This window comes from Hypanus sabinus, chromosome 15 (assembly GCF_030144855.1).
Source record: "Hypanus sabinus isolate sHypSab1 chromosome 15, sHypSab1.hap1, whole genome shotgun sequence".
NCBI classification, from domain to species: Eukaryota; Metazoa; Chordata; class Chondrichthyes; order Myliobatiformes; family Dasyatidae; genus Hypanus; species Hypanus sabinus.
Genome location: NC_082720.1, coordinates 21,403,702 through 21,638,988, shown reverse-complemented (window position 1 = coordinate 21,638,988; position 235,287 = coordinate 21,403,702). Strand labels below are relative to the sequence as shown.

The 235,287-nt window shown below is 40.5% G+C and overlaps 1 protein-coding gene across 5 annotated transcripts; it reads left to right on the top strand.

The window, feature by feature from the left end:
* The first annotated feature begins 32,301 nt into the window (after positions 1–32,301).
* LOC132405358 (drebrin-like) lies at positions 32,302–222,446 on the top strand. 5 transcript variants are annotated; one of them, XM_059990107.1, is made up of 16 exons: positions 32,532–32,599; positions 118,089–118,299; positions 150,869–150,924; positions 167,393–167,505; positions 170,124–170,198; positions 177,627–177,776; positions 178,489–178,566; positions 180,145–180,296; positions 184,364–184,427; positions 188,055–188,132; positions 194,992–195,106; positions 198,668–198,790; positions 205,134–205,277; positions 210,838–211,547; positions 212,917–213,001; positions 221,534–222,443. In XM_059990107.1, the coding sequence occupies exons 4-16, from the start codon at positions 167,440–167,442 to the stop codon at positions 221,596–221,598; spliced, it is 1,905 nt and encodes a 634-aa protein (XP_059846090.1). In that variant the 5' UTR covers positions 32,532–32,599; positions 118,089–118,299; positions 150,869–150,924; positions 167,393–167,439; the 3' UTR covers positions 221,599–222,443. The 5 variants fall into 5 exon arrangements, with proteins under 5 accessions (XP_059846087.1, XP_059846086.1, XP_059846088.1 ...); XM_059990106.1 differs by having other exon boundaries at positions 118,089–118,321; XM_059990104.1 differs by lacking the exon at positions 118,089–118,299 and having other exon boundaries at positions 32,302–32,599; positions 178,507–178,566; positions 221,534–222,446.
* The last annotated feature ends 12,841 nt before the right edge of the window (positions 222,447–235,287 follow it).

The window sequence follows — 235,287 nt, the reverse complement described above, 5'->3', positions numbered from 1 at the left end:
CCAAGGCAAAGACATATAAGGTAGCAAAAGTGAGTGGGAAGTTGGATGATTGGGAAGCTTTTAAAATCCAACAAAAGGCATCTAAAAAAGCTACAAGAAGGGAAAAGATTAAATATGAAGACAGACTAGCCATTAACAAAAAGCAGGATACCAAAAGTTTTTTCAATTATATAAAGAGTAAAAGAGAGGTGAGAGTTGGTATTGGGCCACTGAAAAATGTTGCTGGTGAGGGACAAAGAAATAGCTTGATTCTGGCATGGTCCTGGAGGACTGGAAGATTGCAAGTGTCACTCCACTCTTTAAGAAGGGAGGAAGGCAAAAGAAAGGAAATTATAAGCCAGTTACCCTAACCTCAGTGGTGGGGAAAGTGTTGGAGATTTGAGGTATTTGGATAAAATAAGTCAAAGTCAACATGGTTTCTGTCAAGGGAAATCTTGTCTGACAGATAATCTGAATTCTTTGAAGAAATAACAAACAGGCTAGAGAAGATGAATCAGTTGATGTTGTGTTCTTGGATTTTCAGAAGGCATTTGACAAGGTGCCACACATTAGGCTGCTTAACAAGCTATGAGCCTATGGTATTACAGAAAAGATTCTCGCATAGATAAAACAGTAGCTGATTGGCAAGAGGCAAAGAGTAGGGATAAAGGGGGCCTTTTCTGGTTGTTTGCCGGTGACTGGTGATGTTCCACAGGTGTCTGTGTTGGGACCGATTCTTTTTACGTTTATGTCAATGATTTGGATGATGGAATTGAGGAGTTTGTTACAAAGTTTGCAGATGATATGAAGAAAGGTGGAGATGAAGATAGTTTTGAGGAAGTAGAGAGGCTACAGAAGGATGTAGACAGATAAGAAGAATGGACAAAGAAATGGCAAATGGAGTACAGTGTCAGGAAGTGTATGGTTGTGCACTTTCTTAGAAAAAATGGAAGGGTTGACCATTTTCTAAATGTAGTGAAAATACAACAAAAAACTATGGTGCAAAGGGACTTGGGAGTCCTTATGCAGGATTCCCTAAATGTTAATTTTCAGTTTGAATCAGTGGTGAGGAAGGCAAATGCAATGTTAGCATTCATTTCAAGAGTGCTGGAATATAAAAGCAAGGATGTCGTTGCAGGGACGAGGCTGAGGACGAACCCAAGTGCAGGACACAGGAGCGGAGGCAGAGTCATGAGGAAATATGCAGATGCTGGAAATTCAAGCAAAACACACAAAATGCTGGTGGAACACAGCAGGCCAGGCAGCATCTATAAGGAGAAGCACTGTTGACATTTCAGGCCAAGGCAAAGCGTCGACAGTGCTTCTCCTTATAGATGCTGCCTGGCCTGCTGTGTTCCACCCTCATTTTGTGTGAGGCATTAGCACAATCGCTAATGGGGAACCGGTATCCAGGAGAGTCTTTACACAGAGACAAGGTTTACGTAGAGTATCCAGGAAATGATACAGAGCTTAGAACTGACAGACCTAAGGTCTCAGGAAACGAGGTTTACTCACACTAGAGTCAACCACTGAACTGGCAAAGCATGACTGTGACGCCCAAGTCTTACCCTTTGTTCGCTAATGAGAAGCTGGTGTGCTGTAATTAGTGGAACTGGGAATGACTGGAAATCAGGGGGTTAAGGCCCAATTAAAGAGATAATAGCAAGATGGGAATTGCCAGATGAGACCATGACAGATGTAATATTGAGACTTTATAAAGCACTGGTGAGTGCAGTCTGATAAAGTTTTATATAGCTGCAGTATGACTTTTTTTACTCTTATCATCATAACCTCTACTGAGGATGAGAAGCATGCCAAGTTCCTTCTTTACCACTTCATCAGCTTGCATAGTCACTGTGGACCGGGATCCCAAGATCCCTCAGTCCTGCAGTGCTATTACAAGACATGCCATTAACAGTATACGTTCTCCTTTAATTTCACCTCCCAAAGTGCAGCCCTTCACACTTGCCAGAATGAAATTTGTCTGCCATTTTACTGGCCATTTCTGTAACTGATCTATATACAGCTAGATTTGTTGATAGTCCTTTACACTTGCTAATCCTTCCATCTACATTTTCATCCAAATCATTGATACATATTGTAAAAAGCAGAGGGCCCAGCACGGATCCTTGCAGAACACCAATGACCACCCTCCAACCAGAATCTTCCATCACTTATGCCATCTTATAGGCCCTGGGGATTTATCCAACTTCATACTTTCCAGAAGACTCAGCACTACCTCTTCCTAAAGATGTCCCACCACATTAGTATGCCCCACTCTGTTTTCGCTACCCTCCAAATCCTTCTCCTCAGAAAAACTACACAAAGTACTCATTTAGTATCTCATCCATTGCTCTGACTCCTAGCATTGATTCCCTTCTTTATCCCTGAGTGGATCTCTCCTCCCCTTATTTGTCTTATTTTTCTTAATATAAGAATAAATTCTCTTGGGATTATCCTTGCTCTTGCTCACTAAGGATATTTCATGGCCTCTCCTGGCCTCTGCTAATTGTCTGCATGAGCAGTCTCCTGCTCTCTTTATATACCACAAGGGTCAGGTCTGATTTAGCTTCATTAACCTTATGTATGCTTCCTTTTTCTTTCTCACTAACTTTAGGACCTGTCAGGTTACCTTGCCCTCCTTGTCCTTACTCCTGACTGGAACTTGGCAATCAAGAACTCTGATCAGCAATCTTTAAGCAACTCCATCTGTCAGCCATAGGCAGTGGGCTGTGCCACTTCATTATTGTTGATTACAGCCCTTAGTTCCTCAAGTGCTAGCCTGATGTCTGCCTGAAGTGAAAAGTAGACTCGACTCAGGGTGATGGTGGCGAACTCCCACAGAAGGTAGAACAGCCAGCTCTTTACTGGCAGGTGTTTCAGGTTGGGAAACCAGGAACAGGACAAGAAGCCAAGGAAAACATTTAAGCAAAAAAAGGATAATTTCTGGAATAATTTAAGAAATATTTGGATGCTTAAAGTCTCAAAAATTCTACCATCTCAACAGTACATAAGTCATACAAGTTGTATCACTCCTTTAACAAGACAAAAAGGAAAAAAAATCATATTCATATGTGATTCAAATTAACTGTCCTGCTTCCATGATGTTCACTCTGCCAGGTGGCACTCCAGATAATTGGGCTGATGGACAGTTCTTCCATTGTGGGACTTGCTCCGTTGTTCCAGAAGGAATGCTATGGTTCAAGAAGGTGGCTCATAGCGTGAAGGTAAGTATTAAGACAATGGTTTATATTCTGAGTACAAAACTACACCCACTGCCTTTTGATAACCGAATTCACATTTGAATTTCTTAATATTTATTCTGAATTATTGTTCTCAAAGAGCATTTTAATAAACTTTCCACTATACCTTGTAATATCGTAACATTGTCTTGTAAGAAAAATAGAATTGATTACAGTTCATGGTTATATATGGTATATGTCTCAGTTCAAAGGGGTGACAATTCCTTCTGCTTCAGGAAGTTATCTGTTCAGAAATCTTGTCGCTGATTGGCTGTGTGGCAAACATTTGGAGTGCACACCATAATCAACAGTGCACTGACGATGCCTCCTCCTGTGGTGAGAAAACATTTACAAGTATATTGCCAAGATCAGAGAACAACTCACACCAACCATCAACAACCCAAGTTATAAATCTTCCAAACATGAGGAAATCTGCAGATGCTGGAAGCTCAAGCAACACACACAAAATGCTCACGGAACCTGATGAAGGGTCTCGGCCCGAAACGTTGTCTGTACTTCTTCCTGTACAGCTGCCTGGCCTGCTGCATTCCACCATCATTATGTGTGTGTTGCGATAAATCTTCCAAATTATTTCTAACTTTTGCACTTCTGCTGAATACTCATTTAATCTTCTTCTATCTCAGTCTTGCTGATAGGTTCAGTATTATTTTCTAGTATTATGGTCCTTCCTCCTTTACCCTTTACACACATTCATCAAAAATACATTGAAACCATCTCTGTTGTATTTCCCTTTATTCAGACGAAGAGCAATGTATGGTGGTTAGCCTGAAGTGATATTTGTGATATACTTCCTTGTTCAATTAACATGCAGTTCTTCAACATATCCAATCCATGAACATTACCTCTTTATTCTTTTTTTGGCACTATGTATATATTTTCTAATATATGGTAATTTTGTGTCTTTGCACAGTACTACTTCCACAAAACAACAAATTTCACATCATACAAAACAATGATAATAAACTTGATTCAAAGGACTTCAGGAAGAGGTCACACAGAACTTTACACCAGATGTAAGAAATCTTTGCAGAAACAGGCATGGTTACCAAGCACAATTATATAGCTGCTTGAGGCATTATGATTGTTTTTCGTATGTCAAATAGCTTAATGCTTCCATTTAGTCTCAGAGAATATGTACAGTATACAACCTGAAATTCTTACTCTTCACAGACATCCACAAAACAGAAGAAAAATCCCAAAGAATGAATGTTAGATCCCCAAAGCCCCTCCTCCTCACACACACAAGCAACAGCCAAGCATCAACCCTCCTCTCCCCCACCTGTCTCAGCAAAAAGCACAGCACCCCCACTACTCATCTTGCACAAAATAGCAAAGCCCCCAAAGAGACCATTATATTGAGTCCATCAAAAAAAAAACACTGTTCACCCCAATATATGTATTTGTTAATGTAGCTGATGTAGCTGTTCTTCACAGCTATTAATGCTTTCATTGCAGGCACCTCATTAGGAATTCCTGAATGTTGTACAAAAAGCAGTGTGCATAAACAGGGTCAATGCTAACAGTTACTTAACAAATGTGCTGTATTTATGTTCATCTCCTTTTCTGTCACAATGCTTCCCTGAGTACTTAAAATTATGTACAATTTGAAATCAAGTGGTTTACTTCTTCCCAATGCTCCACCAGAGGCAGAAGGTTTTTCAACAGCTTTGTGTCACTTTTAGGCAGGGACCATTGAATTCTGAAATTACCTTCATCTTGGAACTGCTGAGATTCCTGGTAGATCTTTAACAGGATATACCATGCTGAGAGTCCAAAGCAATGTCAACTATTTAGATCCAGCAGTTATGTTCAGAAGAAGGTTAATGTTAATGCCCTATGTGGCAGACTTATATTACATGCATGCACCAACCAGTTCATTAGAAAAGGCATTAGCTGTGATTCATTACTAATCTCCCAAAGTACAGATTGAATGAAAGCAAACTAGTCAATGATTACTAGGAAACACACACAAAATACTGGAGGAACTCAGCAGGCCTGGTAGCATCTATGGAAAAAAGTACAGTCGACGTTTCAGGCTCTTCAGCCCACAAAGTTGTGCCAAACATGTCCATATCTTAGAAATTACTCGGCTTACCCATAGCCCTCTATTTTTCTAAGCTCCATGTACCTATCGAAAATTCTCTTAAGAAACCCTATCATATCTGCCTACATCACCGTTGCCAGTAGCCCATTCCACACACTCACCACTTTAAGTAAAAAACTTAACCCTGACATCTCCTCTGTATCTACTCCCCAGTACCTTAAACCTGTGTCCTCTTGTGGCAACCATTTCAGCCCTGGGAAAAAGCCACTGACTATCCACATGATCAAATCCTATCATCATCTTGTACACCTGTATCAGGTCACCTCTCATCCTCTGTCACCCCAAGGAGAAAAGGTCGAGTTCACTCAACCTATTCTCATAAGGCATGCTCCCCAATCCAGGCAACATCCTTGTAAATCTCCTCTGCACCCTTTCTATGGTTTCCACATCCTTCCTGTAGTGAGCCAACTGGAACTAAGCACGGTACTGCAAGTGGGGTCTAACTAGGGTCCTATATAGCTGCAACATTACCTCTCAGCTTCTAAATTCAATTCCACAATTAATGAAGGCCAATACACCGTATGCCTTCTTAACCACAGAGTCAACCTGCACAGCTGCTTTGACCAGCTGATGGACTCGGACCCCAAGATCCCTCTGATCCTCCACACTGCCAAGAGTCTTACCATTAATACTATATTCTTCCATCATATCTGACCTACCAAAATGAACTACTTCACACTTATCTGGGTTGAACTCCATCTGTCACTTCTCAGCCCAGTTTTGCATCCTATCAATGTCCCACTGTAACCTCTGACAGCCCTCCACACTATCCATGATGCCTCCAACCTTTGTGTCATCAGCAAATTTACTAACCCATCCCTCCACTTCCTTATCCAGGTCATTTATAAAAATCACGAAGAGTAAGGGTCCCAGAACAGATCCCTGAGGCACACCACTGGTTACCGACCCCATGCAGAATATGACCTGTCTACAAGCACTCTTTGCCTTCTGTGGGCAAGCCAGTTCTGGATCCAAAAAGCAATGTTCCCTTGTGTGCCATGCCTCTTTACTTTCTCAATAAGCCTTGCATGGGGTACCTTATCAAATGCCTTGCTGAAATCCATATACACTACATCTACGGCTCTTCCCTCATCAATGTGTTTAGTCACATCCATAAAAAATTCAATCAGGCTCATAACGCACGACCTGCCTTTGACAAAGCAATGCTGATTATTCCTAATCATATTATGCCTCTCTAAATGTTCATAAATCCTGCCTCTCAGGATCTTCTCCATCAACTTACCAACCACTGAAGTAAGACTCTGGTCTATAATTTCCTGGGCTATCTCTACTCCCTTTCTTGAATAAAGGAACAACATCCGCAACCCTCCAATCCTCCAGAACCTCTCCCAGCCCCATTGATGATGCAAAGATCATCACCAGAGGCTCAGCAATCTCCTCCCTCACCTCCCACAGTAGCCTGGGGTACATCTCATCTAGTTCCGGAGACTTAACCAACTTGATGCTTTCCAAAAGCTCCAGCACATCCTCTTTCTTAATGTCTACATTCTCAAGCTTTTTAGTCTGCTGCAAGTCAGCACTGTAATCACTATAGTGAATACTGAAGTAAAGTATTCATTAAGTACCTCTGCTATTTCCACTGGTTCCATACACACTTCCCCACTGTCACACTTGGTAGGTCCTATTCTTTCACATCTTATCCTCTTGCTCTTCACATACTTGTAGAATGCCTTGTGGTTTTCCTTAATCCTGTCCGCCAAGGCCTTCTCATGCCCCCTTGTGGCTCTCCTAATTTCCTTTTTAAGCTCCTTCCTGTTAGCCTTATAATCTTGTAGATCTCTAACACTACCTAGCCCTCTGAACCTTTTGTAAGCTTTTCTTTTCTTCTTGACTAGATTTATTATTCTTGACTAGATTTATTACAGCCTTTGTACACCAGGGTTCCTGTACTCTACCATAACTTCCCTGTCTTATTGGAATGTACCTATGCAGAACTCCACACAAATATCCCCTGAACATTTGCCACATTTCTTTCGTACTTTTCCCTGAGAACATCTGTTAAGCTTCTAATTTCCTGCCTGATAGCCTCATAATTCCCCTTACTCCAGTTAAACGCCCTTCTAACTTGTCTAATCCTATTTCTCTCCAATACTATTGTAAAGGGGATAGAATTATGATCACTATCTCCAAAATGCTCTCCCACTGAGAGATCTGACACCTGACTAGGTTCATTTCCCAATACCAAATCAAGTACAGTCTCTGCTTTTTTTGGCTTATCTACATATTGTGTCATGAAGCCTTCCTGAACATACCTAACAAACTCCACCCCATCTAAACCCCTTGCTCTAGGGAGATGCCAATCAATATTTGGGAAGCTAAAATCTCCCATCACGACAACTCTGTTATTATTACACCTTCCCAGGATCTGTTTCCCTATCTGCTGCTCAATATCCCTGTTATGATTGTGCGGCCTATAAAAACACCCAGTAAAGTTATTGACCCCTTCCTGTTCCTAACCTCCACCCACAGAGACTCTGTAGACAATCCCTCCATGACGTCCACCTTTTCTGCAGCCGTGACACTATCTCTGATCAACAGTGCCATGCTCCCAGCTCTTCTGCCTCCCTCCCTCCCTCCCTGTCCTTTCTGAAACATCTAAAACCAGCACTCCTGTTCCTGAGCCATCCAAGTCTCTGTAATGGCCACCATGTCATATCTCCAATTACTGATCAACACTCTAAGCTCATCTGCTTTATTCACAATACTTGTGTTAAAATAGACACATCTCAAACTGTCCATCCGTCCCTTTTCTATCACCTGCTTATCCTCCCTCACACACTGTCTCCAAGTTTTCTCTATTTGTGAGCCAACTGCCTCTTCCCCAGTCTGTTCAGTTCGGTTCCTACCCCCCCCCCCCCAAACAATTCTAGTTTAAACTCTCCCCAGTAGCCTTAGCAAACCTCCCCGCCAGGATATTGGTCCCCCCCCAGGATTCAAGTTCAACACGTTCTTTTTGTACAGGTCACACCTGCCCCAAAAGAGGTCCCAATGATCCAGAAATCTGAATCCCTGCCCCCGCTCCAATCCTTCAGCCACACGTTTATCCTCCACCTCATTTTATTTCTATACTCACTGTCGCGTGGCACATGCAGTAATCCCGAGATTACTTCCTTTGCAGTCCTGCTTCTCAACTTTCTTCCTAACTCCCTGTAGTCTTTTTTCAGGACCACTTCCCTTTTCTTACCCATGTCATTGGTACCACGACCTCTGGCTGATCTCCCTCCCACTGCAGGATATCTTGGACGTGATCTGACACATCCAGACCCTGGCACCTGAGAGGCAAACTACCATTTGAGTTTCTTTCCTGCGTCCTCAGAGTCACCTGTCTGACCCCCTAACTATAGAGTCCCCTATCACTACTGCCTTCCTCTTCCTTTCCCTAACCTTTTGAGCCACAGGGCCAGACTCAATGCCAGAGGCACGGCCGCTGTTGCTTCCGCCAAGTAGACTGCCCCCCCCCACAGTACTTAAACAGGAGTACTTATTGTCGAGGGGTACAGCCACAGGGGAACTCTCTAGTACCTGACTCTTCTCCTTCCCTCTCCTGACTGTGACCCACTTGTCTGTCTCCATGGCCCTGGAGTGACCACCTGTCTGTAACCTCTCTATCACCTTCTCGCTCTCCCTGACCAGACGAAGGTCATCGAGCTGCACCTCCAGTTCCCTAACACGGTCCCTTAGGAGCCGCAGCTTGACACACCGGGTGCAGATACGGCTGTCCGGGAGGCTGGGAGACTCCGGGACGCCCCACATCTGACACCAAGCACAGAAAACCGGCCCGTTGAGCCAAAGCCCTCTCACTCCACTGCCCGCTGGATATGGCGGTCTTCTTTTTAAACTTTTCCCGCTCTACTGGCTGTCGTCACGTGCCTGCGCAGTCTCGCCTCTCTTTTACCTCAACTAGTAAAATGTCTTCGCTCCGGAAATCCTTAGCCATTCTACTCGCAGCCTTCTTACTTGGGAAAAATTTTTCAAGGGGTTTCTGGTGATGTCATCATCGAGAATGGCAGCTTAAGTCACCAGCTCCTCCGGAAAAACGTGTATTAAGCCCCATTAACCCGTCAAATATAATATTTTTCAAAAAATATTTCAACTGAAAAGAAGGGCAAGAATGGGGAGAAGAAATGGAAATAAAAAAAGTGACACTGCAGAGCCTGCGTCTGAGAGGAGTGCAGCGAGCGGCTCTCCTACCCGACCACGTGTTAGCGAGGCGCCTGCCGGGCCTCGTTCAGACGAAGCGGCGAATGTCTTCGAAATCCTGAAAGAAATAATGGAAGTCCAGAAAGATATAAAGCAGCAGCTCCATGATATTAAGACAGAGCTCGCCAGCGTTAATCAAAAAATAGCGGTGGCAGAGACTCGCATTGAGAAGGTGGAAGATCGCGTTCAAAACGTGGAATGGATACTGAGAAAGACAATAAAAATAATACATCACCAAGAAAATAAACTGCTTGACCTGGAGGGAAGATCATGGCGGAAATATATCACAATCTACAACGTTCCCGAAGGAGTGGAGGGCCCGTCAATGACGGAGTTTGTCGGAAAGTTACTGCGGGACACGCTGGATCTTCCCTCGGCTATGGAGCTGGAAATCGAGAGAACGCAATGCACGTTAGTCCCGAAACCTATCCAGGATAGAAAGCCACGCTCAATAATAATTAAATTCCTTCAGTACAGCACCAAGGCAGAGATTCTACGAAGGGCCTGGGGTAAGAAGAGAATGTTTTTAGAGGATAAATTAATATATTTTGACCAAGATTACCCCCCCCCCGTGGTCCTCCAGAAATGCAAAGAATACTCCAAAGTAAAGCGAGTATTAAAGCAAAATAAGATTAGATTTCAAACTCCATACCCTGCTAAACTTCAAGTGTTTTATGACAACAGGACGTAGTTGTACCAGACAGTGGAAGAGGCAACTACAGACATGAAGGCCAGAGGGTTGCCCGTCAGCATGACCAAAATCAGAATCAGAATCAGAATCAGACTTTAATCGCCAAGTACCTATGCACATACAAGGAATTTACTTCCGGCAGATGTTGTCTCTCTGCTCATAACAATAATAATGATAAATATAAATGAAAATATAGATTATACATTCAAGTAGTGCAACCAAGTAATAGTTAGCCGACAGTTAACCGACCGTTAATTGTTCAGCAAAGTGACCGCAGTAGGGAAAAAACTTCTCCAGTGCCTATTAGTCTTAGTCTGGAGGGATCTGAAAAATGAAAGAAAGCCTGGCTGAGGAATTGTCCCGCTTGGCTTGGGAAATAGTGCGAGAAACGAGAAGGCAGGAGATGGGAGGAGGCAGAGAGAAACATATCAGGAAGAGACCAGGAGTTTCACAAAGACAGTCCTCACCCCCTTCAGAAGAGCCATAAGGTTTGGCTAACTTTAAAAACGTTGAGAAGCTAAACAGAAGCAAAAGTACACAGTGATATACCTATCTCCCTATCTCGAGAAATACTTATTATAATGTGGATTTTATATTACTTAGTTGTTATTCTTTATTCGCTCACTTACTCCTTTTTCCCCACCAAAATGAGAATATATATATATACACACACATGTATGCATATATGTGTATGTGTGTAATGTGTGTATATATATATAGGAGGAGTACACAGGGAAATCTTTTCTGTGTAATGGATTTCTTCACTGACTTTTATGAATACTGCAATGGGGACCCTCAACTCACAAGTAGGAGGTGTTATCCCCCACAGCTAGACATTACCTCTAGCTCAACGCAGGGTCATTTACTAGAGACCTCAGCCTTGGAATCACGTTCATTGCCATTTTTGTTATTATTCAAGTTTCTTGGTTCTTATTTGTTCAGGGATTAGATTGATTAAGTTTTATTCTAATTTCAATGATACATTGACAGATAAATACAGATGGCTAAGGACAAGGTAAAATTCATTTCTTTTAATGTAAATGGGCTATTAAATCCAATCAAACATAAGAGAATTTTATCCAAAATGAAAAAAGAACAAGCCCATGTAGTAGGAAACTCATTTAAGTGATAATGAGCATAAAAAACTAAAGAGAATGGGCTTCACTAATCTGTTTTTCTCCTCATATAAATCAGGATATAGGAGAGGAGTTGCTATTCTTATCTCAAGTAAGCTAAATTTTGAAAAAGATATTCAAAATGGGAGATAAAAGAGGCAGATATATTCTGGTAAGGGGGAATATAGATGGCAATTCAGTTACTCTATTGAATATATACACACCCCCGGGAAGTGATATTGGTTTCTTTCAGAAAATTACTGATATTATGGTAACGGAAACAGAAGGTCTCCTGATATGTGGGGGAGACTTAAATTTACATTTACAACCAAACTTAGACTCTTCCAATAGAAAAACCTATGAAACAAAATCTTTACATATGAAAGTCAATACACTTTTTGAGCATGTTGGTTTAATTGATATATGGAGAGACCTTTTCCCTGACAGAAGGGATTACACTTATTATTCTGCTCAACATTCTGTATATACAAGAATAGACTATTTCATAACATTTGGAAAAAGCAAAGACAAAATAAACACCTGTGGAATTGGGACAATAGATGTAAGTGATCGTGCACCTATATATTTAACTGTTGATTTTGACCTACAACCAAAGAATACTATTTGGAAACTAAATTCAAGACTACTCAATGATCCGTACTTTAAGGAACAAATTAAAAAAGAAATTGGTCTCTACTTAGAATTTAATAACAATGGAGAGGTTTCACCTCCCATTTTATGGGATACTCTGAAGGCGGTCTTAAGAGGGAAAATTATAGCAATATCTTCATGTAAGAAAAAAATAAGGAATAAAACATTAGAGGAATTACAAAATAGGCCGAAGGAACTAGAGAAAAACACAAATTAAATTTGGCTCAGGATACATTAGGGGAAATTCAAAGAATTAGGAATGAAATAAATAATTTGGCTTTGCAAGAAATCAGGAAAAACTTAATGTTTCTGAAACAGAAACATTAAGAAAGTGGATCGAAATCTATAAAAATACTGGCGTGGAAACGGAAAAAAAAGATAGCAGAAAATACAATTCATAGAATTAGGGACCCAAGAACAAAAATGATAAAAAATAAGCTAAGTGAAGTTCAAGAAGCTTTTGAAGTGTTTTACAAAACGCTATATTCCAAAGTTCCAGGGGGAAGCATAACCCAAATTGACACCTTCTTGAATTCTCTGGAGTTACCCACTTTAAGTGAAGAACAAAATAGAAGGATGACTGCTGAAGTTGAATTAAAAGCTGCAATTAGTACGCTTAAATTAAACAAGTCACCAGGATCAGATGGGTATACGGCAGAGTGGTACAAAGAATTTAAAAATGAGTTAATTCCTGCTTTACTGCCCACACTGAACTGGACTCTAAAAAAGGCACAAGTGCCACCCAGTTGGAAGGAAGCGATAATCTCAGCTATACTGAAGGAAGGCAAGGATAAGATGGAATGCCGGTCATTTAGACCAATATCCGTTCTTAATGTAGATTATAGGTTATTTACCTCCATCATGGCCAAACGATTAGAGGAGTTTCTACCCATACTGATACATAATGATCAGACAGGTTTTACACGCCAACGCGTGTATTCAAGACAATATACGAAGGACACTTCACATTATGGATCATATACAAAAAAATAAAATTGAAGCCATAGTGATAAGCATGGACCCTGAAAAAGCATTTGATTCGGTTAATTGGAATTTTCTTTACAGAGTTTTACATAGATTTGGTTTCCAAGACACAATTATTAAAACTATACAGACACTATATGACAATCCTACTGCTAGGATTAAAATCAATGGATATTTATCTAATAGTCTTACCCTAGAAAGGGGCACGAGACAGGGTTGTGCATGGTCACCACTACCATTCGCGTTATATCTGGAACCATTAGCTCAATACATCAGACAAAATGAAGATATCGGGAGAATTACTACTAAAGGGACATAACATAAATTGGCCTGTTATGTGGATGACATTTCGATCTATCTAGGGCAACCAACATACTCTTTACCTAAATTGATGCAATCCTTTGAACAATATGGTCAATTACCAGGAAACAAGATCAACATAGATAAAACCCAATTACTTTCATATTACTATAGCCCACCAAGAGAAATTGAAAGTTGATACCCCTGGGCATGGCACACAGAGTCTTTCAAATATTTGGGCATCATTATGCCAAAAGATTTGGCAAAATAATCAGAATGTAATTATCAGCCTTTATATAAAAAAATTAAGGAAGATGTGGCAAGATGGAGCCTGATTCCTTTTTTTCAGTCTCAGTTCAAGGATTGAGTCTATTAAAATGAATATACTGCCCAGACTGTTATATCTCTTTCAGACCCTACCAATAGAGATTAATCAAAATCAATTCAATGAATGGAACAAGATGCTATCAAAGTATATTTGGCAGGGTAAAAGGCCTAGAGTTCGTCTCAAAACTTTGCAATTAGCAAACGAAAAGGGGAGATGGGGCTTGCCTTCTCTTAGAGATTATTTTGCAGCACAGTTGAGAGCTGTGATATGTTGGTGCAACCCATCATATGATGCTCAATGGAAAAACATTGAGGAGCGGGTAGTTCCCATCCCCATGCAAGCAATTTTGGCTGATAACAACTTGCAAAGGTACATAAATACTATTGATAATCCATGGGTGAAATTGACTCTTAAAATATGGAAAACTACTATAAAAGAATATAATCTAGAGGGAGATATTGCAATTCTTAAATGGTGTGCATATGACTCTGATTTTACACCAAATAAATTGGATGCTAGATTTATGGACTGGACAGCTAAAGGAATAGTAGTTCTTTGCAACATAATGAAAGAAGGAACACCGTTCAGTTTTGAAATGCTTAAAGAGAAGCACTTATTAGAAAAACAAGATTTTTATCAGTATTTACAGATGTGACAATATGTTAATAAGACACTTAAAAATGTAACAAAGGCAAATACGTGCTTGATAGAGCTCTTTAGAAAAGCATATAATTCAGATAATGGTAGTAGAATCATTTCAAGCATGTATAAGGGGTTGTCAAATCTTAAAACACATTCGACTTCATACATTAAAACAAAGTGGGAGAAGGAAGGAGGGATAATTATATCTGAGGAAGAATGGACAACAATATGGAGATATCAATGGAAGTGTACCAGTTCACAGAAATGGATTGAGTTTGGATGGAAAAACTTGATAAGATATTTTATTACACCCTCTCAGAAATCCCATTATGATGGTAACCTCCCTGTTTGCTGGATTGTGGAAATCAAAATGCAAATCATTATCATATTTTTTGGGACTGCCCTGTTATCAAAAACTATTGGAGAGGGATACACAATGCCCTACAAGACATCTTTAAATGTGAAATACTCTTGGAGAGTAAGACCATATATTTTGGATATATACCTCAAGAATGGCTGAAAAGAGATAAATATTTAATGAATATACTGTTGGTGGCTGGTAAAAAAGACTCTTACTAGGAAATAGTTATCACAGGAGAGCCCAACTTTAAATACATGGATGGAAATTACAATGGACATTTACAAAACGGAGAAGATAACAGCAGATGTTAATCATAAGCTGGAACAATTTGATTCATACTGGGAAAAAATGGTTTAACTACATAATGCCTCATAGGCCTGATTTTATTCTCACAAATCAATGAATCTGTTGTAAAAACAAAGATCACTCCCTACTTGTACATAGTTCTTTCCTTTTGCTTGTCTTTTCTTTCCACTCTTTTCTATGTGTATACCCCACATAAATACTTTGTGGAGATTTCGTGTTATATATGATTATATAATATATATGTACAATGTCTGAAATACATTTTATGGAAATGTTTGTTTGATGAACTTCAATAAAAAAATAAATTACAAAAAAATTTTTTTCAATTATGTTAAAAATAAAAGGGAAATGAGATTGGATATAGGACTGCTAGAAAATGAGGCAGGAGAAATAATAATGGGGGACAAGGAGATGGCTGATGAACTAAATGAGTATTTTGCATCAGTCTTCACTGTGGAAGACACTAGTAGTATGCCTGATGTTGTAGTGTATGAAGGAAGAGAAGTGGGTGCAGTTTCTATTACAAGAGAGAAAGTGCTCAAAAAGTTGAAAGACCTAAAGGTATACAAGTCACCTGGACCAGATGAACTGCACACTAGGTTTCTGAAAGAGGTAGCGTGAAAGATTGTGGTGGCATTAGAAATGATCTTTCAGAAATCATTGGACTCTGGCATGATGTCAGAGGACTAGAAAATTGCAAATGTCACTCCACTCTTTAAGAAAGGAGGAAGGCAGCAGAAAGGATATTATAGATCAGTTAGCCTGACCTCAGTGGTTGGGAGGATGTTAGAGTCAATTGTTAAGGATGAGGTGATGGAGTCCTTGGTGATGCAGGACAAGATAGTACATAGTCAGCATGGTTTTCTTCATGGAAAATCCTGCCTGATGAAATTCTTTGAGGAGATTACAAGTAGGATATATAAAGGAGATGCTGTGGATGTTGTATATTTGGTCTTCCAGAAGGCCTTTGACAAGGTGCCACATATGAGACTGCTTACCAAGTTAAGAGCCCATGGTATTACAGGAAAGTTTCTAACATGGTTAGAGCATTAGCTGATTGGAAGAAGGCAGCGAATGAGAATAAAAGGATCCTTCTCTGGCTGGCTGCCAGTGACTAGCGGTGTTCCGCAGGGGTCAGTGTTGGGACCACTTCATTTTATGCTGTATATAAATGAATGAGATGATGAAATAAATGGCTTTGTTGCCAGGTTTGCAGATGATACAAAGATTGGTGAAGGGGCAGGTAGTGATGAGGAAACAGATAGCATTGAGAAGGACTTAAGACAGATTAGGAGAATGGGCAAGAAGTGGCAAATGAAATACAATGCTCGAAAATGCACGGTCATGCACTTTGGTAATAGAAATAAATGTGTGGAATATTTTCTAAATGGGGAGAAAATCCAGGAATTCAGGAAATGAGGGACTTAGGAGTCCCTGTGCGTAAAACCCTGAAGGTTAACTTGCAGGTTGAGTTGGTGGTGAGGAAGGCAAATGCCATGTTAGCATTCATTTCAAAAGGTCTAGAATACAAGAGCAGGGATGTGATACTGAGGCTTTATAAGGCACTGGTGAGGCCTCACCTTGAGTACGAGGAGTGTTTGATGGTTCTGGGTCTGTACTCGCTGGAATTCAGAAGGGTGAGAAGGGATCTCATTGAAACCTTTTGAATGTTGAAAGGCCTAGACAGAGTAGATGTGGAAGGAATGTTTCCCATGGTGGGAGAATCTAGGACAGGAGGGCACAGCCTCAGGATAGAGGTGCACCCTTTCAAAACAGGGATGCGGAGAAATTTCTTTAGCTAAAGGTTGGTGAATTTGTCGAATTTGCAGCTGTGGAGGCCGGGTCATTGGGTGTATTTAAGACAGAGATTGATAGGTTCTTGATTGGATATGGCATCAAAAGTTACAGGGAAAAGGCCAGGAACTGAGGTTGAGGAGGAGAAAATAAAGGATCAGCCATTATTGAACGGTGAAGCAGACTCAATGGGTCAGATGGCCTGATTCTGCTCCTATGTCTTATGGTCTTATAGACAAAGGGATCTAGGAATACAGATCCATAATCCTTTAAAAGTGGCATCACAGGCAGATAGGATCATAAAGAGATCTTTTGGCACATTGGCCATCATAGAACATTGAGTACAGGAGATGGAACGTTATGTTGAAGTTGTATAAAATATTGGTGCTGAATTTGGAACATTGCATGCAGTTCTGGCCACCAACTACAGGAAAGATGTCAATAAGTTTAAAAGAATGCAAGGAAAATTTACAAGGATGTTCTCAGGTCCCTTTGTTCTACCACACTCATCATTGCCCTACCATTCACAGTGTAAGACCTACCCGAGTTGATCCTATCAAAGTGCAATACCTCACACTTGTCTGCATTTAATTCCATCTGTCATTTTTCCAGTTGATTCAGATGTCTCTGCAAGCCATGGTAGTCTTCCTTGCTGTCCACTACACCCCAATCTTAGTGCCATCTGCAAATTTTCTGAACCAGTTCACCACATTGTCATCGATACCAATGATCTGGATGCTAAACAAGAATGGACCCAGCACTGATCGCTGTGGCACTCCACTAGACACAGGCCTCCAGTCAGAGAGGCAACCATCCACTACCACTCTTTGGCTTCTCCTACAAAGCCAATGTCAATTGCCATTTACTACCTCATCTTGAATGCCAAGTGACTGAACCTTCCTAACCAACCTCCTACATGGGAACTTGTCAAATGCCTTGCTAAAGTCTGTATAGACAACATCCACTGCCTTGCCTTCATTCACTTTCCAAGTAACTTCCTCCAAAAACTCTATAACATTGGTTAGATATGACCTATCAAGGATGAAGCCACGTTAACTATTTTTAATCAGTCCATATCTATCCAAATATTATATATCCAATCCCTTATAATACCTTCCAATGACTAAATTTCAGTATATTCTGAAATTTATCCACAATACCTGTAAATGCATTTGTTACGCTGCAGACATCCTTTTGAATACCAAACCTTAAATATTATGATCAACTCACAGCTTTAGCTAACACTGACTATCTTTTTGCCTTCAATATATGATTCCTGGCCACTCATGGTCAGGATGTCACTTAATACACTATGCTTGATTTCATTATATACTCCTCCTTTTAGCACATATGTTCTTCCTTAATCTGTTGTTGAGGCATATTTAAGAGTATAGATAAAGAAAAGGAGGAACTATTATTAAACAGCATTGGTAAATTCTATATCAAACAAAATATTTAATCTACATAGTTAGAAACAAGAGAAAATATGCAGATGCTAGAAATCCAAGCAGTACACACAAAATGCTAGAGGAACTCAGCAGGGCAGGCAGCATCAATGGAAAAGAATACAGTTAATCTACCCGGCTTCAACTATCATCTTGTGTTTCTCCCTCCCCTCCCCTGCCCCCACCTTTTAAATCTACTCCTTATCTTTTTTTTTCTTCCAGTCCAGCTGTAGGGTCTTGGCCTAAAATGTCGACTGTACTTTTTTGCATAGATGCTGCCTGGCCTGATGAGTTATTTTTTATGTTATGAGCTATTTTTTCCTTTGAAGTTCAAAGTAATTTTGATTATCAAAGTACATATATGTCACCAAATACAACCGTGAGATTTATTTTCCTGTGGGCATACTCGGCAAAGAAAGAAAGAAAGAGAAGAAAGTAGAAAGGGTGAAATATACAATTGCTAATCTGTAGAATGTAAACATTTCCACCAGCAGCAGTGCAGATGGAGGCTCACAAAGACCTTTTTTTCCCAGTTTCATGCTAATCTTAACAGCCATCTGGTGCATGTCACATAGCGATAAATTGAAACTTTAAAGAAACAGGATTCTTAAAATTAATTCATTTCTCAAGAACTGCATTTCACTGACAAGACCAGTATTTATCGTTCATTCCTTATTACACTTTAGAAAGTGATAGTGAACCCCTGGAGTAGAATAGCCTATTGTTTACAACTGAATGGTTTGATAGACATTGCAGAGGTAAGTTTAGAGTCAAATTCATTGTCATTGGCTTGGAGTCACTTAAAAGCTGGACCAGGCAAAGATAACACATTTCTTCCCCTGAAGGACAATATGGAATGAGATGGTAATACCAGATAGAAATGAAGAAATATTTGAAAAACAATTTCCCTTAATGACCATGCTGTGGATAAAAGGGTTGTGACAATTGCTCAGTAATTTATAAATATTTTAAGAAACTAAGCAGATGGTCTTTCACAGAAGGAAGACAGGTATTGAATTGTTTCCTCTTAATTTGAATAAGTTGTACAGGCTGTATATTGAAGTCAAAGATTTCTGCTGATAAAAATAATCTCTGTGACCTTTGAAAAAGAAACCATTAATATATAATCCCATTACCTCCCTCTGGTTCTCCTCCTCCTTCCCTTTCTTCTATTGTCTACTCTCCTATTAGAACCCGAAATGGCGAGATGCTGTGTTGAAGCACAGCAACATGTTCAAGTTAAAACAACAGCACAGCAGAAGTGGTCAAGTTAAAAAAAAAACAGCACAGCATGTGGTTCTTCAGAAAAGGAAAGATGATACAGTTTAAAAAGGCAGAAAATGGACAAATTTATGGATTCATGAACGGTGAGTACTGGGTAATAATCATAAATTAAGAAGTGGAAATGGCTGGCTACGTTGGAAAGATTGACATGTTCAATTGCCCAACAGATAACTAGCTCATGTATACTGAGCAAATTGAGTGGTATTTTGAAGCAAGTGGAATAACCAATGAACAAAGAGCACAATGAGTGCATTGCATTTAAAGACATACAATTTGTCTAGAAGTTTAATGCCTCCAACCAAACCTGCTGAAATGAGCTTTGCTGTATTTTGAAAGTAATGCAGGAACATTTAGAACTGAAATCATTTTTGATTGCAGAACACTTTAGGATTTATAAGCAGAATCAAATGGGAAGAGAATCCATTTCAGCATACGTAGCTGAATTGAAGAAGTTCTCTGAGCATTGTCAGTTCAGTAATGGGCTTAATGATGCACTGAGAGATTGTTTATTTTGTGGAATCTTGCAAGAAAGTATTCAAATATGGCCCTAACTGAACCACAACTTACATTCAAAAGAACACTTGAAGTAGCTGTATCAATGGAAACAGCAGACAGAGACACAACTAAATTAATATCAGGTATGAAAGTGAGCATAAACAAAATTGCATCATCTAAACAAATTGTGTTACCATTGTAGCACATACACCAGGGCAATGCAGATTTAAAGGCAAAACTTTCAGAAATGCAACAAAGTAGGACACATACAAAGAACATGATGGGAAGACAAATATAAATAAACTGGACAAGGAAGAGGAAAAGATACAAAGTCAAATTGTAGTTTCAGAAAGAGCACTAATCTGCATGCTGTTGAAGAAAAATCTGATAATGATGAGAGTGACACAGAACTACGTAGCCTTGAGATTTACAACCTGAAAACTAGCAATTGACAAGAAATATGACTTACATCACAGGTAAATGGCAAATTAACTAAAATGGAATTGGACACTGGCTCTGCTGTTTCATCATTCCACAAAATGAGTTTGAATAGCATTTCAAAGATACTAAATTGAAGCCTGCAGAAATCCAGCAATCAGAATCAGGTTTAATATCACTGGTATATGTAATAAAATTTGTTGATTTTGCAGCAGCAATACAATGCAATACATAATAATAGAAAAAACATGAATTACAGTATATATTTAATCAATAAATTAAGTAAGTATTGCAAAAATAAAAATGAAAATGTAGTGAGGTAGTGTTCATGTGTTCAGTTTTCCATTCAGAAATCAGGTGGTAGAGAGGAAAAAGTTGTTTCACGCACCTGTTTCTCCTTCCTGACAGTAGCAATGAGAACAGGGCATGTCCTGGGTGATGAGGGTCTTAATGATGGATGCCGCCTTTTTCAGGCATTGATCCTTGAAGATATCTTGAATATTATAGAGGCTGGTGGTGCCCATCATGGAGCTGACTAAATTTACGACTTGCTGCAACTTATTTCAGCCCTGTGCAGTAGCCCCCCCTCCACCCCCCCCATCCTCCTGCCAGACAGTGATATAGCCAGAAAGAATGCTGTCCTTGATATATCTCTAGAAATTTGCGAGGGTCTTTGGTAACATATAAAATCTGCTCAAACTCTTAATGAGCTATAGCTGTTGTTGCTCCTTCTTTGATATATTGGGCCTGGGATAGATCCTCAAGAGATATTGACACTCAACAATTTGAAATTGCTCACTCTTTCCACTTCTGTTCCTTCTACGAGGACCGGTGTGTGTTCCCTCGTCTTACCCTTTCCGAAATCCACGATCAGTTCTTAGGTCTTAGGTAATGTTGAGTGCAAGGTGTTTGCTGCAATACCACTCAACTAAGTGATATATCTTGCTCCTATGTGCCCTCTCACCACCATCTGAAATTCTGCCATCAAGATTTGTCACCAAATTTACTACTGGCATTTGAGCTGTGCCCAGCCAGGCAATCATGGGTGTAGAGGGAGTAGAGCAGTGGCCTGAGCCCACGGAAGGCTGCTGGACCAGACAACATCCCTGGTAGAGTGCTCAGAGGATGTGCAGACCAGCTAGCAGATGTTCTCACTGACATCTTCAACATCTCCCTGAGCAGCACCACAATTCCAACATGCTTCAAGGCAGCCACCATCGTCCCCGTGCCGAAGAAGTCTTCAGTGTCCTGCCTAAATGACTACTGTCCCTTTGCACTTACATCCATCATCATGAAGTGTTTCGAGAGGCTCACCATGAAGCATATCAAGACCCTGCTGCCCCCCTCACTGGACCCCCTGCGGTTTGCGTACTGTCCCAAACGCTCAACAGATGACGCCATTGCCACCACCCTCCACCTGGTCCAAACCCACCTGGACAAAAAAGACACATACGTTCGGATGCTGTTCATAGACTTCAGTTCAGCATTCAACACAATCATCCCTCAGAAACTGATTGGAAAACTGAGCCTACTGGGCCTGAACACCTGCCTCTGCAACTGGATCCTAGACTTCCTTACTGGGAGACCTCAGTCAGTCTGGATCGGGAGCAGCATCTCCAACACCATCACACTGAGCATGGGGGCTCCCCAAGGCTGTGTGCTCAGTCCACTGCTGTTCACTCTGCTGACCCATGACTGTGCTGCAACACACAGGTCGAACCACATCATCAAGTTCGCTGATGACACGACCGTGGTGGGTCTCATCAGCAAGAACAACGAGTCAGCTTACAGAGAGGAGGTGGAGTGGCTAATGGACTGGTGCAGAGCCAACAACCTGTCTCTTAATGTGAACAAAACAAAAGAGATGGTTGTTGACTTCAGGAGGGCACAGAGTGACCATTCCCGGCTGAACATCGACGGCTCCTCAGTAGAGATCGTAAAGAGCACCAAATTTCTTGGTGTTCACCTGACGGAGAATCTCACCTGGTCCCTCAACACCAGCTCCATAGCAAAGAAAGCCCAGCAGCGTCTCTACTTTTTGCGAAGGCTGAGGAAAGTCCATCTCCCACCCCCCATCCTCATCACACTCTACAGGGGTTGTATTGAGAGCATCCTGAGCAGCTGCATCACTGCCTGGTTTGGAAATTGCACCATCTCGGATCGCAAGACCCTGCAGCGGATAGTGAGGTCAGCTGAGAAGATCATCGGGGTCTCTCTTCTGGCCATCATGGTCATTTACACTACACGCTGCATCCGCAAAGAAAACAGCATTATGAAGGACCCCATGCACCCCTCATACAATCTCTTCTCCCTCCTGCCATCCGGAAAAAGGCTCCAAAGCATTTGGGCTCTCACGACCATTCTATGTAACAGTTTCTTCCCCCAAGCTATCAGACTCCTCAATACCTGAAGCCTGGACTGACACCTTGCCCTACTGTCCTGTTTATTATTTATTATAATGCCTGCACTGTTTTGTGCACTTTATGCAGTCCAGTGTAGGTCTGTAGTCTAGTGTAGCTTTCTCTGTGTTTTTTTTTTATTATTACGTAATTCAGTCTAGTTTTTTGTACTGTGTCATGTAACACCATGGCGTTGTCTCATTTTTACTATGCACTGTACCAGCAGTTATGGTCCAAATGACAATAAAAGTTGACTTGACTTGACTTGATATCCCTGAGGTCCAACAGTATTGATTGTCAGTGAGGTGGAGCTGTTATTTCAATCCACAAAGATTGTGGGTTTCTGGTTAGGAAGTCGAGGATCCAGTTGCAGAGGGATGTACAGAGGCCCAAGTTTTGGAGCATTTTGATCAGAAGTGTAGGAATGATTGTGCTAACTGCTAAGCTGTCATCAATAAACAGCATCCTGACATAAGTATTTGTATAGTTCAGGTGATCCAAGGTCACACGAAGAACCAATGAGATCGCATCCACCACAGATATAGTGTGGGGTTGGGCAAATTACAGTGGGTCCAGGGTCCTTGCTGAGACAGGAGTTAATTTTAGCCATAGCCAACCTCTCAAAACACTTCATCACTGTTAATGTGTGTGCTACTGGACAATAGTTGTTTGGGCAGCTCACTCTGCTTTTCTTGGGCACTGGCAAGATTGTTGCCCTATTAGGAACTTATACTGAAGAATAGATAACTCCCGTGGGTATGACATTCATACCAGTGAAATACAGCATTCAAAAAGTCACATTGAACTTGTACGTGGTAAAAACAGGAGGGCCAGCATTGTGGGGACATGAGTGGCTGAGACAACTACAACTTGATTGGGGATTCATCCACCATCTGCTTGCCACATCCTCTGCAACAGAGTGAACTGAAAGTGAATTAAGGACGGTATTGGATGATGCAACAGCAGTGTCAGGGATGGAATTGGAAAACTCAAACATATCAAAGGTAAAATTGTGTTAAATGAAAATGCTGCACCCAAGTTTTACAAAGCCCATCTGGGTTCCTTAAACTATCTGTGATAAAATTGCCAGTGAGCTAAGTCGCATGGAGGCTGAAGGAATTCTTTCCAAGGTTGAATGGAGCCTATGGGCAATACCAGTGGTCCCAATAGTCAAGAAGAATGTGTCTGTCAAGATCTGTGGTGATTTTAAGGTCACCCTCAACCCAGTACTGAAAGTAGGTCAATACCCTCTGCCCAGGATAGAGGATATCTTTGAAAACCTCTCTGGAGGAAAACACCTCAGCAAAGTGGACCTCAATGAGGCCTACCTACAGTTAGAGATGGCAGAAGTCGAAAGCTTTTCTCACTTTAGATACTCACAAAGAGCTTTATCACTATAACAGGCTTAATTTGGAGCCGCATCTGCATCTGCACTCTGGCAGAAAGCTACGGACCAGGTTCTGCAAGACTGGCCTGTCACTCAGTGTTACCTAGATGATGTCATTGTTACCAGTAATGATGACAAGTGTCACCTCCAAAATCATAAGACAGTGTTAAAAAAATTAAAAGATTATAGGCTCAGAGCACAATGTGACAAGTGTGAATTCTTTGAACTAAGCATCATTTTTATTGCGGTGATACCACCGATGGACAAGTGTGCTGAGAATATTCAGGTTGTGGTTGATGCCCCAAAGCTGAAGCACATGTCACAGTTGCAGTGTCTTTTTTAGGGTTTGTCAATTACTATATCAGGTTCCTGCCAAACCTAGTTACTGATTCCCACCCCTTGAAATCATTACTGTAGATCAACAGAAGGACAAAGCAGTGTGAGGTGGCTTTCCAAAAGCTAAAGGAAATGGTGACATTAGACACCATACTCACACTCACAATGTCATGTGTGCACTTTTCTCTAAAGTAAAAACTGAACTAAATCCCGCTCACCTGGACTCCTGTCTTTTTCCTGCAGTTAGTTTTATAGTTTGGAGTTACAAAACATAACACCCACCTTCCTGCTCACCTGATCTCACCTGCCAGCTTGTGCTCCTTCCCCTCCCCCAACCTTCTTATTCTGGCTTCTGCCCCCTTCTTTACTTGTCCCGATGAAGGGTCACGGCCCAAAAACGTCCACTGTTTATTCCTCTTCATTGTGACTGCCTGTCTTGCTGAGTTCCTCCAGCACTTTCTGTCTATTGCTCAACAGTTACATCTAGAGAATCTCTTATTCTTATAATTAACATACTGTATAATTTGTTCATAACACGAAGGCAGTTATTTTCAGTATTTTTAAAAAATCAGTAGCAAAGATTGTGGAAAACTTACATTTCAACTCAAAGACTGTGGATAATTGACATTTCCCATGCAACCCTTAGAAGTTAAAATTACTGCTCTGTAAAATATTGAAAGGGATTCATAAGCTTCCATTTTATTTATTCTTATCTGGCATGCAAAAAAGGTGAAAGAGCTGTATTTATTGCACTTTTTGTTGGTGCCATGTACTTTTTTTCCAGTTGGTCAAATCTGTGCCATCTTGCACAAGGTCATATTGAACCCACCATGTGATTTTCAAACTCTATCAAAAACATTAGGCTTAATGTGTTTACGTTCTAAACTCAAAGGCAAGTAACCTATTAGCAAGGACTGTTGTTATCTGGAACCCCTACTGAAATAATTTAAGTTTCTACTGAATTTAGATATGTGGATAGTCATTATTTTTGAATTTCCCAAAGTTCCCAGTCACATGGTTTCTGTTGCTCTATCATTCTAGTTGTGATATCTGAATGGAGAACCCTAAGACAATTCTAGGTAGGACTTTTACCTTTTGACTTGAGATACTTACTTACTGCCTATAATGCCATTGGTGTTTCGGGCAGCAATGAAAGTATTCCTTCTCTGGTGATGTTCAGGGCTTCCTTCATCATGTCAGTAGCTTTCTGTCAGTTTTCATTTCTGTCAGTCATGCAAGTCCTGGGCGGAGACTCAGGAATACCATCACACTCAGATGTAGAAGGATTCTTCATTGCTGTTTCCTTAACGATTTTGCTTTACCAGTCGAGATTGCTAGCCCTGATCTGAACCCCTGAACCTGGAGGGCCGGTGGACCACTCTTAGTCTGGTCTCTACCCTTTGACCTGTTTGGCATGGGGGACCCTAGCAAGTACTGAAGTATAAAACCCTGACTCCAGCCAAAATAGCTCTCTGGGTCATTGAGGCACAGGGGCCTCCAAACCATGACAAGGTTGTGGTCCTCTTGAAGGCTTTGACTTGAGATATACCAGATAAAATGGGCTTTGTAGATGGAGGAAGTAATTTTCACTTCAAATTTTAAAAAGTGAGTTCTAAATTCAACTGCCTTGGGCAAACAGCAAGATTAGTTTATCTGGGGAAGTAACAGGTAAGAGCGGGAAGATTTATTTTCTTACTAGTTATGATGTAGATTTTTTAGGCTTTAGATTCATTATATTACAAATTGATTGCAAGGAAATCTGATTATCATGCGGTAACCGCCTTCAGCTGATGAATCAGTGTTCCTCAGTGTTGAGCAACACTTGGAAAAAGCACTGAGAGTAGTAAGAACATAGAATGTCCTCAGAGTGGGGTATTCACCAAGGGAAGTTTGGTATTAACCAATCAGGACAAGTCTTTAAGGACAAAGCTGTAAGATTACGTATAGGGCAGGTAACAAGTCAATCAACATGAGGGACAAAGCTGCATGATCTTGTACTCACCAGATATCCTTTCAGCAATCCCGTTAACAGTGGGGTAAAGGCTATCCTTGAGCATGGTGGCACATATTCTAAATTTTTTCTAGCTTCTACACAATGAAAGGGTCTTTACACCATGCTACCAGGCTCTCTATCTCCTTCTTGTAAGCCATCTGATTGTTGTCTGAGATTCAACCTACTATGGTGGTGATATCTGAAAACTTGTGGATAGTGTTACAGCTTCACCTACTGCAAGGAACAAAGACAGCTGATGGATGGAAAATGCTGCTTCCAAGGCATATTCCATATTGACATGGAAACGTATTGCTGCTGCTTCATCATCACTGGACCTAAATCTTGGAATTCCCTCTCCAATAATATTATGAAAGGTCCTTCACAGAAGAACTACTGTGGTTCAAGATAATGGCTCACCATCATCTTATCAAGGGATAAGCAATAAATGCTGTCATTGACAATGAGTTTTGAGGGAAGAGGTCATAACTTGGCTGTGAAGTAAAATGCTGGTGTTCAACCATTCTAAGGCAAGATTCTAGTCACACAAACTCAAGTGAAAGATAATGCCATGGTAAGTAACTTCGAATAAAAACTTTAGTTTAATACTTCCAGTAATTTCTAAGGATCAATGTATTTTGAATATTTTTTTTCTGAAATGTTTAAAACAATTAAAATCACTTACATTTTGACAGCAATAAAAGGTCCATCATGGCATTATGTTCTGTGAAAGACTGCCAGGGTACTACAGAGCAGAGGCAATTGTACTGCAGTACACTGCCTGAGGACTTCCCATCTTTCCATCATTGCCTGACTCCAGGATGCACTGAGTAAGTAAGATTGACTATTTTTTACTGAAGCTAGATGAGTGAGAACATTTAGGGGTTATGAAAGCTTCTTTAGTTGAGCTGACCCAAATTTTGATGGGGCTGCTCCCCAATTCCTGGGTTAACATCATCCACTTCTCCCAACATCTGGACATCTACAGTGGAATAAGTCTGAGTAACTTGGAGGAAGTCCTTATACCTCTGTGCAATATGCTATTTTATAGGTCCATTTTGGATATACTGCACCTCATGGTCATTCTAATGGCTGGTCTCTTTTCCTTGGATTTGTCCTCATCTGACAGTCTGTGAAGGAGGAGCATGTAGTATCTCCTAGAATTACATATTTTATTAATTAATGGGAAGCATGATTTGCTGGCAAGGATGATAGTTTTTTCTCTTGTGAAGATGCTGGTGAACAAACTTCTTGAACTTCTGCAGACAATGTTTGCAAATATATTAGGGAGAACCAAGATTTTGATTCAAAATACAAGTGATATAAATGCATACAGGATGTTCTGTGATTTGCACTAGGACATGTTGATGGAAGCTGCTGTTCTGGAGATGCTATTTCAGAAGTCCTGATGAGTTACTGCAGTACACCATGTAAATAGTACATGTTGCAGCTATGGTGTAAGCATAGCAGAGGGAATGTGAACACTTGCCAGTCAAGTAATGGTGATCTGTACTGGATGCTGTTGAGTTTTTTTCTTGTATGTTATAGCTATACTTACTTAAGGAAGTGGAGAATATTTCACAGCACTCTGATGTGTAAGGTAGATGGTAGAAAGGGTTTGGGAAAATCAGAAGGTAAGTCACGCAGCATAGGATAGCTTTGCCTTTCTTTCTTGGACACTGTGTTTATATCAAAATTCAACATAAATTTATTATCAAAGTATGCATATGTCAGCATATACTACTCTAAGACTCTTTTTCTTGTGGACATTCACAGTAGAACAAAGAAATAAAGCAGAATCAATGAAATACTACACACAGACTGACAAAAACAACCAATATGCAAAAGAAGATAAACTGTGTAAATACAAAATAATAAATAACAATAATAAAGAGTAAATAAATAATACTGTGAACATGAGTTGTAGAATCTTTGAAAGTGAATTGATAGGTTGTAGGGTCAGTTCATTGTCGAGGTGATTGATGTTATCCATACGGGTTCAGGAGCTTGATGGTTGAAGGGTAGTATCTGTTCCTGAACCTGGTGGTGTGGAACCGAAGTCTGCTGTACCTCCTTCCTGATGGCAACAGCAAGGAGAGAGCATGGCCTTGATGGAGGAGATCCTTGATGATGAATACCCCTTTCCCGTAGTCTTTTATCTGGCCAGGTAAACATTCTGCTCAGTGGTATTCCCTAGGATGCGAATACTGGAAGATTTGCTGATAGTAATTTCACTGAATTTCAAGAGGTTGGACTCTCTCTTGTTGGAACTGGTCATTAGCTGGCATTTGTTTGCCCACAATTTAACATATCATAGACCTATCATTGAAGCCCCAATGTTGTCTAAACTTTCTCCTTGGGAGATGTTATCTGTGAAGTTGTGAATGGATACAAACTATCTTCAACCATGAGTAAATATCTCAACTTCTGTCCTCATGATGATGATCAACTGAAGATGGTTAGGCTAGCACCTATAACTGAGAAATTGCAATAATGTCCTGCAGCCGTAAGTAACAATTGACCGCTAAAAACCTTATTTATCTTACTTTGTCTAAGGAAAGGTGTCTTCCAGGATCAGTGGCATCACAGAGACTAGAGTATATTAAAAATATTGAATCTTTGGAAACACCCATTTCAAAAATCTATGGTGGTTGTAGTAGTCTTTGAATATATTCAAGAAAGAGATTGACACACATTTTAACAATAAGAGTTCAAGTAATAGGGGAGAGAGTTAAAAATGACATTGATGACAAGAGTGAATCAGCCATAATCATGGAGAATGGAGGAGCATGGCTTAAGGAGATGACATGACTGTTCAAAGTTCAAGGTATATTTATCATAAAAGTACATATACAATATACAACGTTGAGACTTGTCTTCTTGTAGGTAGTCACAAAACAAAGAAACACAATATAACCCATTAAAAAATCTCTCACAACAGAGACCATCAAACACCCAATGTACAAAAGAAATGAACAAATTGTGTAAACAATAAAAAAGTAAACAAATAATACCCAAAACATTAACTGCAGAGTCTCTGAAAGTGAGACCACAGCCACGTAGCCAGTTCAGCACTGAGGCAAGTGAAAATGGAAGAAGGACCCCGATGGCTGCAGGCCACAGCCATGAAGTCAGTTCAGTGCTGTGTCGAGTGTCGATGGTTGTAGGCCACAGCTGGAGAGTCAGTTCAGTGCTGAGTCGAGTGTCGATGGTTGTAGGCCACAGCCACAAAGCCAGTTCAGCACTGAGTCGAGTGTCGATGGTTGTAGGCCACAGCCATGAAGTCAGTTCAGCACTGAGTCGAGTGTCGATGGTTGTAGGCCACAGCTGCAGAGTCAGTTCAGTGCTGCGTCAAGTGTCGATGTTTGTAGGCCACAGCTGCAGAGTCAGTTCAGTGCTGAGTCGAGTGTTGATGGTTGTAGGCCACAGCCATGAAGTCCATTCAGTGCTGAGTCGAACGTCGATGGTTGTAGGCCACAGCCATGAAGTCAGTTCAGTGCTGAGTCGAGTGTTGATGGTTGTAGGCCACAGCTGGAGAGTCAGTTCAGTGCTGAGTCGAGTGTCGATGGTTGTAGGCCACAGCCACAAAGCCAGTTCAGCACTGAGTCGAGTGTCGATGGTTGTAGGCCACAGCTGCAGAGTCAGTTCAGTGCTGCGTCGAGTGTTGATGTTTGTAGGCCACAGCTGCAGAGTCAGTTCAGTGCTGAGTCGAGTGTTGATGGTTGTAGGCCACAGCTGCAGAGTCAGTTCAGTGCTGAGTCGAGTGTTGATGGTTGTAGGCCACAGCCATGAAGTCCGTTCAGTGCTGAGTCAAACGTCGATGGTTGTAGGCCACAGCCATGAAGTCAGTTCAGTGCTGAGTCGAGTGTCGATGGTTGTAGGCCACAGCTGCAGAGTCAGTTCAGTGCTGAGTCGAGTGTCGATGGTTGTAGGCCACAGCTGCAGAGTCAGTTCAGTGCTGAGTCGAGTGTCGATGGTTGTAGGCCACAGCCATGAAGTCAGTTCAGTGATGAGTCGAGTGTCGATGGTCACAGGCCACAGCCATGAAGTCAGTTCAGTGGTGAGTCGAGTGTCGATGGTTGTAGGCCACAGCTGCAGTGTCAGTTCAGTGCTGAGTCGAGTCGATGGTCACAGGCCTCAGCCATGAAGTCAGTTCAGTGGTGAGTCGAGTGTCGATGGTTGTAGGCCACAGCTGCAGAGTCAGTTCAGTGCTGAAGTGAGTTAACTTCTAGGAGTAGTGAGCTGATCACCAGTTCATCCTTTGCTCTCGTCCTTGACACCTTGATCAAATCACACAAATAGTAAGAAAAAGTAAACCAACGCACATGGAAGATGAACTGCAGAGTTCCCAAAAGTGAATCCACAGCTGCGGAGCCCGTTCAGTGCTGAGGTGAGTGAAGCCCGTCCAGGAGCCCAATGGCTGCTGTGCAACTACTGCTCCTGAACCTGGTGGTGTGGGAGCCAAGACTCCTGCACCTCCCACCTGACAGTAGCAATGAGAAGAGAGGGAGACCAGTCAAATGCAGGTGGACAGTGCTGAGCACCTGTTTGTTTTCCACTCTTGTCCTCGATGATTTTAGTCTTGCTTGACACTTTAATCGTTGCGGAGTAATGGAGCCAAGCACAGGTTTGTCTTCCACCATCAGGCCTTGATGCAGCATCCACTCCCAGTGATGGCTGCACTCTGGAGGGTCTAGTTTGCTGAATTCCCCAAGAGATCGGAAAAGTGCCAGGTCATTTAGTCAGTTGAAAAGAACATCCTTCATAGGCAAGCTATAGGCAGCAGACTGCAATGATTGGAATTCAGAAGAGTGTCTAGAAGTTTTGTGAGTGGTCTACAAGACATCAACGTTGGTCACTGGCGCCACCTTGCCACCATCATATATTGTTAATGTAAGGGATTTTATTTAATTTGCTAAATTTTCCTTCTTTATGATATAGGTATTATTGGTTGTGGCATTTTATAAATTATACTTAATTTGATAATGTTAAGGAAATCATGTGATTCCTAAGAGTTATTGTACTACAACTGAAGGGCAGTGATGGATCCTATCTCCTATTGTCCTACCCTCTATGTACAGGTGTTTCAGCACCCAGATTCTCAGCTGTAACATGCAATATTCAGCAAACTATATGTACTTTGGTAGTTGGAGAGATCTTGGTGGATAGGCACTAGATAGTGCAATATAAGAGGATTTTGTTCAATATCATTGATACACTGACAGATGTTCTAACCTATTACATTGCAAAAGGGTTTATTTAATTTTGCATAGAGGAATATTTGTTCGTGACATTAATTTTTTTTTTAGTGAGAAAGTTGTCATTGTTTGATTTGAATGGACTAGGGCAAGGTATCTATGCCCACTACAAAGGGTTCCTTATTTTCAGTTCAAGAGTGGCAGACACAAGGACCAGTTATCATATGCAAGAATCCTTTGTTCAGTTTCCGCGCTGGGAAGGTAAACAATAGAATCTTCTGCAGTGCACAAGAACTCATCAGTTCATTTTCAGAGTAGTATGTACTTCCAGAGGACCACGATCACTATGAAAGAGGAGTGCTGAGCAATGGGTCTTTGTTCCGATTCAAGGTGGGGCCGTATGTATAGCACTAGGACCCTGTGAAATTTGGGAAATTTGCCCAGAACAAGAAGAGAAGTAGGGCAAATTTTGTTCAATTTCATGCCGGGGAAATGTTAGGATTAGGATCCCGCCTATTGGGGAGGAGTCGTTGGTTCCTCTTTAGAAAGAACGGATTATAAAGCAAATTGTAGTCCGGATGCAAAGTGTCAGAAGAGCCTTTGTTCAGTTTTGGATTGGGGCGGGCAAAGTGCTGGCACTAGGACCCGTCGCAGGGAAGGAGGAGCCTTTGTTCAGTTTCAGAGTCGGGCGGATACCATCCCAGGCACTAGGACCCGGCGCAGTGCGGGGGGAGTCTTTGTTCAGTTTTAGAGCGAGCGCAGCTGCAGCTTCAGAGCCGGAAAGATCTCAATGGGAGCAGGGACCATGGCGCTCAATCTTAGTAATAACAGACTCGCTTTACTCACAGCCTATGAGGATGTCATCAACGAGAAGACCTCCACCGACTGGTAAGGGGATCTCGGCACAGAGCCGTCGGGATATAGTAGGACCAGGGGCAAGCAGTGGAACGGGAGTTGGGGATGGAGATGGAGAGGGATGCAGACGGTAAATCATAGCAGATTCCGGCTTTGGGGATTACCTCCTATTGCAGACTTGGGAAATGCACCAGCGCCTCGCTCCGGGCGAACAATAGGGCATCATCGGATGCGAGGAAATATCAGGATACAACATATAAATACAAATTTAATTAGTAGCAAGTTGTATATGGTGTATGTGTTATGAAATAAATATTTGAATTAACTCTATAGTAATTTTATAACTGATTAAATATTGAGTTGTCTTAATTAATGGTATGCCTATTTAGGAATCGTCCTCGATACCCTTGAAATAACTTTGCTTAACATAACCGTGAAAAATCTGCAGTTAGCCATGCTTCTTAAAGTGCGATTTGGGATTTATTTATATTTACTGAAATATTTTTTATAGTTAACCTTTAATTGTTTCAGTTGTGAAATATAAAATGCTGCTTGCAATGAACTGGGTAATCACTGGTGGTAATAGAGGGCGACGCCAGTACCTGCGGCGCCTGATTCGCTCTGCTTCTGGTCGGAAGTTGCTGTGTCGAAGAATATGAGCCTGCAGGCTGTTGTGTGATGGACAAATCTCTTCTTCCACCGCCCTGTGATTACCGATAGGTGACAGTCAGTAAAGCGCAAACCTTTTTCTTTGTTACATTGTAACGCAGACTGAAAGGATCACGTAGCTGATCAGATGCAAATCAGACCGCAATTTATGTCTCTGCCCGCCCACCGCCTTTCAACACTACCACCCACGCGCACTTTTATTAGGGCTCATTTCGGTACCTCAATATCTCTGCAGTGTGACCAATGCTTTGTGCGCCTTATCTATTCGCCATGTGCAACGTCTATTGCAATTGTTCATTTTAACGGAGTTATGAGACTATAATGGTTATTCCATTGACCAGCGTCTTCCGTGATTTATGACAGATAATGCAGTTGGTATGACTAATTATAATAGGACATGGAGATAAGATTATGTGATTAGCAAATGATTTTTGAATTGCATTTCAAGCCTTCTCAGCAAAAGTAATCAATTTTATTTTTAAAACACGGAAAAACGTAAAAGTATTTGCATCACTCGTTGCCTAGGCAACCTAGTCAGTCTGAAGGGAATGTTATAAAAATTATGGCATTGTGTGTTGTACATGTGGTTTTCAGTAATGGTTAAATAATATGGAAATTGCTTTAGCAGCAAAGTGGATTACAGTCTTTTCCTGGGGCCCATGGTTTGTGTTTAAATGAAAACCACACAGAAGTACTTCAGTATTAAAGCTTCAAATGATTTGTCTGCATATTCTTAATCTCTGGATTAATACCTTTATTCTATCTCATCAAAGTCACATCCATTTTGGAGAACTTTCCCATAAAAGAACTGGACAAGGACCTTCATATGGCAGAAGATCGGATGTGTATAACACATTGCTTGCTCAGCCCAGATTTTATGCCATTAAATTATATCCTATGGACCTAGTGCACAGACCTCTCCACCTGGTGCCAAATTTGGTTTTTGCAATTTTGCTCACTCTTGAATGGGGAATCATTTCTAATCAGCCTGTGTTACTAAGGCAAATATAATCAAGCTAAAATATGTTAATCACTTGAAAATTCAGAATAACAGAATTTGTACAAAAGTTCCTTCTATGCAAGTTCTTGTCTCGTTTGCATCTCTTTATTTTTAATGCTTTCATGCTTTGGTCATTATTCTCACATTCCCTCACTGTCCTTACACTTTACACTTTTAAATGTTGCTAAGCTGCCCACCTCAACAACTATTTTGAGCAGCTCATTCGAAATGTGCACCATCCAGTTCATGCCTCCGAGATCCTTTCTCAGTTCCTCAGCTGGAACAGGTTCCAACATAGTGTTAGAATCAGTCAGATTTTTATGGAGAAAAGTTACAATGCACTTTTGTGTTTTTGTTTGAAAAGCTGATGAAAATGTGCAATTGATTTCCACATAAAGCTGTAGGCTTTTCCATTAGAGAGCCATCATTTTTGTTGTTTACTGGTCTCTCCTGTTACTATTTCCCCTTGTGTACTTATTCCCTGCCTTTTATCTTGTATTTCAGATTTTTTTTCTGTAAATCTTATTCATTCTATTCTCTGGTTGAATCTCAGGGTTGTACATATGTACTTTGATAATTTACTTTGAACTGTAGTAGTAGCTTGTGTTTGTTTAGACCACCTTATTTGTCAGGCCTTTCTTTGGCAAACATGATTTTAATTCTGAATCAATCATATTATTCATTATCAGCAATGTCTGCTTCATAGATCTGTTCTTATACCTTCACCTGGATCTGCCAAGTCTGTGTAGCTTTCATTTCATTGACAAGCATATCCTTGCAAACCACCTTAATATAAACTAACCTGATCTCTTCCATTTTACTTGACTGATTGGTATTTTGTGATTGATTCCTGTGATATATTGAAGTTTTTGAGTCTGCACTTGCTGCGGTGATTCCAGTATGGTTTGATCTTGGCTAAGTCCTGGGTGGTATTAGTGCATAAGGAAACTCTGGTTAGGCCTTTATATTTAAAAAAAAATTGTACTTTTATCATAGATTATAAAAATATACTCTGTCCATACATGTGGACTTCGATATTTTTTTAAATGTACAAATACATGGCTTTTTTAAAATCGCAAGATTTTGTTTGTTGTTCAATCATCTCCCTGTGCAACATTTTAACCATCATTTTGAAAATTCCTTAAATGAGAGTATTTGACCGAGATGTGTGTCCTGTCATTATTTAGGAAATTGACTCTTTGATCAGAGACAGTCATCTTCCTGATGTGTAATATTTTAATGAAATATTATCTGTTCTGTATTTCACATTTAGAAATCAGATGCTTTTAAGTATTTTGTAATGCAAGGGCGTTCTCATTTAGGTCTTTAGTAACTGACCTTGTGCATTATCCTTCAGCTTTCTTGGTCTCTGAGGCATTTAATACAGCATAATGGATAATCCTCCAATGCTGTCTTCCACAATCCAGCTGAGTATGACTTCCCTTTCTTGGTTATTAACTGCTCATACATACAGTAATCAGAGAATTTCCTTCAGTCATTTTCATTCTGTTGCTCCTTACAATTGCCTCTGTGTTGTCAAACTGCATTTCTGATATCCAGTCTTGAATGAGGCAGAGTTTTCTCATGCTAGTGACTGGGAGGACAAAAGCTTTTGTTATCTATCTTTTTATCTCCTTTCTGAACATCATTAGACAGGACCAGCTGGTTTAGGACTTCAGCATCATATTTGACATCTGAACTGACCTTATAACTATGATATCACCTTCATTCCTCTTAATCTCTCAGGGCTGAGGATGATTTATTTCCCCTCCAATTCTATGGGTTCTGAGGTGTTAAGGCTCATGACATGAGATCAGTTACAGAATCAAAGTTTTTTTATGAAGTCAGATAAGTATCATAGATGATTCTGCTCACTGCAACTTCGAGTGTTGAGAGAAATCTCGGCTCAGATGGATGGAATTAACATGGAGAAAAGTTCTTTAACTACTGAGAAAGATTAGTTTAGTCAGACCCTTGTATTGACTTGCTCTTTTAGCCAACTGCAAGGAGTTCCTTCTGTAGTAATTGCATACAAATCTGTTCCCTGGGATGTCGTTCTCTTCAAAAGTATGCAAAATGTGAATTTGCATCTGCCTCTTTGCCAAATTTTCGATGTTCATGGATACAAAGGCCTTCTTGCTTTTCTATTGACGTATAGCCTTATCAACATTTTGTTGTTCTGGGGTGATCACTGTTCCCTCTAAGCTGTGCAGGTGCACAGCTGCGCAGTAACTGAAATGCTCCTACTCACGTAGCCTTTGTTGCAGTGTAACTGGAATTTTTAAAATGTAATGTTAACATAATTTTGAAATTTGTTAATATAATGCGTTACTGAATAATATGGCCTTGTGGCCATACCCACTCATGGGAAAGGCTTTGGGAGTAAACCCTGAGGACAAATCTGGAGCTGGAGTTCCTAAGGCAGTCTGACGTTGCCTTCAACCTCATTCTGGCAACTCCTGTGATGACACTGGTGGCAAGCTGTATTGGCCCTTGCCCTTCCCTTGGACAACATCGGTGTCGTGGAGAGGGGAGACTTGCTGCATGGGCAACTGCTGGTGTTCTGTACAAGGAAGGAGCATGGTGACAAGATAACCCTGATTAATTGCCGTAATGGTGTTGATAATGACAGGTAGAGAGATGACAGGTCAGTGGCTGAATATGCACTCTGCTAGTTTGAGTATTATAGCAGGTATTCACTGGTCCAGTCAGATAAGTATCTCGTTTTGTTTATGACTTCTGATTAAGGTGTCAAAGACATGGTCATAAAATGATCCACTTGTCAAGAGTACCCAGCATTTGCCCTTCCCTTGCAGTCACAGTGCTTTGCTGTGCAATTAAACCTAGGGGAATGGGTGACAAAGGTATCCATGTCCTGCAACTTAAGTGATGTGAATATAAGTTGCTTAAATGTTCTAATTGTTATCCATGACTTAAAAATGCAATAATTCCATAAATAAAACAAAAGGAGCAAAATTTGACTTTGCTTGTTGGAAGTCAGTGGAACTAAATATGCAAAATGCATATCTCTTGTGGTTACTAGTTCTGAGGTGTGTATGTAAGAAGATTAAGACAGGTTTTGATTCAGAGTTATACTACATGGAAATAGGCCCTTTGGCCCAACTTGTCCATGTTGATCACCATGCCTCTCAATGATAATCCATTTGCCTGTGTTTGTCCATGTTCCTCTAAACATTTCCTATCATCCATAATATCCAGGCCATCTTCAAGGAGCGATTCCTCAAAAAGGCAGCATCCATTATTAAGATCCCCCATCACCCAGGACATGGCCTCTTCTCATTGCTACTATTAGGAAGGAGATACAGAATTGTGAAAGTACACACACAGTGATTTATGAACAACTTCTTCCCCTCTGCCATCTGATTTCTGAATGGACATTGAACCCATGAGCACTACCTCACTACTTATTTGGTAAGGGGTGGAAAGTTGAAGGGGGATATTAGAGGAAGGTTTTTTACTCAGAGAGTGGTGGTGCGTGGAATGCACTGCCTGAGTCAGTGGTGGAGGCAGATACACCAGAGAAATTTAAGAGACTACTGGACAGGTATATGGAAGAATTTAAGGTGGAGGGTTATATGGGAGGCAGGGTCGGCACAGCATTATGGGCTAAAGGGCCTGTACTGTTCTGTATTGTTCTATGTTCTACTGCTTCTACCTCTGTGGCAGCTGGTACCATATACTGTACCCACCATCTATTGTGTGTTTGGGGCGGGAGGGGATCTTGCCCCTTCAAATTCCTTTTAAATCTACCCTGCCTGGACTTTAAATCTACGTTGCCTTGTTTAAGATTCCGCTACTCTGGATGGGGGGGGAGAGCTTATACATGTTTACGTATTATATCAATTTGTGGGAGGAAATTAAAATTACCTATTTATGAAATTTCACTATGATCTAATCAAAAACCTGGAAAGTTAAAGTGTGCCATCCAATAGCACACTTTTTTGTACGTCCTCCTAATTAAAGTAGCGGAAATCTGCATCGGAGCTCACAATAGCCTGGTACTGAAATAAGTGGTAAAAGGATATTCTTTGACATTGTTTTTGCTACCTCCTTATTCACTCATCTTCACAGACATTGGAAGCTAATTAGTTGATCAGCTGATTCAAACTTTGATCAAGTGTTATAATTGGATGTTATCTGCAGTTCAAAAAGTGTTTACTTGCACTTTTTGGCAGCTGAGGTCATGAAGCAATTGCTTTATTCAGACTGAAGCTTGGAGTTAGAAAAAAATGCCAAATACAAAGAATTCTTTTAAAGTCAAAAGACTGTTTGACTGCCTTAATTCTCCCATCCAGCAGGCCCATCTAGTCCATACTGGTCTTCTGCCTAGTTCTATCTTGCCTGTACTTGGGCCATAGCCCTCTAATCCAGATATTAATCTAAACTAAATGGCTTGGCATTAGTTATGTAACTTTCCTCTTGTGCCAATGTTTGTTGAATGGTGTTTAATCTGTTGCTCACTGAACTTGGTGTTTTCAGCACGATTGTTGAGCACTGCATGTTGTAGCCACAGCAACAGGGTAAGTGAGAGGTGGGTGTTAGGTTAGATGATCCTGTGGATGTGGGTTGGTGTCAAAGGAATGGAGAATTGCAAATTCTACATCCATACTGGAAAAAGTAGTGCAAGAAGAAACCCAGCTACAATTTTGCTATTGGGAAGCTCTTGGAAACTCAGAAACAGAATTAGGACTGATACGGACATGTGTGTTCTGATCAGATTTGTAAAGTTAACATGTATTTTTTAAATATTTTTGAAAAAATAGTTTGTAGTGTTTGTAATTTATTACTAAGTTTAGATTCAGAGAATATATATATATGAAGCATACAGAATCTTTGACGTCATGAACAGAAGCATAGAGTGCAAAAACCAAGAAGTCTCAATAAACCTCTTTTTTTAAAAAAAAATTTACCCTTAACTGGTGTTATGAACGTAATACTTAGGAAAACTGTCAAGGCTTTAAAGGGGTCATGGAGTGAGTTGTACTGTGATTCCTTTGACTAAATCCCTCCTGTGCCCTTTCTAGAGGACTTTAGCTATGTGGATAATTTGAAAAAGTTGAGTTCTTCATGGAACAGAGAAGTTTATGAATAATTTGGAATGGAGCAAGTTTGGGAGGAAGTGGATAAAAAGGAAAAAAAAATCCCTTTGGTAAACAATCAGGAACCAGAGAGGGTAGAATGAGGTTAACTGGCCAAAGAATCAAATGTGACATGACAAATTTTCTTATGCAGTAAGTAGTTAGGATCCAGTATGCATTGCCATCAAAATAGTGGAGGCAAATTCTTTGTGCTGTTGAAAATAAATTGTTAAGTACTTGAATCAAAAGTTGGTTTTGAGGAGAACATGGATAAGGTAAGGCTAGCTGGAGTGATGTGTCCTTTGTGTTGATTTCAACAGTGCTGTCATTTTGCCATTTCTTGCCTTACAAATGTGCTGCATTACAGTTGGCCATGCTGCAATTAATCTGGAACAATTAAATCCATCAGTCCATTATATCAAGCTATTTTATGGTTCCAAGTTGGCTTCTTCAAATCTAACTGCACTTTCTCATTTAGAAATTTTTTTTATACAAGCTGCTGAATTATGTTGGTTCCAAAAAGTGATGGGATATCCAATATGCTTGTTATCGAGCAAGCTAGAGCTGTAAGGATTTTTAAAGTATTTGGATATTTGCCCTAATATTTGCCTGTCAGTCATTTTTTATATATAATGCTGTTTAACATGTTGGGATGTTAGGTGCTATATAAGAGGATGTTATTGCTGTTCTTGAGTGAAGTTCCAATGAAGTAGGTGTTTTAGTGAATTTAATGTCAGTCCCTCAAGAGAACCAAACTGTGATGGTTTTTCGTTTTCAATATTTAAGAACAGTTGTTGGATGAGAGAGAGTTGGGATTCCATGCATTCTGAAAAATAAGAATTAATTTCAGTGCTATGTCTTTGAAGATGAGAAGGAATGGGTAGACCACAATGCTTGAAGGTTGGGAGGAGCAAAAGAGGAAAGTGCAGAAGTGATTGATTTACAAATTGGAAAAATGCCAAGATAGCAATCTTCCAGCTTACAGTTGAATGAGGAACTTTATCAGATATACATTTATAATTTAAAAAGTTATATATTTGTAGAGCACATAAAAAGGTTTAGAAGTCTGTGTAAATTGGGAAGCTGTATTCTGAGCAGAGGGTAAATGAGCATCTAACAGGAAGATATAATGGTGGGGGGAGCAAAGCCTATATTCCAAAGGCAATGGTAAAGTAACAGTGGAAAATAAATATTGCCTGGGTCATATTGGCATTACAATTGGCGTTGTAAAACTATATTCAACAAAGTCACTATTGTATGGGTAGTAAAATATCAGTTTGATAATTCATGAGTGCATGTCACAATTATAATCTGATAACTCTTTTCAATTGTGTCCAGTCCTGGTCATTGAGGCTTAAAAAAGAGGTATTTAAACCTGGAAGTGGTGTAAAAACAAGCCATAAAATGATATTAAAATATTGAAAATTCACTGATCAAAGCAGTCTTGAAAGTCTTCTTAGCTCTGAGAAAGTATTCTATTGTGTTTTATTTATCTTTAATCCAGGTGAAAAAGATAAATCTGTATAAGTAATTGTTAAAGTAGAAGACTGATATTTTCTGATCAAAGCTTGTAATGGGCCTGGACCAGGCTAGCAAAGACAAGCACTCGAATTATACAGCAGCCATATTTATGCTGTTGTTGGCCACTTGACAGCTAAGCTACAATAGACTGAATTGCTGACCGTATCTATATTGTGATTTTGCGAGTCCTTTCAGACTGAATTGTTTTTCTCTGAGGTATGATTGTGTATCTATTTCATTTGATTGCTGTGAATTAACACCCCTCATTTACATTGCATTAATATTTTGAATGTTGCATTCAGATCTTGGAATTCCTACCATCCTCAATTTTGGCCTTAAAGATACACATGCAATATTTCATGTTGAAAGCATCGAACAGTACAAGGCCTTTGGCCTGCGACATTGAATTGACCTTTTAATTTACTCTAAGATTAATCTAACCCTTCCTTTCCACATAGCCCTTCATTTTTTGTTTCATCCTTGTACCTATCAATGGGTCTCTTAAAGTCACTAACATATCTGCATCTATCACCACCTCAGCAGTGCATTCCATGCACTAACCACTCTGTCTGGGGGGGAGAAAAGCCTACCAGTGACATCCTCCCTATACTTCCCTCAGATAACTTAAAAATTGTTCCCCCTCATTATTAGTAATTGCTGCCTGGATGAAAGATGCTGGCTGTCTATTCTATCTGGGCCTCTTATTATATACACCTCTATCAAGTCACCTCTCGTCCTAATTTGCACCAAAGAGAAAAATCCTGGCTCACTCATCCTTTCCTCATAAGACATGCACTCTCTTAACAATGTAATATTATGGTAAATCTCCACTCTACCCTCTCTCAAGCCTCCAAATACTTCCTATAATGTGGTCTTAAAAGCCATCCATCATGGCTTTTGAACTCCGTGTCCCAACTAATGAAGGTCAATGCATCTTGCATCTTCTTAACCACCCTATCAACTCGTGCAGCAGCTTTGAGGAATCTATGGATGTGGAGTCCCAAGATCCTTCAGGTCCTCCACACGGCTAAGAATCTTGCCATGAACCTATTACTCTGCCTTCAAGGTCAACCTTCTAAAGTGCATCACATTTTTTCCTGGATTGAACTCCATCTGCCACTTCTCAGCCCAGCTCTGCATCCTGTCTTTGTCCTGTTGTAAACAGTCTTCTTCACCATCCACAACACCACCAGCCTTTATATCATCTGCAGAGGTATTAATCCATTCTTCCACTTCCTCATTAAAGTCAATTTATGGAAGTCACAAAGAGCAGAGATCCCAGAATGGATCCAAGCAGAACACCACGAGCCACAGATCTCCAGGCAAAATATGCTGCATCTGCTATTATCATCCTCTGCATTTTATGGGCAAACCAATTCCAAATCCATGCAGTCAGGTTTTCCCTGGATCCCATGCCTCTTGACTTTCTGAATGAGCTCATCATGGGGAACCTTGTTACTAAAATCCTTGTACACCACAGCTACCACTTGACCATCATCACTTTGTTTTGTCCCTTTCTTGTAAAAGTCAGTGGGGCTCATGAGGTATGATCAGCCCCTCACAATGTCATGCTGACTATCCCAGATCAGGCTATGCTTCTCCACATGCTCATATTTCTTGTCTCTAAGAATACTCATTGGTCTATAATTCCCAGGATTATACCTATTACCTTTCTTGAACAAAGGAGTAACATTTGTCACCCTCTAATCTTGTAGTACTACTCCTATGGTCATTAAGGACTCAAAGACTCTTCCCTTACTATCCTGGGGTATATCATGTCTAGCTCTGAGGATTTGTAATTTGTAATGTTTTCAAACATTCAGCGCATCCTTTTTCTTAACCTCAAGAGATCTAGAATTCCTTCTGTGCAGTTCTGAATTGAATGTTCAATTCCCAGGTATTTCATGAGTTAATATTCTTGTTTTTTTAAATTTTTTGTTAATTTTTTAAAAATTGCTCTTTGGTTTGGGACTTGCAATTGAAGTTTTTGATGCTTTATATCAACCTTTATACCAAGGCTGAACATAAATCGATTGCGCCTAAACACTTCAAGGGTAAATCATTGCTACCTGCACTGGTTATCCACTGACATTTTTTTAGATATCAATTTACAGATAACAGCAATTTTTGTAGCATTAGGTTACTTTACTGTTTGTTCATCCATGAATGAATTTACTTATTCAAGAACAAGTGGCTGAAAGGATGTTAGTCTGGCAAGGAATGGATAAATATCTAGAACCAAAGTTGAGGGGGGAAAATGGCATTGTAGGAGGTGCAGAGGTCAGTGGTGCCAAGATGTGAACAACACAAGAAATACTGAAGATGGGAGAGGAAAGGAGTGAGGACAGTCAATTGCCAATGTTTTCAATGATTTAATAATAGCTTTGAAGTACTCTTTCTTTTTTAAGAACTGTGTAATAATGAAGTTACTGAGGGTGCAAAGTTGCCATGGAAACAATCCCCAGACTTCTGGTTTTGCATAGCTTCAGTGATGTCTTGGTTCTTGGGGATGTGGTAAAGGAGCAAATATTTGCATTTGCTATAGCGCTTTGTGGTCTATGAAGTGCATTTTGAATGCAGTCACTATTGTGATATATGTACAGTATCTGTGGCCATCAATATGTATATAGCAAGCTCTAAAAATAAAGCTGTGATAGTAATCTGTTTCAGTCATCTTGATTAAAGTATAACTATTGGTTAGGAAATAGAGGATAATGCCCATGCTATTTGAAATATTCCAATGGAACCTTTTAAAACATTTTCATTAAGCAATGTGCTGTAGAACATTTTTGATAGTGTACCAGAGTGTCAATCTAGGTTTTTCTGTTCAGAATCTGTGGAGTGGAATTTGAACCCAGGACTTGTGAATCAGCTGTGACTGCTGCAAACTGAAGCACAGCTGACACCCAGGTGCTTGGGGGGGGAGTTCTTATTCAGTTTTTAAAATATTAATAAGGGCCAGAAGAGACCAGTCGTTTAGAATCTCTGTAATTACCAATTAATTGTTGTTTCCAAGGGCTTCCATTGGATGAGTGCTTTAATTGGCCAAGCAGTGTGTTTTTTGCATGTTGATGATCATGACTTTCTGCATCAGGGGATGAACGTAATGCTCTATTACCGCATAATCTTTGATTTGAAATTTCATCATCTTCACCCATACTTTTCCTAATCCATTTAAAACAATTAACTGTGTGAGAGCTTCACCTTACATTCATCGAACAAATGCAGCAAATTCTCAGTGTAAGAAATATCTAAAGCAGAGTGCAGATATATGCATGCTGTGGTGTTGATGAAATCTGAGTCACATGGCCCATTGGTACCATGTGTTTAGCATAGTCAAGAAAAGGCACTTATCAGTATGCTTGGAGAAACTGCATCTGAGTAGCCTTTTACTTTCTTGCAACATGATGCATATTTCATGGTGACAATACCAATTTTAGTATTAGGAATGAGGAAAAATTTAACCCTTAAATCCAATTAGCTTGTTTTGTAATTGTTTATATTTTCTGCTATTGGCACTTGTACAGTTAATCTGGATTGAATTGCCTTTGGAATTGCTGCTAGGGCAGTGGCTCATGTAAATCAATATTTCATCTGCTTTGATGGTGTGACTGAAAATCCTGATGGGACGACTTCCAAGTATGAAAGAAGGTCATTAGGACATTGTGCAACTGCAGATCTAAAACTAATAACACCGCCACATATGAGGAACCAGATTCCAACTGTGCACAATACTCATCTTGCTATTTCTTATGCAAAATAGAGGTAAAAGTACTGCATATTCTAACAGCTGGATAATGCTGTCAGTGTCCATTGTGAATAATGACAATGTGATGCTGTTGTCAATTTAACTGTAAATTGATTTCTTCAACCTGTAAATCTGACCTAGGTATGCTTTTGCATATTTTAAGATTTAGATGTGCAATAGTAATGTTTTGTGAAAGTACTTTATACATCTTGATTATTTTCAATGATATATTTAATAAATTATATCATATAACTGCCAGAACCCTAACCATGTTTTTTCAGTAGAGTGTTGCAGATACCATCTCCTGTTGTATCATTTGGGGTTAAATACCTTTTAACTTGCCTTCTTATTAGAGAATTTTAAAAATTGTATTTTGTTTTGCTATTCAATGCTTGTATCAGTAATAGAATCAAAGGGATGGGCCCTTTGCTCTACTGAATACATTTTGATCATTGCTGGTCCCATTTTATTCTCCCAATATTCTTATCAACTGTTCTTGGGTTCTAAACATTGCCTGCATGCGATATGCAAATTACAGAGATAAGTTGGCTTATACACTAGTACATTTTTGGCGGATGGGGGGAACACACATAGTCACAAGGAGGATATACAAACTCCAGAGAACACCGGAGGTTAGGATTGAACCCAATCTGTTAGAACTGTAAGGCAGCAGCTCTGCTAGATGTGCAACTGTGCTATGTATCAGTTCTGTATGTTTAGCAAAAGACTATTTTGATAGTTCATGGTTAAACATGGGTCAAGGGAAAAGCCTGGAATAACACTGCCTTGCTCACTTCCTCCTTTCAACTTCATTTTTCATATGTTTGAAAACTGATGATTTTTGATACCTTGCTTTAGATACCCCTGTTAGAGTCATATACTTTAATATTTTCTTCCCACCAGTTCTTTTCCCAACCCACTCATCTGCTCAGATTCAGAAAAGGGTAAAGCATCTGGTCACTGATGATCATGAACTGGTGAGCTAAATAACGGGTCCACAGGTGTCATTATCTTTCCCTTTACTGGAGGATTGTTTTGTAAATTGTGATTATCTGAGCGCAAAGGATGCCTTTTGGCTATGTTATTTGCTGGTCCATCTTACTGGGTTCCAATTTGGAATTGTCTATGGTATTAAACTATTCCAATGCTAAACTTTGCCGACTGGTGCAATAATTATATCACCTGATACATTATTTAAACAATGGTCAAAAACCCGGGCTTGTTATAGTAATTAATATGATGTAATATCTTAACAAGAAATACATTGTATTTGGCATCTACCCCCTTCCTTCTCAGTCCTGAAGAAGGGTCTCTACCTGAAATGTTGACTGCCTACTCACTTCCATAGATGCTGCCTGACCTGTAGAGTTCCTCCAGCATTTCGTGTGTGTTGCTTTACATTGTCTTGAGTGGTTTTGTTCAGTTTCATCTCATGAACAAGCAGCAATATTGAAATGCATGCTCTGTTCCAAGAATAGTACGAATATTTTGGGGAAGTCCAGAACAAGTGATTCCTTTTTGTAACTCATTTCACTAAGTTGTAACAGAATTGGAGACTTTTGGGGAAAATAGAAAATCAATTTTCTGAATACTAAAGCTGTATACTCTACACAATATGTACAATGAGGTTCAGCCAACTTGGGTCAAAATGGATATAAGGAAAAGAAAGCAAGGCCTATGAATTAGTTCTTACTTTCAAGCACTTCGATTTTGCTTTTAATTTTTCAGAAAAGTTTAAAAGACACATTTATTAAAATTAAGCTCTCCAGTCTTTCCAAAGCTTAGCAGGTAGCCTTTTTAGCAGAACCCCAACGAAGAATAACATCGCAAGTACCTGATACAGGAACAGAAAAAAAACTATCTGAATAATGTGTTCCCACAGAAGAGGTCAATTTAGCCTTTTCCTCCTGGTGGAGGGATTATATCAATTCTGTTGCAAACAGTAGCTCTTACTGGTGAACCATCTTTCTTTAGGCACTCTGTCTCGAATGAGAAGAGGACTGTCTGAATCACTGTGTCAACGGGTGATTTAATACACATTCACGGGCCAGGCTCACAAGATGAGGTTTCTTAACAAAGTAGCTTTGTTTATTTCAGAGATTCTAAACTTGCCAGAAGTATTAAATATATTTAGATCAGGAACCAGCTGAACAAGGACCTGGAAGTGAACACAATTATCTGTCTGTATTGTAAATGTCAAACAATCTGCTTCATCAGGGCAAAAATATTTGAGACATGCAGAATGATGCTGAGTTCTGTGATGTGAGAATTAGGATGTTGTAAAAGTCTTTGGTCATTTCTTGCAATGCTTTGTATGCTGAAGTTTATCACTGCAAAGAATCATAGATGTTTATGGAAGTGAAGGAAGTCATTTAGCCAGTTAAGTCTGTGGCCACAAAAGAGTGATTCAGAATCATTTCACTTCTAAACTGTCATAGGTTGCAACATGTGACATGTCAGCCCTGTTCTTGCTAAATGAAATGAAGACTCCTGCTTTCATTTTTGTTTTAGTAAGCTATGGAATTCGTCCTTTGGGGTAAAAGATTTCTGTAACAAGTCCTTTCACTAATTACACCCAAGTAGAAAATGTATTTACACATATCAGGTGTTTTGGCCTTTCAACATCAGATACTGTTGCCCAGGCAACCCAGCCAGGGTGGATCAGGCCCTGGCTTGTGTCCCAGCAGCTTTGGTCCACGGGTCACACCTCTTGATCAATAGCCATCTGGAGGCTCACTCTGCAGCTACTGTGACCGTTGTGATGGCTCTTTTCATTGCAGCCCTCCGTAATGCTGAGGAGAGAGTAGGTTTGACACACCACCTCTATACACTCACATTGCACCCTCCACCCCTGACTCTGGCACTGTTCTACCAGCTCCTGCTATTTCGACTTTCTTAAATAACCTATGCAGGACACTAACTTTAAACAGCTTGATTAATCTCCCTGTAGATTCCAAACCAGCTCATCTTTTCCCTTGATTAAAATTTTTCTTAGTCCTGGCAACCTTGTCATAAATCTCTGCTTCACCCTCAAGCTAGCACATTACTTGTACAGGACAGCTGACTTGTCCTTAACTAGTGTTCCACAATTCCAGTACAATTTACCATTTTATGAATTCTGTGCCTTGTTCAATAAATGGAATGATATTGATCAGTTGGTAAGATGGTCAAAGCAATGGATTTATATCTGCAAAAAAGAGTGAGGTGATGTGTTTTGGGAATCCGAATAAGGATCCTAGTGAAAGTTGGGAAGAGAGGGTCCTTTGGTGTATGTGCCTAAGAATTGATAAAGGGCAGCAACACTAGTGCTTTACTTGTGATACTTTCCTTAATTAGGCAAGGCATAAATGCAAGAGCAGGTAGTCCATGATGCCACTACATAAGATATCAGTTAGATCACAATGTGCATTTCTGGTGGCCACATGATAGGAGGGCCATGATTGAACTGGAAGGACACAGAAAAAATTCACCAGGCATGGAGCATTTTGGTTATAAAGAGAGACTGGATAGACCTGGTTTCATTTTCCTTGGAGCAGAGAAAACTAAGGGGGAAACCTGTTAGAGGTATACAAAATTATCCACAAATTGTTTTCTTATGGGGGCATGTACTGACGTACAGTGCAAAAACTTTGTTTTGCATGCCATCCATTCTAATCTTTTCATAAAATTAGGATATCAAGGTAATACGGCAGACTAGCAACAGCAGAATGCTCCATTTCCCGCACTTTGGCCCTCACTCCATCCTCCCGTCACCACAACAGGGATCGTGTTCCCCTTGTCCTCTCCTACCACCCCACCAGCCTCCGGATCCAGCATATTGTCCTCCGCAACTTCCGCCACCTTCAACAGGACCCCACCACTTTTCCTTCGCTACATTGACGACTACATTTGTGCTGCTTCCTGCACCCATGCAGAGCTTGTCAATTTCATCGGCTTTGCCTCTAACTTTCACTCAGCCCTCAAATTCACTTGGTCTATCTCGGACACTTCTCTCCCCTTTCTCGATCTCTCGGTCTCCTTCTCTGAAGATAGACTGTCCACTGACGTCTTCTATAAACACACCGACTCCCATAACTACCTTGATTATACCTCTTCCCACCCTGCCAAATGTAAAAATGCCATTCCCTATTCCCAGTTCCTCCATCTCTGCCACATCTGTTCCCAGGATGAGGCTTTCTGTTCCAGGATATCCCAATTGTCCTCTTTCTTTAAGAATCCTGGGTTCCATTCTGCCGTCATCAACAATGCCCTTACCTGCATCTCCTCCATTTCCCGCACTTCAGCCCTACCCCATCTTTCTGTCACCACAACAGGGACCATGTTCCCCTTGTCCTCACCTACCACCCCACCAGCCTCTGGATCCAGCATATTATCCTCCACAACTTCTGCCACCTTCAACAGGACCCCACTACTAAGGACATCTTTCCCTCCCTACTCCTCTCTGCTTTACACAGGGATTGTTCCCTCCGCGATTTCCTGGTCCACACATCCCTCCCCATAGATCTTCCACCTGGTACTTATCCCTGCAAGCACAAGTGCTACACCTGTCCCTACACCTCCTCTCTTGCCACCATTCAGGGCCCCAAACAGTCCTTCCAGGTGAGGCAACACTTCACTTGTGAGTCTGTTGGGGTCATCTATTGCATCTGGTGCTCCTGGTGCGGCCTCCTCTGCATCGGCGAGACCTGACGCAGATTGGGGGACCGCTTCGTCGAGCACCTCTGCTCCATCCGCCACAACAGACAGGATCTCCCGGTTGCCACCCACTTCATCTCTGCTTCACATTCCCATTCGGATATGTCCATACATGGCCTCCTCTACTGCCATGATGAGGCCAAACTCGGGTTGGAGGAACAGCACCTCATATACTGTCTGGGTAGTCACCATCCCCTTGGCATGAACACTGAACTCTCCAACTTCTGGTAATTCCCTCCCTCTCCCTTCCCCCATCCCAGTTTCACTCTACTCCTCCTCCAGCTGCCTATCACCTCTCATGACTCTGCCTTCTTCTACTACCCATAGTGCTTTCCTCTTACATTCCTTCTTCACCTTTCCTGCTTATCCCCTCCCTGCTTCCCCTCCACCACTCTTTGATCTTTCCTCTTACTGGTTTTTCACCTGGCACTTACCAGCCTTCTTCCCACCCTGCCCTCTCCCTCTCGGCCTGAAAAGTTGATTGCTCATTTCCACAGATGCTGCCCGACCTGTTGAGTTACTCCAGCGTGTTGTACGTGTTGCAGTAGAATGCAGAGTACAGTGCTACTGAGAGTGCATTGTAGTCTAGGTTTGAGGTAAAGAGTAGGATACTCAGAGAGTAAGGAAGAATTGTTTTCACCCTGAGAGTGGTTGAAACCTGGATACACTGGGTGGATGGTGAAGACAGGTGCATTAACAACTTTTAACAAGTCTTTAGGTGAGTACTTATGAATTCTATAGTTTAAAAAAAAGACTGTGTTGCAAAATGGGATTGGCATGGATGTTTGGGAACTTCTATTCTTTTGAAATATGGCTGTTTTATCTAATATTCCACATATGAAAAATAGAATGAGCATTCACCCCTCTCTGTAGAGTGAATAGGGTTGGATGGAGGGGGAGGTTCAGGGGGAAATAGGTTCTGCAAAATATCCAGGGTAAAGTGAATGTAATTACAGTGGAAAGACCCTGCCAAAATCCCCTTTCACTAAAACAGAGTTGTGTAGTGAAGTGATTTGCAGAACTGGGTTTAGTTTGATATGAAAGCCAGGAATTGTACAAAAATAGCTCTGCAGTTTTTCTTTTTCTAATAAACTAACCTTATGTTTGCCTCTATCCCATGGTCTAACTCATCTATTCTTTGCGTGCAATTCTAACCAGCCCTGATTTTTCAGGGGAGGAATTGAGGTCTGACCCAGGCATCAGGTCCTCACAGAGTATGAACAATGCTCCACATAATCCAATTTGAACTGATACTGGGTCATTAGGCACTCTGTTGAACAAGAGTTACAAAGACTTTCCTGCTGCCATCCTTTTTCCGAAGAGGTTGCTTCATTTATTAAAAAAATTATTTCAACACAATGGCCATTATATTTGGATTTACAGGGCAAACGATGGGACAACCAATTTGGTGTGAGCAGGGGAAAGACAGTAATCCCAATCTTATTGATGGTATCTTTTTCCAATAATGTTTAAGTTTTGCTTGTTCTCTGGGTTCCCAGCAATCAGGAGAGTATTTAAACACAAAGTACACTGCAGATGCTGTGGTCAAATCAACACATACAAACAAGCTGGATGAACTCAGCAGGTCGGGTCGGGCAGCATCCGTTGAAATGAGCAGTCAACGTTTCAGGCTGAGACCCTTCATCAGGACTGAAGAAAGAGGGGGCAGGGGCCCCATAAATAAGGTAGGGGGAGGGTGGAAAACCAATCAGAGGAAAGATCAAGGGTGGGGGAGGGGAAGCAGGGAGGGGATAGGCAGGAAAGGTGAAGGAGGAATGTAAGGGGAAAGCACTATGGGTAGTAGAAGAAGGCAGAATCAAGAGAGAGGTGATAGGCAGCTAGAAGAGGAGGCAGTGTGAAAGTGGGAAGGGAGAGGAAGGGAATTACCAGAAGTTGAAGAATTTGATGTTCATAACCAAAGAGCTGGAGACTACCCAGACGGTATATGAGGTGTTGCTCCTACAACCTGAGTTTGCCCTCATCATGGCAGTAGAGGAGACCATGTATGGACTTATCCGAATGGGAATGTGAAGCAGAGTTGAAGTGGGTGGCAACCAGGAGATCCCTGTCTGTTGTGGCAGACGGAGCGGAGGTGCTCAACGAAGTGGTCCCCCAATCTGCGTCATGTCTCGCCGATGTAGAGGAGGCCACACAGGGAGCAATGGATGCAATAGATGACCCCAACGGACTCTCAAGTGAAGTGTTGCCTCACCTGGAAGGACTTTTTGGGGCCCTGAATGGTGGTAAGAGAGGAGGTGTAGGGACAGGTGTAGCACTTACGCTTGCAGGGATAAATACCAGGTGGGAGATCTGTGGGGAGGGACTTGTGGATCAGGCAGTTGCGGAGGGAACAATCTCTGCGGAAAGTAGAGAGGGAAAGATATGCTTAGTGGTGGGGTCCTGTTGAAGGTGGCTGAAGTTGCGGAGGATAATATACTGGATCCAGAGGCTGGTGGGGTGGTAGGTGAGGACAAGGGGAACACGGTCCCTGTTGTGGATGGGGTGAGGACAGAAGTGTGGGAAATGGAGGAGATGCGGGTGAGGGCATCATTGATGACAGCAGAAGAGAAACCATGATTCTTAAAGAAAGAAGACATTTGGGATGTCCTGGAACGGAAAGCCTCATCCTGGGAACAGATGCGGCAGAGACGGAGGAACTGGGAATAGGGAATAGCATTTTTTGCATTTGGCAGGGTGGGAAGAGGTATAGTCGAGGTAGTTATGGGTGTCAGTGGGTTTATAGAAGATGTCAGTGGACAGTCTATCTCCAGCGATGGAGACCGAGAGATCGAGAAAGGGGACAGAAGTGTCCGAGATGAACCAAGTGAATTTGAGGGCTGGGTGAAAGTTGGAGGCAAAGTCAATGAAATTGACGAGCTCAGCATGGGTGCAAGAAGCAGCACCAATGTAGTCATCACTGTAGCGAAGGAAAAGTTGGGGAGCAGTACCAGTATAGGTTTGGAGCACAGACTGTTCCACATAACCCACCAGGAGGCAGGCATAGCTGGGGCCCATGCGATTGTCCATAGCTACACCCTTGGTCTGAAGAAAGTGGGAAGTGCCGAAAGAGAAGTTATTAAGTGTGAGTCCCAGTTCCACCAACCTGCTCATTTCAACAGATGCTGCCCAACCTGCTGGGTTCATCCAGCTTGTTTGTATGTGTTGAGGAGAGTGTTTAACTCTTGCAGTGGGGCAGAGAGACCAGCATACTTTAAAAAAAATGTTTGTTGAGGGACTGTGTGGGCAGTGTTGGAAAGAATAAACCTCCAAAACTGCATGTTTTCTGAGAACCCGCCATTCCATAAGATGATCACTTAACCTGGGGTGCCTTCCAGCTCCCTCCTGAGTTTCATGCGTCTTTTGTGTAGGGAAAAAGCGGTAACTTAGAATTATGAGGGGTGCTTTGATGCAATTATTGAGTGAGTGAATGAATGAATGTGCATGTGTAGATGTAAGGGTCAGATTGTGTCTGTAAAATGAGAGTACTTTGTGGGATCTCAGCCACCATTGAAATCTACTGGAGTGCACAAACTTGTGTATATGAAACAAGGAATTCCAACAAAGTACATGTCGTTTATTCAAGAGCTCATCACAGGCTATTTCTGGAACTCTGTGCAAGGTGTTGCAACCCAGAGAACAGTTATTCATAAGCTACAGTGCATAAGTGGGTGATAATCTTAAAGAGATAATTATCATGTATTGTACCTAATATTGCATGTGCTAGTGTTTAAGTACCTACTTTTAGTTACACTAATCCCTCCAATACCTTTTGAAATTTCTCAGAGGGATTTTCTGAAGTTTTGAGCTAAGCTGACTTAAGAACATTTATAGGTTTGCATAAGGGAGACGGGTAAAGTACAAGTAAGCATTTAAAGTAATAATACACTAAATTTGATTAGTTATCAAGTATTTTATTGCATATATTACATTTTCTTTTCATTTCATTCTGAAAAATTGGATGGGAGGCAGCAGCCATTATCATTCTTGTGCTTACCCTTGCCCAACCAGCAAGTGCTGGAAGGTGTGTCGGGGCAGCCTGGATAACACCTGGAGTCAGACTCTTACCCTCTCCTTTCCCGCTCACTGCCTCATCCTTTGCACCATGTGATGAATCACAATTCTGTAAGGTGATAGAATTGCGTCATTCACATCATATATTTCACACAACTATTACCCTTCAGATTCCCTTTCTCTTATGTCAGATTCCTTCTTCTGCAGCAGTTGACCTTTCCCACCCACCTGGCTTCACCAAACACTTTCTAGGTAGCCTCCTTCCCCTCTGCCTACCTTTTTATTCTGGCATCTTCCCCCTCTTTCTCAGTCTTGATGAAGGGTTTTGTTACGAAACATTGACTATTTATTCATGTCCATAGATGCTGCCTGACCTGCTGAGTTCCTCCAGCATTTTGTGTATGTTGCTATAGTGTCTGTTTTTGTAGCCAAGAAGCAGAAATTCTAATTGGGGACCTTTTAATGTAATTATAAAGTAAAACTTGTTATCCACTACATGCAGAAACAGTAAGGTTGAAGAGGTATGTTTTAAGGGGCATCTTAAGGAAAGAAATAAATGGAGGTTAAAGGCCTGGCAGCTGAAAGCACACCTGCTGCTGGCAGACTGGTTAAAATGAAGGGTAAGCTGTGGTACTATCAACATCACTGAGCTGTCTGACCAGGTAACACCTTTTCTTGATGAAAGCGCTGGAAGACAACTTTGCTCCTTGTTCATTTATTTGTAGATCTTTATCTGGACCAGTATTTTGATTATATTGTTAAAAGTAGCTGCCAGTCCCATTGCAGGAGCAGCACCCAACCTGCAAACTAAAAACATTTCTCCTGAAGTTTCAAATTTAAAAACTACCAGAAAATGGGGTGACAAAATCTGTACCTGTCAGCAGAAGGCTAAAATATGAACAATCACAGCAGGTATCTGGCCTACTGCACGTATCATAGTGCCACACTGTGTGGTAAACTTAAACACTCAAAAATAATTTCATGTTAAATGGACTTCAGCTGGAGATGAAGCACAAATTGAACTGTAGGCCAATTATGTGGAATCATTAAGTTGGAAACTGGGAAGCTTTAGGTGGAATCTTACAAAGTGACTTGAGTAGTAATATGCTACAGCAGGTATTGGCAACTTTCCAGTAGGGCACTCATGGTTATTTTAATGTAGGAGATTGTTTGTTGAGTGTTGCTGAGTTAATTGACCATAAGGGACATTATTAATTCTGTCCTTGCCCAAATGCCACATTCCAGTGGGAGTTAATGGTTTCATTTCCCAGTTTTATCTATGAGGTCAGTGAAGAAAGTTATATAATAGCTAAGGAAAAACCAACCCTCTGCATGCAGTTCAAAGTAACAGCACAGCCTAGAAATTGAATGACTCTGGTAGAGATGCACAAGTGTTTCCTGCTACTGAATACACTTGGCACATACAAATGCTTCTGTTTGGTGAATGTTGCCATTCTGGGCATAAAGTCAAGATAGATCTTGATGTGGGGTGCGTTGGCAAGAGTGGGAGTGCTGTGGACGGGCGGGGGGGGGGGGTGGTTGCTGAGGGAAAGAGAAGGGTTTGGAATTTATAAGGCAGTCTGGGATTGGTAAGGAAAGTTGACAGATGATTTGAGAGCCAGGGTGAGTATTTATGGACAGTAAGAAATGTTTTGGGATTCAGAAGGGCTGGGTCTAAACAATAAGTTGTGGTTCTGTCAAGGAATTGATGGCGTATAGGTGTTGAATAAAATGGACAATTGGTGGCCAGGGATGTGGTGTTAGTAGAAGATCTGAAGATGGTGGGGATGGAATGCAGTGTGGGCCTGAGGGAGAGCTGGACAAATGCTACTTCAAGGAGATCTAGGGATGCTTAGTGCTGTATCAAAATTGGTCATTGGGTAGCGGCATAAAATTGAAATTGATATTTCATTTGTTGAAGAAAATATGTATTTGCCCCTCTCAGTCCCATTCTCCTACCTTCTCCCATAATCTTTGACACTCTTGCTAATTATGAACCTATCAGCCCCCAGTTTAAATAAACATAATGAATTGGTCTCCGCAGCTGCTTGTGGCAATGAGTTCCACAGATACACCACCCTCTGGCCAAAGAAATTTCTCCTCAACTCTGTTCTAAAGGGACATCTTTCTATTCTGAGACTGTGCCATCTGGTCCTAGACTCACCCAGTATTGGAAACATCCTCTAGGCCTTTCAATATTAACTTCCAATGAGATTCTGTCATTCGCTCCACCCATTCTTCTAAACTCCAGCAAGTACAGGTCCAGAGCCATCAAACACTCATACATTAACTCTTTTCATTTCCAGGATCAGTATTGTAAACCATCTCTGGACCCTCTTCAATGACAGCACATCTTTTCTTAGATACGGGGCCTAAAACTGCTCACAATATTCCAAATGTGATCTGACCAACTCCTTATAACTCCTCAGCATTATATCCTTGCTTATATGTTCTAATCTTTTAGGAATAAATGCTAACATTACATTTCCCTTCCTTGCTCTCTTCAAACCTGCAAGTTAACTTTCAAGGAATCCTGCATTCGGACTCCTAAGTCCCTTTGCACCTCCATTTTCTGAATTTGCCTTTATTCCATCTGCCAGGGAAGAACTATGGTATTGATAGTTGGTTATGAGGGTAATCTGATTGTGCTAGTATTGATTTGGTTTTATAATTTGCCTTTAATCCTGCCAAGTTCCTCAAACCTCTTAATTCCCTCAGAGAATTGCTCTCAGTGTAGTATATATAATAGTTTATTTACAGTAATTACAAGTGCAACCTTGAAGGATTATGTGATGTGACTAGCAGCTGTCGAGTTGCAATTATGTGTAGACATCCACATACAATGTACTCTATTGGAAGTCAGGAATGTACTAAACACATTTTTTACATGGGCAACAAATAACCTACTTGAAGAATTCAACTGGTCTAGGAGCATCTGCAGGAACAAAAGGAATTGTTGTCTGGGGTTGAAATCTTGCTTCAGCATCAGGATAACGATGTAAGATTTCAACTGGCAATTTCTTCACCCTGAAGTGCGTCATAGTAGCATAGTAGTTAGCGAGACACTATTAAAGCTGGGATCTTCTGGAGTTTGGAGTTTGATTTCAACGCCGTTCTGTAAGGAGTTTGTACAGCTTCCCTGTGGAGTGCGAGTGTTTTCCCTGGGTGCCTGAGTTTCCTCCCACCGTCCAAAGACTCACCCTGAGGGTTAATTGGTCATTGTAAATTGTCCTATGATCATGTTGGGGTTAATCAGGGTTGTCAGGGATTGCAGGGACAGTGTGGGCCGAAGGGCCTACTCCCTGCTGTATTACTAAATAAACAAAATGTTGCTTGACCCACTGACTTTTTGTAGCAGATTGTTATCCAGGTTCTAGCAATGCAATCTCTTGTGTCTCTGTTTACATGCTACTCAGTTTCTCATGTTCCTAGTGATCCCTGTGTTTTTTTTTGTAAATTCCTGAATAATAGCTACTGCTTCGAACTACAAACAGGCATTCTGAACTCCAGAGACCCAACCTTTGTTGTAATAAATGTAATAGACTTACTCCAGGAACCTCTCGAGCCAGTGAAGTTAATCCGATGAACTAAGTTTGTAGGATCTAATAAATATGGTGCCTGTCTGTACTTTCTGTTTCCTAACTCTCTGCTGTTGCTGCTCCATTATGAATGGCTGTAAGGAAATGCTGCACCTGCTTCTTATTACCCCTCACTCCTAGATGGAATTGAAGAAGTGGGGGAAGAGGAAGTTGAAAACCTTTACAGCCTCCGAAGTTCTAAGAACCATTTTGTGTGTAGGCAACATGCCAAAAAAAATTGCTCCAAGTCGAACTAATTTCCAACTGAGAAAACTAGGCACAGAAAAGCACCATCCTCCTCAGGGCTAAAAATTTGTCACCTTCAGCAGCCTTTAATTGAGTCTGGCAACAGCTACAAATTTTAAGTTGGCCTAATTTATCCTGAGTGATTGTGCATGTACAAGACACCATTGTGAATGAAGCATGTCCGTTACCACCGGCAGGACTTGGCAGCATTCACAAGAAAGGTGATCAAAATCTGTTTAGAGATATTATCTTCTCCATTTATTTAATAGCAAATTTTTCAAGCAGTTTGGGTTACAAAGAATTTAATAGTTTCAAACACAATGCAGGGATTATATTAAAAAACAATCGAAACTGCTGTTTAGATTTAAAAGTGTGGTGTCATTGGTGATGGGCCATAGTAGAAATAGAAATTTGAAGTTGGGATAGTTTGCATACGTTACAAGCAGATTAAGGGAGCGCTTCAAGATTCTTATTATTTAAGTAAGGTAACAATTGATTATTTGCAGTGTTGAGTGTCATAGAAATAGGGCCACAAATTTAACATCATTGACGAGTTAGAGGACATTAAAATATTCTTTATATAGAAGAAGATTACAATGTTGAAAATATTGTGATAGAATCAATAAATTAACAACAGCTGTGGAAAATCCTTGAAGAAAAACAGAAATGGATGAGGTAAATGGCATTATTCCATGCAATGATATGGGTTGTTAGAGGACACTGCTTGAAAATATAATCTTTTTTAAAGTTCCAGTGTGGGGTATTGTTCAGATACATCTAGGTCTTGCTTGTTCAAAATTTGTAGTCATTCATATTTCTGTATGTTGAACACTTGTTTCCTGTTCTGGGGAAATCTGTTTTGCAACAATTCATTAATAGTGTGAAACCATTTGGTTTTGTCTCGATTTGCAAATTCACTCATGGAATCAACTGCATTTCTCGCTTTCATTGGAGTAGTATTTCCACCCTCATCTCTAATATGCCACTGTCCCAATAAAATGGCCTGAAGCAAGTGGCATTTCTTTTCCTGGAAATAGTTGGTCACCTTCTCATTCAGAGGATTGTTCAAGACATTCCCTTGAACTGGTACAAGTATTAATGAAAAGACTGATAGAACAGGTTTGTTTTATTGAGAGTCACAAATATCCTTTCCTCAATTCACTCTCATCAGCAATAATGAGGGCTAATAATAATTCAGGTAAGAGCAACTATCCTACTCTTTAAGCCTAGTAGACTTTCTTTGCCAGCTCAATTTAGAAAATTTAATCCTATTGCAGCTGATGGTTAATTTCCATGGCTGCACCTGAAGTCAATGCCATTTCTCCACAGAATCTTAGGCGTGCTTTAGAAGTGAGAGTGAAGAAATCCCTGGAGACCTTATTAACACAGTGGTTCCTGTCATTCACCGAAATGGTCATTACAGTGTTGGGCAGCAGCTGCCACTCAACTCCTATTCCAGTCTTGCTGTGTAGAAATAATGTTAACCCATACTCTTTTATGTATGTTCCAGACCAAATGCACATATGGTTACTTGGGAACGAAGGCTTCTCTCACTGGGGCCATTCTGTTAATTGACGCCCTAACAAGAAAAGCTAAGCTAAAATTAATTCTCTTCACAGCTGCTCTATAGCAGGAAATGTGAAAACTGAAAATGCCACAGTTGGAAAACGGTTGTCTGGACAGCACAGAATTTGGATGGAATGGGTTTGTTTTGCAGAATAAATGTTTAAGTCAGGTTTTTAGCCAGGGAAGATTAAGTTGGAGGTTGGATGACCTGAGAGATTTTTTTTTTGGAATATTGCCTTATTTTGAATTACCTTTTTACTTCATTCAATCCAATAATACTATTTGAATTAGAAATCTATTTTCTTTTTGAAATTTGGGCACTGGGAAATTGTCTGAGATGTATAATGGTAAGAATTTAATTAAATCTTTTAGAAATATGAAAGTAATATAACTAGTTATCAGCTACTACAATATACACAAATTATTTTGACAAACAGTGAGAATAGATTGTCACCTGGTTTTGGCAGATGTCCATCCTCTTCGTATTTATTAAAGATGGCTTGCAGAGCAGCTGCCGCTGTCACGGAAACAGCATTCTTTGCAAGTGAAATTGTGCCTCTGCAGTAATCCCAGGAGTTTAGAAGCCATTACAGGATATTCAGATGTAAGAAAAAGTATTGCCTACCTTCAAAATGTTGTGGGAAATAGATTATTTCTTCTACTGATATTTATTAATACCATAATGAGGAGGAAAAGCCCCGCCATATAGAATGAGCTACAGTCATGGATGAAGCTTGTGTGACTACGTTGTATATGCAAAGTGCTTACTTGCAGTGCAGAAATGTAAAAGAATGACACTGATCAGCAGGCAGGACAGTATCCAAGAGAGAAACAGATGCAACATTTCAGGATGACGAGTCGGACTGGGAGAAACTAAAGGTTTTGGGCTGCCAAGAAAAGGGAAGAAGAGCTAAGAACAAAAGGAAATATCTGAGATTGGAGAGAAAGCAGGAAGGAGTAATCAACATGAAAGAAAATATGGTCTGAAATGTTAACGTTGTCTCTCTATATACAGATGCCACCTGACCTGCTGAATATTTCTCACACTTTGTTTTTATTTTAGATTTTCAGCATTAGCAATGTTTATCTTTTGATTCACAGGCAATTCAATCCAACAGTTCCCAGTTTCCTCCCACCCTTCTTATTTCACCCTTTCCACCTTGTCACTTTTTGTTTGGTTTATGAAGGTAAAAGGAAAACTATTTAACGAACAGTTTAATAGCTGTGATTGATAAATGGGGAAGCAATAAAAGGTTCAGTTTATTAAATTATTCGTATACAATACAACTCTGATATTCGTCTTCTCTAGATAGCCATGAAATACAGGAAAACCATGGGTGTTGTTAAAGGAAAAGACATCAACTCCCCTTTCCCCCGGCATGAAAAAGAAACAGAAGCAAAGCTTGCAAGCCCCAAAACCCCCCACACCCTCCCCTGCACAGAAAACTAACAGACAGCCCACGTGGAAAACAGCAGGTGAAACACCAAAAATCCCAATGCCCTTCTTCGCAAAAAAACAGCGACGATAACATCAAACCCCTGACCCACTCCCTTGCCAAAAAGAACTGCGACAATGGCATCAAAACTCCCGCCCATCCCCCACCCTCACACACAAAAAACTAACAGATCACCCACAAAAAAATGCCGACAAGGACGTTAGACCCCCAAATCCCCAGCTCCTCCCTCTCTCAAAGTGACATGTCACCCACCTGCCAATCGGCTATAAGAAAGAAAATGCCAAAAACTGACGGAGACCAATATAAAGTGCGGTCAAATAATCAAATCTTAGAATATCAAAAACATCCTCCCATCAACACTCAGAGTGTGGCCACATGAATTCAGTTCTTCTGTGAAGAGTAACTGCCATACCGGATCTGAATGCTGCTGACCTGGCTACTGCCCGCCGTTACCCCCATGGCTTCTGAGAGTGACCTCTGACCTCCCCTGCATTCACCTCTGCTTCAGTCTTCCTCGATGCTTTGAAATGGAACTGTTCATGACCCTGTGACGCACCTCTGGTCTTTTCCACGAGCCTCTGTCCTCTTACGGACCCCGTTTCTGATTATCAAATGAACCTGGATGATGGAAAAGAGGTTTCCTAAATTCACTGGAAGGACGTGCTTATTTCCTGTTACACCGCTGATGTATAAGGCAGTGGTGAAGGTCCTCTGTCTGTCTGTAGCCATCTTCTCTATTGCGTCCCAGATATGATTCAGAGTTCTCAGTTGCACACAGATATAATAGGGTTCTTCATTGTTGTCTCCATAACAATTTTTTTTTGACCATCAGCGTTTTTAGCCCTGAGCTGAACCCGTGAACCTGGTCAGGTGGACTACTGTTATTCTGGCTTCCAGTCTTTGACCTGTTGGGCCTGGGTGGCACTACTAGGAGTCAAAGCATAAGACACTGACTCCAGCCAACATAGCTCTCCGGGTCATTGAGGCACACAAGCCATCAAACCCTACGACAAGTTTGTGGTCCTCCTGGAGGACTGGAAGGACAAGCAAACCAATCTCAGCATCCTTGCTTTGGCTAGGATCTGCAAAACTAAAGACTTAGATACTAAGCTAGTTCGTGAGGCCATATCAATTACATGCCAGACACATATCCTGTTTCTTGCACTGTCATGGGAAGGGATTACCTGCCTGTCAGGTGGGAAAACAATCTTAGGATATCCTCAAAACTTTCTTGATTAAATGCAACATCATCAAAGACTCGTATGAATTACTAACCCTAACCCCTCGGTGTAGAAGAAGCAATTGGAATGGTGATGAGAACTTCAAGACCATGGATCAGGAGTGCAAGTTACTGAAGGAATGAAGCGGCTCAGAAGTTGTCCATCTGCCTGTTCCACCTGTAACTACCTGTCCCATCCAACTTGGAGTGGAAGTCTGTTATCCTTGATCCTGAGACACTACCCAAGATGTCACTATAATAAACACTCCGGGAAGGTCAGTTCAGGGAAATAATGCAAAGTGGTTGCTATCACAAAGCAATTCATTTGCAAACTTGGCTAGAATATTGTTGTAGCAAAAAGCGTGTTCAATTAGGAGTTTGAGTAGAGATTTAAGAAACAACAATATCAAAAATTAGATGAGATTTTTGTGTAAAGCACTTTTCAAAGATTTGTCAGTGGAAAGTTAAAAATGAGAGGAATGATGCCTAATTGCAGGGCTGAACGAATGAGGTAATGTTAAGAGCTGTGGGTGGGGGAGCAGTTGTTCTCCGTCCCAGTGACTAACAAATTGACACTTGATTAATGTTTGAAACAGAGAAGAGTTTAGAAAAGGGCTGTCTGGAGACGGTTAGCCCTGGCAAAAGAATCAGTGTGCACAAATTGTACGTTAGTTTTAAAGAGGCAACAGCTTGATGATAAGATAATGCCCCAGGGGTGCAAGGAGAAAGCAAACTAGAAATGTTTGCAGAGGGAAGAATCTGAGGAGATCCAACTTTAAAACGTCTAAGATGATACCCAATCTCGGTAAATTGAATCTGAATATTAATTGTGAAAACCACAAACTCTGTTGCTGGGAAGAACAGAAGGTATGTAAGTGTAGCCAGAATGTGGAGTACAAATTACAAAGGGAGTTGCAATAACTACAGATGTATTGGTATCACACTGGAGTGAACGGACTTACAGAGGTATGCAAGAGGTGCTGGCCTCTTTGATTGGAAGGGGATACTAGAAGGGATGATGGCAAAGCAGCAATGGCTGGAGTTTCTGGAAATAATTCAGAAGACACAGGATTGGTTCATCCTAAAGAAGAATTATTATTCAAAGAAAGATAATACAACTGTAACTAACAAGTGATTATAACGTGGTTAAAAAGAAAATCAGTGGAAAGCTGGGGGTTTGGGAAGATTTAAAAAAAAGACAAATTTTAAAAAACTATAATGAGAAATAAGATTAAATATGAAAGTAAGCTGGCCAATAACATAAAAGAAGATAGCAAAAGTTTGTTTTTCAGATATATAAAGAGTAAGAGGGGCAAGTGTGGATGGGATGGGATTGCTAGAGGAACAATAATGTGGGATAAAGAAACGGCAGACAAACTAAGTATTTTAAGTCAGTCTTCACTGTGAAAGCAATCAGCAGTAATGCAGAAATTTGGGAGTGTAAAGGCACAGAGGTGAGTGCAGTTGTTATTACCTAAGGGAAAGTGCTTGGGAAGCTGAGCAGGCTGAAGGTAAGTAAGTCACAGGGACCAGATGGACTACACCCCAGGATTCTGAAAGAAATATTTGAAGAGAATGTACTGGTATTAGTTGTGAACTTTCTGGAGGACTGGAAAATTGTAAATGTCAGTCCACTCTTTAACGAGGGAGGCAAAAGAAAGGCAATTATACAGTAGGCCAATTAGCCTGATTTTCAGCGGTTGGGAAGATGTTGAGTCCATTATTAAGGATGCAGTTTCAGGGCACTTGGAGGCATATGATAAAATAGTGTTGAGGAAGCAGGGAGTCTGCAGAAGGATTTGGTCAGATTACGAAAATGGGCAGAGAAGTGGCAGATAAAATATAGTATAGGGAAGTGTATTGTCATGCACTTTGGTGGAAGGAATTTTCAAAAGGAGAGAGTGAATTCAGAAATCAGAGATGCAAAGGGACTTGGGAGTCCTCTTGCAAGAGTCCCTAAAGGTTAATTTGCCGGTTGAAATAGTAATAAGGAAGGCAAATGCAATGTCAGCGTTCATTTTGAAAGGACAAGTATACAATAGCTTACAAGTATGTAATGCTGAGGCTTTATCAAAAATTGGTCAGGCCACATTTGGAGTTTTGGGCCCCATATCTAAAACAGGATGTGCTGGCATTGGAGAAAGTCCAGAGGTGTTTTATGAGAAATATTCTGGGAACAAAAGGGTTAATATTCAGTGTAAGGAGTGTTTGATTGCTCTAGGCCTATATTTGCTGGCATTTAGAAGACTAAGAGGGGATCTCATTAAAGCCTATTGAATATTAAAAGACCCAAATTGAGTAGCTATTGACAGGATATTTCTATTGTGAGGGAGTCTAGGACGTGGGGGCGCAGTATCACAACACAAGGACGTCCCTTTGGAGCAGAGATGAGGTGGAATTTTTTTAGCCAGAGGGTGGTGAGTCTGCAGAATTTTTTTGCTATAGATGGCTGTAGAAGCAAGTCATTCAGTATATTTAAAGTGTAAGTTGATGGGTTCTTGATTAGTGAGGGTGTTAAAGGTTATGGGGAGAAGGCAGGAGAATGGGGTTAAGAGGGATAATACATTAATCATGATCAATGTCAGAAAAGACTTGATAGGCCAAAATGACCTAATTTTGCTACTATGTTTTTATGGTCTTATGTGAGGAACTGCCTGGGGTGCATTGAGAGAGTACTAAAGGTCTCTATAATGTACATTGGGTTAAACGCTGGGATTTGGCTGATGGACTGCCCTGGTCCTTTCAAATTTTCTAAGTCCTCCTTTGCCTTTGAATTATAATTAAGCACATGCCATTCTGTGTCTGAACATCTGGGATAGTGTATGTATTTGGTACCTTAACCTAAAATGAATAACTTTATTTTTGTGACAGATTGGATTTCTGCATTCCTAGTTATTTTCTTAAATTGACTGAGTGTAGTAATTAGGTCCTGTTGATGAGTTTGTTTTACAATGCAGTGGTAGTAACCATTTCAACTTTGTTGCAGCATGTATCGTAGACAGGGGATTTAAAGCCTTCTGTGAGAATTGAATGCATAGATTGGGCTGACAATTCAGTACAGTAATGTGGGAATGCAGTGTTGTCTGAGGTTACTGTCTTTCAGATCAAGCATTAAACTTCAGGTCCATCTGTTCTGGATGGTCATGACAATAGGAGAAGGGTCTATTCTTCGTTCAATCACATCAGTGGCATTTACAACAGTAACTTGAATATAAAATACTTCAGAATTTCTTGAAGCCTTGAAGGTAGAAATAAGCTCTCTCTCTTTCAGATACAACAATGAACTGAGTTAATATGCACTTATTTTATTTGTTGGGGGAAAGTATATTGACTGAGTGAACTCTGGCCTTATTTTACTAATGCCATGGGACATTTAATGACTCTTGGAATTGACAGACTCTAATTAGTATTTCATTTGAACAGCTGTGCAATGCTCCATCTATGGTCCTCTTGAAAAATTTGCTTAAATTGCGCAATCAAATTATGGAGCAATGCCTAAATCAGTCTCTGACAGAGTCACTGAATGAGTCAAAGCATCATGCTGTTATTACATGTACTTGCACCTGGTGTTTCTCTACATGTGCTTCTGACCTCAGCAGTTGTTAAGGAAGAGATCAGCCAAGAGGGAACACCAGGTGGTTCAGCTCTAGAATACATTAATGTGCAGTGATACTTCAAATCTTTAATTAATGATAAATATTTACACAAGTAAAATTGAAAGTCTTTTTTATTTTAGGAAGTACATCTGTGGAGATTTGAAAGCACTTGGCCGGTTAAATGAGTGATAATTTTGGACCCGTGTCAGAGTGGGAATAAGGTGAAGTAGGTGAGACTGGTAATTTTTAAGACACAATGTACTGGTGCAGAATATGTTAATCATTTTAAGGTACTTGAAACAAATTTAAGGTTCTTCAGGTGTGTCCATTTCCTAGTCAAATAATATAGTTGGTTACTGAAGCTCCCAATTTATACTGTGCTGTATCTTTATCCAAAGGCAGAATTCTTTTCTACAGATTTCATTGAACTTTGAAATCCAAGTGGTCTTTTTTTTTGTGTAAATTTGACATGGTGATCGATAAGTATGACATTTCCAGTTAAAACCATAAAGATGAACTTAGCAATATATGTGACATATCCCTTTATAAAACAACTTGGACAAATGATATTTAAAATATGGGAAGACAAATTTAGCTGCTCAAGGTTCAGCTTGAATTTTGCCTTCAATGATTCCATTTAATATCAGAGTATAAAGTATACAACTTGAAATTCTTACTCTTCAAAGTCATCCACGAAACAAAAGAAGAACTCCAAAGAATGAATGACAGAAAAATGTTAGAACCCCAAAGCCCCCTTCCCCTCCCTCAAAAGCAGCAGCAGCACAGCATCAACCCTGCCCCCTCCCCACCTGCCTCGGTAAAAGCATCAACCCACCCCACCACCCACAATGTAAGTAATGGCAAAGCCCCCAAAGAGATCATGATTTAGAGTCCATCAAAGAAAAAACACTGGACATCCCAATACTTCAACACCTCACAGGCTCTCTCTGCCACTGATGACGGAAAGAAGGGTATCACTCCTGCCACAGCAAAAGAGGAGGACAACAGCTTTGCTATTTTGATGTTACGATTTGCAGCATTGTTTATTTCAACAGCAGCGTGCATTGCTGTCTCAATGGTCCGATCTCCCGCGACGCCTCAGTCAGCGACACCAGCCTTAGAACAAGTCCAAAAATGTAGGACTCAATAGATGAAGTAAGGAAGAATTTGTAGATTAGGCAGAGAATTTTATATCATTGGGGAAGGAGAGCCAATGCAAGGTGGGAGGACAAATGTCCAACAGGAGAGCATTCTGCTTCAGACAGAATTCAGTCTGTACGGAAAACAACAATGATTAGTGATGAGCTGGGGTGATTTCATCAGGAGTAGTGAATGATTTTGGTTGAAGCTGCACATTATTTATGAGTGTAGATAAATAGCGACCTATCAAAGAGCAAAGATCAATTAAACCCACAAGTTTTCTGGTTTTGCCCTGTCTTATCCTGTGGCCTGTTCAGTGCAGAATAGTTGTAAGGGGCATTGTCATGATGAAATTCTATTCACAGATGTTTCACACTTTGTGGAATGGCTTCTCCTCCACAGTCATGCTTAGACTTCCTCAAAGGCACTTTCCATGACTGGTGTCAGATGCAGCACATTTGGCAGAATTCTCTCCACTAAGAAGGATGTGGGTTTAAGTTTCATTCCAGATGCTTGTGCACAAAAATTTAAGCAAGTACTCTAAGCAGTGCTGAATTGTTGGAGCTATTGTCTTTTCTTTTAGCCGCTACACGAAGGCCATTTTGACTATCTCGGGTGTGATTTGATAGGCAAATTAGCTGATTTGCCTTTTCTGTTGTAATGGTGATTACATTCTACTTAGATAGATAGATACTTTATTCATTCCCAAGGGGAAATTCAACATTTTTCCAGTGTCTCATATGCTTATTGTAGCAAAACTAATTACATACAGTATTTAACTCAGTATAAATATGATATGCATCTAAAATCACCCTCCCAAAAAGCATTAATAAATAGCTTTTAAAAAGTTCTTAAATAGTTTACTAAAGTGCATTGAGTGGTAACTTAAGCTCAGTCCTAACCCCGGCACTTTAACATGTCTTGCCCCTGGTGGTTGAATTGTAGAGCCGAATGGCATTGGGGAGTAATGATCTCTTCATCCTGTCTGAGGAGCATTGCATTGACAGCAACCTGCCGCTGAAGCTGCTTCTTGTCTCTGGATAGTGCTGTGCAGAGGATGTTCAGGGTTTTCCATGATTGACCGTAGCCTACTCAGCGCCCTCCGCTCTGCCACCGATGTCATACTCTCCAGTTCTGTGCCCACGACAGAGCCCGCCTTCCTTACCAGCTTATTAAGACGTGAGGCGTCCCTCCTCTTAATGCTGCCTCCCCAGCACGCCCCCACAAAGAAGAGGGCGGTCTCCACAACTGACCAATAGAACATCTTCAGCATCTCACTACAAACATTGAATGACGCCAGCCTTCTGAGGAAGTACAGTCGACTCTGTGCTTTCCTGCACAGGGCATCTGTGTTGGCAGTCCAGTCTTAAACAATATTTCGCATGTTCTGAGGCACATTGATGTGTCCAGAATGCAGGAAATGTATTATATAAATGAGTTTTTTGCATTTATTTTGGTATCAGTCAGCACTATATCACATTAGCACTTAAAGCACTTGATATCACATACTTTAGCAGCTTTGGCCTGACTATCCAAGATAGTAGGAGAGGCTCTGAAGCTGTCCTTGCCAGATACATCTGGATCCTGAAAAACTAAGTCATGGACAATACTGACAGTCTTTATTAAAAGATTTTTTTTTGAGGAGTAAAGGAACAAGTGAAGTTGTGAGAGAAAGTAATTTGGAAGGAATTATGAAATTTGGGAATTTATTGCAGAAAGCACACTGTAAATTGTGCCATAGTAATTGTTTTAAATTTGGAGAGGTCCAGGAATGTAGTTATACCCACAGAGCGTGGCAGGATGATCATTTGAAATTCTAGTTGAAGCTTCACCTAGAGCCCATGTTGGTCAACAGACACGGTGGCCATGTGAACATTACTTGCTGTGAGTTTGGATACTAGCAGTAAAATCTTGAATCAGAGCAAGTTTATGGAGAATAGAGTGAGGAATCATCAATGGGAGCTTTGAATTCATTTGTATCCAAAGGTAACAAAAGCACAGGGAACTCAAGGCAAGGCCCCTATTATTTCCATTCTGACTTCTTGATAGCTTTAATCTTGGTTTCTCCAGTGTCTAATTCACTACAGAATAGAAAGTTTTATTCCTCTGTTTTGGTCCATTTAAGCCCCAGTTGACCATATCTTTATGAAAGTACAGTGGCTTCAACACATTTCATTTTAAATCCTGGATTTCAGTTCCTTCCATAACTCCAAACCTCCAGTTCTGCAGAGAACCTATTTTGTCCTCCAACTCCAACCTCTTGCATGTCACCTCCAAAATAAATAAATAAATAGATTCTGGTATTTCAGCCTCACAGTGAGCAACCAATCCCCATATAGGGATCAGAAGTGGAGAGAGGGGGCAATTCCCAGTTCCTGGGTGTCAGTATCTCTGAGGACCTAACCTGGATGCAACATATTGATACAGCCATAAAGAAGGCAAGACTGCGGCTATATTTCATTAGGAGTTTGAGGGGATTTGGTTTGTCAACTAAAATACTCAGGCTTTTACAAATCTACCATGGAGAGCATTCTGACCGGCTGCATCGCTGTCTAGTATGGGGAAGGGGCTACTGCACAAGACTGAAATAAGTTGCAGAAACTTGTAAAATTAGTCAGCTCTATCATGGGTACCAGCCTCCTTAGCATCCAAGGCACCTTCAAGGAGCAATGCCTCGGAAGATGGCACCAGTCACTAAGGATCCCCAGCTCCCAGGACATGTCCTCCTCACAATGTTATCATTGGGACGGAGGTACAGAAGTCTGAAGGCACACACTTAATGATTCATGAACAGCTTCTTCCCCTCTGCTATCAGATTTCTAAATAGCCATTGAACCTATGAACACTACCCCACTACTTTTTCATTTCTGTTTTTTTGCACTACTTATTTTAGCTTAACAATTTAATAAACATTATATTGGAGTTAACTATTTAATAGACATTAATGTAACAGATTTTTCTCTATATATTTATCATGTATTTCATTGTACTGCTGCTGTAAAGTAAACAAATTTCATTACATATGCTGGTGATATTAATTTTGATTCTTTCCCTAAAGTTTTCACTCTTCCAAATTCCTCTATTATTTAAAAATTCCCTGAAAATCAAGCTATTTGAGTAACCCTTCAATTAAATCAATATCCCCCCCATATGCATTTATTCCCCTTTTCTTAAATACTTGGGATATTTTATTGAACACTACACATATTAATGTTGTTTCCAAAGTTAACTATCTTTGTGTTTTACGTAGAGTGATGTTGTAAGTAAGAGTTTACTGCAGTATTTCAAGGAGGAGCTAGTTGTATGACCACCCATGAATATGGGTGACCTAAAGTTGTTGGATGCAAGTAACTTCTGAATAAGTTATGGAGAATTGCTTGATTGCATAAAGAAATTACAGCCTCCCTAAATTTGGATTTTAATTTGTATGGTTATCTGAACAGTTGGGTGAAAAGAGGAGAATATTGGTCTATGTAACTAGTCTTTAAAGTGGACAGACAAGGCTCAATATTGTCTTTGTGTATTTGCTCATTGATTGCACACTCACCTCCAAATTAGTTTAGACCATAAGACAAAGGAGCAGAGGTCAGCCATTCAGCCCATCGAGTCTGCTGCACCATTTTATCATGAACTGATCCATTCTCCCATTTAATCCCATTCCCCCGCCTTCTCACCATAACCTTTGATGTCCTGGCTACTCAGATACCTATCAATCTCTGCCTTAAAATACCCAAATGACTTGACTTCCACTGCCACCCGTGGCAACAAATTCCACAGATTCACCACCCTCTGGCTAAAAAAATTTCTTCGCATCTCTGTTCTGAATGGGTGCCCTTCAATCCTTAAGTCATGCCCTCTCATACTAGACTTCCCCCACCATGGGAGACAACTTTACAATATCCACTCTGTCCGTGCCTTTCAGCATTTGAAATGTTTCTATGAGGTCTCCCTCATTCTTCTAAACTCCAAGGAGTACAGATCAAGAGCAGTCAAACATTCCTCATACGTTAACCCTCTCATTCCCAGAATCATTCTAGTGAATCTTCTCTGAACCTTTTCCAGCGTCAGCACATCTTTTCTTAAATAAGGAGCCCAAAACTGCATACAGTACTCCAAGTGAGGTCTTACCAGTGCCTTATGGAGCCTCAACATCACATCCCTGCTCCTATTCTCTATTCCTCTAGAAATGAATGCCAACATTGCATTCGCCTTCTTCACCACCGACTCAACCTGGAGGTTAACCTTAAGGGTATCCTGCATGAGGACTGTCAAGTCCCACTGCATGTCAGAACTTTGAATTCTCTCCCCATTTAAATAATAGTCTTCCTGTTTATTTCTTCTACCAAAATGCATGACTATACACTTTCCAACATTGTATTTAATTTGCCACTTCTTTGCCCATTCCCCCAATCTATCCAAGTCTCTCTGCAAACTCTCCATTTCCTCAGCACTACTGACCCCTCCACCTATCTTTGTATCATTAGCAAATTTAGCCACAAAGCCATATATTCCATAATCCAAATTATTGATATACAACATAAAAAGAAGCGGCCCCAACACGGACACCTGTGGAACACCACTGGTAACCAGCAGCCAACCAGAATGGGATCCCTTTATTCTCACTCTCTGTTTCCTGCCAATCAACCAACACTCTATCCACATATGTAACTTTCCCGAAATTCCATGGGCTCTTATCTTGTTTAGCAGCCTCCTGTGCGGCACCTTGTCAAAGGCTTTCTGAAAATCCAAACACACAACATCCACTGCATCTCCCTTGTCTAGCCTACTTGTAATTTCCTCAAAAAATTTCAATAGGTTTGTCAGACAGGATTTTCCTTTAAGGAAACCATGCTGAGTTCTGCCCATCTTGTCGTAAACCTCCAGGTACACCGTAACCTCATCCTTGACAATTGACTCCAACAACTTCCCAACCACCGATGTTAAGCTAATAGGTCTATAATTTCCTTTTTGCTTCCTTGCCCCCTTCTTGAATAGTGGAATGACATTTGCAATCTTCCAGTCTTCCAAAACCATGCCAGAATCTATCGACTTTTGAAAGATCATTGCTAATGCATCCGCAATCTCCACAGCTACTTCCTTCAGAACACGAGGGTACATTCCATCTGGTCCAGGAGATTTATCTACCCTTAGACTATTCAGCTTCCTGAGTACTTTCTCTGTCGTAATTGTGACTGTGCACACTTCTTTTCCCTGACACCCTTGAGTGTCTGGTATACGGTGATGTCTTCCTTAGTGAAGACTGATGCAAAATATTTGTTCAGTTCCTCCACCATCTCCTTATCTCCCATTACAATTTCTCCAGCATCATTTTCTATCGGTCCTATATATACTGTCACCTGTCTTTTACACCTTATATACTTGAAAAAGCTTTTAGAGTCCTCTTTGATATTATTTGCAAGTTTCCTTTCATAGTTCATCTTTTCCCTCTTAATGGCCTTCTTAGTTTCCTTTTGTAAGCTTTTCAGAACTTCCCAATCCTCTGTCTTCACACTAATTTTTGCTTCCTTGTATGCGCTCTGCTTTGCTTTTACTTTGGCTTTGACTTCTCTTGTCAGCCATGATTGCATCCTTTTTCCACTTGAAAATTTCTTCTTTTTTGGAATATATCTGTTTTGCACCTTCCTCACTTCTCGCATAAACTCCAGCCACTGCAGCTGTGCCATCCTTCCCACTAGTGTTCCTTTCCAGTCAACTTTGGCCAGTTCCTCTCTCATGCTACTGTAATTTCCTTTAATCCATTGAAATACGGACACATCGGATTTCGGCTTCTCTTTCTCAAATTTCACAGTGAACTCAATCATGTTATGATCACTGCCTCCTAAGGGTTCCTTCACCACAATCTCTCTAATCACCTCTGGTTCATTACACAATACCCAATCCAGTACAGCCGATTCCCTAGTGGGCTCAACAACAAGCTGTTCTAAAAAGCCATCTCGTAGACATTCTACAAATTCTCTCTCTTGAGATCCAGTGCCGACCTGATTTTCCCAATCCACTTGCATGTTAAAATCCCCCACAATTATCATAACACCACCCTTCTGGCAAGTCTTTTCTATTTCCTGTTGTAATTTGTAGTCCACATTACAGCAGCTGTTAGGAGGCCTGTATATAACTGCCATCAGGGACCTTTTACCCTTCTGATTTCTTGGCTAAACCCATAAAGATTCAGCACCTTCTAATCCTATGTCACCTCTTTCTAATGATTTAATATCATTTCTTACCAATAAAGCCATGCCACCCCCTCTACCTACCTCCCTATCCTTCCGATACACCGTGTATCCTTGAACGTACAGCTCCCAGAGACATGCATCCTTTAGCCACGTCTCAGTGATGGCCACAATATCATACCTGCCAATCTGTAGCTGTACAACAAGATCATCCACCTTATTCCTTATGCTGCGTGCATTTTAGTATAAAACCTTAAGTCCAGTATTTGGTACTTTTTGCTTTGATTGCACTGCAACTTTATTACACTGCAACTCATCCCAATGGTTGCAAATTTGCCCCATCACCTGCCTGTCCTTCCTGACATCTTTACTGCTCACTATCTTAGATTTATTTCTGTTTTCCCTCTACTCCGCTCTATCATTCCCATTCCCATGCCCCTGCCAAATTAGTTTAAACCTTCCCTAACAGCTCTATTAAACCTTCCCGCCAGGATATTGGTTCCCTTCAGGTTCAGGTGTAACCCGTCCTTTTTAACCCTTCCCCCAAAAGAGATCCCAATGATCCAAGAATCTGAAGCCCTGCCCCTTGCACCAGTCTCTCAGCCACACATTCTTCTACCTGATCCTACTATTCTTTCCCTTGCTAGAATGTGGCACAGGTAGCGATCCTGAGATTACTACCCTGGAGGGCCTGATTCTCAGCTTCTTTCCTAACTCCCGGAAATCTCTCTTCAGGTCCTCCTCCCTTTTCCTATTTATGTCACTGGTACCAACATGTACCAAGACAGCTGGCAGCTTGCCCTCTCCCTTCAGAATATTCTGGACCCGATCTGAGACCACCCGTACCCTGGCACCTGGGAGGCAACACACCATGTGGGTATCTCTATCAGGCTCACAGAATCTCTTGTCTGTTTCCCTGACTGTGGAATCCCCTATGACTACTGCATTCCTCTTCTCCCTCCTTCCCTCCTGCACAACAGCGCCAGGCTCAGTGACAGAGACCCTGTCACCGTGGCTGTCCCGTCAGGTCATCCCCCTCAACAGCATCCCAAACGATATACTTGTTGCTGAGGGGGGCAGCCACAGGGGTGCTCTCCACTATCCAGGCATTTCCCTTCCCTCTCCTGACAGTCACCCAGTTTTCTGACACCTGTAGCCTAGGGATGATTTCCTCTGTGTAGCTCCTGTCGATCACCTCTTCACTTTCCCTAATAAACAGTAGGTCATCAAGCTGCAGCTCCAGATCCCTAACATGGTCTCCGAGGAGCTGAATCTCGGTGCACCTGGCACTGATGTGGCCACCAGGGAGGCTGGAGGTCTCCCAGGATTCCCACATCTGACACCCTGAACAAAGCACTAACCCTGCAGACACGCTACCTAATTCTACAGGAATGAAACAAGGAAAAATAAGTCTACTCACTCACTTACCTTGCCAAACACATGAACTTTTTAAACCTTTACCTGTGTGTTCCTCCGTCTGTCCGGGCTGATTCGCCAAGGGGAAAGAAAGAGTTGGTGCCTTGCTCTCATCTCTTCCCATTATCACCTAAGCCAGTTGAGCCAAAGCCCTACACTCTGCTGCCCGCTGTATAGGGTGCCGCGCTGTCCAGTCTACGTCACGCTCCTGCGCAGTCTCACTGTACTCGAAGAAGTCTTTTTAAAAACTGCTTTCAGAATTTAGCTTCCTGTCCCAATCCAAAAAAAGAGTTTATGGGTTCATGACCCAAACTGGATCACAAGTTCATAATCTAGTCTGATGTTTTAATGTTGTGCAAGGAGTGAACTGCATTGGTGTTAGGATTACTGCTGTGCTTGTTTGCTCAGAGATGCTGGTTAGAAATTTGACCTTGGTCACTTGCAGAAAGTGCATTAGCAGAGGTGATTGCCTATTGTATATTATTCTCAAATTCCATTGCTTTGTTTTCTGTTGAAACAACCTGCCACATCAATCCAACTTCCTATCCAGGTGGCTTTCAAAGGAGACTTTGACAAGACAACATTGGTTCAGGCTGATACTAAAATTTCCATGCTCTCTATGAAATATACTCTGGCTGGATTTCCTCCCTGAATATAATCACTGAAACAATGCCGGGAATTGGTTATTTGTTTACCTGTCTTTTTCAGGATAATGGCAGGTGATCTTTTTTTTCTTTCCTTCCTTCTCAAAGCCTCTTTAGTTAATAGTGTTGATGCCAATTCATCCCATGAGCTCTTTGCTTTCCAGCAGCTTACTCAGAAGATCAAACCTTCAAGATCCTGTCTCAATAGAATATCAAACTGATCACTCATGCACCCCCTATTGTGATTTGCAGTAAAGCAGCAAAAGAGGCTTATGGGCAAATGTGGTTCAATAAGAAAAGAAACAACAAGCCACTTAAGAAAACCAGCTAAAGTTCCAATTTAGTAAAGTATATAGAACATAGAACAATACAGCACAGTACAGGCCCTTCGGCCCACTATGTTGTGCTGACCCTTAAACCCTGCCTCCTACATAACCCCCATCTTAAATTCCTCCATATACCTGTCTGGTTGTCTCTTAAATTTCACTAGTGTATCTGCCTCCACCACTGACTCAGGCAGTGCATTCCACGCACCAACCACTCTCTGAGTAAAAAACCTTCCTCTAATATCCCCCTTGAACTTTCCACCCCTTACCTTAAAACCATGTCCTCTTGTATTGAGCAGTGGTGCCCTGGGGAAGAGGTGCTGGCTGTCCACTCTATCTATTCCTCTTAATATCTTATATACCTCTATCATGTCTCCTCTCATCCTCCTTTCCAGAGAGTAAAGCCCTAGCTCCCTTAAACTCTGATCATAATGCATACTAAACCAGGCAGCATCCTGGTAAATCTCCTCTGTACCCTTTCCAATGCATCAATATCCTTCCTATAGTGAGGCGACCAGAACTGGACACAGTATTCCAAGTGTGGCCTAACCAGAGTTTTATAGAGCTGCATCATTACCCCGCGACTCTTAAACTCTATCCCTCAACTTCTGAAAGCTAACACCCCATAAATTTTCTTAACTACCCTATCTACGTGTGAGGCAACTTTCAGGGAACTGTGGACATGTACTCCCATATCCCTCTGCTCCTCCACCCTCCCAAGTATCCTGCCATTTACTTTGTACTCTGCCTTGGAGTTTGTCCTTCCAAAGTGTATCACCTCACACTTCTCCGGGTTGAACTCCATCTGCCACTTCTCAGCCCACTTCTGCATCCTATCAATGTCTCTCTGCAATCTTCGAAAATCCTCAACACTATCCACAACACCACCAACTTTTGTGTTGTCTGCATACTTGCTAACCCACCCTTCTACCCCTACATCCAGGTCGTTTAAAAAAAAAAATCACGAAAAGTAGAGGTCCCAGAACTGATCCTTGTGGGACACCACTAGTCACAACCCTCCAATCCGAATATACGCCCTCCGCCACGACCCTCTGCTTTCTGCAGGCAAGCCAATTCTGAATCCACCTGGCCAAACTTCCCTGGATCCTATGCCTTCTGACTTTCTGAATAAGCCTTGTGGTATCTTGTCAAATGCCTTACTAAAATCCATGTAGATCACATCCACTGCAGTACCCTGATCTATGTGCCTGGTCACCACCTCAAAGAACATGCTAGCTAATAATTGAAGCAGGTTATAGTCACACAGGCTGGACCAGTCTGGAGCCTGTATATATTCAGCTACTTCAGTGTTATGGAATCTATTTTGAACAAAGACACTAAATGCAATGCACCATGAAGTGTATTGCTGTCTTTACATTATAAGAATTATTACTCTTGTGTGATGCTGCATATTATGTATGACATAGAATGAGAAATCTTCATAGTATGCATCCTGGCATTATGCAGAGTACAGCACTGCAGTGATTCTTGTAGTAAAATTAGCAGAGGTTTAACATAGATCCAGCTGTTGTTAATGTCCAATCCATTGGCTTTCTAGAAAAGTCCCTCAAGCTAGCAATATATTATTTTTTTGTATTGGTTAACTCTACTGTTCACTACACAGCATCTTTTGTTGTTAGAGTTCAGCTTATTGTGATTCAACGGTTCACATGTATACTGCCAAACAAAACAATATTCCTCTGGGCTGATGAGCACAACACAGTACTTGTAACTCACAAACAGAACACAAAGTAATATTACCACTAGTAAATTAACAAACAACAAAGTGCATCTACAACACAAGTTTAAAAAAAAACCAATATGTTACTGGCGCTTCATGTGCAATGAATTCTGGGTGGTGTCACGGAGTTCAATAATCCTGAGGGAAGAAGCAACTTCACATCCTAACAGTTTTTATTCTAATGTTACAGTATGTCAACTTCATTAACAGTTAGCAAATAAGCATTGGTTCCAGTTTAAAAATAAATGCTAAATGTGTTTTCTGTTTAGTTGGTCAAACAATTTACACATTGTAAAATCATAGCATTGACATCTGAGCCAAGTCTCAATATTACTGTGCAGCAAATCAAGCTAGCTTTTTGTGCCTACCTGCGTGTGACTGCTTTGCCATCTGGTGCTCTGTCATGTTTGATAAGTTAATACTCAAGTGTTCTCTCTTCCATTTTATTAATATTATTGGATTAATAGATGATTCCAGTTCAGGAAACTCTGTACCAGTGAAGGAATTATGTGGTTGATATTTCAAGCCAGTTCAGTACAATTCTGCTCACCTGTACTTGGTGATGACCTTATAGCGACTGTTGTAACTTAATAGGTATATTTATGTTGAGGAGCAGAATATTAATTTGGATGTCCTGTAATTAAAATCATTACAGAGCCTTGGAAAAACTATTCAGCCCACAACCTTTTTGTTCACAAGAATGAGTTTATGACCAGGGACTTCGATCAATTTAAAAAAGAATTTTTATCTATGAATTGCATGCTCTCTTTTTCATAGTAGAACCCAAAAAAAGGAATATTAAAAAGCATGAAAAACAAAAAAAATCAAAACTGAAATATCAGCAGTTCAAAAGCATTCATCCACATTTGCTCTGTACCTAGTTGTACCAGCTCTCACAGCTATTACAGCCCATAGTATTTTTGGGTAAGTCTTTATCAGCTTTGCAGAATGTGATGGAGAAAGATTTTCTCATTCCACCTTGCAAAATTGCTCAAGCTGTGCCAGATTAGTTGGGGAGCAGTGGTAGACAGCAAACTTGAGGTCTTGCCAGAGATGTTCAATCAGGATAGGTGCAGACTCTGACTCAGCCATTCAAGGGCAACGTATTTCTTCATTTGAAGTTGTTGCATGGTTGCTCTGACAGTCTGCTTTGGGTTGTTGTCCAGCTAGAAGACAAACTTACTCCCCAGTCTAAGCTTTCTGGCAGAGGCCAGCAGGTTTTTGTCCAGGAACTCTCTGTATTTAGCAGCCTCCATCTTCCTATTTATCCTGCCCGGATTTCCAGTCCCTGCTGCTGAAAAGCATCTCCATAGCATGATGCTTCTTTCACCATACTTTACTGTAGGGATGTGTTACCTGACTGATGCACAGTATTAGATTTACGCCACAGGTACCACTTTTTGAAAAAAAAATGCCCTTGGCCATAAAGACTTTGCAAATTGTCACGTAAACTGTAAAGATGTGGAAGAACGTCATGTGGTCGGATGAAACTAAAGTGAAATATTTTGGTTTCAACACTCAATGGTACATGTGATGTGAATATAATGCTGTTGATCAATGAGAGAACATGTCCTTGAAGGCAGGAAGTGTGGGCAATATCCTAAATGAGAACTTTGTTTCAGTATTTACCAAAGAGAAGAATATTCAAAATGGTGAGATCAATAATGTTGGGTCTCTTGAAGGATGTTAATTTGGATAAATTCCCAGGGCCAAATGAGATTGTTGGGGTCTTGACCAAGATATTTATGTCCTTTCCAGCCACAAGTGAGATTCCAGGGGAATGGCAAGTAACTAATGTTATTTCATTATTGGTGTAGGGTAATGCAATTGGGAGAAAAGTACATAATTCACATCCACTGACATTGAGTTGGGCTTTCACTTTAAGGGGCTGGTCTGACATGATGACGTTTTATGTAAAGAACTTTAGCGCATTTTTGTGTGTAGGTTCAATAAAAGTCACCAAATGTAAAGAGCCTTACTTTGTTTTATTTGAGAAAACCTACACTGATAACTATAGACTTGAGTTTCACATCAGTGGCAGGGGAGTGAACTATTGGAGAGAGTTTGTAGGTATATAATTTATGAGCCTTTGGAATTGTCAAATTAGGGACAATTAGTGGTCTTTCTAGCTTGATTGAGTTTTTCAGGGAGGTGACAAAACTGATTGATGAAGGTAAAGCTGTTAATGTTGCCTACTTGGCATTTAATATGGTAGGAAGGGTTTAATATGAGATTCAAAGTTGGCTTGCTCACAGAAGACAGAGTAATGGTTGATGGGGTTTATTCTGGCTTGAGATCAGTGATTATTTTCCATGTAGATCTATACAAGGGGCCCTACAGTTTGTGATCGGTGGGTTAGTAGGTTTGCTGATGACACAAAGATTGGTGGTGTTGCAGCTAGTGTAGAAGGTTATCCAAATGATATGGCAGGATATAAATAATTTGTAGATACAGATAATTGGAATGTGTGTTATGTATTGCACTATCAGAGATCAAACAAACATAAAGGACTGTACACTGTTAATGCAAAGACCTTTAACATTATTAATATATAGAGGGATCTTGAGTCTAAGTTTAGAGCGACTGCACTGGTAAGGCCTGCTTCTCTTTATTAGTCAAGGCACTGAGCTTGAGTTAAGTTATGTTGCAGTTTTATAGACTTCTGGTTAAGCCACATTTGGAGTATTCAATTGAGTTGTGATCACCCCAAAAAAAGTTTGGAGTCTTTGAAGAGGATGCAGAAATGGTTTACTGACTTGCTACCCAGATTAGAGGGCATGTGCAATAAAAAGAGGTTGCACAAACTTGGGTTGTTTTCTGTTGAAGTGGTAGAGGCTGAGGGGTGTTCTAATAGAATTTGATAAAATTATGAGGGGCCATAGAGTAGATAGCAAATGCCTTTGTCCAGAGTGTGAGATGTTTAATACTAGCAGGCATGCATTTAAGATGAGAGGAGGTATATTCAAAGGAGATATGCAGAGGTTTTTTTTCATACAGACGTGGGTGCCTGGAATATGCAGATAGGGATGGCAGTGGAGGCCAATCAGATGGAGGTGTTTAAGATGCTCTTGTATGTGTAAAGAATGCCGGTATAGGGACCTGAGTAGTCAGAAGAGACTAATTTAATTAGGCATATAATTACTAGTTTAATTAGGAACAATATTGTGGGCTGAAGAGCCCGTTTCCCTACAATACTGTTCTATGTGTGAGAGAAGCAAGAGTAACTGAAGGAAATCATTATTAGTAAAGAAATATTGCCAAGGAAATTTAATGGCTGACAAACACCCAAGGTACATCCCTTGGATTATTAAAAGAAGTGGCTAGCGTTTAAAGGTTTAAAATTTAACTAGTGTAAAATTCTTGAAAAAGGTAGACTTCATTGAAAAATAGAACAAACATCCAGGAGAAAAGCCATCCATCTGCAACCAATGAAGGAAGTTAAGGATGGGATTAAATGGAAAGATGATTCTTAAAATGGTGACAAAGGTGCAGCAAACCTGAAGGTTGTGAGATTTTAAACACACAGTACTGAATGATTGAAAATTGATAAAAGTGGAAAGATAAAGTAAGAGTAACATTTTGAAGTTGTAAAAGGCATCATTTGAAGAGTTTCTGTCACCATGGAGATAAAAATAGTGTCTCAGTGGGACCTGTGTTTATTTTTGACAATGGCAGAAGAAATTATAGTGTGGAATAAAGAAGATGGCTGAGGCATTAAACATTTTAAATCCGTCTTCATTGCAGGTTATATAATTATAGAAATGGAAGGAAACTTGGGTTGAATGACACCAAGAAACCAAAAGGTATTTAATGTCACCACCAAAGGAAAGACAATTGGGGAAATTAAAGGGAATGACTCTAGAAAATCCCGATGGCTTGGCTCTTGAGGTTTGGAAAGGAGATAAATGCACAAATAATTGTCTAATCTAGAGTTGACAAGTCCTTTGCTTCTTAATCAGTGCCAGCAGATTGCAAGGTAGCAAATATTACCCTCTGAAGGTAGAAAAGAAGTATATAGATTTAGCCTGACTTGCTGACATCGTTGAAAAAAATCATTGTAGTTATGTAGATATATACAGTGAATTTCTGTTCATTGGTTCACATTGGGATCAGTACATTTTGCCCCAATTAATCACCAGGTCACTGGACAGCATCTACAGAGAGAGAAACAATGAATGGTCAACAACCTTGTATTTTAACTCTATTTTTCTCCCCATATATGCTGTTTGACTTGTGAGGACTTCCAGAATTTTCTCATTTGTATTTCATGGTCCCCATGGTATTAGATCTAAGCAGAATAACCACTGAAAGTATTGAAAATTAGCTCGACTAAAATATAGTGGATTCTGATTAATTGGGACAGACTGGGAACAGTATATTTTGGCCCAATTGAGTGGTTGCACCAATTAACTGAATGTGTATTAATACTGTGCATTAGTTCCTAATATTATTGATTGAGAAGCTTACCTGCCACATTCTTTGTTAGAATGTAAATGAACAAAATTAGTGGAAGTGCCTAGAATAGATAATTGACTTCATACAATGCCATTGATGATTTCCTCTTCCATATCTTCATTTTCATTGTAACATTGAAGGTGATTGTTGATTCCTTCAAATTCATTGTAGTTCCTAACTTGAAGTAGTGAAAGTGTTTCATTTTCACTCCTGGCTGTTTCTAGCAAGGGGTAAAGGTGGGTGACTTGTACCTTAAAACCAGTTGTTTCAGGCAGATTGTTCGGCCATAGTTGGCAGCTCATCTAGGAAAAGGAAAATTCTGATCTCAAACATCTGCTTGCTTGCGGATAGATCCGGGAAAGGCTTCAGGAGTAATCCCCAAGGGAAAAAATCCAGAGCTGGAGTCCTTAAGGCAGTCCTGTCTGGCAATTCCTGTAATACTGCTGATGCCAAAATATATCAGTTTCTGCTATTCCTTTGGATTCATCAGCTGCATGGAGAGGGTGAGCCTGATGCATGGACAACAGTTTGCTCTCCATATTGTACTGCCCTTCCTTGCATATTATGTTGCTAGCTTGGATGCAGCATCCATGGTCAACCCCAACCATCAGAGGTCCTCCAAGTGCCAAAGAAATTGAACATTAAATACAAATTGGAGTCCTTTAAATTTCAATTCATCTATGATTTTTTTTTTTGCATATTGAAGTAAATTAGAAATATCTTCACTGAAAATATTTTAGCACAAGATGAAAGAAGCAATTGGGAGCTTGGGTTGTATTTCATTTCCTGTGTTTCACTTCTGTTTTATTGAGTTACAGGGAAGTGGGTAGATGATCTCATCTGATTGCCCCCACTGAGAAGTTTGTGAATATATTTCCTAATCCAGTGAAAAAGATGATCAGTCGCAGCTGTGGTAGAAAAGATGTAGAAAAGTTGAGTCACTTGCTAAAAATTGAGTTTGATTTTTGTTTATCTTGAAGTTGTTCAGTTTTCATTGTGTTTTGGACTTTGGATTTCCATTTGTTCTCCTGTTGGTAAGTGGAAGAAAAGGAGAAAAAAGGAATAAAACTTTTATTCCTGGCTCTCTTGCTGCTACACATGTTCTTCAAAACATTCCAAATTCCAATAATTACTGTCTCCTGTGTCTCCTCAGCTTCCTGGAAAATGCACTAACAGAGACATTACGTTATTCTGAAAATGATAATGAATGCATTCACTTACTGTTGTCATGAGTTTGACCTCAATTTCAAGAATCAATATAAACCAACACTCATCCTTTTTGTTTGCTTTGGGATATCTTTAAGGCAAGTGTAGTATCTTCTCTGATTAATGTGCCACCTTCATTGTTCTGAGCATTTTCTGATGATGGTATTTCATCTACCAGTTAGTTCAAATTCAAAGATTTATTGATATCACTTGAGAAGTTATAGTAAATAAGTGACTGCTTGCATGCTCCTACAAGGTTTTGTCACTGAGGGTTTTGGTGGGCATCAGCTTCTGTAGAGAAATCCAGAATAGGAAATGGTGCTTTGCACATTACAAATTCTTTTATTAAATAAATGTTATTCATTTAAATTACCAGTTATCATCTCATACCATAAGGAGTGTTTGTTTTTCAAAAAAAAATTTCTAATTTCAGCTGAGAGCTGGAACTCGTCTGAAGATTTCCCTTAAATCACTTCTGTATTTTCTGTGATATCCATGGAAGATATTCACCATAACTTGTACTAAATCTCTGATAGACACATCAATCCCCGTCTCCCATTTTTTTTTCTTCCTGGTTGGTTACTTTGTCTCAGTTCCTTCTATTTCCCCTGATTGTCCAGCCATCTATTTATACTCTGGGCAATTCACATTAACACACTTTCAACTGTTGTGCAATCTTATTTATTTGTATTTATGACACTATCTCTCATTCTGGCCATGATCTAAAGTTGCATCAAAATGTCTATTTTCATAATTGTAACTATATCAGGCTAATTACCTTTTCCAACTGCAGGATGGCTACAGGTACACTTTCCCTTCCCTTTCACAATATAGCACTTACAGCACATGGCCTTTCTGGCTTCCTGCAAAAACTCGATTTTACCAAAATAGAATGACGCTCAGCATTTAAAGGTTTGTATTGATCAACCTTATTGAAGAAGTGAGAGTGTTTGGTTAATTGACAGATGGTAAATGGAACTGTCTTCCCCTTTTCTCACCAGTTTTGGTCCTTGTGGTTGGAGTTCGTCAAACTTCCTCAGTTTTGCTTAATAATGTCTGTTAATTTGCTGCTGCTGTTCCTAAATATTGTGACTCGAATGAAAACAGTTCAACTTGTTTAGTAATATAATTGTACCTAAGATCTGGGGCTTGAACTGATTGCAACAAATTCAGCTGTTGTGCAGTGTTATTTCTTTGTTTTGCAACACTCTGTCTTCCTGGTCATTGCCTAAGGCTGAATCAAATTTGAGCCTAAAATGAGCTTTCAATCCCTTTTCACTCCATTATCACATCCATCTAACCTTGTGTTCATGATGTTTCCTGTCTCAGTTTGAATAATACTGAACCAATCACCCAGCTGTTTAATCCCTCTTAAAACATACCATTTTAAAATATTGACTATGTATTTCTTCCAAAATACTATCTTTATTGTGTTTCTCTTTGAGCTCAATTTGTTCATTGGCCTGCCAGATTTTTAAAAAAATGTTGTTTTTAAATTCCTCCTTCACTTCTCTAGTCATCCAAGTTCCCAAGGGCACTGACTCTGGAAGAACTAATGTAATACAAAGGAACATTGCATTAAGTTACTTGATTCACAGTCCGGAAAACCAAATTCAAGGTTTAAGACTATGTAATTTCCTGTACACAAGTGTAAGGAGAATGAAATAATTGCTACTCTGGATCTAATACAGTGCAAAAAACCTCCCACAAAAGATAAAGAACACTATAATAACATAAACAATAAATATAAATACACAAGATTGTGTGTGTATGTAAATGTTTGTGCAGATATATAACCTATAAAGTGATGCTAGACTGTACATAAGGTGACTGACAAGGAAAATAAAGTAGTGGTGGTGTTACTGGGTGCAGGTATTGATCAGCCTTACTGCTTGGAGAAAGTAACTATGTTTGAGTCTGGAGTGGATGCTATGTGGTCTTCTCCCTGATGGGAGTGGGACAAACAGTATGAGCAGGGTGGGTGGTATCCTTCAAGGTGTTACTGACCCTTTTCCGGCACCCTTCTGAATATCTGCCTTGATGACAGGTAGTTGGTGCCAGTGATGTGTTTCGCAGTTTTTCACTACCTATTGCGGAGCCCTCCTGTCTGCCGCAGTTCCATATCAAGCAGTGACGCAGCTTGTTAGGATGCTCTCTACTGAGCATCTGTAGAATGAGACGAGATAGATTCTATTAATATTCTACTGCGTCGCCTTAGAATTGACCATAAAGAGAAGCTACTGATGTGGTAAATCCCATGATAATCTTTGTAGGAAATGTGACCTCCTTACCCGGTTTTGATCTGTGCTGGGGTTTCATTTTTGTGATTGACTCTGCAATGGCCTGGCGAGCCACTTGTTCAGGGAAATAAGGGATGAGCAGTACATGCTGGCAACAATCTGGAAAGTGGGAAACCTAATCATTCGGCAGAACTTTGTCACCTATCTAATTTTATTGTTAGTGGCTCAGTTCAATTTTTATGTCATGCTTTGTCATTATTAATTGATTAAAGATGCAGTGAATTGATGAAGTGGTTTCAGAACTAAACTACTCTGGTCTTGATGTTGCTTGCATTAGTGCTGAGCTCTTGGCATCACTTAGATAACCCATCACGATCTGATAGCAGGTAGTCTAGTTGTCCTGAACTAGAAATAAGAGGTGGAAGATGGAAAACACAGGAGAGGAGAGAAATTAGCTGTCATTATGTCTTTTGACATTATGTAACTGTATTTTTTAAAACATTGACATTTCTTTTTCCTCACGTATCAGATTTTGTTTTTAGATTTAGCATCTCAAATTGCTCCATTGGATTAGCCATCACTTTCTGTAAATTAGAGTGTGCCTCTTGGATTGCCAATTTCTGGATATTTTACAGTGATCTCCGAGATTTGGAACACATTTTTCACAATGCAAAAGTGAATTTCAAAAGGTGATAGAATAAACATTCAATTAGATTATGTCTTAAACTATAAACTGTGAATTGAATTTTGTTAATAACTGGAGAATTAGCCTGTGACAAAGGGTCGGAATAAATTTGGAATTGGTTTTAACTATTAAAAAATCAAGGTACATTTATTATCAAGGAATGTGTGCAGTATACAAACCTGAGATTCATCTTCCCCAGAGACAGCCACGAAACAAAGGAAACCATGGAACCCGTTCAAAGAGAAACAACAAACCCCCAATCCTTGCAAAATATCATGCAACTGGCAACAAAAAAGGTGTGAAAAACACAGAATATAAAACACAAAATTGAAAGAGTTTTAGGCATATTACTGCTTGGAATAGTGCATTGAAACAGTTATATATCTGCCATGTTAAATAGACTCAAGTTCCTGGATTTGCTCCCCTAGTGGTTCATTTTGAGAGATGATGCATTGTCAATAACATTTAAACACTTCCAATGGACTCATCAAATGTTATTCTGGCTGAGATAAATATTCACGTTTTAGCTAACAAACTAAATTAATTTCAAGTCAAATAGATTTGCCAATCAAGCTTGCATCTAAGCAAAATCTGCAAAATGTTTGTATTTTAATTGAATGATTGTTCACTCTCATTGAGCTATCTGTCACAGCTTTTCTACTTATAATCCAGCAAATCTTTCCATTCTGCCACTCACCACACCAAGACATCCAGCTAGTATGGAATTCAGTGCACCTCCAGCCGTTTCATTCCTTTCTCTAAATTATTGTAAAATAAGAACTAACAATTGGTGAAATGTATGCCTTGCTATTTCTGTTTCAGGATTTTTTTCATGTCTGCTAGGTATGAACACAGATTTTAGCCACTGGTAGGTGGGAGGGATCTAAACTTGGAGCAGACTCTATCATTAAATCACTAATTTGGCGATTGATGAGTGAGTTTCGTTGATATGCAAGATGAATATGACATAATTTGACTATAATAAAGCAATCTCTTATTTTCTAATAGAGATTAATCTAAATGTTGAGACTTAACACTTTTCTTTCCCAAATTTCACAAGTTTGCAATTTGCATTCACGAATTTTAAAAATAAATCACAAGCTAATGAAATGTTTTAAATTGTACATTTAGTTCCCTCCTTGTAAATACAAATGCAGGTTTAGCATTGTTTGGTATGTAGTGTTGTTTTTTATATATGTATGTATACACACACACACACATGCACAAATACTGGAGTACAATGCAATAGGCTTCACATTATTGCTGGTTGATTCAACTACTATCCCATAGTTACCTCAAACTTAATAAATTACTTGGTATGTAATTGTTTGCTCAGCAGAAACACAATCCCATTTCAAGGGCAGTAGGAGTGCCAAATTGATTCTTTCTAAGCTAATCAGTAGCTTCCCTCTATGTCATATTGAGATTTATTACTCTGCATTGTGCTGATGCAGTTTAAAGATGTAGTACTGAGAGAATACTGCATAAGCCTGCTCACTGCCCATTGTCTGTATTATACAAGGTACATTTTTTTTGCCTTTTTTCCCCATTTGTTTCTTCGAAATTGTTTAGATATTTGTATTCACTGATATGAGCTCTGAGGTTGCAAGTGAAAGTAACCTTAAGTACTTTGTACAAGAGACCAATTGGTAATTTGGCAGAAGCCATTGACAGAATTACACCTACAAGTGTGATTATCATCTGAAATTGTTACACACAATTTATACAATGGATCATTGAAATATAACAAGGAGGTAAGTGTGGTGTATTTAATATTCCAGTAATATTTGAGTGATATTGTAAATACATTGTTTGATTAAGCATGCTTTGTTATTTACATAATTCATTAAAGGTTATATGTAAAAGTATGTGAATGGCATACGTCACTATGCCTCCAAGTCATACTTACTCACTAAAGAGAAACTAAGTATACAAGTATCTCTGGCTTCTGTGCTTTACTTTGGATTAAATTTCTGGAGTTAAAAAACATAACAGCAGCAACGAGGAAGTTTTAAAGCGAACCCCAGACAACTAACTACCTGCTGAAGCACAGCATGTTTTTTTATCTTTGGAGGGTGTTATATTTGCTCTTAATAAAGACAAACTTAGTTTTGATAAAGGCTAGAACATTTTATTACTGAACACTGTACAACACTGATTGCATGTGACTAGGTCTCCTTTGAAGCTTCCAGTTCTGGTTGAACTGCCTGCATTGCACACGTAGCAAAAAGAAGGGCAGAGAGATGTTTGTTTTTTAAAAATAGTGAAGCACATATTTATTTGGTAGGGGAGAGATTGCTTGAGTTTTTTAAAAATAGGGCAGAAGACAGATGAAATTCATGGGTTCATGGTTGAGTACTGGGTGACAATAAATTTAAAAACAAAAGCAGAAATGACTGGCTACTTCATAAAGATAGATGCATCTGTAACCCCCTGGGTCCCTCGTTCCCGTCTAGGGGGAGCAGCCTTCAGCCCCCCAAACTGGGTAATCAGCTGGTGTGGATGCTGTGTGATGTCCCCGCCTCGCCCAAAAACAGACAGTACACCATATGCGATTAAATGAGTACAATTTATAAAGGTTACTATAACTAAGTGATTAATAACGATACAGTATATATGAAGAAAAAAAATAAAGAAAAAGGCACTAAACTTATCAAAGTCCAAACCACTTTGTGCACAACCGTTGGAGCTCAATTACTGAAGTCTTCTGGCCACCATTCGATCCCCTCCGAACTCCTCGACTCGCAGCTTAGGACCATCCGAAGTGGTCAACCAAGCACATCTAGCTTCATCTCCTCTCCTCGGAGTACCTCCTGGCCTCGGACCCCCGCTTGGGGTCCATTCCTCGCCCAGTTTACAGCATCGCGTCCTCTCTTTCTCACCCCCTCGCGCCAATCTCCCCAAAAGCCCGCCAACAATAGCTTACAGACTCAGAAGAAAGAACAACATTAATCCCAATTGGTTTACAAAGGAATACAATTCTCGTTATCAGTAAATTTTAACCCAAACAAGCTTCCAGCACTCCCTCGCAACAAAGAAGCATTCCTGCTTTTAACAAAACAAAGAAGCCATTTTGATTACATACACAGTAACAAAGAAAAAAAGAAGAAACCCCCTTTACACATCAGTTTCACAATAGATAACTGGATGATGTACAAACGTATATTGAATGTGTTCAACAGTATTGTGAAATGAATGAAATAGCCAATGAGAGATGAATGCCAGTTTTGCTGAGTACAGTAGGTGAAAATGAATATAATTTGCTTAGAAGTTTAACTACTCTAAACCAACCAATCAAAAAGAGCTTCTCTGATATCATGAAAGCAGTGCAGAAACCATTGTTGAATGCAGAATGCAGGTTTAAAGGTAGGACACGTACAAAGAGCGTGTTGGGAAGACAAAAAATGGGCACAGAGAAGAGATGAAGATAAAAATCAAGTTGCAGTTTCAAAGAGAGCACTAATCTGTATGCTGTTAATGGAAAAATCTGATGATAATGATGAGAGTGACACTGGACTGAGCAGCTTTGAGATTTGCAATGTGAAACCTAACAATGGATGAGCAATATGGCTTACTCCAGAAGTGAATGACAAATTAATTGAAATGGAATTAGACACTGGCTCACTGTTTCAGTCATTCCACAAAATGAGTTTGAATGGCATTTCAAAGATACTGAACTGAAGTCTGCAGATATCCAACTAAGAACTTGAACCAGAGAAAAGATAACTCTTGCAGGAATGACATTTGTAACAGTGAAATACAACAACCAACAAGCCACATTGTGCTTGTATATGGTAAAAGCAAGGAGGGGCAATATTGTGGGGCATGATTGGCTGGGATAATTACAACTTGATTGGAAATCCATCCACCATTTGCATGCCACGTCACCTGCAACAGAGGTAGCTTAAGGCTAATTAAGAAAGGTACTGGCTGATGCCACAGCAGTATTCAAGGATGGCATTGGAAAACTCAAACATATCAAGGGTAAAATGATGTTAAATGAAAATGTCACAACCAAATTTTACAAAGCTTTCCTGTTCCTCATACCATCCATCATAAAATAGCTACTGAGCTAGATTGCATGGAGGCTGAAGGAAGTCCTTTGAAGTTTCTGTGGAGCCAATGGTCTCAGTAGCCACGGAAAGCGGGTCTGTCAGAATCCGCAGTAATTTTAAGGTCACCATCAACCCAATACTGAAAGTAGATCAATACCCTCTGCCAAGGACAAAGGATATCTTTGCTAACGTTTCTGGAGGAAAACACTTCAGCAAAGTGGACTTAGCTGAGGGCCACCTACAGATGGAGCTGGAACCAGAGGGAAAAGTGGTTCTCACCATTACGAAGGGCTTTATCACTACAATAGGTATTTTTGGAGTAGTATCTGCACTCTGGCAGACAACCAGGTGCTGCAAGGCTGTCCAGGCACTGTGTTACTAAGATGACATCACTGTTACCGATGAGGATGACAAGGAACATTGCCAAAACCACAAGACAGGATTAGAAATATTAGAAGATTATGAACTCGGAGCACGATGTGACAAGTGTGAATGCTTTAAACCTACTATGATCACACTATTGACCCAGAAGAATTGCATAAGTCAAACAGTGGTGGATGCCCCAAGGCCAAAAGGACGCATCACAGTGGTGGATGCCCCAAGGCCAAAAGGACGCATCACAGTGGTGGTCCTTTACAGGAATTTACAATTAGCATAAAAAGATCCTGCAAAACCTGGCTACTGTGCTCCACTCTTTCAACACGTTACTAGAGATCGGGAAGATATGGCAATGGACAAAACAGTGTGAGGTGGCTTTCCAAAAGATATAGTAAATGGTGACATCAGACTCTGTACTCACAAATTATGACCCACATTGTCCACAGAAGCTTGCCTGTGACGTATAGGTGCAGCATGTCACATGTTATGAGCGATGGAAGTAAACACCCCAAAGCCTTTGCATCATGTTCCTTTACCACTGTAGAATAAAAAAAATGCACTGATTAACAGAGAGGCTGTCAGTCTGGTTTGAAGTGTAAAATGTTTCAACCATTGTATGGAAGAGAATTTACCCTCATTACTGATAATCAACCGCTTTTCAATCCATAGAAGGCTGTTCCTTGACAGCCACAGCATAAGCACAGATATGGACTCTTTTTTTTGGAGGATACAATTACAAGATTGAATTCAAGAGGATGACTAATTGTGGAAGTGCTGATGGCTTGTCCCAATTACCCTTGAAAAAGGAAATAGCTGAAAAATTTACAAAAGAGGACACTCCTCTTGACATATGCTCCCGAACACAAATCAACAGCCTTCCTATTCCTATTCCTATCCAAAGTGAAACCAGAAAGATCCCACACTCTCAAGTCTATCTGGCATCCCAAACTGACTGGAATGTGCAGCAGAAATGCCAGCTCCCCAATTTTTACCACGGCTGTGATGAACTCGTCCTTGACAGGGATTGCTTTGTTTGGGGATTGAGAATTGTTGCACCATCCAAACTGAGAGCTGAAGTGTTGGAGGAGCTACATGCTGGTCATCAAGGTGTGGTCAAAATGAAAGCTTTGACTTGAAGCTTAGTCTGATGGCCTTGGCTAGATCAGTAGATCGAGCACACTGTTGATGGGTTGAGAAACCTCTTCTCAAGGTCTGGTGTTCCAGAACACTTAGTGACAATGGACCACAGTTTGTTGTGTAACAGTTTCAGTCATTTCTGAAAATGAATGGGATAAGACATATTACATCTGCACTGTACTTCCCAGCTACAAATTGCTTGGTGGAAAGGTGTTTCCAGACTTTGAAGAACACACCTGCAAGCAATGTCAGCAGAACACATTACACAAACATTGAATCAGAAGCTCTCCAATTTTCTCCTTGCACCTCGCAATGCAGCCCACTCAACTACCAACAACTCACTAGCTGTGCTGTTCCTGCTTCATTCCTTGCACTCACACTTGGATCTCCTCAACCCCAGTCTCTGAAGAAGTGTTTAGGACAAACAGCTGAGACAAACTGAGGGCTTCTCAAGCAAGGAGCTTCAGCATTTCACTTCTGGACAAGTAGTTCTGCCAAGAGACTGCAGAGCTGATCAAAGTGGGTATGTAGAAAGATTAAGGATAGAACTGGACCACTCTGCTACATAGTGCAGATTGCATCTGCTATCATCTGGTGAGGACACATTGATCAGTTAAGACCAGAGTCAATTGTTAGAGAAAAAAAAGGTGTCCAGAGCTGTCAGAACTTCCTGCAGTCCCAAAGTTAACTCCTACAACCACCACTGAGAAGGTTCCAGAACCTGAGATTGTTTCACAGCCACAAAGACACTCTGCTTGGCGGGTAAGAACCCCTTGTCAGGAAAGAAGTTAACCAATAAGAATAAGCAATCCTCCACAGTGATTAAATCTTTAGACCTCAATAGAACAGTTTAAAATTTACAATGCTGTGAATATATTGTAGTTGTGTTGTATGATATACTGTGTGAGAGAGCAATATGTTAAATATTTCAGTTGAGTTTCATTCCACCTTGACTTGGAGTTTATAGCTAAGCAGAGAGAAGTATGGTATATTTAATAATTCAGTGATATTGTAAATGTTTGATTAAGCAATCTTTGTTTACATAATGCATTATGCGTTAAGAAGTACATAAATGGCGTACGTTATTTAACCACCACATCATGTATGTGCACTTCACTAAAGCAGTAAGCACACTAGTAACGAAAGGTTGTAGAGAATTTTTGCTGTTCCGCATGAAGCGAGCTTTCTTACTGTATTAAAAATAAATTAAGATATTCCAACTGAGACAGCATGCTCATTACTATGTTTAGTATTGTACTCAACATCAGTGCCTTTGGGGAGACTGGCATGCTTTGTTTTTGGCAGTGTATATCCTGCTCAATTGGACTGGTGATCAGATGAAAGCTAATGATTAGTTGTATCTTTTCAATATCAACTTTAAAGATAACATACAATAACAGAGAATTTTGTATTGCAAGCTGCAATTGTATTGGATAGAACTCTGCAAGTGGACTTTGCTGTTGACATTTACAAAAGACTGAATAAAATTCTGCCCATTTCCCCAGGTCAGTTGACGTAACTCTCAATTTCTGGCAATTTTCCTGCTTTGCAGATGTTAAGCATGCAAGTTATAATAGCACAACCAGGGTACGAAAAAACTGGTTTTTTAAAAAAAGTCTAAAATTTCCAGCTGCTATATATTTATTGAGATGCAACACTGAGTAGGCCCTTCCAGCCTTTCTTGCCATGCTGCCCAGCAACCCGAGCCTAATCACAATGACCAATTAGCCTACAAACGGGTATGCCTTTGACTGGGGTAGGAAACTAGAGCACTCGGAGGAAACTCATGCGGTCATGGGAAGGATGTGCGTGCTCCTTACAGGCAGCGGTGGGATATGAACCCAGGTCGCTGGTTCTGTAGAGTGTTGTGCTAACCATTACACTACTGTGCCACCCAATTTATGCAGTTTGTTTAATGTGGATTAGAAATTATACAGCATCTAAAGGTGTGTTAATCTGAGAATGGAGACCATATCCATTTCAGGTGAAATACATAAAAAGTGAATGTTTATCGTGCACAAGATACATTGTGTGATAAAATGTCTGGTACTGACTTTCTAACTCAGAAGTGGGTGGGGGTAGAGGGAGGATTGAACTAGATTAGCGAGATCAGGATGCTATAATACAATGAGGTAACTTGACCAAGCATTTCCCAAACAAGTGTCCACTCACACCGCAAGAGCAGCATGAAGCTCATGGTAGTACGTTGTGACATATTGTATATGTACTTGGAATTTTGAAAGCAATTATTGATAGGTAATAAACGATGACCTTTCTGTAATGCCCAGGTTATGCAAAGTCAATAGATAAAACAAAAGATCCCGATTAAGGAGAAGATGTGCAGGCACTGGTTCGAGGTGGATGGGTAGAATGATTTTGGAACTGGGATTGGAACTCAAGTTGGAGAGGAGAATTGGGGTCAGAGAGGGAGGAAGGTAGAGGATTAGGTTAAGTAGTACTGAAGTGAAGGTTTTGGTCCGTGGAGGAGTAGGACATAGTACTGGAGTCACAATGCCACTTGTGAGTAAGGATGCAGTCCATAAGAATAGAAGCAGAATGTGGATGTTTGGCCCATCAGGTCTGCTTTGTCATTTGATCATGGATGATTTATTTTCCCTCTCAACTCCATTCTCCTACCGTCCTAATCAAGGACACTCTTACTAATCGAGAACCTATCAACGTCCACTTTAAATATACCCATTGACATGACCTCCACAGCTGTCTGTGGCAATGAATTCAACAGATTCACCACCTTCTGCCTAAAGAAACTCCTCCTCATGTCTGTTCTGGAGGGACATCCTTCTATTCTGAGGTTGTGCCCTCTGGTCCCAGACTTTCCCACTATTGAAAATATTCTCCCTGTGTCTATCCAGACCTTACAGTATTTTGTAGGTTTCAATTAGTAATCCTTCATTCTTCTAAATTTCAGTGAGTGCACACCCAGAGACATTGAACGTTCTTCACGTGTAACTCTATCATTCCCAGTTTAATTTTTGCAAACATCCTTGGAACCCTCTCCAATGCCAGCACATCCTCTTTACGATTTATGTAGCTCAGCTCTTTACGATTTATGTCAATGATTTAGATGAGGGCATTGAAAACTATATCAGCAAGTTTGCTGATGATACTAAACTGGGTGGCAGTGTGACATGCGAAGAGGACGTTAGGAGAATACAGGGAGACTTGGATAGGCTGGGTGAGTGGGCAGATACTTGGCAGATGTCATTCAATGTGAATAAATGTGAAGTTATCCACTTTGGAAGCAGGAACAAGAGGGCAGAGTATTGTCTCAACGGTGTAGAGTTAGGCAAGGGAGAAATGCAAAGAGACCTAGGAGTCCTAGCTCACCAGTCAATGAAGGTGAATGAGCAAGTGCAACAGGCAGTGAAGAGGGCAAATGGAATGTTGGCCTTTGTTACAAGGGGAATTGAATACAAGAGCAAGGATGTCCTTTTGCATTTGTACAGGGCCCTGGTGAGACCACACCTGGAATATTGTGTACAGTTTTGGTCTCCAGGTTTAAGGATGGACATTCTGGCAATTGAGGAAGTGCAGCGTAGATTCACTAGGTTGATTCCTGGGATGGCAGGGCTGTCTTACGCAGAGAGATTGGAGAGATTGGGCTTGTACACGCTGGAATTGAGGAGATTGAGAGGGGATCTGATTGAAACGTTTAAGATAATTAAAGGATTTGATAGGATTGAGGCAGGAAATATGTTCCAGATGTTGGGAGAGTCCAGTACCAGAGGGCATGGATTGAGAATAAGAGGTCAGTTATTTAAAACAGAGTTGAGGAAGAGCTTCTTCTCCCAGAGAGTTGTGGAGGTGTGGAATGCACTGCCTCGGAAGACGGTGGAGGTCAATTCTCTGGATGCTTTCAAGAAGGAGCTAGATAGATATCTGATGGATAGGGGAATCAAGGGATATGGGGACAAGGCAGGGACTGGGTATTGATAGTGAATGATCAGCCATGATCTCAGAATGGCGGTGCAGACACGAGGGGCCGAATGGTCTACTTCTGCACCTATTGTCTATTGTTTATCCTTTCTTAGACATGGGGCTGAAAACTGCTCATAGAATTCAAAATGTGGTCTGATCAATGTCTACTAAAACCACAGCATTGCATCCTTGCTTTTATATTCTAGTCCTTTCAAAATGAATGCTAAAATTGCATTTGCGTTCCTTACTAATGACTCAACCTGCAAGTTAACATTTAGGGACTCGAAGTCCTTTTGCACTTCCAATTTCTAAATTTACTCCCCATATTAGAAAATAGTCTACACCTTTATTCTTTCTACCAAAGTGCATTATCAAACAATTCCCTACAGTATATTGCATCTGCTACTTCTTTGCCCATTCTCCTAATATGTCTAAATCCCTCTGCAGACTCCCTGATTCCTCAACAGTACTTGCCCCTCCACCTTAATACATGAAATGTAGCAGACCCAATACTGACTCCTGCGGAACACTAGCGGTCACTGGCAGCCAACCAGAATGGGTAACTTTATTTCCACTCTGTCTTCTGCCAATCAGACAATCTTCTATCCATGCTAATATCTTTCCTATAATATAATGAGCTCTTGTTTAGCAACCTCATCTTTAATAATGAATTCTAACATCTTGCCAACTACTGAAGTCAGTCTAACCACCTATAAATTCCTGTATTTTACCTCCCTCTCTCCTTAAAGGCTGAATGACATTGTGATACTACAGTCCTCTAGAACCATTCCAAAATCTAGAGATTCGAGAAAGATCACTACCATTGCCCCCACAATTGCTTCAGCAACTCTTTCAGAACAGTGTGAGGTGAAGTCCATTTAGTCCAGTTGACATATATTTTCAGACATTTCAGTTTTCCAAGCACTTTTTCATTAGTAATAGTGACTGCACTCAGTTCGGCCCCTGACACTCTGGAATTTCTGGAGTACTGCTAGGGAATTTCTGGTGCACTCCTCAGTAAAGACGTGAACAAAACATTGTTGAGTTCATCTGCTATTTATTTGTCCTCCATTACTATCTCTCCAACATAATTTTCCAGAGGGCTAACATCCATTCTTGTCTCGCTTTTACTCTTTATATAACTGTTAAAAACTATTTTTTTTCTGGATATTTCATATTTTCTCTCATTATTGTTTTTTGTTGGTTTTTAAAAGCTTCCCACTAATTTTTGCTATATTTTACGCCCTCTTATTTGCTTTTATACTGTCTTTGACTCCCCTTGTTAACCACAGTTGCCTCATCCTCCCTATAGAATTCTTCCTGTTCTTTGCGATGATCAATCCTGCATCTTCCCTGTTATTCCCTGAAACTCCAGCCATTGCTGTTCTTCTGTCATCCCTGTGTCCCTTTACAGTCACCTTTGGCCAGCTCTTCTCTCATGCCGACATTGTTACCTTTACTCAACTGTAAATACAATACTTCCAATTTTAGCATCTTCCTCTCAAACTGCAGGATGATTTCTGTCAAATTATGTTCACTGCTACCTAAGGGTTACTTTACCTTAATCTTCCTGAACAAATCTGGTTCCATATGCAAAATTTTGCATGGAATTGCATTACAGAATTGCCTTTTTAGTTGGCTCAGCCACAAGCTGGTCTAAAACGCTATCTCATAGGCATTCTGTAAATTCCTTCACAGCGTTTACCTCACTTTCCTAATTTACCTGAGTAAATTGCTGCAATCTGGGGTTAGCAGTGGATTAAAAATTGAGAATGGCTTGGTTGAATAGCTGGGATTTGCAAGGAAGATGTGACGAAGTGGTCAATTGAATAGCCGTTCCAAATCATCAGCACTAGCAGGCTATAATCAAACTAGATTCAATAAGGGGGCATTTGGATGGCTGTAGTTCTGATTAGGTGCCCTGTAAGTATTGGCAGTGAGGGGGTGCAATGAGAGTTGACCTGAGGCAACACCTTTCAGACATATGTCAGATTTTGTCATCCTTAAAACTGGCTATATTCTTCCAGATAATGCCAGCTTCAGTGTTAGTAGCCCCATCCCTCACACACTCAGCTCCAAAAGGTGAAAGTTGCAAGAAGAAGAGGAGATGAAAGAATTTTGAACACAGTGGAGAGGAAAGCTCACCAATATCGAATAGTTGTGCTGAGCACTTTTGCTGCAATGTTATTAGTGATCCTTACCAGACTGTCCCAATGCAGTAATAACTCTGTCGCAGCAGAAAATAAATTGTCAAGGTATGCAGGGCAAGTCTAGCCAATTACTTCTCCAGTAAGCTTACTCAATCATCAATAAAGCAGAAGATGTTCTTTTTTTTAAATTATGCTGCTCATATTCACCAGTAAAATTCTTCTAATGATCGCCTTGTCTTCCTTTCGGACTACTTGGCTCCAGGCAATTCTGGTCCAGTTTTAGATATAATATTTGAATTCCAGAGGAGAAATGAGAGAGCCATGAAACAGTATTTTTATGTATAACTTAGAAGACCCCCCCCCAAAATATTTGATGTGAATGGAAGTTACATTTGATAAGTGTCCAACAATGACCATCTCCTTCACGCTACCTTGACTTCTTACGACATAGGAGGCAATTTCACCCATTAGGTCCTTTCTGGCTCCCAGGGAAACAATCTTATCAGTCCTATTGCCTATCATGAATTCGTTGGAACAACTCTGATATGCTCATCAAGTCCCCTTTTGAGTCTTTTGCCTTTTATCTACATTGAGGGGTAATTTATAGCGTCCTGTTAGCCTACTAGAGCATCTTTACAATGTGTGATGAAACTGAAGCAAACTCTCAGACAACATTGGAAGTTGGGGTTGAACCCAGTTCCTGGCGTTTTGAAGCAGCAAAATTAACTGTGTCATTATACCAGTATCCTGGGAGTTCTTTCTTTCCATGAGCTCCAGCAGTTCACGTATAAAACTTAGTTAACTTGAAATGGTGATGAATACTAGACTTTCCCACAATTTCCAAGCCCTGTGCACTTTCTTCTCTTCAATGGCTTTGATAACTTCTGATGGCATTTACTTTATTCCAGAATTGCCTTTGAGGCATATACAGTACAGAGGAAATCCTCCCCTGTGGTCTTAACAGCTTTATTATTCCACATCCATCTGTTTAGAAGCTCTTGCTTAATTCATTATTTCCTCCTCCCCTCTCCTAAGTATAGGATTAAATGTTACTTCATGTTGAATTAACATTAGTGTATATAAAAGGAGAATCATTATGTATATGCACGTGCATACGTGTGTCTAACAATGAATCCGATCCTGTGTGTTCATTGGGTCACCTGAAGGTCAGCAATCCAGATTTTTAGAGTACTCGCTCTCATTCCCATTTCAGCAGTCTTGTTTATAATGAACTGTCATGCAGATATTATTATTTCAACTATAACCGAAGCTGCCATCCCTTTCTCTAATTAATTTAAAATGTTTAAAATATTTTTCAGTAAGATTTTCTACAGGCTTAACACAAGCTAGTTTAAAGAATGAGGAAATGAATTGGAGTAGTTGATATTTGTGAACTATCTTTGCATATCTAATTCAATCATCAACTTCAACAGAACTCCCTTGATAAGTAATTTAAGGAACTGAACTTTTTTTAAAGAAATAAATTTCTGACTAACTTCCCATCCCTTCAAGCTGGAAATCATGGTAAATGACGGAAATTCCTATAAATACTGACAGGAGTTGTGGTTCTAGGTTCTTGGAATTACTTTAGTGGGAAAAGCAAGATTGTGAAAGGAAGCTTAAAAGCTTTCATATGTGATCTTATGGAATACTCCTGCACCAGGTATAAAGTTTAAATTAATAAAATGTTCAGAAATTCAATCAGGACATGTTTTTCCCCCTTTCCAACTGAAGTCCATCAAACCAGACCTGGATTACAGTTTTGCTCTCCTTGGTTAGAGGAAAATTACTTGCAGTGGAAGTCTAGGGAAAGTCCATTAGAATGAAGAGATTTTATGGAGAAAGATGAGGTGCCTGGTCTTATTGAAACATGCAAAATATTGAGGAAGCTTGATAGCAGAAATACAGAAAAGATGTTTCATTTCATATGGGATTAGTAAATAAAGGGATGTGATTTCAGAATACAAGTTTGTCTCTTTAAAATTGATAGGGGAGAATTTCTTTCAATGATTATGAATCTTTTAGAACTTTCAACTCTATTGAGCAGTGAGCATTGAATATAATCAACTGACTTATAGACATAGTCCAAGATAGCATCAATCATGATCTTATTGAATAGCAGAATCTATGACTTAATCATCTTGGTCTTCCTTATGTCCTAATAGTGCAGGAAATCTGCAAGGATGTAGTAATTGTGATGACTACATCTTCTTGGTTTTAATTTCCAGAAGATCAGCTTGCCGCATGCCACGTATGTTTTCTCTCTAAACCTGATAACTTGGTCAGTAGCTCCAAGCTTACCCCATCAGAAAATTCTCCTTTGTCCTATTTGTCCTTGCCTCACCCTCTTTGCAACTTGAAATTCTTTCTTTTTCACTTGTTTACCACTGACTATGATCTCAAATATTAATTTGTTTTCTTCCATAGATGCTGCTGTGTCTACTGGATGTTTCCAGCATTTTCTGTTTCTATTTCAGATTTTCAGCACCAATGTTTTTCCATTGATTTTCTTGAACCCTCCTCATCTCTTTGGTGTGCAGTGTAAACTGTTGCTAGACTGAAGGAAGCCACAGACTCTCAATGTCAGACAATCTTTGGCTGTCCATTATGTTTCTATTTTTCTCATGGATCTTATAGTATTTCCATTCAGTTGTTGAATGTTTAAGTGTTTGGGTATAAGGAGCAAATGATGTAGAGAATAGCTCCTATCCTCCTCAATCCATCTCTCTGCGAACTGCTAGGCACTGAATGTGTTAAGTTTATTTTTCTGAAATGTGTTGTCAGCATAATGAGCATGTTTTGATTTACAATGACCTTTGAATAGAGGGAATGGAAGCCTTTCCTGACTGAATTTGGTTTTTTTTTAAAGGATGTGCTTATGGTGTGCAGTTAATGGCTGCCGGCACTTGTGTCAATGTTCAAGATGGCACCTGTTCACTGAAATCAAAGTAGTGGAGGACTAGGATATTCCTTGCAGATGGGTGAATTGGTTGATATCTCTAATGAAGTAGTGAGCAGTAAGTTGAAAGACGATGGAGAGATCTGTTGCGGCCACTTGGATTGATCCTGTGGTGAAAGAGTTGAGGGTTAAATATTAATTGACAGTAATATTGCTGTGGAGAGAATAGTTGAAACATGAGAGCATGGCCCTTAAGATATCTTAATGATTGCATATTTGGAAAACCTGAACCTGCCTTCAGGTTGCTCATCTCACAGGTTCCAGTAGGGGATGAAGACACTTCTGTGAGTAGGGTTGTTGTTCATGCGCAGGTTCCAAAGACAAGCCCTGTTGTCCTCAGGTTAAAAATGGTACCTTCTGTTTAAAAAAAAAGAAAAAAGTGCTACACTAACAAAATCACTACTAAGGCCCTAATTGATTCATTATCACAGAAGTTAAATACTGGTGAAAATGAACTCTCCCTGTTGGTTGCAGCATATCCTGTGCTTGACCAGTCTGCAGCCCCTTTTGGAGCTGCCCAGTCAAATCCTTCAATATTAGCAGAGTTTTCCACTGAATTCTGTAACGAACTAGCAAAATATAGTCCTTTTCAAACAAGGAGCATTACATGATAGCTGTAGTGTGGAGTTTTCTCATGATTAATATCAATGTAAGCAAGATTAGCATTAGGTGATGACTATTGTTTGGCACGGTGCACACTGCTTCTGGCATCATTTTGCTTGGAGATGATCTCCAGGGTGATCATCTCACAGGGAAGTTAAAATTGACTACGTTGTCCCTAAAAATAAGTGTTACATAATCCAATACCATGGTTACAAATTCTTTGCATTCTGCTGAATCAAAAGTAATATTTCCGGGTTCTTTAGCAAACATTCATGCCATTGCTCACGTAATGTGGTTCTGCATAAACTGACCATATACATCCACTGTACAAATTTTCCTTACTTTAGATCATAAAAGCATAAGATATAGGAGCAGAATTAGGCCATTTGGCCTGTCCAGAATGCTCCACCATTTCATCATGGCTGCTCCATTTTCCCTCTCAGCCCTAAACTCTTGCATTCTCCCTGATAAGATGATAAGATATCAGTGCAGAATTTTTTAATTTTGTTAACTTGGCTCTTATTTTCCCTTCCTCTTTTTGATTCACTGACTTGATCTCTTTTTTTGGGCCTGTTAATACAAAGTGTTTCCAATCAACTAGACACTTCACAGTCTTACTTCTGTCTTCTCCATTTTCCCACTCTAAACAAAATGACCAGTGCTGGGATTCCACATTTTTTTCCTGTTTTTTCTGTATCCTTGCTTATGACATTAACTCTTGGAACTAAAAAACTGCTTTGCTGATGGATTTTTTTTTCCCACTTGATTTTTCTGTCAGACAATGGACCACCCTGCTGTTGGCAACGTAATCTCTAGCTCGTGTGATTTGGATCAAATCCAGTTTCATCATGTACTGAAGGGACATGGTCAATATTTATTTTACTTGTGTAGAATATAACAAGGGAGTAGGAATCTGTTGAAATACATTTGTAGCTCAATAGCGGGCCAATCTGATAGAAGGGTCCAGAACGTCAGGAAATAGTAATTATTGTTTGATTGCCAGCCTCCTGTGACTCTGGCAGATGCTGTGGTTTAATTTGGCATCTGGCTGTTTGGCTGCCATTGGTTGCTTCTGGCATTTAAACAGGCACAATGAGATGTGAAGGAAGCCTCCACAGTGAATCATTTCTATTAACACAGACTTTATGAGTACATTTTGATGTAGCCTGTTCAGACTTTAGGCTGAAAGCTAGGCAATGATCATTTCAGCCCTCACCAGAAAATAACTCAGCATTGATCACAGCTGCAAACCATTATTCATTATCATTTAAATTACACTTAAAACCAATGCACCAAAATCTTTACTATTATATTTCTCCAGATACTCTGAATTAATCATGTCAATGACTCCCACCATTATCACCTTGCACATAGTATTGATGGCCTTATGATTTAAAATTGTCCTTACTTACACAAGAATTAATTTTGTTGCAAAGTGTTTTTCCATTGCACAGGAAATTCACATCATCATTGATAAAATCACAGCCACAACATAATGCAGACTGCCTTGTACTCATTGTTGATCACCTACTCTGTAAATGCTTCCTTACTTTGTATAAGCTCTATAGAATGAACTTTGTCAAGCTATGAATTTAAATTGTTTCATTGTCTTTGTTAGTCCTATGAAGAATTCAAGTCCAGAGGCCCAATAATATACAGAATTATTAGTGCTAGGAGGAAGTGAAATGTGTTCCTGCACACATGGGTTGTTCTGAAAATGTTTGGATTTATTAACATTGCTACAAAGTAGCCGAGAAAATTTTGGTTTAGCTCTGTGAGCAGCTTTGAAATGGTGTTAAAATAAGTCTGCAAATGGTTTGCAGATTACTGAGATGCTGTTATTTTCATTATCTTCACTTGCTAGCTGTCCTAGAAAAGTGATTTCTTTTTCAATATTCACAATGTTTTAATAAATGTTATTCAATAGTACTACTGAATTCACATGCAAGCCAGAACAACATCTTATGGCAGGCCATCTGTACTAAATGAAAGTGAAAAATAGGATGCCAGCATTAGAAGCAGTCAATACCACAGTTAACGCGATACTATTACAGCTTGGGGCATCAGAGTTCATCAGGTGCTGCCTGTAAAGAGTTTGCCCATGACTGTGTACGTTTCCCCTGGGTGCTCCAGTTTCCTCCCACAGTCCAAAGACGAACCAGTTTGTAGGTTAATTGGTTATTGTAAATTGTCTTGTGATTAGGCTAGTGTTAAATAGATGATTAGATCATAAGACATAGGAGCATCGAGGCCCATCGAGGCTGCTCCACCATTCAATCATGGTGGATCCTTTTCTCTATCTCCTCCTCAACCCCAGTTTCTGGCCTACTGTTCGTAACCTCTATGCCATGTCCAGTCACGAACCTATCAATCTCTGCCTTAAATACATCCAATGACCTGACCTCAACAGCTGCATGTGGCAACAAATTCCACAAATTCACCACCCTTTGGCTAAAGAACTTTCACTATATTTCTGTTCTGAAAGGGCGCCCCTCTATCCTGACACTGTGCCCTCTTGTCCTAGATCCTCCCACAATGGGAAACATCTATTCTGTTTAGGCCTTTCAACATTAGAAAGGTTTCAATGAGATCCCCACTCATCCACCTGAATTCCAGTGAGTACAGACCCAGAACCATCAGATGTTCCTTGCATGATAACCCTTTCATTCCTGAAATCATCCTTGTGACCCTTCTCTGGACACTCTCCAATGCCAGCACATCTTTTCTAAGATGAGAGGCCCAAAACTGTTCACAATACTCAAGGTGAGGCCTGAGCAGTGCCTTATAAAGCTTCAGTATCACATCCCTGCTCTTGTATTCTAGACCTCTTGAAACGAATGCTAACATGGCATTTGCCTTCGTCACCACCAACTCAACCTGCAAGTTAACCTTCAGGGTGTTCTGCACAGGGACTTCTAAGTCCCTCTTCATCTCCTGGATTTTCTCCCCGTTTAGAAAATATTCAACAAATTTATTTCTCCTACCAAAGTGCAAGACCATGCATTTTCCAACATTGTATTTCATTTGCCACTTATTGCCCATTCTCCTAATCTGTCTTAAGTTCTTCTCAATGCTACCTGTTTCCTCAACACTACCGGCCCCTCCATCAATCTTTGTATCATCTACAAACTTGGCAACAAAGCCATCTATTCCATCATCTAAATCATTTATATACAGCATAAAAAGAAGCAGTCCCAACTCCGATTCCTGTGGAACACCACTAGTCACTGGCAGCCAACCAGAAAAAGATCCTTTTATTCCCAATCGCTGCCTCCTTCCAATCAGCCAATGCTCTAACCATGTTAGTAACTTTCCTGTAATACCATGGGCTCTTAACTTGGTAAGCAGCCTCATGTGTGTCACCTTGTCAAAGGCCTTCTGAAAGTCCAAATATGCAATATTCATTGCATCCCCTTTATCTATCCTACTTGAAATCCCCTCAAATAATTCCAACAGGTTCATCAGGCAGGATTTTCTCTGAAGGAAACCATGCCGCCTTTGTACTATCTTGTCCTCTGTCATCAAGAACTCCATCACCTCATCCTTAACAATTGACTCTGACATCTTCCCAACCACTGAGGTCAGGCTATCTGGTCTATAATATCCTTTCTGCTGCATTCCTCCTTTCTTAAACATGTGGCCATTGTAATTCTTCAGGGATCTCATCCGCTCTGGCCAGTGTCTTCATCTATGAGGTCCTTCGCCCGGTGGTGCCCTGTTGACACCACAGCCTTTAGTTCGCTAGCTGAAGTGGTGTACCAGGGTGTGCCACTAGGAGGTACATGTGAGAAATTTAGGAGATGGATGAAGACCAGAGATCCCTGTCCAGGTAGAGTGCAGCTGTCAGACATCAAAACTACAACCTCTGGGTGTCAAGATCTTTGAGGACCTAACCAGGGCCCAACATATCAATGCAGCTATAAAGCAGGCAACTATACTTCGTTTGGAGTTTAAAGAGATTTGGTATGTCAACAAAAACTTCTATAAGTGTACCATGGAGAGCATTCTGACAATCTGCATCACTGTCTGGTATGAGGAGGGTACTGTAAATGATTTTCTTGTTTATTATAATCATTTTTTTCTTCTATATTATTTATTGCATTGAACTGCTGCTATTAAGTTAACAAATTTCATGACACATGCTGGTAATAATAAACCTGATTCTGATTCTATCCAGAGTTCCCTACATCAAGAGTATGAATCTTTTATCATGATTGCACATGGTCACTTTGCATACTGCAAAAATGTACTTTATCTTCTTCACGCAAAATACTGTATGGTCTGTTGTACTTTCAGTAAGTCTTGTTTCCCAGCAGAATGAAACTTGTCTTGCCTCCTGTGCTGATACCTCACTTCCGAAGTTCAGTCAACAAGGATTGGGTATGATAGTGTTATTTTTCACTTCAGGCTGCTACTGAAGCACTTGCAACTTCATAAGATTTTGGTTATTTTGCAGCTAACTAACTGTAAGCAGTCAGTTTGCCACACTAAAGAGGGATCTACAATGGACAAGACAATAGAGGAGATGGACCAAGGTGTTAAGTGGTATGGGTCTTTCAATGATGAGGAGAATCTTTTTTGCCCCATATTTGTTTTATTTTGGAGCAGTTTAGAGGAAGATTTTTTTTCACCCGTAAGATTGTTTTTCAATCCTCTTGGGTGGAGTCTTTCATTGACTCGATTATATTTCTTAGATCTACTGAGTATGCTGCAAGAAAACAAATCTCAGGGCTGTAAATGGTGACATACACAGTATTGTGCAAAGGTTTGCACTGTACTGCCGCTGCCAAATCAAAAACAAATTTCATGTTGTACATGATTCTGATTCTGCAATGTGAACTGAGAGTGAAAAGGGGTTAGGAAGATGGGAATCATGGTTGAGAAAAGGGGAAGGGAGGAGGAGGGAAGGGAAGCACCAGAGAAACATTCTGTAATAATTAATAAACCAATTGTTCAGAATCAAATGACCTTGCCTGGTGTCTCAAGGCTGGGTGTGTCTGCACCCACACCATTCCCACCCTGGCACTCCTCCTCTGCCACCTGTCCCACACCCTCTCCATGGTGCCCCACCCTTGCCATTCCCAGAACCCTTTGCTTTTGCGGACTTACAAACTCACTCTCCACTCCATGTTGTCAAATACAGTACTGTGCAAAAGTCTTTGGCACCCTAGCTATATACTGTATATGTGCCTAAGACTTTTGCAAAATACTATAGTACAGTACTTAGATAATAAATTTACTTTGATCTTTGGTGTATTTGCCTGCCTTCGATAAAGAATATTTTACAAAATAATTGTTCATTGGCAATCTGAATTGTGCCATGCCAAACCTGATTGGTAGATTATTAAAAAAGCAATCTGTTTAATCTCCAGTTAGGAATTATTCTCCCATTCTGTCTATTCCTATTTGTTTGTGTTTCATACGCTGACCCTGAAGAGGATGTACCTTCAAATTGCGTTGTCAAACACTGACTCCGGGAGGATTTGTTTCTATTTCTTTTCACAGATTAAACATATCCATCCAAAGTAATTGTATAGTATGATTTGAAAAGAACTGAAACTGTGTGGTGTTTGAGGCAGGAAGAGTTAAATCATTAAGGTGATCATGTAAGCAGGAGGGGGATGGAATGCATCTGCGTTCTTTTCAGAAGAAACTGGATTTCCCTGTTTAATCAAGTACTCGTGGGAGGGAGGTCACAATAATGAAAGATGCATATTTCGAGTTGTTGTGGTTTTAAGGAGCAATGGGTACTGCAAAATATTTAGACTTCAACAAGAGTCTGCAAAATCACATATCACAGTCAGAACAACAATGCACCCACCACAATTCATTTTGATATTTTTGGCCAGGGGAGGAGAAGACTCCTGCTGCTGATTGTTAATCAGACTATGAGTGACACATTTGTAGTTAGTATTTTAGTCATGATGTTCCAGTTAGACTTGGTTGTGCCTTCCTACAGGTCTAAATGGCCAGCTGACATTTGACTTGGGTTTAAGATCAAGTTTGCGATGGCCTGCAATGGGACAATGGCACATTTTGATCTGTGTTCCATTAAAGGAGATTCTTGAGGTGGATAACTGATCAGTGTAGCGACAATGATGTTGGCTGAACTTGACATTGGAGATTGAGTGAGGATAATATGGTACTCCATTCCCAATGGATAAATCAGACCGTGGCCAAGGCTACACGAGTGCAGATAAATGTGCAAACAGAAGAATAATAATGGGAGGGATGGTTGTTCAAGTCTTTTTGGTCTGCATTTGTAAAGGAGGTCTAGAGAAGAATGCTAAATGCCTTGTCACAGTTCATCCCGTGATTGACAAATTCTTATTCAGTTTGTCCTCCATTTCATTGTTCCCTCATTACTACCTCTCCAGCATCACTTTCCAGTGGTCCACCACCCTTTCTTTTAATCTTAAAGAACTTCAAGTATCCTCTTTTATTGGCTAGCTTACCTTCACATTTCATCTTTTCTCTCCTTACTGGTTTTTTAATTGTTTTTTTAAAATTTCCTACTCCTCTAGCTTTCTAGTGAATTTTGCTATATTATATGTCCTTCAGACACAGTTACCTCATCCTTCCTTTAGAATGCTGTTATTCTTTGCAATCGGCCAACCTTGTAACTTCTGTTTTACCCCCAGAAATTCTCGTCATTGCTTCTCTACAGTCATCCCTGCTTGTGTCCCCCTCCCATCAACTTTGACCAGCTTTTCTCTCAAGCCTCTGTAGTGACCTTTACTCAATTGTGATGCCGATGACATTGTCAGCATGAAGAACGTCATGCATCTTTATTGACCATAATTAATGGTTGAATGTGTTTAATCTGTAGAAAATTTTCAACTTGTCCTCTCCAACCTTCTGAGGGAAGCCCCCTAATAACCATCAGATTATCTTCATGTATGCATTAATCTGAATGCATGTTGATAGATGAAATTTGCATACACAGTGGATTCTGGTTAACTGGAGCAGCTGCTTATTTGGAAAAACTCTTAAAGAACAAAAACTAATCAAGAAACTAACTGGGATTCCATTTGTTTGTTGAGGATACTATACCTCTTAATTGGGACAGGAAATGAAACAGCCAGGAGTGAAACTGAAACAATTTCACTACATCAAGTTGGGTACTACGAAGAATTTGAAGGAACCAACAATCATCTTAAACGCTACAATGAAAATGAATATTTTGAGGATATGATTATTGTAAACATTTTGAAAGCATTGTATGAAGGCAGTTCATTATTTGCATTAAATGTTTGCATTGACTTCATTCATTTACCGTTGATCAGAAGAACTTGGCAGCGTACACTGGATGAACTCCTCCATTGATAACTATTAAGAACTAATAAACAGTTTTGTAGTACTGCAGTAGTTTTGGTAGTGTTCTCATTTGTTCTCTGTTTCATTTAAATACATAACATTTTACTTAGTTAAATGGTAGCTTGTCCTTTTATACCTTTTTATCGATTTCCATGAAACTTTGGTTGTGCTTAATAGGGATAAAATGCACTGGTCCCAATGAGCCGGAATCCACTATATATGATTTTATAGCAATTAGATCAGTAGTTATCTGTGGTCTTCTCCTGGCTTTCTATCATTCCTGGATAGAAACTCTATTCCAGCTTCAAAAAAAGATGTGATCATTGTTGATGTAGTAAAACAGTTCTTTTATTATATAAATTTAAAATGCTAGTAATAATTAAACTGTATTAATATTCAAAAAGTGGGTCACCTTAGGCCAGAGCATTCCTCAGATACTCTGACATCAATGAACTCTTATTTTAAAACCTATGCTGAAGATAGGTTATAGTTATTAGATGATTTAGCTTTAAGGTGAGAGGGGAAAGTTGAAAGGAGATTTACCCAAGTTTTGTTTTACGTAGAGAGTGGTAGGTGTCTGGAATGCATTGCCAAGGAGAGTATTCGAGGCATTTACCTCAATATGTGAATAGGCAGCAAATTGAAGGATATGGACCATGTTTAGGCAGATGTGCAGTTTAAATTGTCAACACAGACCTGATGGGCCAAAGGGCCAGCTCCTGTGTTGTATTGTTTTATATGTAACTATACCACTGACTTTTTAAAGATGGCTTTGTTGCTTTTTTTGGTGCAGCAGCAATTTTATTAATTTTTAGATTCATGCTGACGATGGTCCTTTTATTTTGTAAGTACATCATGGAGTGAGTTGAAATATGGAACATATCCAAGTTTGTCTAATTGAAGGATTTTGTTAAAGTTCTTTAAGATGTATAAATTATGTATGTGCTATATTAATAGACCCATCTCCAAATCTCTGAGCTGTCAGGGTGTTCAGTATTTTGTGCAGACCTTACTGCCTGCCTATTACTTCACAAAATCCAACCACTTGAAATATTGTATTAAGTACATCCTACTTGCTGCTGGAAGGATTGGTCTTTTTAATGAGAGGCTTAAAAAATGAACGGGATAGCAAAGGTTTCTTCAGAGCTAATTGGTCAATCTATTTCAAGGTAACTGATGCTTTAAAGAAACAGTTGGAGACTATATTGTACAAGTACCATTAGACCCTTATGAGTTTGCTACAGAAGCAAAGACAAAATAGGCAGATTTGCTACTGGTAAGACTAAAAGATGAAGAAGGCTTCTAAATTCCTGAACCACCTACTTTTAACATACCTGAATGCCAGCACCCTGACCCAATACCAATTGTTGACATTTTATTTATGATGCCACGTGGTTCTATGTCCTGCAAACCATTTTCCTCTGTTTGGGGAAGGAAAGATTGGACCACTGACCAAGATATTGTTCATATCAGTATGTAAATATATTTTCATTGTACACTTAGTATGATGTTCTTGATCCTTAATATACACTACTAATCCAGCTAGTTCTTGGTTGGTCAAAAAGTGTCACTCAGAAACCTTACATTTTCATAAAAGGTCATAATTGTTAATGTTATTTCACTCTCCACTGAGCTGAGTATTTCCAATATCTTCTGTTTAATTTTAATTTTGTTTCTGATTTTCCTATAACATGTCGGTAGCAGGTTATCTTTACCTTCGGCCAGGAGTTTGTTTACTTTAAAAAAAACAATGGTCAGCTTACCCTGGAGCAGATTAAATTTGTGATGTCTATATGTGATTATCACCCATCAGGAGGTTTACATATCTCATTTATCTGCAGCAGTTTCATTTTTCCTAGTATATTATTTCTAGCATGAAACTTCCTCCAAATGTTGTCAGCATGAGCACAATCCAGGATGCAGAGATATTTTCAATCATGCTGGTTGGAAATGAAAACAGCTAGACCATGTAACATAGGAGCAGAATTAGGCAATTTAGCCCTTTGAGTCAACTCTCCCGTTCGATCATGGCTGAGTTAATTTTCCTTTTAGTCCATTTCTCTTGCCTTCTCTCCACAACCTTTGATGCCCGTAGTAATCAAAGACCTGTCAACCCAAAGATGTGGCCTCCACAGTTGTCTGTGGCAATGAATTCCACAGATTCACCACCCTCTGGCTAAAGAAATTCCTCCTTACCTTTGATCTAAAATGTTGCTGTCACAAAACAAGCATCTTGTACTTAATCATCCTCTAAAAGACCAGTCTGCCCACACTGAGATCTCTGACCTCAAATGCAGCATCGCACGTGACTGTTAATTGGCAAGATGCAAGATTGTCAATGTCATTTCCTGTACACGTGTAAGGAGAATTAAATAACTTTTACTCCAGATTTGATGCAGCATTAAAAAAACCCCACAAAGATGAACACAATAATACTACTAAAAAATACAGTAAATATAAATACATAAGATAGCTTATGCGCATTGATTGTCCATAAAGTTGCGGTAGGCTGTACATAAGGTGACTGATGGGAGATAATAAAGTAGTGGTGGAGTTAGTGGGTGGAGATGTTGCCCAGTCTTTCTGTTTGGGGAAAGTAGGCAGGTGGTCTTGGTATGGATACTATGTCACCTCTTTCCTGATGGAAGTGGGACAAGCAGTTCATGAGTCGGGTGTATGGGATCCTTTATAATGTCCTGGCCCATTTCTGGCATCCTTCTGTATATACGTCTGTAGGCTGAAGCCAGTGATATGTTGAAAGTTTTGACTACTGGTTGTGGAGGCCTCCTGTACACTGCAGTGCAGTTTCTGAACCTAGCAGCAATGTTGGTATGCTCTCTACTACACATCTGTAGAATGATGTGAGCATAGATGTGCAAGGTCCAGCTCTCTTCAGCCTTCTCAGAAAGTCAAGACGTTGATGAGGTTTTGTGATTGTGTTGGACGTGTTCTGGGACCATGAGGGTTTGTGCAATACGTGCACTCCCAGGAGTTTGAAACTGCTCACAGTTTCCACTGCTACACGGTCGATGTAAGGACAGGTGAATGTTGTGCGAGTTTTCCCAAAGTTGATAACCATCTTCTTTGTCTTGCTGATGTGAAGAAAGAAGTTATTTGCCTGGCAACTACCTCCTCTCTGTAGACCATCTCATTGTTGTCTGTGATGAGCCCCACCACTGTGAATTTGTCATTAAACTTGACAATGTAGTCATGTGTGAGCAGAGTGTACAGCGATGGACTCAGTGCACAGCCCTGGGGGGCACCCGTTTTGAGGATGATGTGAATGGAGGATCAGCTGAGTGTCCTGACTGTCTGAAATCTGTTCATTAAGAAATCCAAAGCCCAATTGCACAGTGGTGACTGAGGAGTAGGAGTTTGTTCACCAAGGTCTGTGGGACAATATTGCTGAATGCCAAAATGAAATCCAGAAACAGCATTCTGACATGTATCCTTGTTTTCTACATGTGTCAGAGCCAGGTAAATGACGGATGCTGTGATATCTGTTGTTGAGTAGTTCTGCCAGTAAGCATATTGGTGAGAGTCCAATGTGGCAGGAATGGAGATTTTTGTTATCTGCCATTATCAACCATTAGGAACGAGCATTATCATTCTCCAAACTCTGGAAGTTCAAAGAATGCAGTTGTACCTTTACAGAGGCATCCCTGTCACTATCCTAGGCTCTAGACCAGTCTGGTCTCTAGCACCCTGAAGGGACGGTTTTCACCGGTAAGTTGAAGTCCCTCCAACCCCTGCAAACACTCCCACCTAACAGTGTAGCATTCCTTCATTCAGTAGTAATGCTCCCCAATACCCGAGTGAACAGGCAGTAAGATCTAGGAGCAGAATGAGGCCACATGGTCCATCGAGTCCATTCCGTCATTTCTTCATGGCTGATCCAATTTTCCTCTCAGCCTCAATCTCCTGCCTTCTCCCTGTATCCCTTCATGCCCTGACCGATCAAGAATCTACCAACTTCTGCCTTAAATATCCATAGACTTGTCCTCCAAGGCTGCCTGTGGCTAAGAATTCCACAGATTCACCATTCTCGCTATTGAAATTCTTCCTCATCTGCATTGTAAAAGGACACCCCTCTATTCTAAGGCTGTCTTCTGGTCTTAGACTCCCCCACCACGTGAAATATCCTCTCCACACCCACTCTATCAAGACCTTTCTCCATTCAATAGGTTTCAGTGAGGTCAACCTTCAGTCTTCTGAATATTGCTTGCATTGTACAATGTCCCTTTAAGAGCTGCCTGTGACAGTAACGTCTGTTGTGGTTCGTGTTGAGGGCAAACAGGACTTGCAATGCGTAAACAGGGAACACTCCACTAAGCCAATAATGCTCGTTTCAGTGCATCGTTACACAGAGAAACACAATATCATCGCTCTGTGAACCTCAAATTTAAATTCCCTTTCTTAATGTGACTTTCGCAGACAGCATTAAGGCTTTAATCCTGAAACAAAATGATTTCAAGTCTTGTTAAGGGTGAAGTGAAGCAGCAAATCTTCTATCTGTAGGTAGCTGCACCTTGATATTGCTTTTCCATTAGGCATAAACCTGTCAGCCTGTGGATGTATTTTAATTGTAGTCTGTAGCCATGGAGGTCACAGCTTTTCATGCAGTGAATTTGTTTTAAATGCTTGAGGATCTCAGGAGTGTATTCCAGAGCTCCAACCACCTCTGGATGAGATGAGCTGTCCTCATCACCCCTTCTACCAGTTACTTTAACTCAACACCTTTTTTTTTGCCCCTGCTAAGCAAGTCAAATGAATCAAAGTGCCTTATAATTATATACCCCTCAATTAAGTATCACTTTGGTCTAATTTATTACAAAGAATACAACATTATCTTATCCAATCTGTTAAAATAGCTGCAAATTCCTTGTACTGGCATAAGATTTTACTCAAAAATCTCCTCTGTGGCCTCTCCAAGCTAATAACATTTTCCAAAAGTGTATGTACAGAACTCAAATTAATGACCTACTAGACCTGAATATGGTTTCGCTGTAACCTTCTTGTTCACATGTTCTGCAACTTGGCAGAAAGTGTCCTGCAAGTGTTTTTAACTGCTTTCTTTCCCTATCCAGGTAGAATTTTGAAAGATCTGTATATTTATCATATTCCAAAGTCCCTTTCTTTCCCGCACCACTCAATATCCTGTCATTTCCATTGAACTCTGTTAATCCGGCTCACTCAGAACTTCAGTGGTGCTGGATTTGCAGATTTACTGGAGAGCTGGATGTTATTCCCTTTAATAGCTCAACACACATTTAATTTGTTTTTTTGTTAGATATTACATAGTAATCATAGTAATATGGTCTATTTTCTAAGAACCTGGGAAGTTTAAAATGAGGTGGGAAACAGCGTCACAGTTAAATTATGTAGAGCATGGGAAACATTGCCTGGTGAACCAGTCACTAAACAATCAGGATTTCCAAGTGACCTGGTAATTTATATCTTCTGAAGTCTAAGGACTTGCCAACCACAGCCATTTTTTGTATCAGTTGCAAAATTCTTTATCCCAAATAAATAGTATAAAAAGCAGGAAATGAAATACTATGCCCCCTGGAACCCCACCAGCAATAACTTGCTGTTACAAAAAGATACCTCAGCCACTACCATTTATTTCCCGTGACTCAGCAGATATTTGATCCATTATTTCACTCTTTCATGGGCTTTGTTTTTTGATTAAGCTTTGCCAAAAATCCATGTAGGTGACATCAAATGCACTGTCCACATGTATATTCCTTTTAACCCAGATGAAAGGTTTTGACTGGAAATCCTGCCACAGCTGCTGCCTGACCTGCTGGGTTCTTCTTGTTTATTGCTTTAGACTCCAGTATCCGTCTCTGGCGCGTCTCCTTCCTACCTTAAAAGGCTGGCAGGTCAGGAGAGCATTGGAATGGTTGAGTTGAGGTAGAAAAGAAACGTATGAGGTATACAGCAGCAAAGGGGCTGAGGCGGAGCCAGTGTTGGACTTTCCATTGGAGCTCCCCCCAGCAATGGCACAGATGTGTGGCCAACATAGAGTTAAGCATAACAAATGAGATGCTGGAACAACTCGATGAGTCAGGCAGAAACTGTGGAGGGAGATGCATGGTTGGTATTTCTAATTAAGACTCTTTCTCTGTCCTCATCTTGCCCTCAGAAGATGCTGCCTGACCCGCTGTGTTCTTTCAGTGCCATATTTCCCCAAATTCCAGCACTTGCAGCCTATTGTTACTTTGTGGAGAGACAGTTTGGTTATAAGCATCCGTTCTACTTTGATACACATTCCAGTAATTGAGCAGAAGGCATAACTACCTCGTAAAAATGTGATGAAGTACTTACAAATGTCATGAAGTGTGTTAAAATCTGGATTGAGGCACATTTTTTAATAGTATAAGCAATTATAAGAATATTTACAGCCAATAACAAGAGTTGCTTCATCTGCATACCATGGAGAGCTGTGAATTATTTCTCTTTGTTATTTATCTTCTGTCATTTTAATCTCCCTTCATTCAGTGGGATTCTTGCATGATTATGTAATAGCTTTTTATCATTGGACAAAACAATTTGTGTCATGGGAATGGCATGTCCTATTTTAGCTTTACTGTGTGTGAAAGTGCTAATTTGACCTTTTTCAATTAGCATCGTGCTAACTTTCTTGAATTCAGGGTTTGCAAAGAAAGTAGGAAGAGTGAGTGTGTCAAAAAGCAGAGTGTCAGGCAGCATCTATGGTGTGAAATGGACAGTCGATGTTTTAGGTACAGACCTTTCATCTGGATGGGGCTATGAACTGCTGAGGTCCTCCAGCACGTTAGCTTCAGATTCCAGCATCTGCATCTTTTGTCTCCATCTGTCTCTCGTTTTGTTTACTTTTCACCTTCCCCTGTCCCCAGAGGACCTTTCAATATCAATTTACTAATTAACTATCTCATTACACAAGGGGAATTCTAAGAAAGCATGTTCCCAAATTAATAATGAATATACTGTTACAGAATAGTTTGGAATGCATTCTATGACCTCTTCCTCCAAACTACTGTTAATTTTATTTTCCCCGGTGTATATGGATTACAATCTCCCATGATTATTGTGTTTCCTTTGCTACAACAATTTATCATTTCCTAATTAATTCTTCTTTTCTATAATTGCAATGCTGATGTTAGAATGATTGTAAACTAATCTAACCAAGTTGTCAAAAGCTCTGGATTTCTAGCATCTGCAGAATCTTTTGTGTTTATAAGTTGTCAAGAGACCATCTATTGTTGGGCTCGCCTGGGCACTTAGTTTTAATCCTGTAATACTGATTTCAGAGGCCAGCAATTAGCAAAAGAGGATAACTGAGGAGAGGATAGGTCCAGATGAGTATAAAGGAAGGAATTGATACTTGAAGTCAGAACAAATGAATGCGGTAATACATGAGTACTTTGTGTCAGTATTCACTGAGGAGGATGATTTAGAGGATGGTTGTAACAGTGGGGCATTTTGAAATGGTGGACGTAATGCTACTTCTTCTGAAAAGCATTGAGGTGGATAATTCCCAAAGCCTGTTAGCATATATCCCAGAACATTGAAAAAAAAACAACTGATTGTTTTGCTGGGCTTTGACAAAGATAATTTGTGTCCTCATTAACAACAAGTGAGGTCCCAGATGATTGGAGAGTAGTAAATGTTGTGCCTTTGTTCGAGAAAGGAAAGAGATAATTATTGTTATGTTTTGTAATTCCAAAAGCTAATCGAAAGGAAAACATGGGAGCCCAGAATACTTACGTACTGAGTTTTTATTTTACTTTTGTGAGACATGCATATATGACATGGTGGCATAATGAATTATGTAAATGAATAAAGAATGCTTAATCAAACATATTTGCACTATTACTGAAATATTAAATACACTACAATTATAAACCAGTAAGCTTCACATCAGTGGTAGGTAAGATATTGGAGAAGATACTGCAGAATAGGATATATACATATTTGGAAATCATGGCCTACTTGGGTGAGAATCAACATGGTTTTGTATGAGGCAGGTCAAGCTTTGTAAACTTGATTTTTTTGAGGAGTAGAGATAAAGGAGGTTGATAAGGGTAAGTCAGTGGTTATTATTTGCATGGACTTCAGTAAGGAATTTGATAAGGCCCCTCATTGTACGATGATCCAGAAGACAAAAATATATAGGATCTGGGGTGAATTGCAAGTTTGGGTTTAGATTGGTTTCCCCATAGAAGACAGCGAATACAGGTGGAATGTTTTTACTCTGGCGTGAGGTCTGTGATCAGTGGTGTTCCTCAAGGATCAGTGCTGGGATTTCTGTTGTTTGTGACACATATTCAAAGATTTGATTAAGATCTGAGAAACTGCTGGAGGAACTTGGCTGACAAGGCAGCATCTAGTACATTTGTTGTTTCAGGCCGAGTGCCTCCAGCGTTTTCTGTGTACATGACTCAGACTGGATGAAAATGTAGATAAGTGGATTAGTAAATTCACAGACATTGTAAAATATTATCAATAAATACAATGGAATATAGATCAGTTAAGATATTGGCAGAGAAGTGGCAGATGGACTTTAATTCCAGCAAGTATGGTTGCATTTTGGGAGGTCAAATGAAAGGGGAAAATAGACATTAATGGTAGACCCCTTAATAATGTGGAATTACAGAGAGATCATGGGGTCCAGGTCAATAGCTCACTGAAAGAAGACAATGGTCTTGTCCTCATTGGTAGGAGTGCTGACAAGAGGAAGGAAGTCATGTTGCAGTTATACAGAATAGTCAGACTGCATTTGGAGTATTGCATGCAGTGTCATTACCCCATGACAGGAAGGAAGTGGAGAGGGTGCAGAGGAAGTTTACCAGGATAAAGGCTATGAGCTGTAAGAATAGATCTGACAAACTTGGGTTGCTGTCCTTTAGCATCAAAAACTAAGGGGAAACCTGATGGAGATTTTTTATAATTATCGAAGCCATAGATAAGTAGCCATCCAGAATCTATTCCCCTAAGTTGAAATGTTAAAAAGTAGAGGACATGACTTTAAGGTTAAAGTGGTGGTGGTGGGATTGGGGTGGGGATGGAGTTTAAAATTGGCATGAGGGGTAAGTTCTTTACAGAGAGAATGCTTTATACCCGCAGCCGGTTACCATGGGTCGTGAATCAGACAGGTTAGTGCAGGGTTTCTCGACTGGGGTTCTGTGGAACCCTAGGATTCCACAAGAGATAGTGATTTAAAAAAAAGCATCATTTTTTGAACTTCACACAGTGGTGGTCAGAGACCGACCAGCCCCATTAGCAATCTTGTTGGAGGTCCCTCAGTCCAGTAGGACTGTGTTATTTGGTTGATTCCATTCTCAGTTTTTGACAAGAGAGAGGGGAGGCCATTGATAATTAGTGAGCGCTGTATTGCACAGAGGGGAGGACAGTACGTTGATGGAGGAATGTGAAGTGTGGTTTCTGAGCATTGAATGGACTCGCCCAACTTGGGCTGTGGTGTCAGCCTCTCCCTCCTGAATTAGCTCTCCCAACTTCCCCTTGCATGCCACTGACTGACCTATGGGAGTGAGCAAACTCTACAGGTGCAGTAGAAAATTGCAGGGAAATTTTCATTCTAAACGAACTCTTGAGGCTTTCTGAAACCCACCTAGAGGAACTGCAGAACAAAGCTGAACAGTATTTTCCTCCCTTTCAAGTATCTGACTGTGTGAGGGACCATTTGTCTGAACCTTGTGCTCAGCCTGAGAACTGGACTTTGAGAGAAAAAGAACTTTGTGAGCTGCAGTCTGATCATGCACTCGAGATGAGATTTACTGTCTTGCCCCTGGACATGTTCTGAATCCTCATACCAAGCCCAAACAGATTAAATTTGACAGGTCATCATTCTCTTCCTACTGCTGTTGTTAATATCTACAGCAGCATGGCATGATGGTGTTAAATTGTACAGGATATTGAAGACACACTCTGAGTGTTGTGGTAGCTCATACCCATACCAATCCAGCCAACATGATCTCATATGACAAGCACCATTGGGGTCATCAATATTGGCCTGGCTGAGATGGCTGTCAGATTTAACCTGCTTGTGCTTGGTAAGAGGATTCACTTCCACTGTGTTGAATGTTCAGACTAAAGGGTGATGTGCTTTCAAGCACAAGGCCTTTCTCCATTTTGAAAAGAGGAAATTATCCCTTTAATGACTAACACTGTTAACTGGAAGCCATTTAATTTTCTTGATATTAAGTGGAATTGCCTTTGCCCATTTTCCCACCATCAAGATCCTGAGACTTTCAATTGACAGAAACCGGCCTGATCATTTATATACTGTAGGTCCGAAGGCTAGACTGTGGGACTGTAAGACCTCTCACCATTTACATATCAAAACTAATGATAGTCCTCAGCAGAGCCAAAAACTCATGAGTGGAGAGCCAGAATAAGGAAACTTTAACTCATTTCTGCAAAAAAAAACAGAAACCCTCCAATCTGTTAATATAGACTGAATGTTTCTGTTTTTAATTATATATAATTTAGATTATGGATAAAAATTACTGATTTGTTTTTATTTCTTTAAGGGTTATGCTATGTGATTCAACATATACCGGTGTCTAACAGAAGAGGTCTGATGAACTCTTTAATAAGGAGGATAAGCTTTGTTATGATGCACAACCGTTTGTTTCTACAACGAATGGACTTCATTGGATGTTTGTGATCTACAGAAAACATGTATCCCACATATTCGGAAGCTTTTCAAGTAGCATTAGCACAGGTGATGTGCTAGGGGAGGTAATTTATTTGTGCTCAGCAGGTATGCACTGAATCCAGTGAACTGCATTATCTTCATCAGTTTTCTGTGACTAGCAGTACTTGATAGGGTGATAGAAATTGGCTTGTACAAGTTATTTTTAGCTTCGTGGAAGCAGTGCGGGTGGTTGAGAGGTATTATTTCCTGTAGTGATACAATCCTATGGTGACTGACGTTATATAGGATGAATAGGTTAAAACTGAATAGCTCTTGACAAAGGCTGTTCTTGAAACTCTAAAATGGAAGGGCAGACGCTTTTGTTTCTCTAGAGAGGTGGTTTTCATCAAATTCATTCATGACTGTTACATTCCAATTTCTGATTTATCGTCTGCTGTGCAGCTGCATGACACGCAGTGTTGACTCTCAGATTTTTATGGTAATATTTAGAATTGCATTATCTGTTTTTGTTTGATAATAGTATACATTCTGGAGATATTTTTGTCATTCACAAGATTTCATCTGACACCATCAACCTCAACTGATAATGCATGCGATCGGTGGAAGCCAAAATGCAACTGTGTGACGGTGCCTAAAAATACCATATTACGGCTTAGAAACCTGATCAAAGATGATTTGAAGCAGCTAGAATTACTGAGACCAGAACTAGATGTTGCCATTCTTATACTTAGAAAAGGATACCATACATTATTAAATATTGCCAATTCTTATTGCAGTTTGACAAATAGTGATCAGATTTTGATTAACATATCATTAGTATGTAAAAGTGTAAAATTTGCTTATTTGGTCTGATACTTCACAACTGGAAGGTTTCAGATTCATTCCTTGGGGCTTTTTTTTTGCAGCTCTAGGTTTTGGAAGAGGAAACATGAATATATTTTCTCTGTAGACATCAGATGGAACCTAACCCATACCATTGTCAAGAGTCAAATGGCATGGTTCGGTGAAGGCCCTAGCATCTAGATCCATCTATCCCGAGAGCCCAACTCAGTCTGTGTGATCCAGTTGCCATATTTAGAGTGTCTAATCTATCTGCAGAAACAAAAGTAAATATCAGCACTGGCTACCAAGATTCAGTAAACTGAGACTGACACTAAAACGTTTTGGAATGAATTATCAGGCAGATTTCAGAGGATGGATTTTGGACTGTCAGGGTGCAAAGGAATGGAGGGAAGGAGTGCTGGGAGAGGCCAGGTTGATGGGACGGAGAAGTGAGGAAGAAATGTTACTTTGATGGGTTGGGACTAATTGTTTGAAGAAGGTGGAAGTAAGGAAATGCTCATCCTATTAGTGCACTGATAATGCTGGAAAAGTACTTGACTTTTGGGTTCTGTCATTCCGACCTTCTCTCAGTTGTGAGGTTTCCTGAATTTTTGTGCCATTGATAGAAACATAGAAAACCTACAGCACAATACAGGCCCTTCGGTGCACAAAGTTGTGCCAAAATGTCCCTACCTCAGAAATTAATAGGCTTACCTATAGCCCTCTATTTTTCTAAGGTCCATGTACCTATCTAAAAGTCTCTTAAAAGACCCTATCATATCCACCTCCACCACTGTTGCCAGCTGCCCATATCTTGCACTCACCACTCTCTGAGTAAAAAAACTTACCCCTGACATTTCCTCTGTATCTACTCCCCAGCACCTTAAACCTGTGTCCTCTTGTGACAACCATTTCAGCCCTGGGAAAAAGCTTCTGACTATCCACACGATCAATGCCTCTCATCATCTTATACACATCTATCAGGTTACCTGTCATCCTCCATCGCTCCAAGGAGAAAAGGCTGAGTTCACTCAACCTGTTTTCATAAGGTATGCTCCCCAATCCAGGCAACGTCCTTGTAAATCATCTCTGCAACCTTTCTATGGCTTCCACATCCTTTCTGCAGTGAGGTGACCAGAACTGAGCACAGTACTCCAAGTGGGGTCTGACCAGGGTCCTATATAGCTGCAACATTAACTTTCGGCTCCTAAATTCAATTCCATGATTAATGAAGGCCAATACACTGTATACCTTCTTAACCACAGGGTCAACCTGCGCAGCTGCTTTGAACGTCCTACGGACTTGGACCCCAAGATCCCTTTGATCCTCCACACTGCCAAGAGTCTTACCATTAATACTACAATCTGCCATCATATTCGACCTACCAAAGTGAACCACTTCACACTTATCTGAGTTGAACTCCATCTGCTACTTTTCAGCCCATTTTTCGCAAAAAAAAACAAAGTGAGGTGTTTTATGGTTAATGAAACCTGTAACTCCAAAGCCTAAACACAAAATTGCGCTCAAAATCTTTATGTAAGAATGTCATCATGTCAGATCCGCCTCTTAAAGTGAAGCCCCAACTCAATGTCAGTGGTTGTGAATTACCTGCATTTCTTCCAACTATTTTACCCTACACAGGCCCTCCCCAAATTCACTAACACTAAAACCGGCATTGCGAGCCTGTCTGGAGCTTGGATGAGCCACCTGGCTCGGGTCCTGTGTTCCATGCATGAACAGCAGGTGCTCTGGCTCGTCCACAGGTGGGTTGACATGTTCATGGCCATATTGTGACGCCAGGGGCATGGCAGCGGAATACCTCAAATCTTGGTGGTGATCTACCAAAACACGTACAGGTTTAATGTACTTGCGTATGATAAAAGTCTTTTCTCCCCATTCCAAAACATGGAACAGGTAAGGGGAACTAAGGGGGTGTTGGTGGGTGTCATGGCGGATGAAAACAAACGAGGTGGAATGTAGGTCAACAGGAATCCAAGATTGTTGTACGCCATCATGGGAAGTAGGAATAGGGGAAAAGGAATTAAGTTTACTGAGGAGAGTGGAATGCTGTTGAGAGGCTGACCGGGTGGACATGGCATCAGGAATGAAATCACCTGGCTGTCCATATACCAACTCAGCCACGGACAAATGCAAATCCTATTTTCAATTAGTTCTGAGCTCTTGAGGACCCATGGGGGGCAATCAAGCCAACACTCATCGGTCAGGGAAGCCCTCAGAGCAGCCTTTAAGGAGCAGTGCGACCACTCGCATAGGCCATTGGACTGTGGGTGATACACCATGGTGTGATTATAGCCTAATGCTCAGGTTCTAAGCTATTGCATCCCAGAGGTCTGCAATCAATTAGGGACCACGATCAGAGGAAATGTCAGATGAGGTGTGAAACCTAGCAACCGAGTTGCTGATGAATACCCACGCTGCATCTGTGGCCATTGTCAATGCTAGAGGGATAACCTTTGGCCACCTGGTGGTACAGTCCAACATGGTAAGGAGATGCATGAAACCGCAGGAGGGGAGAAGAGCACCAGCAAGGTCCACAATGATGTGGTCAAACCATCACTCAGGAACCTCAAAAGGTGCCAATGATACTGGTTAATTTTTGCCTCCCAGCACTCCATGCAGTCTGTAGTCCAATCATGCATGTCCTTTCTGAGGTCGTGCCGCACAAACTTCAGTGCAACCAGTTTCTGTGAGGCCTTCTGGCCCAGATGCGAGAGGCTATGTATAGAGTGAAAAACAGTCTGCCTCCAATTTGCAGGCACGATGGGGTGAGGGCAACCGGTTGAGACATCGCACAGGAGAGAAACCCCAGCTCCCCTGAACTTAATGTCCGCCAACTTCAGTCCGTGACTGCTGTGCAGTAAGCTAGGACCTCAGGGTCAGTAATTTGGTTGGCTGCCATGCTGGCATTATAAACCACTATGTGTATGGCCTCAACGGCTGGTTGTGAGAGGCAATCGGCCACGGCATTATTTTTCCCCTTGATATATTGAATATCAGTTGTGAACTTGGGTATCTAGGCCAGATGGCATTGCTACTATGCCGACCAAGAGTCTGATATTTTGCCCATCATATGCTCGAGGGGTCTGTGGTCAATGAATCCTTGAAATAGCGACCCTCTAGAAGAAAACTGAAATGACAGATAGCCAGATAGAGACAGGGAAGCAAGCAGTCAAACATTGCTGTACTTCCTTGTGAGGAAGGTGAGCGGCTGCCACACACCTCCGACTAACTGTCTATGCTCAACACCCACAGCGTAGTCTGAAGCTTCAGAAGTAATACCTATGGGTGCGTGGAGTGTGGCTGTGCCAGTAAGATTTTGTTAGAAAGAGCTCATTTGCTATCATCATATGCCCTAGTCATGTCCCCTGACCAGTCAATGGGTTGATTAGGGGTTTTGCCTTTAAGGAGCACAAATTCAGCAGCTTGCAGAATGAAGTAGTGTTAGAAATTCACCATACCTGAAAATCCTTGTAGTTTTCAGTAGTGCGGGGTATTGGAAAATCCATAATAGCAGATACTTTTGATGGGAGGGGGTTGTTTCACACCTTCTGCAGAGATGTGATGGCCAAAAAGTCAATGGTTGACAACCAAAACTGGCATTTAGCAGAGTTAATAATAAATCTGTGCTTGCTAAAGTGTTCAAAAAGTGTGCGGAGAAGAGACATGCTCCAATTTGGACACACTGGCAACAAGTATGTCACCCAGGTAAACAGAGAAAATCTAAGGCTTTTATTACAAAGTCCATCAGCCATTGGAAGGTCTGTGCTGTATTTTTCAGTCCAAACGGCATGTGCAGAAACTCAAAAAGGCCAAACAGCGTTATCACAGCTATTTTGGGAATGTCCTCCAAGCACTTTGGCATCTGATTAGCCCCGACTAGATAATCTTTGGAAAAAATGAACTTTCTGGCTAAACATGCTGAAAAGTCTTGAATGTGTGGGACTGAGTACTGATTGAGGGTGGTGGTCTCCTTAAGGCATCACTAACCACCACCTGGGCAGCAACCATCATCGGACTTGGGGACTATATGGAGGGCAAAGCCCAAGGGCTATTCAACTGGCTTACAATCCTGAGTCTTTCCATGTTGGTAAACTTGGCCTTCGCAGTTGCTAGCTTTTCTGGATCCAGTCTATGCGCGCAAGCATGGACAGACAAGCTAGTGTGGGAATCTGGTGCCCAACTCCATGCTTTGCGATTTCAGTGGAGAATGTGGACTTGGTGAGGTTTGGGAATTGGCCCAGCGGTCGAGTAAACTCACATGCGGTGGTGCACATGCTTGAGAGTCATTGTAGTGAACTTACATGGGGCAGCAGGGTAATGACCAAAGACTCTGGAATCCAGATCTTAAGATCAACTCAGTCTTTTGACGCACAGGAGATCTGCACCAAGCAGGAGTCTAGCCACTTTAGCAAGGATGAAGTCCCATGTGTAATTTTGCCCACTGAAGCAGAACATTACCGTTGTGTCCCATAAAACTGGATTCTGCTGCCATTGGCAACCTTCAACGAGATTTAGCTCCTCATTAATAGGCAATGCTTGCAGTACACTCACTTAAGCACCCTTGTCACACAGAAATCGTCGCCCTGAAAGAGTGTCTGTAATGAACAGTAGACGACCCTGGCAGCTGGATCCCACGGTGTTCACAGACCTCTGAAGTCCTGACGTGATGGCACTGTAGAAGCTGCAAGGGGGGGTCAGCACTTCCTAGCATTCATACCAATGGTAGGTACCAGTCATCTACTTCACAGCCATGTGCATCCTTTTGTTGAGGGCCTTGTAACTGGGCTTATTGAGGTAGAGAAAGGAGGAATGATGCTCCGCTGCCTGGCTGAGTGTAGACCATTAGCCATTTTAGCAAGCTCCCTATAGTCCCTCGTGGGTGCATTACCAGGGCTATGTGAACTTGATCAGGCATTTGCTGCACCAAGGGCTCTTTAAAACTCAAACAAGGATGGTCATTTCCTTGACAGCATGTGGTCCATTAGCTGTGAAGGCCTAGCATCACCAAGACTGGGTAATGAGAGTAACTGCTTGGCGCGCTCAGACTCCGATAGCCCTAAAGTCTGTAAAAGGTGAGTTTTTAGTGATCAGTGTTTATCGTGCTCAGGCAAGTGTTCTATTAGACTCACCACTCTCACAGCCGTGGAGTTGCTGAGCGATGCTACTACATAGTAATATATGCTGTTGTCAGTGGTGATTTCTCAGCTGGGCCTCAGCTTGTACAAACCAAGTGATGGCATTTTGCTCCCAAAATTCTAGCAGTTTCAAAGCGACTGTGTTCACCAACATGTTCAATAACTCTGGAATCATCCTAGAGCATCATGGTCACCATTGTAGGTTTCACAATTAAAATGAAGTGAGGCATTTTATTTTAATGAAACCGTAACATTTTTTTATTGAACTCCAAAACCTAAACACAAAATCGGGCAAAATAGCTTTACATAATAAAGTCATCATGTCAGACTGCCTTCTTAAAGTGAAGCCACAACTCGGTGTTGGTGGGTATGAATTATGTACATTTTTCCCAGTTACATTATCCTACACCATCTTAAATTACTGGTGGCAGTGGGTTAAATCCAGACTTGGGCCAAGTCAGGTCAGAGCAGAGGGTAAAGTCTGCCCATGGCCCACCTTGAATCACACGTTCACGTGTATGGTTTCAACTTCGGTCAGTCCAAGCCTCAGGTCAGCCTTTTACCAAAGAATGCACCTGAATCTTAAATACATGCCTCCTTATAATATTCAAATCATTTTCACTGAAGGGAGGGTTGGGTTGGTTGAGATTTATTAGTGGTTATAGGGACAGAAAACACACAGATGTGGTGTTTAAATGCTTTCCCATTCCCCTACTTGAAATCTACTTTCCCCATCCATATTTGAATTCAACAGCGTTAACCTGGGCCCAAATACTTCCAGGCCCAGAGATTCCTGTTAATCCACTAGGCCCCATAGTCAGGTTAGCTGGCAGGCAATACTAACTGAGCATATCAAATTTGCAAGTGTATGGTGGATAACTTATGGTTGTGTGAGATCTACATCCCCAAAGCCACTGCTCTGAATTTATAAGAACAATAAACAGTAGCTTCTCTCCATTTTAAGTCTGTTGACATGTGACTTTGTTATTGAAATGAAGCAGCAGGCTGCAGGATTCCAAACCTCCCGTTCAATTCCTCCAGATCACAGTCTCTCCTTGCATCCCTGCACCCTCCACTAACCTATTCAGACATTAATTTAAGATTCAGATTCAAATTCAAGGTTGTTTCATGTCATTTGCTGAACACAAATATAAGGAGAATGAAATAATTGTTACTCCAGGCCTAATGCCGCACCAAATAAAACCCTCGAAGGATGAAGATCACAATAATCATAATAAATATAGATACATAAGATGGCTTTATACACATTGTTTGTAAGTCCAATAAGTGACACTAGGTGGTACATAAGGTCACTGGTAGGAAATAATAAAGTAATGGTGGAGTTAGTGGATGGAAGTGTTGATTAGCCTGACTGCTTAGGAAAAGTAACTTTTTGAGTCTGGTAGCCCTGATGTGGTTGCTACATATCCTCTCTGATGGGAGTGGAGCCACGAGTACATGAGCAGAGTATGTGGAATCCTTCATGAGGTTACTGGCCCTTTTCTGGCACTTTATTGTATAGATGACCTTGATGGTGGGTATGCTGGTGCCAGTGATGCGCTGGGCAGTTTTGAATACCGGTTGTAGAGCCTTCCTGTCCACTACCGTGCATTTTCCTTACCAACCAGTGATTCCTTTTGTCAGGATGCTCTCTACTGCACATCTGCAGAATGACACGTGTATGGATGTGCGAAGTCCAGCTCTCTTCAGCCTCCTCAGAAAGCATGGGTGTTAGTGAGCTTTTTTGACTGTCAAGGATATGTTCTGGGACCATGAGAGATTGTGTGAAATGTATACTCCCAGGAGACTGAAAGCTCCACAGCAAAGAATTGTCATTTATAGATTAGTCTCCGAAGACATCATTTTGATATTATTGCTGTTCCATAATTCAATGCACCAGACAGGATCTTTATAAGCTCTACAGGGAGGGTGATATGTTGGCAACAAGTACACTTCTAGCTTCAACACATGGAAACACAAACTGTACAAAAGGTCAGCCACCAACAATAGACACGAGAAGCCAGGTATTTCAGCTTTCTGTGAATACACTACTGGCTTTGTAGAGAATAATATATTGTACAACTCCGCCTGTCTTTAGTAGGCCTTTGTACATCTGATTGAGAACAAAAGCAATCTATTCCACAGTGACTTGCTGAATCATGAACAGATTTGCAGTGCTACAGAAGCCACACGAGGCCCACACTTCCAATGGCAAATGTTCACCTTATTAAATGATATTCCAATGGGACAACCTTGGCAAGCTTGTATAAATATAGCCAGAGAAGTAAAGTTGACTTGGATGATTTTTAGCACACTCTCTACCTGTGTGATGGTATTGGATTTTCTGACTGTGTAATTCTAGACAAAAACAAATTTTTCCTGTTTCCCAATGAGCCTGAACTGCTCTCTAAATTTATACAGTTTCTCTTCCACTTCGGTGACTTCACACGAATATGATATTTTCTCAGATACCCCTTTAACACAAAAGGTTTAAAAGTTCTTGGAAACATAGATTTCAGCTTTCCACCATTAATGCTGTAAAGCTAATTTCCTTGAGCACATAAAACTGTCAACATTATCAGATCAATTATTTATATAATATGCTATTTCTCTCCATCCACTTTCTCTGTGCATGTTTTTTTTGAACTGAGCAACTTAGAGTCAACCACGAGTGGGAGAAGATAGTGGTTGGTTATGTTCTTCCCACGGGAGTGAACACCCATTGGTTACTCTAACTTAACATTCTGATACCAATCATACCACCTGCATAATTTTCTTCCCATTTTAGTGATTCAGGACTCTGGGTATAATTGTTCAGATTTTTCCCCTTTGTTAAAAATTGCACCTAACTGAGAAGAACTGACACATCTTCCCAACTTTTGTGTTTTCCCAGAAAACTGTAACTAAAAAAGGCTATTCAGTCAGTCCTGTAAAACCAAGGGATTTTATCAACCAAGTATACAAATTGTTCTAGTAACATAAAGTAGGACATGAAGAGCGGTATTAATAAGTCTAATGGTCCCACGTGTTGCATTGTAGAAGTACCACATATGCAATATATTCTTATACCCAGATAATAAGTAAGGCACATGCAAATAGTTTAACCTTGTGAGGCATTAGGATTACTTCACTGCTTCTGAAGAAATCGCAACAAAATAGATTTATAAAAAGTCATCAGGGGTATAGGGCTCTTCAGGGGTAGCTATCTTTCTCCTCTGGGTAAGTCTTTACCCAGAAAAACTATAGTAAGTTAGATGGTTTTTAAGTGAAAGGTGTAAACCATGATAGAATAATGCCACCCTTAGCAGTGGACAACACATTTACAAAGTATGTTATATAAAATCTTAAGAAATATATATGGTTCTTAAGATTTTACATAATGTACATTGTAATTATAAAGTTGCCCATGTTAAAAAGGTAAATAAGTAACATCCAAATAGGCAAGTGAAAAATAATGTTTGCTATCTCATTATTCTCTGGGTTTGTGTTATTAGCCCAATTATTCATGACAGACGCATCTCAGCACCCTTCACGATGAGGAGAGAAACATGCATCCCTTAAGCAGTGTTAACGATCAGGACTAGGAAAAAGAGGGGCAAGAGTAACATGATCAGGGCAGTCCCTGCTCTTCACTTTTCCAGCAGTGATGATGCACCAGAGGAATAGGTAAAGAGATGAATACAAGCAAACCAGACACAGTCATGTGAGAGATAACCTATAGTAGAGAAGGTTAGATATTGGAGTTAATGGAGTCTCAGGATTGGAGCTGTTATATGAAAAGCAGGAGTCAAACTTCCAACCTTGCAAGCTTCAACACCAGTAAAAAGAGCACTACAAAAACAGTAATTCTAATGGCTAGGGGAATTGTCTATCAGAAAACTGGAAAAAAAATCCTTCAACGCAATTTAAAGTAGTGTCAGCACCCCCGGAAACTATATTTACTACTGCGGAAGCTATATTTGCAATAGCTAGAAAGGTCTTAGCCATTGTTTCAGCTGGAGCATTAAGTTAGTCAGGGGCTTAGTATGAGTTTGCAAAGGAAACTTGTGAAAGAATTGGTTTGTGTCAGTTCAGTTACTCTCAATGTACAGAAAAATGTGTTTTTCATTTGTATTTCTTCTAGCCATTGATGAATGTAAAGTCCTTCTAGAATATTCTTTGTTGTATCTATCATAAATCATTCCTTAAGACTGGGCTTGTGTTTCTGTCTTGAGATACACAACATAGATTAAATCATCAAATTACTCCAAGTCATTTCCTCTATAAACCTTACAAATGTCAGACATCGTCTTGATAGTAGTACAGTATGTCTGATCAGCTTTTGTCATCAGAAATATCTACCCTCCAAGTGAACTAAAGGATTATGAGAGTGAGCACTGTTGATGCATGACTGTATAGGCAATTTTATTCCAATTATTTTTATATCATGAAAATTGTTTAGAGCTGAATCATGTTTTATTCCGCCTGTTGATAACACCATGCAACTGAATCCATAGCAATAATTGAAAGCTTGTTTATGTGTGTAACATTATCTATTTAAGGGTAATGTTATCAGTGTAACCCCAAACTTTGACATTCTCAATTGATCTCCCACAGTAAAATATGTCATGGGCATGTTTCCTTGTTTTTCAACCTGTAGTAGAAGTCTATCTGATATATAATTGAATTCGTAAAGACACCAATAGTTCTGAAGTAATCTTCATTGCCAGATATTATTTGCACTATAGTGTGAACTATTCATGACTGTTTGATTAGGGGCAAATAGGAAATCTGAGTAAATCTCTAAAAAGGTTATTAAACTTATCAATTTCAGTTGACCAGGGAGGAGAACATTTTCATTTTATCTTGGCTTCTGCTTCAGTACATCTTTCCATTTTCTCTTGCAAAAACCTGGAACATGTGCTTCTCTGAACCATTTAGAATATAACCCAGAGATGCAGAAAATTGCCATGTTACCCCGACGTTTAACAATGGAGTGGAATTGTGGCCACAGCTAGAGAAATGGAAATGTCTTACATCTTTGTAGTAAGTATGTTCACAGAAAGGGAAAGTACAGTAGGGTATCTGTCTAATGAAGACCATTACAATGGTTTTTAACAATGTTCTATCTAGTCTATCAGTTTTCATGTCTTCCTATGAGTGGCACCATTCAATGACGTAGCAGTGTCTATATTTCAAGTCTAGTGGGATCCATGTCAAGGGATTCCTCTTATTAGTTTACCTTCAGTAACTGGGCTGGAATCTTTCAGTTTTGTTAGGGTGTTACCAATCATTGCTGTGTGATTCTTTGGCTTGCTGTGTGTCCATATTCATTTCATCTGCAATGCTGTCAGAGTGTTTGTGTAAGTGGACAGGAAGAATCAATTTTCTAGAAGCAAAGATTAAGGGTTTCAGTGTATTAGTTCACATATGACCAAAAGATAAGGGCCATTTAAGTAGTGTCCAACCTCATGGTATGAATATCGATTTTTACTTCTGGGTTAAAAATAATCCCTCCCCCTCCCCTCTTCTTCTACTCCCCACATTTGCCTCTTATCTCTTCTTACCTACTCATCTGCTCCTCCTGGTGCCTTTTCCCATGCAGTCCACTCTCCTCTCCTATCAGATTTCCTCTTCTCCAGCCCTTTACCTTTCCCACCCACCTGGCTTCACCTGTCACCTTCTAACTAGTGCTCCTTCCCCTCCCCCCACATTTTATTCTGGCATCTTCCCCCTTCCTTTCCAGTTCTAAAGAATGACTTGATCCAAAACAGCGACTATTTGTTTATTTCTATAGATGCTGCCTGACCTGCTAAGTTCCTCCAACATTTTGCGTGTGTTGTTCCGGCCATCGATGCTGCCTGACCTGCTGAGTCCCTCTAGCATTCTGTGTGTGTTGCTTTGGGATTGCAGCATCTGCAGAATTTCTTTGTGTTTAAGATCTAACATTCCTGTGAACTCCTATTTTCACAATTGGCACTTTTTTTTTACAGACAGTTGCACTTCAGGGATAAGTTTAGTCTACTTAGACTAGTTTTTGCCAGGCCTCCTCAATCTCACAATTCCTTTGCCCCACGATGCTACTCATTTGTAGCTGGAATGCAGCTGGTGTGCTCCACTTGTATGCCTCTTTGTTCACACATGGCTTGAAAGCCTTTACCACTGAAGGAAACCCCCCAGTCAGCATGTATATAGGCAGGGGTGTAGCAATTGGGAATGTGGACTTTTGGAGTGCTAGAACTGATGCAGTCTCACTACATGAGGTTGGTATGGGATATACTGTGTATCAATTAGCACAAGGATATACTTATTAGATTTCCAATAAGATGGGACGCCAGAAATAGACCTATTTAATCAATTTGCCATACCTGCATTGGTGCATTTGGTTTTATTTATCTTATAGGAGGTTGTTTTATGACTGCTCCTTTATCATAGGCCAGGCACTCTTCACTATTTGTAACAAATCGCGTACAATTGCTCAACGTGTAAGACTGCCACATAACTGGTTAAATTCACAGGTGGCTTGTCCGCCACCATGATTGTGTCTGAATCCTTGGTGGGCTTCTTGGATCAGTGCTTCCTGTTTGTGGCAGGAGGTATTTACTCATTGCTTTTTTTGTTAGAGCAGCACACCCACATCTTACCTCCTTCATCAGCTTCATATTTGTATTGTGTTGAAAATCCTTTGGAATTGGATTTGTTCATATCTAGGAGAATACTTCAAACATCATCCTGGTTATTTTTATTTGTGACTATCAAAACCCTGGCCTCCCTTACTGTATTAACATCCATCCTGACAGCTTGTTGTGCTTGTTTTCACATTTTGTTTATTGCCATAGCTCTGTAAGAGACCTGCAGTATATCCCAGGATATGTAACACCTGTACTGATGATCTAGTCAATAAAAATTCATAAATATTCTTCCATGTGGACAAATGTGGAAACAGTTTATCTCTGTGCTCTCCATCTGGTAGTTGATCAGGTGGGAAGATTTCTTTCTCTGCATTCCCAACATTATTAGAGTCAGTTCATATCAAGGCTGGTTCTGTTGTATTTACTTGTTTTAGCTTCTGCACCTTGAGCTGTATGATTCTCTAAAGAATGCGCTTGCAACTCGTCATTCCAATTCCATTTCCGATAACTATTTTCCCCTTATAATCAGGAATTGTCTGGATTCTCACTGCTGATCCATCACAGTACCATATTTGAGAACGGCGCTATAAAATATGTTGTGCTATAATTAGGTTGTAGAGAAGATGAGCCTGCATCCTCCATGCCAGGTGCACATAGTTCTCGGGAACATATTCCCACTTTAAGGTGTTGTATTGTAAAAGTATTTGCTATTCGAATTATAGGAGCGCTCCGTTCGTTTGTTGGTAATTTTCAAACTGTAAGCTGTGTTTGTGTAATAATTGGTTTGCCCCCTAGCATTGGTCTTACTGCAGTAAGTGCGCAGAATACCGTAGTAAGACATCGTTTAAAGGCAGCAAGTTTCTGTTCTGCTGGGGGAGGTTATATGAGGCGTAGTGCATGGGGGCTTGTATTTCTTCTCCCTCAGTATAGTAGATGGCTACAGTGGTTTTTGGAGAAACAGGAATTCACAGAACAAGAGATTTCGTTTGGTCTCTTGTCTGGAGGTCTATTGCTTCCTAAACTGCATTAATCAATTTCTCTAGTGCTTCATATTCTTCTGTGGGTAAAAACAAAAGGCTTTACATTTTTCTGGTTAATGTCTGTCATACAGTGGTTTTAACAATTGAGCGTAGTCAGATATGAAAGCTCTAGCATAATATAATAATAGCCTAGGGTTGATTGTAAGGCTTTTGTGATTTTTTGATATCCTACTTGAACAACTTTTTGTCTAAATTCTGGAGTTAAACTATGTCCCTGACTGGTTATAGTCATATCTAGGAAATGTATTTTTGTACAATAAAGCTGAGATTTTTTCTATGTTAATTATGTCACTCTGTCACTCTGTCACTTTCAAGAAGTGAGTGTGACCAGAAGACATTAGCCAGATCCATGCAAAACTTATACTTTTTTAGTCGACCCTTGTAACACTTGTAATAACTGTTGCTGTATCAAAAAGGCAGGGGTGAATTTTGCCAAAGATATGAGCTTTGGCATATGGAAAGGTGAGACCAGATATACCTATATCCTGTTCGTCAGATAGAGCATTTTGATTAGAGTTGTTCCTGAAAACCTCCTGTGCTATTTTCTATTACATTAACATTGAGCTTCTTGTTCTTTATAGTTTGTTTTCTCTGAGATGCAGAGGAGGGAGTGGACAGTTTGGATGGGCCCTGTCCCTCCGTATATTTAGAGCACGAAGGATAAGTCGGGCCTTGTGGTGTGTGCCCAGTTTCATACTCTTCTCTGTCATCTCAATGGGGCCTCTAACTGTTCTCTCTGTCCAGCAAAGAGTATTTTGGTCTAAGATTTTGTTCCACAAAGGAAGGGGATCACGGACTAGTCCTCGTGTCTAGCCATTTAGGTTGTGGGTGACTATCTCTTCCCAAGGCAGGAGGTCCCCAGGGAACTTGTTAGGTTTATTGATTCCATCTTCCCTGCAGGAGAATACTGTGAACGTAATCAACTGGATGAATGAGGTTAGATTGAGGACTTTGCTGCTGAGCCTACATGCTCTGTAGAGGGAAAAATGGAGGACAGGCCAGCACCTCATTGCCCTTGTACGGGAACGAGTGGTGACCTTGCTACCACTCTGTGGGTGCACAGGATCTCTTCAACAGCCTGAAATCATTCATGTGTCATTGTTGAATAAGGACGATTGCACACAAGCTGCGGAGGTTTTCACTAGGGTATAGGGATAACATTATAGAATGAACTATGTTCAAGGCTACCCTTGCCATTTGTTCACCAGACTTTTAAGCTATTATTAAGTCCAGGATTTTCAGTACTTTACTCAACACAGTACTATATCCTCCACGTACATCTCCACCGTTTATTTGTTTTTCAATCTACGCATAAATTCAATATGGATTTCCACACTCATGTGGAGATGGTATCAAGGCTCTGGGAAATTTCATTAATAAGAATTGCTGAATATGTTGGGGAGCTTGACTGGCCCAGAAGTCTTTAACCGCCTGGCATTCTGAATTAGCCTCTTCAGAATCAGCTAGAAACATTGCACATACCGCCTGCAAACTTTGAATAGGCAAACTTGATGAGATGTTTGTACTGGGGAAGCTGCAGCAGCTCCCTGTACAGGAACCTGTCACTGTCTGCGTCTTTTACTGGTTATAGTCAATCTTTTTGGTAACTCTAGTGCATATTCCTAAGCATCTTTAGTATATCTTCCCCTTCCCTTTCCCTCTTCTTTTTATTCTGACATCATCCCCCTTCCATTTCAGTCTTGAATAAGGGTCGTGGCCTAAAATACTGACATTTCATTCATTTCCATTGATGCCTGCCCTGCTGAGTTCCTCCAGCATTTTGTGTATGCGGCTTTGGAATTCCAGCATTTGTAGACTTTCTTGTGATGATTAGTACGGCTAGTTCTTACTGGTGTGGGTGCTACCTCGTGGGCTTGGAAAGAATACACAATATCCCTATGCATCAGGATTAAGAAGTGAGTCATCGAGTTCTATCATGTTAAACGTGTGGTTCCCAACCCAGTGCTTGGTTTCTATCTAAAAGGGAGCTGATTTGTTGTCTCAAATTGTTGCCAAGTTGCTGGGATCTGTACAAATTGTGCTGCTCTGAATCCAGCAGGTCATACCATTGGGTTTGGTCTGTCTAATCTGCATCCAACTCTATGTTCTATCCCTTCATCATTCCAGCTTGTGACCCGAAGAATAAAATATTCATCACCTTCAATTTGAGGAGGAGTCGAGGTATTATCCCATATTTCTGCTACATCATTAACACATTCATGATATCAACCAGCGTTTGCCTGGATATTAAATGTCAGCCATTTTATATTTGGAGGGATGTTATAGAACTTATCAAGAGCTCTCTGAGTTAGACTACTGTTAAATAATTATTTCTAAAATAATATTTTTGTTATAACGTGAATACATTGGGCACCAAACGTGGTGTTGTGTTTGCAAAGCTCTAAACTTATCGAATATAAATAGCTCCACTAAAGAGAGATTGTACTGTAACTACCCAATCTCAAAGACTAGTTTACTCTCCACAGCAAGTTCAGCTGCCAATTTCCGGTATTCAAGTGGTAGTCTATTTTATCACATGCCTTCAAGTACCCTGAGACCTCATCCTTAATAATCAACTCCAACACCTTCCCAAATACTGAGGTCAGACTAACTGGCCTATAGTTTCCTTTCTTCTCTCTCTCTTCCTTCTTGAAGAGTGGAGTGCCATTAGCAGTTTTCCACTCTTTTGGAACCGTTCCAGACTCTAGTGTTTCTTGAAAGGTCATTACTAATGCCTCCAAGATCTCTGTCGGAACTCTGGGGTGTACACCATCTGGTCCAGGTGACTTATCTACCTTCAGACCTTTCGGTTTCCCAAGGTCCTTCTCCCTAGTTATGGTAACTTCACACACTTCATGCCCTCTGTCACCTGGAACTTCCACTATATTGCTAGTGTCTTCCTCAGTAAGACTGATGCAAAATACTTCATCATTTTGTCCACCATTTCGTTCTCCCCATTACTACCTCTCCAGCATCATTTTCCAGCGGTCCAGTATCACACTTGCCTCTCTTTCACACTTTATGTATGTGAAGAAACTTTTGGTATCCTCTTCAATATTATTGGCTAGCTTACTTTCATATTCCATTTGACCTTCTTAATGACTTTTTTTAGTTGTCGTCTGTTGGTTTTTAAGAGCTTCCCAATCCTCCAACTTCCCACTAATTTTTGCTCTATTATATGCCCTCTCTTTGGCTTTTATGCTGGCTTTGACTTCTCTCGTTAGCCACGGTTGTGTCCTCTTTCCTTCAGATTACTTCTTCCTCTTTGGGATGTATATATTGTGTGCCGTTCCAATTGCTTCCAGAAATTCCATCCATTGCTGCTCTGCAGTTATCCCTACCAGTGTTCTTTTCAAATCAATTTTGGCTAACTCCTCTCTCATGCCTCTGTAATTCCTTTTACTCTACTGAAATACGGATACATCTGACTTTATAGCTTCTCCTGCTCAAATTTCAGAGTGAATTTGATCATATTATGATCACTTTCCTGTAATGGATCTTTTGATTTTGTCACACCCTGCTCAACCTTTTCATTCCTAACTTTATCTGAGGCACAGGTAGCAATCCTGAGATCACAACCCTGGAGGACCTGCCCTTTAACTTGGTACCTAACTCCCTGACCTTCCTTTGCAGAATTTCATCACTCGTCCATGTCATTGGTACCTACATGGACCACAACTTCTGGCTGTTCATCCTCCCACTTAGGAATGCTGAGGACTCTATCTGTGATATCCCAGATCATGGCACCCGGGAGGCAACGTATCAACTGGAATCTTATTCTCACCTGCATAACCTCCAATCTCTAGCTAACGATTCCCTTATCACCACAGTGTGTCTCTTCCCCCTTCCCTTCTGAGTCACAGAGGCAGGCTCGGTGCCAGAGACCGAACCACTGTGATTTTCCTCTGTTAGGTTATCCCCCCCGACAGTATCCAAAGTGATTTACCTGATGAGGGGGTGGCTACAGGGGTACTCTGCACTGGCTCCTAGACCCCTTTCCCCTTCCTGACTGTCACCCAGTTTCCTGTTTCCTGCATCTATCTATCACCCCCTCAGCCTCCCAAATGATCGGGTTTTTTTTATTATAAAAATTTTTTTATTGAAGTTTCAAATAGGTTACAGAAGGAAAAAAAATCTGTTAAAAAAAAAATTATCAACCCTTCCCCCTTCCCCTTAACCCCTCCCCCTTAACATATCCCTGTAGAAAGAGAAGAGAAAGAAAGAAAGAAAGAATGCATGGATATCGGAAGATCCCCACATGCTCCATGAAGTTCATAACAGCTTTAGTATATATATTTATTTTTTTCCCCAGATAACCAATAATTTTATCTTCGGAGCACTACTTGGTCTTGTTTTAAAATTCAACCTTTTTGGACAAATTTAAGAGTTTTACTGGAACAAATTATTGGAATACGACTTCCACATAATCCAACATTATTTTTACTAGGTGATATTGAAGGGATAAAATCGAAATCCAAATTGAATAAATATTAGAAAGAATTCATAAAAATTGCAATGGCAGGAGCCAAAAAGGCTATTGCAGTTACTTGGAAATCGGATTCATACTTAAGTATAGATCGTTGGAAGAATGAAATTTTTAGCTGCATTCCACTTGAAAAAATTACTTATAATTTAAGAGATAAATATGAAATATTTCTGAAAATTTGGCGCCCTTATTTACAAAAGATAGGATTAAATGATCTGGTGTTAATCCAGTTTCCACCCCATCTCCTTAATGCAGTTAGAAGCTGCAGCTGAGTGTATTCCTCTGAGTTGCGGTGGTCAGGGATGCTGGAGGTCTTCCTGCTTTCCTACACCCTGCAAGAGGAGCATTGCACTATCCTGCCTGACATCTACTGTCCTACCTGAGCAGATATAAAGAAGCTTTTCTTTCCTTTGCTTTCACGGAGTGATGCCTCTCTTTGCTGAAGCCTAGAAGAGCCCCGCTCTGACTACGTCCACTCAAACGGTGGCTGCTGCGATGATGGCTGCTATGCTTACCCCCGCCTTCCTTTAATTTGCTCTTACTAATCAATCCCAAATGCTGATTGGCCACTAATCGGAGCTCTATTACACTGCCACAACCCGCTCCTGCCTTTTATCCTCGGGCAGTGGACTTGATTGTCTCCAAACCTCTGATCGGATTGGCTGCTGGTCAAAGCTTCTGTCCTTTGAGAAATGTATATAGTAGTGGATGATTTGCAGTCTGGAGAGAACAAGAATAATCTCAAGGAAAGAGCTGTTATTGGGTAAAAAAGAACTGGCATTTTACAAAGAAGATGTATCACTGCACTGCTGAGAGAGGCCATTTGCCCCATCAGGTCCATTCGAGCTCTCAGCAGGTCAGTGCTCCCTTCAACTTTCCTGTAGCTACCCCTTCTTTGCCTCAAGCTGATCAACTCTCCTTTGATGCTTTTATAGACAATAGGTGCAGAAGTAGACCATTCGGCCCCTTGAGTCCGCACCGCCATTCTGAGATCTTGGCTGATCATCCACCATCAATACCCAGTCCCTGCCCTGTCCCCATATCCCTTGATTCCCCTATCTTTTACTGCTTACCTACAGTAGTCAAAGGGGTAAGTCACAGTAGCCACTTAACCTATTAGCCCATTAAACATGCAAACTCCATACTTCCATATACGGCACTAGAGGTTAAGGCCGTGTACAGTTTGCTTGAGTTGTGAAGCAGCAGCATTACCTGTTGTGCCACAAGGCACTCCTGGCGTGGATTCGATATGCTCTCTATTGTTGGTAACTTCACATTATCACTGGTCCTTATCTAAACAGGCATGTGTTTCTCATTGTTAAACATGGAATTATAAAAATTATCTTTTTTAAATTCCATTGCGCAGGCACAGATACGTGTGCTTTCTCTCCACCAGCATACGTGCACCCGAACAATGGAATTTACATGGTAAATGACACCTGAGTGGCAAACAAAACAAAAATTGTTGGAAACACTCATCAGATCATGCATAATCTATGGAAAGAGAAGACTTTGACTTCCTTGGATTCACACGTTCGTTGCCATTTTTGTTATCTGCGTTTCTTGGTTCGTATTTGTTCAGGGAGTAGATCGATTAAGTTTTATTCTAATTTCAATGGTACATTGACAGATAAATACAGATGTCTAAAGACAAGGCAAAATTCATTTCTTTTAATGTCAATGGGCTATTAAAGGTAGGGCTATTAGAGGTAGGGCTGGAGGAGATGCAGGCCTTGCTCTTGTCCAACAGATTCGAGGCTTTAACTCCCTGTGAGGGCAGGAGCGGGGACTGAGGGAGGATGAGCAACCTGCCCATAGCACCATGGAGTGGGGGGCCATTCCAGAGGGGGGAGTCAATAGAAATGTTGTAGTAATAGGGGACAGTATCGTCAGGGGGGTAGATAGGGTTCTCTGCAACCGAGAGCGAGAGTCCCGAAGGCTATGTTGCCTGCCTGGTGCCAGGGTTAAGGACATCTCTTCTGGGCTGGAGAGAAACTTGCAGTGGGAGGGCGAGGATCCAGTTGTCTTAGTACATGCCGGTACTAATGACATAGATAGAACAAGGAAGAAGGGTCTGTTACAGGAATATGAGCAGCTAGGGGTCAAATTAAAAAACAGAACCTCAAGGGTAATAATCTCTGGATTATTACCTGAGCCACGAGCAAATTTGGCTAGCTTAAATAAAATTAGGGAGTTAAACGTGTGGCTCAAAGACTGGTGTGGGAGAAGTGGGTTTTGCTTCTTGGGACACTGGCACCAGTACTGGGACAGGAGAGAACTGTTCCGGAGGGACGGGCTTCACCTGAACCGGGCTGGGGTTAGTGTCCTGGCAAATCATATAACTAGGGCTGCAGAGAGGTCTTTAAACTAACTAGTGGGGGGGAGGATTCTAGAGAGCAAATAATTAAAAAGACAATGGAGAAGGTAATGGATGTAGGTAAAAGTGGAGGAATATAAAAAGACAAAGTGTGTCAGGAGGGGAAAGAATGTACAGAGATAAGCATAAAGTTGTACAAAAGGAAAAGGTAGGAAATAAGTGTCAAACATATTTGAAAGTCCTTTAATTGAATGCACGTAGTATTAGGAATAAAGTTGATGAGTTGACGGTACAAATAATTACGTATGGTTATGATATTGTGGCAATTACAGAAACATGGCTGCAGGGTGACCAGGACTGGGAATTAAACATACAAGGGTATTCGACAATTAGGAGAGACAGGCAAAAAGGAAAAGGAGGTGGGGTGGCTATGTTAATAAAGCAAGAAATCACTGCAATAAAGCGAAATGATATTGGCTCAAAGGATCAGGATAACGAAACAATTTGGGTAGAAATAAGAAATAGTAAAGGGAAAAAAGCAGTGGTGGGAGTAGTCTATAGGCCTCCAAACAGCTGTAACTCAGTTGGTCGGAGCATAAATCAGGAAATAGTTGGGGCTTGTAATAAGGGAACAGCTATAATTATGGGGGATTTTAACTTTCATATTGACTAGACTAATCAAGTCTGACACGGCAGCCTTGAAGAAGAATTTATTGAGTGTATTCGGGATGGGTTCCTTGAACAATATGTTACCGAGCCGACAAGGGAGCAAGCAGTCTTAGATCTGGTCCTGTGTAATGAGACAGGACTAATAAAAAATGTCCTAGTAAAGGATCCCCTTGGAATGAGTGACCATAACATGGTCGAATTCCATATTCAATTAGAGGATGAGAGGGTTGGATCTCAAACAAGCTTAAATAAAGGAGACTATGATGGTATGAGAGCGGAATTGCTTAAGATGGATTGGGAAAATAGATTAAAGGGTAGATCGGTACTTGATCAGTGGTGTATATTTAAGGAGTTATTTTACAACTATCAAGAAAAATATATTCCACTGAAGAAAAAAGGGTGTAAAAGAAAATATAGTTATCCGTTGCTAAGTAAAGAAATAAAGCAAAGTATACGACTAAAAAGAAATTTATATGAGGTAGCTAAATCTAGTGGGAAGATTGAAGATCGAGAAGCTTTTAAAGATCAGCAGCAAATAACAAAAAGATTGATTAAGAAGGGGAAGATAGATTATGAAAGTAAATTGGCAAAAAAACATAAAAGCAGATAGTAAGAGTTTTTATAGTTACATAAAAAGAAAAAGGGTGGCTAAAGTAAATGTTGGTCTCATAGAAGATGAGTCCGGGAAATTAATCGTAGGGGACATGGAGATGGCGGAAATGCTGAACAAATATTTTGTATCAGTTTTTACAATAGAGGACACTCAAAATATCCCAACACTGGATAAACAGGGGGCTCTCGGGGGAGAGAAGCTAACTACGATTCAAATCACCAAGGAAATGGTACTTGATAAATTAATGGGACTGAAGGTGGATAAATCCCCTGGACCGGATGGCTTGCATCCTAGGATCTTAAGGGAAGTGGCGGTCGGGATTGTGGATGCATTAGTGATAATTTTTCAAAACTCGCTGGACTCAGCAATGGTCCTGGCAGATTGGAAAAATGCTAATGTAACTCCTTTATTTAAAAAGGGCAATAGACAGAAGGCTGGGAATTATAGGCCAGTTAGCCTAACATCTGTAGTTGACAAAATGTTGGAATCGGTAATTAAGGAAACAGTAACAGGGCATTTGGATAAACATAGCTTAATAGGACAAAGTCAGAATGGCTTTACAAAAGGGAAGTCATGTTTGACAAATTTGTTGGAGTTCTTTGAGGACGTAACATATAGGGTAGATAAAGGGGAACCAGTGGATGTGGTGTATTTGGACTTCCAAAAGGCATTTGACAAGGTGCCACACCAAAGATTATTACTTAAAGTAAAAAAATCATGGGATTGGGGATAATATTCTGGCATGGGTGGAGGATTGGCTTTCTAACAGAAAACAGAGAGTTGGGATAAATGGTTTATTCTCAGACTGGCAGTTGGGGACTAGTGGTGTTCTGCAGGGGTCGGTGTTGAGACCCCAACTCTTTACAATCTATATTAATGATTTGGAGAAAGAGACTAAGTGCAATGTATCGAAGTTTGCTGATGACACAAAGATGGGAGGGAGTGTAATGAGTGCGGAGGACATTGAAACCCTGCAGGGGGACATAGATAGGCTGAGTGATTGGGCAGACATTTGGCAGATGAAATATAATATTGACAAGTGTGAGGTCTTGCACTTTGGCAGGAAAAATAATACAGCAAGTTATTATCTAAATGGAGAGAAACTGGAAAGTGCTTCTGTGCAAAGGGATCTGGGGGTCCTGGTGCAGGAAACACAAAAAGCTAGTATGCAAGTGCAGCAGGTGATCAAGAAGGCCAATGGAATGCTGGCTTTTATTGCTAGGGGGATGGAGTATAAGAACAGGGAGGTCTTACTGCAGTTGTACCGGGTATTGGTGAGACCACACCTGGAGTACTGCGTGCAGTTCTGGTGTCCATATTTAAGAAAGGACATACTGGCTCTCGAGGCAGTGCAGAGAAGGTTCACTAGGTTAATTCCGGGGATGGGTGGGTTGATGTATGATGAGAGGTTGAGTAGATTGGGACTCTACTCATTGGAGTTCCGAAGAATGAGAGACGATCTTATTGAAACATATAAGATTGTGAAGGGGCTTGATCGGGTGGATGCAGGGAGAATGTTCCCAATGATGGGTGAAACTAGGACTAGGGGGCATAATCTTAAAATGCCATTCCAGGACTGAGATGAGGAGAAATTTCTTCACTCAGAGGGTAGTGGGGCTGTGGAATTTACTGCCCCAGAGAGCTGTGGAAGCTACTACACTCAATAAATTCAAAACGGAGATAGACATTTTCCTGGATAAAAATGGCATTAGGGGATACGGTGAGCAAGCAGGTAAGTGGACATGAGGCTAGGTTTAGATCAGCCATGTGATCTCCTGGACCAGTTTTCAATAGCCTGGATGGGTCGAAGAGGAATTTTCCAGATTTTTTCTCCTCAATTGGCAAATCGTTTTTTTATTTCCCCGGGTGATCACATGGGTTTGGGCGGGATGAATAATAAAATAAAATGGGCGGCATGGTGTCCTGTTGGTTGGCACTGTTGCCTTGTGGGATTCGGTGAAAATTAGAGTTAAGATTGGATCAGCATGATCTTGTTGAATGGCGGAGCAGGCTTGAGGGGCCAATTGGCCTACTCCTGCTCCTATCTCTTATGCTCTTATGTAAATCCAATCAAACCTAAGAGAATTTTATCCAATTTGGAACAATTTGATTCATACTGGGAAAAATGGTTTAACTAAATAATGCCTCATGGGCCTGACTTTATTCTCACAAATCAATGAATCTGTTGCAAAAAAAAAGATCACTCCCTACTTGTACATAGTTCTTTCCTTTTGCTTGTTTTTTCTCTCCACTCTTCTATAAGTGTATACCTCAGATAAATACTTTGTGGAGATTTGTGATATATATGATTATGTGATATATGTGTACAATGTCTGAAATACATCTTATGGAAATGTTTGTTTGATGATGAACTTCAATAAAAAAAATAAATTACAAATATTAACCCGATTTGTCTTTCCAAAGTTATTGCCTGACCTGCTTGCTGAGTGCTTCCAACATCTAACAACTTTTATTATTTAAGACTCACAATGTCTGTATTTATTCCCACTTGTCTGAAGCCTGCATTACTGTTAGATGAATGGAACTTTTAGCTGAGGGTTTGGAAATGCAGGATTAAGCTGGGACTCGCAAATCATTCAGGTCCAATATGATAGAGAATTTGTGCTTTCACCTTAGTGGTGAATTTGGGATTTCAGAGAACAATTGTGATGCAATTAACTGACTCTCAAATAATTTCAAAAAGGTACTTGGCTGAGCAAAGCTCTTAAATGAGTGTCACCTTATTTCCAGAATCAATGAATATATTCAAAACTTTAAAATCACACGATGTATAATTGTTTCTCTCTTGAATCATAAAGACCATCTTTCAGATGTGCATACTATTTAGAGTAATTTTTATGCGAAAATCTGCCTAATCAGAAATGGGATATTAAAGTGGTGGATGTTGTGGAAAGTAAAAGACCACCAGTCAGAATGGCTTCATTATCTAGTTTGCAGAAACAATTGTGATGTTTTCAATGCAAGCTTGCTGAATGATAGTTAACAATTGACAACTGATTGTTATTTTTTGATATATTACACAGTCATCACTATATATCACCTGGAGGATGTTGTATAGATTAGCTTTTAGAAATCAAGATTCAGATGCATGCCTTCATGTGATAGAACTATACATTCTGAATTGGATTCCACTGGCTTAAATTCTCACATTCCCGATGAACTACGGTAGATTCTGGTTAATTGGGACACATCAGGACCAGTATATTTTGGCCCAATTAAGCACCTGCCCCAATTAGCCAAAGGTTCATGGAAATAATGAAAAAGTTATAAAACAACAACAAACTACCATTAAACTGAGTAACCATTTATGTATTTAAATGAAATGAGATTGCTGCCTACTATCTTTGTACTCTAAAACTGTGTATTAGTTCCTACTAGTTATTGACAGAGGAATTCATCCAGTGTACACTGCCATGCTCTTTTGATTGACTATAAATGAACGAAATCTGTGCAGACACCCAGTGCAGATAATGGACTGATTGTATTCTTCAAACCACAAGCTTCCCTCCCCCCCCATCTTCTTACTCTGATTTCTCATCTTTTTTCCAATCCTGATGACGGGTCTCAGCTGAGACATGGACTGCTTATTCCCTTCCATCAATGCTGCCTGGTCTGCTAAGTTCCTCTAGCATTTGGTGTGTGTTGCCTTGGATTTCTTGTATCTGCAGATTTTCTCACAGCCTTCAAATATTCATTTTCGTTGTATTTTAATTCAAGCTGATCGTTAATTCCTTCAAGTTCTTCATAGTTCCTAACTTGCTGAGGTAGTGAAATTGTTTAATTTTCATTCCTGGCTGTTTCTAGCACCTCCAAGCCTGAATTCTTGAAGCTATGGTGAGCAAAAGGGTTCCAAATTGTCTTATGACTTATTTCTGGCCAACCATCAGTGAAAAAATCACTGCTTTTTGAACCTCTTAAAATTGGAACAGTAGCTGGCACGATGCGAACTGTAGTAGCTCTTTATATGTGATTCTGCAGTCAGCAGTACAATTAGGATTTAGCAATTAAACCTTGAGCATATTTTATGTAGAATTCTTGTAAACATGAAAAGAAGTTATAAAGTGGGAAGTGACGCAACTCAGGAACTGTGTTCCAATCCTTCAATGTTTTATATTTCATGGGGACATTATGCCCCAAACTCCACAGCCAACTGTGCTTTCAATGTTTCCATTTTTTCTTCAAGTTTTCAGGTACAGTACTCCTTTTACTCCTTTGTTTTCCTCTTAATTTAAGTGAAATTATTTTGGGTGGTGCTTAAGAATGCTCCTGTAAACTGAATTTCACTTGTCAATGGCTTAATGTTGCAACAAGGCCACACTCTGGTTGCAGGAGCAATACCATATATTTTGTGTGGGTAGCCTCCAACCTGATGGCATGAACATCGATTTCTCGAACTTCTGGTAATGCCCCCCCCCCCAACCATTCCTCATTCCCATTTTCCTCTCTCATCTCATCTCCTTAACTGCCCATCACCTCCCTGTGGTGCTCCTCCCGGTTACCTTTCTTTCATGGCCTTCAGTCTGCTATCAGATTCTTTCTCCAGCCCTGTATCTCTTTCACCAATCAACTTCCCATTTCTTTACTTCAGCCCTCCCGGTTTCATGTTTCTTCCTCACCTTCCCCCACTTTCTTACTCCGACTCCTCATCTTTTTTGTCCAGTCCTGATGAAGTGTCTCAGCCCGAAATGTTAACTGTACTCTTTCCATGGATGCTGCCTGGCCGGCTGATTTCCTTCAGCATTTTGTGTGTATGGCTTATAATCAGGCTGTTTTTGGGTGGCAGGGTGGTGATATGTCTCTACAAAGGACATGTAAGGTATTCTTCCCTCCACTATCCTGCAGGTCACTCTTGGGCAAGGTGTAACACCGTTTAGTCCCCCCCCCCACCTGATCAGGGTCACGTGAAGTCATGGGAGCAGCTGGTGCACACCACAAGTCCCAGTTATGTGACCACTGGTGCCAGGCTGACAATCTCTGAAAAATGTTGCAATTGGTTGGGGTCACCCATTTTGGAAAGACACCGCCTAGAAGAAGGCAATGGCAAGTCACTTCCAAAGAAAAATTTGCCAAGAACAGTCATGGTCCAAAGACCATGATCACCTACGTCACACAGCACAGCACACAATGATGATGATGATGTTTTTGACTTGCCATTTACTAGTTTTTTTACCATAGCATATATAATTTAGCTGCCTAATGATCTGTGAGAGTATATGCCTGAGTTTTGCCGGCATGGCTAATTTTCTGTCTGTGATAAAATGCTTCCCTATCAACTAGAGCCAAGCTTTGGCCTGTTCTCCCCCACTGCAACACTAATTCATCTTATGGGGACCTTCATGTTGTTTGGGCCTTCATGATGGTATTCAATGTTCTGATGGAATAATCTTGCTTTACTAGATAGGGTCAGTAGTTTTCTGCTTTCAATAGTTGGAATATCCTGGACCAGAACAAATGTGGTGAGCTAGTGGAGCTGCTGCCTCACTGCTCGAGCAGCCTGAGATCAATCCAGACCTCTGGCGTCCATGTGGAGTTTCTCTCTTCTCCCTGTCATAAGTGTGTTTCCTACGGGTTTCCAGTTTCATTCCACATTGCAAAATATGTTGCCCAGTAGTTTAATTGGTAATTGTAAACAGCCCCTACCATGTAGGAAAGCGGTGGAATCTGGAGAGAATTGATGTGAACAGGAGAAGAATAAATTAGGAATGGTACAGGTTTGTTGTAAATGGATGGTCAATTTTTATCTGTTTATTTATTTATCGTGATATAGTGTGGATAGGCCCTTCTGGCACTTCGAGCCGCACTGCCCAGCAAACCCCTCTAGCCTAATCACAGGAAAAATTACAATGATCAATTAACCTACCAACTGATTCCATGATACCATTAGGACCATGGAAGGAAACTGGAGCATGTTGTGAAAACCCATGTCGTGATGGGGAGAACGTACAAACCCCTTACTGGCAGTGGTGGGAATTGAACCCAGGTCACCTGTACTGTAAAGCATTGTGCTAACCATGCTACTGTGCCGTCCCACTAACAGCTGGTTAGTGTGGAGTTAGTAGGCAGAACAGCATTTTTTTTTGCACTATGGTCTAAATTGACTTTTCTGTTGAATACTTGAAATTAAAGAGGTGAAACAGTGCTTTGTGAAAAAAGACATCTTCTGTCTCTATATTACAATGAATGCTAATTTTATATCATTGTGTTGAAGGATGGAAATCTGATATCAAATCACATCAGCTTTGTGCACTTAGCTGACCCAAGAGATTGCTTTCATGAGTGTTGCTGACTGGAGCTTGGCTGCTTCTATAGTATCATTGGCCTCTTCTACTTCTGGATTCAATTGTGATAAAACAGAACCTTTGGCAGGGCAGTGTAAAGGAACACTTCTACAATGCGCATATATTTATTAATCAGATAAAGTCAATCTAAGCAGTAGTTTTATTAATTATTGATCATGTATATTTGATGCACCATCAATAACCCTCAGAGACGGGAGGTGAACGATAGGCTTTTATTAGCAGCAAAATGGAGCACAGCATCTCAGAGACTGAGGGAGGAGCAGTGCCTCCAATTGCCTTTATACAGGGGTCTGTGGGAGGAGCCACAGGAGCAGTCAGCAGAGGGGCGTGTCCAGACAGGTATACATAGTTTACCACAATATTTTTGTTTGCAGGGGAATAACAGAGTATGGTTATGTAACTGGACCAGCAGCCAGAACCTGCGTCATTAATTCATAGGATATTGACTCCCACCTTGGCAGTTTGTGAATATAAATTTAAATAATTAAATCTGGAGCTCTTTTCCCAATGATGATAACCAGGAAGCAGCTGGATTGTTGTAAAACTCCTTTCAGTTTACTAATATCCTTAAGGAAGGAAATCTGCTATCCTTACTTCTGGGCTGTATGCAACTCCACAGACACCAATGTTTTTGATTTGTTTTTGATTTCAAATCATCATTAGGTAAGAATAGACAATGAATAGTGGCATTACTGGAGATACCCACATTGCAAAACAATATTTTGTTTATTTTCTACCCTATGCCTATAGTCTAAAAAAATTGACCTTGCCGTTTGGCAATTTGCAGTAAGATTCACACCAAGCTAAGTATACTTTTCCTTCCTGACATTACTCCAGTTTTGTACCACCTCTTTCTGGTAACAGCTGACACCAGGAGCTCAATGTCAATGATAGTTTGGGTGTGAACCTGGGTTATGCTTCTCAATAGTATTGGAGACTAATTTGGAGGAGTTTCCTGGTTCTCAATAGAGTGTTTCTGTTGTAACAACAATCTTGCACTCAATGTCAGTAAGACCAAGGAACTGACTGTGGACTTGAAGAAGGGGAAGTTGAGGGAACACACACCACTCCTCATCAAGGGATGAGCAGTTCCAAGTTCCAGGGTGTCAACATCTCTGAACATCTATCCTGGGTTCAAAATATTGAACAATTACAAAGAAGATATGTCAATGGCTATACTCCATTAGGAGCTTGAGGAATCACCAAAGACACTCTCAGATTCCTACAGGTATACTATTCTAACTTGCTGCATCACCATCTAGTATGGAGAAGCCATTGCACTGCACAGGATTGGAAAAAAACTGCAGGAAGTTGTAAATGCAGCCAGCTCCATATGTTCATGAGTTTCCCCAGCGTCAGGGACACCTTCAAAAGGTGATGCCTCAAGAAGGCAGCATCCGTCACTAAGGACCCCCACCATCCAGGACACGCCCTTTTCTCATTGCTACTATCAAGGAGAAGGTACAGGAGCCTGAAGACACACACTCAATGATTCAGGAACAGCTTCTTCCCCTCCTCCATCAGATTTCTGAATGGACATTGAAGTCGGAAACACTGCCTCAGTATTTTCCCTCTCTTTTTGCACTACTTATTTAATAAAGACTATAAATTACAATAAGTACTAATTATAAAAAATGAAAGTTAAATTAAATAGTATTTGATTGGAGTTTTCATTGTATTTCTTCTGCTTTTCATGTGGGTTACAATGACACAGCAGATAAAGTCATGTCACCGCTGAAGGAATTGAGTATGAACCTGCCCATGTGGAGCTTGTACATTCTCTGTGTGCTCTGCTACCTCCTGAGAGGTTTCTTTCCATATCTTAAAAATGAATCGCCTGGCTGTTTCAAATGAACTCTTTGTGCAGGTGGGTAGCAAAAGAATTGGAGGTGGGGGGTAAGTGTGTGATAAAGAATTGGTATTAGTGATATTCAAGAGCGAAATGGGGCTCGCAGAAATGCTTTGCTGGGAGCTGGCATGGTCCCAATCGACTGAATAATCTTTTGTGTTGTAATAAGTGAGAATATCTGCTGTCTTACAACTTGCTTCTGAATGCCTCAATTATCCTGCCATATTTACCTCCAGCATTGCTGAGTGGCTGTCTTTCTGTGCCTTGCTCAGGGAGTCTATCTTGAAAGTGTGAAGACAAAGAAGGTCGCAGGCACTGTAATCTGGAATGAAGCCAGAATGCTACAGAATCTCAACATGTCAAGCAGATGCTGCTTGACCTGCTGAGCTCTTCCAGTGCTATGCTGTTATTCTACCTGAAAGCAATGCTAATACAAATGGAATCATTCTGACAAGGGCAACTATATGATTAGCAATGCAATTTTCTGGGATCTGATCTTGCGGAAGGTATTCCACAATGCTGTACTAATGGTGCATGGTGCCAAGATTCTAGCCAAGGTAAATCAAACTTTGGAAGTATAGTTAGCATACATTCAGTATAAGTGAGGTATCGTCAAATTTTCATTTGACATCCTAGAAAAGATACCAATTCAACTGCGACTAGACGCTTTCTTTTATTTTTACTGCAGTACAAACTCATCTACTGGTAATCCTCACTTATTCTAAGGCTTCCTGGAAGAGGTTTTTTAAGAGCACCAGCTACTACTCCTGAGAAAGACTAAGGAGACTATAAGTAGCCTATCTAGCTCTGCATTACTTACCGTTCTTAAAAATTCTGAGAGCACTGTAAAAGGTAAACATAAACAGGTTATATAACCTGGATTCTGAATGTAAAATTAGAATATACAATACAAAATTGGCAAATTCCCAAGAATAAAAGTTGCCTTTTCCTTTCCACAGAACAATAGATTACAGCCACTGCCTGTAAGGAGTTTGCACGTTCTCCTTGTGACTGCATGAGTTTCCTCTGGGTGCTCTGCTTTCCTCCCACAGTCCAAAGACATACTGGTTGGTTGGTTAATTGGTCATAGTAAATTGTCCTGTGATTATGTGAAGGTTAAATCAGGGGTTAATGGGCCAGAGGGCCTATTCCACACTGTATCGCAATAAGTAAATAAATGGACTTGCAAGTATTTGCTCCTGCTTTTTGATTAAATGTTAAACAAACTGAATAATTACGTGATTAGGAACAGGATGAAAGATGGTAATTATAAGCACAAAGTGAAATGATAAAACAAGCGATAGACTGCAATAATTCTTCAGCAGCTGATGCAATCAATGGTAATGTCAAATATTGCCAAATGTTTAGTCAATCGTAATTGAGGTTGGATGGATACTCTGGAGTTTCACTGAATGATCCTGGAAGAGACTTGATAGAAAATTCTTCCAGGAAATTAAACAAATTAAACCCAGATTTCCCATCTCTTGGTCTTCATTTCTTAAACCCCTTTATGTTCATTGACTGCATGGCCTTGGATCAAAGACTTGTTATTTGATATAACCCAGATCATTCCCACTTCTCCCCTTCCAAAGTTTGGTGAAAGTCTCTTCATCATTTACTGAATTCAACAGTACAATCTTTTCTTTCTATATCTTTGGTTCTCTGATTATTTCATGAAATGTTTTGAGATGTTTGATTTCACGAAGGCTTTAAAATTTAAAATAACGTTATTGTTTTATCCTTGTTGTTCGTTGCACAGTACCTAAAACTAATAGACCAGTTCACGCTCTGTCCGCCAGAGAAAGCAGGATCTCCCAGTGCCCACACATTTTAATTCCATGGCCCATTCCCATTCCGATATGGCGGCCTCTACTGTCAAGTTGAAGCCACACTCGAGGTTGGAGGAACAACACCTTGTATTCCATCTGGGTAGCTTCCAACCTGATGGCATAAGCATTGATTTCTCTAACTTCCATTAATGCCCCTTCTCCCCTTCTTACCCCATCCCTTATTTATCTATCTACCTACCTATTTATTTGTTTGTTTGTTATTTCCCTTTTTTATTCTCCTCTCTCCCTCTCACAATCACTCTTTGCCTGCTCTCCATCTTCCTCTGCTGCTCCCCTCCTCCTTTCTTTCTCCTAGACCTCCCGTCCCATGCTTCTCTCCCTTCTCTAGCCTTGTATCCCTTTTGCCAATCAACTTTCCAGCTCTTAGCTTCATCCCTCCCCCTCCTGTCTTCTATCATTTCAGATCTCCCACTCCCCCTCCCTCTTTCAAATCTCTTACAATCTCTTCTTTCAGTTAGTCCTGACGAAGAGTCTCGGCCTGAAACGTCGACAGTACTTCTCCCTATAGATGCTGCCTGGCCTGCTGTGTTCCATCAGCATTTTGTGTGTGTTGCTTGAATTTCCAGCATCTGTAGATTTTCTCATGTTCCAGTTCATGTTCAAAGCTTTCGGATATTTGAGTTTATTTGAGCATCAATATGAAACAGTTGCACATCAGATTGAACTTTCACTGGTTTGAAAGCCTTGGCTTCAATCAAAACATTTTGTTCTTAATCTATTTCCTCTGCCTTTATCTTTGAAAAACAACAGATCAGAGAATTTGGAACAAAGTGTTAGAAGAACATTTGTAAAGAGCACATGGTGTTGATTTGTCAGTAACTTATTGCACCAAATTTTATAATTATTCTTTGATTTGAATGGGCTCCATGTATTGAGATGGCAAAGCTGATTAAGTGGTCTGAATTCTTTTTCTTCACAGGGCCCTGTACACTTATGAAGATAACACTGACAACCTGAAATTAGCGGATTCAGGAGGTATGTGACTAATGTAGGCTAGATTTATGCCTCTTGTTAACATTAGACTATTCCAACTGGATTTGATCCAGACTTGCCATCATTTGTAAGTTAAAATTGCAGTATAGTCTGCAGTAAAGCAATTAATAACACTCTTGTAAAGAACTGTGTGCCTGCCTAATCTACAGAAGGCTTCAAGCACTTGCACTCCATGAATTCCTGCTATTGATCTGCAGAAGATGTAGATAATGACAGTCTTGAAATAATCTACACCTTTAATTTCAAGCTGTTGCATTGCTGAGATGCGTGATGCATTGGCAGATAGGTAATTTTAAGAGTCCATAATCTTCTAACATCCTTTTTAATGCATCAGTGTTTTGTTATATGTCATTTTGTCCACAGATGAACTCAACACGTAGATGGTTAAATAAAGTAGGAATATGGAAAAAGGTAGATTAGGTGAGCATATGTGATGAAGAGTACCTCTCACATGGGAAAATAATGCTAACAGTGTAGTTTCTTTACTGTACTTCCACAATTTGATGTCAGCAGTTTCATAGTTATAAATAATCTGCTTTTTAAAAAAAGAAAATCAATTAATTCTTCTACACTGAATGTTACATTGCCTGAGGTGTATTTTCTAGTCTTTAACAGATTCAGCATTCTTTATACCAGGAAAATATTTTTAGCCTTGGACAAGTCCCTTGAATGCCCTGAGAGGTGAGGTCATAAAGTTTGTGGCCACTTTTGCAAACTTGAAAGCAGTGAAGCTCAGTAAAGTACTCGAACTGTCCATTCTTTCAAAAGAGAATAGCGAGGAAATTTGATAGTACTGAAATGAGTGTCAATCAATTGCAGTGAAGAAGTGAGAGTTCCAAAGGTTAGAATGTGGAGAGGTAAGTTAGCATGAGAAATGTAGAAGAGGTTTATGTTTGATGAAAATAAGGGTATTCATTGTTTCTTCAAAAAAGAAAAAAGCAAAATACAGGGCATAAACAGAGGGGAAAAATAATTACAAACAGATGTGATATTAGCTCAGTTCAAAATTCAAAGTAAATTTATTACTGTATCAAAGTACATGTATGTTACCTTATATAATACTGAGATTTGTTTTCTTGTGGGCATACTCAGTAAATCCAAGAAACAATAGAATCAATGAAAGACTGCATCCAACAGGACAGAAGCAGCCAATGTGCAAAAGACAATAACCTGCGCAAATACAAAAGAAGAAATAATAAATAAATAAATAATAAACATTGAGATCATGTTATCAAAGCTGAGTCCATAGGTTGTGGGAACAGTTCAGTAATGGGGCGAATTAAGTTATTTCTTCTAGTTCAAGAGCCTGATGGTTGAGGCGTAATAACTATTCCAAACCCTGTGGTGTGGGTCGCCAGCATCCTGTACCACTTCCTGATGGCAGCAGTGACAAAAAAAGCATGATCTCGGTGGTGGGGGTCCTTGGTGATGGACACTGCTTTCCTGCCACAGTGCTCTGTGTAGATGTGCTCTACCTGTGATACGTTGGGCCATTTCCACTACTTTTTGTAGGACTTTTCCACCCAAAGGCATTGGTGTTTTCATACCAGGCTGTGATGTACCAGTCTAGCCACTTTACATCTTAATGACTTCGTTCTGAATTACTTTCACAGTGATAGTCCACAGACTCGGAGTTAATTCAGGAGGACATTTGTATTTTCAATAATAAGTAAATCAAATATTTTTTATTCTTTTGCATTTAATGTTCATTTATATAGCACTTATAAATGTTCCAGGGCAAATCGTGGCAGCATTTCAATCAGAAATATTGATGTTTTGACATAAGGATAAATTACAGCATTCGAAGCCTGGAGTGGAAATTTCAGAGATTGGTATATAGCAATGATGACTGAGTAAATATGGGGATGCTGGAGAGACAAGAACTGAAGGGATGTAGATTTCTTGAGATTACAGAGCTAGTGGAAATTGTAGACCCAGGGAGGGCAAAATCAGGAATCAATTTTATAAACAAGAATGAATATTTAACTATTGCACTGTTTTGCCAGGATCCAGTGTGGTTTATAATAGAAAGGTTTCAGAGTGAACAGAGCTTGGAATGAATAAGTGTTTGGGCATCAGAATCAAGAGCTCTAAAGGTACAGATCCATAAGTTAAAATTTCAGCTACAAACAGCCAAAGATGAGGTAATCTTACAGAGGAGAAAAGTGTAGATCACGCTTTTGGCTTCAGTACAAGGTCTGGAATACATTTTAGGCCAAATATGATATAGGGAATGTGAACAGATGGGTGCAGGTTCAGACATTTGCCATGGAAAGGGATGGGCATTTGAAAGAAGAAAATTTCTAAACATGAGCAAGTCTGCAGATGCTGGAAACCCAAAGCAACACACACACAAAATGCTAGAAGGACTCAGCAGGCCAGGTAGCTTCCATGGAAATGAATAAACAGTCGAGGTTTTGGGCCGAGACACTTCGTAGGACTCTGTTGCAAAGGGAGTGCCTGGTCCTACTGAGTTCATCCAGCATTTTGATTGTGTGTTACTAATGTTTCATGGCAGCTGCTTTTCATAAAATAGGAATGGAACTGGGCAAGTATGGTGCCATCCAACTTGAAAGATGTCATATTTTCCATTTAATTATTCTTTATTGTGAATGCCTTAGATTTTAAGTAGATGTGCCAATCTTCTGTTCTTTGTTAACTTGGGTCTCATTCTTGTGCCTTTTATTCTGCCAATAATTGTTGTTTTCCATAATGGCGTTGAATTGTCCCTTTTTTTGGAAGGGAGTAGATGTCTGCTTTTAAATCATCAATTACACCTGACTGCCTTTCTGCTGCCTAAGAATGGTAGATTTGCAACTTGGATGCAAGACTCAGACATGCCTAAGATGGCTTCATTACCTTTTACCTTTTCACTTAGTTCCAATTTTTCAAGCTAATCACTTTGTATCTGCAACAAGACAAATTTATTGTTACACTGAATACAGTTTATTGCCTGTAAATGTCATTAAACATAGCATTTCAAAGGCTGGATTTATCATGTAATTATAAAATTAAGATTAATTGCTTTACAAAACAACAAATTAATTGGTGTCTTCTATCTGAGGCAAGTATAGTAAGGCTAACTTGATTGCAATAGAATTATTGCAAAACAGAAGGAGGGTATTTGACGTATCAAGCCCTTGGTAAGAAAATCCAAACACTCCCATTTCCTGAAGGAAGATCTCAGCCCCAAATGCCAGCTGTTTGTATGTTTCCATGACCTGCTGTGTTCTTCCCGCATTTTGTGTATGTTCTTTTGGGTTTCCAGCATCTTGTATTCCTGTTCCCTAACCTTTTTCCCTCATCACCCAATAATACCTCTATATTCAGTTTCCCCTGGGAAGCTGGAATTCTGTTGACACAGTGAATACAGTTCATAACTGCAAACAGCGTGAAAAGATGTCTCCCTTCCCCATCTCACTTGGTTCTCTTTCTGGTTAACATTAAACTGCATCCTCTGATTCTGGACTCACCTACCAATGGAGACAACTTCTCTTTGTTCTCTATCTTTAGAGTTGTTAATTTGCACTCCTTAAAAAATGCTTCTCAACATGAAAGTGCCCATCTTCTCTAATCTATCCATGTAACCGAAGCCTGTCATTCCTCAGTCCTACTGCTGTGAAATTGAATCCATTAGTACTGTCATAATGCCCATGCCTGGCCTCTGTTCTCTTCTTTGCTCTACAATCCTGTCCATTTATGGTCTTGTGTCCTTTTTTTAATCTCTGAATCCCCTTGGCTTTTACAGTATTTTGCCTGATCTTCACTTCACACATCATTTAATCCTTTCTATTCCTACTCTTTTCTCATCTACTGAGGTGTTGTCCTATATTTACCCCAGGTAGTTTTGTATCTACAAGGTCCCAAAATCATTCTTTCCACTTCACCAGATTTTGTTTCCACTTTCAGTGAAATGAATCTGCCCTTTTTCCAAGTGTGTATTTTTACTTGCAGTTGCACGATGTTACTTTTCATTCTGAAATAAACCTGATAATGATACATAATCATTATTCACACAGTCATACCTGCTCCACTTAAGCCATCTTGTATCTCGGAACTAATGCAGCAGTGCCACCGTTTATTGATTGTTTTACCCTCTCCATTAGCACGCCTGGCTTGCTGGCCTGCTGATGCAGCCCTGGACTTGAACAATTAAGAGTGCACAAAGGTCCATTAAATACCCTTGACATGAGATTAAGAGGTAACATTTCGCAATTCTCTTTAGCTTTCATTTTACGTTTTCTGCCTTTTTTCCCAGAATGCCAACCGACTTTAAATGTGTTTCCAAGTTTTACATCATCTGCAGATTTTGATTTTTTGTTTCATGTATCTATGCCCAAATATTAGTCATTGGCTATGATACTGATACCTGGCGAATGCCCCTATGCTGCTGTCAATAATTAGCTGCTCACCTCTCCTCCCTGTTTCCCTCTCTTGAGCAACCTTACTATTGACATTGCCTCTGCCCCTGTTGTTCCATGGGCTTAAATTTTACTCAAAAATTTGCCATCTAACCTTACCAAGCAACATTTTTTAAAGCCCACATTTCCGGATTCATTCCTTTGTTACTTCATCAATAAAATTCAATCAAGGTGGTGAATCAAAGCTTTTAGCAAAATAGCAGTGTTTTGCTTGCATTGGTCAATGCATGTCCAAATGACTGTTCATTTACTTGCTGCCCATTGTGCCACTGGTGTTTAGGACAACAATGAAGGTCCTCCATCTCTGGCTGTGTTCATGGCTTCCTTCATCGTGTCAGTAGCTCTGTTTTCAGTACTGTCAGTCATGCAAGTCCGGCTAGAGACTCAGGAATACCATCAAACTTGGATGCAAAAGGATTCTTCATTGCTCTTCCTGTAACAATTTTGTTTTACCTGTCAGGATTGTTAGGACTGAGCTGAACCCCCAAACCTGGAGGACCAGTAGACCACTGTTAGTCTGTCCTATATCCTTTGATCTGTTTTGCATGAGTGACCCTACCAAGAGCTAAAGTGTAAAGCCCTGACTCCAGCCATTGGGTCACTGAGGCACGTAAGCCTGCACCACGACAAAGTTGTGGCCCTCTTGGAGGACAATTAATTTAGTTCTATATCATTTCTTATTCCTGCTCCATCACTGAAGTTAATGATGGGCCAGTAGCTAAGGTGTTTATATTACTTTCTTGATTCTACAAAGTTGGAACATTTGTAGTTTTCAGAATCAGTATCAGGTTTATTATCGCCAGCATGTGTTGTGAAATTTGTTAACTTCACAGCAGCAGTTCAGTGCAATAGCAGCAGATCCTTATCATCATCCCTGTGTCCAAATACTGGAGAATAATGTGCAGGTTTGCACTCTTGGTTCACTGAGCAATCTAGCATGCATTCCATCTGGCTTTGGCAAAGATTTTCAGTACCACCTTTCTATTAAGTTTTGCTCCATCCATCCATTTTTGCAGCTCTCTGCATCCTTTTTTTAAAATTATGAATTCAGTAGCATCTTACTTTGTGCAGTTAGATGGAAAGAACTGGATATAAGATGTTTTTAGAACCTCTTTTTGTTGTTGTCATTTTTCATTCTTCCTTTGATTGCCCTTTATTTAAGCTTTCATGTATTCTCATCCAGATATTGGTAATATTGCCCTTAATGTTTGTTTCATCTCACACTTGATCTCTTTTGTCACAAAGATGCACTAGCCATGTCTCGTTCCCTCTTGAAAAATGCACCCTGAATAATTTGCTTTATAAATTATTGAAAATGATGGCCAAAACAAGAATGCAATTTTTACAAAAAACGTTGGTGGGATCAGGAATTTTGTAAAGGGTATCGTGCATTAATCCAAGGAATTACATTGGGCAGTCTCCAAGAAACAAGCTGATTACTAAGTCCGGTTATAAGGTAAAGATCTGTAAGCCTTGGAGAGGGTGCAGAAAAGATTTGCTGAAATATTCCTCAAGGTCAGAGACTGCCATTATGCATTCAAACTTGTTCTTGGAGCAGAGGAAGGTGCGCAAGTATCTTGATACAAGTAATCAAAGTCATCAAGCATCCAGACAGAGTAAATAAAGAGAGACTGCTTCTATTAGGACAAGGTTGAAACCCAAAACCCTATCAAAAGAAACAGCAGTGACAGAGAGAAAGCTTTTTTTGCATGGTGAGTGAACATGATTTGGAATACAGTGCAAAACTGTATTAAGAAAATAAATTCAGCTATCGCTTTTGGAAAGAAATTGGTTATGTGCTTGAGGGCAGAAAATTGCATGGCTTTGAGAAAGATATGAAGAATGGGAATAACCAGATTGTTCCTGCAGTGAGTGAATAAATTCCTGGTGGGCCAAAAGGTTTTTGTTATTCTTGTTGCCTTCCTGAATCAATTTCCCAACCCTTTGAAATCCACCATTGTCCACTTAAATACTTTACTCTGCATTTCTCCTGCACCCTTCCTCTTTGTAGATTCTAGACGAAACCTCTTATCCACTTCTTCAAAGTGCACCATGGCCTTGCCCTCTACATCTCTGAAAGCTCTTCCAGGCCTACGTATGAGAATCTGATCCCCCATCCTGCTTCATCATTAGCAAGTTTGACTTTGGTCATCTGCAATTCCTTTCCTAAACACTTCAACTTCATCTTTTATAGTCGGCTGCTTCAAAGTTTCCCCCTCAAAAATGTAATAAACTTTCAAATACACCCTTTGGCAGCATGGCAACGAATTGTGCCAAATTCTGTTCTTTGAATCACCTGGAAATGTACTGCCGTTTAATTGCAAGCTACTATTAAAAAGAAAATGCTGTCCAGGCACACAACTAACATTAATAAAGTAACATTTTGAGAGTTTCTTTCAGGCTCGGTGATTTATGTGACTCTGAACTGATTTCTACAGGAATGTAATCTAGTCTGATGTACACCATCTGCCATGAAAGTCCAAGCTGTCAAACAGCATCTCACACTGACTTCAGTTTGTATTTTGAGCACAGTCCCTCTCTTTCCTACCAGCCTCCTAATGCTGTCGACACAACCTCAATCTCAGTAGCGTGGCGAGAAAACAATTTTGTGCAACAGAGAGGATTTATTCTGTTAGATTAATGTAATTTTAGAAGGCAATGGTTGTTCTTTTAAGACGGGCGCTAAACTGCTGTGTTTCTTGGAAGCCTTTAAAGTAACACTCTTTGATCTATACTTCAATTAGCACTCCACAGGCTATTTTATGTGACCGGTTGAAATGTAAATAGCCTTCAACACATTGTTTTAAAATGTTTTCAGTATTTGTCTGTGGTCCTTAGTCAGTTGAAACTGAATTGCAAACTCATTTTGCTGTGTGGATGCCTGAGTCTGTATTGCTGAATGTATGATCTAATATTTCTGGTATTGTTGCCCGGAGGTGCATTTAGCAAGAATAAATTATCTGTCTGAAATACTGAGCTCTTTGATCTCAAGCTAGCTGAGCAAGTGAAGTTCCATTGAAAGAGAACTTTATTTGGACTGTTTGCTGCTGGCACAATTAGCGTAGTAACAGAAATCAGGAAGACATTTTGTTTAAGCACGGGGAGAAGATCATTGACATTGTTTTGCAGGTCCAAGCCAGCACTGGCAAACTTGCTGATCAATGGCAAGTGACATTCTTCCCTAGACGATGTACATTACCAATAAGTGAGATTATAAACCAATTGTTACTGACGTTCGATAGGAATACCGTCACAAACTGTACCATCAAAGCATTGGGAGTCAGAATTAAGCAGAAAGTTAACTGCGCCAGGCAGATCAGAGCACGGCTATCTTGTACCGTTGACTCAGTTTCAGCATCCTAAAGTTTTTTTTTAAATCAAACAAGAAGGCATAAATTAAGGGTTGATTATTTCCTACTTCTCTGGATAAGTGCAGTTGCAACTAGAATGAAGTCCTTGCATTAGCTTGCCCCAATCCCATTGATCATTCATTCCTTCCACCATTGGAATGTGGCTGAATTGTAGACAACCTTCTAAGTGTGCCGCAATTACATACCATTGCTACTCTGGTAACTCCAAATCCTGCAGCCTTTATCACCAAGAAGCACAAAGGCAGCATGCAAATATTGTTCTCCAAGTGTTTTTGACATTCTGTGAGCCACAGTCCCCTAGAAGAAATTGGATTGTGTAGCGGGAGAGAGAGAGAGAGTTCAAGTAAAGTGAGCAGGGGCAGGTCAGGTCACTTGGATTGCATTGCTTGAGAATGCATTCAAAAGAAGTGAGCGGAGTAGTTGGGGCATTCTGCATTCCACAGTTCCCGAGGAGGGGTTTGGTTATGTACAATTAGGCACTTGGCAAGGGCCAGTAAAAAGTAAGTTAGGTTTAAGTGGAATGGCCATTGTGGGAGTGGCCATTATGTGAGTGGGCCAGTGTAAGAGTGGGGATTTCAAGCTTTAGCTCCGGGAGGCTTCAGTGAGGACAAGGGAAATCTGTAAGTAGATTTATTTTTTGTCATTTAATTTTTCTTTCCCTCTTTCTTGCACAGTTAGAGCAGTGGGGATGCCAGGCAGGATAATGGAATGCTCCTCCTGTAGGGTCTGGGAAGGTAGGGAGATCTACAGTGTCTATGAAAGACTACAGCTGCAAGAAGTGGATGGTGTTAGAAAACGTGTTAAGGAACTGGATGAACTCCAGATCATTCAGGAGGCTGAGGGGTTAATTGAAAGGACATGCAAGGAGGTACTTACACCCAGGGTGTGGGTCGCTAGTAACTAGTTGATTGTCAGGAGAGAGAAAGCAGATAGACATCCATTGCAGAGTACCCCTGTGGCTGTTCCATTCATCGACAGGTATATCACTTTGATACTGTTGGGTGGGGGAGAGAGGAAAGACTGAGCAAAGGAAAGTCATGGTGGTCCAGTCTCTGGCACTGAGTCTGGCTCTGTGACTCAAAGGGAAGGGGTAACAAGAGCCAAACTGTAGTGATAGGGGAACAAAAAGGATGTTCTGTGGATGAGAATATGATTTCCAGATAGTATGTTGCCCACAGGTGCCCGAGTCACGGACATTAGGGATTGAGTCCACAGCATTCTTAATTCAAGGGTGAGCAACTAGAAGTCATGGTCCACGTCGGTACCAATGACATGGGTAGGAAGGGTGACGAAGTCCTGTAAAGTGAGTTTGGGGAGTTAGGTGCTAAGTTAATGGACAAGGCCTTAAGAGTTGTGATCTCAGGATTGCTACCTGTGTCATGTGTCAGTGAGGCCAGAAATAGTAAAACCATACAGTTTAATATGTGGCAAAGGAGATGGTGCAGGAGGGAGGACTTAAGAATTTTGGATAGTTGGACTTTATTCCAGGGAAGGTAAGACCTGTACAGAATGGATAGTTTGTACCTGAACTGGAGGGAGACTAATATGCTTGCAGACTGTTTTCTAGGGTTATGGAGACATTGGGGTTTAAACTAGACTTGCAGAGGGATGGGAGTCAAGGTGCCAGTGCAGATAGTGGAGTGGTTGCGGAGAAAGCCTACATAGAAAGTCAGGAATCAAAAGGTTGAGCATGGTGGGACTAATATTCTGAGTTGTGTATATGTCAATGCAAGAAGTATTATAGAAAAGGTGGATGAGCCTAGGGAATGGATCAGTACTTGGAATTATGACATCTATTGTTTTAGACATGGTAGAGGGAGGGGGTTGGCATTACTAGTCAGGGAAAATGTAATGGCAGTGCTCAGGCAGGATGCACAGGAGACCCTCACTACTGAGGCTGTATGGATAGAACTGAGAAATAAGAAAGGGATGACCACGTTAATGGGATTATATTATAGACCACCCAACAGACCACAGGATTTAGAGGAGCAAATTTGTAGGGAGATTGTAAGACTGCTGCACAAAAAAGGTCATGATAGGTGATTTTAATTTTCCATATTTTGCTGGGGTTTCCCATTCTGAAAAAGGGTCGATGGGATATAGTTTGTCAAAATTGCTCTGGAAATTTCCCTGTATATAGTAGTCCCAACTAGAGCGAGTGTAATAATAGAGTTCCTATTAGGGAATGAGACAGGGCAGGTGACAGAAGTTTGTATAGAGGAACACTGTACGTTGAGTGATCATAATGCCATTAGTTTCAAGATAATTTTGGAGAAGGATAGATCTAGTCCTCAGGTGAGATACTAAATTGGAGAAAGGCCCATTTTGATGTTATCAGAAAGGATCTGACAAGAGTGGATTAGGCCAGGTTGTTTTCTGGCAAAGGTGTACCTGATAAATGGGAGGCCTTCAACAGTGAATTTTTGAGAGCACAGATTTGTATGTTCCTTTTAGAATAAAAGGCATAGATAACAGGTTTAGGAAACTTTAGTTTTCAAAAGATATTGAGGCTTTTAAGGAAAAAAATGGAAGTGGATAGCACGTATAGACATGAAGGAGCAATTAAGGTACTTGCAGAGTATAAGAAATGTAAAAGAACATTTGAGAAGGGAATCAGGAATGTTAAAATATAAGACATGAGGTTGCTCTAGCAGACAAGGCGAAGGAGAATTCTAAGGGCTTCTACAGATAAATTAAGAGGAAAAAGATGGCAAGGGGCTTAATTGGTCCTCCTGGAAGATCAAAGTGGTCACCTATGCATGGAGCCAAAAGAGATGGGGGGAAATCTTAAATAGACACAGTCAATAGAATTGAGGCAAAGCAGCTGTGAGGTCATGGACCCTCTACAGATTGCTAACGAGGAGGTGCATACTGTCTTGAGGCAAATTAGGGTGGATAAATCCCCAAGGCCTGATGAGGTGTTCCCTCAGACCCTGTGGGAAGCAAGTGCAGAAATTGAATGGCCCTAGTAGAGATAATTGAAATGTTCTTAGCTATGGGTGAGATGCTGGAGGATTGGAGGATAGCTAATGTGGTTCTGCTGATTAGGCACAGTGGACGTGGCTTTGTGCATGGTAGGTCTTGTCTAATCGAACTTATGGGGTCTCTTGAGGAAGTTACCAGGAAAGTTGTTAAAGGCAAGTAGTGGATATTGTCTACATGGACTTTATCAAGGCCTTTGACAAGGTCCTGCTTGGGAGGTTGGTCATGAAGGTTCAGTTGCTTGGCATTCAAGAAGAGGTAGTAAATTGAATTTGACATTGGCTTTTCAGAAGAAGCCAGAGAGTGGTAGTAGATGGTTGCTTCTCTGAGTGGAGGCCTGTGACTGGTGGTGTGCTGCAGGGATCAGTGCTGGGTCTGTTGTTGTTTATCATCTATATCAATGATCTGGATAATAATGCGGAAAACTAGTTTGGCAAATTTGCAGATGACACCAAATTTGAGGGTACAGTGCACAGTGAAGAGGACTGTCAAAGCTTGCAATAGGATCTGGACAAGCTGGAAAAAAGATCTGAAAATGGCGGATGGTAAATGGCATGAGGTGGCACTTTGGGCAGACAAACCAGGGTAGAACTTGCACGGTGAGTAGTAGGGCACTGAGGAGTACAGTAGAACAGAGGGATCTGGGAATAAAGATCCATAATTCCGTGGAAGTGGCATCACTGGTACGTAGGGTCATAAAGAAAGCTTTTGTCACATTGGCCTTCATTAATCAAAGTATTGAGTACAGGAGTTGGGATGTTATGTTAAAATTGTAAAAGACATTGGTGAGGCTTAATTTGGGGTATTGTGTGCAGTTTTGATCCCCTGCCTACAGGGAAGATTTAAATAAGTTTGAAAGAGTGCAGAGAAATTTACAAGGATGTTGCTGGGACTTGAGGTTTTGTGTTATAGGGAGAGGTTAAATAGGTTAAGACTCTATTCCCTAGAACATAGAAATTTGAGAGGAGATTTGATAGAGGTTACAAAATTGTGAGGGGTATAGATAGGGTAAATGCAAGGAGGCTTTCTCCACTGAGGTTGGGTGAGACTACGACTAGAGATCAAGGTTGAAGAGTAAAATGTGAAATGTTTAAAGGGAACATGAGGGGGATCTTCACTCAGAGAGTGGTCGAGTGTGGAATGAGCTGCCAGTGGAAGTGGTAGATGCAGGTTTGATTTTAATATTTAAGAGAAATCTGGATAGATATGTGGGAGGGGGGGTATGGAAGGTTGTGGTCTGGGTAAGGGTTGATGGGACTAGGAAGATTAATAGCTTGGCTCAGACTAGAAGGGCCTGTTTCTGTGCTGTAGTGTTCTATGACTCTAAGTAATGTATCACCTTGATTTGGAAATATATCTTCCATCTTTCACTATCATTGGATGTTCAACAGCATCAAACAGTTACCTTCACTAGAGAATTGTTATGGCTCAGAATATAGCTTTCTCAAGGGCAATAAGGAACGGGTAATATACTGTCTACTGCCCTGGCAATGCCTATGTTCAAAGTTATGCAGTGAGTAAAGCACCTTCTCAAATATCACTTGAACTGGAAACTTTCTTCCGGATTTCTAGTGAGATCTTACTTGTGAAACTGCAGAAAGTTAAGTAAAGTGCGTATTAAATTGAATATTGAATTGCCCCATGCCTGACTATACGAATACTGTTGATTATTCTCACAGTTGATGTTAACCACGGTAATACATAAACACAACACTCCATAACTGTGCTGTATAAATAAGAGCAAAGTCTTGGCACAATTAACAATAAACATAATACAGTCAATTCCGGTTAATTAGGACACATCAGGACCAGTACATTTTGGCTCAGTTATGAATACCCCAATTAGCCATGTTTCAGGAACATAATTAAAAAGGTACAAAAAAGAGAAACTACTGTTTAATGAGTAACAAATTGTGTAACGTCGACTGTGCTCTTTTCCTACATGCTGCCTGGCCTGCTGAGTTCCTCCAGCATTTTGTGTGTGTTGCTCAGATTTCCAGCAGCTGCAGAATTTTCTCCTGTTTGTAACAAATTATGTATTTAAATAAAACGCAGAATAAATTAGAACACTTATCAATACTACTATAGTACTTTAAAGCTGTCTATTGGTTCCTAATAATTATTGACAGAGGAATTGCTGCTACGTTCCTTTATTTGACTGTGATTGAACAAAATCAGTGCAGACATCTGGTGGAGATAGTGGACTGCCTCCATGCAATGCCTCCGACGATTCCAACCTCCAAATCTCCATTTTCATTGTAACATTCAAGACGATTGTCAATATCTTCAAATTCTTTGTAGTTCCCAAGTAGTGAAATTGTTTCATTTTCCCTCCTAACCGTTTCTGGCATCCCCAAGCCTGAATTCTTGAAGTAGTTTTGAATTGTCTTCCTGCTTATTTCTCGCCAACTATCGACAACAAAAATCACTGCTTTTTGAACACAAGCACACACAACTGATGCTATTTAAAAACTGTTCACTCTAAACACAGTGTATTGTGTCCAACGGCCACACAAGTACAGGCAAAAGTTTCCAGCCAAAATTAAGTGGTATAATGCCCCAAATAAATGAAGGGAATCTTAGCTATTTTCTTGAATTATTTTTGTTAAAAGTTGTCTCAAGTAAGTGTTTGGCCTGATTAACTACTAATCCAATTAATCGGAATCCACTTTACTTCCTTCAAAATATATCTACTATATGTTTACCAATATTAACAAAACTTAAGACTCGCATATTTTGCTGTTTCAAGGTCAAATTAAGAGAGGATGGAGATAGATGACTGTCACCGGGCGCTTCAAATTGAATCCAAATTAACCCATACAAGGAATGATACAAAAACAGCTTGCGTACGGGAAGTGATGTTCGTAGAATACAAACTGCCTCTAGAGGCCAGAAAATACTGTTTATGTTAGTTACGTCACCAACGGCCATGTTCCATACATGGAAAAAGAACTTGGGAATAAGATCATATTTTTCATGTTAATTTCAAAACACTAGTTTATTAGAGGCTTTAAGAAGTTTGAGAAAAGAAAAACCCATCTTCAGTATAGCAGTGGCATTACTAATCCTATCTCTGAATTGAAATTGGGAGGAGAAATACTGCAAAATCCACTGCCTAGAGTTAATCCAAAATAGAGAATGTAGTTCTAATTGAGGATAGTATAGTCAGGAGAATAGACACAATTCTCTTTTGCAAAGTTGCAGAGTCTTGAAGGCTGTGTTGTCTGTCTGGAGACTGGGTCTGTGATATCTCATGTGACTTGCAGAGGAATTTATACAGGGAGGAGAAGGATCCAGTTCTGGTGATTCACATGGGTGCCAATGGCAGAGGAAAAACAAGAAATGGGGTTCTGCTGACAGAATTTAGGCAACTAGTGACTAAACTAAACTGCAGAATGAAAAAGGTAAAATCTCTAGATTGTTGCCCAAGTAAAGAGCAAATTGGCAAAGTGTTGCTAAGCTCAGTGAACTAAGTTCACTGTTTGGTCAAAGTTTGGTGTGGGAGGAGTGGGTTTGAATTTGTCGGACATTAGCACCAGTGTTGGAGAAGGAGGAAGCTGCTTTGATCGGGTGGGTTCCACCTGAAGCGTGCTGGGACCAATGTCCTGGCAAATCATCCAACTAGGGTTGTGGACAGGGCTTTAAAAGTAAATAGTAGGGGAGTGGGTTCAACAGGTTGGAAAAGTAAAAAGTAAAAGGGAAGGAAAGTGTAGGAGAGGTTACGGAAGTTTCTAGAATAATGAATAAGAACAAGTTTAGAAAGAGGTAAGAATTTAACTTAAGACAATATGGAGACAAAATTCAAAAGAAGGATGAATAATATTCAAGTGTTATACTTGAATATACGCAGTATACAAAGTAAGATAATTGATCTTGTAGTGCAGTTAGAAATTGGCTGGTATGATGTGGTGGGCAATCACAGAGGCATCACTGAATGAAGTTCAGAGCTGGAGCTTAATATCCAAGGATGCACGTTATAGTGAAAGGACAGGCTGGTGGGTTAAGGGGGTGGGATGGCTTTGTCAATTTAAAAAAAGGAAATGAAATCCTTAGAAAAAATGACACAGGCTCAGAAGGTGTGGAATCCTTGTGGATAGAGTTAAGAAGTTAAGAAGCATGGGTAAGAAAGACCCTGACTGGAGTAATATACGTGCCTTTGAACAGTAGTCACGATGTGGGGTACTAATAGCATTTTGGAGCACCTTTTGGTCGAGCCCTCCAGAGAAACGACATTTCTGGATTGAGCGTTGATCAGATTTGATTAGGGAGTGTAAGATAAAGGAACGTAGGAGGCAATGATCATAATATGATAGAATTCTCCCTACAGTTTGAGAGGGAGAAGCTAAAATTTGATGCATCAGTGTTTCATTGGAGTAAAGGTAACTACAGAGGCATTAGTAACAAGCTGGCCAAAGTTGGTATGAACTCCCAAATCCTCAAGACCTTCTACAAGGGCACCACGGAGAGCATCCTGACTGGCTGTATCACTGCCCGATACAGGAGCTGCACCAATGTTGATTGCAGAGCACAGCAGAGAGTGGTACAGACAATGCATCTGTGGGTGGGAATTTCCCTCCAATGAGGTCATTTACAGCAGCAGGTGCAGAAAGAAGGCCTGGAAGATCATCAGGGACACCAGTCACCCTGACCACAAACTGTTTCAGCTGCTTCTGTCTGGCAAATGGTGCCACAGCATTAAGGCCAGGACCAACAGGCTACGGGACAGCTTCTTTCTACAAGCAATTAGATCTTTAAATTCCACATGTCTGTACATTGCGACAGAGTCATAACTCAAAGATATTTACTCCTCATGTTGTGGGATGGATGTAAGATTTAAATAAATTCATAGTTGATTAGAAGGGGGCACCAGCAGGGATAACTATAGTGCAGCAATAGCTGGAGTTGTTTCAGAGTAATTCAGAAGAAGCAGAATTGGTTCATACCAAAGAAGTAGTATTTTAATGGGAGAATGAAGCAATTGTGGCTGACGAGGGACGTCAAAGATAGCATATAAGCAAATGAGATGGCATAGAATATAGCAAGAATCACTGGGAAGCTAGAGGATTGAGAAGCTTTTAAAAATGAACAGAAGACAACTTAATCTATGGATGGTTTCCTCTAGATTTGATGTTTGAATCCATGGCTCATAGTGTCAAAATAAGTGGGCTTCCATTCAGGACTAAGGTGAAAAGAAATGTCTTCAGCCAGAGGGTGGTAAATCTTTTAATTCACCACCCAGGAGAACAGTAGAGGCTAGGCCCACCATTAATATATTTTTAGACATTAAAGAAATCAAGGATAAGCACATTAAGACTATGAAATCTAGTTCACTGAAGTGAAGCCGGGTAAGCCTGTGCAAACAGTGATGTGGAGCCTCCGATCCCAGTGACCTTCTGCCTTTCATGTGGTAAATGTCCCATTTACCACTGAGTTTTATTTAGCTGAGAGTTGAGCTATGCCAACAGTTCCTGGTGTTTCTTTAACTCTGTGAGCCCATGAATTAAACAGGGAGGTTGGGGAGTGACTGGTTCATTCCACAGATGTGTAATGACTAACTTGCTGGCTGTATTATTTCAAAGTGGGATCCAGCTCTGTGGAAAGGCTAAGGTTTCAATTATAAACAGCATTCATTATGTGCTCTTAAACTCTGACAAGTTTTTCCTTCTCATTGTTCAGCGGGTGGTCTGCAGGAAATCGCCACAAAGTTTGACAATCAAAGTGTGATGTATGGATTCTGTAGCATCAAGGACTCTGGTTCTGGTCTGCCCAAATATGTCCTGATAAACTGGGTAAGCAATTTTTCATGTCAGTTGCACTGTTTTTAAAGGGTTCAAATCACCAAAAATGAGTGTCCCAGATAATGTTGAGTACAGACAACCCTGCAAGTGTTCTTGCTGAAACTGAAAGCCGCAGGGACTGTTACGCTTGTGTTGGCAATCCCAAAGCTGGGGCTGGGTGAACCAGCGTGAATATGCAGACTGATCTATTTGGAGCATTTGACTGTAAACTGAAGGAAATCAAGTCCATTTCATATATTTCCAGAAAAAAAATTAACACTTAGTTATGTTAGGTCAAGCAAATTTTAAGATAATAATTATTGCTTATGACCTATGTGCTCTAAAAATATAATTACTAGCAAGTTCTTAGCATCATCAGTGATGCATAGCCTGCTGTTAATGATGACCTACAAAAAGACTTCAGATCTGCCTTGTACAATCACCTGGCTGAAAGGCGGTGCTGCCCACTGCAGCTTGTTTAGGGGTGGTACCGCACTTATCAGTAAGTACTACTGCATGCCAACTCCAGGATTTAATCCTGACCTCTGATCTTCTATATGCAGAGGTTACATGTTCTTCCTGATTGATGGATATTCACTTCCCAGGGCCCAAAAAGATTAATGCTAACCTCAGCTTTTTAAAACAACAGAAAAACCTTTCCAAAGGGGCAGAGTTGTTCATAACAAAGTTGAACTTCTAACCCTGGGATTCCCAACCTTGAGGACCATGGACCCCAGGTTGGGAACACCTATTTCAACCAATATTCCTTGCTCAGTAAACAACCAAACAATTAGTTCTTGTAGGCTCAGGTTTAAGAGAATAGCCTTATGTTAATTGGCCTGCATCAAACTGGACAACACTACGTGTGACTGACTTCAAGGAAGCTTGCAGACCAGATTGATTTTGTCACTTTGTACATCAGATATGGTCACAGGTAGAGTTGAACAATCAATAGTTGGGATATTTATGTATTCAGAGGGATAGCCTCCACAACATTAATTTTGGATGTCTGTGATCTCTATCACTAGAAGTTTTAAGATCACCTATGTGCATTACTTTATCCCGGCAAAGGTATCTGAAAAATATCACAATGCAGATGATGTCAACTGGTAGCAAATCAGTGTTAGAAAGATTGTGAGGAATAACAGAAAGACATGGCACCAGAAAGAATGTCTAAAATTTATTCTTTAAACTTCAGTTTCTGCGACGGATGACTCATTCATCTGCAATGCTTTGTACATACTTTTAGTTCATAAGAATAGCACCTTCCTTTGTAGTTTCTAAATATTTTGTAAATCGGAAATCTCCAATGTTTTAAATGTGTGTTAAGAACTATTTGTCTAAATTTAAATGTGAATTATTAAAAAGAAACAAAACTATATTTAAACAACTTAATTCGCCGGAAGCGTCTTCTCCTTGGTAGAGAGATGGAGCCCAGCACTCAAATAGTGGATATTGGCAGCTGAACCTTATTGCAGAGACTAGACAGGGATGGAAGGTAAACTTCGAAGAGTGGGTTAACACAATATAACCTCTCTATAATGAAGGTACCCATAGATACCTATATTGGGTAGGGCTTAAAATCTCCTTTTGAGTTTAGGCTTTGCAGATGGTGAACCCTGATGCTGTGTAGCTTTTATCCCACACCCCAAGGCTGCACTGGTAAATTACTGTAAATTGCCTTGGAGTGGTATTAAGTTGCAAAAGAATCAAAGAGGAGATCATGAGCATGTGAAAGGGAACAATTTGCTGTATGGACAGTGGATAGACGGGGCCTACGCACAAAAAGATGGAAAGTTACTGTTAAAAACTTTGCACAGCTTTTTAAAAGACTTAAGTAACTGAAAAGTTGGTCGTAAAGCATTAACATTAAAACAAAAGATATATGAATACGAGAGCTTGATTTGGTTGCCTGCGAATAAAATATGCCAGGTCCGATCCCTGGTTGTTCATGAAGATGTTTCACTGTAATGTTGGCACAGTGGATTCCACTGTTGGGACGTAAAGAAAGAAACACTGACAAACAGGAGTGCTGCAGATTTTGGGCTTCCTCATTCATAGACATAGGCAGGAACTGTCCATGTGCTGTAATGTTCTGTGTTCTAAGTGTGCTCTTATGTGGGGAATTGGATGCAGAGCCATTGGCAAAATACCAAAACATTATTTCAAATTTTTACTCTATTAATTATGTGCCTTTATTTTCCCTAACAGGATGTGACAGCAGTAGTTTTGAGGGAAATTATTTGTTACAGGGATGACTTGAGTTTGTGGGACATTTCCAAACCAGCCCTTAAACATTTCTGTACCTACCTCAGAGCTGGCCCCTTGGTAACTGAGGCTATGACTGCTTGCTGCCCCTCTCTCAACATCCTCTGAAAGACTCACCAGACCTCATTCCATCATTCTTCTTCTTTCACCAGTCTCCTAAATTAATTTCCAATCTTAACAATTAATTTCACCAATCACCTAAAGGCTAATTTACCTTTCTCCTTTATGGTCAATGTGGACAATTGATTGATGTGAGAGTGGCCAGAGAGATTAATTCCCTATAAACTGCTGCAAAGGAAATTGTGTAGTTGTTTATCCGCTGCTTTGGTGCAGCTTTCACCTTTTAAATTTATTTTCCTTAGGTGGGTGAAGATGTGGATGATCATCGAAAATGCACATGTGCTAGTCATGTTCCCACAATTGCAGACTTCTTCCAGGCAAGTGTGCTTCTCTACACTTTTCAGATTACCCTTCATTTTGTTTAAGTAAACTGCCCGAAATACAGTTCAGTCACTGACAATGCCTAGTGAAATCAGGGAAATGATCTCCTTCACAGTTATTCAATTCATCAAGGTAAGGCACTTTACCTTGATGATGAGGCACATTATCCCTTTTTGCTCCTCACCAACTGTTCACTGGCTACTTGTTTAATTGTAGTCTGCTGCAGATTGATGAACTAAATGATTAAAATGAGAGAAACAAATTAAAATATATTTCAGTCATCTTGATCATTGGGAGCTGCTGTAATTGCAATCGTTAAGAAGCAAACCATCAAATCAATAATTAAAAGGTTTAGAAACGTTTTAACTGCTGGTTAAAGTGTATGCCTTTAAAGACCCAGGATGTAACACTATCTGTTTGTGATGCTGCTGCAATTAAGTTTTTCATTACACTGTACTTATGCAAATATCAATAAAACTCAACTTCAACTTTGATTTTAAAATCTTCTGGTAATTGCTAACATAAGCTGGGATGTATAGAGTTGGTGGGGGAGTTAGTCTAGTTAGAGATTTAGTTTTGTTTATGGGATGGATTTGTTTCGGGAAGATGGATGCAAGCACTCAGCTGCAGTACAATACTTGTGAAATATCTGATACTTTCAATGCTCGTTCATGAAGAGTAACTAGTTGTGCAAGTAAAAAGAAAGCAGTAATAGGTTATTTGGTTGTAAAAGCAGAAATTGCTAATCATTTAAATCCTGGGCAATATTCTGCTTTGTTATTGTGATATAAAAGGAAGGTATTTATCCAATGTTGTCTCTACTGGCTCTCCTTTCCTTTACTATTTCCTTGTAGCATATTCACACTCAAATGTGTGTTGCTCCCTGATTCTCCTACTATTCACCTGCATTTATAGTAATCAATTAACCTTATTTTTACAATAAGTGAAGAAATGTGAACACCTGGGAGAAACTCACACATAAAGAGAATGTATAAACTTCATGGAGATGACACTCAAAACTAGAATCAGACTTGGGGTCATGGGTGTTTTTATGACAGGAGCACTTACTAGCTGTGTCAAGGTATTTTGGCTCCATGTCCCTTAAATTATTCAGTATCCAAGAATGTGTTGGTCTTGTTATGAAAAATGAAGCAGCTTCTCATTTAATTTTAATCTTAAATTCTTGACTATGTATTTTGAGCTGGTGATCCTAGTTTAAGTCATCTTATCTAGGGGAAATATCTATCATTTTAGGATATGCATGATTGCAAAATATCATCCTTGTAAACTCTAGAAAATATGGATATGGTCCAATCAATTTCTCCACTTAGTACAGTAGTCTGATTTGAGAAATTGATTCCAGTCAAGCTACAATGAACTATCTAAGTTCTTCCTTGGATATGCAAGTTAAATTACAAACACTACTTCAACTCACAGTCTGTAAGCTCAACTACATTAAAAGGCTAAAATTCCTGCACAAGGACTTTTTGATATTAGTATCAATATTGAAAAGTCTCCATCCACTTCAAAATATTTTACTACTCCTTATCTGAAATTCTATTTCCAAAAACCTCTGAAATTTTTATGTGTGCTGACTTGACATCACAAATGGAAAATTCCACAAGATGCTGGGGAAGTTCCCAGGCAACGTGCAGGTCTCAGCACACCACAGACAGTTCTGAGGAGTGAACTCACATATGTCATGAACTTCTGTTCATTATAAACTGTAACAAAACAGAAAATTCTGCATAATTTGAGAAAACCATCTCAATCATGTATTGTCAGCATCGGAGAGAACATATGCTGCGTAACAATAAGCTGATCATGAAGCAAGCAAAGATCTATCACGATGAACTGCAAATTGAAAGTAATTGTGAATATTCAGCAGGCTGTTTGCAGGAATTTTAGAAAAGACATGGCATTATTTTTTTAAGGCATCTGCTTATCACAAAAATCTAGCATCAGTACAAGTCTACAATGCTGATTGGTTTTTATACCTTATATAATGGCATAAATTTTTAAAGTGTCGCTGATAAAAATCTAGCACCAGAGCAATCTTCAATGCTGATTGGTTTTTATACCTTACATAATGGCATTAAATTTTTAAAGCATTGCTGATAAAAATCTAGCACCAGAGCAAGTGTATGATGCTGATTGTTTTTATACCAAACATAAAACCGTAAAAAAAAAGTAAAATACAGTATAATCAAAACATAACATTGTAGGTGGTGACTGAAAGCTCATTGCTGTTTGTTGTTGTTCAATAGTTAATTCAGGTATTCTCCTACTGCTGCTGTGCTCCCATTGTTACCCTGCATGCTTTATATTTTCATTATATTAATGGTGTGTAGTAATTTTTACTGTTTACATATGTTTGATGAACAAGTGTAAGACAAAGACTGTTCACTGGTAGCACATAAATTCAGAGTTAGAAATGATGGTATGATTATTTATATCAAAATCTGAAAAATCCAAAACACTTCTGGCCCCAAGCATTTTAGATAAGGGGTCCTCAAGCTGTACTTTATTTTTCCTTTGAAAATTCATATTTCTCCACACTTAATTTCATTTAATCTGTGTATGCTTTAGAACATAGAACAGTACAGCACATTACAGGCCCTTCGGCCCACAATGTTGTGCCAACCTTCAAACTCTGCCTCCCATATAACCCCCCATAAATTCCTCCATATACCTGTCTAGTAGTCTCTTAAACTAGTGTATCTGCCTCCACCACTGACTCAGGCAGTGCATTCCACACACCAACCACTCTCTGAGTGAAAACCCTTCCTCTAATATTCCCCTTGAACTTCCCTCCCCTTACCTTAAAGCCATGTCCTCTTGTATTGAGCAGTGGTGCCCTGGGGAAGAGGTGCTGGCTATCCACTCTATCTATTCCTCTTAATATCTTGTATACCTCTAACATGTCTCCTCTCATCCGCCTCCTCTCCAGATAGTAAAGCCCCAGCTCCCTTAAACTCTGATCATAATGCATACTCTCAAAACCAGGCAGCATCCTGGTAAATCTCCTCTGTACCCTTTCCAATGCTTCCATATCCTTCCATGAGGCGACCAGAACTGGACACAGTACTTCAAGTGTAGCTTAACCAGAGTTTTATAGAGCTGCATCATTACATCGCGACTCTTAAACTCTATCCCTTGACTTATGAAAACTAACACCCCATAAGCTTTCTTAACTACCCTATCTATCTGTGAGGCAACTTTCAGGGATCTGTGGACGTGTACCCCCAGATCCCTCTGCTCCTCCACACTACCAAGTATCCTGCCATTTACTTTGTACTCTGCCTAGGAGTTTGTCCTTCCAAAGTGTACCACCTCACTCTTCTCTGGGTTGAACTCCATCTGCCACTTCTCAGCCCACTCCTGCATCCTATCAATGTCTCTCTGCAATCTTTGACATTCCTCTACACTATATACAACACCACCAACCTTTGTGTCGTCTGCAAACTTGCCAACCCACCCTTCTACCCCAACATCCAGGTTGTTAATATAAATCACAAAAAGTAGAGGTCCCAGAACAGATCCTTTTGGGACACCACTAATCACAACACTCCAAACTGAATGTACTCCCTCCACCACGACCCTCTGCCTTCTGCAGGCAAGCCAATTCTGAATCCACCTAGCCAAACTTCCCTGGATCCCATGCCTTCTGACTTTCTGAATAAGCCTACAGTGTGGAACCTTGTCAAATGACTTACTAAAATCCATGTAGGTCACATTCACTGCACTACCCTCATCTATATGCCTGGTCACCTCCTCAAAGGACTCTGTCAGGCTTGTTAGGCATGATCTGCCCTTCACAAAGCCATGCTGACTGTCCCTGATCAGACCATGATTCTCTAAATGCCCATAGATCCTATCTGTAAGACAGCTTTCCCACCACAGACTCACCAAGGCTCACTGGTCTATAATTATCTGGACTATCCCTATACCTTTTTTGAACAAGGGGACAACATTCACCTCCCTCCAATCCTCCAGTACCATTCCCGTGGACAACGAGGACATAAAGATCCTAGCCAGAGGTTCAGCAATCTCTTCCCTTGCCTCGTGGAGCAGCCTTTGGAATATTCCATCAGGCCCCGGGGACTTATCCGTCCTAATGTCTTTTTAACAACTCCAACACCTCCTCTCCCTTAATATTAACTTGCTTTAGAACATCAACCTCACTCATATTGTCCTCACTGTCGTCAAGTTCCCTCTCAGTGGTGAATTCCAAAGAGAAGTATTCATTGAGGACCTCGCTCACTTCCACAACCTCCAGGCACATCTTCCCACTTTTATCTCTAATCTGTCCTACCTTCACTCCTGTAATCCTTTTGTTCTTCACATAATTGAAGAATGCCTTGGGGTTTTCCTTTACCCTACTCGCCAAGGCCTTCTCATGCCCCCTTCTTGCTCTTCTCAGCCCCTTCTTAAGCTTCTTTCTTGCTACCCTATATTCCTCCATAGACCCATCTGATCCTTGCTTCCTAAACCTCGTGTATGCTGCCTTCTTCCACCTGACTAGATTTTCCACTTCACTTGTCACCCATGGTTCCTTCACCCTACCATTCTTCATCTTCCTCATCTGGACAAATTTATCCCTAACATCCTGCAAGAGATCCTTAAACATCGACAACATGTCCATAGTACATTTCCCTGCAAAAACATCATCCCAATTCACACCCGCAAGTTCTAGCCTTATAGCCTCATAATTTGCCCTTCCCCAATTAAAAATTTTCCTGTCCTCTCTGATTCTATCCTTTTCCATGATAATGCCAAAGGTCAGGGAGTGGTGATCCCTGTCCCCCAGATGCTCACCCACTGACAGATCTGTGACCTGACCCGGTTCGTTACCTAATACTAGATCTAGTATGGCATTCCCCCTAGTCGGCCTGTCAACATACTGTGACAGGAATCCATCCTGGACACATTTAACAAACTCTGCCCCATCTAAACCCTTGGAACTAATCGGGTGCCAATCAATATTAGGGAAGTTAAAGTCACCCATGATTACAACCTTGTTATTTTTGCACCTTTCCAAATTCTGCCTCCCAATCTGCTCCTCAATATCTCTGCTGCTACCAGGGGGCCTATAGAATACCCCCAGTAGAGTAACTGCTCCCTTCCTGTTCCTGACTTCCACCCATACTGACTCAAAAGAGGATCCTGCTACATTACCCACCCTTTCTGCAGCTGTAATAGTATCCCTAACCAGTAATGCCACCCCTCCTCCCCTTTTCCCTCCTCTCTATCCCTTTTAAAGCACTGAAATCCAGGAATATTGAGAATCCATTCCTGCCCTGGTGCCAGCCAAGTCTCCGTAATGGCCACTACGTCATAATTCCATGTATGTATCCAAGCTCTCAGTTCATCACCTTTGTTCCTGATGCTCTTGCATTGAAGTACACACACTTTAGCCCTTCTACCTTACTACCTTTACACCCTTTATTCTGCTTCTCTTTCCTCAAAGCCTCTCTATATGTTAGATCTGACTTTACTCCATGCACTTCTTTCACTGCTCTATCGCTCCGGGTCCCATCCCCCTTGCAAATTAGTTTAAACCCTCCCGAACCATGCTAGCAAACCTACCAGAAAGGATATTGCTCCCCCTCGAGTTCAGGTGCAACCCATCCAATCTGTACAGGTCCCACCTTCCCCAGAAGAGATCTCAATGGTCCAAAAATCTAAAACCCTGCCCCCTGCCCCAACTCCTCAGCCACGCATTCAACTGCCATCTCCTCCAATTCTTACCATCACTATCACGTAACACTGGCAGCAGTCCTGAGGAACACCACCCTTGAGGTCCTGTTCTTCAGCCTTCTGCCTAGTTCCCGAAACTCACACTTCAGGACCTCATCCCTCTTCCTGCCTATGTCATTGGTACCAACATGTATCACGACTTCTGGTTGCTTTCGCTCTCGTACCAGGATGTCATGCACCCGGTCAGAGACATCCCGGACCCTGGCACCCTGGAGGCAACAAACCATGCGGGTGTCCTTCTCACGTCCACAAAATCTCCTGTCTCTGCCCCTGACTATAGAGTCTCCAATGATGACAGCTCTCCTCTTCTCCGTCCCACCCTTCTGCATCACAGAGTCAGACTCAGTGTCAGAGGCCCTGCCACCGTGGCTCACACCTGGTCGGTTATCCTCGCCAACAGCATCCAGGATGGTAAACTTATTATTCAGGGGAATGGTTACAGGGGTGCTCTGCACTACCTGTCTACTCTCCTTCGCTTTCCCCCCCTCGGACTGTCACCCAACGACCTGCTTCCGGCAGCCTAGGTGTGACTACCTCCCTGTAGCTCTCATCTATGACAGCCTCATTCTCCCTTATGAGTCGAAGGTCATCCAGCTGCTGCTCCAGATTCCTCACACGGTCTTCCAGATCGCCCAGCCACAAGCACTTCTGGCAGATGTGACTCTGCGGGAGAAGGGAGTTCCCCCAAGACTGCCACATCTCACAGGAGAGGCACATCACCGTCTCAGGAGGCATTGCAAAGACTAACTGGGAACAAGCTCGTCCTCCGCCTCTCAAGTCAAAGCCTCAAATCTCCACTCCTTCACTGGTCGCTTTCCCTTTACAGACCCCTTGTGTTCCCCTGACACCGTCACTTTCCAACCTGGCCACTTACCATATTTTTTTTCATTCATTTTTGGGGGAATCTTGACATTGTTAACAAAGCCAACATTTAATGCCAATCCCTCCATGGCTTTCAGAAGGTGATAGTAATCCATCCTTTTGAATGACTGTAGATGTTCCTACATTGCCGTTGTTTAGGATTTGAACCCTGTGATGATGAAGAACCAGAAATGTATTCCCAAAATCACAATGGTCTGCAACTGGAAGGAGAAACTGCAAGAGGTTTTGCTCTCATGAGGTGACCTTGTCCTTATTGGTGGTTGAGATCCCAGTTTTGAGAGATATAATTTAGATAATTTATACACAGTACCTTCATTTAATAAATTTAAGTAGGTGAGCCTCAATTGCTGATCCTTGCAGAATCCCAAAAATATTTATTCCAATCTGTTTGCCATTTAACCAATGACTAACTCTTGACTGCTAAGTTAGTGTCTACTTTTGCACTACCTTACTGAATATTTTATGGGATGTATTGGGTTGCCCTTAATACCACTCAAAAATTCCTTCACAATCTTGCTTTCATAAATCTGTGGTTATTTGGTCAATCATATTTGCAGATGTCCTACTCAAAAGAAGTCCCTAGCATTTGTCCTGCTATTAATGTCAATGTAAAGTAAATGAAGTTCAGCAACATCTTCAAGCAAGAATCAAGTCTTTCAAGGTGTGGAGATAATGAAAGACAATCAGCGGGAAGAAGTTTTATTCAGTACTTTACAACTTCCTTCAAAAGTTTCTACCTGATATTTACCCTCTTTACCTACTCTTTTCCCAATTCCAATCAGGGGGCAAATGTTATTGTTAATGCCAGCAGTCCTGAGGATGTGGATTCCACCGCTATCCGGCAGAAATTGACTAATGGCACGATGCACGTTTCAAGCCCAGTCTTGCGCCGACTCCACCTTAAAGAGGATGAAGACTTGTTGGGTCCAGTGGTGAGTAAAAGACAGTATCTGACGATAGCCAAGGTATAAGGTGCTGGAGACTGCCAGTGGAGCTTTCGAAGTGCAGGTTTTCAGTTAATGAAAGTTATTAGCTTGAATGTTAAATAAATATCCTGCATTCAAAAGCAAGCAACCATGGCATATATTCAAAGATAATAGAGCCTGAGTGTAAAATGTTCCATTTACTGTTTGACTGTATTTAACTGAAGTGTATTGGGAATGGGAAAGGTTGAATAACCAGTTTATAGAAACAACTGGATTTTACTTTGAACTTTGAAAAACTAAGCACCTTGGGAGCAGGTATGCTATTAGTGCTGAATTGTCTCAGTATTATTTGTGTAAAGGGATAGCTAAGGGGTCACTGATTTGGAAAATTTAGTCTTTAGATTTTAATTCTTTAAAGTGTGATGATTGTGATCGTGATACATTTATCAGTCTCGAGGTATTCAACAATGTACGAATTGGGATTCCTAGTACCTGACTTCAATAATAGTTAGAAGTCTATCAAAGTCTAAATAGGAGGTGTGTAGAACCAGAGATATTTAATTTCAACTTATTTCTATATATCGAATGCCTGTAGATTAAATAATTAAATTTGAAAGTCCCACTATTTCCTGCAATTTGTCTTTCAGTGACAGTAATCTGCATCTTTCTATGATAGTTGGGTTTTTTTCCTTCCTTTAATATATGTTCCCTGTTGCAGGGAACAACATACCAAAAGACCAATGCTGCAATTGAAATGAAACGAATCAACAGAGAATTATTCTGGGCACAAGCAAAGGTACAACTCATCATAATCTTTAGACATTTACCAATTGAGAGAAATTTCATTTTAGTAAAGTTCAGATTCTTTATTACCTTTCTGCTACATAATGTTGTTTCATTAAAATTCTTGTCTAAGGAATATAAGGATTTTATTAAAGTCTGGACGAAAGAATTAGCACTTTCTTTAGTAACTTTTGCTGACTAGATTTTCTGCATTTGCCATGATTAGCTGTTTGTCGCAGATCTGATTTAAGCTCTTTGCATTTGTTCCAAATATGTTCATAAATTCAGGCACATAATCAATCGTTTTACTTTATGACTTTATATAAGGATGAACTTTCAAAATGATTGCAAAACACAACTAGCAATTGGCACCAGTGTGGTAGGTTAATTTCATCTGTGAAACTTTGTGTCTAATAATTCTTATCGACTTGAATAACAATTTCCTTAAGAACCAGAACGGATCCTATATCACTGCATTTATTTAGAAGTGTGCGCTAGATTGAAGATTGACTTTAAAGATAAGTGATTGGAAATTGTAAACTCACTGTGACAATTAGTGTGGCATAAGTGTAAAGAACGCTGTTATTAATTGGAGAGGCTGATTAACACAACAATCAGAGTGACAGTGCTTAGCAATGTATTTAAACTGTTTTAAAGTTGGAAAGGATACCCATATAATTTATTTGATGACAGTAGAAACCATGATATTTGTCTCCTCCTTTATCTCCCAACCCTCACTGGAAAACTTGCAATGTTTTCTCAAATCTAGTTTCTGAAACTACTGTTGTATCAGTCCAATTCACACTTGCTCTTTTTGTTTTCTGAAAATGCTGGTTTGTCATTGGAATACATGGAAGCATTTCGATCATGTCAAATGGACCCCACAAGCATACGGCACAAGCTATAAAAATGTCCTCACCATGTTTGACATCTTCCCTGATGTTTTTCACTAAATTTTCCCTTCACCAGTACATTTGGGATATCAGATGAATCGCTAAACTGATTGGTGAAAGTTAATAATTAGAACAGAAACAATCAACCTAAAATTTAAATATAAAAATGCTGTTAACAGTCAACAGGCCAGGCAGCATTTGTGGGGGTAAAAGAACGGAATTGATGTCCCAGATTGAGGCTCTCTCTCTCTGTGGAGCTAGTGAGATCATTGTTGTCTGGTGGAGCAAGGTTTGAAAGCCAAATGCCCTCCAACTATTTTTGTCTCTGTGTGAAAGTCAATTTTAAAACTGCAGATGCTGGAAATCTGAAATAAAAGCAGAAAATACAAGAAAAACTCAGCAGGTCAGGCAACTTCTGTGGAAAGAGAAACAGTTAACATTACATACATTGGGCCCTTCAGTGGAAGTGTACCAGATCTGAAACACTGTGCTATACGCTCTGCCAGGTTCTCTAGAATCTTCTGATTTTATTTCTGTTTGGTCTGTCAATGCAAATCATTTTCCTTCCATTAAGTATGAAGTAACTTCTATTCTGTCTTGAAAAGTGCACCATCCATATATCGTTGGCCCTTTTCTCTTGAACTACTGCACATTTCACTTCCAATCTCACATGTTTTTGTTACTTTCCCTCTCTCTAGAGAGAGGAGGAGCTGAGAAAAGAAGAAGAGCGCAAGAAAGTGATTGAAGAAAGAGAAAAATTTGAGAGAGAGAGAATGGAGCAAGAGAAAAAAGAGCAAGAAGATAGAGAACAAAGATACAGAGAACGAGAGAAACAGATTGAGGAAGAAAGGTATGGTTTATATTTGGAATGCATGTTCTAGATATATGGATAATTGTCTTGAAGTCAGTGCTGTGAGTTTCTGAAATCTTGATGTCTGTTTCCCTGAGTTAATCATCTCTGTGCAGTGAAGCTACTTTGAGATGGCTGATAATAGTTCAGTGATTCTGAAGAGAGAGGGGATAACAGCATGGAATGATTATAGGCTGGTCTACTTTGCTTGAAAGGGTGCTGAGATCTTGTGACTTTTCTGACATCATCCAATGACAAATAGAAATAATTTTTCTAAGCTGTTGTAATCTTTTAAATTGCTGCCAATAGTTATTTGTGATTCAAACACAAAAACACTTTTTTCTCTGTTTTGCTTAAACGTCTCTGTGCAAAGTATGTCAGACACGTAGGAAATTAACTGATGGTCCCTCAAGAATAGGAGTATCCAATCAGCCCCTTGGCTATGTGCTGCCTGCAGATAAGCCTGATCACTCTATGTAATTAGTTCCAAAGAAAGTCATCATTAGCTGCACACATCAGGAAGCCAAAGATCATAACATGTTGACATTACTTCAAGTTAGGAAATGTGTATTGTACCTCAGGAGGTGCAGGAAGTGAATCCAACCCAAAAAGCAGTGAAGAATAATACCTCATGAGAGATTTATGGAAAAAGGAGATGCCCGATAGCAATGTGGGTAGGTGATACTTCCAACCCACAGTTCTTGGCTACTGTGAGTTAATAGCTGTGGAATTCAATGGAGGAGGTCTAGCCCTGAGACCTGGATGTGTGCTAACCTTTGGGTATTTTAGTCCCTTTTAAACAGTATTGGTGATGGTTTCTTTGTGAGGCCATGAGAAGGGTATAGCTGGCGAGTTGATTTCCAGAATTGTGGAATTGGTGCCAAATCAGCACATTCGCTAATCAATATGATCTGTCTAATATGTAAATATTCTATTCTCATTAGCTTTATGCGCACTTGTATTTCCACCCTTAAGGCATGTGGCAGGATATGTTCTGTACATGGTTTTCACAAGTACGTGTGTGTAATTGACCGGCACCTATAGTACCAATCATCAGGCACTGCCAAGTTCGATCTTGACCCACTGGAATGTACAGCTAGACAGTCGAGCTGGTGGTTAGTACAACTTGCCAGGCAGGACTGAGATATCTCTATGTCTGAGAGGAAGTATATCAAGTCATAAAACAGGGCCTTCAGCCCAAAGTCCAGGCCAAACATGGTGCCCACCCATCTAGTGCCAATTTCTGGCAGTCGGCCCATAGCCTCTGAGCCCCACCCCTCCATGTACCTGTCCAAATGCTTCTTAAATGATACTTGCCTCAACCACTTCATCTGGCAGCTTGTTCCACATACTTGCCATCCTCGGTGTGGGGAAATGTTGTCCCTCAAATCCATTTTAAATCTTTCCCCTCTCATCCTATATCTATGCCCCTTTGTTATGAATGACAAAGATCCCAACACCATTCCCTGCGGCACACCACTTGTCACTGGCTGGTGTTCCGAGAAACAGTCTTCAATGACTGCCCTCTGCCTCCTGCCTCTGAGCCCTTTTTTGGTATCTGAATGCTTGACACAGTGCGAGTTTATTCCCCAGCATTACACTTTATTCATTCATCATTCTGTTCTCGTTTTCTCTTATTGTGTATTCACGTGGGGCGGCGCGGTAGCATAGTGGTTAACACGATACTTCGCAGTACCAGCAACCCAGGTTCAATTCCTGCCACTGCCTATAAGGAGTCTGTACGTTCTACATTGCATGCGTTTCCTCCCACAATCCAGTTGATAGGTTGATTGATCATTTTGGGAGAATGCCGGACAGCATGACTTGAAGGGCCTAATCTAAATAAATAAAAATATCTACTTCAAGTTCTTATAAAGACTAAATGCTTGAAACTTGTTATGGTTCTTAAAATCTAACTGCTTCTCTCCCTCTGATCGAAAACCGGTGATTTACTCCTATTGCCCAGAACCCAATTAGACATGCAATTCCTTTGATTTTAAAAGTATTCTGAATTAATGTATGATTTCTTAAAGAATTTGATTGAATTTGTGCTATGAAAACAGATATTTATCTTACCATATGGTTGAAGCAGGGAAGTTTCTTACACCTGTCTGGAATATTATATTAACACAATAGATATAGTATTAGAAAAGGAGAGGCAGAAATGTTTATCATCATGACACTTGTCTGATCTGTACTTACTGTCCACTATGCCACTGGCATTTATGGCAGCAATGAAGGTTCTCCATTTCTGACGGTATTCAGGGCTTCCTTCATGTCAGTAGCTTCCTCTTGACTTTTAGTGCAGTCAGTCACGCAAGTCCCAGTTAGAGACTAAGGAACACTGTCGCACTCAGACGTAGGAGGATTCTTCATTGCTGTTTCCATAACAATCTTGTTTAGCCCTGAGCTGAACCCCCAAACCTGAAGGACCGGTAGACCACTCTTAGTCTGTCTTCTACCCTTTGATATATTTGGCATGGGTGACCCTACCAAGAGCCAAAGCATAAAGCCCTGACTCCAGTCAACATAGCTCTCCGGGTCATTGAGGCACGCAAGCCTGCAAACCTCAAGAAGGTTGTGGTCCTCTTAGAGGTGACTGAGTTCACTGAGGAAAGGGCCACTGGAATCGGCTGAGGTGGGAATCAAAATGAGAGCTTGAAGTATCTGTAGTCTAAGTATGCAAGTGCTATACTGCTATACTGCAAGTATAGCCCATGAAAGACCAAGTAGGGAATGTGAGTATTTGTCTGTTGTGGAACATCAAAAACACAAGTTTATGAATCCATAAATCCAAACCAATTTGTATTTTAGCATTTAAATGTCATGTATTAGAGATTTAATGCAGAGAAACGATGGAATAGAAAAGATAATCCTGCTTCTAAATTGGAAGGAAACAAGGGAGGAGGAAGACAGAAACCATGTTGGAATGAAAGAGTTAACAGTCAGAAGTACTGCATATCTGCAGTATTGTTGGTGATAGATCATCATGGAATGAATTGACTCGACATTTCCTTGTGCAACTCCACAAAAGAAACCTTTGCTCTTCTGTTACAAATCAACTCAATCCAAGGAGAGCAATATTGCACACATTTCTTAGTGTCTAACCACCTATCGGGAAATTTAACTCCGGACCTCTCAGTGGGATTTTCAGTTGTCCTTTGACCTTTTCTCTGGTGTAAGCTGTAGTGCAACATCTAAAACATGTGTCCATTGTCATTTTACTGCCATAGTGATCTGCAAAACAATATTTCTTATTTACTCACTGAAAAACTACATTTTACTTACCCCATTCTTCCTGAAACCATGGTTATTAAAAGGACCAAGACCTAAGCTGCATCTTTGTTCTGACTGAGTGTGGTGCATTCCTTTCAGATTTCCCTATAGAGATCTTGGTTCCTAGGCCAAATGCTGGCAGATGAGGGTAATTGTAATAGGTAAGCAGAGTAGGCCACTCTGAAGCAGGCATAATATGGTCTTACATAGGGAAGCCTACTCTCTATAGTACTGTGAATATCTCAGTTGAAGATCTTAATCAGTAGAGACGTATGACATTGATTTAAAAATATTAAATGGTTTTAAGTCATTTCTGGACAAGTTGATCTGTTGGGTTCTAGGGGATCAAAGTTCAAAGTAAATTTATTCTTCAAGTACATGTATGTCAAAGCACAGGGTTACAGGCATATTCAATAAATACAGAAAAAACAACAGAATCATTGTAAGACCACACTCAACAGTACTGACAAACATCTAATGTGCAAAAGACAACAAACTGTGCATATACAAAAAGAAATAACAATAATAAACAAATGTAATAAATATCAAGAACATGACATGAAGAGTCCTTCAAAGTTAAGTCCATAGGTTGTGGGAACGGTTTGGTGATGGGGCGAGTGAAGCTATATTCTGTGGTTCAAAAAGCCTGATGGTTGAGGAGTAATAATTGTTCCAGGAGATGATTCTGATTCAATGATCTTAGAGGCTGCAAATTATGCCACATCAGCATAATAGATGGCTTTTACATGTTGAATTAACTGTTTCTTGTATGTGTTTTTTTTTAATTTTAGGAAAAAACTACAAGGCCTGGAAGTCAATGAAATCAAAGATGTATTGAGCCAGAACAGCAACAGGGTCAGTGAGGTTTCTGGTTCTCATTACTGTATTATTACTAACTGCATGCTGCAAAACAATTCACCTCTTCATTGTGACTTGAAACTAAAGAGAGGGATGAGCCAGTTTAGTGAGATTCCACACTGGCCACAGGCATTTGCTCACTCTGCAGAACAAATAACGAAAGCCAGGACCCATCCCACTGCTCCCTGCCCCCTTGGCCTTAACACTTGCACATACAAATTAATTGAGAATAGTATAAGGTTATGTTGTATCATCACAACAAATGGCATTCACTGACCTGCTAATCTGTCTATTGCCTTCTGATAGCTTCAACCCTTTGCAGTGTAGTTATCTTGCATTCTAGCTGCAGTCAACATAATTTCCTAGTACCATCACTTTTTATGAGTTGTGCATGATGCTGTTATGGCAAGTTCATGTTCAGATTTATTGTTGTCATGGGCACAGATACACAGGGGTATAAATGACATGAAAATTAGATTTTACAACAACAGCAGACTACATTACAGGGACAAACATATCAACATAAACTTAAATTGACATATTATACAAGACTTAGACATGTGCAAAATTAATTACAATGAGTGACACTCATGCAAGATATTTTGCAGCTGGCTCCCAAGAGAATACCAAAATATTCCCATTCTTATCATTTAAATAAATCCATGGACTGAGAAGGGAGTTAAGAATCAGCCACCTTGGTGGGCCAAAAGTTGCATGAAGTCCAGATGACAGATTTCTTTTCCTCAAGGAGGTTAGTGAACCAGATGTTTTATTTAACAGCAATCCTTTTTCTGTAGTTGAATTTGAAATTCCCTATTTGTCATTGCAGAACTTGAATGATCCTGAACACTAAGTACCAATCCAGTAATTTAATTGTAGAATGGTGTTCTGCAGATAATAACTTTAATATTTTTATTGTGTACGTTACTTAGTCTTAAAGCAACAGGTTAAGCTAGTGCAGAAGCTGAATAGAACAGCTTCTAGTTTTTTTCTATATAAATACCCTTCATTCTTAGTGAATTTCACAAAGATTTAATGTTAAGTTTTGCATGCCAATTGTCTGGTCTGTTAAAAAATATTGCCTTCACAACTAAGGTATTTTGAATAGATTTCAACCCTAGTTACTTACTTTCAGTATTTTTAATATTTCAAACATCAATTTTAAACAACAGTGTATTTGCGAGGTGGAGCTAGCGAAGTGGGGGCATCAGATGGTAAATTCCCTCATAGTTATCCATGGTCCAGGGGAAAATCATACCAGGACAAAAGGTTAGCCATTGAGAAACTACTTTGCAAGAGAAAATCTGCAGATGCTGGAAGAACTCAGCAGGCCAGGCAGCATCTACGTAGGAAAAGTACAGTCAATGTTTCAGGCCAAAAGCAGGGCAGGAGGGAAAAAAATGAGGAGATTTAAAAGATGGGGGGATGGGAGAGAGAAACACAAGGTGATAGATGAAACTGGGAGAGGGAGGGATGAAGTAAAGAGCTGAGGAGCTGATTGGTGAAAGAGATACAGGGCTGGAGAAGGGGGGGGAGTCTGACAAGAAAGAACAGAAGGCCATGGAAGAAAATAAAGGGGGGGATGAGCACCAGAGGGGCATGTTGGGCACGCAAAGACATGAAGTGAGAGAGGGAAAGGGGGATGGGGACTGGTGAAGGAGAGGGTGGGGGGGCATTACCGGAAGTTAGAGAAATCAATGTTCATGCCATCAGGTTGGAGGCTACCCAGACGGAATATAAAGTATTGTTTCTCCAGCCTGAGTGTGGCCTCATCACAACAGTAGAGGAGGCCATTGATTGACATATCAGAATGGGGATTGGAAGTGGAATTAAAATGGGTGACCACTGGGAGATCCCTCTTCTTCTGATGGAGAGAGCGTAGGTGCTCAGTGAAATGGTCTCCCAATCTATGTCAGGTCTCACTGATATGCAGGAGGCCACACTGGGAGCACTGCATACAGTAGATGACCCCAACAGACTCACATGTGAAGTGTTGCCTTGCCTGGAATGACTGTTTGGAGCCCTGAATGGTAGTGAGGGAGGAGGTGTAGGGTGCAGGTGTGGCAATTACTTTCATTTACAGATAATACTTATGGCTGAAACTCCCTAAGAATATTTTTATCAGAAAAATAAAACTGCCAGTGATCACGTCTCGCCATACCTAGTCGCAGGAGTGAAGTGGAATGTACTTCTGCCTTGCTCCAGATATCTTTTACACAATTTACTGATAATGCCACAATTGAGTACTTTGTGCCTTGCTTCTAAACTTCATATCTTGTTCATCCTGCACACTCCTTCCACACTGCATCTGCCTCTGAAATAGCAGTTGAAAAATGTTAAAAAATTATGACAATGTAGGCTGTAGATAGACTTCATTCTTCATAGTTTAAACATTGGTGTACTTGATGTTAAGCACTTTAGATTCAAACTGTGGTCAGTCAACTGATGGGAAACTTGATAAATAATTCCTTCCCTCCGCCCCAAATGATTCCCACGAAGAAATGCTGCTAGCGAACTCTGTGGTGTATTTACTATCCAGAGTAGAGGATTCAAGTCACTGCTGTCAGCCTTTATCTCATATCAGAATAGATAAACAATATCACTGCTATCACCTCAGCTACTTGCTTTGCATCAAGTCAGCAGACTATTTGGACACTTTTAAGAATGTGGCGATATTGACCTTACATCTGATTTGATGTGGTTAAGCTGTAAATTTCACCTCTATAACTAACATCCCCTCCTGTTATTTCCCCTATAATGACCATTTCTCCATGCTCCAGCTCACTCTCTGAAGAAATGCTCATCCAAGACTTTGTCACAACTAAATGTGACTATTCCAATGGTTTTCTCTGCTCCATTCTTCACAAACTGAGTCCATACAAAGCTCTGCTGCCTTCATCCTAACTCGCATCAAGTCCTGTTCCTTCATCGTACAGTGCACACTGATGTTTGTTAGTTCCAAGTTCAAAGTAAATCTTCTTATCAAAGTCACCATATACAACCCTGAGATTCATTTTCTTGTGGGCATACTCAGCAAATCTATAGAATAGTAACTCTAACAGGACTGATGAAAGATCTACCAGAGTGCAGAAGACCAACGTACTGTATAAGTATAAGTAAATAGCAATAAATAACGAGGACATGAGATAAAGAGTCCTTGAAAGTGAGATCATTGGTTGTAGGAATATTTCAATGATGGGGCAAGTGAGTGTTGTTATCCTTCCTGTTTAAAAGCCTGATGGTTGAGGGGTAGTAACTGTTCTTGAATCTGCTTCTCTGTTTTACAATATTTCAGCTTTGAAAGCCTCACCTTGCTGGCCTTTCAGAAACGTGGGTAATTCATTGTACTAGACCGTATAAATGCAGGTTATTGGAATGTGTCCACACATCAGTCTAATGCTTTCAGATTATGATCTCCGCTGTAATCCCGTGCTGATCTAATATGTTTAATTTGATATATTTTAGCATTTTGTTTTGCATTTCTTAATGATGATAATTATTACCTTGCTGCACCTACACGTGCCCACCCAGATTTAACGTGGCAACAGATGATAGCAGAATTGCTGCTGAATAAATTATTGCTGCAACATTCAAATGGCTATCAACTTGTTCATTTTGAAACAGGAAGCACAGAGAGAGGGAATGGAAGAGGATGAAGAGAACAGAGGACCCAAGATCAGTGATTCAGCAGAGAAAGCAGCAGTGAGTAATTAATAGGGATCAAAATGTGAAGCATTCAGCATTTTAAAACTGGTCTGTGTATGGATACCAAAACGAAAGGCATCATAGATGCTTTAATCGCTAAGCCTTATATAGTGACATAATGGTGTTGAAAGGTGCTGAACCAGAAAACATGAGATCTGACAGCAATTTGTGAGGATTTAGCCAGTGGCTGAGATGAGTTCATAATACAGCCTATTTCTGTCAGACTTTCAGCCTCTCATTTTCATTTTTACTGGTTTTTCTTGCACGTGGTTTTCTTGAGCAGACTACGGTGTTAGCTCTGAACGTGGCATGATTGGATGAGTGATGCCAGTTATTCAAACCTCAACAAATTCTAAATCAGTTGACCCTGGTTCTGTTAAGCAGGTGTGCTATGACAAGGTGGGCAAAACATGGCCAACCTCTTCTCAAATAGCTGCCTCCCAGCTGTAACGTTAGAGAAGTGTGAAGATTGAATTCCAGGACCTAAAGCCCATATTCTCAGGCTGCATGAAGCAATTTGATATATATAAAGCATGAAGCAAAGTATTAAACTCGTCACACTGGAACACAGGCCTAAAACAGGATCAGAATCTAAACAACGGCTTGGCGAAAATTCCATCTCATGATCGAGATAACCCCCCTCCCCCCACAGTGCAACCTGCATTCCCAGCAATGTTTCGAAGTTTGCAGAATGTTTCTGAAAGGTTTCAAATCTCTGTTCATTGAGGAGGTAGCCTTGGTGAGAATGATCAAATGTAAAGATGCCTTGAAATGGTCGGAAGGTTCTCCTTTATGATTAAAAATCTCTGATTTAAAAACCATGATTTAATGTTCTAGCTCACCTCCATGATCTCCTAAAAGGGATTAAGCTGAGGATTTAAGTGAGATAAAGCAAGCTGCAATTATGTCACTGAATGTTTTTTTCCCATTTGGTTGAGATTGCTAAACAATCTGTGCACAGAGTACAGGAAAATATGGGAATTGTATCCTATATTGCAACAGTTTTGTACATCATCCCTGTAGTTGACTTGACAAAAAATATTAGAAAGGTGATTAATGAAGTGGTATGAATGAAGAGTTTTCTTTTTGGATTGCTTACCTTTTACAACCATAGGACATTACGGCACAGGAAAAGGCTTTTTGGCCCTTCTTGGTTGTGCCGAACCATTTTTCTGCCTAGTCTCACTGACCTGCACCTGGGCCATGTCCCTCCAAACCCCTCTCATCCATATACCTGTCCAAGTTTTTCTTAAATGTTGAAAGTGAGCCCGCATGTACAACTTCATATGGCATCTCATTCCACACTTTCTGTGTGAAGAAGCCACCCCCCCAAATTCCCTTTAAACTTTACCCCCTTCACCTTTAACCCATGTCCTGGGGTTTTTTTCTTCCCTAGCATCAGTGGAAAAAACCTGCTTGCATTCACTCTATCTATGCCCATCATAATTTTATATACCTCTATCAAGTCTCCCCTCATTCTTCTACGCTCCGGGGAATAAGCTCCTAACCTATTAAACCTTTCTCTGTAACTCATTTTCTCAAGTCCCAGCAACATCCTTGTAAACCTTCTCTGCACTCTTACAATCTTATTAATATCCTTCCTGTAATTAGGTGACCAAAACTGCACGCAATACTCCAACTTTGGTCTCACCAATGTCTTATACAACCTCACCATAACATTCCAACTCTTATATTCAATACTTTGATTTATAAAGGCCAATGTACCAAAGCCTCTCTTTACAACCCTATCTACTTGTGACACCACTTTTAGGGAATTTTGTATCTGTATTCCCAGATCCCCCTGTTCTACTGCACTCCTCAGTGCCTTACCATTTAACTTGTATGTTCTACCTTGGTTTGTCCTTCCAAAGTGCAATACCTCACACTTGTCTGTACTAAACTCCATCTGTCATTTTTCAGCCCATTTTTCCAGCTGGTCCAGATCCCTCTGCAAGCTTTGAAAACCTTCCTCATTGTCCAAAACACCTCCAATCTTTGTATCATCAGCAAATTTGCTGATTCAATTTACCACATTATCATCCAGATCATTGATATAGATGACAAATAATAATGGACCCAGCACTGATCCCTGCGGCACACCACTAGTCACAGGCCTCCACTCAGAGAAGCAATCCTGCACTACCACTCTCTGGCTTCTCCCATTGAGCCAATTTCTAACCCAATTTACTACCTCACCATGTACACCTTGCGACTGAATCTTCCTAACTAACCTCCCATGCAGGACCTTGTCAAAGGCCTTACTGAAGTCCATGTAGACAACATCCACTGCCTTCCCTTCATCCACTTTCCTGGTAACCTCCTCAAAAAACTCTAATAGATTTGTTAAACATGACCTACCACGCACAAAGCCATGTTGACTCTGTAAGTCCCTGACCATCCAAATACTTGTGGATCCTATTTTTTAGTACTCCTTCCAATAATTTACCTACTACTGATGTCCAACCTACCAGCCTATTATTTCCCAGATTACTTTTTGAGCCTTTTTGAACAATGGAACAACATGCACTATCCTCCAATCCTCCTGCACCTCACCTGTAGATACCGACATTTTGAATATATCTGCTAGGGACCCTGCAATTTCAACACTAGTCTCCTTCAAGGTCAGAGGGAATACCCTGTCAGGTCCTGGGGATTTATCTACTCAGATTTGCCTCAAGGTAGCAAGCACCTCCTCCTCTTTAATCTGTATAGGTTCCATGACCTCACTACTTGTTTGACTCATTTCCATTGACTCCATTCCAGTTTCTTTAGTAAATACAGATGCAAAAAACCCATTTAAGATCTCCCCCATTTCTTTTGGTTCCACACATAGCCGACCACTCTGATCTTCAAGAGGACCAATTTTATCCCTTACTATCCTTTTGCTCTTAATATACCTGTAGAGGCTCTTTGGATTATCCTTCACCTTGACTGCCAATGCTACCTCGTATCTTCTTTTAGCCCTCCTGATTTCTTTCTTAAGTATTTTTTTGTACTTTTTATACTCCTCCAGCACCTTATTTGTTGCTTGTTGCCTATATATGTCATACACCTCTCTCTTCTTCTTTATCAGACTTCCAATATCCCTAGAGAACCGAGTTTCCTTATTCTTATTCACTTTGCCTTTAATCCTGACAGGAACATATAAACTGTACACTCTCAAAATTTCTCCTCTGAAGGCCTCCCATTTACCAATCACATCCTTGCCGGAGAACAACCTGTCCCACTCCATGCTTTTTACATCCTTTCTCATTTCTTCAAATTTGGCCTTTTTCCAGTTTAGAACCTCAACCCGAGGACCAAATCTATCTTTATCCATGATCAAGTTGAAACTAATGGTGTAACTGGAACCAAAGTGTTCCCCTACACACACTTCTGTCACCTGCCCTAACTCATTTCCTAATAGGAGATCCAATATTGCATCCTCTCTAGTCGGTACCTCTATATATTGATTTAGAAAACTTTCCTGGACACATTTTAGAAACTCTAACCTGTCGAGATCTTTAACAGTATGGGAGTCCCAATCAATATGTGGAAAATTAAAATCCCCTACTATCACAACTTTATGTTTCCTGCAGTTGTCTGCTGTCTCTCTGCAGATTTGCTCCTCTAATTCTCGCTGACTATTGGGTGGTCTATAATACAACCCCATTAATGTGGTCATACCTTTCCTGCTTCTCAGCTCCACCCATATGGCCTCAGTAGACAAGCCCTCTATAATCTGTCCTGCCTGAGCACTGCTGTAACATTTTCCCTGTCTAGCAATGCCCCCCCCCCCCCCCCACACCCTTCATCCCTCTGCCTCCATCACGTCCGAAACATTGGAATGCTGGAACATTAAGCTGCCAGTCCTGCCCCTCCTGTAGCCAAGTTTCACTAATGGCTACAATGTCATAATTTCACGTGTCAATTCACGCCCTCAGCTCGTCTGCCTTCCCCACAATACTCCTCGCATTGAAATAGACACACCTCAGAAGATTATTGCCACCACACACAACCCTTCTATTTCTGACTTTGCATGAAACTTTAACATCATTTATTTTCACCCCCGCTCCACTATCTACTCTTCCCATCCCCTGCAAATCTAGTTTAACCCCCCCCCCCATAGCACTAACAAACCTCCCTGCAAGGGTATTGGTCCCCCTGTAGTTCAGGTGTAACCCGTCTCTCTTGTACGTCCCACCTGCCCCAGAAGAGGTCCCAATGATCCTGAAATCTGAAACCCTGCCCCCACACCAGTTCCTCAGCCATCTGTTCATCCTTCAGAGCATTCTATTCTTACCCTCACTGGCACGTGGCACAGGTAGCAATCCTGAGATTACCACCCTCGAGGTCCTGCTTTTTAACTTCCTACCAAGCTCTCTATACTCTCTCTTCAGGACCTCCTCACTCTTTCTTCCTGCATCATTGGTGCTGATGTGTACCATGACATCTGGCTGACCGCCCTCCCACTTCAAAATGCTGTGCACGTGATCAGAGACATCCCTGACCCTGGCACCCAGGAGGCAACAAACCATCCGGGAGTCTCTGTCGCGACCACAGAACCTCCTGTCTGTCCCTCTAACTATTGAGTCCCCTATCACTACTGCTCTCCTCTTCTTCCACCCTCCCTTCTGCACTGCAGAACCAGACTCAGTGCCAGAGATCCGGCTACCGCAGCTTGTCCCAGGTATGTCATCCCCCCCAACAGTATCCAAATTGGTATACGTTGAGGGAAATGGCCACAGGGGAGTCCTGCTCTGCATGCCCTTCCCCCTTCCCTTGCCTGACGGTAACCCAATTACCTGTGCACCATTCCTTTGGCATAAATACCTCCCTGAAACTACTATCTATAAACTTCTCATTCTCCCAAATGATCCGGTGGTCATCCAGCTCCTGCTCCAGTTCCCTAACGCAATTTGTTAGGAGCTGCAGCTGCACTTCCTGCAGGTGTCGTCGTCAGGGAGACCGGCTGACCTCCCACATCCTGAAAACAAAACTTACTGGAACCTACCCTTGCCTCTGCCTGTTCACGCCGAAGCCTGTTGATCCAAAGCTGTCCCACTCCGATTCAGTCCGCTCTGACTATGGCTGCTGTATATGGCGGTCTTTTTAACCTTTGACGCGCTACGTCACATGCCTGCGCAGTCTAGCCTCTTTACCCTGATCAGTTTAAAAAAAAGGCTTCTGTCCGCGATGCCTTTACTTTTTCCCTCTCCGCCTATTTTATCAAAACTATGATTTTGATTGAAATAAGTATTCAAAGCTGTACACAAAGAAGGGAGATGGAAGGAAAGAATAAAAGAATGTGTTATGGTAAAGGGAATGAGAGATTAAGTACCAAGAAGTAATAGAATAAAGGGAAAGGTAGTGCTAGTATGGCACATCAGATTAGCCTTAAGGAAGACCAAATGAAGAATATGTATTTAAAATTATTGGTGTGGTGACTGCTGAAAATCTAAAGTAAACATACGAGAGAAGGTCTGCAATTTTTGAGTCCTGCAGTATTCAGAGGATGTGCCTGTAGGAATGTGAAGTGCTGTTTATCGAGCTTGTGTTGAACTTTGTTGGAACAGTGTCAGAGGTCGCAGAGAAGGTGGGATTGTGGTGAGGTGAGACAACAGTGTCTGTGCTGGTGGCATCAGATTGGAGGTGTTCAAAAATGGAGAATTCTTTAATAGCTGGGAAAGTTGAGTGGATGGAAAGTGAAGACAAGGTGAAACCTATTCTGAAATTGGGGGGGAGGAGTAAAGGAATATTAGAAGAAATGCAATCCAGTTAAGCCTGTAGTGGATATTGGTTGCTAAGCTATTGCCTGGAGCAAGTAGAGAAAAAGCAAAGATGGGACTGGGCTCCGAAGGGGACCAATGTGAAGGTGGAGATCAGCAGCAGAGTTGATGAAATTTTCTACTTCAGGACAACAGCAGAAAGCAGAGCAGATAGAGTCATCAATGAATTAAATAAAGAGGTCAGGGAGTGGACTGGAGTGGGACTGATACAATAGATGTTCCAGGTAGAGCACACCACAAAGAAACGGGATTGCTGAGGCAATCAAGAACAGATCTGACAGACATTTAGCTAGGAACTGCAGCTGAATTTGGAATGATGCTTAGCTCTGTGATGCACCCTGCTTCTCATTTTGACTGGTACAAATTGACATCGAAAAACTGCTGTTACATACAGGTTCCCATAACAACACCTTTAATTTGCCGAACTTGAGTGGTATCGAAGATTTTTTTCTGTGTGAGACTGATTCAACTCAGCAGAGAAGGATAGGGATGGAAGAGGAGAAGATGAACCTCTGATTAAGGGAAGGACTATTCCTCCCAGAATGCTTTGGTTCATTGTTCATCTCCACCAGTACCGAATGCCTCTTTCAGGTCAACTGCATACAGAATTACAGGAGATACAACAGCTTCCCTTCTACATCCTTGTTTTCCACCTGGGCTGAAAAAACCTTTTCAAATGAAGCAGAGATTTGTACTGCTTCCAATGTAGTGTTCTGTATTCAATAAAGTTGACGTTTCAGTGGGGAAACCAAATTGAATCTAGCTGACCACTTCATGGATCTAAGTTAACAAATTTCGCAATTCATGCCGGTGATAATAAACCTGATTCTGAACTCCATTAATCCTGCAAATGTGATCCAGAGCCTCCAGTCACCTGCCACCTTTTCCATCCAATTCCTACTCCAAGCTCTACACTCTTCCAGTAAAGTTCAGTGCAAACCCTGCGAACAGCACCTCGTCCTCCATTAATGCATATGGTGTGAAAGGTGATTAGCCAAAGTTTCACAACCAAGTGTATAAAAATGGCAGAAATGTATTAAGATAGCCATTCTCTGTTCAGTAGGCACTCTGCTTCTCACCTCTTACAGGAAGCTGCCGCCCTTATTGCACTGAGAGATGGAAATCCGAGGGAATTTTTTAAGCAGCGAGAAAGAGCTATGACAACGAGTTTTGAGACTTCACATATTTCAGGCCAAAGACCAGGTATGAAACTATCTCTGTGTTCCCATTGCACATCTTCAACCCCTCATTCCCTTGGGCCTCTCATTCTCCATGAAAATTCCTTCCCTCGAAATGGCAGAGTTAATGGTTCTGTCAGTTCTGTTATCATCAAATCCTATTTCAAGATCAGTAAAATTAAAATGGTTGTTCACATTGCAACCTACTTAGATGCTTTTTGAAATTATTGTGATGAGGTGATCAACATCAAGATATAAGCTCTACAACATCTGCCGCTCACAAACCACTAAATATGTGTAATTAATATTTTTGTCTTGATACTTGATTGCTGCAAACAACATCAATGATTCACTTGGACTATAATCACATCAGCCAAATGAGAGTGGCATGCAGTAATATCTGATTGTTTTTCAATCAACTAAATAGTTTGGACGGCCAGTGAAGTAACCTGTGTAAGGAATGGAATTAATCATGTTGAATGACTTGGTCTGGAATTATGCAGAGTGCTGTGATTGATGACAGGTAGAACATTTAAATTTGGTGATTGAATCGAGTGATTCAGCTGAAAAAGTTGAGGGAAAACCGGAAGGACATAAAGGGAAGAAGAACACTGTTATCTCAAGTGAAGTTATAAAACATGGGGTGACAATGTAATCAGCTGGACCAACTGATGTAACTGAGGCTGGGATGACTCACGCATAGATATGTGATGGTTAGTTTAACTGGTTAAAGTTGAGCCATTTGTGGACAAGGTGAACCATGTTTGGAAAAGTTTTAATGTTAATTGAGCAACCCAAAATGTTCTCGCACATTGTGCACTTTGGGCCATTTTTCATGGTACAATTAACAAGTGAAATTGCGATTCCAAGTTCTGATGAACAGGGCTCCTCTGTATTAAATATCTTCCTGATGTAAAGGTTGGAGCAGAAGCAGCACTCAGTCAGCACTTGTTGAAGTTGCTGCCCATTACTCTACACCTGAGTTTATAACAAGGTCATAGTACTGTATTTTTTTAAATAACAGAGAGGTACTTTGAGGGAGGAAGATGCCAACAAAAGGCAAACTATTAATAATTGCTAAATAATATTAAATAATGAAACCCATCCTTCTGTGCTTTTCTTCAGCACTGTATGTACGGTTTGGTTTTATGTTACATCTCAAACTGAAAATGAAGGAAACTGGTGTTTAAATGTATCAATGTCTGATAATGTAACAAACCTTCTGGTGATGTAAACTGTTTTGACATACTTGGTTGAAGTATGTCAAACCTTTGGAAGGAGAAGTATCTTGGACCAGTCTTTTAATAGCAGAAAAAGAATCCTTATGGCCTCCATTTATCGTTGGTAGTTTCAACCCTACTTTACATCACTTGTCTTGACTTTTTCTCTTCATAGTGATGCTGTCAATGGAGTGAGACTCTAAATATGCAACAAACACAACTTTCCCAAAGCTGTACTCAACGATGAGACATCCTTATATTTAGTCTGGGACCCGTTTCCCAATACTACTCAGCTATTTAGGACTCTCTCATTAACATAAGGCCTTCTCCACATCTTATCTATAGTTAGAGTGTGGGTTTCACCTATAATTAGTATGTGGGTTATCCATGCTACTTACTGTCCTGTGATGGAGCATGATTTTCTTGATGATGTAATATGTGAATATTGGAAAAATGCTTTAAACTTTGGGCTATTTTACTGTTGGTTTTCACTTAAAGTTACATTAAGAATCATATCCACAATTCCATGCTGTTTTCCTGTCATGGAAATTAGTAATCTGATTATTGTATAATTTTCAAACTTATCCTTTTTGGTATGTTGCGTAACTACCTATTCTGTCAGATTTTTGTGCCAGTCAATGGTCTTCTGCAGCCAAAACCCACTCCTCAAATCCACAATCAATCTTATTTTCTTAGGCAGTCTCTTGGAACTAAGGGTGACTTGCGTTCACTCAGGTTTTGTGGGTTCTGAAGTGGGGACCACAGTCTCTTCCACATGTGGGACGATATGGTGTCTGACTGGGGGTTGCTGCGTGGTTTGTCACATGCTGCTCTGCTTTTGCCACTTACATTGGATATTTTTGGGCTTTGAGGTTCCGGGGTCAGGGTTTCCTGAGAATCAGTAGGGATGTTACATTTTTCAAGGAGGATCGGAACACACCTTTGAATCATCTCACTTCTGTCCACCTAATGATCTTTTCCTTTCCTAGAGATTGTAATGAATGTTTGTGTCCATCGTCTGACATTGGGCAAACAAAGGTATAACCTGACCAAGAAAGCTGACAGGGTACAACTAGGGCCCCAGTGCCAAGGATGCTGACTTTGGTTCACATATTCTTCTGGTGAACTTGGGGAATTTTGCAGAGATGATTTTGGTATTTTCCCTCGAGGTACCATCAGCAATGCGTAGGAGAACAGAAATCAATCCTGCCCAGCAGACTACGTTGCTGCCAGGGTTTATCCCAGCCAGGGTAATAGAAAGTCTGATGATGGCAGTCTATATTTATGATGCTGGATGTTTGTCAACTTCAACAGATTGTATTCATTACTATACATGACAGCATATCCAGCTAAGTCTACAAGGAATACTCTCGTTAACTAATTTCATTAGCTAATATTGTGACCAAGTGATTTTTTTTTATTCTCTGGGCATTGTTTTGTTGGGCACACCCTCTGATATGGACCTGTGGACTGTCTACTGCTCTGATCATACTGTGCAGGAAGGATCAAAAGGATGGAAGTGAAAATTCAATATCTTCCCTCAATCTCACTGACAGTGATTTTCTTTTGTTTATATTTTGAAAAACTCTTTAACAAGTGCAGCCGAAACAATTCAAAAATTGTGCAGTAACTTCTTGAAAGCAGAACACTTTTCTCGCAGTGGTGAACAGGCATTCCACACGTTACCTAGAGGGATATGATAATTTCTAGTACAGTGGAGCAGTGTTATTATCATACCTGGCTTAGAATGGTTGGAACTGACTTTATAAACTAATAATAGAAATATTGGAAAGCCAAAAACTGTGAAAGTGATTGCATCAGAATGTGAGTGGGGAGTTGAGGAAATTAGAGGGTGAAAGTAAATGAGATAATGAAAGGGGAACTAAAGTAGCTAAGAAAAGAGGATTTTAAAAATTTAACAGTAGAAAATGGATATGGGAAAAATATGGTAAAAGAGGAAACCAATGGGTAAGGGGAAGCCATGAAAAGTGTATATACAAGGAAGGGGAGAGTATTAAAACACATAATTTCTAAGACTGTGATGGTTTGGAACAATTTTGGTGCAAAAGAAATTAAGTAATTCTTTAGTAAGTGGTAGCAGCTCAGATTTAATATTGTTCCAAGATATGGTGACTGATGAATTAAGCAGCTTTAAGGGAATAGCCAAAACGTTTTCAGTAACAGCAATTGTGATGCATGAAAAGTGTCATCATCTTTTAATTATATACTGTCTTTGGAATGGTATGACAATAAATGGGTTACACTGTATTAGTTGCATTAACCACCTCATCAATCCTTTTGCTACCCCTTAACTCTCTTATTTGCTGTTGTGTGTTACTGACTGATGTGACACATTCTCCCCACAGGTCGAGTGAACAGCCCTTTCCTTAAGAATCAGAACAGTCTGCCCGAGCGATCATGGTCCCCTCCAAGATCCCCTTGCCCTCGAATTGCTGCTAGCCATAGCCCCTTCCAGTCTTACCCCTCATGTATGTATATACTTTCTAATTAAATATAGAGTATCATGTTTCTTTGAATAGAAGCAGGCACGTTCTACAGTATGGAGACTCTTATGGGCTTCCATACACTGTGCAGCTTCTAGTTTACTAAATAGCTTTGCATTTAAGAAATGATGCTGCAGTTTTAAATCAAATTCTAATGCCCCTGACTCGGAGCCATAGGAAAACAGAGAGTGGTCTACTATTGCAACAAGATGACTTATAAGGAGAAAATTAAGCAAGCAGATTTGGCTAATTTTTTTAAATACTGAAGATACAGCACATAGCTCTGTTCCCAATGTCCTCTTGTCAGAGAAAGTCACTGAACTTCCACAATGCTGCTGGTGCAGAAGGAGGAGAGGATCTATGTCAGGAGCAGTAAGCACTAGTCAGTATGGACTGAAATTATTGTTCTGATGATGTTGCAAGATTTGGATTACCCTTTGCTTTTATCTGTGACAAAGGACCATGTCTGTCCCTTCTGGTGGATGGAAAAGGTCTCTGAGCAGGTAGATGTATTCTCTTACAGATAATTGATATTAATCTTTCACTCAACAGCACCAAAACTGCTTGGTGTCCTCCATTTCTGTGCCTGAGTGCACTCATCTGATTTACTCCAAATACACAACTTAAAAGATCAGAGCTTTGAAAAGAATTGAATGTGTGCATACCTTTGATATGGCCATGTCTTCTTGTCCTCATGCTTTTTGTTCATCAAGTCTTCTGTCTCAATTAATCTCTGCCAATGAAACCACCCATGCTTCTCACACTCGTGCACAAGCTCCCTCCAACAGTAATGAGTATATGTGGCTTTGTACTCTATTACTTCTCGTGCAATTTGTGATAATGTATAAATCACACTAATAATTGAAATGGTTCTTAAATTACCCACTGGACTGTTGTAGGTTAATAGTGATTGAATGAATTCTATTTAGAATTTTCAAAAGTTAAATTGTCGGTTGAAATATAATAGTGTGGGTTTGACTTTTCCTTATTGATGGCCATTTGAACCCATTTAAATTTGGACATATTCTTTTGAGAAGTGGGCATTATTTGACACTGGAAACTTGTGTGTAATTCTGCAATATCTAAGTAAAATTGTAGCAAACCTAACAAGAAGCAGCATCAGGAAAAAAAATCAATGGATTTTCTACTACCATTTCCCATTCCGTGTCTATTTTAATGATTAATTTCCTTCTCATTTAGACAATGAGGTTTGATCATGTCAATGCCACTGTTACTTCTCATGAGGTGTTGCTGTGTTTCACTCCACTGCAATAGTATTGGCAACTTAAAAAGTACATAATTGGTTTTAAAGAGCATTTGAATGTTCAGGGTTCTTGAAAGATGCTATACAATCTGGCTTACTTTGGTCCTTGTTAGCCTTTTGGTCACAAATTGTTATTTGCTACTGTATGAAATTTGCTTTTAATGAATTAGTGCTTTGTCAGCAACAAATGCACACCAACAACAATTCTCATGTACAGGATATTAATAAGAAAATGTCATTATAGTTTTTCAGCTTGATAAACACCTTATTGTAGGTAACTCAATTATTATGCCTTGTAGATCCAACCTTCTGCTCCAAAAGACTGAACATTGCTAACATGTCCAGGAGCTAGGCAAAAATTTAGCCAGAACAAAGGTTTTCTGTCTTTATTATAGTTAAATAATTTCAGATTATTCCAAACTATTGCAATTTAATTTTTAAGTAGTTAGTCTCTAAAAGGTTCCTATAAATTGAAGATCATGAAGGTTCTATAAAATTTAAATAGGGATTTGTTATGTATTCAGGCAATGTAGCTGGTACTTGATTTTTGTGATGTTTTCTATTGTACATACATAGTAAAGAGCAAAACTGGGAGATGTTCCCTCTCACACCCCTCTGTGCTTAGTCTGCCATAAAATCACAAGATGTTGCACAGCAAAGACAAAACATTAGCTTTAGCCTTCAAAATGATATTTGCTTTATTTATTAAGCTGGGGAATTCTACTGAATAAAAGATGATGCAGCATCATAAGCAGAGTTGTATTGAATTTAACAGAGCAACATCAAACAAAAATATGGAATTTCTACTTCTATTTGTCGTAGCTTCCATTTTTACAAGTTGTATCCTTCTCATTTGGATAGTAAGACCAACCTATGACATATTGTCTTGCACAAGAGGGTTCAATGAATTTACCTGGTATTTTAATGCCATTGTACCGGTAAGAAAGAAGTGGGCTTTTTATTTATTCATATTTCAGGAGACAGATGTCAAATAGGCAAGGTCAGCATTTATTGTCCATCCCTAATTTCTTTTGCTTTTATTTTTCTTGAACCACCATAATCCTTCTGGTGAAGGTTCTCCCACAATGCTGTTGGGGCGTAATCTTTCAAGATTTAGATCCAGGAACAGTGATGGAATGGCAATGTAGTTCCTACTCAAGATGCTGTTCAACTCAAGGAAACAGCAAACGGTGGTGTTCCCATGTGCCTGAATTTCTTGCCCTTGTGGTAGATGTCATGAATTCAGGAGGGATGTAGTTTGGTATAGCATGAGCAATTAAATGTAGTCCATTTGTAGAAGCCTAGTTAATTAAAACCTCACCAACTACCTACTACACACTGTAAAAGGCAACCACGGTAATGGATGAGATATTAATCAAGTGGGTTCTTTTGTTCTGGGTGGTATCATTTTTCTTTGGTGTTTTTGGGTCACAAGCATCCATGCCAGTCTCAGATGCTCTACGATGGCTGCTTAGTGTCAGATATTGGCAAAAGTCTATAATCCTGAAAGTTGTCCACTTGCTTGGTAGGGGACTTGTGCAAATCCCAAAACACTCTGCAAGACAGAAGGAAAGTTAGTCATTTTTTAAAGTTATTTAGATAACTACAAAGGCATTTTAATTCTAATCTGCATTTAAAAAACTTGCATGTATTGTGTTGAAAAAGGTGTTAAAGAGAGTAATAATAGACAGGGTGGGTGCAATAATGAAAGTGGGGCTTAGGAGATATTGCTTTATCTTTCCTTGGGCCAGCGCTCTTTCAGATTAAAACTCATGTACATGACATAAAGGGTCTCAGCCTGAAACATCGACTACTTGTTCCCCTCCGTAGACCTGCCGAATTCCTCCAGTTTTTGTGTGTTGCTCCGGATTTCCAGCATCTGCAGAAGCTCTTATGTTTATCATAAACATGTGTAAGGTTGCATTTTTTTAAAAAAAATTTGTTTTCTGCATTTGCTCTGTTTCTTATGGTATTTCAGCTCTTGTTATTTGCACACTTCACCACCATCTCTCAGTCAGTACCACACTACTGTTTTCATTCAAGGCTCCATCCTATCACAGGCCTTCTTTTTTGCTTTCATTGTCTTTGACTTAAAAATAGTTTCATTTCTAATTTGTCTGTTTTGACAAAAAGTCATCAACTTGAAATGTTATGTCTGTTTGCTTCCAATTTATAGATTAACCGATGCAAATCAAATTCCATCCATCACATTAGTGGTGCTGCATAGCTATGGTGTGTCCATCTATAACATGCCTTGGAGCAATTTACCAAAACCTGTTCATCAGCAATTCCAAACTTTTAACTGTCTGCCAGTGGATGTGTGAGACCACCACCACCTGCTGGTTGCCCTCCAGAGTGCCTACCATCCTGACTTGATAATGTTTAGCAATCCTTCACTGATACTGGCTTCCTCGAACGGCACTGTGGGAGTATGTTCAATACAAGAGCAATTCAAGGTAGCAGCTCACCATCACCTGCTCAAGAATAATAAGAGATGGATAATGAATTCTAGCTTTGCCAGTAAAATCCTGTATTCCACAGAAGAGTTAATGTCCATGTTTTAAACTTTAAGATGGTGCAGGAGTACTCAGGCTAAACTTTGGGCCACAGTTCTGAAATATGGTTGCTGATCAGGCAGCTTTAAAAACATCTAATGAAATAGTTTCCATGATTCTTTCCCAGTTTCACAACTAAGGCCTGTGGAAGGTCACGAGAAATGCTCTAGAGAGTTGCTAATGTGTTTAATTGTGGATTCCACTAAAGCATTGACTGCAGTCAGTCACAAAGTACATTGTGTTTGGAAAGAAACACATACATTTAATGAAGAAAATGTTGGGGTTAATAAAATAAGTTGTTTCTGTATTTTGAACAGAAATGCATAATGTAACCAAGATTTATTTGGTGCAAAAAGGGATCTAATGCTTGGAGAGGTTCTATGGGTAGCATCATGTTCAGGTACTTTACCATCTAACTTTTCTCAGTATACAAACCTGCATAGTAGGTTTGGATGATTTATTCATTTCTTGGAAGCATCATAGGCCAACCTCCCTCTTGAATCCTAGCTTCCAACAGAAAGTATGGAAGAATGGCCAGAAATAACACTTCTGATTAATTCTCTTCCTGACATGGGTAAAGCTGTCCTAGTCAAGAGCATGTAACTCAAGGACAAAACTTGCGGAATTTCATGCTTCAGTTCTCCTCATTTATTAGTGCATTTTTTACTAAACCATTCAAGACCACCTCTACTATTTCCAATACGTCAAGCCACTGTTTTGCATGCAATTATTGCTGTTTTTACAGCCACCTCATAAGTCAAACACTGCAGGGAAAATCTTGAGGTGACAAACAATATTAAATGCTACTTTGAAATGTGTCAGGGAGAAAAATGTGGAGAGGTTGGGTGAACTGGTTCAGGTATGTGACAAAAATGTCTTTCAGAGCATCTATCATTGCTCATATCTGAGCTTCCAAATTAAATACCGTCTTGTGAAGAGAAATTGAATGTGGGAGGATTTATCCAAATTAATACATACTTTGAATCTTCTAAGGAGATACAACCTGTGTTTGATGTTGATCATGGTTAAAATGATTGGAAAGAAAACTGAGTTAAAATTATGGTAAATAAGTATGCATACTACTTTCACTTAGTCCCTCAAAGTGGAAAATGTTCATTTATGGAATATTAATGGCTGGTAAGTTAGAAATTTCTAAAAACAAAATAATTTTGTTGTGGAAGTTCCAGTGATGCAATCTTCATTTCATCATCAATCCTACTGTTCCATGGTACAATCTGTTGGCTCTAGGAGTATCTATGTATGTACATGCGGCTCACTTGAAGCTTGCCCCCATCCCTCCTTATCTCTCTCAGCTGCTCCAGTGATTCTGCTTTTTGTATGTGTTAGTGCTTCATTCAGCTGTCCTGCAGTCCGTGATGTTTCCAAGAAGCTTTGCATTTCCACTTTTCTTGTCTCCAGAAAGTGCTTTCATATTCCTATGATACACATATGTGGAAACCAGTTGCATTTTCCTCTCCTGCATGCTACAGGAAGTGAGTTCCATCTTCCTATTTTTGTTTACTTCAAAGTAAGTTTCATCTTCTCTGTGAGCCAGAAATGCAGCTCCATCTTTGTCTTCTGTTTGTGCATTAGAAGGTAAGGTCCATTTCACTAACTTTCTGAAAAGTACCTCTCCCCACATTCTCTCTCGAGTTCTGTTCTGTTCTGTTCTCTCGAGTGCCCCTAAAGGTAAGCTGTCATGTGCCTCAAAAGCAACTTGAACACCGATCTGGCCAGTAATTTTATATTACAAGTTTCACTTGATTATCATCCTTGCATGTTGTTTGTGTCCAAACTTTTATCTTTCAAGATGAATTTGGATTCTGACAATGCAAGAAGAGATGTTCATGAATCAATTCCCTGATATTGAACAAGACAAAAGCACTCTTTTATAATCCTTAGTCCAGGCTGCACTAGAAGAATTATTCTGCATCATCTTCTATAATGGGTGCAAAGTAATTCATTTTTATCTTTATAATCAATCCTTTAATTAAAGGCAAAACCATACAAGAATAAGGTATTTCAGTCCTTAATTATTACCCTTTAAAAAAAAATCCTCTGGCATTCTCCAAAGAAAATTTTGATGACTGCTTTCAGAAAATTAAATCCTTCTTTGTATGCAAACATGAATAAATAGTGGCTGGGAAATATGCTGCTAGGTTGTTATTTTAAAAACAATTGCTCATTTAATCACAGCTCATTCAAAATATCATTTTGAATTCTACCAGTTGTGGGTGACAGCATGACCATGTTTAACTACAAAATATTCCACTGCTAAAGCCCCCTTATTGGGTGAATTGATCATTTACTGATCCTTTTGAGATCAGTCAGTCCCGCAAGTTTTCTACGGTTGCATTATCAAAAGTCTAATTCACATTTTCTGTATAATTGACAAAGCAATGTCTAGATTTTAAAAACATTAAATTATGTTTCATAGTTTTTTCTCTTAAATTTGAGATTTGGTAGTTACTCAAGTTTTAAATGAATTTTTACATTCAACTCTTTACAGACTACCAGACGCAGTTTGAATCCACAAGACAGGAAGATGTAACATCCTTCAATACTCCAGATCCAAGTATTGTTGCAACACCGATATATGAGGAGAATGAAGAGTCTGTAGAGGAAGAAGTTCCAAACTTAATTCCAGATGCAGGTATTGTTGAAGCATGGATCATATTATGAAAGGCATGTAAAAGAAGCAATGTTATGATGGTCATGGAGAATTTCAATATGCAGGTAGATTGGGAAAATCAGGCTGGTGCTGGATCCCAAGAGAAAGAATGTGTTGAATGCCCAAGGCATGGCTTTTTAGAGCAGTTTGTGGTTGAGCCCACTATTGGAAAGGAAATACATACTGGATTTTGTGATGTAAATAAAACAGATTTGATTAGGGAACTTAGGATAAAGGAACCTAAGGGAGAACCTTACGGAACCTTAGGAGAAGGTGATCATAATGTGATAGAATTCATCTTGTACTTTGAGAGGAAGAAGCTAAAATTGGATCATCAGAATTACTGTGGGGTAAAGGGAACTACAGAGGCATGAGAGAGGAGCTGGCCAATGTTGATTGGAAATGAGCATAAACAGGGATGACAGCAGAGCAGCAATGTCTGGAGTTTCTGCAAGTAATTCAAAAGGCACGGGACTGGTTCACCTCAAGGAAAAGGAAGGATGAGGCAAACATGGCTAAGAAAGGAAGTCAAAGACAACAAAAAAAGCAAAACAGAGAGCATACAATATAGCAAAGATTAGTGGGAAGCTTTTATAAACAAACTGGAGACAGCTAAAGAAGTCGATAAGGAGAAAAAAGATTAAATATGAAGGTAAGCTAACTAATAATATTGAAGAAATTTCTTCACACATTAAGAGTAAAATAGAGGGAAGACTGGATATTGAACCACTGGAAAATGATGCTGTAGAGTTAGTAATGGAGAACAAAGAAGTGGCAGGTAAATTTATTAAGAATTTTGCATGACTCTTCATTGTGTAAGATCCCAGCAGTATGCCAGAAGTTTGAGAATATCAGGGGCAAAAGTGAGTGCAGCTACTTTCCTAAGGATAAGATGCTCGAGAAGCTGAAAAGTCTGAAGGTAGATAAGTTGCCTGGATGAGATGGACTACATCCCAAGTTTCTGAAGAGATTGTGGAGGCATTAGAAGTGTTTTTTTCCAAGAACTACCAAATACTGGAGTGGTTCCAGAGGACTGGAAAATTGCAAATGTCACTTCACTGTTTAAGTAGGGGGGCGGGGAAGCAAAATAGATGAAATTTTATGCCAGTAAGCCTGACTTCTGTGGTTGGCAAGATGCTAGAGTTCATTATTAAAGATGAGATTTTGGGGTACTTGGAGTCATATGATAAAAGTAGGTCAAAGTCAGTTTGATTTCCTTAACGGGAAATACTGCTTCATTATCTGTTGGAATTCTTTGAAGAAATAACAGTCAGGAGCAACAAAGGAGAGTCAGTGGATGTTGTTTACTTGGATTTTCAGAAGGCCTTTGACAAGGTGCTGCACACGAGGCTGCTTAACAAGATGAGAGCCCAAGAAATTACAGGAAAGCTAACTAGCATGGACAGAAGATTGACTGGCAGGAAGCAAAGAATGGGATTAAAGGGAGCCTTTTCTGTTTGGCTGCTGGTAACTAGTGATATTCTACAGGGGTTTATGTTGAGACGGGTGCTTTTTAACATTTTTTAAAATTATGTCAATAATTTGAAAGATGAAATTGATAGCTTTGTGACCAAATTTGCAGATGATACAAAGATAGGTGGGGGCATGCAGTGGTGAAGAAGCACAGAACCTGTAGAAAGATTTGGACAGATCAAGAGAATGGGCAAAGAAGTGGCAGATGGAATACAGTGCAGGGAAGTGTATGGTCATGCACTTTAATAGAAGGAATAAAGATGTAGACTATTTTCTAAATGGAAAACGCATTCAAAAATCAGAGGTGCAAATTGACTTGGAGTCCTAGTCCAGGACTCCCTGTAGTTTAACTTGCTAGTTGAGTTGGTAGAAAGAAAGGCAAATTTAATGTTAGCATTCTTTTAGAAAGAATTGGAATATCAAAGTAAGGATATAATGCTGAGGCTTTATAAAGCATTGGTCAGATCACATTTGGAATACTGCAAGAAGTTTTGGTCCCATATCTAAAGATGTGCTGACATTGGAGAGGGTCCAGAAAAGTTTGCAAAAATGATCCAGAGAAGGTTTACAAAAATGATCCTGGGAATGAAAACGTTAATGAATGAGGAACATTTGATAGTGCAGGGGTTGTACTCACTGGTGCTTAGAAGAAAGAGGAGGAATCTCATTGAAAGCTCTTAAATATTGAAAGGACTAGATAGAATGACGTTCAGAGGATGTTTCCTATAGTAGGTGTGCTCAGTCTCAGAATACAAGGACATTCCTATAGAACAGAGGTGAGGAATGTCTCTAGATAGAGGATGCTGGATCAATGTCACAGAAGGATTCACACAGGCCAAGTCATGCGTATATTTAAAGTGGAGGTTGATGGTTCTTGATTAGTTAAGAGTGTCACTGTTTATCAGGAGAAGGCAGACAACTGGGGCTGAGAGTCATGATCGCTTGGCAGAGCAGACTCAATAGGCCAACTGGCCCAATTCTACTCCTGTCTTATGGTCTTTGAAAAATATGGATAGTTTAAACACCAATGTTTGTTTGTAAATTTGGATTCCTGCCTGATGTGAATCTATCAAACAAAGCTTACAGAATGATAGAGAATTTTTCTCTGTTTCATCTAATAATAGCCTTTTCTCCTTTTGTTCTGCTGTAACTCTGCCAAACATTCTGCAATCTGTTTAAATTCCTTTACAGTTAAAGAGGACTCAGAAACTCAGTGAAAACACAACATGGAAACTAATAACAAATTAAGTCATTGGCAATCTAGTATGGCTATTAATGGATGCCACAGTATCATAGTGATCAGCACAACACTATTTCAGCTCAGGCCGTCAGAGTTCGGAGATCAATCCCAGCGTCATCTGTAAAGGGGTCTGTAATTCCTCCCTGTTAAATATGCAGGTTTTCCCGGGAGCTCCGGTTTCCTCCCACAGTCCAAAGATGTATAATTGGGCATTGTAAATTGTCCAGTGATTAGGTGAGGGTTAAATCAGTGTTGCTGGGATGGTGGGGCTCGAAGGGTTGAGGGGCCTACTGCATATTATATCACTAAATAAATAAATGTAATCCAAAATCTGTGTCATATAAAGGATGGCACACTGCCATGAGTAGTGGCATCTTTATCGGCCATTGCTTTGGAAGTCCTTCTCATAATTTATTTAAACTTATAAACATTGAGGCTGTAAATTTTAGCAATTGCATGGATTTTTTCTGTGAAGCATGCTATTCTAGTAAGTTGATGAAATCTTAGAGAAGAAATCTGAAAAGAATCCTCAGATGTATGTAAGGGTTGTCATCATTCTTGCTCAAAGTGACATGCTATCACTTATCTTCATACATGTAAACTCTAATTTGTTTTCTGGAAAAACGTTTAAGTATTCAACTAGGAAAAAACTCACTTAACCTCAGCAGGTAGGGACTTTGTTTCAGGAGTAGTAACACAACTCAGAAGGACTGGGAGGATAACAGCTCATTGAGAACCATGGCTGAATTAGTTCAAAGTTAAAAGTATATTTATTATCAAAGTATGTATATATTAAACAACCTTGAGGTTCATCTCCTAACAGGCAGCCACAAAACAAAGACACCAAAAGGAACCCATTAAAAAAACCAAAGACTGTCAGAACTTAATATGCAGAGAACGAAAACGAATCATGCAAGCAGCACCGTAAGCATGTAGTGCTCTGAACTGAAGTCCATAAAGAGAAAGACCGGCCACAGACCCTTTGTTCAGTACAGAGCAGAGCAGCAATCCGAAATGGCCCGTCCCTCACAGGCCCTAGTACCTTGACCTTTCCCATTCAGTCCGGTACTTAAATCATCATCGGAACATTGGTTTCAGTCCCTTCAGTACGCTCTGGGGCCTGGACCCCACCACCTTGATTCAGTGTGTACCCAACCTTTCCAATTCGGCCTAGTACTTCAGTCGATCAAATCTTGGGTCTTCCTCGCTCTCAGCGATGGGCCCAGTTCTGGCACACTGAATTTCCTCCAAGTCCAAAGGGAAGTTACAGGCTAATGTCTGTGGTGATCATTTGCCAGAAAGAATGATTAATGAAGTATTTATTTGTTTTTTTAAAAAATTTCATTGGCCACCAGCCAGAAGTCACTGAGATTCACCAGCGCCATCTGAAATCAAACCTTTCAAACAGATTATGGTTACAGCAAACCTACTGTATTGCTCTCGTATGTTTAACAAGCATAGCAGTTTCAGTGGAATGTGTAGCTTATTGAGTCTGGCTATAAATGGGGGGAATGTGAATCTCTCTATTTAAAAAAAGTTCATCAGTGCACAACTAAATCCAGAAGTAAGAATATTAACTAACTTTTAACAAATCAAGTGTTTAGACTCAGCTATAACATTGCATTACGTTGTAGGTACCAAACAGATGAAACCAGGTCTGAGGAGGAGATTTACCAGAATAACTTTCAGAGTCAGAGAGTTCATTCTTAAGAGAAAACTAGAGAAACTAGAGTTGTTCTAATTAAAAGCAAATAAATATGATTAAGCAAAGGTGTTAAAAATATAGGGTTTTAATATTGAGGACAAGTAGCAATATCAAATACAAGGGAAGAAGTTTATGGTGACTTAGGCTTACGGGCATCTTAGGGGTAAAACTTCTGCACAGAGATTGCTACCAACGTACTGCCACGGAAGGCGGTGGAATTATATACAATCCCCATGCTTAAAAGGACGTTCTGATATAGGCATACAAAGATACAGTCCTAATGTGGACAAATGGGATTAATATAGATGAGCGAAAAAACAAAAGTGGCGTAATTGTGACATAATGAAAGGCTCGTTTCAGTGCTTTGTGCATATGACAGTCAGTCACTGTTTGCACCGTCAGGTATTGGTAACCAGATAATTTAACGACATAACTAGAGTGAGCACTCTGAGAATTTATACACAATTTAGCACAATCAGCAATGTTTTGCTCATAAGACAAGGGAGAGATGAATTTAGTTGTAAATTTCTAAAGGGAATAGTATAAAAATTTAAAGGAAAAAAAGTGTTATGTTAATAGCTCAGGGGAATGAGATCAATTGAAGAGCTCTAAGAACTGGCAGGGACATGGTGAGCCAGATAGCCTTCTTCTGTGCTTGAAGATTCTATGAGAGGGTCAGAAGAAAGGTTAGCATTTAATTCTTAAGATACAGAGAAAAAAACTGTACAGAGTACAGTTGTGAGCCAGGCAGGAAGGGCAGTACATGGCCTTCTTTTTGATGGGCAGAAAGAATGGTGTAGAACATGTAGTTTCATTAAACTAGACTTCACAGTGTTGTTGCATGTCCTCCATCAAAGAATGAAGAAGTGTTTGGATACAGGTGACCTATGAATTCAAATCACTGTGCTTTTTAAGTTTTTATTGCCTATGCGATCAAGTCTACAATCTATTTTAGTATGATGTATTCTAATGGGTGGAGAGTGGCAAGAAATTCAATACAGCAAAGGTGGAATAAGTAAGTGGTGGACCTGTACCCAAAGAGTCAATGGTGTTATCAGGAAAATGTAAATTGGGGAATACCCTGCATTTAATATCATGATTCTTTTTATTTGTGGTCAATCTAGACAAGGCTGCACCTAGCTTTCAAGAAAAGCCACCCATTCTCTGTGAAGAGCCACTGCCAGCACAGATTGTGCCAAGCTATACTGATGAAGCTGGTCTGGTAGATGTGGATGCCCCAAATCCTGTATGGCCTGAGGCACCCAGCTTTGTACATACTGAAGAGTCGGTGCACGTTGAGCAGGGAACTTTCACAAGTACTAAGGAACAAAGCCTTGTGGACATTGGGAAGCCACAAACAAATGATAATTTACCAGAAATGAATGAGAACTTACTGGACCTTTTGGAGGCCAATGGAATAGATCAGCTGCCATCAGAATCACACAGTGAGATAGCAGAGAAGCCACTGATCAATACCAGTACTGATGAAATGGAATTGATTTTGGATATGAAAAGGCCGCCACTGGATGAGACACTTGCAGACATTGATGCAAATAGCCAGCCACTTGTGAACTTGCAGGAGTCGGGGCAGTATGCGGAATTAGAGCCCACTGAGCGAGGGAAACAGCAGCAGCCACTGAACAGCGAAGGCAATGACGAAGACAACTTGCTGTGTTTTGATAACAATGAAGGGTTACCAGCGCCACCTCCAGACTGCCTTGATTCACAGAATTGGGAGAATATTCCAAGCCTCATAGAGCTCGAAGGCTCACAACAGATGAGTGAAGACTTTTGCTTTGGGATGCAGGAATTGCCCAAGCCCCAGGATGTAGAGGTAAGCTGGGGTTAAAAGGATAGTTGCAGTGCCAAAGGACCCATTGTTGTGCTTGAAAGAAGAAGGAGGACATTTTATATTTTGCTTTAAGCTGCAGCAAGTGTATGGAATTCAACTTCTTGATTTCCTATTTCTGGCTCTATGATATTAATCAAAATATGCCACAGTGTCAGATTTACATTAAGATACAACATAATTGGACAGCGCCTCATACCAACAGAAAAGCAGTTTGTAAATAGTAAGGTTATAGTAAGCAAACCTCTTTCCCTAAGATTGAGCCTTGAGCATTATCATCATTTCTTGACTGGTAAGGAACATATCTGAAATGACTGAAGATTTCTACAGGGTGTGAGCCGAGAGTGTACATCTGTATGATTCAGCACTGCACTGTCATTTATTCAGATTAGACATTTATCTTGTGTTAGGAATAGAAAATATTATGCAGTACATCATACAGTTGTAAAGATTAGACAAATTGTTGAGGCAGAATAAACTGTGGTGCTGAAAATACCATAACCCTATGTGAGTGCATCCAACACTAGCATTGTCTGTACAGAGCAAACATTCTATGAAAACATCAACTTGCATAAATAAACCTAGAATAAACGAACCCTTCTGCCTCAAGATGTGACCTGATACAATCTAGTTCACTAATACCTGTACTCATTTTGTCCATTTGTTTGAGGGAAGAGCTTTCTGAACTCTGTATCTGTGCATCTATATCCAAATGGGACTAAATAAAATGTAGAAATTTTGACAGTATCTAAGCCAGAATCTGTTCTCAGTGCTTCCAACTATAATAATACAAATATAAAATTAATTGCAAAATTGATGGCTGAAATCTAGAATGTCCTGCTTGAAAGATTGCTAGCAGCAGCTTTAATAGTAGCTTTCAACAGGGAATTTCCTATAGATTTGAGCTTTGGAGGTTAATTAGAACACCACAAATTGGAGCATGATGCATTGGCACACTATTAACAATACTTCAAAGAGCCACTACTGGCAAAATGAACCAGCAGCTGTCTCCTGTGATTCTATTTCAAATCAGAGGAGGGTGGAAGTGGTAGGGGGGCAGGTGCTCTATGCCGAGTCACAGATGGGGACAGGAAGGGTGCTAAATTTCTAGATTTTTCTCATTTTTAAAATCTCACCCATTTGATCTGTTTCTTTTTCTTTCCTCAGGGATGTATTTTTGACGGCGCAAATTGAATTAACGAATAAAAAATAAATTAAAACCTCAGTTAGAAAATTTGCTTCCAAGTTAAATAATCCTATAAAGCACTATTTTTATCTGAATAATTTTAGACACACTTCAGTCTAATGTCTTGCTGCATCTTCTAACTTAAATTTTATGGTTTATATTCTATAGGCAGTTGAAGATTTTTTTAATCCACCACAAGATGAATATATTAAATTCCAATCACATGTAGAGGAAACTGGCAGTAAAATCCCAGGTGAGAAGCTGGCTTTGTTTCATTAGCAATATTGCTTTGCATTTTTTGAATATCCCAAAAGCCCTTGGATTACCATGCTACTTTACACATTTTTCTCGATCATCACAAACATTCCATTTTCTTGAAGTCCAAAGAAGACTGATTAGGGTGTCTAGGATATTTTTTGGCTTCCCACCTCCTCAGTCAAGATATTCAGATTTTTTGGATGATTTAGAGAAGATGCCAGACTAATTTTGAGTCAAAGCCAAATTTGTAAACCACCATACCCCTAGTTATGCCTCCATTATGAAATGCAAAGCACAAGGAATTTTGTCCAAATGGAAACTGATTATTCAGATGTTCCCTCGATAATTTGGGATCTTCCCTGTCCTACATTTGTACCTGCTCTTTTCACCTTTGTTTCAACCTTTCCCTATCCTCTTATTGCTTTTGAGACTTGCCTCCTCTTCCTTTCACACCATTTTCACTCGATGGCTCCCTGGCCTGGTGCTGCAAGTGGCTCCATTTCATCATCCTTGTCCTGCCACCCCTCTGCTGAACCACCTCTTCAGGAACAGTTCTGAGCTTTCAATCGCCAGACTCCTGAACCAGTGTGGGTAATTTCACTCACCTAAACTCAGAATTGATTTCATAACCTCTGAATTCACTTTCAAGGACTCTACAACCCATGTCCCAAGTATTATTTATTTACTTATTTTTTTTATTTGCACAGCTTGTCTTTTGCACATTGGTTGTTTATCAGTTTTCTATTGATTTGATTGCAGGTTTCTCTGGCTCAGATAGGAATGGGGGAGAGGCCGTGCAGAAGTGATACAGGCTCAATAATTAGAGGAGCAGAAAGCAGATGCTGTTGATGTGAAAAAGACACCCAGCTGATCTGTTGCCAGGGTCGGGGTGTCATGGACGAGGTCCATGGAATTCTAAAGGGGGAGGGTTAACAGCCAGAATTCATGGTACAAATTTGTACCAGTGACATGGGCAGGAAAATGGAGGAGATGCTGAAGAGAGATTGTAGACGGTTAAGCAGAAAGCTAAACTGCAGGACCTCCAGAGTAATAATTTCTGGCATACTATCTGTACCAGTGAAGGTAAGAATAGGATGATTTGGCAAATTAATGCATGGCTGAAGAATTAATGCAAGGGGTACGGTTTCAGATTTCTGAATCATTGGGATCTCTTGTAGGGAAAGTATGACCTGTACAACAAGGATGGGTTATACCTGAACCTAAGGGGGACCAATATCCTTGTGGGCTGGTGAGTTTAAACTAATTTGGCAGGGGGATGGGAACTGGATTGTTACGGCTGAGGATGGGGAAATTGGTATGCAACTAGATATAATATATAGTGAGACTGTGAGGAAGGAGAGGCAGATAATAGAGCAAAATTGCAGTCAGTGAGTTTAAGTTTAACAGGCAGCCAAAATCAGAAAGGGTGATAAATGCAGGACTGCAAGTGTTATATTTGAATGCATGCAGTACGTGGAATAAGGTAGATGATCTTGTGGTGCAGTTAGAGATTGGAAAGTATGATGTTGTGGGCGTCTCCAAGTCATGGTTGAAAAAAGAAAATAGTTGAGAGCAGATCACCCAAGATCAAAAGGACTGGCAGGAAGATGGAGAGGATGGAGTGGCTCTATTGCTAAAAAATGAAATCATATCCATAGAATGAGGTGACATAGGACTTTAAGATGTAGAGTCCTTGGGGGTGGATTTAAGAAACTGCAAGGGTAAAAAGATCCTGAAGGGAGTTGTATACGGACCTCTGAACAGTAACCAGGATGTGGACTACAAATTACAACAGCAGGTAGAAAAGGCATGTGTTGTGAAAATCACATGGGATTTCAATAGGCAGGTAGCTCGGGAAAATTCAGTTTTTACTAGATCCCAAGAGAGGGAATGTGTAGAATGCCTATGAGGTAGCTTTTTAGAGCAGCTTGTGGTTGAGACCACTAGGGGAAAGGCAATTCTGGATTAGGTAATGACCCAGATTTGATTTGGAAGCTTAAGGTAAGGGAAGCCTTAGGAGGCAGTGATCATTGTAATATGATAGAATTCCCCCTGCAGTTTGAGAAGGTGAAGTTAAAATCAGGTGTATCAGTATTACAGTGGAGTAAAGGGGATTACTGAGGCATGAGAGAGGAGCTAGCCAGAGTTGATTGGACGGGGACACAAGTAGGGATGACGGCTGAACAGTAATGGCTCCTGTTACTCTAAAGGGAAGATGAGGCAACTGTGGCTGACAAGGGAGGTCAAAGACAGCATAAAAGCAAAAGAGGGGGCATATAATAGAGCAATAATTAATGTGAAGTTAGAGGACTGGGGAGCTTTTAAAAGCCAACACAAGGCATCTAAAACAGCCATAAAGAGAGAAAAGATGAAACACAAAGGTAAGCTAGCCAATAATATAGAAGAGGATATAAAACATTTTTTTTCAGATATATGGTAGAAGGAGTAAAAGAGAGACAAGAGTAGATGTTAGACTACTAGTAATGGGGGAGGAACTGAACAAGTATTTTACATCAGTTTTCACTGTAAAAGACACTAGCAGAATGCCAGAAATGTGAAAGTGTTAGGGGGCAAAAGTGAATGTTGTTGCTATTACTAAGGAGAAGCTGAAAGGTCTGAAAGTTGACAATTCACATGGACCAGATGGACTATACCCCAGGATTCTGGGAGAGGTAGCTGAAGAGATACATGGAGACATTAGTTAATGATCTTTCAGTAATCAATAGATTCTGGCATGGTAAATGTCACTCCACTATTTATAAAGGGAAGGAGGCAGAAGGAAGGAAATTTTAGGCTAGTTAGTCTGACTTCAGTGGTTGGGAAGATGTTGGAGTCAATTATTAAGGATGAGGTTTCAGGATACTTGGAGGTGCAGGATAAAATAGGGCAAAATGAGCACTGTTTTCAAGAAATCTAGCCTGACAAATCCATTGGAATTCTTTGAGGATATAACAGATGAGAAAGACAAAGGAGAGTCAGTGGATGTTGTTTATTTGGATTTACAGTAGGCGTTTGACAAAGTATCATATGTGAGCCTGCTTAACAAAATAAGTTTCCATGGTATTATGGGAAGGTTCTAGCATGGACAGAAGATTGGCTCACTGGCAGAAGTAAAAGTGGGAATGAAGGGGTCTTTTCTGGTTGACTGCCAGAGACTAGAGGTGTGCCGCAGGGCCAGTGTTGGGACTGATTCTTGTCATGTTGTGTGTCAATGATTTGGTTGAAGGAATTGATTGCATTGTGGCCAGGTTAGTGGTTGATACTAAGATGGGTAGAAAGCGGGTAGTGTGCAGAAAGGGTATCTGCAAAAGGACGTAGACAGATTGGACAAAGAAGTGGCAATGGAATATAGTGTTGGGAACTGCATGGTCATGCACTTTGTCAGAAAGAATAAATGCATAGATTATTTTGTAAATGGAGAGAAAATTTAAAAATCAGAGGTGTAGAGGGAATGGGGAATCCTTATGCAAGATTCCCTGAAAGTTAATCTCCAGGCTGAGTCAGTTGTCGGAAAGGCAAATGTAAAGTTAGCATTCATGAAATACAAAAGCAAGAATGTAATGCTGAGGCATTTGTCAGACTATACTTGATGTATTGTGAGCAGAAAGGATGTGCTGGCATTGGGGAGAATCTAGAGGAGATTAGAGTCATAGAAAAGCATAGCGCAGAAACATGCCCTTCGGCACATCTAGTGAGTGCTGAGCCATTTAAACTGCCTTCTCCCACCGACTGTTCACAAGAATGACTCTAGGAATGAAAGACTTAATATATGAACATTGGATGACCCTGGACCATTGCTCAGTGGAGTTTAGAAGAATATTGAAAAGTCTGAATAAAGTGGACGTGGAAAGGATGTTGCCTGTAGTGGGGGAGTCTAGGACCAAGGCACAGCCTTAGCATTGAGAAACATCTATTTAAAACAGAGATGAGGAAAAAATTCTTTAGACAGGGTGGTGAATCTGTGAAATTCTTTGCCACAAATGGCTGTGCAGGCCAAGTTATTGGGTATATTTAGGTGGAGGTTGATAGGTCTTGATTAATCAGGGCATCAAAGGTTAATGGGAGAAGACAGGAAAAATAGGGTTAAGGAGGACAATAAATGAGCCACGATGGAGTAGTGGAGCAAACCCAAGGGACTGACTGAGCCCTGCCAAAATGTTGACTGTACTCTTTTCCTTTGATGCTGCCTGGCCTGCTGAGTTCCTCCCGCATTTTGCATGTGTTACTTGGATTTCCGGCATCTACAGATCTTCTCTTGAATGGCCTTGGTCTTATAGTCTTAATAATGGACTCTGACAATTTACCAAGAACTGAAGTTATGCTAATTGAGTCCCATTCGGTCCATTGAGTCTGCTCCACTACTCCATCATGGCTCATTTATTATCCCTCTCAACCCCATTCTCTTGCCTTCTCCCCGTAACCTCTCATGCCCTGACTAATCAAGAACCTATCAATCTCTGCTTTAAACATACTTAATGACTTGGCCTCCACAGATTCACCACCCTCTGGCTAAAGAAATTCGTTTTCATCTCCATTCTAAATGGGTGTCCCTCTATTCTGAGGCTCTGTTCCCTGGTCCTAGACTTACCCACTATAGGAAACTGCCTCCTGACACTTGAATTTCTGGCATACAACTGGTATCTTCCAGAGTGAACACTGACACAAACTATTTATTGAATTCGTACCTATTCAAAAAAAATACTTATACAGTTCGTCCAAAATTTCTTGGTTCCCCATTACTACCTCTCCAGTGTAATTTTTCAGCAGCCTGATCCACTCTCACCTCTCACATCTGAAGGAACTTTTGGTATCCTCTTTTATATTATTGTCTAGCTGACCTTCATATTTCATTGATTTTCTCCTTACTGCTTTTTCAGTTGTCTTCTGTTGGTTTTGAAAAGCTTTGCAATCCTTCAGCTTCTCACAGATTTTTGCCACATTTTATGCCTCACTTTTGCTTTAATGCTGTGTTTGACTTCCCTTGCCAGCCACAGTTCTTCATCCTCCCTTTAGAATACTTCCTCTTCCTTGAGATGAATCCATACAGTGGCTTCTGAATTGCTCCTAGAATCTCCTGCCACTGCTGTTCTGCTATCTTTCCTGCTAGTGTCCTTTTCCACTCAGCTTTGGACAGCTCCTCTCTCATGCCCCTGCTGTTCCTTTTACTCCACCACATTATTGATACATCTGAATTTAACTTCTCTCAAACTACCATATCATGATTATTGCCTCCTTCAGCCCCTATTTATCAAATCTGGTTAATTCCACAAAAACCCAATCAGGAGTTGCCTTTTCCCTAGGAGACTCGACCACAAACTGCTTATAAAGCCATCTCGTAGACATTCTACAAATTGCTTCTCTTGGGATCCAGCACCAACCTGATTTTCCCAATCTACCTGCTTTTTGAAATCTCTATGACTATCATCACATTACCCTTTTGACATGCCTTTTCTATCTCCCATTGTAATTTGTTCCTCACATCCAGACTACTGTTTAAAGGCTTGTATAAACCTCACATCAGGGTCTTTTTATCCTTGGAGTTTCTTAACTCTATCCACAAGAATTCTACATCTTCTGATCCTGTGTCAACTCTTTCCAAGGTTTTGATTTCATTTTTTACTAACAGAACAACCCCATCTCCTCTGCCGACCTGCCTGTCCTTTCAAAACAATATTCACCTTGGATGTTAAGCTGCCAACTATGATCTTCTTTCAGCCGTGACTCAGTAATGCCCACAATGTTATACCTGTCAGTTTCTAACTGTGGTACAAGTTCATCTACCTCATTCTGTATACTGTGAGCATTCAAATACAACACCTTCAGTCGTGTATTCATCACCCTTTTCAATTTTACTGGAAGTTAAATTCTTAATCTTTTCTAAACCTTTTACCTTTATTTATTCTGGAAACCTTTGTAACCTCTCCCTCCCTTTTACTTTTTTCTCATTTTTCCAAACTTTTGAACCTACTATTCAGCTTAAAGACACACTTTAACCCATCCTACGCACAACAATTTTGCTCTATCAACTGCTTATCTTACCTCACAGTCTCACTATACACTGCATCTACTTGTATACCAACTACCCCATCCTCATCTTATCACTCTGGTTTCCTTCCCCCTGCCAAATTAGTCTAAATCTTCTTCAACAGCACTAGTAAACCTGCCAACAAGGCCTTTGGTCCCTTTCAAGTACAAGTGTACCCCATCCTTTTTGTACATGTCATACCTTCCCTAGAAGAGATGCCAGCTGTCCAGCATGCTGTGGTCCTGATCCAAGACAATCCTGACCCAGGCATCAGGGAGGCAACATACCATATAGGTGTCTCTTTCCAAATACAGAATCTTCTGTCTGCTCCTCTTAACTATTAGATACCCGTAACACTACTGTACCCCTCTACTCCCCCTTCCATTCTGAGCCACAGAGCCAAACTCAGTGCCACTGCCAGAGAGCTGTTCGCTTTAGCTTAGACCTAGTAGGTTCCCTTGCCCCAACAGTATCCAAATTGGTATACTTAATATCGAGGAGAATGGCCATAGAGCCACTCTGCACTATCTGCCTATTCCCCTTCCCTCCTTCAACAGTCACCTAGCTACCTGCCTACTGCAACTGAGCGGTGAATACCTCTGTGTAGCTCCTATCTGTCACCTCCTCATCCTCCAGTATGAGCCGAAGGTATTCCAGCTGCGGCTGCAGCTCCCTAATATGTTTGTGAGGAGCAGCAGCTGGATGATCCCGTGCAGGTATAGTTATCAAGGAGACTGGAGGTCTCACAGGGTTCCCACATCTCCCATGAAGTACACACCGCTATCCCTGGACCCATTCTCTCTGCACTCGCTATGTACTAATAGACAAAGAAAGTAAGAAACTTACCATAAGTTTCCCTTGGCCTTCATCTCTTCTCACCTAAAGCTCTTGAGCTGAAGCCTAATCACGCAAACACTGGTCCACTCACACAACAGCTGTTCCACTTAAACTTAACTTCTTTTTTTATTTTTAACCTCCACTCCATCTTCTACAAGTGGAACTTCCCAGTGGACAAGTATTTTAATTCCATTTCCCATTCCTGTTCTGCCATATCAGTCCATGGCCTCCTCTTGTGCCAAGATGAGGCTATCCTCAGGGGTGGAGGAGCAACACCTTATATAATATTATAGCACTATATTATGGTGTTGGTGCATGGCCTCGTGGATAAGGCATTGGTCTAGTGATCTGAAGGTCACTGGTTCGAGCCTCAGCTGAGGCAGCGCATTGTGTCCTTGAGCAAGGCACTTAACAACACATTGCTCTGTGATGACACCGGTGCCAAGCTGCTTGGGTCCTGGTGCCCTTCCCTTGGACAACATTGGTGGCGTACAGAGGGGAAGGCTTGCAGCTTGGGCAACTGCCGGTCTCCCTTACAACCCTGCCCAGGCCTGCGCCCTGGAAACCTTCCAAGGTGCAAATCCATGATCTCACGAGACTAACGGATGCCTATAAAAAATTATAGCTCCGATGAATATAAATTTCTCCTCTTGGTAAAAAATTCCCCCCTTCCTCTCTTCCCAACTGAGCTTTTACCTCTTCTCACCTGCCTATTAGTTTCCCTGAGTGCCCTCCTTCCCTTTCTCCTATGATCCGCTCTGCTCTCCTACCAGATTCCTTCCTCTCCAACCCTTGACTTTTCCTACCCACCTGGCTTCACCTAACACCTTCCAGCTAGCTCCCCCTCCACCTTTTCATTTTTACTCTTCCCCATTCCTTCTCAGTCCTGAGGAATGGTCTCGACCCAAAAAGTCAACTGTTTATTCATTTCCAAAGATGTTGCCTGACTTGCTGAGTTCCTCCAGTGTGTGTTGCCCCTTTTATTGACCTTTGCCGAGAGCCTAGTTAACAGCAGTGACTGAAGCCCGTGGAGAAGTCCCAAAATGCCCTGAGCCCTTAAAATCTCACACTGCCTCACCAAAGCAAGCAACTGCTCGCAATGATTGAAGCCTGCTGGTTTGGTAGAGGATCTGTTTAAAAATTGCCTGTTGGTGGGGAACAACCCAGAAATTATTATGATGGTATTTCACTCAGGGGGAAAGAGTCCATTTTTAATTGCACATAGCAGAAATAAACATTGCCACCTACACCTTGAACCAGATGATGGGAATGAAAATCATGAAATCATTAGATAATTTTTGCAAACATGATTAGCAATTTGTTTCTGTTGATCCAAACTGCTTTAGTTTTCATTTATCTGCTCTCCCTTGTTGTAGAATAACTGCTGCCCTCTCTGTTCCTGGATTGAAAAATACTCTTTCCAACCATTCCTCCTCACCCCCCCCCCCCCCACCCATGCACTTTGTTTTAATCCTCTCTCCCACTGCCTTTCCTTTTCCCTCTTTCACAAATCACGTCTCCTCAGCGTCTATGAGCATTCAGCCATTCTAGCATCATATCTGAGACCTGGTGATTTTTCCTGACTACAGACTGTTATAAATAAGCTATTTGCATGACTGCAGTGTAACCATGGAAACATCTTACTGTTTCTCCTTTTGTTTTTAGAAATTGATATTACCTATTGCGACAATGATACTGATACAGACCCGGATCACTCCCCTGCAGACTGAGTTCATCCTGTGAAGCTCTTCACTATGACAATTATGCTTCAAGTAAATTAAAATGACAAAAACTGCTAAGTTTTAATTTTAGTCTGTGTTTACTATTTTTAATTGTAATAATTTGAATGTATTATTTTCTACATTAACCTTATTGTATATTAATTCCACTCACAGCTGCTAGGTATAGTCTGCTGAAGCTGATATTATGTGACTAGCAGTGTTAACTATCACCAATTGCTTTTCAAGTACCATTTTCGAAAGCACAAATTTTGTGAAATGCTGATTGCTGTTGTATGAAAATAAACAATTTCCGAAAATCCAGTATTTCAAACAATAACTCATTTGTACTGACCTCACAATCCACCCTTATTGTTCTTTTCCTGTAGTATTTCTTCTCCAATTGGAGAGATGTGTGGAAAAAAATACAAGATGTAAGCTGTCCATTGAGTATTTTCACTTGTTCTGGGTTCCAGATAAACACTTGTAGCTTACAATACAACAACAAGATAACCACTTCTGAGTGCTTTAATGTTAGTTCAATCCTTGCCTTAACTCAGCTTATTCTCATGTAATAGCAGAATAGAATAAATAAGAAACAATTTCCAGAAGGAAGAAAGATAGGGAAGCAAGAAAAATTTGCACCTTTTTCAATGTGTCACCATAACATGAAGATAATGGCTCTTGAGGAATCAAATTTGTTAGTAAATTTAAAAGGGAATTGAATACAATTGACAGAATATTGCCTGCATAGCAATGAGAAAAGAACAAAGCTTAAGGATGCTCCTAGAGCCAGTTGAATTGCTATTTCGAACAAGAGTACATTGTTATTTGTCTTGGATTTAACTTCTTTGGTACTGTTTAATAATTAACAAAATAAAGCAATAATAACGTACTTCACTACTTGTTAACCTCATTAGATCTTTGAAGAGAAACTTGTCACTAGTTACACAATCCAAAGTCCTCAGTACCTCTTTTAAATTCTTTAAATTATTTTGAATTTAAATGGCAAATGATGAGATAAAATTGCACAAATGAGTAGAAATCTCTCACTGGCTGCAAGCACTGGAACTAAATTTCAGATTTGGAGTTAAATGAATGTACACTAATATAATTGCTCATTTGGCAGTTGTGATAGAAAAATTTTCATCTTTGATCAATTAAATCTGATACAATCACTTGCTGCTTTGTTAACTGCAATTCCAATAAGCCAAGGTCCAATTCTTGCTGACACCCTTCATAAGCATGTCTTTGTTGATGGTCCCAAGGCTCTGTGGAGATTACAATTTGTTGTGCAATCCCTTTCACTCTGTCTCATCATTTGGAAGATCTTGTGATCTGGCAGGTTATGCAAAGCACATGAAACAACTGGGTGAGTAGAACTTGTTCCATGGTCCAGAGTGTGTGGGGAGTATCTGCAGAACAAGCACAGAGATCTTGAAGAAAGCTCATAGTTATGGAAATTAACAAATACTTCAAGCTGGGAGCACAATCTGATAAATATTCTGTATGTCAATTTTTAACAATTTAAACTTTGATATCTGAATTGAATACAAAAGCAATTTTGCATTTTGTGACAATGTGCATGTCCCTAGACATAAATGACACCACAAGCCAGAAGAAGCACAGCCTATGGGAGAGCTTTGACAGGAGGTCAAATCATGTCACTAGCTTAGCTGGTTACCCAGGAAATATCCTGTTTGTACGGGTTTTGTTCTCACTATAAGTGCCTTCTCCGAGTGGCATATACTGCAGTGGGGCTCAGATGGCAGTCATAACTCTGCTGAAGATTGGACCACAGCCAAGCTACTTAGGCCTTTGCACGACAATCCAGAAATGAGAGCATTAGTAAAGCAATCCAGAGCATTGCCACTGCATTCTGCCTCTCAGGAATTAGTTGTGCAGCAATCTCCTTTTTGCAACTAAAGCCGCACTAGATGTGTGGTCAGTTCAGTTCAACATTTAACGTGAAGGGACCAAAAAAAATCTCAAGGAACAAATACAGAAAATGTAAGAAACAGGGAAAAAATGAGATTTTGTACATTTTTAAACTTTATTTTGATATTCCATTGATATTCTTGGTTATTTAAAGGACCCAATGATTGCAGTGTGGAGGTGAATGCATGGATTGACACAGATGATGAGTAATGATGTACTTCAGGCAGAATTTATTCAAGAGAAAGATCACCTCTGTGCCTTTACATCCCTGCTATGGTTTCCTCCCCCTGGGCTTGCTGCCAAGCTGTAAAACTGAACTACATAACCATGTGGCAAATTCACTCAGGATATTACAACAGCTCCTCCCCATTGATGCAATAAAAGTAACTGTAAGAAACGAATAGTGCCAACTCAATGGTCTATAGTCCTCCTTCGCTTTGTGTTCTTAAGATATGCCAAAAGTCTCCAACAAGTTAAAATATCTATTCAGAGTATCATGTTCAAAGGTGGCATTGAGCCCTGCAAACTGCCATTGTTTGTGGCATGTTTTCCAAATGATCTTCAGAATGATTGATGTTATTGCTAGTTTCCTGAAAGGATCCTATTCAAACACAGGACTTTCACTTACATATTTCAATGGTGTTTCAAGTATTGCAAAAGGGAGATGGCCTGACAAGTGCCTTAAACAATATAGCAGTGACTACATTTCAGCAGTACTCCCAGCATAGAGTTCCAACATGACACTGGTGTACCCAATGTCAAATCAGAGCCCAAATTCAAACAGGACCACTATGGGGCTTCCGACAAGTTAAACTGAAGTGTTATGTTCTTAAGTAAGGCTCATGTAATCTGTATTTTTAAAAAACGCTCAATCTTTGTTTGAGGGATTTGAGATGTAATTTTAGAATATATGCATCATTGTCCACACACTAGATACTGCTAAAGCTCTGGAGGCGAGAGCTTCCTGCTATGGGATAACACAGCATGTAGGATGGAGGGGGAAGTAATGACTGCAAAGCTGACTTTTAGAAGCATAAACTATATCAAAAATCTCTTGCAGAAATCATTCTAGAAGTAAATTTCAAGGAAATGTGGCATACATGAATTAATAAAAATAATTTATTCAGTGATATAGAAACTCAGAAAACCTACAGGACAGTACAGGCCCTTCAGCCCACAAAGCTGTGCCGAACATGTCCCTACCTTAGAAATTACCTAGGGTTACCCATAGCCCTCTAGTTTTCTGAGCTCCATGTACCTGTCCAGGAGTCTCTTAAAAGACCCTATGGTATCTGCCTCCACCACTGTCACCGACAGCCCATTCCATGCACTCACCACTATCTGTGTAAAAAACTTAACCCTGACATCTCCTCTGTACCTACTTCCAAGCACCTTAAAACTGTGCCCTCTCATGCTAGCCATTTCAGCTCTGGGGAAAAGCCCGACTATCCACACAATCAATGCCTCTCATCATCTTACAGACTTCTATCAGGTCACCTCTCATCCTCCGTCACTCCAAGGAAAAAAGGCCGAATTCACTCAACCTATTCTCGTGAGGCATGCTCCCCAATCCAGGCAACACCCTTGTAAATCTCCTCTGCACCCTTCCTATGGTTTCCACATCCTTCCTGTAGTGAGGCGACCAGAACTGAGCACAGTACTCCAAGTGGGGTCTGACCAGGGTCCTATATAGCTGCAACATTATCTCTGGGCTGAAACTCAATCCCATGATTGATGAAGGCCCATGCACTGTATGCTTTCTTAACCACAGAGTTAACCTGCACAGCAGCTTTGAGTATCCTATGGTCTTGAACCACAAGATCCCTCTGATCCTCCACACTGTCAAAAGTCTTACCATTAATACTATATTTAGCCATCATATTTCACCCACCAAAAGAACCACCTCACACGTATCTGGGTTGAGCTCCATCTGCCACTTCTCAGCCCAGTTTTGTATCCTATCAACATCCTGCTGTAACCTCTGACAGCCCTCCACACTATCCACAACACCCCCAACCTTTGTGTCAAAGCAAATTTACTCCACTTCCTTCTACTTCCTCATCCAGATTATTTCTAAAAATCACAAAGAGTAGGGGTCCTAGAACAGATACCTGAGGCACACCACTGGTCACCATGCAGAAAATGACCCATCTACAACCACACTTTGCCTTTTGTGGGCAAGCCAGTTCTGGATCCACAAAGCAATGTCCCCTTGGATCCCATGCTTCCTTACTTTCTCAATAAGCCTTGCATGGGGTACCTTGTCAACTGTCTTCCTGAAATCCATATGCATTACATCTATTGTTCTCCTTCATCAATGTGTTTAGTCACATCCTCGAAAAATTCAATCAGGCTCGTAAGGCATGACCTGCCTTTCACAAAGCCATGCTGACTATTCCTAATCATATTATACCTCTCCAAATGTTCATAAATCCTGCCTCTCGGGATCTTCTCCATCAACTTACCAACCACTGAAGTAAGACTCACTGGTCTATAATTTCCTAGGCTATCTCTACTCCCTTTCTTGAACAATGCAACAAAAACCCTCCAATCCAAATGGAATGTCTCCTGTCGCCACTGATGATGCAAAGATCATCATCAGAGACTCAGCAATCTCCTCCCTTGCCTCCTAAAATAGCCTGGGGTACATCTTGTTCGGTCCCAGTGACTTATCCAACTTGATGCTTTCCAAAAGCTCCAGCACCACCTCTTTCTTAATATCTACATGCTCAAGCTTTTCAGTCCACTGTAAGTCATTCCTACAATCGCCAAGATCCTTTTCCATAGTGAATACTGAAGTACTCATTAAGTACTAATTAAGTACTTTTGCTATCTCCTCCAGTTCCAGACACACTTTTCCACTGTCACACTTGATTGGTTCTATTTTTTCATGTCTTATCCTCTTGCTCTTCACATACTTGTAGAATGGGGTTTTCCTTAATCCTGTCAAAGGCCGTCTCATGGCCCCTTCTGGTTCTCCTAATTTCTTCCTTAGGCTCCTTCCTGCTAGCCTTATAATTTTCTAGATCTCTATCATTACCTAGTTTTTTGAACCTTTCATATGCTCGTCTTTTCTTCTTGACCAGATTTACAACAGCCTTTGTACACCACGGATCCTGTACTCTACCATCCTTTCCCTGTCTCACTGGAACGTACCTATGTAGAACTCCATGCAAAATCCCCTGGACCCACATTTCTTCCCTACATTTCCCTGAGAACATCTGTTTCCAATTTATGCTTCCAAGTTCCTGATAGCCTCACATTTCTCCTTACCCCAATTAAACACTTTCCCAACTTGTCTGTTCCTATCCTTCTCCAATGCTATGGTAAAAGAGATAGCATAGTGATCACTATCTCCAAAATGCTCTCCCACTGAGATCTGACACCTGACCAGGTTCATTGTCCAATACCAGATCAAGTACAGCCTCTCCTCATGTAGGTTTATCTACATATTGTGTCAAGAAACCTTCCTGAACATACCTAACAAACTCCACCGCATCCAAACCCTTAGCTTTAGGGACATGCCAATCCATATTTTGGAAATTAAAATCTCCCAACACAACAACTCTTATTATTACACCTTTCCAGAATCTGACTCCCTACTTGCTCCTTGATGTCCCCATTACTATTGGGTGGTCTATAAAAAAAAACACCCAGTAGATTTATTGACCCCTTCCTGTTCCTCACCTCTACCCACAGAGACTCCGTAGACAATTCCTCCATGACTTCCTCCTTTTCTGCAGCTGTGACACTATCTCTGATCAACAGTGCCACATCCCCACCTCTTTTGCCTCCCTCCGTCCTTTCTGAAACACCTAAAGACTGGCAATTGAAGTAACCATTCCTATCCCTAAGCCATCCAAGTCTCTGTAATGGCCGCAACATCATAGCTCCAAGTGCTGATCCACGCTCTAAGCTCATCTGCTTTGTTCCTGTTACTCCTTGCATTAAAATGGATACATCTCAAACCATCCGTCTGAGCATGTCCCTTTTCTATCACCTGCCTATCCTCCCTCTCACACTGTCTCCAAGCTTTCTCTATCATCTGAGAATATTGACTGGAAAGCATGCACCGAATATTCCTTCTGTACTTGAAATAACACAAAATTTATTCAACTGCTGGGAAGAGGTACCTTGGTTTATTAGTGTTCTCCTCTCATGACTGGTTTATGCCTGTTTTCCTTTGTTTAGAATACCTTTATTTTACTGTTTGCTGGACTGCTGATTTCAGAAAGATCTCTTCAAGATTCAAAAGGAGCCTGCTGGGCACAAATTGGTTTATAAAACATAGGAGCAGAATTAGATCATTTGTCCCATCGAGTCTGATCCACAATTCCATCATGGCTGATCCATTATCCTTCTGAACCCCACTCTCCTTCCCTCTCCCTGTAACCTTTGCACCCTGCAAAGAACCGATCACTCTCCACTCTAAATAACCTGACCTCGACAGCTATCTATGGCATTGAAATCCACAGATTCACCACCTTCTGGTTAAAGAAATGCCTCCTCATCTCTGTTCTAAATAGATGTCCTTATATTCTGATTCTGGTTCCCTGGTCCGAGGCTCCCCCACTATGGGAAACATCCTCTCCATGCTCACTCTATCTAGACCTTTTGATATTCAATAGGTTTCAATGTTTCCGCCTCATTCTCCTAAATTCCGGTAAGTATAGGCCCAGAGCCGTCAAATGCTCCTCATGGGTTGGAGTGGCACAGCCAGACTCACATCTGTGCCCTCTCTTGGCAGAGCTGCAAATGCTTTTTCTTTTCAGATACTTAACTAGCCTTTTTGTTTTACATTAGACGTGACTGTGCATTCCAGGCCATAACCATTCACATGGAATAAAAATAATACTCATGCTACATGTGCTTGTACCATTTGCCTTCATCCCACATCCTCTTGGCCTTGTGCTGCCACAATGGGAACAGCTTCGCTTTGTGCCTGTTGTGATGTTAAATACTTTTATCTGATTTATTCAACTCCTCACTGCGGGGACAACAACCACAGCTTCTCCATTCTACCTGCACCCTCATCCTTCAAATTTCTCCTGCGTTCTTCTTAAAGTCTTTACATCTTTCTGAAGTACAGCACTCAGAACCGGACAATATCCTAAATGAAGTATACATTGGAAATTTTATTTATTTATTGACATACAGCAGGGATTAGGCCCTTCTGGATCTTCGAGCTGCTTTGCCCAGCAACCCCCCAATTTAACCCTAGCCTATTCACAGGACAATTTACAATGACCAATTAACCTAACAACCAGTAAATGTGGGAGGAAACTGGAGCACCCGGAGGAAATCCATGCAGTTACAAGGAGAACATGCAAACTCCTCACAGACAGTCGCTGCTCCTGCAAAGCATTATGCTGACCACTATGCTATTGTGACGCCCCTTTTTCTAAAATTTCTCCTTTACTTTCCCCAGCTATCGGGCATCCATTCCCATGGGACCAGGTGTTCAATGCACCTTAAATGCAGGTAGTTTCTAGCCCATCCTCAATTTCAACCTTACTTTCCTTTCTGAGACTCCTAATTGAAGACCAACATCAAACATTAGACCATTACTTTTTCTTCATGCAGGTATTTCCTTATTATTCACTGATCAGCCCATTTCCTTCATGCATCTTTCTGTTCAATCCAAGAATAAGCATACTTCTTCAATTTCTTCAGGACGTTCCACTATTCTACTTAATCAACTAATAATACCACTCTTTACCTCTTCATTTCTATACACTAGGAAAGTAAAAAGTTATTTGAAATTCCTTCCAACACAATCTTGACAAGAGTGTCTTGCCTAGAAGAAATGATGCAAATTCAGGACTGGCAAAATTTGGAAAGTTTAACATGTGGCTAGTTATATATAGTTCAATGGCAGTCCACATTATACTTTGTAACTTCAAAACATTAAACTAATTCAAAGGTAGACACGGGAGTCTGAAATGTCTAACTTCAATCACATATATAATACGATCACTATGTACAGACATCCAAACTATAGTATATTTTAAACTGTCCCATTCAGGCCTAAAGATTTAATCGCTCTGGAGGATTTCTTACTCTTGTGGGATAGCTTCTGTCCTGACAAGGGGGATCTCTCTGTTTGGGAGGAGAGACTTGTGGCTATGAAACAATCTCAGGTTCTGCAGTCTCCACCATGGAATTTGTAGGAATTGTCTCTGGGACTGCGGGAAGTGGTTCCGACAGCTCTGGCCACCTCCTTTCTCCAACAATTGACTCTCCTCTCCTCAGATGATTGATGTGTCATCTCCAGGTGACATCAGACACAATCTCCACTGTGTAGAAGTGTAGTCCTGTTCTGTCCTTAATCTTTCTGAGTACCCGCTTTTGATCAGCACTGTAGTCCTTTGGCAGGACTGCTTGTCCAAGAGTGAAACATGAAGTGTCCTTGTTTGAGGAGCCTGACATTGCATAGTGTCTTCTTTAGACCCTGGACAAGCTATTTGTAGCTAAGTGGACCATACTTACTCTATCCTCGAGTTCATATCCAGTTTTACACAACATGACTTGAGATGTAAAATCAAAACATAAAATTCTGCAAATTCTCAGCAGGCCAGGCCGCTTCTATGCACCAAGCTGAAGACCTTTCATCAGAATTGAGGAGACAAAGAAGCTTGTTAGGCTGCAGGGAGAATTTACCTGATGGCGCACAACTGAACTACCACACTGGTGATGGTCTCCCCTACTTCAGAGGCACCAAACGCAGACTGGGTGACTGCTATGCAGGCTCTTGTGTCGGTCCCCAGTGTGACCCTGAGCACTCTCTTTCCCACAACTTCAATTCCCTAATGGCCTGTGGCCTCCTGCACCGTTACAGTGAGGCCCAACACAAACTTACCGAACCACATGCCACCTTCCATTTGGGGACCTTGCGGCTTACTAGACTCAAAACTGAATTCTATAGCATCAGTCAGCTTGATTTTAGTTGTGATGTGGGGTCAGATTGTTGTCTATTTTCTCCCATTTTTTTCCCCCTCTGGAATGAGGACTTGGCCGGCCCAACCTACCAGGTATGTTTTCCTACTCTGTATTTCATAACCACTACATAATTTTGTTCTGTTCTTATTCTCTGTTGCCATACACATTGACTGGAAAACTTTGTTTACACCTCATCCCTACGTTCACCCCAATTTTACCCTATCAGAGTCATTTGTCCCCACAATTTCACAAGCTTCTTTGTTGCCCTCCCAGTTCCGACAAAGGGTCTTTAACCTGAAATGTTTTGTCTGTTCCCCTCCCAACAGATGTTGCCTGACTTGAGGGGCTGTGGTGAACTACATAGACCTGTCTGGACACCGCCCCCCCCCCCCCCCCCCCCAGCGCTGACTGCTCCTGTGGCTCCTCCCACAGACCCCGGTATAAAGGCGATTGGGGACTCTGCCCCGGCCTCAGTCTCCAGGATGCAGTGTGGTGGTCAATTGCTGCTTGTTCTTTCTTCCAGCCAATAAAAGCCAATATCTCGCCTCACCTCTCAGAGAGTTATTGATGGTGCATCAGGGGCATTTCCAGTTTTAAAAAATTCTTTAATTGAAAATTTCTTCAGTGAGAATTCTTTTGGCATCTACAAGGACAGTGGCTTGGTTAATTCAAATAAAGCTGTTGGAGACCACTCCGCCAGAACAAACTGGACAAAGTTGTTCCTCCAAGCTTCATGGACTTTCTGAAATTTGATGTTCATGGGTTTTCACTCGACAAGTATCAAGTATTTGCCATGAGTAATTGAAAAGCTTTCTCTTACATTCCCCACTAGAGGTTTCTTAAAGTAACACCTTTGAGATGCCAAGATCTTGGGGAAGGCTGACTGAGCATTGTGATCCAGCAAAAATTATTTGCCAATTCGGAAGCTGATCTGACATTGCAATTGCAGAGTAGAAATGCGATCAACACATTAACTACATGATAGATCCACGTGAGGTGAAGTCTTCTACTGGGAAGCTGCGCACTGCTTGGATAATGAATCGTGTAGGGTGGGAGAGTAAAGGGAACACGGATACACAAATCACTTAAGTAGAAATGGAGGGCAACTTGGCTATAAAATTTAAACCATGTCTTTGGGTTAAATGGAGAAATTCTATTTAATTTGTGCTGAAGCAGACCCATCTTAGAGCATTGTGTGCAATTCAGACATTTACTTTATGCAAAAAGAAGCAGCAAAAAGAACTGTGGGGGTGATACCAGAATGGAGAAGGAAAGACTGGAGGAAGCTCTGATCTATCAGAAACAAAGCATGGGCTTCCCTGAAGTTTTTAAGGCTATGAATCCTGATGAAAGGCCTCAGCCTGAAACACTGACTATTTATCCCTTTTCAAAGATGCTGCCTAAACTGCAGAGTTTCTCCAGCATTTAGTGTTTTCAACTGGCTTTCCAACATCTGCAGACGACCTTGGGTTTGAGACGATGAAATGTTTTGATAGGGCTGACGTTCAAAAGAATTTAGAAGGAAATTTCTTTACTTAACAGGAGATTACCAGCATAACAGCACAGCCGGTAAAAATTCTGGGCACAGTGCACTGCAGAAGAGAAATGTAATCAATGATTGGCCATTTAATTAAAGCTTCATCCATCAGAAGACTGTGAACAGTCTGCCCTCTGGTGGACAATTACAAGTTAAACTGATGATCCATGGGGAGACTTTTCAGTTCACAGGGGATAAATATACTGGTGGTAGATTGCTAGTTAACCTTGGGCATTGCACTGTGAATCATAAAAAATAAATTGTGCTGGTGGGTGGGAAGGAGAAAGCTGCTGCCAATTGGATCTTTTCACTAAAGGGGCAGACTCTAGCTGCCAAAATTTAAACTGAGGACCGCTAGGTGGCAATGCATGTGCAACCATTTGTAAAGAGTACCTTGAACCATTCAAATCAGAGAAACCTTTGAAGTTACCCCACCACCACCCAGTCTGCACTGGCGTGCATTTACTGAACCAAAATGTGCCAAGACAGTAACAAGTTTCAGGCTCACACTAGCCTTGCCATATAATAAATCAAGTAGTTCTGAGGAGTTGTATGTTTTATGAACCACATGAATTTATCAATTTACCAATAATCTCACAGATCATGCCATCATGTTCTCAGAAGTATCAAGAGATTACTGGGGTTACGCTATCATTAGAATCATCACAAAGTGAAGGCTGCCTTGCAGTGGACCACGTCAATGGGTTGGCCCCTGGTCTCGGCAACCTATAAATACAAATCTATCTCTCACTCACTCATTAGTTTCCAACTCACCCCTTTTGTTTATCCTTACTTGCTAATGTATTATTTCCTCCATTCTTAAATTTTATTAGTTCAGGTCTATTGCTTTCATTGTTCGCCAAGCAGCCTGTTATCACGTTGCACTTTGAACAGCTCGCTGCGCAAAATTAATTTGATCTGACGGGGGTGGGATGAAGTGTAACTCGTGCGGCCTAACTGCACAAGATTCAAGGCCTTTCTTTGAAGAGTCCATGCAATAGCTGACATTTTACTTCTCGTCTGATGTAGTGGAAGCTCCAATATAACTGACATCATCTAAACTGTTACTGATAATGACAAGCGCAGCTTTTAGAAATGTCAGGCAATAGCCATCTCCAATGAGAGAGAACATTTAACCATCAATTGAGCACCACTGATAGGCACAGTCCTCCTCTTATAATCCGATCAAAACTGCGTGTTCCCCACTTATCAATGCACCAGATAACACAGTGTGGTGAACTACATATACCTGTCTGGACATGCACCTCTGCTGACTGCTCCTGTAGCTCCTCCCACAGACCCCTGTATAAAGGCGATTGGAGGCACTGCTCCTCCCTCAGTCTCCAGGATGTTGTGTGGTAGTCTCTTGCTGCTAATCATGGTCTCTTGCAGCTAATAAAAGCCTATCGTTTGCCTCCCGTCTCCGAGAGTTATTGATGGTGCATCACACAGACAGAAGGATAAATTACAAGTGTATCTCTTTAATCCAAAAGGAAGAATAAACTAAAAAGGTAGGACCACAAAGGTAATAATCTCTGGATTACTAGAGCCATGCGCTAGTCAGAGTAGAAATAGGAGGATATTTCAGATGAATACGTGGCTTGAGAAATGGTGCAAGGGGGAGGGATTCAAATTTCTGGGGCATTGGAACCAGTTCTGGGGGAGGTGGGACCGGTATAAACAGGATGGTCTGCACCTGGGCTGGACTGGAATCAATGTCCTAGGGGGAGCATTTGCTACTGCTGTTCAGGAGGCTTTAAACTAATGTGGCAGGGGGATGGGAACAAGCACAGACAGACAGAGGGGTGTAAAATGAGGGTAGAAGCAAAAAGTAGTAAGGTGAAAAGTAAAAGTGGCAGGCAGGCAAATCCAGGGCAAAATCAAAAAGAGCCACTTTTCAACATAATTGTATAAGGGCTGTTGTAAAAACAAGCCTGAAGGCTTTGTGTGTCAATGCGAGGAGCATTCGTAACAAGGTGGATGAATTGAATGTGCAGATAGTTATTAATGAATATTATATAGTTGGGATCACAGAGACATGGCTCCAGGGTGACCAAGGATGCGAGCTCAACATCCAGGGATATTCAATATTCAGGAGGGATAGACAGGAAAGAAAAGGAGGTGGGGTAGCATTGCTGGTTAGAGAGGAGATTAACACAATAGAAAGGAAGGACGTTAGCCTGGAGGATGTGGAATCGATATGGGTAGAGCTGCATAACACTAAGGAGCAGAAAACAGTGGTGGGAGTTGTGTACAGGCCATCTAATAGTAGTAGTGAGTTTGGGGATGGCATTAAACAGGAAATTATAAATGCGTACAATAAAGGAACAGTAGTTATAATGGGTGACTTCAATCTAAGTATAGATTGGGTGAACCAAATTTGTAAGGGTGCTGAGGAAGAGGATTTCTTGGAATGTATGCGGGATGGTTTTCTGAACCAACATGTCAAGGAACCAACTAGAGAGCAGGCCATTCTAGATTGAGTATTGAGCAATGAGGAAGGGTTAGTTAGCAATCTTGTCGTGCGAGTCCCCTTGGGTAAGAGTGTCCATAATATGGTGGAATTCTTCATTAAGATGGAGAGTGACAAAGGTTCTGAACTTAAAGAAGGGTAACTTTGAAGGTATGAGATGTGAATTAGCTAAGATAGACTGGCAAATGATACTTAAAGGGTTGATGGTGGATATGCAATGGCAAGCATTTAAAGATCGCATGGATGAACTACAACAATTGTTCATCCCAGTTTGGCAAAAGAATAAACCAGGGAAGGTAGTGCACCCATGGCTGACAAGGGAAATTAGGGATAGTATCAAGTCCAAAGAAGAAACATATAAATTAGCAAAAAAAAGTGGCACACCTGAGGACTGGGAGAAATTCAGAGACCAGCAGAGGAGGACAAAGGGCTTAATTAGGAAAGGGAAAAAAGATTATGAGAGAAAGCTGGCAGGGAACATAAAAACTGACTGTAAAAGCTTTTGTAGATACATGAAAAGAAAAAGATTGGTCAAGACAAATGTAGGTCCTTTACAGTCAGAAGCAGGTGAATTGATCATAGGGAACAAAGACATGGCAGACCAATTGAATAACTACTTTATTTATGTTCTCCTTAGTGAAGACAGAACTAATCTTCCAGAAATAGTAAGGGACCGAGGGTCTAGTGAAATGGAGGAACTGAGGGAAATACATGTTAGTAGGGAAGTGGTGTTAGGTAAATTGAAGGGATTAAAGGCAGATAAATCCCCAGGGCCAGAAGGTCTGCATCCCAGAGTGCTTAAGGAAGTAGCCCA

Excerpts from the sequence above, each read along its gene's own strand:
- LOC132405358 (XM_059990103.1), top strand. The coding sequence starts at position 32,502 with ATGGGAGCAGGGACCATGGCGCTCAATCTTAGTAATAACAGACTCGCT. Across the intron at positions 167,506-170,123 it reads AATATGTCCTGATAAACTGG|GTGGGTGAAGATGTGGATGA; the intron begins GTAAGCAATTTT and ends TATTTTCCTTAG. Across the intron at positions 178,567-180,144 it reads TATTCTGGGCACAAGCAAAG|AGAGAGGAGGAGCTGAGAAA; the intron begins GTACAACTCATC and ends CCCTCTCTCTAG.